This window comes from Pan paniscus, chromosome 5 (genome assembly GCF_029289425.2).
Source record: "Pan paniscus chromosome 5, NHGRI_mPanPan1-v2.0_pri, whole genome shotgun sequence".
In the NCBI taxonomy this organism is placed as follows: domain Eukaryota; kingdom Metazoa; phylum Chordata; class Mammalia; order Primates; family Hominidae; genus Pan; species Pan paniscus.
Window position 1 is genome coordinate 128,753,622 of NC_073254.2, and position 229,480 is coordinate 128,983,101.

Genomic DNA, 229,480 nt, shown 5'->3' on the forward strand with positions numbered 1-229,480 from the left:
CGAGAGCTTTTTGCTCCCCAAGATGGTGGCAACCAGGGCAGGCCAAAACCCTGCAACTCAGAAAACATCTACCAGAAAGGGAGATTTTAAACTCTGCTCCGACTCCCACACTCTCCTGAAGCTATCTTTACTTGGCTCAAGGGGCGGAGAAGCAGCCCACCTCTACCACCTCACTCAATGAGAGGAAAAGGAAAATAAATGCACAGTGCTTTTGACTATAAATCCCTTACAATCAATCCAAAACCACATCTCTATACTTCTATCTGTATCTATCTATTGTTTTGGCCAACTCTTAACCAGTTCTGCATGGTTGGTAAGCTGCATCTCTCTTTAGAATATGGGGCCACTTGTTTCACATCTCAGCTTTGGTCATGAGGAGAAATTCTCAAACAGAAAAATTTCAGCTTAACTTTCTGCTATTCACTCACTCATTCATATTATTCAGCAAACATTTATCCAATGTGTACTATATGCCCAGGAGTGTGCCAAGGTGCACCCAATAAGAAGCAAAACTGACACGGACTCTGCCCTTTCCTAGATATGCTGGGTGAATCCACCAACTGCTGGCTGCTTGAAACCTTTCAAGAACATCTAAATTTGATGAACCCAACATCCTATCAACTGGAACTGTTACTCTGTCACTGGTGCATGACTACAAAGATAGTTCTGACTTCATGTTTATAATAATGATTCCCAATGCTGCAAGATCCTAAAGTGCCTTTGAGTCATCACCAATAACTTACTCATCAGAATTGCTTTCGTGTTGAGTAGATTTTGCTGATATCTGATTGTTCAGCAAGTACAAACTTAATTAAGCTTCTATTTTAGTACTAGATACATGCTCTAAGATCAAGACAGAATTCCCTATAAACAGAATATTTGCTAGATCATATCCCATTATTTGAGCAAACTGGATCCAGAATATTTTCTTGTTTGTTTATAAAGTAGTTCATGTGTACATTTGTGTGTGTGTTTGTAAATCCTTCCTTTCTTGGTGAATTTTCTTTTATTAGATTGAATTCTCCTGGTATTTTCCTTTTTATCCAGAAAATAGGAGTACCCGCTTTCCTGGCTTAAATGGATAATTCATTGAAAGGTTTAACTTGATTTTTTAAATGCAAAGAGATATGTTTTTAAAACACTATTCCTGTTCTTGGCACTGCCAATCAAAAACATTCAACTTAGAATATCTGATTTGTTCCTGAAGTTGGATCCTATGTATTTTGATTTTGTGAGAATTTAAAAAATCTAATTAAACCTCAGTGTAGATAAAAAGTTTTGATCTCATACAGGGGAAAACACCAGAGGATCTTTATTGTTGCCAAGTTACATTGATAAAGTTTTGCATTCTAACCCCAGTTCCCTGATGTAATATATAAATCTCGTTAACCTTATAAATATGATTTTTCAAGAGCAAAGAACTTCTCCCTTCTTCCTTTATTATGTCTAATTTGCATATAAGCACATAGTCCAAGTGTTGGCAGATAATAATATTTTAAAGGGCATCGAAGTATAAGAAGAACTACATACTTGCAGATGTGTTATGAAATATACCCCATTAGTCACTTTGTATTTGAAAGGCAGAAAAACAGGCACCTAGCAACAGCATGCCGTCACTCAGGATTAGAGAAAAGCCACTTTACATCCAGTAACTATTACCCCCTCATTTGGGAGCTGTCAAGCTAGTACATTTAATTACACAAAAGATCCTTGGCTGTTGATTGTCCATATTCACGGTGAATGACAGTAATGACATCACCAAAGGATGCCTTTTGGTGGTGGAGGAGACAGGAGACTGGGCTTAGTAGGAGCTCTCCAGATAGGCTCGTCAGTCAGTCCTATGCAGAGAGACCCAAGGCTCCACTTGAGAACTGTGCTTTCTCTTCTGAAAAGCCATTCATCCTTCCTTCTCTTCCCTCTGAGTGGATTACTGGGTGGGTGGGGCAGGGGGTTGCCCTCCTAGAACACAGAAGTAAGGGTCCAGAACTTAACACTGTTCAGGAGTAAACTTTCCCCCACCAGCCATGGGGGAAAGCATCAAATGCTGAGCTCTTATTAGACCCAATCAGATGGAATTTTCAGCAGGTTCTTTTTTCACACTTTTTAGGATGGGCAAAAAGTAACAGGAAGCAAAGGAGATGATAAGAAAGAAGAAAACATCCAAACCTAACATTGGTCTGGGGAGAGATTCCTTGTGGAACATCAGCAGGCGCTTGCATCTGGGCCAGACAATGTAGGGGCCCCCAAGGCCACTCTGCAGACATCACTGAGTCCCTTTAGCAAAGACCAGGGTCCAGAATGAGGATGCACAGCTCAGTCCTCAAGCAGCTCCCTTCAGGCAGGGGAGCTCAGCACCTGAGGAATGTCCCAGAAGCAAGATGTTCCCTCTGTGTCCTAGAGACTTGGGTGCAGACAGAAACTCACATATGATCAGGTCATATGATCAGGTCTTGCCTTCCAGTTTGAGCCTAGGTTGGATAAGTAGAGGAGTGTCAAGAAGAGCAGTGGGGATTTGCATGCATGGGGAAGGCCAGGGCTGGAGGCGAGATGGACTTTCCCTGTCTCCTAAAAAACTGAAAAATAAACATAAGAGAAAGGAAGGAGGAAGACAGAAAGGGAAAAAGAGAGGGACCAAAAAAAATAGCATCCATTTGAAATAGATGGTTTTAATGATTGTATTGCAATGTCATGCACGACATTGTGAATGTAATTAATACCACTAAAAATAGTTAAAATGGCAAGTTGTATGTTATGTAACCATTTTAAATGATGTAATATGCCAAAAATCACAGTGTGCATTTTAAATGAAGGAATTATATGGTATCTGAATTTATATCTCAATAGAGCTGTTTTTAGAAGGTGGTATCCACAAGCAAGCATGTGTGTGTGCACGTGTGTTGGAGTACATTCGCATGCACATGTGTGTGTGGCAAGAGTGTCAGTTTCCTAGCTAATCTACTTTGGGTGGAAACTGTCAGTGATGACTAGGCAAAGGTGGAGAAGAGAAATGTAACCTACCTGTCCATTGTTCACTGGTGCCCTCGAGAAAGAGAGAAAGAAGTATGACAAATGCTAAAATAATATGATATCATAAGCTTCACATATTTTTATAAGGGGGAGTATTCTCCACCACAAATTCCACGCCTGGTTTCCCGTTCTCAATGCACTTTGTTTACAGAGTCAGGCTCATGAAAGCTGTGGCATGAATTATCAAGCTGAAGCTCCTATTTTCCCCTTGAAATATGCGCTTGTGCTTAGGAATGCAGCATATCTCTTCCAATTATACCTTGGCGCCAGAGTCCCTTTTCCTGGAAGTACACCTCCAATGTCAAGAGGGTGTGGTGCAGTGGAGATGATGCTGTGTCTGGGTCAAAGACCTGACTCCCTGCCTAGGAGACCTTGAGCAGTCATTGCCTGGACGTCTTTGACCATAAAATGCAGATGATGATGATGCCTCCCTTGCCTTCTCCCTGGAGTAGCGTGCGAAGCAAAATCCAAACAGGATAACATATGAAAGCGTTCAGTAAACTGTGAATCACTGCCTTAGTGGAAACTATTCTGGATGCACGTAATAGAAACCCAATCAAGTAAGCAAAAAGGAAGACACTGAGTTGAAAGGAGACTGGGATACCTCTCGGAAACTATGGCAGGAGGTGAGGCTGGATCCAGAACCCGGGTCTGGAGAGTGGGGAATGCAGGCAGCTCACTCCCGTGGCTTCTCGCTGCTTTTCCATCTGTTTTCATCTCTGTCTCTCTCTCCAGAGTGGCTTCCATTGTTCTGGCTTGCAGGGCCAAGCAGGGATACCCCATGGCTCCTGTGACTACATAGCCTTCATTCAAGCCATGAGCCCAGACGTCTACGCCAGGTCCTAATTCAGTTGGTTCAACTGGGCTGGGTGTGGACACGTGTTGTCCAGTGAGTCATGAATATGGATAGGGGTCACATAGAATAAACTTGACCGTTCTTTGTCCATCCTGTGGGTGTGAGCTGGGCAGGTACCAGGAGAAGTGCCTTCTACAAACATTTGGCAACATCTAGTGGTGTGATTACAATAGTCAGCGAAAGAGGAAGATTCAATTTTGAGGACCTCCTTTCCCAGTGTCCCCATCTTTGCTGCCTTCCGTGAGTTTGATCATGTGGACTCCATGGAGGTTGGCCACTGCTGGGCAATGCAGCCAAATAAAGTGAGCAAAAGTAGGCTGGAGGGCTCCGTGGGTGACTGGGGCTAGGCTGGCTCTGGTGCCCCAAGAGCCCTGAAGCCACCTTGCAGCTCTTCTGAAATGGTGAGTGGACTGCTGTTCTGCTTGTGCCAAGGTGTCCATGTTGCCTTTCTCACAAAATGTATTGCAAATAAGAGTGGGTACAAGTCATAGAAACCCATTCCGAGCTAGCTTACATAAAAAGGAGACCATTCTGGGGCTGCTTTTCCAGATCCCTCAGTCCTTTCTCTCCTACTGCCCTTTGAGCCATTCCACTGTTTCCAGCTCTCTGGAGACAGGCATGGTGAGGTCTGCATTGATCTCCCCCCATGAAATGAAGGGGAATATGCTAAACTAGTGGCTGCTGATTTTTCCCCCTTCTTTTTCTGTCATTGCCTGTGGTCTGCAATTACCCATTCCCCTCTTGGCCTTCAGAGCTGTGCGAGGGTGAGCAGGTGTTGAGAGCAACTTTGTTCTTTTTGAGTCAATTTCATTACATGGAGAGGATCCAACTCTCTCTGTGTAGCTGGCAGCTCCCAAGGCCAGACCACTGGGCAGGGCTCCCAAGAGCAGTGCTAGCCTCTTTGGTGTCACAAAGGGCCAGGCCAGGACTGTTCATCTCTTTCCCCAAGAGCAAGCTGCTTTTTGAGCAGATGTACAAACAATTGGATGCCTCTGATAGACTGCAGTTCTGTAAGGTTGCAATCCTACCAGCCTTGCAGAGAAGTAAAAAGAAAAGCTCCAAACTGAGGCCTCTCAATTCTGCCATCTTTCAGACTTTCCTGCATTCTCACAGGTGGGCCAGCAACTAACCATGGGCCAGTAGGCCTGTTCCCTGCACTATAGAAGATGCTGGTTATGGGATGTATAGGTGGAAGAGGGAAGGGAGCCATGCAGAAGACCCAGGCCTTTTCCTTGCCCAGAACTTAACTGGGCAAACACATAACAGATCCCTGCAGCATTTAACCCTTAAGGATTAGCCCTTAAGAAGCTACAAAGGTAAACAAGTACATGATTACATTCAGGCTAGTTGCTGAATAATAATAGCATCTGTTCCTGGCACCATACTAATCAGTTTACATTTGTCAATTCACACAGCAAATAAGTGACAGAGCCAGGATCTGAACCCAGACAGTCACTACACAAACTTCCTCCCACATTATCAGCCTCTCACAATGCAAACAAAACACTGACACAGAATGCGATCGTCTTTGCTCTTGTGTACTTGTGGTAATTTGCGTGATTGAAAGATACCATTAGGAAGAAGAAATGTTTTAAATATCTAACCCCTGGAAAAGCAAGATTTAGAGACTAAAAATTTCATGACCCATCCGAAGCTCAGCAGTCAAGTTTGCAATTCTGCCAACTTCCCGCAAGAGTAAAACTGGCTGTTCTCACTGCTGTTAATAGAGGAGGACCATGACCTTGATGTACAGGTGGTGGGAGGGTGGGGCATTATTTAAGCAATGTGATCTGATGGGGGGTGCTGGAAAATGAACAAAAGTGTGAATTATTCCACAGCTGCTCACCCTGACGTTTATTGTGACTTTAAAATCTGAGAACATATGGTAACGGCTGGAAGCATGAAATAGCAGTTGGAAACGTGTAGACTTAAGGAAAAACCAGCCACCCTTATACCTCCCCACTTGGCTTCTCTGTAGAATGCTGTTGTCTTGCTAGCCTTTTTCGCTCCCAAATCTGAAGAAAGCCCTGGAACAAATGTCCCCTTTTCTTCAGCCCCATCCCCCCATGCATCTGCAAGAGCTTTTCCCCCTCCTGTGACAGAAGTTAGTGTTTTGATTCTTGGCTATGGTATTTTTATATATTGTGCCCTTCCACAGTTTTTGTTGGATCTTGTTAAATTCCACATCTTTGTTTTACAAGGCTGGATAGAGAGCTGGAAACATTGGGATGACATTTTGTTTGGGAATCCATGGTGGTCCTTGGAAATTCAGGCCAACGGCTGCTTCTATTGCCAGTTGAGGGAGCCCCGCTGTGTGGCTAGGTGATACCACCACTCCCTGGCCCCTCAATAATCCCCCTGGTCATCCAGCAAGCCTCACATCTTCCCCTTCCTCTTGAAATCCTTTGGGAGCATCCTAGTGGCAATGACTGCCCCCTTCTCTGTGCCAGGGGCTGATTTCCACTTAGCCTGTATAACTTTCTAGTTTTCTTTTTTTTTTTTTTGAGACGGAGTTTTGCTCTTGTTGCCCAGGATGGAGTGCAGTGGCATGATCTTGGCTCACCACAACCTCCACCTTCTGGTTTCAAGCGATTCTCCTGCCTCAGCCTCCCGAGCAGCTGGGATTTTAGGTGCCTGCCACCATGCCCAGCTAATTTTTGTATGGTTTTTATAGTAGAGACGGGGTTTCACCATGTTAGCCAGGCTGGTCTCGAACTCCTGACCTCATTATCCACCCGCCTCGGCCTCCCAAAGTGCTGGGATTACAGCACCTGGCCTACTTTCTAGTTTTCATGTTTTGTGTTTCTCTCTTCTAATTTGTAAGATTCTGAAGGTTCAGAAGCATGTTTTCTTTATCCATCCCCTGCCTCACTACATTGACAAGTAGTAGCCGGGTGCCTCCTCTGTCAACATACACATTCATATTTTTATGCTTGCTGCCAACCACCATGCCTTTGATCAAGGAATGAATCCACTGCTTTACAGAGATTTCCATTTCCCAATCCTCTCCTTTCCTAATCAAATTGACTTGGGAACTAGGGGCACTCATAGAACAGAAGCCAGTTCACCTCTCTCAGAGTGAGAGAGACCTAGAGGTCAGTTTCATGGGTAAACTGAGGCTTCCTCAGATACCTGCTCTTTCACATAACAAGCTCTCCCAGAAGGACCAGTTCAGACAGCAACTTCTTTTCTAAACACATCTCTCTGGAAAGCCCCAAGCAGAGAGTGCTAGCTTCCTACCCGATATCCATCCTCACCTTCTCTCTTAGAGAGCCCCAGTGTTATCCTGGTTAGCACGTATCCAGTGAAAAGATGAGTTCTCTTGCAGAAGATAAAAGCAGAAGTTGTTGGGTGGGACTTCTAGGAAAGCCTTGTTTGCCATTTCATCCTTCCTAATTCCTTTTGTTTGAAATGTGGATGTGATGGCTGGAGCTGCAACAGACACATTGAGGCTATGAAGAAAAGATTAAAAGAATCACAGGCCAGATGCAGTGGCTTTTGCCTGTAATCCCAACACTTTGGGAGGCTGAGGCGGGTGGATCATGAGTTCAAGAGATCGAGACCATCCTGGCCAACATGGTGAAACCCCGTCTCTACTAAAAATACAAAAATTAGCTGGGTGTGGTGGCGTGCCCCTGTAGTCCCAGCTACCTGGGAGGCTAAGGCAAGAGAATCACCTGAACTCAGGAGGCGGAGGTTGTAGTGAGCCGAGGTCGTGCCACTGCACTCCAGCCTGGTGACAGAGTGAGACTCCGTCTCAAAATATAAAAATAAAAAAATTACAAATACCTGTCCCTGATTTTCTCAAGCCACCAAACCAATGCCAGTAATTACTCATGTCTGCATTTCTCATGACATGACAAAAATAACACCTTCATGCATTTATGCCACTATAGTCAGTTCTCTGTTGCTAGCAACTGAAAGCAATTCCTAACTGATATACTGTGTTAGAGAGAGAGTAGTTCAGTGATTATTCACAGGCTTGAGTAACAGGGAGCTGAGCTCTTATGAAGCCAGTTCTCAGGAGTTCTTCCTTTGCTGACAAGCCCTAGAGCCAATCTTCTCTGAGTTAAGAGATTCTTTTTGGTGTTCCCAAATATAACTTCTTCAGTGAAAGTGAAACACGAAAGCCACCAGGCTCCCTCCCTAGAAGCAGTTTTGGGAAAGCAAGTCATCATCTCTCTTTGACATGTGGTCACCTGCCAAAGTGTTGCTGATACCAAAGCCCACGAGCTACATGTCCAAGTTATCCAACATCTGGCAGCTGAGCTGCTACTTGCTTTTTTAAGCACAAAACCAAGCATTCAAATGTTCCCAATTTAGCCTCATAAGCATTATGCTACCTTGGCCCACAGCTGCCAGCAATTCAAAGCTCTCTCTTATACAGATATGTTCAGTTTTTTTTCCCTGCATGCATTCCCTTCATCCCCAACTGTGATGAAGTCACACTGGAGGAATTTTTCTAGAGGCAGCCACTCTTGTGTCATACCAAGGTTAGGTGTCCAAAAGGTTTCCCTGGGGCTGAGGTGGAGGTGGGAGTGTCCTCAAAAGGTGGCCCTCTTGAAAAGCCAGTTCCTCTCTGTAGCCAGGCCCTCATTGCAAGCAGCCAGTTTAACTTGTGCCGTGGAGGGGGTGGTATGGTGTTGGTGGGGAAAGCTAACCCCGCCTTTTTTCTCCTTCACATCTGGGCAGTTTGAGAAGCTGGTTGGTGGGAGGCTGAACTCTGGAGTCAATAAACTCCATTCTCAAAGGCTAAGCATCCCATTTTGTGAGCCCCTTCATCTCTTGCTGATGCTGTGCAGGACCTGAGTGCTCCTAGGCCACCTGATCCCTCCCTGTGTTTTTTTCTCCTGTCATGCTGCAGTTTAGTGCTGCCTTCTGTAGGGAGCCTGTGCAGTCAGGGAATATCGGCACTAAGGGGCTTCAAGCTTGTCTCATCTCACTTTTTTTTTGAGACAGAGGCTGGAGAGCAGTGGCGTGATCTCGGCTCACTGCAGCCTACACCTCCCAAGTTTAAGTGATTCTCCTGCCTCAGCCTCCTGAGTAACTGGGACTACAGGTGCCCGCCATCACGCCCAGCTAATTTTTGTATTTTTAGTAGAGACAGGGTTTCACTCTGTTGGCCAGGCTACTCTCAAAGTCCTGACCTCAAGTAATCTGCCTGCCTCAGCCTTCCAAAGTGCTGGAATTACAGGTGTGAGCTGCCACGCCCTGGCCTGTCTTACCTTCTAGTTCAAAGTATGGGCAAACTGACGTCGATGGTAGTTTGGAGACCTGGCTCAGGTCATATCGCTAGCTAGTGGCCCAGCTTTTAGTCCTGATCCTAAACCAGCATGCCTGTCACAATAATAGATTAGTAATAGATTAAAGCTGATTTTTTTTTTTTTTTTCCAGACAGAGTCTTTCTCTGTCGCCCAGGCTGGAGTGCAGTGGCACGTTCTCAGCTCACTGCAGGCTCCACCTCCCGGGTTCACGCCATTCTCCTGCCTCAGCCTCTAGAGTAGCTGGGACTACAGGCACCCGCCACCACGCCTGGCTAATTTTTTATATTTTTAGTAGAGACAGGGTTTCACCGTATTAGCCAGGATGGTCTCTATCTCCTGACCTCATGACCCGCCCGCCTCAGCCTCCCAAAGTGCTGGGATTACAGGTGTGAGCCACGTGCCTGGCGGAGCTGATTCTAAAATAGCATTTACTATGTGCAGGACACCAATCTAATGTATACCTAAAATCTTCCCATGTTATGCATGAAGAACGTAAGGCAAAGAAAGGTTGAATAACTTGCCCAAAGTCTCAGATAGTAAGTGGCAGAGTTGGGATTTGATCCCAGGCAGTCCGGTTCTGTTCTTGACCACTCCAATATACCAATACACTAATGTAGCCCATTCTTTGACTTGTTTACATCAGGTCCAGATGAGAGATCTCTAATAAAACTCCTTGGTCAGAGGAATACTGGCTTAATATCTTACCCCTGGAGGAGCATTTCCCAAAATATGATAGCAACAGGTGTTGAACAAACTAACCAAAACAAAAATAAATGCTATGACCAAATAAATTTGCAGTTACATTAAACCAAGTTAAACAGGTTTTATATTACAGAACTTCTCAGAGCCTTTAATATGCTAATAGACATTATAAATTCTCTAAAGAGTCTAAAACATTTCCCCAACTTCTGGGACCATAGAAGCCTTTTTGATGCAATGATGTCATGACATATCATGTGCCCTGTGGAAAACTCAATTGAGTAAAAAAGGCAAATTGTGTATTATTACAAAAAGAGTTTTGACCTCAGGAATGTCCTAAGATGGATTCGAGAGCCAGGCATAGTGGTGCACACTTGTAATCCCAACACTTTGGGAGGCTGAGGCAGAAGGATCCCTTGAGCCCAGGAGTTCAAGACCAGCCTGGCCAACATAGGAAGGCCCCCCCCGCCCCCGCCCCTGCCATCTCTATATTTTTTAAAGGCTTTTTAAAAAAATGAAAAAACAAATAAGATGAATTCAAGCACCCCCAGGGTTCCCTGGTCCACACTTTAACAACGGCTGTCTAGAAAATACTATTTAAAATATAAGACTTGAAGCTCATCTTCAAGGAAGGCTAAATACCATATCATCCTGCCCCATGCGTAGGATGAAGGTGAAAAGCGAGTGAAAGAATGTGGATGTGTGTTTTAAAAACAGTCCCCTTTCATTTCACACTCTATGTCCACACAAATAAAAAATAAAAATAAGAAAAATCAGTCCCCTGTCCTACTAGTTCTTTCTTTTTTCCTTTTTTATTCTCTTTCCTCCTTTTTTTTTTTCATTTAAAAATCTCTTGTTGCTCCATAAAGATTTAAGGTAGTTTAATCTTCCAGTGAGTCAATGTTCCTGTTGACAGAGACATATTTAAGTAAAGGGTCATTATTTTAGGGGGACTCCTAACCCTTCACTCTATCCTAAAAATTCCCTATTATCATCCTACAGGTCAACCTAAACTTTCTGTCCTTAGCATTTTGTTTATTGGGGTAAGGCCATGTCTTTCTAGAAAGAGGCCTTAGGTTAAGATATAGTTTCATTATACGGCTAGGTGTGAACACACGTGGCTACTGCCACATGGGAATGTGTCTCTCAGATTAGGGCACTCATCCAGGAAGAGACCCCTAAGGACAGGGACCCAGGATGGGAAAGTACTGCAGTGGGCACTTGCATGCAGCCCTAGAAAGTGAGGTGCCCTGCTAAGAAGTCACTCTTTCCTTTTTAGGGAAATGTCCAAAGATACGTTTTATTTCTTTAACAGGTTTGCTTTTTTTTTTCTTTTGAGACAGAGTCTTGCTCTGTCACCCAGGCTGGAGTGCAGTGGCGCGATTTCTGATCACTGCAACCTCCACCTCCTAGGTTCAAGCGATTCTCCTGCCTTAGCCTCCCAAGTAGCTGGGACTATAGGCGTGCGCCACCATGCCTGGCTAATTTTTTTGTATTAAAGTAGAAATGGGGTTTCACCAGGTTGGGCAGTCTGGTCTTAAACTCCTGACCTCAAGCAATTCACCAGCCTCTGCCTCCCAAAGTGCTGGGATTAAGGCATGAGGCACTACACCTGACCTCTTTAACAGTTTTATCTAGGGCCTGCCCTTATCTGAGGTCATTTTGTGTTTATATTAGACTGCAGGTCTTTGAACCTGATTTCAAACCTCATGTCAAAGCTAATGCAGCATCTGCAGTACTGCACCCAAATATGACAACGCAGACCAGGTGGGGAAAATGAAATCTAGTTCAGGCTGGTGGCCCAAGGTCCCCCTTGTTACACTGGCCAGCAGCAAGGTAACACTGGCCTTGGCTCACAAGGCACATAAACCACACAAGATGCTGCAGTCAACACCGCTGAGGTGAGAGAGAGAATTACAGACTGGAGGGGATGCTAAGGGTTCTCTTCCCTGAGAAGCCCACCGTCTCCCATGCTTCTTTGTTCTGTCTTCACAGGGTTGGGGGCTCCAGCTATCTGTAATTGGGAAGTGAAGAGGATGTGACTGCCAGGTAATGCTAACCCCGAATCCTTGGTGCCTGTGTTATGCACCATATGCTGAATTTCGGTTCCAGCTGTGTGCTAGGTGAGTCTTTGGGTGTTTGGCTGAATGATCTTTTAAGGCTGGTGTGCCCCTTGTCAAGGGTAACCCATCCAGCTAAGTGTTTTCTAAACAACAAAACAGTCTGGGCACAGTGGCTCACATCTGCAATCCCAGCATTTTGGGAAGCCAAGGCAGGTGGATCACCTGAGGTCAGGAGTTTGAGACCAGCCTGGCCAACATGGTAAAACCGCATCTCTACTAAAAATACGAAAATTAGCCGGGTGTGGTGGCAGGTGCCTGTAGTCTCAGCTACTCAGGAGGCTGAGGCAGGAGAATTACTTAAACTTAGGAGGTGGAGGTTGCAGTGAGCCAAGATCACGCCACTGCACTCCAGCCTGGGCGACAGAAAAAGACTCTGTCTCCAAAACAAAAACAAAAAACAAAACAAGCTTATTAGTCGTTTTTGTACATGTGTTAGTAACGCATACTAATTATAGAAAATTTAGAAAATACAGATAAGAAAATGGAAAAGTCGTCATAATCCTATCGCCCAGAGATAACCACAGGTGACTTTGGATGTAAGTCCCTCCTGCCCGTCCTTCCCACCTCTAACTCTCATTACATATGCTGCTGATGGGATTCACGTGTGATCCAAGCATTGCACTGCCCTACCTCTCAGACACTGATCGGCAGCCATGACTGACTTAGGGGAAGGGGCCAGTTTTTCTGTTGGGCTTCTTGGGCCTGGAGGGTAAAGGGAGAGGCTAAAAGGGAGCCTGGCCCTCTCTCTGTCTCAAGGCTGGGTCTGATCTGGCAAAGAGGAACTGGCTCCACAGCTCTGGGCAGAATCCACTGCTGCTCCCACACAGGGAGGACCAGGGGAACCGCAGCCCCACTCTGGTAAGTGAAGGGAGGGAAGCTGTTTATCTTCAATAGTGCGCTGGGGCTGCTATTTTCTCTCCTGGCACCCCCATCCCGGGGCAGGGTCCTCGGCAGGAGTGGACAGAGATAATGTCCTCTTGGCCACGCGTCCACGTCCTTAGCTCTTCACACCCCCTCCAGCACTGGCCACTGAGGCTGCTTTGCTATTCCTTTTAGATTTCCCAATTCCAAGTCTATATTTAGTCTTTTCTGCACTAGAACACGCACGGCAGTTAAATATGAAATCTAAGATGTCATCAACCAGCAGCCTAGGATTCCACATAAAATGCATGCAGAAATGTACTGAGGCCTGGCTGGCTGTGATGAGTCACCTTAGGGCCCCCAGCCACTTGCCACCACTCTTAATTCTTCACATTAAGCAGGGAGAGCAGCTGGGGAAGCTGGGCTCTTTGGAGGCAAACACTGGCCAACTAGGGGATGCTCCTCTGCTGTTTCCACTTCTCCCTAGGCAGCCCCTGCTGGCTTTCTGTTTATTTTGCAATTAGCACTTGAAGGAGACTCTGGGGATATTTTTGCTTGTGGGCTGAGAGCTGATATTTCAGAAATTCTTCCCCTCCTTAGAGCACTAGGTTCTGGAAGGAGGGTTTGGAAACAACAGCTCTCAGCGTTCTTTCCAATAATACTCTTGATAATGATCCTTGGCAATTTCATTATCCACAGACACAATCCTTCCAATACTCAGCCTCCTGGTTCCTCTCCTTGCTCTTCTCCACCGATCTTGTCCTTTATGGCATCGCGGCCACTCACCCCTATGGCCGTTCCCTTGACTGTGTCATTACTCCCAGTTGTGCTGTCTGTACTATCTTGACTTCAAACATCCCACTCTCCTAACACAGTTCCCATCCCACTCAGTCTTCTCTCTCCAGTGATTCTTCAGCTTTACTGGGACCCACAAATGACTGATCTGCCATCTTTTCACTGTTCCTCGCTGCTACCTGCAAGTCCTCCCTGCCCTCTGTACCCACTCAGATGCTGCGATCTGGGGCCTTCATCCCTCCCATCAATACACAGTCAACTCCCTTGACCCCCTCTCCTTTGTTGTACCTGCCTGGTAAGACCACAGTCCTGGCTGAATCCTACTGTCTGCCCACTGTGTGCACCTGCCCAGCTGACTGGTCTCACTCTAAGTTCAGCCTCACTAGCTGCAGGTGGGTCCTGGTGTTTGGCTGGCCCTTCTATTTCATTTCCCTGCACCACTTATTCTCATACTCTCCAAGACAGTGATTTCATATTTTCTCCCCGCTCAAATTCACAACATGTCCTCCCCTATCCTCACCCTCACCTGATGACCTTGCTTCCAAATTCACTGAGATAGTAAAATAAGTGGCTGCCAAGTTCCCATCTTCCCACCCTCGCCTGTACTCCCACCTCCATCTGTGCCTACCCGCTCTGCCTTCCCGCCTTGGACAAGGAATGAATTTCCCAAGCGCCTGTCAGCAATACTCAGTGTGGGCCTGAATCTTGACTGCATCAGTATCACCTGGGGGATGGTCAGAAAATGCAGCTTGTCCACCCCCAGTCCAGACCTGCCGAATCAAAATATCTGGGGCGGGGCCAGGCTCAGTGGCTCATGCCTGTAATCCCAGCACTTTGGGAGGCCAAGGCAGGTGAATCATTTGAGGCCAGGAGTTAGAGATGAACATGTGAAACCCCATCTCTACTACAAATGCAAAGATTAGCCAGGCGTGGTGGTATGCACCTGTAATCCCATCTGCTTGAGAGGCTGAGGCATGAGAATCGCTTGAATCTGTGAGGCAGAAGTTGCAGTGAGCCAAGATTGTGCCACTGCATTCCAGCCTGGGCAACAGAGCAAGACTCTGTCAAAAAAAAAAAAAAAAAAAAAAAAGGAATGTCTGAGTTGGGGCCCCAGAACCTGTTTCAATGGGCTCTCCAAGGCATTCTTATGCATGACACTGAGCTAGGTCCCTTTCTCTGTCACCTACTCAAGGACATCCCTCCAGCAGTTGTCTCTTCTCTACAGGATCATTTCCAATATCATACAAACAAACCAGAAACAAAACACCTCTCTAGATCCCAAACCTGCCTTAGCTACCACCCTATTTCTCTACTTCCCTTTTTTCTCTTGAACTCCCTTCAATCAGTCCTTGGTTTCCACCCTCCTCTAAAAGTGCTCTTGCCAAGGTCATTGTGAGAGAAACTGGCTAGATGGTCACCAAACCACTTCCTCTTCCAGGGCACACAACCAAATGATGTTTCCCAGTTACTTTGCCTCTAAATGAGTCTGTGTGACTAGTTCTTGTCATGGGAACTCCAGTGGGTCAACATGCCAGCTTCAGGCTGAAGCACCAGAGCTCAGGTGTGCTTCTATATGGACCACTCCTTCCCTTTCCAAGGGAACCATGGCAGGTGTGCACTGAAGATGGAAAGAGCCTGGTACCCAAATCACAAAGAAGGCCACCTGCCAAATACTTGACTGGACTGTGAGATGAGTGAGATAGAAGCTTTTTATTGCACTAAGTTATTGATTCAGGGGTTATTCATTGGAGAAATAAGATTGCCCTAATAAAGTCACGAGGGACCTCCAAATTTCTAAATCCAATAGTCAATTCTTAGTTATTGTCACTTGTGACCAAATAGCAGCATTTGGCAAAGTTAATCAATGGTTACTTTTTGAGAAATTTTCTTTATATATTCTCTAGGTTGTTTTTTTAAGAAAAAATTATTTAACTCACTTTAGTATCCTTTGCTAAGTCCTCTTTGTGTAAGATTGCCCCAGGACTTAGTCCTTGGATCTCTTCTCTCTCAGTCCTCACTCCTTTGTTAATATCAATCTCATTCTTGGCTTTGAATATCTTCTCTACAGTGATGATTTCCAAGCTTACATCTCTAGCCTGAACCTAAGACTTGCTTGATCCACAGGCTACTAGACATCTCCCCTTGGTGTCTAATAGCTACCTCAAACTTAACGTATCCCAAACCATACCCAAAACCATATCCTGATGCCTTTCACCCTACTTCACCCATAACCTTCCTCTTCCCAGTAAATGTTAACTCTCTCCTTCCAATTGCTTCAGCAAAAGAAACTGTGGACTAATCCTTGAGTCTCGCTCATTTCCCATATCCTGTTATTAGATTCTGCAGGTCTTACCCTAACAACATCCAGACTCTCAGCTCATTCTTACGCTGCTGTCGTGGTCTGAGCCACCGCCACCGTCTCCTGCTTGGGTTGTCCTGCTCTCCTCCTCACAGTCTCGCTGTTCACATTCTTTTCTGCCTTCTTTATAGTCTTAATCGAGCACCCTGCATGAGCTTCATACACAAAAATCAAATTGTCTCACTCTTCTGTTTCAACCCTCCCCCTCTGCCAGTATTTTCTCAGATCACTTGGAATTAAAAGTGCTGAAGATGGCTCACAGGCTCCCTGTTGCCCCTCTGCCTTCATCTCTCTGGACTCTCCTTGGCTCAATCCATTCCTGTAACACCCTCTTCTTTGCTGTTTGAATCCCGCTCTTGCCTGGAATATGCTGGCCCAGAAAATCATCACTTGCTCCCTCACTGCCTTCAAAGCTTTGGTCAAATTTACCTTAACAGAGGGGCCTTCCCTGATGTCAGCTCGTGCTCTACACTCCCTGTGCCTCTTAGCACTTATCACTACCTAGACAGTTACTTTATTGTTTGTCTACTGGCACCAGAATGTAAGGTAGGCAGGGACTTTGTCTTGTTTATTCTGTGTCTCCAGAACACAGAACAGTGTTGGGTACACAGTAGGTGCTCAATAAACATTTGTAGAATGAATGAAAGAACAAACAGCTGAAAGGGCCAGCTACAGCCTCCTTGGCTTAGGTGAAGAAGCAAGTTTTTCCCGTTGCATTTTGCACGTGTGCTTCATTCTAGTGGATCCAGAGTCCGTCCTTCCTCTCCTTGTGAATTTTGTCTCAAGGATCTTGTTTGCCTCTTGTGTGACCTCTTTTGGACTGTCCTGGGCGATTCACCCATCTTCTCAAAGAATTGGCCTCGCAGATACCTGGTGACATCGTACATGACTCTCTACCACAGGTTCTTGTTCATGAGGCTCCAGGACTCCGTTTTACACCATGGGGAGGGCTGATCCTCCACCTGCTGAGGTCTGACCAGGGTCACCAAGGGCAGCATCGGGTTCTCCTTTTGCAAAAGTGCAGAAAAGCAATCATGAAACCATCAGAGGAGAGGATGGAGGTGTGGAGGCCTGCCCAGTCATAGGATTCTGGAGGAGGGATGAGTGTGCTGGGCAGGCTGCTGAGGAGGTGCTGCTTCCTGGTGCCCCCTCCTTTCCAGCACTGTCTCTGGGAAAGGTTGTTGGAACCAGAAAACACACAGCCTTGGTTGATGAAAAGCCTGTTTATTCCTAGTACACTGGACACTTTGTTCAGGAATAGTTCATCCATTTGAAAATATTGCCCTTGTAATGGTGCCAAGGTCATTGCCTGCTGGGGTTATCAGCACTGTGTGTGCCAGCTCTGACTGGGTGTTTTAATAGGTGGATCATTTCCCTGCCAGAGGGACTAAAGAACGTTGGATGGTTAATTTGTATTCAGTGCTATCCCTGCATGCAGTCTTCATATTAAGTTTTTGTTGGGACTTTAAGAAAAAAAAAGAGAAATGAATAAATAGGTTAGGATGCAATGAACGGCTTTAAAAAGGAATTTTAAGTGGTACTGACTCATTTTAGAGTTCTCCATACCCATCTGATAATAATAGTATACCTACCTTTGCAAAGTACTGGGGAGTTTGCCAACAACAACAACAACAACAACAACAAACCCTTGTATTCATTGTCTCCTTTGATGCTCAAATCAGTCCTGTAAGGTAGGGTGGTGTGGTCCCCTATTTTAGGTGAGAAAACTGAGGCTCAGGGAAATTAAATGGCTTTTGTCAAACAAGGTCAAAGAATTAACACAGTGGAACCAGCATTGTGACCCACGTCTCTTCATGCCCAGGTTTGACCGTGTCCAGCCCATCATGGTGAGCTGGGCAGGTGTAGAGGGGAAGGATCTAGCTGGGTTTGGACAGAGATGCTTGAAGTGTCGAAGTGAATGTGAGTGAAGAATAATTTTGTTACTAGCTATAGCCCTCTGTCAGCCAACACATGGTAATAAATACAGTTGCTCACCTTGAAAATGGTGTGAAGCCCCTACCTGCCGAGTGGATGATGAGTATCCACTCAAGTGTGGCCAGGCCTGGGGGAGGCAAACATCCCAGGCAGCAGCCTGTGGCACTGTGGGAAAATCTCTACTCTGGTTTTTAAGAGATCAGGGTTCTAGTGCCAGCTCCACAGTACATAGGTCCATTGTGTGACTTTGAGCAAACAAGGTCTATAATCTGTAAAAACAGATTTGATCACATCTGTTCACCCCCCTGGTATACACAGCCAAGTTTTATTGCAATGTACCAGTGGCTGGAATAAAGAAATAAAAAGCTCGCCCATCAAGTTTGTGAATGCCATGAAGCTAGAGTGTAGCTAATAATGACAAATGACAGATAAGTTTTCTTGAAGACCTTGAGACTTGTAGGAACATTTAGATGAAACGTCTAAAGTAAATGCACAGAATTGTATTTAGGTTTAACAAAAATTGCACCAGTGACAGCATTTGTTCTTGATGCACATCTTGTTTACTTGTTGAAAGGATTTGTTGAAAGGGAATACACAGGTTTGGGCTCGAGAAGATTTAAGAGTTTTAATTGACTCAAATCTCAATATGAATGGGGATTGACAAAGAAGTTAGCACAACCATGGGCACTCCCAACACAAGTGTAGAATCTAGGACAAGGAACCACATTGGGCTTGCATGCACGGCCAGGAGAGCATTGGGTTCTGTAAGCATGTGCTTAATAAGGTTATTGACAAACTGGAACTAGCGTAAATGGTTGGGAAATCATGGTCTATGTCAGGGGTTTTAAGGCCTGTAAGGAGAACACTTAGTGGGCTGACATGATGGTGGTTTGCACAGAAATAAATGGCGAGGAGGATGAGGAAGTGCATAATCCATGTGGGTATCTGCAGGGCCAAAGCTAATCCAGCAAATGAAACTAAAGGGAGGCAGAGTTTACCTGTAAAAATGGAAGCAGGAGGCCTTGCCAGGTGGTGAGCTTCTTGTCAGATGTGCAGGCAGTGGCAGCCTGACCTCCTTGTGGGGACTGGCGCGGAGGTTCCAGCACCATGTGGGATTGGAGCTAAGGAAGGGCTCTTGACTGACAGCAGCAATCTAGGAAATGGGACAATGAGTGAGATGAAAACTGGAAACGCTCTGTAAATGTGAGGTTGTACTGTTAGGCGCTGAGGAGGAAGGCCCTGAGCATTCCCCTCAACTCGGACTTTCCACCGTTCCCAGGTAGGGCGAGAAGTCTCTGTCTATAGTCACTCCTTACTATCTACAGCCAGTCTCTAAGCTCTGCCCGTCCCTCTGCATATGCCTGCACACAGTCACACAGTTTGCTAAGAAGTGTTTGTTCGTTTGTTTTAGACAAGGTCTCACTCTGTTGCCCAGGCTGGAGTGTTCCTAAGCAGCTGGGACTATAGGCATGTGCCACCATGCCAAGCTAATTTTTTAATTTTTTTGTAGAGATGGAGTTTCGCCATGTTGTCCAGGCTGGTCTGGGACTCCTGGGCTCAAGCAGTCCTCCCACCTAAGCCTCCCAAAGTGTTGGAATTACAGGCGTGAGCCACCGCGCCCAGCCTGCTGAGACTTTTGAATGTGTTCTGTTTCCACCACACAATTGAGAACACTAAAGTACCAGAGACTTCCAGGGTGGGGAAGAAATCCAGAGGCTGCTCCTGAAAGGGGTCACCCTTGAGTGTGAGTCTGTTCCAAGTAAATCAAGTGAGCTGGAAGATCGGTGAGCTTGGATTTATTTGGTATCTTTTTTTTTTTTCTTTTTAAAGGGGAGCTGTAGAATTAAGGGTTGAGGTTTTTCTTTCTTATTCTCTTTAGAGGTTTTTTGGCTACCTAATACATCAGCTGAACTAATCTGCAGAAAATAAATTTATCTTTAAAATAGAGCTATTTAGATGCCTGAGTAACAAACTCTATCTCAATAGAAGCTATTGGCAAAATGAAGCTCACCTCTTAGGCTGACAGCACTGTGGAAATGATGCTCAAAGTTTCAGGGGTGAAACCAGATTGGCTTCTGGCCAAGGGTACCTTACTAATGGGCGTATTTGCATTTGGGGAGGAAAAGACCTGTGACAACACAGCCACGTGGTTGTTCCTCATAACCCACAGTTGGGTTTCATCTGGACTCCCTCCCCACCCCTAACGTCTGCCGATGTATCTGTGTCTAAAGCCATAGTTTACTCTTTTTTATCCTCATCCTTCAACCAGCCCTACATCTTACGTGCCTGCTGTCCAGACTTCTCTTAAATCTATCTGTTCCTTTCCACCCCAACTATCAACTCAACTGAATAGCCACTAAATGAGGCACTGTGCTAGGCTCTGAATTGCAAAAATCATTAGGGCATTTGGTCTTATTACTTCAGTCCTGGGTTATGCACCTGTGCCAGGAGGTGCAGCTGATTTTCCTGATTACGCTTCCAGACGTGCCACTCCTTCTCATACACACAACTCTTGCTCAGACACTGCTCAGACACTGTCCTGTACTTCCTGTAAGGTACAGTCAAAACCTGCGTTTTTCAGAGGCCTCTGCAGCCTGCACCCATTGTGATTGTGCAGTCTTAGCTCCTTTTGGCCTTGTGGAAGGACAGTGGATTCTAGAAAGATCCCTGCCCAGCCACTTCCTGCCCACTGTGACCTTGAGCAAAATCTCTGGCTCCAAGTGTTGTATGGGTGGTGGTGAAGGGGTAGCAAGGAAACTTGAGTGGGTTTGTCAGAACTAGGAGCAGTAAGAAAACTTGAAAGAGCCTCCTGTCTTAAGAAGGCACTTGACTGCCTCTGATCAATTCAGGGAGGCTTCAACAGCTCTTAAGAGGATTAGGCCAAAGGACTTCAGTGAAACTTTTGTGCTTTTGTTCCCTAGAGTGGAAACCCTTGACACGTGTTACACACAAACAACACTTGGGGTGGAACAAGAACTTTACAATGATCTGTCTGGGACCTATAATACAATTCAGCATCTCTTTAGAGCTTCAGTCTATCAAACATTTTCAGACTATTTCACTTAACCTTAACAGTTATTGAAATGCTTGGGGGGGGGAAAAACCTCCACATTTGAGATTTCCGTAGCAGAAGCATCACCAGCAGCCTCAACAGCCATTCAAAAAGATATCATCTGCAGGCTTGTTACCTCTTATCGTCCCTCCATTGTATTATAGAACTCTTAGAGAGATTGCCTGGAAAGAGGTAAAGTATGCATAGACATGGTCAGCCCCATTTGCAGCTGAGGAAATGAGACTCAGAGTGGCAAAGTGACTTTTTCAGAATCATAGCAGTAAATGGTAGCACTAGGAAGCTAAGCCTGATCATCCTGTTCTTGTCCTGTTGAGGAGATAGTGAGAGCAAAGGAAAGTGGCAACAATGAAGGAATAAAACCCAGCTCATCCCCCTGTTCCTCATGCCCAACCCTTGCCAAGACTTCAGGTAACAGAAGGAAGAGAACACATAGCTGGGCCCGGAAGAGCTGTGCATGTCCCACAGACCACGAGTGTGGAGCCCATGGCCGTGTGAAGGGGGTGGGGTCCCAGTCCTAGAAGCAGGATCATGGAAGTGGCCTTGGAGGACCTGACGAGGAAGCCTATGATCTTCCAGGTACTTTTAGGTGATGTGGATTTAGACACTGGATGTGGCTGTGAAGCGGGCTTTTGCTTTTTTGGTTGTCCGGCATCCATTTAATCACGCCCCAGCTTCCTGCTTGGGAACTTCCACTAACGCTGTCAGTCCATGGACTTCTAGAGGAGCTGAATCTACCGCTGGCTCAGGAACAGGAACCTGACCTGGGCCTAAGCTAATGAATCCATCAAATTTACCTTGGCAAAGTGATTGCCTCAGGAATGGGCAGTGACCCAACTAGAGCCAATAGGACTTTTCCCAGGTATCCTGAAACAGACAGTCTTTTTCTCCTGGATGTGGACCTGAGACAGTATAGTTCTGGGAGTTGCTGACAACCATCTTATGGTCATGAGCTGATTTGAGATTGGCTTCAACAAGCAGGAAGTGGAACAGATGGAGATAAATTGGATCCTGGTAAAATTTGTTTGGAATCTTGTATATGTTGATTTTTCTCCTGAATTTTTTTCAGTTATATGAACCAATACATTTTGTTTGTTTAACCCAATATGGGTCATGTCTTCTCTCAACTGCAGGTGAATGCAGTTTACTTGTTTCATAAAGTAGGATTTTAAACATAAACAGTATGCAGAATAAAAGTTTGTCATACAGATTTCTTATCATGGAACTTCTTTTTTATAGAATTGTGGAAAGCTTGCAAAGGGCTTCTGCTTCTGACTATGATGGAGTGACTGGTATCAGATGGCCCTCTTGTCAGGAACAACCATAAAAGCTATACTTCACCCAGCTTTTTGATAGCATGGAGAAATGTCAAGGCAGCTGGGATTGGAAGGAGTAGATAGGATCCCTGACAGAATGAAGTACAGTTCCAATAGAAAAGAAAGCCCAGATTTTCTGGAAAGTGACAAGCTAATTTCAAAATTTATATGGAAAGGTAAAAGTCCAAGAATAGCAAAGATTCTCAGGAAAAAGAAAAAACATTTTCTTAACATGACTAAATATGAAAACTTATTATCTGGTTACAGTAACTAAAACAGAATGATATGACCTCAAGTATAGATAAATAGATTATTGGAACAAAATAAAAAATCCAGACCCAGAAATATACAGTCTTTTATTTTCAGCAAAGGTGCCACTGCAATGCAGTGAAGAAAAGATGAGCTTTTCAATAAACAATGTGCTGAGTCAATGGGATATATACTTGAGAAAAAATGAACTTGACCCCTACCTCACACTATACACAAAAATCACTTTCAGATTGATTACAGACCTAAATGTGAAAGATAAACAGTAAAGCTTCTAAAAGCTTTAAAAGCATTAAAGAATATCTTCATGGCCTTGTTCATTCTGGTATTTCCTCAAGAGTTTGGTACGTGGTCAGTGTTTGATAATTGTCCATTACATGAATTATGGAGTAGGGGAAATAAAGTGACAGCAATGGATGGGAGGCTGGTGTGAGAGCAGCAAAGGTAGCAGTCATGGGATCAGGGAGAAAGGACACACTTCATCATTCTGGGGTAATTTTTAGCAAAAGATACATAATCCCTCCATCAAGGAAGGTGGAAGCCATGGCAGGTTGGAGGAGCAGGCCAGGAAGGCTCTAAGCCAGCCAAGCCCACAGAAAGTCAAACATTTGTACTCTCCTGAGGACTCCGGGCTTTTAGCTTGTGGGACTTCATTCAAAATTTCTGTCCTTGTATTTCGTAGTTGTTTTAAGAATCGGAATAACTATATATTATTAGTTAATAACTTACATATTTCACTTGTTAAATTTTGGCATTGCTGCTTACAAAGTGCCGCAGCTGGCCAGGTCTTGTGGCTGATGCCTATAATCTCAACACTTTGGGAGGCCGAGGTAGGAGGATTGCTTGATCCCAAGAGTTTGAGACGAGCCTGGGCAACATCGTGAGACCCTGTCTCTTAAAAAAAAAAAAAAGTTTAAAAAAAATTAGCCAGGTGTGGTGGTGCATGCCTGTAGTCCCAGCTACTTGGGAGGCTAAGGTGGGAGGATCCCTTGAGCTTGGGAGGTCGAGGCTGTAGTGGGCTGTGGTTACACCATTGCACTCCAGCCTGGGTGACAGGATGAGACCCTGTCTCAAAAATAAAATAAAAAATAAAACATGTCTGCAAATTCTTTGATGCTTCTGCCATTGAGAGGTAGGTTTATGTATCCTTCCGCTTCAATCTGGGCCTTAGTTATTTGTTGACCCACTTTAGTGACTGGTTGGCCATGGAATAAGGCAAAAATTATCCTAAATGTCTACAATGTTAGGTTATAAAAAGCAACACTGCTGTAACTGGTTCTCTTGGGATACTTGCCTTTGCAGCCCCAAGCTGTCATGTAAGAAGTCCAAGGTTGCCAAGCTTTGAGCAAGTCTCAGCCACATCGAAGGCCAGATGAGGGTTTTCTGGATAATGGGCCCAGTTGAAATCCCAGCCAACAGATGCCATCAATTACCAGACACATGAGTAAGGCTGCCTCCAGATGACTCCTGTCCCTCATGACTGAGTTGCTCCCAGCCTCCAAGTCTTGCCAATCAAGACTCTAGACATTACAAAGCCATGGCAAGCTGTCCCCACTTTGCCTTTGCCAAATTTCCAACCCACAGAATCTGTGAACATAATACAATGATTATCTTTTACTGCTAAGTTCTGTAATAGTTTGTTACACAGCAGCAGATATTTGGACTATCAGTCATGATGTACTTTCATCAGCACACACAGTTTGCAGTAACTGCTGTTATGAAAAAACAGTTGCTTGTGTCTTATGTTTCAAATATACATCTATATAGTATCTAACAGTTTCTATTTACTCTAATAGTCAATGATGTCAATTTCAGTGGCGTCTACAAATTAAAAGCCCCAAATACAATGTCCTTCCACCCAAAACAGACGTGTGAACACGTTGATATTGTGTGGTTTCTATAACATGCTCATGAGACTGAGGGAGGAGTAAATACATAGCACTTTTATACTCAATTCTCGAGTAAGTGTCCTGCATTTTGACTTGGGCTCAGAAGGTGTTTCTCACGGTCTGGTAGGAAGCCTGGTGAGGGAGGCTGACACTCTAGTTCACCTGAAGGCAGAACAGAAATGACGATGGGGAGCTGGTGTTGGAGGCAGGGAGGAGAACGTCCTGGTAATCTGGCTGGAAGTGGCCAGTCTTTCTGTTTAGATAAAAGAAAAAACTCAAACTAGACTTCAACGTAAAAATGCCTCATGGGCTATACATAAGACTCCATGTAAAACTATGTGTTACTGAAAGCCTAAAAACAAAGGATTGACAAAATCATACGAAGCAAAGGCAAATAAAAAATAGGGATTGGCACCTCTAAAATCAAACAAGTTTGAATTTAGAGAAGTATTATTAAATTATCAGAAGAAGTATTAAGCAAGACAAAGCATGATGTTTTGTAATGATAAAAGTGTAAACCACAATGAAACCCTAGCTATATATCTAGTTACAAATAGATATATAGTAAATTATAATAGTGATAAATTCATAAGACATAAACTACAGAAATTCAAAGAGAAATAGAAAAATACTAATGGTAGAAGATTTTAATTCTTTTACCTGAGACTTTGACAGGTACAAAAAAATAAGAATATTGAAGACTAAAATAATGTAATTTAAAAGATAGACTTTATGAACATATATTCAAATGCTATATCAGAATATATCTTCTTTAAAGTACTCATGCAATAATCACAAAATGTTACTCTTACATTAGATTGAAATAATGCTTCACTAATTTGCAAAATGGAGAAATAGTGTAGGTAAAACTCTCAGACAGCATTTCCACAAAATGGAAATTAGTTTTTAAATAATTTTAAATCTAAAAACCTTATCATTTAGAGCATTTAAACTCTTCATTAACTTTCTGATCAAATAGGAAATTTAAAAGTATAGGAAATCTACAAAGTAACAGCAACACATATATAATCAGAATCTATGGGATATTGCTAAATCGATAAACAAGAAAGAAAATAAATGAAGTATCCAGTTCTAGAAGTTTAAAAGAACAATAACACTAAGGCAAACAGATGGAAAGAATACTAACTAAAAAAAAATCAATCCGATAACTGATTCTTTAGGGGAAAAATAAAAAACTATGTAGATGTTAATTAATCTAATCAAGAAAATAGGGAGAAAGCACAAATATATAAAATTTTAATAAATGAAGTGAAGAAATCATAAAAGGCTACTTTGTTTAACTGTATGTAAATAAATGGCTAAATGGATGTTTTTCGAGGAAACATAAATTTCCAAAATTGGTCAGAACAGAAAGCTAAACAGACAAATTAACATGGAGAAATTAGAAAATGTTATTAATAATATTAATAACTAAATAGCAATAGGCTCTTATAGTTTATTAAGCAAATTCTATAAAACTTTTAAGGAACTAGTAATTTCAATGCTATTTAAGATGTTTCAGAACAAAGGAGGAGAATCAAAGGTGCAAATTCTTCTTATGAAGCCAGTATAACATTGATATTAAAACCCAACAAAATGGCAACAAAAATAAATAAAATTATAGCCCAATCTCACCTAATGAATATTGCTGTAAAAATCTAGAATAAAAGAAACAGACCCATTAAAGTCAGAAAATAGATGAAAATATGTATTATTATTTAACAATGAACTGGAAATGCTAGTCAACATAATTAAACAAGAGAAAAATAGAGGTTTGAAAACTTGAAAGTAGGAAGTAAAATTACCATTTTGTGTAGATAATATTTACTTTAGAATTCAAGACAATCAACTAAAAATATGTTATAAATAATAAGAATATTTAAGAAGCATGTTACAGAGTTAACATTAGGAAATCAATAGTCTAATTATGTAGAAACAATAGCCAGTTAAAATGTGACAGAAGAAAAAACTCATGTATAATAGGAACAAAAAAATAAGTTGTCCAGAACAAATTGTTTTGTGTGTTTGTTTTGAGACAGAGTCTCGTTATGTTGCCCAGACTGGATTCAAACTCTTGGCTTCAAGTGCTCCTCTCACTTCAGCCTCAAGAGTAGCTGAGACTACAGGCAGGTGCTACTACTGCCCACAGCCAGAATAAATTTAAAAGGAAATTGTGCAAGGACTATGTAGAGAAAACTTGAAAATGCAAATGAAGATTTTAAAAAATAGAAAGACATGATGTTCTTGGGTAGGAATATTCAACACTGTAAATATGTCAATTCTCCCTAAAGTAATATATAAATGTAAAACAATGACAATAAAAATACTATCAGAATATTCTTTTGGAATTAAATAAGCTGATTGTATAGTCTATTATAAAAATAAATAATTACTAACCAGAAACAAATCTGAAAAAGGATACAAGGAGGTGTATTAGTTTTCTATTACTGCATAACAAATTATCATAAATTTAGTGTATTAACACAATACCTATGTATTAGCTCTCAGTTCTGTGGGTAAGAAGTCCCAGCACAGCAAGAACGGGTTCTCAGCTCAAGGTCTAATGAGGCTGAAATCCAGGTGTCAGCCAGGCTGCATTCTGATCTGGAGGAGGGACTGTGGGAGAATCAGCCTCCAATTTCATTGAGCGTGTTGGACAAATTTAATTCCTTGTGGTTCTAGGATTGAGGACCCAGTTTCCTTGCTGACTGTCAGCCAGGGCCTCTCAGCTCCCCAGAGGCCTCCCTCATTCCTGGCCACACAGCCCCCTCCATTTTTAAAGCCAGCCAGGAAGAATCTCCCTCATATTGATTTCCTTCTTGTTTTGAATCTAGTCTCCAGGAAAAGCCCATTCTATTTTAAGGTCTCACCTGGGTCAGGTCTACTCAGCATAATCGCTCTTTTTTAAAGTCAGCTGTGCTAAATAACATAACTTAATCATGGAGTAACTATCCCATCATTCACAAATTCCAGGGGTTATAAAAGATGTTTATACCTGGGAGCAGGAATCTTGGGGATCAACTTAGAATTCTGCCTACCACAGGGGGTAATAGCCTTACTATTACTATTACTATTACTATTACTATTACTATTACTATTACTATTACTATCACTATTACTATTACTATCACTATTACTATTACTAATATAAAAACATACTAGAAGGTAACAGTTAAACAGTATGACACTCCAAGGTGGGCGGATCGCTTGAGCCCAGGAGTTCGAGACCAGTCTGGGCGACATAGAGAAACCCCATCTCTACTAAAAATAAAAAAATTAAAAATTAGCTGGGCATGGTGGTGCATGCCCATAGTCTCAGCTACTTGTGAGGCTGAGGCAGGAGGATCACTTGAGCCCAGGGAAGTTGAGGCTACAATGAGCTCTGATCGTGCCACTGCACTCCAACCTGGGTGACAGAGTGAGACACAGTCTCAAAAAAACAAAACAAAACAAAACCAGTATGACAATGATGAACAAATAGGTCAATATTTATTGATCAATAAATAATAGATTCAGGGCTGGGCACAGGGGCTCACATCTATAGGAGTTCGAGACCAGCCTGGCCAACATGTTGAATCCCTATCTCTACTAAAAATAGAACAAAAAAATTAGCTGCGCATGGTGGTACGTGCCTGTAGTCCCAGATACTTGGGAGGCTGAGGCAGGAGAATCGCTTGAACACAGGAGGCGGAGGTTGCAGTGAGCCAAGATCACACCACTACACTCCTGTCTGGGCAACAGAGTGAGACCTTGTCTCAAAATAATAATAATAATAATAGTTTCTATAGATAAGTAGGTCTAAATTGAAGTCAAGGAATAAATCCAAAAGCATATAGAGATACAGAACATGAGAAAGATGATTTTCAAATTTTTGGTGAAAAAGATCAATTATTTCATAAATGACAGCCATCTGGAAAAAGTAGAGTATGATCTCATATTAATTATATAAAAATCACATAACTGCTATAACAAACCCCAGGTTCTCAATGGTTTCACATAATTAAAGTTCATCCTTATGTATGTCATGTACGGTTGGCTGTTACCAGGTTGTGTAGTCTCTCTTATGGTCATTCAGGGAGCCAAGCTCTATTCATCTGGACACTCTCTAGAGCTGTGCTGTCTGTTGTGTTGGTTACTAGCCCCAGTCCAAAGTGAGATGTGCTGTGAGTATAAAATACACATCAGATTTTGAAGATATAACATGAAGAAAAGAATGTAAAATAGCCCATTGATACATTTTGTACTGATTACTTGTTGAAATGGTAATATTTTTGATATATTGGGCTTAATAAAATATATTTTGACAATTCCACTTTTTGTTTTTTTGGTTTTTTTTGAAATGGAGTCTTGCTCTGTCACCCAGGCTGGAGCGCAGTGGTGCGATCTTGGCTCACTAGAACACCCGCCTCCCAGGTTCAAGCAATTCTCCCACCTCAGCTTCCCAAGTAGATGGGATTACAGGCACCTGCCACCATGCTCAGCTAATTTTTGTATTTTTGTAAAGAAGGGGTTTAACCATGTTGGCCAGGCTGGTGTTGAACTCCTGACCTCATGTGATCTGCCCGCCTCAGCCTCCCAAAGTGCTGGGATTACAGGCGTAAGCCACCACACCTGGCCTAATTTTTCTTAATATGGCTACTAGAAAATGTAAAATTCCATTTATGTCTTGCATGTATGGCTCACACTTATTTCTATTGAACACCACTGCTCTGGAATCTTCTCCAGAGCCTTCCCCATGGTGACTTGAGATGGCAGATAGGGAAAACGAGAGGGTCCCATGACTGTCCCTCACATTCCACTGGCCAGAACTCAGTCACATGGTCATACGCAACTGCATGGGAAGGGGAGAAAATGTTGTCCAGCTGTGTGCCAAGAGGAAGGGGAGATGGATTTGATGAACAACTAGGCACCTCTTCCACAGATCCCTCACTCACACCTTGCACCAAAACAAACAGTAAAGGAATGAGATTAAAATGTGGTAAAGAGGAAGGAAGGAAAAAAGAGAGAAAGGGAGGGAGCCAGAAGAAATGGGAAAATTTTTAATTTTAAAAATAATTTTTAGAAATATTTTTAGAATTAAAAAAAAAATCTCAGAATATAAAAGGTCCAAGTATGACTCAGAATGTAGAGCTATAAAAGAAAAAAGAAAAGATCAATTTAAACAATCTTGAAATTAAAAAAAATTCTACCTGACAAAAGAAAACACCACAAACAAAAACAAGTCAAATTCTAACTGGGAAAAATCTGACACATTGATATCTCAACCAAAGTATAAATTTCCTAAAGTATAAAGACCTCTTACAAATCAATTTTAAAAGAGCAATAAAACCCTATAGAGTAGTGAGCAGAACATGTAAAGAGATAATTCACTGAAAAGGAATAAAAACAGTTTCTAAAAGTATGAAAGAATGATTCTTGACTTCACCTATAACTAGAAAAACACAAAGCTATATGTTTAACCTGTCAAACTGGCAAAGATTAAAAGATGGGTAACACGTTGTGTTGGTGATGGTGTGAAGTCAGGTTGGTGGGGTATAAATTGCTCTAACCTCTGTGAAAAGCAATCTGACAGTTAAATTCAGCATATCCTTGCTCTTTGATCCAGTAAACCCACTTCTAGCAGTTTATCTTGCAGATGTACATGATGAAAAGACAATGTACAGTAATACAGTAGTCATGGTGAAGATTTGACATACTTAAATGTTTGTCAATGTGGAAACAGTTAAATGCAATGGAATACTGTGGAGCCATATAAAGAACGAGGCCTAATATATATGTGTGGTATGTATGGTCATGACTAGTATTCCATACTCTACTCTTAGTCACAAAAGCAACATAAAAATAGTGCATAGTGTGGAAGGGTAGACAGAGATTGACTTCTGAGAGAGGAAGGAGAATATTTAGAAGGTAATCAGGGGCCGGAGGAAAGAGATGAGAGAGCAACTTTCCAGCCGGGCATGGTGGCTCACACCTGTAATCCCAGCACTTTGGGAGGCTGAGGTGAGCGGATCACCTGAGGTTAGGAGTTCGAGACCAGCCTGGCCAACACGGTGAGACCCTGTCTCTAATAAAAGTACAAAAATTAGCTGGCCATGGTGGCACGTGCCTGTAGTCCAAGCTACTTGGGGGGCTGAGGCAGAAGAATCACTTGAACCCAGGAGGTGGAGGTTGCAGTGAGCCAAGATTGTGCCACTGCACTCCAGACTGAGCGACCGAGCGAGACTCTGTCTCAAAAAAAAAAAAAAAAAAAGAGCAACTTTCCTTTTATAATATATCCACTTCAAAAACTTTTTGCTGTTCAAATTTTCTACAATGTGCATGTATTGGCCATTTTTAAAAGTAGATAATATATATTTAAATTTTGGAAGCAATGTCCTTCTTTGTGTTATTTGTGTCCTCTGAGATGCAAGTAATTCATTGGGGAACACACCTGTAATGGAAAATGGGGATGGAGCCAGAGGCGGTGGGGAGGACGCTCAGAGTGTGATGAAGGTCTGACCCTGGAGAAGACAGGAGAGAGGGAAGGAAATTTGGACAAGGTCAATGAACGTCCTTGAGCCAAAATTGCCCATCAGAAGTCCCACCCCTCCCAGGAGAAGGCGTGCCTTCCTATTCCTGCTACACTGAGAGGTTGGCTGGGGGCAGCCCCTGGGAAGCGCAGCCCCAGATGTGTTGATGGATTCAGAGCACAGCAGCTGGGGCCCTCGATCAGCTGCACTCCCTGCAGCAGATCTCATGGCTGTGGCCCCTCCAAAATCTGTGCTGATCACCTCTTCACTGAAGTTTGCAAATATTGCTCTTATGTGATGACTTCCTTGATTTTATAGTTACAGTGACTTGGATTCTTCTGATTCTAGGAAGTAACTTTTTTCTTTAATCATTTATTCATCCATTCATTTAACCAGTCTTTATTAAATACTTACCACATGTTATGTACTGAGCTAAGTGCTGGGGACACAAAAGTGAACAAAACAGACCTGGGTCCCAGATTCATGGACTTGAGGATCTGCTGAGCAGGCAGAAATGAATCAAACGATCAGCCAGCATATAACTTCCAACTCTAGTGAATGCTGCAGAGAAAAAGTGTAGAAAGTCATGATGCATCTGACACCAGTGGAGTTTGGGGAAGGCTCCACAAAAGACGTGAAATATTAGAAATAAATGCTCATTGAGAAAACAGTGTGCAGAAGAGTGTAAAGTACAAAACCAGGCCAGGTGGTGGCTCACGCCTGTAATCCCAGCACTTTGGGAGGCTGAGGCAGGAGAATTGCTTGAGCTCAGGAGTTCAAGACCAGCCTGGGCAACATAACAAGATCCTGTTTCCACAAAAGATCAAAAAATGAGCCAGGTGTGGTGGCACGTGCCTCCCATAGTCCCAGCTACTCAGGAGGCTTTGGTGGGAGGATCTCTTGAACCAGAAGGCCAAGGGTGCAGTGAGCTGAGATTGTGCCTCAGCACTCCAGCCAGGGTGACAGAGTGAGACCATGTATCAAAAAAAACAAAAACTAAAAAAAAGAACAAAACTAAAATCACTCATAATTCTAGAACCAGAAATAACATCACCTGGCAGCTTTCTTTGTCTTTTACAAAAAATGCAGTTGTCTAATACAGCATTGTTCAATAGAATGGAATGTGAGCCACATATGTAATTAAAAATTTTTAAGACTCTCGAGACATTTTATAAAATTTTTGGAGAAGTGCTGTTCTCATTTGCATTGCTGGCAGTCCCCAGAGTGCATGTCTCACTGTGACTCTGGCAGTGGTGACCAATGTAATTTCCTCTAAATTTGTTAATTTGATTTGTCAAATTTGGCATTTCCTTATTTTCACAAACAATTCCGAAGTCTTTGCATTCTAGAGAGGCTGAACATTCTTTGTCCCTCTGCTCATTAGCTAATTCATTTCTAGTTTTACATTACTAATTTTCTTCTTTTAGAAGTGAATGAATGGTGCCTCTTACATTGAATGGAGTCAGATGAAGCCTGATACTTGTATTTATTTTCATATGCTAACATGGTTTGATTTCAAATCTCACCAACAATGGTTAAGCTTTGACGACTGGGAGATGCAGTGCTGAGTATTAGGGGAAATACACTGAGAGCTGGAGGGTGCTCACAGGAAGCATACGAGTCCTGGAGGAAAACAGCAGGCCGGGCACAGCAGCTGAACCACGAGGCTGTGCACACTCAGGTACCATGGGACGTCTGGGCGCCCACGAGAGCAAGAGTGGGGCTGGGTAGCTGACTCTGGAGGGATCAGGTTCATGGAAGCAGTGAGATTTGAAACAGATCTGGGGGAGAAGGATCTCCACGAGCAGGGTGGGATGAGAGGAGCCGAGGGCTGGGCTGGAACGTAGTGGTGTCTAATAGCAGATGTGGGAGACAAAGCAGGAAGGTCTGCTGGGCCCCTGTTCTAGCAGATTTTAAATAACCCCCTGAGGCTTTATTTTATAGATTTTGAGAACCTGGCCAGGCGTGGTGGCTCATGCCTCTAATCTCAGCACTTTGGGAAGCTGAGGTGGGTGGGACACTTGAGGTCAGGAGTTCGAGACCAGCCTGGCCAACATGGTGAAACCCCGTCTCTACTAAAAATGCAAAATTAGCTGGGCTTGGTGGGGCACACCTGTAATCCCAGCAACTTGGGAGGCTGAAGCAGGAGAATCCCTTGAGCCCAAGAGGTGGAGGTTGCAGTGAGCCAAGATTGTGCCACTGCACTCCAGCCTGGGCGACAGAGTAAGACTATTTCAAAAAAAAAAAAAAAAGAATTTTAAGGACTTGATGGTGCTTTTAAGCGGTTTTATTTTTCCTTTGAGAAGAGAAAATCCTAATTCACAGAGCTTTTCAAGGGAAAGGGCCTAAAGAGAGAAAAGGTGGCGTATCCTCAGCTCTTCCGCTGAAGTCAGCCTACCAAGGAGAGATCAGCTTTAGTTCCTCAGAGACATGCCCAGTGATTCCAGGTGTGTGCAGGAGAGTGGCCAAACAGCTAAGGCAATAAGTCTGTTCTGAAGAAGACTTCTGTGTGTCAGGGGGCCCACCTGCCGTGGCCAGGGAGGCTCTGCTCGTGCTTGAACCAGGCTTCTGCCAGGCCCCCTCCACCCACTCCATGCCTGCCCTCTCCACCCACCCCCTCCTCTACCCCCTCCCCTTCACCACCTCCCACACCCTCTTCACCCCTGCCCCTAAACCCCCACCTACCCTGGGGTCTAGTCCTTTGGGGGGAACATGAACTTGGCCTTCTTTAGAGCAGGCTGACCAATGGCTACCTCCATTCAGAAATGCTTGCTGTAACTCAGGACATCCTGTGTTGGCTTTGTCCCAAAGTCCAGGTGAAAATCTCCGAGGCCTCTGCACATCTTAGGAAGGAAGAGGGACCAAGCATCTAATGAGGTCTCTGATCTGGAGAGGAGAAGCAGCTTGAGCCAGGGAAAGCCTCTTCCAGCACAGACAAGGCAGCCCTTTCTTTAGTGGGTGTCCTTTTCAGAACCAGGTGTTGCTAAGATTTAAAAGGTATTCTGTTTGCTAATTCAACTGAAATACACACAATCCGCCCCCAGTGCTGGGTTCAACATCTTTTTGCCAAGGCGGTTTTTACAAATGCTGATGAACCACTCCATGTGGCTTCCTAGGCAAGCACATTCCTCAAGCATTTTGACACCGGCTAATGATTTAAAGTCCCTTTGGCTCCATAAACAGTGGAGGCCGGCCCAAAGTGTTGGCTGATTAGAAACCCATTGGGCAGGCTCGCCCAAAAGGGCCTGGGGCTGGGTGAGCGCTCTACCTGGCTTCCCTCCTTGGGTGAGGAGGAGTGGGGTGGAAGGAAGGTGAGAAGGTGGTGCCCCTTTTCTGGATCTCTTGGTTTCCCTTTGACTCTCCATGTAGTATTCTCTGCATACACACACACTCGCACGCACACACGCGCACACACATGCACACTCATATGCGCACGCACACTCGTCTCTGCCTATGACTGTTCGATATCTTGTTGAATAGGCTCTGTGAGGGGCTGGGGGAGGGGCACATGTTGGAGAGAATGCCTACTTTTACTTCACTCGCAAAGATTCATCCCAAATTCTGTGGGGGTGTGTTGGCAAGGAGGGGAGGCAAGACTAAACAGAGGGGATAAAAACTTGCATCCGCATGATTGCTTTTTAAAAATATGACAACTTGTGAAAGCTTTATTTTCTGTTTATAGTGAAAGGCATTTCTTCTTGCCATTTACAGAGCAATTCTGCAAGAGAGCTTCAGCAAAATTCCAAAACAATCGCATCGAGCGTCGGCACAACGCAGGTCTCCCGACTTTGACTGGTTCCAGGCGAAGTTTCTTTTGTCGTTTGCTAGCCTCCAGGGATGCAATCTCTACACTCTCTGTGGGATGGAGGGGGAAGTTGAGTGGAGGGAACATTAAATATTAGGAAACCCGAAGAAAAAGCAAAAGCAAAACCAACTGCTTTCTCAGGCTGCCCTTCCGAGGTTCGTAGTCCGGGAACGATGAAGGGAGACTGCCACCTATGGGCCAGGTTCCAGGGACGCCCGCACGTGGCGTTCTGCGGGACAGACGCAGTCTTAAGGTAGAAGGGAAGGCGTCTTCATGGGACAGTGAGTCACCGCACACTCTGCTTGCAGGCAGAAGCACTCTCAAGTCATTCAGGACAGATGAGCATTTTCCCAATTTAAAGGACACTTTTTTTTTTTTTTTAAACGAGAGTGTGATCTTGTAAGCCAAGTTTTGTAATACAAACAAAATAATGGAACTGACACCCCAGGACCCACCATTTAAATTAAACAGATGTTCAGTTCACAGTTTGGCTGCTAGGTTCCACAGTGGGATCCACTCCAGCACTATACCTGAAATTGTGTGGCTGCTTAACAAAAATGAATCAGCATAATGAATCAGAGATAAACATCCTCTTGCCGTGCCGTCCCAGTAGAAAAGCAACAGGATAAATAACAATTGGGCAAATATCAAACCCATTCCAGCAGATGCCTGTGGGTGGGGGCAAGGGAAATGAAAGTGGAATCAGACACAAAGGGGAATATAAAAGGAAGCACAGTTGTAAAACTAGAGAGGGACCTCACATACAGTCACGGTAATGGGATAAGAACTGAGGAGTATAATTCAATCACCTCTGCTCCCAACATGAAAAAGAAAAGTTATATGCTTTGAGCTTGGCAAGTGGGAGACGGCTACTGTGTTATAATGCTTCCAATGGTATCATACAGTTGTCCTTTGATATTTGAGATCTATGTGTTCGTGAATAGCAAATCCTATTATTCCCATTGTCTTCCATTATAAAATCAGATCTGCCACACAATACCTATACGATACTGGATTTAGAGTAACCAAGCAGTCCTGACTCCTGTTGCAGAGAGGGGAGTGGTGTAGGTATTTGTGTGTGCATTTTTTTTGTCTGAGTGTGTGTACATGTGCATGTATATGAAAGCATGTGTGTATGTATGTGTGTTTAAAAAAGGAGCTCAGGAAGGATTATGGTTCTGTCACTCCAAACCAAAGGAGATTTAAGGTCCTCTGCCCAGCATTATAGCACCTAGAGAAAAGCTAACCCTGTCCAGGGAGGCATCTCCCCTGAATAGGCACATGTACTGAATAGGCACAGGTCCAGACCCATCAGAAAGGCAGAGTTGGGCTGTAGAGTCTTCAACAGAAATCAGCAAGTAAAACTTGGGATGCTAGAATGGTACTGTACTTTCAGCAAGTGGCAAAGGAAACACAGGAAAGAATCCAACAGAAGCAGGATGGGGATTTTCTGGGCAGACTAGTAGGCTGGGTGAGGGAGAATAACCCAGTGTTGCACTCTATGTATAATCCACATTTTGTTTGCCCATTTTGCTCCTGAAGGACCTGTAGGAGACAGGAGCTAGGCCAGAACTGTTCTCTTAGCCCCACCAACTGAGGGTTAGTAGCATCAGTTCCTAAGTGAAGAAGAACTGGCGACCGATACCAGAACCCATCGAATGTCCTTTAGGGTTCTTTGTACATAAAAACATAAATAGTGCCAAATTCTCATTAGTAGCTCAGTTGCTCTTTAAAAAAACACTCTTTTTATCTTTTATGAAGTGTAAGTTCAAGAGTCTTTCTAGATGTTGTAATATTCGGACACCTGGTTTAGGAGGCCTCTCTCTCCCCCCTTCATATATGTGAACCGTAACCAGGAAGATCTGAGTATCTTTAACGTATTAGTAAATTATATATACTATTGTTTCATGTACTTTACATTTTATGTAAATTATATTGTATAAATATTTATGTTGCATCTTTCTAGTTTATCATTACATATTTTAGATGTATCCATGTAGGTGATAAGGATCTAGTTCACTCATTTTAATGGCTGTGCAGCATTGCATTGCATGAATAATCCACATTTGATTTGCCCATTTTGCTCCTGAAGGTCAGGTAGCTTGTTTCCACTTTTAAGCTATTACCCAGAGTGCTGAAAGAATGTGCTTTTGTTCATATCTCCTTGGACCCATGTGTCTCTTGGGAACTTCTAGACATATAGTGGCAGAATTTTTGGTCATAGGTTATGCATTAACTTTACCAGGTGTTGCCAAATCGCTCTCTACAGTGGGTCTGTCATTTTTACATGCCCACTAGCAGTGGATATAAGTATCCATTTCTCCATTCTCATCAACTTTTGGTATTGTCAGAGTTTTTTCAAGAAATTCCCACTCTAATAGGCATGAAATAGTATCTATTTGTTTTAATTTGCATCTCCTTGACTACTAATAAAGGCGAGCACATTTTCATGCGTCTATAGACCATTAAATGTCCTCTTTTGCCGATTGCTTGTTAACATCCTTAAGCTTTTTTGATGTTCGGTTGTTGCTCTTTTTCTTGCTTATTTGTAGGAACTAGTTGTATATTTTGGATAGTAATCTTTGGTTGGAAATGTGGGATATAACTATTTTCTCCAAGTCTGTGTTTGTCTTCTTGCTTTGCTGTTAGTGCCGTTTGTCATTAAGAAGTTTAAAAAAATTATCTACTTCAACTTCTCACTTTTCCATGATAATTTTTGGTTTTGTATTGTTTAAGAAACCCTACCCTCCTTGGATGTCATTGAAATATTTTCCTATAGTTCTGTCTAAATGTTTACTGCTTTTCCTTAACACATCTGAAATTTATTTTTGTTCATGCAGTGAGGTACGAATCTAATTTTTCTCTTAGAAAATATTATTAGCCAATAGTCACAGTGCCATTTATTGAATAGTCATCCTTTCCCTGCTGATTTGCAGTGTCACCTCTTATATCCTAAGTTCCTACTTACGTGTGTTTCTAACTTTTTCAGAAAATTTGCTCCATTGATCTATTTAGCTAAATGCTGATACCAGAATATTTTATTTCGTTTTCCAGGTGTAATTTTATTCCACTTTCTCCAACTTCAGAGTTCCAACCTTAGAGGACAGAGCATTATGTGGAGGGAGGGTAAAGACTTGATATGAAAAAAGTGATAATGACATAACCCTGGTTCATTTCTGGGTTTCTTCCTAGGCCAATTCAAAGCCTCAAAATAAGGTCAAGTAACACAATAGGCTCGCACTTGCATTACAAGCTGTTTAGAAAATGTGCCTAGATCTCTGACTCAGACAAGATGTCCTCCCCACCATGGGCAAGGGCTGGTGGGCAAGACACTCCCAGCCTTCTTCCAATACTAATAAATAACCTGCAGAATGAGCAGCGCTGGAGAGCTGGCCCTTGACCCACCCACTGCTACCGTTGTGGAGCCAGGCCTGCCACATAGCCCTCTGTCTTCATGTCATTGAGCTCTAGCTCCTCATTTTAGTCAAAGGTGTGCTTATAATGCTCCGCCTTCATCTCAGGATCATCTTCAGTTGCATACACATTCTGCAAGTAACTGTTTCCTGCTGGATCATCCATAATAAAGTCGGTCTTCATGTTACCTTCGATGATCTGGTCCATCTTCTGGCTAAACTCCTGCAGTCTCTCCGTCTGGCCAGGATTGGAACTGTCGCCCAGTGTGAAAGGGTTTTTGGTCACCAGTTCCCAGATATCTTTCAGCAGCCCTTCTAGTGTGGTGAACTTGCACCTGAGGATGGCCATTCCCAGTCAAATTCTGGCTCTGGGATTTCCACATTACAAGTCTCAGACTTGAGGAGGTCTCTGGTCATATCTGAGGGACCTGTGATGTGGAGGGTGATCCTGGTGCCCAAGGGTTCTACTGCTTCTCCAGATTTCACCTCATTGGTCTGATGCACGCAGTTCTTGTAGTTGGTCCCTCCTTAAAGTGAGGGATTTGTACTAGCTTCATGTTGGTCTGAGTTGGGGCATTGCATTCTGGGCCGTTTGTGTTAAACTGGAGCACTTCATTTCTGAGATCTTCCTCTTCTGGCTTCTCTGTTGGTGCTTCTGCTTGGAGCCCCAGCATCTCTTCCTGCTGTCGGGTCTGGTTGTAGTGTGTGATTACCAGGGCATCATCTTTCTGAGCAGCATGTGGGTTTTCCACAAAGCTGTTCCCTCAGGGATCATCAATGATCAGAGTGAAAGGGGAGGCTGATTGCTTTAGCTCCTTCAGTTTGACAATGAACTCATCAATTCTTTCAGCTGTGGCATCTTTGTTGCCCTTCGCGCAGGCTAGTCCTGCTCCCGGCCAGAGATAGCACGGGTGATCAATCCTTCAACAGTGTTCAGAGCTCCTTTCTGGCTAAAGGCAGGAATTTGAAAATCTAGCTCAGGAATCCTTGTGGTAGCGGAGTCAGTCTTCACCACTTCTCTGTTCATGTCCTCCAGAGCCCTGATGCTCAAAGTGTAGCGCGCTCCCTGGTCCTGGATCCTGCCTGCCGATTGGATCTCCATGTTGTTCCAGCCACAGTGGTGGTAGGAAAAGGAGCTCACGATTATTTCTCTGAAGAAGGGAATCTTGGTGAGCAGGAGGCGCGTCATGCCATTGCGGTAACAGTTCATGCACAGTGACTTGATCTGGGTGGGCTGCTGCTCCTTGTCCTCGGCGCTGATGGGCCAGAACAGATGACCCAGGGCAGGGAGCAAGTCCAGGGCGGGCGAGGGGGCAACGGCTGACCCCGGGGACCCCACTTCCACAGCCCCGGTGGCCGCCATCACCACCCTGCATCCAAATATTTTAATTACTTATTTAATTATTTAACCACTGCACTTCAGCCTTCAGCCTGAGTGACAGAGCGAGACCTTGTCTCAAAAGGAAAAAAATATATATATACATATATGTAAATGTATGTGTATGTGTATATATGTATATGTGTATATACAAAAAATTAAATAAAATTTAATTTTAATTTTATTCATAAAATAAGTTCATTTTTGTTAAGTATATTTTATTTGCCCCACATTTACTCTCAATATAACAAGGGTACAAGATATTAAACGACAAAAGATGACTCTTTTTCAACAAATGATATTGAGATAACTGGATAGGCATATGCAAAAGAATGAAGTTGCACTCCCTCTTCACTTCATTTATAAAATTAACTAAAAACAAGTTTTGCTATCTGTTAGGGTGAATCCTCTTCACTTCATTTATAAAATTAACTAAAAACAAGTTTTGCTATCTGTTAGGGTGAATCCTTTCTCTTTATGCTGTCTCAAAATTGTGGCCAGGCACCATGGTTCATACCTGGAAGCCCAACACTTTGGGAGGCTGAGGCAGGAGGATCACTTGGGCCCAGGAGTTAGAGGCTGCAGTGAGCTATGATTGTGCCACTGCACTCCAGCCTGGGCGACACAGTGAGATCCCGTCACTTAAAAAAAATTGTTTTGGCTGTTCTTAACCCCTTTATTTTTCTGGATGGATATTCTGATCTGCTTATCGAGGTCAGTGAAAACAATTCTCCATGGATTTTGAATAGAATTTATTAAATTAATAGTATAAATTTAGGAAAGCTGCTACTGTTAAGCTGTTGTCTTTCCATACATAAACAGGGTGTATCTCATCATTTCTTCAGGTTTTCTATCTTTCAATGAGGTTTTAGAGCTTTCTTTGTAAAAGTTTCATGTCATTTATTAGATTTATTAATAACATAGTTTTTTAAAAACTATAAATGTAAATGGCATGTCTTTTTATTTCATCCTCATTCTTGAATGATAGTTTAGCTGTGTATAGAATTCTAAGTTAGCTATTTTCCCTCAACACTCTAAATAGAACTTCTCTCAGATAACTAGGTATAGAAGGAACATTCCTTGCTGAGCACAGCAGCTCACACCTGTAATTCCAGCACTTTGGGAGGCCAAAGCCGAAAGATTGCTTGAGCCCAGGAGTTCGAGACAAGCCTGGGCAACATAATGAGATCCCATTTCTAAAAAAACTTTAAAAACTTAGCTGGGCATAGTGATGTGTGCCCGTAGTCCTAGCTACTCGGGAGACTGAGATGGGAGGATTGCTTGAGCCCAGGAGGTTGAGGCTGCAGTGAGCCATGGTCACACCACTGCCCTGCAGCCTGGGTGACAGAGCAAGATCCAGTCTCAAAAAACAACAACAAAAAAGGAACATTCTTTAACCTGAAAATGGCATCTACCAAACTCTAAAGCAAATATTATTCTCAGTGGTGAAATCCTAAAAACATCCCATTTGAATTCAGGAATAAGACACAGGAAATACTGGAATGCAACATCATCCTAATTATCAGGAACAAACAAGATGCAATTTTTAAAAACCATGACATATAGCTGGATTTATTTAAATTAAGTCTCAGCCCTTTAACCTATGAAGTTAGTTCATTTACATTATTGTGATTATATACTGTGGTGGATTTATTCTTTAACCTTGCTTTGTGCTTTCTGTACATTTTTTTCTTTTTCTCCTTTTTTTTTGCCTTTTATAGAACTGATCAATATTATCTTTCAAATGATTATATTTCTGTTTTTTTCATATTTACTTTAAAATTGAACAAACATACTGCTCAACAATCTTGTAGGTTAATCAATATCCCTTGGTTTCCTTTCAAACAAAATAAGGACCTTAGGTGGTTTTCTCTCTTATTCTTCTTTTCCTCTCACACATTGTTTCTAGTATTTTAATTCCATCTTTTTATGGAACCTCCATTAGTGCTTTTGTTACTATTGTTTCATACAGTCAATGCTTGTTTAGATTTGACTATGTATTTTTCAACTTTTTAATTCTCCACTGCTTTTCTAAAAACATTTTTGAGGTATAATATAGATATAATTCCTCCATTTAAAGTATACAATTCAATGGTTTTTAGTATATTGACAGTTGTACAACTATTAGCACAATCAACCTTAGTACATTTTTATGAACCTCAAAAGAAACCTCATACCCATTAGCAGTCACTCTCCAATTTCCCTCCAACCCAACCAGCCCTAGGCAACCACTAATCTGCTTTCTGTCTCTATAGATTTGCCTATTCTAGATATTTTGGAGCAATGGAATCATACACTATATGGCCTTTTGTGACTGGCTTCTTTCCCACAGCATATTTTCTTTTTTTTATTATACTTTAAGTTCTAGGGTACATGTGCACAACGTGCAGGTTTGTTACATATGTATACCTGTGCCATGTTGGTTTGCTGCACCCGTTAACTCATCATTTACATTAGGTATATCTCCTAATGCTACCCCTTCCCCCTCCCTCAACCCCACGACAGGCCCTGGTGTGTGATGTTCCCCCGCTGTGTCCAAGTGTTCTCATTGTTCAATTCCCACCTATGAGTGAGAACATCACATAGCATATTTTCAAAGTTCATCCATGTTGTAGTATGTATCAATACTTCATTATTTTTATGGCTAAATAATATTCCACTGTATGGATATACCACATTTTATTTATCCATTCATCAATTAATGGACATTTGTATTGTTTCTACTTTTGGGCTACTATGAATAATGCTGCTATGAACATTCATGTGCAAGTTTTTGTGTGGACATATGTATTTCATTTCTCTTGGATATATATCTAGGAGTGGAATTAGAGGGTCAAAGGGTAACTTTCAATTTAGCTTTTTGAAAAACTGCCAAACTGTTTTCCAAAGGGTCTGTGACATTTTATATTCCCACCAGCAATATATGAGGGTTCTACTTTCTCTATATCCTTGCCAAAACGCTATCTGCCTTTTTCATTATAGCCTTTCAAGTGTGTGTAAGTGGTATCTCACTGAGGTTTTGGTTTCCATTTCTCTAATGACTAATGATGTTTAGCATCTTTTCATGTGTTTATTGGCCATTGGCATATTTTATTTGGAGATTCATATCCTTTGCCTCCCTTGCTTTTTGTTGAGACAGGGTCTCACTTTGTCACCCAGGCTGGAGTGCAGTGGCACAATCATGGCTTACTGCAGCCTCAAACTCCTGTGCTCAAACAATTCTCCTGCCCCAGCCCAACAAATAGCTGGGACTACAGGCATGTGCCACCATGCCCACCTTTGTCCGTTTTTAAATTGTGTTATTTGTCTTTTTATTATTGAGTTGTAATAATTATTTTTTATTGAGTTGTAAGAATTACAACTCAATAATAATAGTAAGTAAATACAAGTATTTTATCTGATATATGATTGCAAATATTTTTTTCCGTACTGTGAGTTGTCTTTTCATTTTCTTCATGATGTTCTTTGAACCACAAAATTTTTCAATTTTGATGAAGTTCAATTTACATATATTTTTATTTTGTTGCTTATGCTTTTGGTGTCATACCTAACAAGGCTTTACCTAACCAAGGCCATGAAGATTTAGGCCCATGTTTCTTCTAAGAAGTATATAGTTGTAGGAGCCAGGTGCAGTGGCTCACACCTGTAATCCCAGCACTTTGGGAGGCCGAGGTGGGCAGATCATGAGGTCAGGAGTTCAAGACCAGCCTGGCCAATATGGTGAAACTGCATCTCCGCTAATATACAAAACTTAGCCAGGCATGGTGCACCTGTAGTCCCAGCTACTCTGGAGGCTGAGGCAGGAAAATCACTTGAACTTGGGAGGCAGAGGTTGCAGTGAGCCAAGATCACACCATTGCACTCCAGCCTGGGCAACAGAGCGAGATTCCGTCTCAAAAAAAAAAAAAAAAGAAGAAGAAGTATGTAGTTGTAGGTCTTACATTTAGGTCTGTGATCCATTTTTAGTTAATTTTATAAATGAAGTGAAGAGGGGGTGCAACTTCATTTTTTGCATATGCCTATCCAGTTATCTCAATGTCATTTGTTGAAAAAGAGTCATCTTTCCTCATTTAATGTCTTGTACCCTTGTTATATTGAGAGTAAATGTGGGGCAAATAAAAGAAAATATACGTAATAAAAATGAACTTATTTTATTAAAATAATAAAATTAAAATTAAATTTTATTTAAATTTTTTGTATATACGTATATACCCGTATATATATACACATACATTTACATATATGTATATATATACACATACATTTACATATATGTATATATATATTTTTCCTTTTGAGACAAGGTCTCGCTCTGTCACTCAGGCTGAAGGCTGAAGTGCAGTGGTTCAATCATAGCTCTTTGCAGCCTCGACCTCCCAGGCCCAAGCAATCCTCCTACCTCAGCCTCTCAAGTAGCTAGGATCACAGAAATGCACCACCACACCCAGCTAATTTTTTAAAAGATTTTTGTAGAGAAAGGGTCTCCCTACATTGCCCAGGCTGGTTTTGAACTTCTGGCTTCAAATGATCCTTGCATCTCAGTCTCCTAAAGTGCTGGGATTGCATGAATGAGTCACCACACCCAACCTGTATTTTTATATTTCTTAAATAAAAATATTATTTCAAAATAAAATATTTTGGACTAAGTCTATTTTATTCATCCATGTCTATTCTTAAGCAAGTACCACAGTGTGTTCACTACTGTAACTTTGTAATACATTTTGAAATCAGTGGGAAATGTGAGTCCTCCAACATGGTTCTTCTTTTAAAAAATTGTTTTGACTATTTTGGGTCACTTGCATTTACATATTAATTTTAGTATCATTTTCTGCAAAGGAAAGCCAACTAGGATTTTGATAGAGATTAACTCTGTAGATGAATATGGGAGTATGGCCATTTTAACAATATTAAATCTTTGAATCCATGAACATGGGATGTCTTTCCATTTATTTTGGAATTCTTTAATTTCTTTTAACAATGTCATAGTTTGCAGAGTACAAGTTTTATACTTCTTTTGTTAAATTTATTCCTAAGTAGTTTGTTCTTTTTAATTCTCTTATAAATGGAATTGCTTTCTTAATTTCTTTTTCAGATTGCTCATGGATAATTTATTGCTTCTTGATCCTTTTCTCATGGGTTCATATTTCCTACTCCCTGAAGTATATCCTCAAATAATTCATAAAATAAATCTGCAAATACAATTCTCTTACTTTCCATCTGAAAGTGTCTTTATTTCACCCTCACTCTTGAATGATAATTTAATTAGGTATAGAATTCTAGGTCAGTAGTTTAGAAGATATTTTTCTATTTTATTTTGGCCTTACTTCTTGTTACTGAGATGTCAACTCTCAGTCTAATTGTTTCTCTGCAGACAAAGTGCCTTTTTTTCCTGGTTGTTTTTAACTTGTCTTAGTTTATTTTTGATGTTAGACAGTTTTATTATATATATCAAAATGGAGCTTATTTTATTTATTCTACTCAATGTTTGTTGTACATCTTCAACCTAAGGATTTGTGTTTTAATTCTAGAACATTCTCAGTGATTAATTTTTCGAATATTGCATTCTCTCTAGTATCTCTTTCTAGAACTTTCAGGGATATACTTTCTCATTTTATTCTCCCAGTGTCTATTTTTGTCATTAAAAATATCTCATTCTGGTTGGATGTGGTGGCTCACACCTGTAATCCCAATACTTTGAGATGCTGAGGTGGGCAGATCACTGGAGCCCAGGAGTTCAAGACCAGCCTGTGTAACATGCTGAAACCGTGTGTCTACCAAAAAATACAAAAATTAGCCAGACATGGTGGTGTGTGCCTATAGTCCAGCTACTTGGGAGGCTGAGGTGGGAGGGTCACCTGAGCCCAGGAGGTCGAGGTTGCAATGAAAAATATATATATATATAAAATATATATGGGATATATATATTATTCTGAACTGTATTTTTAGTACTTCTCAATTCTATATTCTAGTTCTTTTTAATACAAAGTAAGGGAGTTAACTCTTCTCAAAAAAAACCAAACTTTAAAAGGAGGAGGACAGGAGTTTCATCCAGGGGAGAAAACAATTTTCATAAAAGACATTATACCTCTTCCAATCATACTCCCTAAAAAGAGCGAATGGCCCTAAGGTGGCTATATTTTTTTAACATAAGTATTTGTGAGATGATTAGATTCATGCTAAGGAAATATGTCTGAAATTGTGGTGGGAAAGGACCATATATTTCATGATTATGATTTACTGTCCAGGTTTTACCTGTTGAATCTGACAGTGTGGCAGGATGCAAAACAGCATGTGCTTTGAGGTCAACCAGACTTGGGTTCAGGTGCCAGCTTTGCTAATAGCCAGTTATGGGATTGGGCAGCTTATTTTAACCTCGCTGAGTTTTTCTGAATCTTAATTTCATCATCTGTAAAATAAACCCATCAATGTTGTTATGAAGAACTAATGATATGGCAGATATAAAGTGCCTTGTGCAAAGCCTGGCCAACAGCAGGTGTTTCATGCAAGATTATCATTATTTCTGGTAGAAGACTCTTAATTAGAATTGGTGCCATCATGTGGGTTATCCTCATTTAGTATTTGAGACCTTCTCATTAGTCATGTCCCATTGTAACCTGTTTGCTGTGATCTGACCTTCCTAGGATACACAGATTAATAATTAATCCAAGTAAGAGATGGAATCGTTGCTTGTGGAAATGTCTGTGTTGATATTTCCCACACTTTTCTTCTGCAGCAGTCCCCTTAGACAGCTATCGAAGGCCCCAAGTAAAACATTCTGGGGTTCTTTCTTGCAGCAGATGATGTAATGCAAAGTCCATCTGGGAGGCACACCCTATAAGAAAGACCTCTAGGACTCTTAAAAGATAAATGCTTAGAAAATTGATCCAATCAAAATGGAACTGTTATAAATACACTTTCCCTGTAATTTTTCAAACTAATATATTTAATTCTGTCTGGCAGCATCCTCTAAATTGAATCCACGTGAGACAGATGAGACCATTGGAAAAATATAATATACTGATGCAGGAATTACTCTGCCTTTGGTGGGGGCAGTCAGTGTTTCCTGACTGCCTCATGCTTGGGGTATGATGGCAAATATTGCCTTTAGTAGGCTGCTCATGAATTCTTTCTGTTGTGAGATTTATGACAGGAAACGGGATTTTTCTGTAAGCACAGTTTAATGACTAACATTCCTACATGTGCAGTACATTCAGGTCTTTTCCTTGGGTGGGCTTCTTGATTGTATAGCCACCTGAATGTCCACTTTTATTAAACAACGTCAATTAATCTTACCCTGCAATGTAATATTGCACATGCCATCATTACCCAGAGCACAGAGAACATGTGAACCACTAGGAGAATGGTGATGACATTGTTAACGTCACTAGGCTATTTAAGGTGGGGAAAACCTTCAATAATTTAGTGATATTAATAATTGCAATAGTTAATAGTTATCATATAGTCTCTGTGTGTCTGATACTATGCTAAGTGCACCCCTCTATTTATCTATGTTTATATTTATATGTGTTTAAGTTAGTCTTCGCAATAGCCTTGTGAGAGGGGTACTGTGATTAGCCGCATGTTCTAGATGAGGAAAATGAAGCATGAGGCATGAAGTTACCTTGCTCAGGATGGCACAGTGAAGCAGTGGGGGAGCTCGATCCATACCCGGGTGGGCTGGCACCAAGAGGAAAGTGGCCTTACCTTCACCACATGAACATGAGGCCTGGAAGGTTCAGAGGGTCGCCCTCTCTATGCTCAGAGATACCTGGACTCAGCTGATGTGTGAAAGCCATGCTTCGACTCCCCAGTCGAGTGTAACCCCTCTAGATAGACTGTCCAAAAGGCTACATACAATTCAGAACATTTAGCTCCTCTTTACTTTAAATTGTATACTTACCTTACCAACTCCACTGGCATTAGGGATTCTTCTTGCTCACCATTCCTTCCTTTCTCTGTCTTCACATTTGCTGGGTGCTTTGGGGACAAAAGGAGGAAGAGGAGAAAGAGGAGAAAGCAGAGGAGAAACAATTCTCTTTGCTTGGGAAGTCTGCATTCCAGCCCTGGCAATGGGCTCTGTAACTGTGAAAGAACTGGAGAGTGACATGACAGGGTTTGGTAGCAAGTTGTTCCCTCCTTAGATAGCTCAGGCAGGACCAGGTGAACATCTCCAGACTCTTCCCCACACATTCAGCCTCTGCCTCACCTCTCCCTGATGGGGTTAATTCACTATGTCCCTACTCTGTGGCCTTGCCAGCCCATTATCCTAACTCTGTCACAGTCCTCCTTACTTTGCCACCTCATAGGGCCTTCCTGATAGAGCAGGAGGCCAAAGTCCTCTGACCAAGTTTGCAGAGTAAATTTGAGGTGAAATGAAATTCCACCTCCTAAGTTGACAGAAGGCACAGTCAGAACATTAAATCGCCTTTAGCACATAGAATAATTCTTATATATTTTGAGAGGTCTGGAAACGTTTGCTTATAAGCAAGTGTTTCAGAAAGACCTCCTTATATTTTGATATAGTGATTATAAAATAAAAATATTTCTAGTCCATCTTCTGTCCAGGGAGAGGTGCTTTTAGCTTTTAGAAGCAAGAGGAGCCACCTGGTTCTTCTCTTGGTCACCTTTCCTCTCGCCCACCACCTATATCAGGTGAGTCAATGCCATAAACGATATTTACCTTTAAGATCAGAATAATTGATCTTTCCAAAGTGACCACCTCCTACTGCTAATTTACAGACCAAAGAAGGTATCTGAGATAAGTATTTATTCTATAAAACTTCTGAAGAATCTAGCTTAAACAGATATTTTTCCTTAAAATTATTTTTTGTAATACTTGCACAAAGTCAGAGCATAAAAGAACATAACATTTATTTGTCAAAAACTCATTGAACAATATATATCAACGAAGTTGATTTAAATGTGAAAAAAAACCCAGTCATAACATTAAAACCTAGTTTTTCTCACTTCCCTGTCCCCTAGCCACCCTACCCCTCCCCAGAGATTACTGGATTACTGCTGTGATATTTTTTGAAGAGGGTGGCATATTGACTTCTAGAGATGTTCCCTGCATGTATGCATTTATAATCTTTGTTGTTGTTGTTGTTGTTTGTTGTTTGTTTGTTTTTGTTTGAGATGAAGTCTCGCTCTTGTCCCCCAGGCTGGAGTGTGATGGCGCAATCTCAGCTCACTGCAACCTCCACCTCCCAGGTTCAAGCAATTCTCCTGCCTCAGCTTCCCAAGTAGCTGGGATTACAGATGCCTGCCACCACGCCCGGCTAATTTTTGTACTTTTAGTACTGATGGGGTTTCACCATGTTGGCCAGGATGGTCTAGAACTCCTCACCTCAGGTGATCCACCTGCCTTGGCCTCCCAAAGTGCTGGGATTACAGGCATGAGCCACCGTGCCCGGCCGCATTTATAATCTTTTTTAACAACCTGCACATGGCAGCATTTTGTACACTCAGTTCTTGCTTTTGTCTCCTACTACTGCATAATGGAGACGGTTCCATATCAGCACAGTCAGTGCTGCTTCATTCTTTTGATGGGCAACACAGTTCCCCCTGGCAAGGCTATAGCCTAATATCCCTACCAGTTCTTTTCGATAACTTTTAAGCTATTTAAAATCCTTTGTTATTACGAACAATGCTTATGTATAAGCATATCTATAGAATAAACTCCTGTGAGTAGAACTACTAGGTCAAATGGTATATAGACTTTATAAAATAGTTTAAATACACAAAAAAGTATAAAAAATAATGTAACTAACAACGTACCCAGCGTTATTACATCTCAACAAGGAAAATCACATTTCATTTAGGAAGCACTGAAGTGCGAGGTCACTGAAGTCATGAGTTATTGCTAATTTATTTGGAATAAGGGAGTTATCTAATTTTGCTTTGAAATCTGGAAGCCTGCACTCAAATGCTGCTAGGATTGTAAATGTATTCCATCTAGTGGGCTCAGCTGTGTCCAAAGTGGATTGGTTTTTCTAACCAATCACCTGCGTGTTCCTAAATTTAGTTCTTTGGTGTGTTTTACCCATATCATATCTCATTGATATGCAGGCCTGGCCTGGCAAAAGGCCCGAATTAGCTCAAAGGTGACTGCTAAGATCTAGCTCAAAGGTGACTGCTAAGATCATGTAGCCTATCCCAAGTATCCTGTCATACAAGTGACTTTACAGGGATTTGTTTTACTCCTTATTAGATGGAATGAGCTTTCAGTTTCATTCTTATCATTTAAGTGGATTGTGGTTTAATGTATTTGTAAAGGCATACCGTGTATCTATGCACATGTGTTGTTTCCATTATGCTTTATCTCAGGCCTCATACCTTCTGCAAGGATTTTCATAATGTTTTTCTGAGTGGGAAGCCAGGAGTTCTCTCTGTGCCTCAACCCCTGCTCCCACTGCATTCATTCTCTTTGGGGGTTGCACATAGGGTTAAGGATTTCTGGTTTTCCTTTGAACAATGATTGCTGTATTAAACACAGCTTGGTAACTTTCAGCCTATTATTTGTGTAAATGGCTCTCTAGTGCTTTTAGATTTACTTAATTGAAATTCTAGAATGATATGATTCCAGTGGGTTACATTAGTCTCACCCTTAACTTCTTCAGTCAGTTTTGTCTTCTAGCCTTTTTCTTTGCAAGAATTCTTATTGAAGACGACAACAGCTTAGCAGACTTCTCAACTCATAATTCATTACTTAAATAAAAGTTAAAATAATTAAAAGCGTTTGTTGTGGAGCATAGTGGAGTTAAACTCAGCTTGATATTCATGCAACATTGCACTGCCGCAAGAATGTAGCTAACATATCCTTAAAATGAAAAGGGAAAGGTTGCAGTTCCCAGAGATTTTCTACCCATCTTTTGAGCTGAAATCATTTCATAAGTTAACCACTGAGTTTGAATGTATCATCTAGTTATAGTTTAATAGGAGGGAACAAAGGATGCACATTATCTTTTCCCTTTATACCCAGGACATAGTAAGATTCACACAACACAACTCATTGCCCAGGCATGCAAGTATTCCCATGCATGAACAGACCTCTTGTGCCTCTACGTTTTTCCCTCCCTTAGTGACAGAAAATTCACTGGATTCCAGCAAGCGCTGAGCTCTGGCAGCCATTGGCCCCAGAGCTCTACCTCCTGCCTCTCACTAGGTAGAGGCTAGCTAGGGAGGTGGCCAATCCGGTGGTTTGTATCCAGGAGAACATGGCACAGTTAGCTATTTAAATCCAACCAGGATGATGTAAGCGAGCAGGCTGAAAGAGTTAGGCGAAAGGTGAAAGGAAAGGAGAAATCTTGTCAGGCTGCATTATTTACAGTGAGCTGGGCTGAGACTAACATGCCGGCCACCTGTACACTGAGCCAAACTCCTGGCACCTCCATGCTGCCTCCTCGCAGCCCTCGAGAAAGGAGGAATCACTGCAGAAAATTATCTGATGCTAAATTATGTGGGGAGAGGGAATGGTTTAATTTTTAATATGATTTTTTTAACTGGAAGAGCAGGTCTCTCTACTTAGATAAAAACACACAGACCTGCTCTGGTTTGCAAATTACTGGAGTGTCACAGCAAAGCTGGGCTCTCTGTCTCTCTTGCTGATAAGAGAATAGTGTTTACTCTTGCCTCTGTGGTCCCAATAATCCTGAGTGAAACTTTGTAAAATGAGTTCTTGTTTTGCAGGACGAGCAAATGTTCAGGCTCAGGAAATGATGCTAAAGACACTTTGAAAAATGTAAGATGGGCTTGACACAGCATTGGCACAGGATACGTGACAGGAAGCAGCGTGGGGAGCGGTGATAACAGTCCCTGCGGCAGGCAGAGAGCTGGTTTCACACTCCAGCCTGGGTTCCCGCAGCAGGAGCGGGCTCAGTGCACTGAGGCGAGAGCCTTGTTGCACTGCAGAATGAGGGAGGAAATCTGGCTGTGCTCCTAGGGGCCTGGGTTGGGGGAGGCCTGAAGAAGCAGGAGAGGGCCCTGAGAGCACCTTCTTACCAGTAAGGGCTTGACATTCACCTGCACACACACCGCACTTTTAAAAATCGTGTTGGCTTTGGTTGGTTTTGGCCCTGCTCACACTACTTTTCCAAAGCACCTCCTGTTGACGAAGCTGGCTTTGGGACAAGAGAGGATGCATTTGTCCTTAGGGTCTCTCAGGGACAGGCCATGCAACACCACATACACAGGTGCTCAGTAAGAATTAGATGGAGCGGACAATGCTGATTACTGTTAATGACGGGGTAAGTTAATAAAGACAAGATGCCTGTTTCCGGGCAAATCCGCCCCAGTGCGATGGAACCTGCAGCTGATCTGCTTAGGAGGGTGGCTTTTCTTCCAGATGGCCGTGGCCTTTGTGTCAGGGAAGGGCTTTTTTTCGATGCATGGTGCTCTCTGGTTGTGATGCAGATTAGAAATTCATTTTCATTTGCCACTCTTAAAAAAAATAAACATTCTGGGCGCATGAAAGGGAGCTTTTGAACCCCAAGAGTGTGCTGTGTGTTTGAGTGCATGCGGCGGGACCCTCTCCTAGATCATTAGCAAGTGCGTCTGGCTCTGCGGCTTTATTCGGGCTTCAGCCCTGGCGTCATTCCGACAGCTCTGTTCTTAAAGATGAACTCCGATGCACCCAGTAACTTGCTGTAGAGACCAGAGGGGAAAACTTGATGATATGGATTTACAACAATTATTTTACTAGGTTTGTGTTTCTCCTGCACTATATTCTTCTTTCAAAGAGTCAGAAGGGAGAGATTGATGCCTATTTGCCATTGTTTCTTTAAAGTTGTCATTGCTGGTGTAATTTTGATGAATACTGGAAAGCAGAACTATTCAAACTGTGTGAGTTCTGAAGGGGTCACCAAATTTAAATGATACAAAAGGACCAGCACAGGCAATGAAGTGACAGGGATAGCACGGAGGATAATTCCACAGTATTGCAAAACCAACAGATAGCATCTCATCTCTGTTGAGCACAGCCAGGCATAGGAAGATAGCAATCTTTATCTAGGTATAGAGATGATTCTTGCTTCCAGGTGCTTAAAATCAAGTGAGAGAAACAGACATGTATACAAAGAACTCTAAGACAAGGCACACATGTGACCAAAGTGAAGTGTAAACCCAACACTGCACGCATGCTGAAAAAGTATGACTTGTTCTGGTGGGTGAGGCCCCTCAGTTGAACTTGGATGAATGAGGAGGACCTCAACAGGCAGAATGGGGGACACCGTATCTGAAACTCTATATCCTTGAAAAAAGAATATGCAAAGTCTATATGAACAAATATAGCAAGATGTCTGAGATAGATTACATGATAAAGGAGTTTACCCAGCAATATGTGTAGAACTCCTACTTTTAGGGTTAAAATATACACAGTATATGAAGAGTAGTTAAGCTTTTAAGCTCTAAAGACAGGCTGGTTAAAATCCCAGCTCAGGACTTTCAGTGGATTGTGTTACTGCTGAAAAATATTTACTGTCTCTCCCTGGGGGAAGGTTATTCGTTCCTGTTCATTAATAGCAGGCTGGTCCTAGAACCTCCTTTGGCTAATGAAATGAGAGCAGAAGTGATATATGCCCCTTCTAAGTAGACGGTTTAGGAGCCACTGTTTGCTTCTGCTGTTTTATGATGAACAGCTAAGTCCCAGACAGAGGGTGCTCCTTCAGCTTCAGCCTGGGTCCTGGAACAAAGACAGCATGGAGCAGAGCCACAGCTGACTCCTGGTCGACATGATTCATTAGCATAAGCAAGAAATAAACCTTTGTTATTGTCAGCCACTGAGATTTTGAAGATTCTTGTTGGCTGGTCACGGTGGCTCATGCCTGTAAACCCAGCCCTTTGGGAGTCTGAGGCGGGCCGATCACGAGGTCAGGAATTTGAGACCAGCCTGGCCAACATGGTGAAACCCTGTCTCTCCTTAAAAAATACAAAAATTAGCTGGGTGTGGTGGCATACGCCTGTAATCCCAGCTACTCGGGAGGCTGAGGCAGGAGAATCGCTTGAACTGGGGGGGCAGAGGTTGCAGTGAGCCGAGATCATGCCACTGCACTATCTCAAAAAAAAGAAAAAAGAAAAAAAGAAAATGCTTGTTACCAGAACATAACTCAGCCTAACTTGACTGGCAGTCACTTTACCACCTATGGGATCTTATTTGACCTCATTAAACCTCAGTTTCCTTGTCCATAAAATAGGGATAACAAAATACCTACCTCGGAGGATCACTGTGATGTTAAAATGAGTTAATGTTAAAGTGAACAGCATAGAGGTTTGTAATCCATACTAAGAATTCAGTAAGTATTAGCTACCTTTAAATACGCATAGAAAAATGTTTGGAGGGATATATGCTGTCTTAGTCCATTTGTGTTGCTATAAAGGAACACCTGAGGCTGGGTAATTTACAAAGAAAAGAGATTTATTTGGCTCATGTTTCTGCAGGCTGCACAAGAAGCATAGCACCAGCAACTGCTCCTGCTGAGGCCATAGGAAGCTTCCACTCATGGCGGAAGGGAAAGGGGAACAGGCATCACATGCTAGGAGAAGAAAGAAGGAAGAAAGATAGGGGAGGGGTGCCATGCTCTTTTAAATAACCAGCTTCCATGTGGACTAATTGAGCAAGAACTCACTCCTAACCAGAGAGAGGGCACCACGCCATTCATAAGGGATCTGCCTCTAGGACCCAAACACCTGCTAGGCCCCACTTCCAACACTGGGGATCACATTTCAACATTGAGATCTGGAGGGGACAGATACCCAAACTGTATCGTATACCAACCTGTTAACAGCAGTGCCCTCTTGAATGTGAGATTACAGGTGACTTTCATTTTCTATTTTAGTTCTGCAATCAAATTGTTTATAAGAGGCATATATTATTTTAATCATCATAAAAAGTAGGTAGTTGCGCTTTGGAAAAATGAACAAAAGCACCCTGTACATTTCTCTATCACAATGCCTACTGCACCAAACTCAGCTCTTTGAAAGAGGGAGCTGTGTGCATTGCCCTGTGCTGCTAGTGGCTGGGTGGCAGAGATTATATACTCAGTAGATGTTTACACAAGTGTAATTGATCAGCTTCTCATCTGGATTACTGGGTGAATGGCAGGTAATGACCTGCTCTGAGAAGAGAAACACAGAAAGAGTACTACATGAGGTACGAACTCAGAATGTCCACATTCTGAGTTTCTCATAGAAACAATAATCAGGCAGCTAGAAATAGGAATTTGAATATCAGAGATATAAAGGTGGGGTTTATCAAATAGAGGCGATTACAGGTTGAGCATCCCAAATCCGAAATCTAAAATGCTCCAAGATCTGAAATTTTCTGAGCACTGACATGATGCACAAAGAAAATGCTCATTGGACCTTTTTGGGGTTCGGGTTTTCAGATTTGGGATGCTCAATCAGCAAGTATAATGCAAATATTCCAAAATCCAAAACACTTCCAGTTGCAAGCATTTGGGATAAGGGATACTCAGCCTGTAGTCGAATCTGTGGATGTAGAGTGGGAGCATGAGCTCTCTGCTTTGCTCTAGCCCCATCACCCTAATTGTCCTCTCAAGACCTAGTCCAAGGAATTTTTAACAACAATATTCAGCCTATCATTTTTATTGAGCACCTACCACATGCCAGGCACTGATGCTACAGAGGTGAACTATAAAATCAAATGTCTCTGCCCTCAACCAGTTTCTGTTTTACAGTGGGGGCAGAAAATAACCAACAACTAAATGAGTAAGATATAGAGTGTATTCTGTAGTGATAGAGAGAATGATAAAACAGGGAAGAGGGAAAGGGAATGCTGGGTGGGGAGTGTTGCCATTTTCAACAGGGTAAGTCAAGGTAGGCCTTGCTGAAGACATGACATTGGAGCATAAAGCTTTAAAAAAGCACAAGATATCTGTGAATCCTGAGAGAATGATCCAGATAGAGCAGAAAGGACAGAGGCCTTGAGGTGGAAACATGCCCGTGCTCAGAGGAATAGCAAGGAGGTCGGTGTGGCTGGAGCAGAATGAGTAAAGGGGTCAGTGGTAAAAGAGTTCAGAGAAATAGTGAGGGGTGGGAGTGGGGATGGAGCCGTGGATAGATCATGGAAGACCTTATCTGCAGGCTACTGAAGGCACTTTGACTTTTATTCTAAGCAATATGGAGGGGAAGCTAATGAAGTTTCATTAGAGGAATAATCTGACTTATGTTCTAAACTGACCAGGCTGGTGAATATATTGAGAACACACTGATGGAGGGGAAGGGTAGAAGCTGGGAGAACAGAAAGGAAGTTATTGCAGTCATAGGTAATGGGTAGCTTGGGCTAAAGTGGAGGTGATGAGAAGAGGTTGGATCCTGGATACATGTTGCAAGCGCAGCCAGTGTAATCTGCTCATGGATTTAATGTGGCACATGAAAGGAAGAGAGGAATCAAGGATAAGCGCACGGTTTTTGGCAGTAGCAATTGGGAAGATGGGGTTGCTGAAATGGGAAGACTTCAAGAGGTGCAGTATTGACGGGAAGTTAGGAGTTCAGTTTTAGACACGCTCATTTTGAGATGCCCTTCGACATCCAAGTGGAGAAGTAGGTGGATGGACACGTGAGCCTTCAGCCCAGGGGAGGGATCTGTGCTGGCTCAGGACATTTGAGGTTCTTGGTGTATAGGCAGTATTTACGCTGTGAGAAGGGTGAGATCCCTTAGGGAGTAAGCGCAGGGAGAAAAGGATTCTGGGGACTAAGCTCTGGGTCCCCCCACATTTAGAGCAGGAGAGAAGAAGCAACCAGCCAAGAAGACTGAGTGAGTAGTCAGTGAGGGCAGAGGAGAATCAGAGGTGAGTAGTGTCCCAGAGATACGTGAAGAAAATGTTTGAGGGAGGTGGGCATGCTACTGCCAGGCCAGCTGAGATGGGGACTCAGCATTGTCCATTGGGTTAAGCCAGATGGAGGTCCCTGGTGACCCAGCAAGAGCAAGGGCATGGGTGGAGCATGGGTGGAGGGGAGTGAGTGGAGAAGCCTGGCAGAAGAAGATTTGAAAGAGAATTCGAAGAGAGGAATCAGAGAGCAGAAAGTTTAAACAACTCTTTGGAGGAATTTTGCTGCAAAGGAGAGTAGGGAAATGGAGTGGTAGCGAGAGGGAAAGATAGATATGAGCCCAAGAAAGTATTTTCTGTCTTCTTTTTTTTTTTTTTTTTTCTTAAGATGGGAGAAATCACAGTGGTCGGTATACTCATGGAAAGACTCCATTAGACAGGGACAAATTGCTGATGCAGAAGAAATAAAGAGGACGTTTTGTGCTATGGACTTGGATAGGTGAAAGGAGGCAGGATCTATTGCACAGATGGAGAGACTGGACTTAGGCGAGGTTCCAGCTCACAGTTCAGAGAAACAGAAGGCGGAGGCAGGGTGGCTGGACACAGGTACAGGTAAGTTGGCAGATGCAGTGGTGGCAGTGTGGGGGTGGCAAGGGTGCATGTTCTCTATTGATTGCTCCTTTTTTCTCTGGGAAATGGCAAGCAAAGTCAGCAGCTTAACGACAAGATAAGTAAAGGGGTGTTGGAGATTTGAGAATGGAGGCAAAGGTATAATCTGGTGACCTAGGAGGGAGACAGTCCTGGGTGGTCTAGGGAGTATCAGGCCAGCCCTTAAGGACCCCCAAGTTCAGTGGCCCCAAAGTGAAGTGAAATGGTCATCAGGGGTATGCATTAATTTCCACTGTGGATATGCAGTTACAGCATGGGTAGACAGGTGGATTTAACTAACTCAGAAGCTGAGGAAATAACCTGAAAGAGAGAGAAAGGAATGGGATCAAGAGCAGATGCGGATGGGCTAGGGAGTTGGAAAGGAACTGGGGAAGCATCTATTAGTTTGAGAAAGGAGGAAAATAGGACTGTGTTAGTTATCTACTGCTATGTAACAAAATCTTTACAAACTTGGCAACTTGAAACACACATTAATTGTCTGATAGTTTCTGTGAGTCAGGAACCTGGGAACAACTTAGCTCAGTTCTGTTTCAGAGTCTCTCAGAAGGCTGCAATCAAGGTGTCAGCCAGGGCTGGGGTCTCATCTGAGGCTTGACTAGGGAAGGATTCCCTTCCAAGCTTACGTGGTTGTTGGCAGGTTGCAATTTCTTGTGGACTCTCAAAGGGCCTTAATTCCCTGCTGCTGTTAGCTGAGGGCTGCTCTCAGTTCTTGCCATGTGGGCCTCTCCATATGGTGTTACTTCAACAAAGCTAGCAAGGGGGAAAGTCGATGGAGACAGTCTGCTAGCCAGATGGAAGCTACAGTCTTATGTAATGTCATCACAGGAGCGACATCACCTTGCCCTATTCTGTTGCTGGAGACAGTCACAGGTGCCCTCATACTCCAAGAGGAGGAGATCCACAAGGGTGCAAACACCAGGAGGCAGGGATCATCGGGAGCCATCTTGGAGTCTGCCTGCCACAGGGAGAAATGCACAACATGGCAGATTTTGCATAGGGAGAAGGGAAACTGAGGGAGCTGAAACACAGCAGACAGCCTGTCTCCTAATGAAAAGGGGGACGGACTTACCCCTTGAGAAAGAAAGGGCCGTGATGGGGGATGTATGGCGGGTGTAGGGAAAAAAAAAGTTTGCAATGAGGAGAGGGAGCTCAGGGGGTAAGTAGGAGATTTCTAAGCAACAAGGAGGGCCAACAAAATTCTTATAGAAAGCATGGATTTGCTGCAGAGCCAGCGGACAGTTAAGTGATTTGCTCCAACAATAGATGGCACTCTGTTTTCAGCCAGAGAACAAATGGATGGAGGGATTGGCCCAAGGCTGGGTGTGTTAAAAGGTCAGGGTCAGGTCAGGTGTGGTGGCTCACGCCTGTCATCCCAGCACTTTGGGAGGCTGAGGCAAGAAGATTGCTGAAGGCCAGGAGTTCAAAGCTGTAGTGAGCTAGGATCACACCACTGCACAGCACTGGACCACAGAGGGAAACCCTCTCTGTGAAACAATGAAAAAAAAAGAAGATTAAACAGAAGGTCAAGGTCAAGAGACTCTACGGTGCTGGTTTAAAAAAAACAACAACAACAAAAAACAAGTGACTCAGAGTCATTTTTCTACTTCCCACTTCCTCATTTCTACTTCACCAGTGATTCTAAACTAAGTGTGAGCCCCAGGCTCGCCTGGCTCTGTGAAGGTAGCAATCCGTCATGATGCAGACAGGCTCTGGCAGGAATTCCAGACGACCCCACTGGGGACCTTGCAGAACAGAAGCTGTTTCCGTGGAGCGAGGATCCCCGCTGGAGACCTCAGTGTCTCTCCCTGTCTCCAGGCACTTCCTGGCATTTCCACTGGCTCTCACCAATCCTCTCCCTAGGACCAGATCTTCCTTATCTGCACCTCCATTACCCTCCTCCTCTGCCTCAGACACAGTGTTTGTCAAGCTCATCCTGGTGTTTAGCTCCTTTCCAGAAAGAGCTTCGAGTGAGTTATTGATGCAGTCAATACACTGACCTCGAGTTCACAGCTGGTCCAGGAGGTTAAAATGCTGAAGTAAGTAGAACACACTGTGATGAGTTTGTTAAGAAATTTGATTCTCAGTTTCCAGGATAAACTGTTTTCTTTACCATGTCACCACTTCAGTCTTGTTATTGTGCTGTTGAATAGGGCAGGACCAACAAATGACAAGAATCCAATGGCCTTTGAAGGTCATCCTGTGCAGCCTCCTGCCTTCGAGCAAGGATGGTACCTGAAATAATAATCCCTGTGGGAAGAGTTCAGAAGGAAGACATAAGGCCTTAGCTGCACGGAATTATGATGACTGAGAAGTATTTTGTTTAAAGCTTAGAGTCAATGCAAATGTTTTCTTGTTTTAGAAAATTCTTAGAGAAAGGATAATTATTTCCCACACGAATTGAGCTATGTCGTGTCTCACTCATCTCAGACCCAGCCCATTGTGAGTCCATGATACTTGTTGGATAAACATTTGTTGAACTGAAATGAGTGGATCCAAGGGTGAGACATTAGCAAATATGAGTCATCCCTGAATGATATGAAGTGAAAATTAGAAGAAATTCAGGTGCTTCTAATAGGACACCGAATATGAACACTTGGAGACTCACTCCTGTGCGGACTCCTTTAGTCTTCCTGCATAATACACTTTTTAAAAACACAAGGTCCAGAACTATTTTTAAAAGAAAGCTTTGGGTCGAAATGTTTTCAATGCACAGACATCTAGAGGAGAAAATAGCAATCACCCACATTCCCACCATGCGGAATTAAGTACTATTAACATTTTGGAATATTTGCTTCCAACCTTTTTAGTCAGTACTCTATTTTTAAAACCTTTACTAGTGCAATTATGTGCTGAAAAATATGAGTGTGTCTGTGCATGTGCATATGTGTGTATACTGTGAACTCACACGTCTCTGCTCACACATCTGTGACCTCTTACTTGCTCTTCCCCAGGGTTTCTGCACTGGTAGGTGCTATATTGCACACTGCTATGGCAATAGTGGAATAATGAAGCCATGATTTTACATATCAGTGTACAGATGCATAATCCGAATTATACATTTTTAAAGTATAAAAGCTATAAGGAATGCACACACACAGTAAAAAAAAAAAAAAAAAATTCTAACCCGACTCCCTGGCCTTCAGTCTTTCAATTTTTCTCTCCAGGGGCAACCAGCATTGCCAGTTCCTTGCAAATGTTTCCAGAAATATCATTTGCATATACAAACATGTATTCTCTATTTTCCTACACAGATGGTAGCATACGATGTATACTGTTTTGTACCTTAGCATAGGGTTTTGGAAATTTTGCAAATGCTTCTTAACAGTAAGCTTTCTGAATGTGCAAATTAGCAATCAAGGCCTTCCTTTTTTCCTTAGTCTCAGACAATGAACTCGGTGGTCAAAAAAATGTCCTCCACTTGCCGGACAGGTGCCTTCAAATCACAAATTCCCACATCATGGTTAGATGGTGTATTCTTGCCCACTCCTGTTGAACTTACTTATTTAAACATCCACAAGAAAATCCTGTATATTTTTGGTAGCTAAAGCAAAATCCTGCAGAACACAACAAAACCAAACAGAGGGAAATTTGGGGCTCAGCTTAAAATACAGCTGGGCAAGCCTACACTTAGTTGCTGGAATAACAACCAGCTGGGAGGACTAAATTTAGCTTGGAGCCTTAAACACGGTCAGCCCTAATGCCCACAACCCCCACACAGAGAACTTGGGCCCCGTCTCCCAAGTTGGGAGACAAGAAGAAACAACAATGTTGGCCTAAAAGGCTGACTTTGCAAAAACCACCTAGTCAATCTGCTGTGATTTAATAGGCTGTGAAAGGTTTGATTTACAGCCAGTCAATAGGCAAGCAGCATGATTTGTTGTTAGGGGTATAGAGAGCACAAGGACTAGGATGATGCCAGACAGTGAAAGCGGTTAATTAAAATTGTAATATTATTTTAAAACAATTTTTAAAAAAGAATAGAACAAATTGGAACTAGAAGTGGGTCCCACTCTCAGGGCTGGCTTGCAGGGAAATGAAAGGCAAGTAGGACCGGTCTCCCACATGGAGCCTTCATGGGACCCCCTTACCCATGCACCACCCCCTTCTCCAGGGGAGGGCTGCAAAGGACAGAGACCCCCAAACACAGGCTCATGTCTTGATATTACGACTTGGTTAGCCTCAGTTTCCTGGTTTGGTCAAGTAAGGTGGTTGGACTAGATGCGCTCTGAGCCCCAACCCTCCAGGTCTGCAGTTTTCATTTTCTTGTGTCTCCTACAACTGCCTGGAGCCCCTTGGTTCTTAGAGGCTCCTCCTACAACCTGGGGGTGCTTTACACCCCACCCGTAGCCCTCTCCAAACCCAAGTGGTGGTCTTGGTGCCTCAGGGTAAGACCACACGTTGACAGTATGTTAATAACTTGGTAAGGGAGGAACACGAGGGAGCTGGGAGTGTCTGGCATCTCCCCTGAGCCTGAAGATGGCACCGTGGAAAGCCTGACAACCCACACAGCATCACAGGCATCATCTGGGCTCCGTCAGAGAGAGCTGGGACGTAGTTTACTGAAAATAAACAGGACGAGGATGCCCCATTTAGCCCAGGTGGTACCCGGGGAATAGCGGGACTTCTGACTGACCATGCTCTCGTGTGTGAAGAAAATGTCTACTGGGGTTCTCATGAGTCCCCCACCCACTGGGTAGCAACAGAAATAAACTAGACTGAGTCCAAGCAGCTCCAGACTTGGATGCCATGATTTAAATACTGTGCCTGTAGGGTGACTTTGGTTTCCACGGTTGAATTGTTGTCTTCCAGATTCTTGTCCTGCCCCTGCTCCTTTCTTAGAAGGTATTTGTGTGGGGTGTGATGAGCAGGCTTTCAGGATGTCATGGCAGGCCTGTGTGTGAGAACACTCTTGGTGACCCCCATGCTGTGTGTGGGCTGGTTTGGTGTGCTACTAGTCTCAGCTGTCTGCAAACTCTTGCTGTGGTCTTTCTCAGCCCACTGGCCCTCCCTGTGGATACGGCCTCCCCTTGCTTCACTCTGTCATCACAGACATTTCTGAGTCCCTGTCACACTGTCCTTCTGGGTCCTGGCCCAGGCTGCCACCCACAGTGTGGGCTGTAGGGTTATTTTGCTCCCAGCCACATTAGGGCCCTGGCAAATCTCCAGGCTTATGGGAGAAAGTGTTCAAGAGTACACACTAGACCCCTCTCTGCCCTCCTAGCAATGCAAGGCTGCCTATCTTGACCTTCACAGCAGTCCCCACCAAGATCCCAGATGGGAAACGGGGCACAGCCCTGCCACTCTCGATGTTTCCTTCAACCTGATCTAAATGTCTCCTCCTTCAGGCCTAGACCAGAGAGTGGTGAGCAGGCCCCAGAGCTGACTGACAGAGCACCTTTCACTGCCCAGCGCTATTTAGGGCCCGAGGGATGGGACTGAAAACAAAAATTTCCATTCCTGTCTACCTGCAATTTCCCTCCCTTCCTTCCTGTCTTCCTGCCTTCCTGCCTTCCTTCCTTCCTTTTCTGACATAGGGTCTCTCTCTGTTGCCCAGGCTGGAGTGCAGTGGCATGATCATGGCTCACTGCAGCCTCAACCTCCCGGGCTCAAGTGATCCTCCCACCTCAGCCTCCTGAATAGTTGGTACTATGGGCATGCACCACCACACCTGGCTGATTTTAAACATTTTTGTAGAGACAAGGTCTCACTATGTTGCCCAGGCTGGTCTCAAACTCCTGAGCTCAAGCGATCCTCCTACCCTGGCCTCCCAAAGTGCTGGGGTTACAGTCTTGAACTGTGCTTGGCCATGCAATTTCTGTGCTCGGCCATGCAATTTCCATCTTGTAAAAATTTCCATGATCGAATACTTCACCACACAGAGCCCTTAATATGTTACACAAGAACTAATTTTTTAGAAAACCTTTTTTTTTTTTTAAATTGAAGGCCCAACTTTCAAGGTTGCTGTTTTGCTTCAAATCTTATTTTAGATACCAGAAGCTGAATATTAACTTTTTTTCTGTTTGCATTATTTCTGAAATAATCTTAATCCTCTGCTCCAGTAAGACCAGGGAGAAGGTCATGAGCTCATAAAAAGCAAACAAAAAGTAATGCCTGGTAATAATTTTCAAAATAATATTCTGCATTAAATTTTTGTGTACTTATTTAATCAATGTCTCCCTCATTGAAAAGCATATTACCTGAGGTGGGGATGGAGGGACAACACTTTAATAAATTGGTCTCATAAATTGGGGCCCTAAGGAACATAGGACAGCAAAGTGTTGACAAGGGAAAATTCCAGGGCAGAGGCGTGACGGGGAGAGGGCGCAGGTCTAGCAGCTGACAAGACACTTAGATTTATCCATCCAGGAGTCCAAAACTCGCATAGGGTCTGAGTCTATCAATATGAGGGTTTAAGTAGAACACTAGTTAATTTGCCATGTATGGTCTCCTGAAACAGTGCTTCCCAGCTCCTAGCTGCATCAGAATCACCTGGAAGGCTTGCTGAAACCGACCAGGCCTGACTCCCTCAGTCTCTGATTCAGTAAGTCTCGGGTGAGACCTGAGGATCCGCATCTGTTACAAACTCCCAGGTGCCCATGATGATTGATGTTGGCCTTTCTACCACTGTTTGAGTGGCACTGTCTCCAAGAAAATGGCAAGGGGACCAAGATAGAGACTACAAATGACCGCTAGGATCAGCGGCAAACTGTATGACTTGCTTTAAGATTTTGTTCTGACAATTCTAGGCAGTCGTTCGATTCAAACACATTGTAAAGAAAAATAAGACCAGATCTAGGAGGTGATTTCCACACCTCTAGAAAGAAGGAAAATCATCATGCTAGAGCGTCTGAGTAAAGCTCCAGGTCAAGGATTTTCTTTTTATTTTATTTTAATTAATTAATTAATTAAGTTAGAGACAGGGTCTCACTCTGTTGCCCAGGCTGAGGTGCAGTGGCACGATCTCAGCTCACTGCAACCTCCACTTCCTAGGTTCAAGTGATCCTCCTTCCTCAGCCTCCCAAGTCACTGGGACCACAGGTGTGAGCCACCACACCCAGCTAGAGAGGATTTTCTTCTTACAGCCTTTATTAATCTGAGCTGCCCTTGGATGGGAGGAAAGGCAGGGCAGAAAGCCCCTTTCTTCATCCTGACTAATCTCCAGTGAACTAAGGGGCACTTTTGGAAATACTTGCAGAGTGCCCGTGCTGTGGATAGGTCTGTGGCTGTGTGGCTGCCTCCCAGGCCCTGGGTGAGCGGGGGAGCCCCTGGAGGCCGTGCACACTGTGCTCAGGAGTGCAGGCTCCACACCCAGGCCACCCTTCAACCCCAGCTTTGGACTTGCCAATGCTGTGGCTTCAAGTGTGGGCCTTAACTGCTGCCCAATGAGAGAATAATATGCCCCTCATGGGGACAAATGCAGCGAGAGTCAATGGGACGTTTTCTATAAAGCAGTAGCTCCTGTTTTGAGGCAGGGAAGCTAGTGCATAGAGGAAAATGTTATTTCTGGCTAGCAAAGCAGGGTCTGTGGGATTGCATCCTAGCAATCCTCATCTTGACCTAGACCCTGCCCCTATGCAGCTCCCTGCACTGAGGTGTGCCAAGGTTTTGCTTTTTCTGAGTCTATTAATGTTTCCATGGTTGAAATACCACTCTCTGATTAGCTCAATAAGTCATTTTAAAAACAGCAATTTTTTTTTATTATACTTTAAGTTTTAGGGTACATGTGCACAACGTGCAGGTTTGTTACATATGTATACATGTACCATGTTGGTGTGCTGCACCCATTAACTCGTCATTTAGCATTAGGAATATCTCCTAATACTATCCCTCCCCCCTCCCCCCACCCCACAACAGTCCCTGGTGTGTGATGTTCCCCTTCCTGTGTCCAAATGTTCTCATTGTTCAATTCCCACCTATGAGTGAGAACATGCGGTGTTTGGTTTTTTGTCCTTGCGATAGTTTGCTGAGAATGATGGTTTCCAGCTTCATCCATGTCCCTCATGAACTCATCCTTTTTAATGGCTGCATAGTATTCCATGGTGTATATGTGCCACATTTTCTTAATCCAGTCTATCATTGATGGACATTTGGGTTGGTTCCAAGTCTTTGCTATTGTGAATAGTGCCACAATAAACATACGTGTACATGTGTCTTTATAGCAGTATGATTTATAATCCTTTGGGTATATACCCAGTAATGGGATGGCTGGGTCAAATGGTATTTCTAGTTCTAGATCCTTGAGGAATCGCCACACTGTCTTCCACAATGGTTGAACTAGTTTACAGTCCTGCCAACAGTGTAAAAGTGTTCCTATTTCTCCACATCCTCTCCAGCACCTGTTGTTTCCTGACTTTTTAATGATCGCCATTCTGACTGGTGTGAGATGGTATCTCGTTGTGGTTTTGATTTGCATTTCTCTGATGGCCAGTGATGATGAGCATTTGTTCATGTGTCTGTTGGCTGCATAAAATGTCTTCTTTTGAGAAGTGTCTGTTCATATCCTTCGCCCACTTTTTGATGGGGTTGTTTGTTTTTTTCTTGTAAATTTGTTTGAGTTCATTGTAGATTCTGGATATAAGCCCTTTGTCAGATGAGTAGGTTGCAAAAATTTTCTCCCATTCTGTAGGTTGCCTATTCACTCTGATGGTGGTTTCTTTTGAAAAACAGCAAATTTTTTTATGATACCTAAAATGTTTTGTATTATACTTTAAATTCTGGGGTATACATGCAGAACATGTAATTTTGTTACATAGGTATACACGTGCCATGGTGGCTTGTTGCACCCATCAACCCGTCACCTACATTAGGTATTTATCCTAATGATATCCCTCCTCTCGCCCCCCATTCCCAGACAGGCCCTGGTATGTGATGTTCCCCACCCTGTGTCCGTGTGTTCTTATTGTTCAACTCCCACTTAAGAGTGAGAACATGTGGTGTTTGGTTTTTCTTGTGTTAGCTTGCTGAGAATGATGGTTTCCATGTCCCTGCAAAGAACATGAACTTATCCCTTTTCATGGCTGCGTAGTATTCCATGGTGTATATGTGCCACATTTTCCTTATCCAGTCTATCATTGATGGACATTTGGGTTGGTTCCAAGTCTTTGCTATTGTAAATAGTGCCACAGTAAACATACGTGTGCATGTGTCTTTATAGCTGAATGATTTATAATCCTTTGGGTATATACCCAGTAATGGGATTGCTGGGTCAAATGGTATTTCTAGTTCTAGATCATTGAGGAATCACTACACTGTCTTCCACAATGGTTGAACTAATTTACACTCCCACCAACAGTGTAAAAGCATCCGATTTCTCCACATCCTCTCCAGCATCTGTTGTTTTCTGACTTTTTAATAATTGCTATTCTAATTGGCGTGAGATGTTATCTCATTGTGGTTTTGATTTGCATTTCTTTGATGACCAGTGATGATGAGCTATTTTTCATATGTTTGTTGGCTGCATAAATGTCTTCTTTTGAGAAGTGTCTGTTCATATCCTTCACTCACTTTTTGATGGGGTTTTTTTTCTTGTAAATTTATTTAAGCTATTTGTAGATTCTGGATATTAGCCCTTTGTCAGATGGATAGATTGCAAAAATTTTCTCCCATTCTGTAGGTTGCCTGTTCACTCTGATGATAGTTTCTTTTGCTGTGCAGAAGCTCTTTAGTTTAATTAGATCCCATTTGTCAATTTTGGCTTCTGTTGCCATTGCTTTTCGTGTTTTAGACATGAAGTCTTTGCCCATGCCTATGTCCTGAATGGTATTGCCTGGGTTTTATTCTATGATTTTTATGGTTTTAGGTCCTACATTTAAGTCTTTAATCCATCTTAAGTTAATTTTTGTATAAGATATAAGGAAGGGGTCCAGTTTCAGTTTTCTTCATATGGCTAGCCAGTTTGCTCAACACCATTTATTAAATAGGGAATCCTTTCCCCATTGCTTGTTTTTGTCAGGTTTGTCAAAGATCAGATGGTTGTAGACGTGTGATGTTATTTCTGAGGTCTCTGTTCTGTTCCATTGGTCTATATATCTGTTTTGATACCAGTACCATGCTGTTTTTCTTACTGCAGGCTTGTAGTATAGTTTGAAGTCAGGTAGCATGATGCCTCCAGCTTTGTTCTTTTTGCTTAGGATTGTCTTCGCTATGTGGGCTCCTTTTTGGTTCCATATGAAGTTTAAAATAGTTTTCTCCAATTCTGTGAAGAAAGTCAGTGGTAGCTTGATGGGGATAGCATTGAGTCTATAAATTACTTTGGGCAGTGTGGCCATTTTCATGGTATTGATTCTTCCTATCTATGAGCATGGAATCCTTTTCCATTTATTTGTGTCCTCTCTTATTTCCTTGAGCAGTGGTTTGTAGTTCTCCTTGAAGAGGTCCTTCACATCCCTTGTAAGTTGTATCCCTAGGTATTTTATTCTCTTTGTAGCAATTGTGAATGGGAGTTCACTCATGATTTGGCTCTCTGTCTAATATTGGTGCATAGAAATGCTTGTGATTCTTGTGCACCAATTTTGTATCCTGAGACTTTGCTGAAGTTTTTCATCAGCTTAAGGAGATTTTGGGCTGAGACGATGGGGTTTTCTAAATATACAATCTTTTCATCTGCAAACAGGGACAATTTGACTTCTTCTTTTCCTAACTGAATACCCTTTATTTCTTTCTCTTGCCTGATTGCCCTGGCCAGAACTTCCAACACTATGTTGAATAGGAGTGGTGAGAGAGGGCATCCTTATCTTGTGCTGGTTTTCAAAGGGAATGCTTCCAATTTTTGCCCATTCAGTATGATATTGGCTATAGATTTGTCATAAATAGCTCTTATTATTTTGAGATACGTTCCATCAATACCTAGTTTATGGTGAGTTTTTAGCATGAAGCACTGTTGAATTTTGTCACAGGCCTTTTCTGCATCTATTAAGATAATCATGTGTTTTTTGTCATTGGTTCTGTTTATGTGATGGATTACATTTATTAATTTGTGTATGTTGAACCAGCCTTGCATCCCAGGGATGAAGCTGACTTGATCATGGTGGATAAGCTTTTTGATGTGCTGCTGGATTAGGTTTGACAGTATTTTATTGAGGATTTTCCCATCAATGTTCATCAGGGATATTGGCCTGAAATTTTCTTTTTTTGTTGTGTCTCTGCCAGGTTTTGGCATCAGGATGATGCTGGCCTCATAAAATGAGTTAGGGAGGATTCCCTCTTTTTCTGTTGTTTGGAGTAGTTTCAGAAGGAGTGGTACCAGCTCCTTTTTGTACCTCTGTAGAATTTGGCTGTGAATCTATCTGGTCCTGGGCTTTTGTTGTTGTTGTTGTTGTTGGTAGGCTATTAATTACTGCCTCAATTTCAGAACTTGTCATTGGTCTATTCAGGGATTCAACTTCTTCCTGGTTTAGTCTTGGGAGGGTGTATGTGTCCAGGAATTTATCCATTTCTTCTAGATTTTCTAGTTTATTTGCATAGGGGTGTTTATAGTTTTCTCTTATGGTAGTTTTATTTCTGTGGGATCAGTGGTGATATTCCCTTTATCATTTTTCATTGCATCTATTTGATTCTTCTCTCTTTTATTCTTTATTAGTCTGGCTAGTGGTCTATCTATTTTGTTGATCTTTTCAACAAACCAGCTTCTGGATTCATTGATTTTTTTGAAGGGTTTTTCATGTCTCTATCTCTTTCACTTCTGCTCTGATCTTAGTTATTTCTTGCCTTCTGCTAGCTTTTGAATTTGTTTGCTCTTGCTTGTCTAGTGCTTTTAATTGTGATGTTAGGGTGTCGATTTTAGATCTTTCCTGCTTTCTCTTGTGGGCATTTAGTGCTATAAATTTCCCTCTACACACTGCTTTAAATGTGTCCCAGAGATTCTGGTACGTTGTGTCTTTGTTCTCATTGGTTTCAAAGAACATCTTTATTTCTGCCTTCATTTCGTTATGTACCCAGTAGTCATTCAGGAGCAGATTGTTCAGTTTCCATGTAGTTGTGCAGTTCTGAGTGAGTTTCTTAATCCTGAGTTCTAATTTGATTGCACTGTAGTCTGAGAGACTGTTTGTTATGACTTCCATTCTTTTGCATTTGCTGAGGAGTGTTTTACTTCCAATTATGTGGTCAGTTTTAGAACAATTGTGATGAGGTGCTAAGAAGAATGTATATTGTGTTGATTTGGGGTGAGGAGTTCTGTAGATGTCTATTAGGTCTGCTTGGTGCGGAGCTGAGTTCAAGTCCTGGATATCCTTGTTAATTTTCTATCTCGTTGATCTGTCTAATATTGACAGTGGGGTGTTAAAGTCTCCCACTATTATTGTGTGGGAGTCTAAGTCTCTTTGTAAGTCTCTAAGGACTTGCTTTATGAATCTGGGTGCTCCTGTATTGGGTGCATATATATTTAGGATAGTTAGCTCTTCTTGTTGCATTGATCCCTTTACCATTATGTAATAGCCTTCTTTGTCTCTTTTGATCTTTGTTGGTTTAAAGTCTGTTTTATCAGAGAGTAGGATTGCAACTCCTGCTTTTTTTTTTTTGCTTTCCATTTCCTTGGTAAATATTCCTCCATCCCTTTATTTTGAGCCTATGTGTGTCTTTGCACATGAGATGGGTCTCTTGAATACAGCACACCGATGGGTCTTGACTCTTTATCCAATTTGCCAGCCTTTTTTTTTTTTTTTTTTTTTTCTTTTTTATTGATCATTCTTGGGTGTTTCTCGCAGAGGGGGATTTGGCAGGGTCACAGGACAATAGTGGAGGGAAGGTCAGCAGATAAACAAGTGAACAAAGTTCTCTGGTTTTCCTAGGCAGAGGACCCTGCGGCCTTCCGCAGTGTTTGTGTCCCTGGGTACTTGAGATTAAGGAGTGGTGATGACTCTTAACGAACATGCTGCCTTCAAGCATCTGTTTAACAAAGCACATCTTGCACCGCCCTTAATCCATTCAACCCTGAGTGGATACAGCACATGTTTCAGAGAGCACAGGGTTGGGGGTAAGGTCACAGATCAACAGGATCCCAAGGCAGAAGAATTTTTCTTAGTACAGAACAAAATGAAAAGTCTCCCATGTCTACCTCTTTCTACACAGACACAGCAACCATCCGATTTCTCAATCTTTTCCCCACCTTTCCCCCCTTTCTATTCCACAAAACCGCCATTGTCTTCATGGCCCATTCTCAATGAGCTGTTGGGTACACCTCCCAGACGGGGTGGTGGTCGGGCAGAGGGGCTCCTCACTTCCCAGTAGGGGCGGCCGGGCAGAAGCGCCCCTCACCTCCCGGACGGGGCGGCTGGCCGGGCGGGGGGCTGACCCCCCACCTCCCTCCCGGACGGGGCGGCTGGCCGGGCAGAGGGGCTCCTCACTTCCCAGTAGGGGCGGCCGGGCAGAGGCGCCCCTCACTTCCCCGACGGGGCGGCTGGCCCGGCGGGGGGCTGACCCCCCCATCTCCCTCCCGGAGGGGGCGGCTGGCCGGGCAGAGGGGCTCCTCACTTCCCTGTAGGGGCGGCCGGGCAGAGGCGCCCCTCACCTCCCGGACAGGGCGGCTGGCCAGGCGGGGGGCTGATCCCCCCACCTCCCTCCTGGACGGGGCGGCTGGCCGGGCGGGGGGCTGACCCCCCCACCTCCCTCCCGGACGGGGCGGCTGGCCGGGCGGGGGGCTGACCCCCCACCTCCCTCCCGGACGGGGCGGCTGGCCGGGTGGGGGGCTGACCCCCCCACCTCCCTCCCGGACGGGGCGGCTGGCCGGGCGGGGGGCTGACCCCCCCACCTCCCTCCCGGATGGGGCGGCTGGCCGGGCGGGGGGCTGACCCCCCACCACCCTCCCGGACGGGGCGGCTGGCCGGGCGGGGGGCTGACCCCCCCACCTCCCTCCCGGACGGGGCGGCTGGCCGGGCAGAGGGGCTCCTCACTTCCCAGAAGGGGCGGCCGGGCAGAGGCGCCCCTCACCTCCCGGATGGGGCGGCTGGCCAGGCGGGGGGCTAACCCCCCCACCTCCCTCCCAGACAGAGCGGCTGGCCGGGCAGAGGGGCTCCTCACCTCCCAGTAGGGGCGGCCGGGCAGAGGCGCCCCCCCCACCTCCTGGACAGGGCGGCTGGCCGGGCAGGAGGTTGACCCCCCCACCTCCCTCCCGGATGGGGCGGCTGGCCGGGAGGGGGGCTGACCCCCCCACCTCCCTCCCGGACGAGGCGGCTGGCCGGGCAGAGGGGCTCCTCACTTCCCGGTAGGAGCAGCCGGGCAGAGGTGCCCCCCACCTCCCGGACGGGGCGGCTCCAATTTGCCAGCCTTTTAACTGGGGCATTTAGCCCGTTTACATTTAAGGTTAATATTGTTATGTGTGAATTTGATCCATCATTATGATGCTCACTTGTTATTTTGCCCATTAGTTGATGCAGAAAAACAGCAAATTTTACCTCAATTAACAAATCTTCTGGTGATGAGGTTCATTTATACAGTAATTAGTGGACATTAAAATAAAGAAAGTGGCTTCCTTGCTGGGCTCGGAGGTGGTGTATTAATCTGTCTTCATGTTACTGATAAAGACATACCCAAGACCGGGCAATTTACAAAAGAAGAGGTTTAATCAGACTCACAGTTCTACATGGCTGGGGAAGCCTCACAATCATGGCAGAAGGCAAGAAGGAGCAAGTAACATCTTACATGGATGGCAGCAGGCAAAGAGAGCTTGTGTGGAGAAACGCCTGTTTTCAAAACCATCAGATCTCATGAGACTCATTCACTATTGCAACAACAGCACAGTAAAGGCCTGCCCGCATAATTCAATCACCTCCCACTGGGTTCCTCCCACAACATGTGGGAATTGTGGGAGTTACAATTCAAGACGAGATTTGGGTGGGGACACAGCCAAACCATATCAGGTGGCTGGCAGAGACATGGCTAAATGCACCAAGAAGGTAGGAGTCATCAGTAAATATGGGACCCAATATGGTGCCTTTCTCAGGAAAATGAAGAAAATTGGAATCAGCCTGCAAGTAACATTTTGCTCCTTCTGTGGCAAAACCAAAATGAAGGGGTGATGTGGCACTGTGGCTCCAGCATGAAAATGGTAGCAGTGGTGCCTGGACTTATAACCCCAAAGTAAAGTCAGCTATCAGAAGACTGAAGGAATTGGAAGACTAGTAGAGGCTCCATTTCAAACATTACTGGCCTGTAATAAATAGGTTAACTTATGTGATTGTTTTTAAGGGATCATGTGACCCAGCACTGCCTTCCTTGGGCCGGGATGCCCCAGGGCACAGCTTCTTCTGCCTTGGGTCCACTGAAGGTGAACACAGCAACTCCCCAAAGCTGTGCCTCCCAGGTCCTTCTTCTGTCACAGACTCTCCACTTTCCAAACCCTCCTTCCTCTCTTGAAGGAGGAAGCCTCCAGTCGCCGCCAGCCATGTAGTCTTTGGCTCTATGATAGGATAAGGTAACCAACTTATTTACACAAAGTGCTACCTAGCCAATCTTCTGGCTTCTATCTTTAACTGGAATGTGTCTTTTATCATCAATTGCTTAAAGGAGTTTCAGGCCTCAGTAGGAAAAGCTGGAGATGTTCCATTTTCAGGACAAGGGCTCTGGGTCAGTGAGTGCACCTGGAATTGTCCTAGGCCTATCTGCTGATGTTGGGGTTTTTAGGGAACCCTGGGGTAGGGAGCCAGAAGCCTAATGGTTCCCTGCTTCTTCCAACGGGGGTAACCAAGCAGGATTGGGCCTGGTACCAAAAGAGCCTGTGGGAGGAGGAACTCCTGCCTTTTTTTTGCCAGTCGTTCATATTCACTTCCCTACCTAAAGACAGATCCATCTGCTTCCTGTCTCCTTAAATGAGTCCTTGCCTTGCCTGTCCTTGACCCCAAGACTCTTAGCTACATGTATTATCATACCACAGTATTTTAAATCATGTTTAATCATTTCTTGGTACCAAACTTCCTGGCTGATATGGTCTGGATATTTGTCCCATCCAAGTCTCATGTTGAAATGTGATTCCCAGTGTGGGAGGTGGGGCCTAGTGAGGGGTGTTTGGGTCACGGGGGTGGATCCCTCATGAATGGCTTGGTGCCCTCCCAATGGTAACAAGTTTATGGGAGATCTAATTGTTAAAACAATCTCAGCACTTTGGGAGGCTCAGGTGGGCAGATCACCTGAGGTCAGGAGTTCAAGACCAGCCTGGTCAACATGGTGAAACCCCATCTCTACTAAAAATACAAAAATTAGCTGGGCGTCGTGGTGCATGCCTGTAATCTCAGCTACTTGAGAGGCTGAGGCAGGAGAATCATTTGAACCCTGGAGGCAGAGGTTTCAGTGAGCTGAGATCAGGCCATCACTGCACTCTATCCTGGGCGCCACAGCAACCCTGTCTCAAAAAAAAAAAAAAAAAAGAGTCTGAGACCTCACCCTTCTCTCTCTTGCTTCTTTTCTCACCATGTGATGCATCTGCTCCCCCTTCACCCACTGCCATGAGTAAAAGCTCCCTGAGGTCTCACCAGAAGCTGAGCAGATGCAGGTGGCATACTTGTACCGCCTGCAGAACCATGAGCCAAATAAACCTCTTTTCTTTATAAATTACCCAGCCTCAGGTATTCCTTTATAGCAATGCAGAATGGACTAATATGCTGGCTTTATTTCCTATCTCTTACCTCCCCTCTAACCCTATGTTTTCTTTGCCCTTTCCCTTTCCCTTTCTCTTTCCCTTTCCCTTTTCATTTCATTTCTTTTCTTTCCTTTTCTTTTCTTTTCTTTCCTTTCCTTTTCTTTTCTTTCTTTTCCAGGTCTCACTGTGTCACCTAGGCTGGAGTGAGTGCAGTGGCACGATCTCAGCTCATTGCAGCCTCTGCCTCCTGGATTCAAGCAATTCTCCTGTCTCAGCCTCCCAAGTAGGTGGGATCACAGGTGCCTGCCACCACGCCCAGCTAATTTTTATATTTTTAGTAGAGACAGGGTTTCGCCACGTTGGCCAGGCTGGGTTCAAACTCCCGACCTCAAGTGATCCGCCTGTCTCGGCCTCCCAAAGTGCCGGGATTACAGGTGTGAGGCACCACGCCCGGCACCCTCTGTTATTTTTACCTTTACTAATAAAATGTCTGCCAAGGAAATGTGTCATTGAAATCATCCTTTTTGACTTTGTAGGAAAGCCATCGCAGGCATTTTGAGACATAAAATGCAGCATCAGTAACATAACCAGAGCAAAAGTTCTGACTTAAGCATAAGAACTCGAAAGAGAATCAGAAACATATTGTTTCCTTAACTTTAAACTCTGAAGAAGTCAAGGAAGCAATTTAATTTAAGGGCTATTTCTGTCAGGGAATTTGGTAGTGTCAGAAAAGCTGCAAGTCTGAGGGAAAATTCAGTAAAATAAAAGGAAGCTTGTTGTGTAACAATACTATTAAATTGTCAGCACGCTTCTTGGAGGTGGACCCAGGCAGTCCAGATGAAAGCAGGGAGGTTAACATGTCACATTGCTCTGCTAAAGGGAACTGCCCTCCCAAACGTGCTACTTGACTTCTGGTTACTTCTCTCCATAATTCAAGTTATTTATGGACCTTGTAGAATCAAAACAAGGCCACGATGGCCCAATAATAGACTGGCTCATTTTCAGTTTGCAGGAATGTAAGTTGGGACTTAGACTTTTCATTTGATTTCTTGTTTTTATTTTAATTCTTTCTTTTCTTTTTTTCCTTTGTGTTGTTTGTTTTGTTTTGTTTGTTTTGTTTTGTTTCATTTTCTGAAACAGGGTCTTGCTCTTTTGCCCAGGCTGGAGTGCGGTGGCGTGATTGTAGCTCACTGTAGCTGCCACTGCAGCCTCAACCTCTGGGTTCAAGCCATCCTCCCAGCTCAGCCTTTTGAATAGCTGGGACTATAGGCATGTGCCACCACACCCAGCTAATTTAAAAAATTTTTTGCAGAGATGAGGTCTCCCTGTGTTGCTTAGGCTGGTCTTGAACACCTAGGCTCAAGCCATCCTCCCACTTCGGCCTCCCAAAGTGTTGAGATTACAGGTATGAGCCACCATGTCTGGCTTTCATTTCATTTCTTTTTTAAAAAAGAGTGTAATCATTAGTTCAAATCCTAATCTGGAACCACGTGGTGTCTAAATAAAATTAAATAAAAATGCCATTGCTGTCAGATTAAACACACCACTCTCCAGCAGATAATCCTGCAGTGGCTTCCCCTTGAACTGCAAAATTGAGAACCAGTGCCTTTGTCCTGAATTCAAGGATCTCTATGTTGGGTCTCAACAGCTTCATTGTTCTGTCTCACTGTTCTCCTTTTGAAAATAACAACCTTGCCAAATGCTGCTTCTCCCAAGAAGACTGCACCAATCTCAGCTCCCAAACCAGACCCTCTCCTCTTCTGCATTCACAAGAGTTCGTCTGCCTTCCGGGCATCCCTCTCATTTTGTCTTGCAATATATGCATTTACTTATCTTTCAATCCACCTTCCAACCCTCACAGTCTAGGCCCTTGGAGCACGAGAACTGATGTTACTTTACTTTTTTTTTTTTTTTTGGAGACAGAGTCTTTCTCTGTCACCTAGGCTGGAATGCAGTGGCGCCATCTCGGCTCACTGCAACCTCTGCCTTCCAGGTTCAAGCAATTCTCCTGCCTCAGTCTCTCTCGTAACTGGGATTCCAGGCACCTGCCACCACACCCAGCTAATTTTTGTATTTTTAGTAGAGACGGAGTTTTGCCATGTTGGCCAGGCTGGTCTCGAACTCCTGGCCTCAAGTGATCTGCCTGCCTTGGCCTCCCAAAGCACTGGGATTACAGGCATGAGCCACCACACCTGGCGGGGTTTACTTATCTTTGTAATCCCCTGAGTGCTTGAGCAGATATAACACTCAGTAAATGTATGTTGATTGATGGCAGGTCACAAAAAATATTTTTATAAGGATATTATTAAGAGATTTGTGCTCAAACCATTCGTGGAAGTTGTCTGTGCAAATTGTTTAAGCTGTTAGGGATAGGAATTCTGTAGCCTAACCAAGTGAGCCTACTTTTTAATTTAACCATGTTTCAGGACAAAACTTTCATTATTTTGGCAAACCAAAGTTGATTTTTCTGCAATATTACTCCTTTTCTCTAATTTTAGCTTTAATAAAGTTAGAAGCTAGTTGAACAATTAAATTAGAGTATAAAAGGCTAGTAGAACAATTTGGTCTGGATAGGAAAGAATCCAAAGAAAACAAAGGAGACTCGTTTTTGGGGCAGGCAGGACATCCCTGGGTCAACCTTGTTTTCCTACTTAAAAGCAAGCTCGTAGGCCGGGTGCAGTGGCTCACGCCTGTAATCCCAGCACTTTGGGAGGCCAAGGCGGGCGGATCACCTGAGGCCAGGAGTTGGAGACCAGCCTGGCCGACGTGGTGAAACCCTGTCTCTTCTAAAAATATAAAAATTAGCCGGGTGTGGTGGCAGGAGCCTGTAATCCCAGCTTGGGAGGCTGAGGTAGGAGAATTGCTTGAATCTGGGAGGTGGAGGTTGCAGTGAGCCAAGATCGTGCCATTGCACTCCAGCCTGGGCAACAGAGCAAGACTCCGTCTCTAAAATAAAAAATTAAAAAATTAAAGCAAGCTCATGGTTTACTCCACAACTCATTTGACAAAGCTACCAAACAGCTTCAGTTCTTCTTGTCAGATAAAGATGCATACTCAGGCTGTTAAAAGACCATTTGAGGAGGTCTTCCTTATTTATTTCCCCTACCTTACTCCCAAAAGGATTTGAGTTGGCTTTATACAAATGCACACAATATATCTAACTAAAACAGACAAAGAGGGCAAGGGGAAGATAAAAGTGGAATAGTAAGATAAAGACAACAGTGAAGTTAGTTCATGGAAATGAAGAAGTTCATGGAGCTTCTAAATTTGGCTCTGAGCCTCCTGGGCACCAAGTCAAAGAAGGGAACACATTGGCTACACATTTCACAGAGTGTTTAAAATCAAAACCTAGTTCCCTAGCACCTGTGTGCCAGAGACTGCACCCCACCTCTCAGCGGCGGTTCTCTTTATTTAGGGTCGGTTATCTGGTGCCTGCCGAGGTGGGCCACATGTGTTTGAAACCGTAGAGTAGCAGGGGAACCCTCAGTTAAGCCTGTGGTCCATCTGTCTTTAAGCACAATGCCTATTCTTGACATGAGTCAACCTAGCAAGGCTAGCTTCAAGAAAGAACTCATTCCCCAGGGCAGCATCACGTGCAAGATCTTCAGCAGTGGTCTTGGTAGTGAGAGTTGCCACCAACAATGACCTTAGAAAAGTCAAAAGTGGAAAAACAGTCTTTAACCTCTTCTTGGCAATTGACATCTTCCTTGTTTCTGCCCCCCAAGAAACCATGATACTCTCTGGTACCGAAAGCCCAACCCTGCTTGCCCCAGAGTCCTCTGCCTAGTGGCCCTGGCTCCACATTGCTTTTCTTCTTCCCCACATCTTCCCAAAGAAGATGACACATTTCTCTCTCAGATAGCTATTGGGAGGAAACCCATGTAAGTAAAATCATTAGTACAATCATGTGCATGACCGATATGTAAGCCTCCCAGGAATGGATTTTATTTTTTGAGAATAGCTTTTTAACCCACTTAAAACTCTAATTAACTGACTAGAGGATTGATTGAGTAATAGATTGTGGGTGTGGGTAGCGCAGAGCCAGAGACTTTTTAACAATGGCACTTCCTCTGGTGTCTCTTGAATGCCTTTAATGACCACTTTGTCATCCATCAAAGGCCAAGGATCTAGCAATTTGACATTGAACTTCTAAAAATTTACAACCATTGCCCTGGTGGTATGTGCAACAGACTGGAGTCACTTAAACCAGTTACCTCTCTAAACCTCAACCTTAATTCATTAAGGGGAATAACAATAGAAGTTACTTGAGGAAATTTGGATATGAAAGTCATTGGCATATACTTTCTCTTCCCTCCTTTTCTATCATTCATCCTCCTTCCTTTACACTCTTGTTAAATGTAACAACCGGTTTCATGCTTGAAATCGAACCTCCTTGGCCAGGCGCGGTGGCTCACGCCTATAATCCCAGCCCTTTGGGAGGCCGAGGCAGGCGGGTCACAAGGTCAGGAGATCGAGACCATCCTGGCTAACACGGTGAAACCTCGTCTCTACTAAAAATACAAAAATTAGCTGGGCGTGGTGGTGAGTGCCTGTAGTCCCAGCTACTCGGGAGGCTGAGGCAGGAGAATGGCGTGAACCCGGAGGATGGAGCTTGCAGTGAGCCAAGATTGAGCCACTGCACTCCAGCCTAGGAGACAGAGCGAGACTCCGTCTCAAAAAAAAAAGAGAAATTGAACCTCCTTAAAAGCACTTTTCGTCCCACCCTGCCTGCAGTTGCTCTGTTTCTGGACAGTATAGAGCATTGTCTCATATATTACTCTACTGTCCACCTTCCATACAAATCTTTCCCATTGGTGTTGTCTCATAATTAAGGCTATCAGCCTGCTGGTAGGCTGGTTTTGCCAAGAAGTTAGATGTGGGGTACTCACTGCTCATCACTCAAGAGTTATTAGGTTGGTGCCATTAAAAGTAATGGCAAAACCACAATTACTTTTGCACCAACTTAATACATGGCACGTGCCACCTGCTCCATACTGCTTTGTCCTACATCACCTTGCCAATGGGAATAGAATTGTCAGCAGCATTCATCAAGGGGAAACACCTTGTGATTATTTAAATCTGTTCTATATACTTTGTGTATTAAGGCCCAAATTATGCTTTACTTTCTCTTATGTACAGTTGGGTTTCAGAGTTGAGCATTTGGGTAATTTTGAGCTTCTCAATAAATAATTTCCAAATTTTGAATATATTTTAAAATAATATACAATAGTGACAGAGTGCTTTGGTTGGACAAACCCTCCCAAACAATAATTATGATATCTGGCAAACATTTTTAATAAAAATGACTATGAGAAAGTTGTGAAAAATAACCAAAAGCTTTGAGAAATTAGATAGGAATCTGCTGTGGTAAGACTCACTCATTTGCAGCAGCTTTTTGCTTTCGCTCACTTCCCAATCTGTGCACAGCTTAAGGACAGCAGAAATTCACACTGTCACTGGGTTGACTAGTCAGATGCAAACAACACATTTTATGCAGGAGAAGAACAATACATATAACACCTTCTAATAATAGCAAAGGCCATGCTGGGCATGGTGGCTAATGCCTGTAATCCCAGCATTTTGGGAGGCCAAGACAGGTGGATTACCTGAGGTCAGGAGTTTAAGACCAGCCTGGCCAAAATGGCGAAACCCTGTCTCTACTAAAAATACAAAAATTATCTGGGTGTGATGGTGTGTGCCTGTAACCCCAGCTACTTGGGAGGCTGAGGCATGAGAATCACTTGAACCTGGGAGGCAGAGGTTGCAGTGAACCGAGATGGTGCCACTGGACTCCAGCCTGGGTGACAGAGTGAGACTCCATATCAAAATAATAATAATAGTACAGGCCAGAATAAAATGGAATAACATATTTAAAGAACAGAAAGGAAAAAAATAATTCATTCACTGGAGAATTCTATCCAACATTTAACAAAGTAATAATACCAGCTTTAGACAAAATCCTTTAGAAAATAGAGAAAGGAGAAATATTTCACATCTTTTAGCAGGCCAGTAAAACCCTGATACCAAAATCAGACAAAAGCATTAAATGAAAAGAAAATTAAAGATCACTATATGTCATGAACATGACACAATAATTCTGAACAAAATGATACATCATGATAAAGCAGGTTTGCTCCAAGAATGCAAGGTTGGTTTAATATTTAAAAATCAAACAAATGCATTCCTCCCAAATAACAGAATAACAACACAGATTATCACAGTAGACACAGAAAAAGCATTTGACAGAACTTGACACTCATTCATAGTTAAAAAAAAAAAAAACCTCTGAAAACTTGGAATAGAAGAGAACTTCCTCAATCTGATAAAGGGCACTTATAAAAAATTTACAACTAATACCTACATCTATTGTTGTAAAGATAAATACCTTAAGATTAGGGAATATCTGCTCTCACCATTTTTAGTCAATATGTACTGGAGGTGTTAGCCATTGTTATAATTGTTGTAAGGCAAGAAAAACAAAATAAAAATTAGAAAAATTAGAAACGAAGTAAAACTGTCCCTATTTGCAGATGTCATGATTGTTTACTTAGAAAAACCCAAGGAATCAACAATAATAACAGCAAAAATCTAAAACTAGAAAATGAATTCAGCAAGACATCAAGATACAAAATCTATAAAGATATATAAGCATAAAAATGTATATTTCTGTATACTAGCAGGAAATAATTAGAAAATAACATAATAGCCCCAAATAATTTTATTTATAACAGCAACAAATTATAAACTATTTAGGACTAAATTTAATGAAAGATCTCTACATGAATGTAAAACCTCTACACTGAAAACTATAAAATAGGCCAGGCACGGTGGCTCAAGCCTGTAATCCCAGCACTTTGGGAGGCCGAGGCAGGCAGATCATGAGGTCAGGAGATCAAGACCATCCTGGCTAACACAGTGAAACCCCATCTCTACTAAAAATACAAAAATATTAGCCAGGCATGGTGGCAGGCGCCTGTAGTCTCAGCTACTCGGGAGGCTGAGGCAGGAGGATGGCATCAACCCAGGAGGTGGAGCTTGCAGTGAGCCGAGATCATGCCACTGCACTCCAGCCTGGGCGACAGAGCAAGACTCCATCTCAGAAAAAAAAAAAAAGAAAAGAAAAGAAAAAAGAAAACTAAAAAATATTGCTGAAGGAAATTAAGGAACTCCTAAATGAATGGTGAGTTATACTATGTTTATATACAGGGTGACTTAATATTTTTAAGATGTTAATTCTCCCACATTCTCAAGTGCACATAAAAATGCAAAAGACCTAAAATAGACAAAACATTACTGAATAAGAACAAAGGGCTTACCTACTGTGGCAGGCTGAATAATGGCTCCCTAAAGATGTTCATGTCCTAATACCCAGAACCTGTGAATATGTTACATTAATAGGCAAAAGACATTTTGCAGATGCATGAAGAAGAATCTTAAGATAGGAGAATACCCTGAGAACATGCTAGATTACTTGGGTAGGACACATTCAAGGGTCTTTATAAGAGAGAAGCACTAAGATTAGAGTCAGAGATGGAAATAAGATGACAGAAGCAGAGCTTGGAATGATGTAGTCACAAGCCAAGGAATGCAGGCAAACTTTAGAAACTGAAAGAGGCAAGTAATGGATTCCTTCTGGAGCCTCAAGAAGGAACTAGTACTGCCAACACCTTGGTTTTTGCCCCTAACACTCATCTCAGACTTCTGACCTCCAGAACCTTAAGTGAATATATTGGTATTGTTTTAAGTCACAAAGTTTGTAGTAATTTGTACTAGCAAGTTAGAATATTGATATGGCTTTGATTTGTGTCCCCACCCAAATCCTATGTTGAATTGTAATCCCCAGTGTTGGAGGAGGGGCCTGCTGACTGGACCATGGGGTTGGATTTCCAGTGGTTGGGCATCATGCCCCAGTGCTGTCTCATGATAGAGTTCTCACGAGATCTGGTTGTTTAAAAGTGTGTGGCACCTTCCCCCCATCTCTTCTCTTCCTCTTGCTCCAGCCATGTAAGATGTGCTTGTTTCCCCTTCTGCCATGATTGTAAGTTTCCTGAGGCCTCCCCAGTCATGCTTCCTGTACAGCCCACAGAATTGTGAGCCAATTAAACCTCTTCTCTTTATAAATGACCCAATCTCAGGTATTTCTTTATAGCAGTGTGGGAACAGACTAATACAGAAACTAACTCATCTACCATATAAGACATATACTCTAATAGTAATATAGACAGTGTGGTATTGGCATAGAGATAGTCATATCAATCAATGAAAAATAATAGAATCCAGAAATAGAGCCTCACAAATACGGTCTATTGACGTTTCACAAAGGTGCCAAAGAAATTAATGGGGAAAAAAGTATTTTCAAAATGATAGTGGGACAACTGGATATCCACATTTAAGAAATAAACCCTGACCTCAGATAATACACAAAAATTATTTTGAGATGAATTATAGATATAAGCATAAAGGCAAAAACTACAAAGTATGTACAAGAAAACACAGGAAAATATCTTTACATCTTTGGAGTTGGCAAAAAATTACTCAGACAGGATAAAGAAAGTGAAAACCACAAAAAAATTAACAAATTAGTCTTCACCAAAATTAAGATATTCTGCCTGTCAAAAGACATGATTAAGAAAACAAATAGACAAACCACAGACTGAAAAATATTCATAAAACATGTATCTGACAAAGATCTTATATCAGAATATATAAAAGAACTCCTAAAACGCAATAATAAAAAAAGAACAGCCCAATTTTTTAAAAGGGAAAAATGTTTGAATGGACACTTCACAAATGAAAATATACACACATAACTAATAGCATATGACAAGGCGATCAGCCTCATTACTCACCAGGGATATGCAAATGAAAAGAGCAATGAGATGCTACTATATATCCACCAGGGTGGCTAAAATCTAAAAGGCAGATAAAGCATGTTAGCAAGGATGTGGAGTAACTGGGATTTTCATATCTTGATGTATAATGTGGAAGGTATATGTTGGACTATAAAATGGTTCAACCACTTTGGAAAATGGTCTGACAGTGCCTTATGCAGAGCACAGAGTTACACTTTGACTTAGAAATTCCATTCCTAAGTATTTATTGAAAAGAAATGAAAACGTGTCCACAAAAAGGCTTGCACAGAAATGTTCATAGCAGCTTTTCTTCACAACAACCAAAAGCTGGAAGCAACTCAATATCCATCAACCAGAGGATAGATAAGCAAAATGCAATATTTGCTTATCTAGTCCATTGTATTCTATAACGGAATACAACTCAGCAATGATAAAGGAGGAACTACTCAACAGCACCGACAAACCTCACAAATATTCTGCTAAGTGAAATTAGATTCAAAACGTACACAGAGAGTTCCATTTTGGTGAAGTTCTAGAACAGGCTAAAATAATCAAGGTGAGAAAATGCAAGCAGTGACTTCCTCTGAATGGGGGACGACACGGAGAAGACATGAAGAAACTTTCTGGGGAAACAGAAATGTACTCTATTGTAATGGGGTGTAGGTTACATGTCAGTATTCATTTGTCAGAATTGTACAGTTAAGATTTGTGCACCCTCTTGGGTAGAAATTTTACCAAAAGGACTAAGTAAAAATTATTTATTTGAGACGGAGTCTTGCTCTGTCACCAAGGCTAGAGTGCAGCCACTGCAACCTCTGCCCCCTAGGTTCAAGTGATTCTCCTGCCTCAGCCTCCCGAGTAGCTGGGATTACAGGCACCCACCACCGCACCTGGCTAATTTTTGTATTTTTAGTAGAGACGGGGTTTCACCATCTTGGCCAGGCTGGTCTCCAACTCCCGACCTCATGATCCACCTGCCTCAGGCTCCCAAAATGCTGGGATTACAGTCGTGAGCCACTGCACCCAGCCTATTTAGTTTTTTGAGACGGAGTCTCACTCAGTCACCCAGGCTGGAGTACAGTGGCACAATCTCAGCTTACTGCAACCTCCACCTCCTGGGTTCAAGCAATTCTCCTGTCTCAGCCTCCTGAGTAGCTGGGACTACAGGCGTGTGCCAACATACCGGCTAATTTTTGTATTTTAAGTAGAAACCAGGTTTTACCATGTTGGTCAGGCTGGTCTTGAACTCCTTACCTCAGGTGATCCACCCGCCTCGACCTCCCAAAGTGCTGGGATTACAGGCATGAGCCACCGTGCCTTGTCTAAGTAAAAATTATAATAACTGGATGTAAATGTGGGAGGGGAAAGGGGAGAGATATAGATCAAACAAGAATGGCAGAATATTGATAATTGTTGAGACTGAGGGTTGGCTAATAGGAGCTTATTCTACTCTTGTCCACTTTGTATGCACTGAAAATTTTTCCTAATAAATTTGTTTTAATAGTGATGTAGGCCGGGTGCAGTGGCTCACGCCTGTAATCTCAGCACTTTGGGAGGCCAAGGCGGGCAGATCACAAGGTCAGGAGATCGAGATGATCCTGGCTAACATGGTGAAACCCTGTCTTTACGCATGCCTGTAGTCCCAGCTACTCAGGAGGCTGAGGCAGGAGAATCACTTGAACCCAGGAGGCGGAGGCTGCAGTGAGCCGAGATCGTGCCACTGCACTCCAGCCTGGGCGACAGAGTGAGACTCTCTCTCAAAAAAAAAAATTATGTATAATTCCTTTTGACTACTATAAGACCCACTGAACATTATCTAGTATCTCTAATTAGCTGGAGGTTTAAAATGAGAAATTAAATGGCTTACACCATGAATGTGTCTCTCTTCTTTGATCATTTTCATTTGTTTCAATGTTCAAAAACAGAATAGAAGTCATTACTGCAATGTGGTCTTGAGCTTTACAACTAACATTTCTTCAGAGAATAGACAAAATAATTTTGGTTTTACTTGAAAATTCACAAGCAAATTGTGAATTCACTTTAGCAAATTGTATGAGAATATGTTTAGTAAACTCAAAATATTAAACTGTCTAACTTAAAAAAGTTCTACTAAATATAATACTTAAAAGTTTAAGATGGATGGCTGGTTGCGGTGGCTCATGCCTGTAATTCCGGCACTCTGGGAGGCCAAGGTGGGCAGATTGCTTGAGTCTAGGAATTTGAAACCAGTCTGGGCAACATAGCAAAACCCCATCTCTACTAAAAATACAAAAAATTAGCTGGACGTGGGGGCACATGCCTGTAGTCCCAGCAACTCAGGAGGCTGAGTTGCGAGAATCACCTGGAGGTCAAGGCTGCAGTGAGCCAAGATTGTGCCACTGCACTCCAGCCTAGGCAACTGGAGTGAGACCCTGTCTCGGAAAAAAAAAAAAAAAAGTGTTTAAGATGGAAATTTTATGTGTATTTTATCACAGTTTTAAAAAATTATGTAAGTTTAAAAAAATCCAAGTGAAGGATGAAATGATTTTTTTCTTCCACATCCCCAATATTTATTTTTCTTGCTTTTTGAGGTCACACAGTATTCACTATTACAGTTCCTAGAAATAAAATACTTCGAAAAATATTTCATATAATTGTCCTCAAGTTCCCAAGAAGCAAAGATCTGGGATACCAATATTCCCTTAAATTTTAAAACAAATGTTCCATGAACAGTTGATTCATCTGTAAACTTCTTCGTGAGTTTAATTTTAGTGGCTTGCTTTATATCAGCCTTTTTATTTCATGACTTAAACACCCCAATTTTGATAGGGGAACAAGAAGAATAAATAGGATGGGTTACACGTATAAAGAACACTTCAGTATAAATTCACTAAAACAGTCTTTAGAGAAAGAGGTAGAATTGTAAAACTGGACTTTCATAAGGTTCTGATTTGGATTTTCTTCAAGTGTATACGCTTTTGTGCTGCAATGTCTCTAGCTGAGCTATTGGGGAGGTTTTGTAATCTGTTTTCCGAGAACACGGTGGTTTTAGAAACAGAACAGATATTCCTCCAGGGCAGCTTTGGGCAACCAGGCAGCTGGAACAACTTGGCAGTCTTGGCCAGATACCAGGGCTACAGCGGGAGTTTCTGGGATGAATGAACAGCCCCCACTATTTTCTATCCTTGAATCACTTGGTTGGAGACGAAAAGTCTTGAGAGAAAGGGTCTGATTGACTGAGCTTAGGTGTGAGCCTGCTTTTGGCTGCTCGGGGTGACAGGAAGTATCTGCCAGAAAGAACCTTCAGGAACCCCTTCAGCCTTCTTGGTGGCAGGTCAGATTGTTTCCATTTACTGAACATAATGGAGGAAAGGAAATTCCACAAAATGAAATCGGCTGCTATTGTAGAGGAAGAGTGAATGCTGAGTCCACTTCTGAGAGGGACAGTTGTCCAGAAGGAACTTTCTGAATATGGCCACGCTTTACATCCATTTTATTTTCATGGATACACATCCACAGGCTGCTCAGGTCCAAGGAGATGGCCACGCCTTATGTTCCTATCTATCACAATCATTTTTACAGGGCTGGACACGGAAGTAGATCACGATGCTTTGGGCGGCAAGTAACAGGAAAACTTCAACTTAACTGGCCTAATCATCACAGAAATGTAATCTATGCTCTGGTGAAGGTGGAGGAGTATTTCACATAAGTAATTCTGAGATGGAACAAACACAGGGTGGTTGATTCAGTGGCCAAGTAATGTTATCAAGGATCCAGATTGATTCCGTCTTTCTGCTCTGCCATTCTAAGCGTGTCAGTCACTGGATGGCTGCAGCAGCTCTGGGCTTCAAATCCTCACACACCACTCTCCAGAGGCAGAACAAGGGAAGTACTGTGTCTTTGTGTCCCTTTTTTTTATTTTTTGAGACAGAGTCTCGCTCTGTCGCCCAGGCTGGAGTGCAGTGGCGCAATCTCGGCTCACTGCAAGCTCCACCTCCTGGGTTCACACCATTCTCCTGCCTCAGCCTCCCGAGTAGCTGGGACTACAGGTGCCCGCCACCACACCCAGCTAATTTTTTGTATTTTTAGTAGAGACGGGGTTTCACCATGTTAGCCAGGATGGTCTTGATCTGACCTCATGATCCGCCTGCCTCGGCCTCCCAAAGTGCTGGGATTACATGTGTACCTTTTTAAGAACTAAGAAACTTTTCCTGGAAATCCCTCAGCAGATGTGTCTTCATGAATCATTGGTCACACTGAGTCACATGCCTCTTCCGTGAGGTAACATCAAGGAAATGGAATGTCCACAACTGGCTTAAACAGAGTAGCTGGAAAGGGGGCAACCTTCCCCAAAGCTCATGGCCACAAAGAGTAAAATAGACAGCTGGACAAAGTTAGGTAAGATTTTCTTAGCAAATAGTGGACATTTGTCACATTCGTGGCTGACTATATTTGAGAAATTTCCCACTTTATGAGTCCTGCCCACCAAAGAGGAAAACAGAATTCATCTTCCCAGTCAGCAGGCATGTGTGGGTACAGGTATGTCACCTGGACTCCTCCAATCAGACACACCTGCATAATGCCTGAATTCAGAACTGAGAAAAGTGTGGAATCAGGTGCCAGGCAGAATCCGTGTTCCGGTGAAGGTGGAGGAGCATTGCAGAAAGACAGTCAAGTTTTCGGAGACAGCTGAGTGGTAGCATCCTGTGCATAGCATCTGCGCTGTAGGCGGCAGCGGATGCAGGCCTCCGCTGGAGCAGCTTGGTAGGATAATTTGGGTATTGTTCCAGGTTATGTAGCCTTCAAGCCTTTATTTTCCAGCCCTCCTGGAAATTCTATGAGCTCCCTATGTTTCTCAAAAAATTCCTTTCTGGCCTAAACTAACTTGAGTGGGTTTTGTCGTTCATTACCAGGAATTCTGCAAGGAAGAAGTAGGCAAAACTGTGTCCACTACAGTAGGGGATCAGTAGATACTGGGCACTGCAGAACACCAGGGGGCCGTACGCTCTGTGGAGCACCGCAGTGTAGCACTCACAGACGATAAAGTATGAAGATGCCGCAGAAGTTATACCCCGACGCCAAAGTCGGCTTCCTTTCTGCCACTGTCTTCCTTGTGATGCCCACTCACCAAGCTTTCCCTGGAAGTCTGCCCAGGCTCTCCCTTGAGACTTGCCACTGAATGGCTTGACACCCTGAGGGTTCCTCCCTACCCCGGCCTAATGGGTAGGTATATAACTTAATACAGTGTGGAAGTAATCATAGACCAGTCCAACCAAGCCAAGCAAAGCATAAATGTAAACGTTTTTAAAAACAAAATGCTACAGAGTGATATAATGGGCTACGGGGTGGGTAGGGGGTGCTGAGGGATCGCGCCTGTAATCCCAGCACTTTCGGAGGCCGAGGCGGGTGGATCACGAGGTCAGGAGATCGAGACCATCCTGGCTAACACGGTGAAACCCCGTCTCTACTAAAAATACAAAAAATTAGCTGGGCGTGGTGGTGGGCGCCTGTAGTCCTAGCTACTCGGGAGGCTGAGGCAGGAGAATGGCGTGAACCCGGGAGGCGGAACTTGCAGTGAGCCGAGATTGCGCCACTGCACTCCAGCCTGGGCGACTGAGCGAGACTCTGTCTCAAAAAATAAAATAATTTTAAAAAATGATATATTGGGTAGAACGTACACTACTCGGGTGACGTGATGGGTGCGCCAAAATCTCAGACTTCACCACTATACAATTCATCCATGTAACCAAAAACCACCTGTACTCTAAAAACTACTGAAATAGAAAAAAATTTAAAAACATGAAATGCTATGTATGCTTAACTTTGTATCCTCTTACATATAACCAAAAGGTAATGTACCTACCCTGCAATTAATTTAACATTTTTATCAAACAAAAAATATTATGGCAACTATGAATGATACTTTAAATAACATAAGGAAAAACTGCACTTAAAATTCTGCTTCTCCCCCTGCCTCAACAGAACTATTTGTGCCTCTGAACATTGTGTCATTTGTATATCTCAATGCCTCTACTTTACCCTTATATGCATTAAATGGTTACAATATATTTTACCTAACCACTACCACCCTCACTAGATGGTTAAGAGGCTTCTGGCTTGCAAATGCTCTTATATTAATTTTGTATTAAACAGGTGTAAAAGATTATTCTTCTTTTGGATAATGCAAATCACTAAATCATATAAATATTTCTAATGGCTTTGCATTGCTATTGGCAATGTAGGTGTGGACGAGTTTCACTACACCATCACCAGCAATGGGTATTTCCTAATATTTAATAGAAGCAAAATGGAAACTTATGCTGTTTTATTCTGTAGATTTTAATGTTATTGATGGTTTCTTGTGATTGTAAAGATGCCCTCATTCAGCATTGTCATAGAATCTTCAAAGACACTGAGTGAGCACCAGGCTCATGGGTTGTAACTGTGATAAAGATGTGAACATTATCAAGAACATTTCAGAAAGTGCCATGTGGTTTCTTCAGGAGCTGGTTTTAGGCAGAATTAATCCTTTTAGAGGGTTATTATATTGGATTGTCCTAGTTATGTCAAAAGATGGCCTGGGGGAGGGGATTTCTTCATTTGTCTGAACATTGCTGAACATTTACTTTCAAATTTTCTGCTTAGTGCATAATGAAGAATGTTCACCAAATTTGTGGCAGTAAATGTAAACTGTATTCTTGACATTTGAAAAATCTGGCATAGATTAATATTACAGAACTATAGCAGTTCTCTGTGACATCCCTTCCCAAAAATAGAATTGCTATTTTTTAGATAAATTATTCCTCCTTTTCCCTATTATTTTATCTGCCACAAATATAAGCAGTGACTTTAAAACAAATAGCGATTGAAAGAAATTTACATTTTGGCAAACATAACTTAATTCTGAATGCTAGGATAGGCTTTCTCACAGAAAGCCAGGGTCCTGAAAAACAGAATGTTCTTTTCTGAACTGCATTTTGAAAAGGGAAATTAATCGTAATTTTTGCTTTTCCAGGCCGTGCCATCCCCGGGGAGGACAAGAAAAAAGTAACAAAAATAATTTTTGGCTTCAAGCACCCAACAATGGAAATGCTGAAACCCATGTCCTTTAAGTCCTTTTCTTCTCCTAGCAGAGGGCCCTCTGCCTACATGGGGCACCGTGGTGGCCATTTAATATACTCCTGCTTGGTACCCACCTCTGCTCTGCCCCCTGGTGGCCACAGACACCATTGCTGCTGCCTCAGCACAGTTTGACCTTGTTGCTGCCAAGAGCCACCTCTCCTCTCATCACTGTCCCCACTCTCCTGCCATGCCTCAGGTGGCTGCTGGCAGAAGAGCAGTGGGCTTTGTTTCTTCAGCACATCACAGCAACCACTGTCTTATCAGCTCACACCCTCAGGATCTTACTGCCCCTTTTCCCAAAAATCTCCACTCCGGCAACCCTGGCCCTGCATCATTGAAGGACATTTAAGTGACATAACATATTGTTGCCTCAAAAAAGTTTTTTCCCTCTTCAACAGCTGGGACAACTGGATAACCACATGCAAGAGAATGATGTTTGGCCACTAACCACACCATACATACAAATTAACTCAAAATGAATCAAAGACTTAAATGTAAGAGCTAAAACTTAGAACAAACAGGAGAAAATCTTCACAACCTTGGATTTGTCAATGGATTCTTAGATAAGACGCCAAAAGCACAAGCAACACATGGAAAAAAAGAGATACATTAGACTTCATCAAAATTAAAAACTCTTTTGTGCATCTAAGGACACTATCAAGAAAATAAAAAGAAAAACTACAGAATGGGAGAAAACATTTACAAACCATATATGAAAGGATCTAATATCCAGAATATTTAAGAAGTCTATGACTCCCCAACAAAAAGACAACCCAATTTAAAAATGGCCAAAGGACTCGAATTGATATTTTTCCAGGAAGATACGCAAATGACCAACACACACTTGAAAAGATGCCCAGAGCTAGACATGGTGGTATGTTCCTGTGGTCCCAGTTACTCAGGAGCTGAGGCAGGAGGATCACTTGAGCCTAGGAGTTCAAGCCTGGAGTAAGCTATGATCTCACCACTACATTCCAGCCTGAGCAATACACGGAGACCTGGTCTCAAAAAAAAAAAAAAAAAAAAAAAAAAAAGATACTTAATATTAATAGTCACTAGTGAAATGCAAACTGAAACCACCTTGAAATACTTAACACTCACTAGAAGGACTAGGACTATAATTAAAAACACAGACAATAGCAAGTATTGGCTAGAATGGGTAGAAATTGGAATCTTCATACACTGCTGATGGGAATGTAAAATGGTGCAGCAACTGTGGAAGACAGTTTGATGGTTCCTCAAAATTTTAAACAGAATTACTATATGACCCAGTAACTCTTGGATGGAATAAAAACTTTGTCTGCACAAAAACCTGTACACAAATAGCAGCACTATTCATAATAGCTAAAAGGTGAAACAATCTGAATGTTCCATCAGCTGATGAATGGATAAACAAAATGTGGTATATCTGTGGAAAAGAGCATTACTCAGCCCTAAAAAGACAAAGGGAGTACTGATACATGCTGTAACATGGATAAGCCTTGAAAACATTATACCTAATAAAAGAAGCCAGACCCGAAAGGCCATGTATTATATGATTCCATTTATACAGAATGTTCAGAATAGGTAAATCCAGACAGACAGAAAGCAGGTTAATGCTTGCCAGGGGCTGAGGGGAAGGAGAAATTGGAAATGGCTGCTTAATGAGTCCTTTAGGGGTGATGAAAGTGTTTCGGAACTAAATAGGGATAGTGGTTTTACAGCATTGTGAATGTATAAAATGCCACAGAACTGTGTACTTTAAAATGGTTAATTTTATGTTATGTTAATTCCATCTTAATAAAGAGATGAAAAGTTTACAATTTGTTAAAAGGTCTCCTCCAACACTGATGCGTATTCCCCAGAACAGAAACCTTCTTTGTCAGGTCTCCCGAGGCCGGAACATCAGTCCTGGGGCCGTCTATCATTTTCTTTCAGAAATCTCACTGGGGCCTCACGTAAATGGAACTGGGAAGGGGCAGGAAAAAAATGTCCCTTGGGCCACCGAGGTCTTACTATATAATGAAATAAATGATTCCCAAATATGCCAAAACTGGAGAGCTTATGTAACCAAGAAAACCCATAAGGATGAATGAGCAGAACAGAAAGTCAGTGGTTTGGGGTTGGTTACATTTGTGGTTAAGGAAGAGCAGGGAGAGGGGAGGAGAGGACTGGGGGAGGGGAGAAAGAAAGAAGAAACAGAGAAACAGAAAAAGGAGACAGGAAGGCAGGAAGGAACAAGGAAAAGAGAGAGAAAAGGAGGAGCCAAAAGAAGAGAACTCAAGATCCCTTTTCTAACTTTGAGACCCTGACAACTTTGCCTGTGGCATCTGTCCTGCTGTGAAGGATGACTCCAAATTCAGTTTCATTTCCCCACAATGCAAGTGCATCTAAGTCCCAATTCTGTGGTTAAAGCTTGAAAAAAACGCAGAAACCCACATGTTGCATTTTATTACAGCATTAATGCCAGTAGAAGATAATGAGTAATGCTAGCACCTTTTCTCTCTACAACCTGGGCTAGGAGTGTGACCAGCCCCAGAGAGGAGAGGAGCCTTTTACCTCTGTACTTACACAAAGGCTGCCCTCTTTGGTGTTGAGGGTGGGCTGTGTCCTCCCCATGCCAGGGTATCACTCCCTGGCAAGCCTTTCTTGGCTAAACTGATTTCCCCACCCCTCTGCTTCCTTCCTGCACCCCTTGTCTTCACTTTCTTCTCTCAAATATCTCTCGGTACCACATAGATCCACTTATTTCACAGACCCAGAAACTGGGGCCACGAGCTCCCACGATTTCTCCCCCCATCACAAGTGGTTAGGAGCAGCAGCCGTGTGAGCACTGGTGTGAGCGGACGTGTGAGACTTCACCAGACTGCGGGTCCTTAGTCGGGAGCTCCTTCCCAATCGTTCACACCGGGCCTTGCTGCCTTTACATCTGGGAGGCTGGTGACCCCTACAGGTGCCTGCAAAAGGAAGGAGTTTCTTGGTGCCAGAGGAAGAAATGGAGAGACTAGAAGTGAGAGTGCTAGCAGAGGTCTGTCGCTTGGCCAGGCCTGAGTGAGGGAGGTGTGCGAGGGAGACTGAGGGCGCTCTGTTTATGACCGGCCCTGTGAGAGTCTGGGCGGACGCAGTGCGGCTGAGCCCAGAGACAAGGGAGGCTTGGATCCAGAGAGCCCACCCCGCCACTCCCACCTCAGAGTGCCCTAGAGGAAGGACAGCAGAGCCACGCCCTCCCCAAGAAAAGGCACTTGCAGCTGCGGTAGTGAGGGGCCCTTGAGAAGGCGGGAATGGGAGGGAGAAGCGGGCTTGTTCCTGTGCACAGGTGAGGTGGCACCGCCACAAGCACTCCCAGAAATGACTGGCAGCCTGGGGAGGGGGAGGCGAGAGGGGTCTGGGGAGGTGACTGGCGGTGGAACTGCATCCCGGCACATAAGCGTTACACTTGAGAACACTCTCACCCTGCATAGCATATCCTCAAGTTCACGTTCGTTTGGTCGCTTATTCCACAGAACATCCATACGTTCCAGCTTCCATTATTGTGTGGAGGGCACCCAAAGGTGTGAAGAGGGATAAGATCTCTCCTCTCTGGGTGCTCGCCTCCATACAGTTTAGCATCTCCATTCTCTTCTTGGAGTTTCCCACTCCGTGACCCAGATGGACAAGAAGTGTAATACATAGTGGAAAAAAAAAACACACACCAATAACTGAAAAAGAGACAGTTTGGGTTAGCTTTGAAAACTTCCTGCAGAGGCATCATTAATCTTTTTTCTTGGTAAGGTTCTTGAAAGCAAGGCCTCTGTGTCTGCAAAAGACCTCCTTTACCAAGTGCTTGGCGAACATGAAATGATGCTGTTCCATTTCGGATGGGCTTTCCTCGTTGCAGACATGACCTCAGGGTGGCTCCTGGCGGGAGACCCACAGGGGGCTCTGTCTGAAGCTGCTCTAGGACACCAGCTGGTACAAGAGGCAATCACAATGCTTTTTAGTGCAAAGCCTGGTTGGGTGCAAGGCTGCAGTGGGAGGTGGCGCATCACGTGGTGGGGAAGTGGTGGGGGTGGGGGTGGGACCCTGCCGCCTAATTAGAGGGCCGGGGAAGGTGGGATCAGTGGAAAGCATGAGCAGCGGCAGCCAGTGGACAGAGTGCAGCAGGGTCCTAGCAGAGCCAGGGCTCTCCACTCCCGATAGAAAATGAGCTGCTGTGGATACTGCCAGCGAGGCCAAGAACTCCTGCCTTCGAGTTTGAGCTCTCAAAATCAAAATGAAAACAGAAACATTTGTTGCTTTCCATACCCTAATAAGAATGGTGATTGACACACCACCCTTCATTTTAACACTCTCTGGGTGTGAACTTTAAAAAAAAAAAAAACAACAACCAGAAAGAAAGAATAATTTCACCAAATGACTTTCAGCACTGAAATTCACTTTTCCTGGGCAGTTAAGCCGAGCTATTGGTTTTCAAGTTTCAGAGGGAAATTGTTTTATCCACACTGCATTATGGAATAATCATCCTATTTATTTCCAGAATGATATTTCCTCTGCATTTGAACTTTTCACCTATAAGCCTTACAGAGATGAGATAGTAAGCAAGAGAGTGAAGAGGTTTATTTTAAACTTTTTATTTTGAGATAATTGCAGAGGCACGTGCAGTTGTAAGAAATAATATAGAGAAATTCTGAGAGGTCCTATGTACCATTTGCCCAGTTTCTCCAATGGCAACATCTTGCCGAACTATAGTGCAATATCATAGCCAGGATATTGATCGATGGAATCCATCACCAGATTCACATTTCCCTTGTTTGATACGTGTTGTGTGTGTATAGGGGTGTGTGTGTGTTTAGTTCTATGAAATATGAAACGTTTTGTGCTCTGATAAGGAAAAGTGCTTTGCAAGTACACAATGATTATCAGGACATTTTCTTTGTGGTTATTACTTCCGCATTTTTGTTTTTGTTTTTGTTTTTGTTTTATTTTTGTTTTGAGACGGAGTCTCACTCTGTAGCCCAGGCTAGAGTGCAGTGGTGCGATCTCGGCTCACTGTAAGCTCTGCCTTCCGGGTTCACGCCATTCTCCTGCCTCAGCCTCCCAAGTAGCTGGGACTACAGGTGCCCGCCACCACACCTGGCTAATTTTTTGTATTTTTAGTAGAGATGGGGTTTCACCGTGTTAGCCAGGATGGTCTCGATCTCCTGACCTCGTGATCCACCCGCCTCGGCCTCCCAAAGTGCTGGGATTACAGGCATGAGCCACCGCGCCCTGCCTACTTCTGCATTCTTGGTAGATAGATTTGTAGATCCTATTTATGTAATATCTTCTATCTAATAACATAAAGACTTGTGTGACTGTTCTCATGTCAATGAAGATGTGTGCTTAACATCTTTAGCTTTTAAAGATCTTGCTATTAGAAGCCCAGATACATTCAGCTAGATTTGGAACCTGCTAGGATTCCTTGAATATTTGAACCTGAAGCCGGACTCCACACTTCCTTGAATGATCACAGTTAAATCAAATTTTTCTTTTTCTCTATTTAAATTGTCCTTCTTGTCATATTGCCAAAATAATATATTCTTGGGCTAGTAACTCAATAGCACATAAGTACATCGTTGTTGGTTGTTTTTTTTTTTTTTTAACTGAATTTGAGCGCACTAAGGAGAGGAAAAAAAATAAGTGTCCTGGGGGACCTCCTTTTAGCCCATGGGTCCCCAGACTGCCTAGGGGGTTCCCTCTAAGGGAAACTCACTTCTGTCATCACCCAAGAGAACCAGGAGGCATGTCTCTCCCAGAGTCGCAATCCCTGGGGGTCACTGCCTTCTCTGTGGGGTGGCGCATGCAGGTCTTTCTGTACACAGGTGTTGTTAGCACAGCACAAGGGGCTTGAGGTACCAACTACTGACAGTTCAGGCTTTCTCTCCTCCTATCCCCTCTCTGTGAGTGCCTCATCTGGCCTCTTGGGACCTCTGACCACCCCAACTTTCTCCAGGACAGTAACCAGCCAGGCCACTTCTTGGACTTTATCATCTGGCTCTCCCATCTGAGCTACCTCCAAAATCTCTAACCCTCAGCCCCCTGACAACAACCTCCTCCCGTGGAATCCCAGAGCTCAGCAGTATCTTAAGGGTCATTTGGTTCAACTTCCACATCTCAAAGAAAAGACAGCTGCAGCTATTAAGTGACGTGACCACAGACACACAGCTGAGGGTGTGTGCCTGTATGACCTGGGTAAGCGAAGAAACAAAACCTCAATTTCTACGCATGTAGAATGAGGATAATAGCAGTAGTTTAGGGCTGGAAGAGGAACTGATTTGAAGTGAGCAAAGCACTTTAGTGAGAGGCAGCATTTGAATTAATAAGATCTCCTGACTTTCCTTCCTCAAACTGCCTCATCTGCTCTGTTCCCGTCAGTGACTTCAGTCCTCCAGCCTCTCCCTAACCCTGCAGACCATTCCTCCTTCTCCCTTTACTTCCCCATCCAGCCTAGGCCTGTCGCCTGCCCCTTCAGACTTTGTTCTCTGGCCATCCCCAGCCCTGGTCATCCCCATACACACAATTTCTGCTCCTCCTCCTGGGCTATGGGGCATTGCTATATAAAGCCGTAAAGGGTGGGTGCTGACTGGATCCACCATGAATTTGACCAATTGATCTTTCTCTCTCCTGTGGACTACTTCAAGGTGAATTCCTCTCTGCAGTCCTTTCCGATGGGTGCCCAGTGCTGAGTAGACATGCTTGCTGAGTATCCCATGGTAGGGACCATTCAAAACCAAGGCACAGAGGCGGTGAGATACAGCGGGTGATCAGGGAATGGCAGCAGTCTGGTTTGGCTGAACGTGTAGTGTCTATAGGAACATGGCCTCCTAAGTCCAATGTGATGGTTAATACTGAGCGTCAACTTGATTGGATTGAAGGATGCAAAATATTGATCCTGGGTGTGTCTGTGAGGGTGTTGCCAAAGGAGATTAACATTTGAGTCAGTGGGCTGGGAAAGGCAGACCCACCATTAATCTGGGTGGGCACAATCTAATCAGCTGCCAGCATGGCTAGAATACAAGCAGGCAGAAAAATGTGAAAAGGAGAGACTGGCCTAGGCTCTTAGCCTACATCTTTCTCCTGTGCTGGGTGCTTCCTGCCCTGGAACATCGGACTCCAGGTTCTTCAGTTTTGGAACTCAGACTGGCTCTCCTTGCTCCTCAGCCTGCAGACAGCCTATGGTGGGACCTTGTGATCATGTGAGTTAACACTTAATAAACTCTCCTTTATATATATATATATATGAATATATATACACATATATATGTATATACACACATATTCATATATATGTATATATACATATATTCATATATGTATACATATATTCATATATACATATATACATATATTCATATATGTATACATATATTCATATATACATAAATTACATATTCATATATGTATATGAATATATGTATATATGTATTCATGTATATATGTATTCATATTCATATATGTATGAATTCTTATGTATGTATATGTATATATATGAATATATGTACATGTACATGTATATATGTATATGAGTATATATGAATATATATGAATATATACATATGTATATACATATATACATATGCATATGTATATATACATATTCATATATACATATGTATATGTATATATACATATTCATATATACATATGTATATGTATATATACATATTCATATATACATATGTATATGTATATATACATATATTCATATGTACATATGTATATGTATATATACATATATTCATATATACATATGTATATGTATATATACATATATTCATATATACATATGTATATGTATATATACATATATTCATATATACATATGTATATATGTATATATACATATATTCATATATACATATGTATATATGTATATATACATATATTCATATATACATATGTATATGTATATATACGTATATTCATATATACATATGTATATGTATATATACGTATATTCATATATACATATGTATATGTATATATACGTATATTCATATATGTATATATACGTATGTTCATATATGTATATATACATATATATTCCATTAGTTCTGTCCCTCTAGAGAACCATAATACACCCAACAAGCTGGGCTTGAATCCTAGATCCACCACTTTCACCACCTGTATGACGACCTGGTTAAGGGAAGAAACAAAACCTCAATTTCTATGCTTGTAGAAAGAGGATAATAGTAGTACTTTAGGGTTGGAAGGGAACTGATTTAAAGTGATCAAAGCACTTAGCACAGAGCCTATGACATCTAACCCCCAAATAAGTCCTAGTTCTTAGAATAACAGAGAACTACAGGCTATCATGCATATCACGGAGGATCTGAGACTTGACTTGGTGGTCAGTGGGCAGACATTGAGAGCTCCTGGGCAGAGGGGGTGGGAGGGCATATCCAGAACTGTGGTTTATGACACTCACTTTGGTTGCTGAGTGTAGAGTGAACAACACTCTTGGAGCAGGAAGGGAGTGGAGTGGGGTCAGAGGGGCCAGTTGGAGACGAGATGCAAAAAGTGCCCAAGATGGCCCGGTGATGGTGAGGGTTGGTGGGGGTGGACATGGGGGGGTACACGTCTTGGAGAGCACCATGAGTCTGTGACATGGGGTTTTTCATCTCTGGGTCATGCATAAATTAGGCTCCTCTCCATCCCTTGTGTTCTGAAAGCCAGGGTTTCTTCAGGCAGCTCTGCCTCTTGCTGGGTTGTGGCTGAGGTTCTCAGGCAGGGGAGCTCTGGCTTCACCAGGGCTGAGGTTCTCCAGGCTGGCTGTGCACACCACAGTCACCTCAGCAGCTCTAAAAGGCTGGCTCCACTCTCCCATACTCCCACCTATCCCAGGCAGCGAATCAGTTCATCTGGGTGGGTTCTGGGCCGAGATGGTGCTGAAGCTCTCCAGGTGACTCCGCTGTGCAGCCAGGATGGAGCCACAGTGAGACCAGGGACCAGGCGTCACCTGAGAGTTAGTACCAAGATAGAGCACCCTGCCTTGTGTTACACCTCCAGCTCTCTCCAGGTGGGACAAGCAACTGCCACAATCTCTTGATTCTCAGGACTACTCTCTATTACAGTATCAAGAGATTGTGACAGTTGCCCATTCAGACTGGAGAGACCTGTCACCAGACCACTGTGGCGGTCTTCCAGATCTATCCAATAGCCGCTGCCCCTCCTTCCTGCTGAACAGAGATCCAGTTTGCTTCAGGTTGTGGCAGCAAAGGGCTCAAAGTGGTCTCCTCCCCTCAAAACCCGAGGGATGAACCTTGATGGATTGAAATCAGTCACAGTAGTGGTAGCCCCATCCATCTCTGCCAGGGCCTGGTATGTGGCCATGTGACACAGCCTGGCCAATAAGATGTAAGGACAAGGTGACCAAGGGGCTTCTGGGAAATGTTTTCCTTCTCAGTGTAGAGATATACATAGAGAGGGCCCTTGCCCTTTCCCAGCTCAGTGCAGCCACCACCATCTTGTGACCATGTGGGGAGACTTGACTGATCTTCCTTGGTCCTTGAGCTGCAGGGCCAATCCTGAAGCAGCCCAGTTCCAGTGATTGTTAAACAAAACAATAAATGTCCTTGGCGTGTAAGCTACTTTTGGTGGAATATTCTGTTATTTGCAGGCAAAAGCTTCCAAAAGATACAGGCATGCTCACTTAGTAATGTCTCATAGGTGAGTTGGACAAAGAATATTGGGTTTCTGATTGTCTTAATTGGTCCCTTTTAACATCCAAGAGTTGTTCAGGATGAAGTAATTCATAGTTACAATCCTACTGACACTGACATACTCCCTGAAAACTAGAACCTCCTCCCTTCCAGTGAAATGCAGGGTCCTTAGAGACTCTGTAATCTACTGGTAATTAAATGGACCCTCATTAATTAGCATTCCTGTCAACAACTTGGCAGCTTGGTGGAGCACGTGGCCTGGGGTGGCAGGGGTGGTACGGGATAATGTACTTAAAGGTAAAGTAATACTTAGGTGTACAGGTCACAGCTGAGGCCTAATAAAGACAGGATTTACATAAACATTTTAGCTGATAAGTTTTAGGACAATTCCACAGTCTCATGTCTATCCAGTTCCATGAAGTTAGTTAATTTTCATTGAATTGTAAATTTCCAGCGAGTTGCATTTTAATGTATTTGTGCCTTTAAATTTGTATGCAAAGATTGCATAGGCTGTCAATTTGATGAACTCCTCACACTATATTGTGTGATATATATAATTAAAGCACCAAGATTCTATATTGACAAAAGCAGAAAGTGTCTTGAAGTGAATATTAGAATTCTAAATTGGCAATTTTCATTCCATGCCAGAAGTATTTCTTCCCCCTGTGAGTCACAGCTCAGTTGTAGTCATAAAAATCACTGGGTGGTGGGGGGGAGTGGGGGGAATTGTGAACATTAAAGAAGTATTTATTTAACCTGTATCTTTTCAAGAATATATCTAATAGGTAAATTAGGATGAGCTATAGATATTAAACAAGAGGTGTATGTGATAGAAACTATGATATAAACTGTAAAATCTACTAGTAGAGTCTGTGGATAAAAAGCATCTATGAGTTCATCATTCTGTTACAATTTTTGCATCTGAGACTGCATAAGATTGTATCATTACCCAATCTCCTGCCTATATAATTCTTGCTTTAATTCAAAATCCAGAAATTCAGAAGCCATTTTCAAGTGAATGTAAAGATTCTTCAGTTCCTCTTGATCCCTATAGCCCCATGCAGCTCTGGGATAAGTGAGAGGAGGAAATAAAGAGCATAGCTTGACACCTTCAGTAGCCTAGAAAGTACCTTTCCATGCTGGGGGCAAAATGCATGTATAATAGCAGCATGGCGTACTGAACTTGGGCATCAAGAATCCCAGATCTCAAGGTCCTTTTACTAGCTATGTGCCTGTGGGCTGATCACTTAACCTCCCTGAACCTCAGTTTTCTTCCATCTCAAATTGAGATACCTACTTTCCAGGCTTATTGTAAACTCCAAATTAGACAAAAGAAGTGAAGTGTTCCAAATAAAAGCAATTTGGAAACCATAAAGTGCTTTATAAATGTTAGATACTTATAATACTTTGTCTTCCTCTTTAATCTCTCTAAAGTATGTGAAACATGTCAACAGTTTTGTTTCTAAAGCAATGCCACTTACAAAACCGATGTGAAATAGCCATCAGGTAACTGTGGAGAAACAGCCAGGTCAGTATAATACGCCACTGCTGTTGACAGCCTAAGTATTTTCTCATATAGCATCCTTCAGTGAGGTAAGTTGGGGAGCTTCATTGCTTCAAATAACTGCTTCCTCTAATTCTGCCCACGTCATTCTTTTCAATTGTGCTAATTTGCCCGGCAGATATTTCCTGGCCAGCTGAGTTGGGTAGCATCAGGTTCCAGTAGCTTGCTTATGGTCTATTTTAGACCAAGATCCTAGGGTGCAAGACCACAGCTAGTAATTGGCTGTACCAGAGGTTTTTAGGTTGATGTTTCCACTGAGATGGTAATTATGTAATCATCAGTTCCAAGTGAGGTGAGGCAGAGTCTCCATAGGGCAGGTTACAAAGAAACCTAAAACCCCCTCAGCCTCTCACCCAGGCTGAGGCTAAAAATAAGGGGTCAGAGAGTGGAAAGGGAAGATGTGTGGGGAAACTTCTTTGGAGAAAGGAGTGTGGGGTGCTATGCCCTTCATCTCAAGCCAGCGAGAGGGGCTTCCCCAGGGGCCTGGGACTGCCAGAGACTGTAGTTAGGTGGCCTGGAGAACTGGAGCCTGACTCACTCCTGGGTAAGCTAAAGCTCCCTCCTATGGCAGCCTAGAAGGGGCTGCACCCAGACAAGCCTGAGCTCTCAGAGTCACTAGGGTGACAGATGTGTAGGGTTCCCCTTGGGACCTATCTAAAGGGGCACTGAAAGGTGGAATAAACCCTGGGTTTTTAGGATTTTCAGAAGCCCCCAGGAGGGAGGTCCCCATCAGTGGGAGACTACAAAGGACCAGGAAAGACCTACATGAGCGGCTTTAACCATAAGCCAGCACAGCAAGCTTGAAGCTGCTCAACTCCAGGAAGAAATGCTCCATCTCCTTCCTCCTCCTCCTCCTCCTCACTGCCAGTTTGATCCAAGCTGGGCCTTAAACAACCTCTAGTGAATAGGGGGGCGGGTGGGGGTCGGGGACAAGCCTAAGCCTAGTGCACCCCTTCAGGGAAGGCCAGCTAGAGACCTTAAGCCTGGGGCTGGAATGGGGGAGGAAGACTTTTTGAAGTTTGATGCATTTGTTTATATCTTGCACCCAACATTATAGTTTTGAAATGAAGCTGTGGTTGAGATTTAGTTACAACAAGACTGTCAGTTATCTAAGAATGAGCAGAAAAATCCAGGGCTGTTTCAGGTCCTAAAATTATCCAATCAACGAATAGGTATTTATTTTCTGTTATGTTTGAAATCCTCTTGAGTATTTTGAAGAATATTTACATTCCTTTAGTTCAGGTTAGTATAATTTCCCACCTGGCACGATGCCTTACACATAGTATGTGCTCAAAAATATTTTCAATTTAATTATTCTTTACAAGATGCTTAGCACCAAGGGAAGTGGCATTTTCCCAATGTTGATGACAAATAGCACTTCAGCTGGAAAATCTCCATATTTATAAAACGTGGTGCAAACCTGAATAGAGAGTGCTTATGATCTCACTTGTATTTAACACTGTACAGTGTTGCTAAATGGTCTAATAGGAGAGAAGGGAATTTAAACTAGAAACACATAAATGGAGTGCTTTTTGCCGTTCAACTGTGATGATGCACGAACAAAAAACGATTGGCCACGGGAGACCTAGACTGGAATCTCCTTCTCCTGCTCACTACACCTCAGGCCCCCAGTTCCTCTCCTGTGGATGGGGACGCCAGGCTGCCTACCTCAGACTCAGAAGGTACGATTACGTGCATACACTCTGCGAACTCTGAAGGGCTCTACAAATGCAAGGGCTTAATAACAGCCAACAGTTTAATATTCGTTGATTGACACGTGCATAGCGCTTTACATCTATTTTCTCATGCAGTCTTCATAACAGCCCAAGACCTACTTAGGTACTATTATTAATATTTCCTGCCACTTGACATCGGAGGAAACAGAAGCTCAGCAAGTGGCTCCAGGTTATACAGAGCCCTAACCTGAGCCAGTAAATCCTTCTTACCCACAAGCATTAAGCTTCCGTCCTGCCCGCTGTTATTTAACAGAGGTGCTGGGATCCGGCAGGGGAGCAACAAATGTGGGTCGGCAAATTGCTAAACGAAAAGCGGACACCCGCCCACGACGCCTGCTCTGATCTGACCTCCCGGCCTACAGCCCTCTCCAGGCTCCTCCCACCCGCTCCGGCCGTCGCCACGCCTCGGAGCTTCTACGCATGCGTTGGCGGGACCCGCGCAGGCCCAGTGGCCGAGCGGCGTCGTGGGGTTACCCCGCCCGCGCCAGCGCTGCATCCCTGGCCGCCACCCGGGGACAGCCGGAGGATGAACTGAACCTCGCAGCCGCTGCTATCTCCAGTGCTCATCACAGGTGCTTTGGGTCAGGTCGGAAGCCTCCTTCCCTGAGCCCTCGCCAAGCTCATTCCCCGGCCCGCCTCTCCCGCCCTGCAGCGGCCTGGCCCTGCGGTCTGGCTGCCGGGGCGGCGGCGGGAGGTAGTTTGTGTACGGTTACCATGGAGACGCTGGCTGCGGGGCGAAGTGGGAGGGTGGCCGGGCGGGGTGAGGATGCTGCTGCGCCCTGCCCTGGCCGGGACCGTGGAGGAGCGGGCACTGCCGTGGGTGGGGGAGCCGCTGTCCGCGCGGGAGGTGAGGTGTCCCCAGCGGCTCCCCGGGGACCCTTCCTGCCGTCGTCCGCCTGTGTGTCCTCGGATGGGGTAGAGAGACGATGAGTGCCCTGTGCATGCTGTCAGGGGTCCGGAGCGGTTGTCTTTTATTTATGTACTGTCGCACTTAGCCAAGTGCGTGGTGCTTAATAAGAAGCCCAGTAATATTTGTTGAATGAGAGTGGTAGACTAAGGGGCTTTGTCTAGGCAGGCGGTGACCGGGCCAGAGTCATACAGTTTATATCTGGGCACTTCCAGGCAACAGGGCCTCAATAAATAAAAATGTATGTGTAACAATATTTAACATACTTTAAAATCATGGAGTGTATACATAATGCCTTTTGTGATCCATTCCCACAAGTAACACAACAGATCTTACGTCCCACCCTGATTTATAATAATTATACTTTAATTTGGTTGAAAAGCAAGCACCATTTATTATATTTATCCTGGTTTCTTAATCTATGGGATTCCGGTTGTTGATGTTGATTTGGCATAGCTGATATTCAATAACATGCTTAATAAAAATTATCTGTTTTCATAAAGGCAAGTACCACCACCCGCCTTTTAAAAGGAGAAGTACGTAATGTAAATGACGAGTTGATGGGTGCAGCAAACCAACATGGCACATGTATACCTATGTATCAAACCTGTACATTGTGCACATGTACCCTAGAACTTAAAGTATAATAATAATAAAAAACTTATGTATAGAAACACTGAACAAACGTCATTCTCTCTTTTGCAATTTCTTTTTTTAAATGTAGTTTTTCATTCGTGGAAATGATTTTGCTGTATCCTTTTATCATGTAGCACTTGGGCAATAATTGTTAACATCTTTAAGGGCCATATTTTAAAATGTTAACATTTTTAAAGCACCGTGCTAACGCACTTTACATGTATTATATCATTTAATTCTTCAAACAATCCTATGGGGCAATTATTATTACTATCCACCTTTTATAGATGAGGAAACTGATGCTTAGAGATATTAGAGGCATTGCCTAAGGTCACATGGCTGTGAATTGTCAGCATTTAAACTCTTACTCCAGCATCTAAGCACTTAACCACTGCCTCTTTGGATGCTCATATTAATACAAAAATGATTCAGAGTTATGGAAGGGTCCTGAGTATTTGATTTGCAGGGAAGACTGTGAAGCTGGCCTGCTTTTCCCCTGTTGCAGACATCCTGGTAGTGCAGTGTTGCATTTAGCAAGAAGGCTCTGGTTCCAGTGGCTATTAGCAGCAACGATAAAGACAGGTCTTTATAATTAGTTATAAACTTCTATAAATTATGACTCTGAGCTTTCACCCAGACCAGTAAGAAATATCTTGTTGAAAAAAAAGTTCTTCACTTTCAAATTTCCTACTGCTGGTGGTGTTCACCCTCTAGAGGTCCTGTGGATACCATGGACTCAGGATAGTGTGATGCAAGACAGAACTCAGCCTCTTTCTTCTTTCCTCTTGAAGTCAGCTTCTCCTCCTGTTTCTTTTAAAAGGTCCCTTGCCCTCTGGCTCCCCTAGGTTTGCATACCCAGTGTTGTTTCTGGCCTCTTCCTGGAATCATGGATGCCAAATCCTGTTAATTCTGTTCTCAGTGCACCTCACTTGTTCTCATCTCTCCTCTAACCTCTGCTTCACCTTGACTCCTGTATCTCAGGCTTTCCGTACTTCACTCATTCGTCACAACATTGAGTCCTACTCTGTGCCAGGCAACTTGAAATAAAGGCAAGACAGGGAAAGGAGGCTAAATCTGAACTCATCTGACCACATAACATCAAGAATCAGATTTGAAATAAGGTCCAGATTTCATAATTCACTGTAACAAATATCTCCAGTTAGAGAAACTATGCAGCCTTCATCTGAAAATGTCTTAGCTCAAGTCTATATTTAAAAATGGAGTCTAGTGATTACGTAAGTGTTGACCTTCAGCTGTGCCTCACGTGGACGGTTGGGGCAGAGAGTCTCGGGCCAACACCACATGCACAGGGAATTCTAACACAGTGGGAGAGTGGAGTGGCAGATACCAGCCCGGGGCCTTTTGGAGTCTGGACGAGGGGCACTTAACTCAGGCTAGCAGGGTGGGAGAGGCATGTCCAGGAAAGCTTCCTTGAGGAAATGACCTTTGAGAGTTAGCTGGGTGATTACATAAAAACTGTCTGATTTCACTACTTCTGATCTTTGCCCTCCTTTCCTTCCTGCCCGTCTCTGCCAGATCACATCATCCCTCAAAATGTTGTATTTGATCTGCTCATCAACTTTTAATTTCTCGCCATTTAATTTAGTTGGTTCAGCCCCAGTCGCCATTTTCAGAGTTCCCTCTTGTCCACACACACCCTGTATGTCTTGATGCTTTGCATTGGCTCACTTGCTGACTTTGTTGGAACTTCCTTCTCTACTCCAGCTCCAGTGCCAGCCACTGCCACTTGCTCAAATTCAGCCCTTTTTTCACAACCTAGCTCAAGCACCACCTCTTCCAGGAAGTCTACCTGATGTCTTCCCCCAATCAGAAATCTCTTCTTCCTTTGTGATCACATAAGTAATTTGTCTCTATTTTTTTTATTGCTGCCATCATTTTCTACCTTGTATTTAAATCATTTGAGTATAAGCAGGGTAAATACTCACCGGGTACGTACCAGGAAGGCTGCTTCTGTTGGGAAAATATTGGGGTCTCTATGTGAATGGGTTAATAGTTGCAGCCCCAGTGCCTCTAAGTGCCCCACCTCCTACCAGCCATCTAGTGGGTAAGAGTTTGAATATTATCTGTGGGCATATATCATAGCTTTTTTTTTTTGTATTGCTTAAGACCCTGTCCAGACCATGGATTACATGGTGGCTCACACCTGTAATCCCAGCACTTCGAGAAGCCAAGGAGGATAGCTTGAGCCCAGGAGTTTGAGACCAGCCTGGACAACATAGTGAGACCTCATCTGTAGTTATTATTATTATTTTTTAAAAGATTCTATCCACCTTGCAAAATTGTTGTGGGGTTAATTGAGATAATGCAGTCAAGAGTACTTAGCACAGTGCTTGGTGTTAAAGTAAATGTTTATCTCACATTAGTGGTTCTTCTTGCTTGAGAGTGAAGACAGTCTTTTATTCCTCTTTGTGTTTCCTCTTCTGTGTTTCCCAGAGATCTAAGCAGAGGGCTTTGCACATAGGAAACAGTTAATCAGTACTTCTAGCTGAATGGATTTGCTCTACTTGGAAGGAAAATTTTGTAAAGTTAGAATTTCTGTAGGACTATTGTGTTATGGTTCAGGTATACTTTAAGTAGATAAGCTTTCAGGTCCTGAGTGATTAATTTTTCAAGTTGGCAAAAACCATCTATAATAATTTGTAGTTTAACAAATATCAATTTAAAAATCCTCCCCCCAAAGCCCCACTTCTAATTCTTCTAAGTCAGTTCACATGTATTATTAAATATTTCCATGATTGATTTAGTGAATATTAATATATGATCATAACATTGCGCAGATTTTACATTATTGTACAAGTTTCTCACAATATAATTGTTAAAGTGAGATTTGGTGGAAAAAAGAAGAAGGATAGAGAAAATTGTGTTAGAATTTTTGGTAAAAATTTGTAGACAAAAATATTTTTAGCCCTGTATCTACATTGTTTCTATCAGTATAGTATTTGGTCAGTCTAAATTCCTGTATGCCCCCAGGTAATTCACAGAATTTTTAGAGTTTGACCTGAGTAAATGTTCCTGCTTCATCACTCTCTGAAAGAGTATAGTTTTTAATGCAAACTCAAAGATAGCCAGAGAGAACCTTAGGTCAGGAGTGAGAGTCTATTATTACTCCCCACAGAACTTTCTCTAATCTTTATTAGATTTGCCAGATTACTTTTGGACATTGTTAGACTTATTAGTGCCATGTGAGGCCAAAGGGGTGGCAAACCTGATTTAGGCTCTGGAAGAAGCCTGTTTATTATACAGAAACCTCTTCTCACTTAGTGGCATAATTTCTTACTGCAATAAGTCTTTTAGAAACAGACGAACAAACCTGTCATGGCCGCTTAAGTTAGATGTTACGGGACTGAATTTGTATTATGCATCCAAAAATAATATACAATATGTAGATATAAAAAATTGTGTATATATTTTAAATAATTATGATTGAATATTCTAAAGTAAAAGCCAGTCATTTCAGAAGTATTGGAAATAAAATGTACTAGGCCTCTCATCATTTTTGATAGTTATATTAATGAACGTAATTGTAGAGACTGTGCTTAAATTCAAAATCCTGTATCAAAAATTCCTAAAATAGTATTGCTTATCAAGTAATTTTTTTACTGTTTTAACTCAACACCTGGCATTTCCATATGAAAAGTATGACATATTGTTTATAGTTTTCATCAGAAACTCTTGGGGTGGGGCCTGCGTAGAAGGAAACAAATGTTCTTATTGTCTGTTGTTATGTAACAATGTTTAGAATCATAATATAGTAAATCTTTATTTGTCTAAGGAATCACCTGTTGATTCTACTTATAGAAATGGAATCTTTTTAGTTTCCTGGGGCATGTGTCACAAAGCAGTTTTCTGTTGTGCAGAAGTTATTCTAAAATTGGGTAGCTGAAATAGGTGAAAAATTCATAGATCTCTGTCTCTTTAGAGATATGACATTTTATGGACTTTGAGTTTTTTTTAAGAAACACCTAATGCTATGTACTCATTAGAATTACATTTTAAAAATCTGTCCTATTTTAAAGTTTAGATTTGTCTCCATGGAACACACCAACATTTGAGAAGGATCTGCATTCTCATGGCCCTTGTAATGACTTTAACTCTTTCAGGAAGGGGTGTTGGGAAAGGATCAGTTGGTATTGATATTTGGTATTTATTTACTTAGGTCATTACCTCAAATTATAGGTGAGTTGAATCAATTCATTCAGTTATATCATGGACAAATGTGGGGCTGAACTATTCTCTGAGGTTTGTTGCAAAATCAAGTGTCCTTTAGAAATACAACATTTCTGTCTAAAATGTAACCTTGTAGTATCACTAGTGCGGAGGGCAGTGGGGAAGAAAAGGAAACTGTAAACATTTTAACAGAACCCTCAGTGTTTTTTGTAGGCTGAAGACCATGAGATGATTCGCTCTTCCTATTCTGTCTTCTTTCATGATTAGTCTTTCTCTCTGGGTTTAGCTTTCATCCTGGTTTTCTTTCCTGCACATCTTTGTCCTCAGTTGTATATTTTTGAGGAAATTTTCCTCTCTACATTTTTGAGAGCTGTTCTCAGATCCTAACCTTCTAACTGCTTGGTGGATTTTTAAAAGCTTAATATAGAGGAATGATTTAGTATATGGATGGGCTTAAGCATTCATTTTTATAAAGTCCTGGACAAAAATAGTGATGGTTTTTGTACCATGTATTTGCAGGGTGTGGTGTCTATCTGAAGAATATTTTACTTTCAAAGGAAAGATGCTGTCTCCAAATGATAAAATGTTAGGAAAACTGGATCCATTTTATCAACCTTCAGTGTCCAAGCAGAAGACCAGTGCAGAAATCATAAGTGAAGCAAGAAATGCATTAAGAACAGTTAGAACCCAAAGACCATTTACACCACAGGAAGCTCAAAGAAAACTATTCGGACCTGCATCCTCAAGAACATCAGAAAATAGACCTCCTTCCTCCTTCAGGTATATGGCATTTCACATTCATGTTCATTCAGATATTTAAGCACCAGGTTATACCTTCCCTTAATTCTACTTAAGGATAGCTTTTAAAAATAGACTTATTTTTTAGAACAGTGTTAAGTTCACAGCAAAATTGAGTGGAAGGTACAGAGATTTCCCATGTACCCCCTACCACAACACATCCGCAGCATCTCATTATGACCATCCCCCACCAGAGTGGTACATTGGTTACCATCGACGAACATACTTTGACACACCATTATCACTCAAAGGCTGTAGTTCACATTGGCGTTCACTCTTGGTGTTGTACATTTTATGTGTTTGGACAAATTTCTGATGACATGTAACCACTATTATAGTATTATACAGAGTAGTTTCACTGCCCTACAGATTCTTCACTCTGCTTATTTTTCACTTCCTTCCCTCATCCCCTAGCAACCACTGATCTTTTTACTGTCTCCATGATTTTGCCTTTGCCAGAATGTCATATAGTTGGAATATACAGTATGTCATCTTTTCAGATTGGCTTCTTTGACTTAGTAATATGCATTTAAATTTCCTCCATGATTTCTCATGGCTTGAATAGCTCATTTCTTTTTAGTGCTGAATAATATTCCATTGTCTGGATGTACCACAGTTTATCTATCCATTCACCTACTGAAGGACATCTCATTTGCTTCCATGTTTTGGCAACTACAAATAAAGCTGCTATAAACATCCATGTGTAAGTTTCTGTGTGGACATAAGTTTTCTTTCTTTTTTTTTTTCTTTTTTTTTTTTTTTTTTTGAGATGGTGTCTTGCTCTGTTGCCCAGGCTGGAGTGCAGTGGTGCGATCTCAGCTCACTGCAAGCTCTGCCTCCCGGGTTCACGCCATTCTCCTGCCTCAGCCTCCTAAGTAGCTGGGACTACAGGCACCCGCCACCACACCCAGCTAATTTTTTTGTGTGTTTTTAGTAGAGATGGGGTTTCACCATGTTTGCCAGGATGGTCTTGATCTCCTGACCTCATGATCCACCCGCCTCCACCTCCCAAAGTGCTGGGATTACAGGCGTGAGCCACCTCGCCCGGCCAAGTTTTCAACTCCTTTGGGTAAACACCAAGGAGCATGATTGCTGGATCATATGGAAAGATTGCGTTTAGCTTTGTAAGAAACTGCCAAACTGTCTTCCAAAGGGGCTATATCATTTTGCATTCCCACCAGCAATGAATGAGAGATCCTGTTCCTCCACATCCTAGCCAGCATTGACATTGTCAGTGTTCTAGATTTTGGCCATTCGAATAAGTGTGTAGTGGTATCTCATTGTTTTAAGTTACTTTCCCTGGACATATGATGTGGAGCATCTTTTTATATACTTATTTTACATATGTATGTCTTCTTTGGTCAGGTGTCTGTTAAGGTCTGTGGCCCATTTTTTAAATGGGTTGTTTGTGTTGTTAAATTTTAAGAATTATTTGTGTATTTTGGATAACAATTCATTATCTTACATGTCTTTTGCAAATGTTTTCTCCTGCTCTGCGGCTTTTCTTCTTCTTCTCTTGATAGTGTCTTTTGCAGAGCAGAAAATTTTAATTTTAATGAAGTCAAGCTTATCAATTCTTTCTTTCATGGATCTTGCTTTTGGTGTTGTATATTAAAAGTCATCGCAATACCCAAGGTTTTCTAGACTTTGTCCTATGTTATATTTTAGGGATTTTATAGTTTTGTGTTTTACATTTAGGTCTGTGATCCATTTTGAGTTAATTTTTGTAAAGGGTGTTAGGTTTGTTTTTTGTTTGTTTTTGTTTTCGTTTTTGCATGTAGATGCTAGATGTCCAGTTGTCCCAGCACTGTTTTTTTTTTTCTAGGAATATGAGCCAAAGTTTTACTTGTTAATTTCTTGCATTTGAAGTACTCTTTGATAACATCCTTGGCTTGAGACTTTTCCCATAGTCCTACCACACAACTACAACCAAGCATTTTATGGGGTTTCCCTCTCTGTCAATTTTACAGAGACCTACCCATTACCCTAGTTTCTTGTCATCAACCTTAATTAGGTTGATTTGGTGTTCAGCTCAAAGGGCCTCCATCAATTTGACATACACAGGCTTATCACAGTTAGATGAAAGCCACAAAGATGGGCTTGGCTCTTGTCTGACGCTTTGACAGCTTCGCAAATTCCTTGTGCTAGGCTGTCCTGGATGAGAGTGGTCTTCAACACCTCTTTTAAAGCAGTATTAACATCCACTGCACCTCCAGCAGCAGTGTCTTCCTCAGCCATGGCAATGGGTTATGAGGGAAGGTGGATCTTGAATACACTGAGCCTCCACCTCTGCGGAAGAGCCCAGCACCATTTTCTGAAAAAGCTATGTTTTCTCCATTGTTTTGCCTTTGCTCCTTTGTCAAAGATCAGTTGACTGTATTTATGTCAGTCTAGTTCTGTGCCCTCTATTCTGTTCCATTGATCTGTTTGTCTATTCTTTCACCAGTACTATACTGTCTTTATTATTGTAGCTTTATAATATGTCTTAAAGTCAGGGAGTGTCAGCCCTTTTAATTTGTTCTTCTTGTTCAACATTGTGTTGGCTAGTCTGGGTCTTTTGTCTCTCCATAGAAACTTTAGAATCAGTTTGTCAGTGTCTACAAAATGACTTGCCAGGATTTTGACTGCGATTGCATTGAATCTATAGATCAAGTTGGGAAGACATATTGACAATATTGAGTCTTCCTAGCCATGAAAATGGAAGATCTCTTCATTTATTTAGTTTTTTGATTTCTTTCACTGAGTTTTATAGCTTTCCTCATCTAGATTTTATCCATATCTTGTTAGATTTATAACTAAGTATTTAGTTTTTGGAGTGCTAATATAAATGATAATGTGTTTTCATTTCAGTTTCCAACCTTGTATCTTGCAACCCTACTATAATCACTTATTAGTTCCAGGAGCTTTTTGTCAGCTCTTTAGGATTTTCTACATAGATAATCCTGTTATCTGCAAAGAGTTATTTCTTCTGTCCCAATCTGTATGCTTTTAATTTCTTTTTCTTGTCTTATTGCATTAGCTGGGATGTTCTGTATGATACTGAAAAGCAGTAGTAAGAGGGGACATTCTTGCCTTCTTCCTCATCTTAGTGGGAAAACTCTTTCTTACCATAAAATATGATTTTAGCTGTAGGTTTCTTGTAGATATTCTTAGAAGTTTTCTTCTATTCCTACTTTGCTAAGAATTTTTATCATGAATGAGTGTTGGATTTTGCCAAATGCTTTTTCTGTATCTGCTGATATGTATTATTTTTAGCTTGTGTTTTCTGTATCTTCTTTAGCTTGTGGTGTGATAGATTACATTGATTGATTTTCAAGGTAGTTGTCTTTTTAAATTTGACTTTTGTTCAAAATTCCTAAAAGTAATTACAAACATTGGTTCAGGAAGTTACTTTGGAATGAAATGGTTACTAGCGGTTGTCTCATACCAGCTTTATAAAGTGATATGAACAAAGCTTTTTAAAAAATTACTCTATACACTTCTTCTTTTCATTATTCAGTATTTTTTAAACTTCCTAAAAGTAATCAAAAGACTTGTTAATCAACTGTTTTAAGTACAATAACATTAAAAAATGTTTTTCTTCAAGGTTTATGCATTGCATCCTTTTACTTGTTTTTTAGCTAGGGTTAACTAATATATACTATAAATAAAGAAATAATTCTTCACAAACTAACACTCTGCACCATCTTTTATGCTAGCCTCCATGCATCCAGTTTTGAGTCATCTGATTCCAGGCCTATCTCTGGCACACGTCTTAGTCCACTAGAGCTGGTGAGTACTTTGTATAACCACCAGTAATTTATATTATGTTGTGAAATGAAATTGGCCAAAAACACTTGTAATCAGTACTTATATATGCTATGATAATTATCATGTACACCTAAATAGACTAATAATTTAATATGAAAGCAGATTCTTTTATATTGTTCAAATGTAATGGGTAATATCTAATGAAATACTTCTATAATTTACCTATAGTTTGATAATAAAGAAGAATTTTTAAAATATATAATAACTTGGTAAGCAATATTTCACAATATTTTTGCTTTCTTAGTTATACATATGTATTATTTTCTTAACAGTTATATATACAAAAATTAGATGTATAATTTATATTAAAGTTATATATCTTATACATATATAAAAATCATATATATTTATATGTAGTCTCTCTCTATATACATTTACATATAAATATATGTATTCAAAGATTTATTACAAAAAAACTAACAAAAATCCAGTGGTCTCCTGTCCCCTTGTTCTTCATTGTTCCCTCCTCAGTGGCTTTCACTTTAAGCTCTTTTGACACATCCTTTTAGGATTTACATCCAGACTTCCCAATGCCACACTGTCTTGCTGCTTTCTGACTTATGAGCTTGAGGAATTATCTAATGACTTCTAAGGAAGATGAAGATTTAGTTTCTGTCTGTCTTTTTGCCTCTTATCACAATGCGTTCACCTTTTCTATCCCCACTATTACTCCCATATAGATATAATTTTGGTTAGATCTGTTTTCTCTGACTGTGATTACATAAACCCTGTTCATAGCTGAGACTTGAATTAATGATAAATTCTCCTTTCCTGCACCACTTTTTGTTTTCCCTGGCATTAATAATTGCCTTACTTTTAAAGTTTTGTATTATTAGTATTTCAACCTCAAACTCTTCCCCAGTGGCCTTAATCACCTTCTATGTTCAGGCACATGAGGCATTCTATGGATTTACCTCCTTGGAGAACTCTTCACACGTCCTGCCCAACCACTTTCCCTGAGCACCTGGTGCACAGCTCTCCTGGGGTGCCCCTCACCATCCTCCTGGGGAGATGGCTTCTCCTTCTTGTGCTGGCTTTTTCCTGGTTCTTATGTCTCAAGTCCTCTTTCTTGATTTACTGTGGATTTGGTAGGGCATTCCCTCCTATACTTTCTTGAGAAAGGGTACATGGGAAGTAAATTATTTGAAACCTTGATTCCTGTTTTTTCTTCTCTGGGAGTTTGTAGGATGTTTCTCTTTGTTTCTAGTGTTCTGAAATTTAATAACAATGGTCCTTTGTGTGAGTCTATTTTTATCAATCATGCTGGGTACTTGAAGGGCCCTTTCAATGTGGAATTTCATGCCTTTCAGTAAACATGGATATTAATTGAATATTTAATATCATCATAGTGTCTTACCCACTTTTTTGTTCTGTTTGTTCTTTCTAGAATTTATTATTCAGATGTAGGACTTCCTGGCCGGGCGTGGTGGCTCACGCCTGTAATCCCAGTGCTTTGGCGGACCCAGGCAGGCAGATCACCTGGGGTCAGGAGTTCGAGACCATCCTGACCAACATGGTGAAACCCTGTCTCTACTAAAAATACAAAATTAGCTGGGCATGGTGGTGCATGCTTGTAATCCCAGCCACTAGGGAAGCTGAGACAAGAGAATTGCTTGAACTCGGGGGATGGAGGTTGCAGTGAGTTGAGATTGCACCATTGCACTCCAGCCTGGGCGACAAGAGCGAAACTCTGTCTCAAAAAAAAAAAAAAAAAAAAAGATGTAGGACTTTCTGGACTGACACTTCAGTTTTCTTATTTTCTCTCTTTTCTGTTTCACATCTTTTTATGGAAGAGACTGTATTCTGATCCCTTTATTGAGTTTTTTTTTTTCATTTCTGCTGTCATATTTTTAATTTTCAAAAGTTTTTTTCCCTCTACATTATCTCTTTGTATAGTAGTCTGTTCTTATTTCATGGTTGTAGCATGTTATCTGAGTATATTAGTGGTAGTTTTGATTTTTTAACTAAGTTTTCTTCTCCCTTTATAGTCTCTGCTGCATTTTTTTTTTACGTTTTTTCTTTTTATTAGTTTTCATCCACAAAATAAAATATTATGCTGTCACCTAAAATGATATTTTAGTAGAAGGATCAAATCTGGCCTGCTGCCTGTTTTTTTTTTTTTTTTTTTTTTTTTATACTTTAAGTTTTAGGGTACATGTGCACATTGTGCAGGTTAGTTACGTATGTATACATGTGCCATGCTGGTGCGCTGCACCCACTAACTCGTCATCTAGCATTAGGTATATCTCCCAATGCTATCCCTCCCCCTCCCCCCTCCCCACCACAGTCCTCAGAGTGTGATATTCCCCTTCCTGTGTCCATGTGATCTCATTGTTCAATTCCCACCTATGAGTGAGAATATGCGGTGTTTGGTTTTTTGTTCTTGCGATAGTTTACTGAGAATGATGGTTTCCAATTTCATCCATGTCCCTACAAAGGACATGAACTCATCATTTTTTATGGCTGCATAGTATTCCATGGTATATATGTGCCACATTTTCTTAATCCAGTCTATCATTGTTGGACATTTGGGTTGGTTCCAAGTCTTTGCTATTGTGAATAATGCCGCAATAAACATATGTGTGCATGTGTCTTTATAGCAGCATGATTTATAGTCATTTGGGTATATACCCAGTAATGGGATGGCTGGGTCAAATGGTATTTCTAGTTCTAGATCCCTGAGGAATCGCCACACTGACTTCCACAATGGTTGAACTAGTTTACAGTCCCACCAACAGTGTAAAAGTGTTCCTATTTCTCCACATCCTCTCCAGCACCTGTTGTTTCCTGACTTTTTAATGATTGCCATTCTAACTGGTGTGAGATGATATCTCATAGTGGTTTTGATTTGCATTTCTCTGATGGCCAGTGATGATGAGCATTTTTTCATGTGTCTTTTGGCTGCATAAATGTTTTCTTTTGAGAAGTGTCTGTTCATGTCCTTCGCCCACTTTTTGATGGGGTTGTTTGTTTTTTTCTTGTAAATTTGTTTGAGTTCATTGTAGATTCTGGATATTCTGTTGCATTTTTGTCTCTGCTTTTTACACTAGAGGCTTCCTCTGATGCCTCATGCTGTTTGTTTGGCTGTTCTTAAGAGTAGTGGCAGCCAGGCGCGGTGGCTCATGCCTGTAATCCCAGCACTTTGGGAGGTTGAGGCGGGCGGGTCACAAGGTCAGGAGACTGAGACCATCCTGCCTAACACGGTGAAACCCAGTCTCTACTAAAAATACAAAAAATTAGCTGGGCGTGGTGGCGGGTGCCTGTAGTCCCAGCTACTCAGGAGACTGAGGCAGGAGAATGGCTTGAACTGGGGAGGTGGAGCTTGCAGTGAGCCGAGTTCGTGCCACTGCACTCCAGCCTGGGCGACAGAGCAAGACTCCATCTCAAAAAAAAAAAAAAAAAAAAAAAGAGTAGTGGCATGTGGATTGAGGTTGGTCAACCTATAGGTGGTATCTACCCACACCTGTAGTTAGGGGGATCTGACTGGGCTGTGTTGTTGATGACACCCCAGTGGCAGTATCTTTAGGACTTTTCTTATGGGCTAGTCATATTCTCTGTAAAGAATTATCTTCCACGCTGTTTCCTGGATGTTAAAGTCTGGTTGCTAGCTTCCAGGTGCAGGAAGAAGGTGAGAATGCCCAGCATTTAGGATATATTCAGTTAACATCCATGTTTATAATAAGTACTCTGACCTCAACAATAAGGGTACTTACAGTAATAGTACCCTTACTTATTGACCTGAATTAAAGAAGACCCTCTGTTTTACCTTCTTTAGAGAATAAACCCATCTTCTTCTGGCTTTGGTAGCCTGACTGCATGGAGCTGGGAAGGATGGAATTACACAGAATTTCAGCTAATCCTCCTTACTTTAGCCACTCCTTCCCTTCTACCTCTGCTACCAGAAGTACTTGGTGATACCAGTTCCCTAGGCTTTATGAGATTGGTATGTTAGTCAAGCGCTTCTCAATTTCTGTTACTCTGTGTATGTGTGTATGTGTGTTTGTGTGTGTGTGTGCATGCACACGCATGTGCTTGTATGTTTGTTTGTTTTGGATGAACCATTTGAAAGTAAGTTGCAGACATTGTGATACTTCATCCACAAAAATTTAAGTGTGCATCTCATATGAACAAGGACAGTCTCCTACATAACCACGATACCATCATCATAGCTCAGAAAATTAACATTACTCAGTAATATCATTTAATGTATAGTCCATGTCCAAATGACCCCAATTGCCTCAAAATGTATCTTATATTTTTAAAGTATTTATCAGAATGCCTCTGTGAGGAAGATTATACTTGTTCATGTATTGCAGATGACAAAAATAAGATCCCAAGATAGCAAGCACGAACCAATATTGCAAGAAATAATTTGCCAGCTATTGTTGACACATGGCTTGTTAACGTCTACAACCTTGGGAACCACTTGGGTTTTGAGCCAGCTACAGCCTGAGGACCCAGTTCGGCAGCTCGGTGGCTCTACCTTATTGTAGAGTGGCTCTTTATTCTATGATTCTGTTGTTTGACTCCTGTAAATTGCTTTTAATATTACTGTAGTTTTTTGGGGACTCACTCAGTTTGGGACTCAGTTTGGGTTTACCCTTCCCTTAAAAAGAATCTCATTTTCTAGAGATAACCTGGTCCTTGTCAAACTGGTACAGTTCTTGGACTGCAGGATTAGCTATTGGGCTAAGACAAGATAGGCATTTATCTGTTTAGGGTCATTGAACTTAAATTTCCATACCTCTGAATGGTTGGGTGCTATGTTCACAGTAAAAGTAGACGGCTAGGCTCAGTGGCTCATGCATGTGATCCCAGCACTATGGGAGGCTGAAGTGGGCAGATCACCTGAAATCATGAGTTTGAGACCAGCCTGGCCAACATGGTGAAACCCCGTCTCTACTAAAAATATAAAAATTAGCCAGGTGTGGTGGCACATGCCTGTAACCCCAGCTACTCTGGAGGCTGAGGCAGGAGAATCACTTTAACCCAGCAGGCAGAGGTTGCAGTGAGCCAAGATTGTGCCACTGCACTCCAACCTGGGTAATAGAGTGAGACTCATCTCAAAAAAAACAAAACAAACAAACAAAACCAAAAAGCAAAGTAAAAGTAGTCTAAGAAGTTCCCATTTTAAGGAAAGTGACTGCTTAATTTGAGATTGTAGTTGTTGTTGTTATTGTGGATTATGTGAGGGTCTTAAGTACATTTCATTTTAAATAGTAATTAAAATTTGGGGCCCCCAGTCAAAAAATTCTGAAAATGGCCCCATGCTACCTGACCTTCCACCTTTTTTCTTCTTTATCACTTCATTTTTTTAAAGGACTCTTTGCCTCTGATAACCACTAAATTGGCAAAGGGCAGAGATAGGGGAAGGGAGAGGGAGTGGAGAGAAGGAGATAACTGGAGAGGGAGTGGCGGAGGAGTGTCTCACAGTTAAGGGACACATTTGCTGAAAGAGTTTGTGAGGACCTAACCAGTTGAATCTCAGTGCATTTTGGATCTAGGACACTTTTCAGACCAGTTTGCCTTTTAACAATTCCTCCACCAGCAGTCAGTCAGGGAACAGGGACTCAGACAGCAGCCTTTCAGCTCCTACACTGAGCAGATTAGCTCAACGCTGCTTTTGTACAGCTGCCCTCTCTCTTTCTCCCCATCCTATCTGGCATGTGCTCCCCACTCACCCTCCAGTGGGCAATGGGCTGCCCACACTCAGGACTGCCCAGTGCTTCTGAGAAGAGGAAGAGCTGACGCTTGTGGTTCCTGATTGCTCAGGCCCTGCCCTCCAGCCCGACTTGCCCAGGGGGTTCCTGTTAGCAGAAACACTCTGATTTGTAGGGGTTTTTTTGTTTGTTTGTTTTGTTTTTTCTGAGACAGAGTCTTGCTCTGTCACCCAGGCTGGAGTTCAATGACATGATCTTGGCTCAGTACAGGTGTGCACCACCACACCTGGCTAATTTTTGTAATTTTAGTAGAGATTGGGTTTCATCATGTTGGCCAGTCTGGTCTCAAACCCCTGGCCTCAAGTGATCCCCCCACCTTGGCCTCCTAGAGTGCTGGGACTACAGGCATGAACCACCATGTCCGCCTGATTTGTTGTCTTTCATTAACGTTTATATCTACCTGCTATATAGGTGTGCCGGTTTACATCTTTTTTCCTTCTTAGCAGCTCCCAGCTGCTCCACAAGAGCACTGAGACCTGGGGCAGTTGGGTGATAGTTACTCCATTTTTCTTCTACTCTAGTTAGATGGTGTTCAAATTTCGTTCACACAGAGATAACCGCTCTCTTGCTTTGAATTGTATAAAGTCAGAAAAGAGATGTGACCATGTGAATACACAGGAAGTGTTGTCTTTCATCATTATTTTAGTCAACAAAATAGAATTTTCTTGGTTTCCTAAACTTACCGAGTCCAGTGATGTAAACCCCAAATGTTTTTGTTCAACTTTTTATTGACACAGAAGAATTCAGCTTGATACATTTACACAAACTAAACACACTCAGTAACCAGCATTCAAAAGGAAAAAATAGATCGCTGCCAACATCGTCAAATTGATCATTTCTGGGCTCAGAATCCGCCACCATGGCCCCTCTCAGCCACTGCCTCCTCTGGGCAACTACCAGCCCCGCTTCTAACAGCGTGGATTAGTTTGAGCCACATAACCAAGCTCCAGGTAATTGATAAGTGAAACAAAATTTAATATTTTTAAAAGAAAGGGACCTAGGAACTCATATAAACCTTGGGGATGGGCGATCCAGGGTAAGACAAGTAGAGTAGAGCCAAAGCAGTGTTTTTTCTTTCACAATTGCTGAAGCAAACAGTGACATTACAACAGTGAGTCACATGCCAAGAGTGACAGAGGACCCCAGTGTACCTGTGGAGAAAATCATAGTAATAGAAATGCACACAGAACTGCTGCGTCACAAAGGTTCTGTGCTTGTGTGATTTTTTTTTCTTTTTTTTTTTTTGAGATGGAGTCTTGCTCTGTCACCAGGCTGGAGTGCAGTGGCATGATCTCAGCTCACTGCAACCATTGCCTCCCGGGTTCAAGTGATTCTCCTGCCTCAGCCTCCCGAGTAGCTGGGACTACAGGCGCCCACCACCATGCCCAGCTAATTTTTGTATTTTTAGTAGAGACGGGGTTTCACCATGTTGGCCAGAATGGTCTCGATCTCTTGACCTTGTGATCCACCCGCCTTGGCCTCCCAAAGTGCTGGGATTACAGGCATGAGCCACCACGCCTGGCGGCTTGCGAGAATGTTTAATATTTGCTTTCTGACTTTCAAGGTGTCTTTTGTTGCGTGTGTGTGTTTGTGTGTGTGTGTTCTGCTGCTTTACAGATTAAATTGTGAGCACCTTTCTGGGGTGAGATGTCCTGAACTCCCTTTTCCAGTTGTCACATAGGATCGGGGGAGACCCTGTTGGGTGATCTGGAAGAGCCAGGGCAGAAATTGGCCAAGGTGACGGTGCTTGGAAGAATCGTGGTCAACCTGATGGATACCTTAAACGTTCTATGTATTGTGTCTTCTTTGACGGGGTTGTCCTATGGAAATAGACTGTGTGTCCTCAATGGACTCTAACAGGTCCACCAGCCAGAACAGACCTTAAAATATGACTGTGTCTGTGTCCTTGATTATACTCAAGTCATGGGTTAGTGTCAGGAAACAAAATGTGAGGTAGTTAATATTCTCAAGTGAATTTTTTTTTTTTTTTTTTTTGAGACAGAGTCTCCCTCTGTCACCTGGGCTGGAGTGCAGTGGTGCAACCTCCACCTCCCAGGTTCAAGCAATTCTCCTGCCTCAGCCTCTTGAGTAGTTGGGACTACAGGCATGCACAACCATGCCTGGGTAATTTTTGTATTTTTAGTAGAGATGGGGTTTCATCATGTTGGCTAGGCTGGTCTTGAACTCCTGACCTCAGGTGATCCACCCGCCTCAGCCTCCCAAAGTGCTGGGATTACAGGCATGAGCCACCGCACCTAGCCCTCAGGTGAAAATTTAAACTTACTTGCAACATTCTCTGATTTCTAAAATTATTCAAATTTTATAAGAGAAACATGTTTGCTGTTTTTCTTTATAAAAGTCATTTTACTCCACAGTGTGAAAGAACATTTTGTAGAACTTGGCATAAAAGAAATTGCTGAGTCATTTAGTTGTTTTCTCTTAAAGAATTAAAAATGCTTTACATATGTCACTTTATATTCTAAGTAGTCCCATGAGATGCGTGTTTAAATGGGACACATAATTTATTAAATGTCAGTAGTAAAATGGAACCGAATTTTTATTATATACAGTTACTAATTTTGCACTAAGAAAATAATGCCTTTTATTGAGGAGCATTTGTGGGACTTTTATCTTGCCCTGCAGAGAAAATTCGGTGACTCTCTTTTGGGGAAATTTGCTTTCCAAACCATATTTTCACTCTTTATAAAATCTTTTGGCTGAGTGTGGTAGCTCATGCCTGTAATTCCAGCACTTTGGGAGGCCAAGGCAGGAGAGCTTTTGAGCTCAGGAGTTTGAGACCAGCCTGGGCCACATAGGGAGACCCTGTCTCTACAAAAAATAAAAAATTAGCTGGGTGTGGTGGTGCATGCTTGTAGTCCCAGCTACTCAGGAGGCTGAGGCTGGAGAATTGCATGAGACCAGGAAGTCAAGGCTGTGGTGAGCCATGATCGTACCACTGCACTCCAGCCTGGGTGACAGAATGAGACCCTGTCTTAAAAAAAAAAAAAAAAAAAAAAGATCTCTCATTTAGTACAGTTTGGGTGTCTGTAGAAGGAGCTGTTTACTTTGTCTGCATGATTGTTAGTTGACAGATTTCTTGATCTTTGTTTCAGTTTCAGGGTACCTGCAGAATACAGACATTTTGAGTTAAGAAAACCACACGTCTATCTTCAAAATTGAGATTACCCTCTATATTTCATTTTTCATAATTGCACAGAAAACACCTATTTTCCTGTATTACAGTCTTAGCTTTTCTGTTCCTATTAGCTTCATGGCCTAAGTAACATTCCTATGATTATTTTGCAACAAAGTGGGGAGGCTAAAAAGTAAAGTGATTACTTGTTAAACAAATATAGTGCAACTTATGCAGACAAACAAGTGTTACCTCCTTCAGAACAGACCCCTCAGAATCCAATATCTTAATTCTAACAAGCCTGCGTCAGAGGCTAGGGCCTTGACTATGAGAGGAGTTAAAAGTAACTTGGAACCAAACCTGATAAATAAGGGGCGAGCAACTTACATGGGCAAGGGAACTGGCATTTCTTGAGCTTCCATAATAGGAATTGTGTTTATGGGAATGGCCCTGTAAGAAGGGGACTACTGTCTCTGTGTTATAGCTGGGCAGTTTCAGAGAAGTAAATGGCCTGCACAAGTTCACATAACTAGTGAGTGGGTCCTTCTCCAGGTCTCCAAAAGTGATTTATGCTTTCTTCCATATTATGATGATTATTTTATTTACTGTTTTTTTCTAACTGTGTTAGAAAAATGTGTCTTTAATATCACAGAACAATTTTTTTGGTCTGGTTTATAAATCGATCCTAAATACAAATGAACAAGAGGAAATAAACATTTTGAAGAATGTCATCATTATTGAAATGAACAACTTCTTGGAAGGAACACCCTAATATAGATGTCTATGTTCTATTCATGTATGTGAGAAAACAAGTGTTTGGGATTATGCGTCATACGTGATAAATGACATCACCCAATTTTCCAAATTATATGACTTGAATTTCACACTGGATGTTTCAAAAATTTGTTGATTAACTTATTGGATAGTGACTCACTCATTCACATGTTATAGAAGTGACTTTAGGAATGTTAACTTGATTATTTTTGGTTAGAGCTAAAAGCACTTGCTGCCATAAGGTTGTTCTTTCATAGGCAAATAACTGTGCTGACATTGGAGGCAGGAAGGATAAGACAACCAGGCAACTGTAAAACTAGGAGCTTAGTCACCCTATGAGGGTCTGGCACCAGGTCAGAGGCCACTCAGATTAGAGGGAGTTCTGGGTGGCACAGAACTTGGTGCAGGTGTTTTTTTAAAAGTTTTTAAGGAATTAGAATTTTGTTAGTAATGTTCCTCTACTAAGAGTATCAGCATCGACACTTAAGAAAAGATGGGGGAGGATGTGAGGGCGATCTGGCTGCGACATCTGTCACCCCATTGATCGCCAGGGTTGATTCGGCTGATCTGGCTGGCTAGGCGGGTGTCCCCTTCCTCCCTCACCGCTCCATGTGCATCCCTCCCGAAGCTGCGCGCTCGGTCGAAGAGGACGACCATCCCCGATAGAGGAGGACCGGTCTTCGGTCAAGGGTATACGAGTAGCTGCGCTCCCCTGCTAGAACCTCCAAACAAGCTCTCAAGAAAAGATGGGGGAAAAATAGGGAGTATCAGCATAGAATTTCTGAGATGTAAAAAATAAAACATTTTCAGCTGGGCACAGTGGCTCACGGCTGTAATCCCAGCACTTTGGGAGGCCAAGGCAGGTGGCTCACCTGAGGTCAGGAGTTCGCGACCAGTCTGACTAACAGGGTGAAACCCTGTCTCTACTAAATACAAAAAAAAAAAAAAATTAGCCAAGTGTGCTGGTGCATGCCTGTAATCCGAACTACTTGGGAGGCTGAGACCGGAGAATCGCTTGAACCTGGGAGGCGGAGGTTGCGGTGAGCCAAGATCGTGCCATTGCACTCCAGCCTGGGTGACAAGAGTGAAACTCCATCTCAAAATAAATAAATAAATCAATAAATAGAAACAAAACACTTTCATAAGTCCAAGACAACTTTTTGCTTTTATGTTTTATGACTTTTTCACCTAACTTATTTAAAAATTTTGATATCATTAAAAAAATACATTTGTGGCATCCAAAATATGTAAATGTACCACTTACATTCCACATAATTCTTGGTACATGTAGGTACTCAATAAATGTTTTCTGGACTGAATTGAACTCAGAAATTTTTAAACCATGTTGAATATGCTATATGTAATTTTGTAGTCTTTTTTTCCCCGGGGGGGTGGGTGGGATGGAGTCTTGCTCTGTCACCCAGGCTGGAGTGCAGTGGTGCAGTCTTGGCTCACTGCAATCTCCAACTCCTGGGTTCAAGCAATTCTCCTGCCTCAGCCTACTGAGTAGCTGGGACTACAAGCATGCGCCACCATGCCCAGCCAATTTTTGTATTTTTAGTGGAGATGGGGTTTCACCATATTGGTCAGGCTGGTCTTGAACTCCTGACCTCAAGTGATCCACCTGCCTCGGCCTCCCAAAGTGCTGGGATTGCAGGCATGAGCCACTGCGCCTGGCCAATTTTGTAGTCTTTTATACAGATAATATCTGTTTGCTAGCATGGGTAAACTGTTTTACTCAAGTATGGTAATAGCACAGCAGAGTAGTTAATACAATATGATTAAGAAAAACAATTAAAAAGTGCTTTATGTATACATATATCACATTATGTAAGATGGGCCAGTGAGCTGGTAGAATCAGGAAGCCAAGATGAAGGCAGGCAGATAGGCCTTGTGCTCTTCTGGAAGGGTTGTGGCCAGCTCTGAGGTAAGTGTTATTTGAGATGCAGAAAGTCATTCCAGTTATTTAAAAAAATCTCTTTCCAGAAACCGAAAGTTCCAGCATCTCCCACCAGAGAGGAGGATTCCTGCTTTTCCTTTCCTAAGCCCCCAGTGGACCCTGCGAAGATTAGAAGAGTAAGCAACGCCAGGGCTCGCTTATTCAGGGCTGCCTCCCAGCGGGCCCTTCTGCCGGACAGATCCCTTCCTCCCTCCAACTGTAAGGCCATGTAACATCCTGTAATCTCTGGGGACAGGCGTGCTTCTTGAATTTGCACACAAAAGCTATTTTTATATGATTTTTCCTAACCCTGAATGATTTTTATATTAACTAAGAGTTAGTTAATATTGGGCAAAAGCTGGCTAAGAAACATTGTTCATATATTTTTCTGGGTGCTTATAAGGAATACCTAAATATTACAGTTGGTAGGAAAAGAAAATTAGGATAAGTGACTGGGCGCAGTGGCTCATGCCTGTAATCCCAGCACTTTGGGAGGCCAAAGCGGCCAGATCACCTGAGATGAGGAGTTCGAGACCAGCCTGGCCAACATGGTAAAACCCTGTCTCTACTAAAAATACAAAACTTAGCTGGGTGTGGTGGCATGTGCCTGTAATCCCAGCTACTCGGGAGGCTGAGGCAGGAGAAGTGCTTGAAACCAGGAGGTGGAGGTTGCAGTGAGCTGAGATCGTGCCACTGCACCCCAGCCTGGGTGATGAGCAAGAGTGTCTCAACAAAAAAGAAAAAAGAATATTAGGATAAGTATTCCCTAGTGGATGGTTCATGTATATCAGAAATAAATGATTTTTAAATTAGAGTTCAAAAAGTTGTTAATTTTATTAGAAATTAATGAAAATGATAAGATTCTTATAATGCACATTAAGCTTATTTCCTTGAGAATGCCCTTCTGATCCCATGTGAGCATGTAAGCAAAATTTGAATGGGACTTCTCCTACTGCCTGAGAATTGCTGCCAGGCACCTAAACCTGGGAACAGAGAGGCTAAAGATCACAGCCTGAGGAGTCCCACCAACAATTGGAATCACTCCCCATCCAGGGCATACTAAGGGTTTCTCAAACTGTGGAAAAGGACCCAGAAGTGGGATGACAATCAATTTAGTGGATCACACCAGCATTTTTAAAAAATGAAGTAGAATAGAATATAATAGAAAATGTCAGAATACATGACACACGATAGGGGGAAGTTTTGCTTCAAGAGACTTTACTTCGGTCTTCAGTGTGTGTTCAGGGTCATATTACAAACTGATTTCTGACTGTGTGTGGTCAAAAAAAGTTGGGAAACCACTTTACCAGGAGCTGACAGAACTGGTTCTCCCTCCATCAACAAGATTTGATGAAGAGAGATAGGCTTACAGTCACAGAGAATTGGGGAGAGCCTGGAAGATACATACCAAATATCACAGCCCCCACCTGAGCATCATACTTGATGGACAAGTATTTTTTTTTAATTCATTTCCAACATTTAAAAGGTAGAAGAATCTCATGGAAGAATCCAGATTTATGACTTCTTGTGAAAAATCAGAAAATCTGGCAACACTGGGTCCCCATTCCATGCGGCCACAATGGGGCATGATTGGAGCTGAGTGGTACCTCCATTCTGTGGCCAGGATATGATCTGCAGTCACCATGTCCCCAGCCTGTGCCATTCACTTGCCTATGTGGTCCCTGATGTGGCTGAAGAGTTAGAATAAAGGAGTAAAAGAAAGAAAGAGAGAGAGAGAGAGAGAAAGAAAGAGAGAGAAAGAGAGAGAGAGAAAGAGAAAGGAAGGAAGGTAGGAAAGAAGGGAGGGAAGGAGAGAGGGAAGGAGGAAAGGAAAGAAAAAAGGAAAGAAGGAAAGAAAAAGAAGAGGGAGGGAGGAAGGAAGGAAGAAAAGAGAAGAGAAAAGACAAGACAATGAGGATGTGCAGGGTGTGTACCTCATGCTGTGATGCCGTGACCAAGTAGATCATCAGGCAACTTGCTTTACCTTGATGTCCCGATTTGTTTCCTTTCTTACACTGCCAGTCGGTCTGATATTTATCAAACTCCTACTAAGTGCCAGGCACCATTCTAGGCCAACGAAGTTCTGTCCTCAGAGAACTTACAATCTAGTGAGAGGAGATAGACAATGACAGGAGAACAAATAAGTAAGAGAATTTGAGTGCTGATGAATGCTCTGAAGAAGATAAACAAGATAATGGACTCGAGAGTGACTGTGGTGGGGTAATTTGCTTTAGCTCAGGTGTCTCTGAAAGGTATCTTTGAGGAGCTGGCAGCCGAATAGGAAGGTGCCTCATGAGAAGGAGGCAGCCATGTAAAAATCCATGGACCAAGTGTCCACATGGAAGGAAAAGCGAATGCAATGACCGGGCACGAGAGCAAGTGCTGGTGGTGGAGGACCTGGAGGTCCAGTGGCTGGAAAGTGGCTGATCAAGGGAAGTTGGAGAGAGCTGAGGCCACAGAACTGCCCAGGGCCTCAGAATATGGAAAACACACCCAGCTGTGTTTTACTTGTAGTGAAAAGATAGGGTTTACCAAGGGGAGAGACAATGTGATGTAGGTTTTTTCACCAACAGCAGTTCTCAACTGTAGCTGCCCCTGAGAATCACCTGAGGAGCTTTTCAAACGCTCCCCCCGCAACCCGAGTCCCGTGTCAGCTCAGGTAAATCAGAAAGGGTTGGTAATTGCAGGAACAAAGGGCTTGCCAAGATGAGAGGGGCTGGGACCTGGAGGTGAAGGGCACTTCTTATGAACAGGATGGCAGGATTGGTGCAAGGACTCCTACCTTGTTTTTTATTCTGTGTTCTTGCTTGTGAGGTTGAATACTGTGTGTGTGTTTCATGTATTTTTAACTTTTGGGAGTGCACGCTAGAAAACCCTGCTGCTTGCTGAGGTACACACTGATGTGAAAGTGACCACAGAGATGAATGCTTTGCCCACCATCCCCCTCCTCAGTGCTTCCCCAGTGGCTTAGCTCCTTCCCCGCTGGGGTACCTGACTGTTGTCTGCATGCTCTGGGAGGTGCCCTCTGCAGCTGTGATATCCCAGCACTGAGGCCAGCTTCACACCTCCAAGGTGCACTGAAGCATGTTTTCATCGTGGTTCTTTTATCCACCCTGTTTGCAGTCACCCCTCTTCACCATTCAGGTCATCCCTGAGGTCTGGGCCAGCATTCAGGAAATACTGGCAGCAAAAAGTCATTGTTATTTTAAAAGCACATGTCATCCAATTATAAAGTTATAAAAAATATTTGAGCTCTCCAGCCTTGGAATCATTGTCATTTGTATAAGAGCTCCCTGGGTTTCATTTCAGATCTTCTCTATTGTTTAGAAGAGGTAGGCTTTGTGGAGTAACTGAGGCTGTAGAAATGGAGGGCATCCCTTTGTTTGCTGTGAAGTCATTTGTGGCTGATGCTACCCCACAGGCAGGGCCAGGGTGTGGTGGCAGGTTTGGAATTCCTGCTTTAAGACAGTGAAAGAGGAAGAGATTTGTGTAGTCATCTCCAAAAGGCCAGCAGTATAACTGCTTTGCGTTCACACAGGGTTTTTGGCTGGAGGTGGCACTGCTGCGAATGCTTCCCCAGTTATTCAAGCCAGACAAGAGGCCTGAGAGCAGTACCACCTCCTCAGCCATCCCTGTCACACTCTCCGTCACCAAGCCCTACACGTGCTTCCTGACTAGCTCTTGAGTCTGCATTCTCCCTCACCACTGCCATGCTGCCTCCATCCCTCTTGCCTCATCCTGTTTTGCTGCTCTTAAACCACCGTCTGCTCACTGGGGTGCTGTGATGGTCTGCAGGTGGGTGGATGCGAGGCCCTCAGCCAGAGGAACAGCCAGTGGAGCCTGAGGATGCTGAGCTCCCAACACGACATGGCTGTGAGCAGCAGCCTTATCCCTTTATCCCAGGGGACCATGAAAAATGATGATTTTCTGTGTGTTCCATAAAGCACAAGAGGTCGGGAAGCAAATAAAGATCAGATTGCACCACCCTCTTGCTGAAAACCCTTCAGAGGCCCCGTTGTGCTTACAGAAGTGTTTGCCAAACTGAGTTCCAGGGAACTCCAGGGAACACTTTTGGCAAAATGTTAATAGCTTCTCTTTGGAAAAAGGGTTCAGTGCTCAAATAGGTCAGGGAAACACTGCCTACCCCTCATCTTCTTGGAGAGTCTCTGCACATGAGTGTATTAAAGTGTTGGTGGAGAAATCTGTTTAATTTTAATTCAACACAGCATTTCACAAACCTGCTGGACTGTGGGATCTGTCTTTTGGGAACACAATTTGGGAAACACTAGCCTACTGTAGAAGTTGGCAAACTTTTTCTGTAAAGGGCCAGATAGTGAATATTTTAGACCTGGTCCTTATGGTCTCTGCTCAGCCTCCTCCGTTTTGTATTGTAGCATGGAAGCAGCCATCCACCAATTTATGGCCACTGAAACTTGAATTTCATGTAATTTTCACTTGTCACAAAATATTGTTCTTTGATTTTTTTTCTAACCATTTAAAAATACAAAAACTGTTCTTAGTTTGCAGGCTATACGAAAATGAGATAGGGCAGATTTGGTGGGGTTTGTAGTTTGCTGAGCTCTGGTGGGGGTGGCGGGGGATGACGTCCCAGCACCTCCAAGTGCACAGCTGTGTTGTGATCCAGCCCCAGCGTAACATTCCAGGCCCTACTCACGCCTGTCCTGGGCCTGCCCCCTCACGGTGGGTGCACCGGCAGGGTGGAACCCCTTGTTGTTCACCACACCCACCCTGCTGTTTGAAGCCTCAGGGAGAACCTATGTAATTTGCTGGGTCCAATGCTGAATGGAAATGTGGGGCCCTTTGTTCAAAAATTATTAAGAGTTTCAAGATAGCCACAGCAGAGCCTTAAAACAAGTATAGGCCGTTCTAAAACTGGGGCCCTGCCTGACTGTACTGGCAATACACACTTGAAGCTGGCTTTCACTCCAGACTTTTGTTCTCTTTTCTTCAAGCTGTTTACGTCTTATTAACCATTCAAAATGCTTCTCAGCCCCCACCTCCTCTGTGAAGCTTTCTCTGACCAACTCCCAACCCCTCAAGCTTTCTCCACTCTCTCTGCCCCCTCCTTACCTGGCTGGGGTCACACTGGGCTTCATTTATCTCTTTACACATCTGCCCCCTTTGTCTCCCCTGCTAGATAGAGCAACGTCATTAAGAAAAGTGTTTTTCTCTGTTTGTTGCCCAAGAGCCTATTACAGGGTGTGGTATATAACAGGTATCAAATAAATATTTGTGAACCTGAACTGGTCCTGTGTGGTAAGGCTGCTGGGAGCTGTCTCCTTTTGAAGTTTACCCACGATCCATTACAAAATTCATATAATGTGCTGCAACTGTCTACCGAGAAGATACAGACCATAGTTACACATGCTCAGTTTCATCGAGGACATTCATCAGGAATGAGAGTGAGCCCCGCAGGGCAGCTCTTCGTTGTAGTAATAACTGACAAGCTTACTCCAGTAGATTTGAAGATAGACAGGTATAGCTCCTTGACCTATATGTATGGTTGGGTTTCCCTTCTAGAAGCTCCATGATGGCTGGGACTTGTTCACCATGGCTTCACCCGTGCAGTAAACAGCACCTGGCACATAGTCGTGGGTGCTTAATAAATATTCAGGGAGTGAATGAATGAGAGAAACGAATGCTAAAAGATAACGGTAGGCTAAAAATACTTTGTAATCGGAAACAGAATGTGTGCTTCATAATTCAGTAGTAAAGTCATTTAAGGTGGTGTGGTGATATGGAGAGAGCCCTAGCCCAGAAGTCAGGATTCTTGGGTTCCAATAATCATGACAATAACTTCTAGGTTTTGAGCGTGCTAGCACCATGTGAGTCACTTTACTAGGCCACATCATTTAAAATCTCACCACATCCCCAAGAGGTGGGGACCATGGAAGGTGGTGTGAATTGAGCATCCACATCACAGAGTGGGTGCCCTGGGGGGCCTGCACTCGAACCCAAGTCTGAGCCAAAGCCTGTGTTCTTCCCACCCTGTGGTCCTGGCTCTCCCTGTGACCTTAGACAGGACATTTAATCTTTGGGTTCTCAATTTTCTCATCTTAAAAAAAAAAAAAAAGAAGCCTAGACTCTCTAAGGTTCCTTTCAGTTTTAGAATTTAGCGTTTTGAAAGCAGGGAGTTTGGTCAGAGGGGTAGAATAGGTGGTTTTGTTATTTAGTTTTTATTGGTTTGTTGGTTTCTTAGTAAGTACAGAAAAGGAAAGGAAACCTTGAGTCATTTTGAAAAATCTTGCAAAACAGTAAGTATTTTTCTACATGAAGCTCATCCCCACCCCCGCACGCTGTATTATGGGAGATTTACTCTCTTCCCCTTTAACAAAATGTTTTCTCACAGACTACAGCCTTGTAGCAGCATGGACAATAAGCTATTCCTAATACCAATTTGCTGATAAGGGAAATGTTATATTATTATATGTCTAAGAATCTGCAGTCATGAGCAAAAAGGATATCTTCTTGCAACTCTGTCTTATACCTCTTTAGAGGTATGTTTCAATGCCCTCTCCTTTCCATTGCAGAGTAGTGTGGTCTACTAGGCTAGGCCTCCACAATCCACCCCTCACCCCTCTAATCACCTCTCCTCCTCTTCGCCTTCTTGCACACTGCATTCCTGCTATTCCTTGAGCACCCCAGGCACAGTGGGTGCTGAAGAGTCCCCCACTTCAGCCTACCTTAGAGCCTCCATATCAGCTGGTCTCTGTGCTGAAAATACTGGCCCTGGTGGCTGGATGCCTCACCCCATAAAGGGTTTGTCCTCCCTACCCTGCTGTACCCACCCTATTCCCAATCCCCTTGAGCCTTCCCTACTTTTATACTTTGCTTTTTTTCCATAGCACTTATTATCTTATAACATGTCGTATACCTTATTTATTATGGTTATTGCTTATTTTCTGTTGATTAGGATGTAAGCCCTGTGAGATCAGAGATCTATTTTGATGCACACCAAGTACCTAGGACAGTGTTTGACATGGGGGAGCCACTCAGTAAATATTTTTTGAATGAAAAATTATGTGATCAAATTCAGGAGGAAGAGCTGCTGTTATGGGCCACGCAAGTACTTACGTGGACTAGGTAGTTTATGAGCCTGAAGTTGAGTGTTTGCCTTCAAGTAGACTCTAAGCTGGTAGAGATAAGATTCTATACATTTTTACCTACAGAATTGATGGTGCCAGACTTAAGATACTGGTCTTGTGTATGCTCAGAAAGGCTTTGGCCATAAAATTCCAGACTTAATTATAAGCAATGTATAACTTTTAAATCATATAAATCCTTAGATTGAAAAATAACATTGAAAGGTAGTGATTCCTAAAATAAGAATACTTCAACAAAATATTTTCTTGGTTATATTGCAGCAAAGAAGACAGTGGAATCCAAAGAAACAGTTATGATGGGGGACTCTATGGTGAAAATAAATGGGATTTATTTAACAAAATCAAATGCTATTTGCCACTTAAAGAGTCACCCACTTCAGCTAACTGATGATGGAGGCTTCAGTGAAATAAAGGAGCAAGAAATGTTCAAAGGAACAACATCTTTACCATCTCATCTCAAGAGTGGAGGGTCAGTATTCTTTTTATTTAATTTTCTGGTCAGGATAACGATATCATTTACCAGTTTCTTCTCTATTTTATATAGATGATTGGTTTGCTTTTTCTCTTTTATGTAAGCAAATTTTATGTTAAGGGTACATGAATAGGAGAGACTACTTCTCATGGCCAAATGGAGTTGATTTTTGTATCATTCCTTATATAATACTCAAGAACACTTTTATTCATGACTGTCAAAGTGCTGCTTCTGTAGGACTATCAGAATAAGATTTAGTTGGACTATTCCAGCCATCCCTTGAGTGATGACTGATCATTCCGTTTGTATGTTATTTGGGATTCTTGCATGGCCTGGAATCTCCTATTGTCTCCCTTTGGGTTAGTTCACAGTCCTTAACTCCACAAGAGTGGACACTTATTTTATTCTTCAGTAGATCTTGGATTAAATATTTATTTTGCAAACTAATGGCTAAAACAGAAGAGTCCTGTAGATTTCAGTTATCTGTGAGATCCCTCCATTGGCCCCTCATAAATGAATGATTGGGAATTGCTTTATTTCATACCATGTTCCTAGATAGGGTTTCCTTGAGAATCAATCTTCCTACCATATTAAGGATCTGTGGAGAAATGCTTGCTGTTTGGACTGTGAATTCTTACCCTGGTATTTTACTGAAGAAACCTTGAGTATTTGGTGGCTGGAATGGGGGAAACAGTGGAGAGAACAGGCTCTGTTTTCCAGTCCCAGCCAGTAATGATGCTAAGAGAGGCAGAATGTCTTGAACTGGACAAGGTCACTCAGTTTAAGATATTTTTTTCTAGGACTTTCCATTGGGTCATCATGGATAACTGCCCGGTTCAGATTTGCTTAACAAGATTAAATTCCATGGGCCATTTTAAGATCAAGTATTTCTTACACTCACGTTAGATTTCGGGTCTGACTTTGGCTTGGACACATGTAGCATGCTTAAAACTTTTCCCCCAAGTGGCTGCTTGCCAGCTTGTTTAGCTGAACCGACCTTGTCTGCTGACACAGCCTGAAGAGTGTCACACACACGGAATTTATATTAAGCAACCTAGTAGTCCTTGTAATGTCATTTCACATTCAGAACATTTTTTTAAATTAAAGGAAAAATGAAATGTCTCCTTAAGTGGAAGAGAACGACTTCAAATTGGGACTTTGGGAGTTGAGTAGAAAACATCAAACTGGCCATTGCAGACAAATCGTTTCCAGTTGGTGAATAAGAATAGGCTGTGGACCTCAGAGCTTAAACATAAAAGGCAGCAGGAAAACTTGTGTTTCTTTCAGTACTGAAGTAAAAAGGAAACATTTATCTTGCTGCATCCATCCTTACAGTAATGAAAGTTGACTAGAAAAACCAGACAAGAGCTATTTAATTTGTTTATTTGCAAACCTTCAGATGTGGCAGAATAATCTGGAAAGCCAGAGTTCATTATGTCTTCCTCATTCTGGGACAGCAGGGGCATTTTCATTTATATATTTTATCCCACAAACAGCAAAAGACAAATCAGTTAGCACTTCTTCCTCACTGTCCAAAATTATGAGGCATTGGCAATAGCACTAATTGTTTTCTTTGTGTTTTGTTAGGACGGCTTTTGCATCATATAAGGATTGTGTCTAAGTTGGGTTTGCAATGTACCCTGGCAAGGTTAACTTTCAGTAACAGTTTTGCTTTATGAATCTTTACCTCCTTTAATCGTTGGGTGGAATTTTGTTGGAGTGGTGCCAAAAAAAAAGTTTACGTAGTAGGATTAAAATAAACCAAAAAACAGAAACTCTTAGCAATTCTTTCATTAATGATGTTAATGAATCAGTCTGGGACACTTGATAATTGTTTCTTGTAAACATTTAAGTGACTAATTCCAAGAAATGATCTTTGCTATGCAGTGGAGTATTCCCAGTTTTGATGGTAGAGCCCTTCCCTCAATTAACATTTTTTCATCTTTAGACCATAAAGTGGAAATTGTCAGTGAGCTGGGCTGGCAGGAGCAGGGAGGGTTGAGAAGGAGTGTGTAAGTAGACCGTGGAAAGGGGAGAGAGTGGGTGAGGACACACTCCCAGTGTGGGGGCCTTGCAGGCCTGTCCAGTGTGACAGCGGTCACCTGTGTGGTGTGTGTTTATCTGGCTGGGAGAGGAAAGAGCATTTTGTTTGCATGAAACTGCAATAATTGTATACCCTCATTTATAATATGGATAATTCAGATATTGATGGAATATCTGAATATGGATGGAATGGAGTTCAACTTTATGCTGGTTATGGTGGAAAAAGGATTTGCTAAACAAAGTATCATTGTAAACAATGTTTTAGAGGACTATTTAACTTTACAAAAGAGAACACACTCTCAAGCACTTACGGAACTGTCATCCTCAAACCTTGTGTCAGTTATGATAGTCTCCATATGCCCATTTAGGGATTCATTTAAGGTCCGGCAGACTTGCTCCTCAGGAATACTTCACCATCACTTGCTTTGTATTACTATATGGATTGAAAGTAATGCAGCTGCCATTAACAAAATGTGTGTATGCTCCATCCATCCATCCACCCATTCACCCATCTACCTATCCACCCATCGACATATCTACCCATACATCCACCCGCACACCCATTCATCCACCCATCCAACTGTCCATTCATCCATCCATCCACATACCCATCCACCTATCCATCTACCCATTCACCCATCTACTCATCCACTCATCTGCCCATCCATCCATCCATCCTCATACACATCCACCTATCCATCTACCCATTCACCCATCTACTCATCCACTCATCTGCCCCTCCATCCACCCATCCGTCTACCTACCCACCCATCTGTCATCCACCCATCCATTCATCCATCCATCCATCCATCCGCTCATCTATATATCTACCCATCTATCCACCCATTCACCCATCCACCCACCTATCCACCCATCCATCTATCTGCCCATCCACCCATCCATATATCTCCCCATCCATCCACCCATTCACCCATCCATCCACCTATCCACCCATCCATTCATCCATCCATCTATCCATCCATCTACCCATCCACCCATCCATATATCTACCCATCCGTCTGCCCATGCAGCTAGCACCTACCCATCCACCTATCCACCCATCCATTCATCCATCCATATACCCATCTACCCATTCGTCTACCCATCCACCTATCCATGCACCCATTCACCCATCCCCCATCCATCCACCCACCCATTTATCTATTCATCCATCTATTCATTAACCTATCCACCCACCCATCTACCCATCTGTCCATTCATCCACCCACCCACCCACCCACGCAGTCATCCATCTGTCTATTCACCCACCTGTTCGTCCACCCATCCATCCATCCATCCATCCATCCATGGAATCTCTTTCAAAGCAGATGAATCTCTTTACCTGCTTTAAAAATCTGTTAAGGCTTTCCGTGTAAATGTTCAAACTATCATGGTTTGGAAATGTGATCTTTAGGAGGAAAGCCCAAGAACAGCCAGTTGTTATGGAGAGTCAGGGACTCTTCCTGAGGAGCCAGAATCTCTGGATTTAGGTTTGGTTCTCTCTCAGCCACTTGATTTAGCTGTATTTGGCAAGTATCTTAACATTTTCAGGGGCTCAGTTTTCTAATGTATAAAATGGAAATAACTCTGCTCTTTTACTCCCATCTCCTTCTAGCCCTCACTGTAGATTGTGGAATGATGACTAAGGCTTGAAAGCCTTACTAATAAACTATTGAGTGCTCTTAGTATTGTTGGAATCAAAAATAAGAAAAGAGGGCTTCTGGTTAAAGGCACAAAGGCATTCTCCAGTAATCCAATGAAAGCAGCAAAGAATGAAAAACAGAGAAGTAAATTTCATCAATGAAACAACAACAAAAAAAATGGCTACGACCCTGAACTACACAACATGAAGCAAACTTTACACTGCAGTATAGGCTTGATTTTTGTTGGTCTGTCTAGCAAACAGGCCTTCTCACATTGTGTAATAAATGCTGCTCAGTCCATATTTGGAGAAGGGTTAGCCCTGTCTTCCCTGTGTCCCTCCCAGGGGTGGTTATGTGGCCCAAGGCTGGCTAATCAGAGTTTGCCAACCCCAGCTACAGCAGTTGATTCAGAGATGGGCACATGATCCAAGCCAGGCCAGTTGCATTCCTCCATGGGACTTTCACCAAGGCCTTTGGGGAAAGTGCTCTTTCTCCAGGTTCACAAACTATAAAGATGATGTGGTCTTGGAGCTGACAGTGGCCTTTTCACAGCCTTATGGAGAGAGATGCTGAGAGGGAAGTGGTACATAAACAAAAAGAGCAAGGAACGAAGATAATGATCAAGTTCGAGGATGACATATAAACCTCTAGATCCAGCTGTGCCTGAAGCCACCACATCAACATTGTAGAATACTGTTTTGTGAACCAATGTGTTCCTTTTTCTTTCTCCTTCCCTCCTTTCTTTTTCTTTTCTTCTCTCCTTCCTTCCTTCCTTCCTTACCCCTTCCCTCTCCCTCTTCTCCTTCCTTCCTTCCCCCTTTCCGTTCCCTTCCCTCTCCTTCCTTCCCTTCCTTCCTTCCTTCCTCTCTCTTTCTTTCTTCCTGTGTTCCCTTTTCTCTTTTCTCCCTCCTTCCTTTTCTTTTCTTTTTTTTCTTTTTTTGACAGAGTCTAGCTCTATTGTCAGGATGGAGTGCAGTGGCACAATCTTGGCTCACTGCAACCTCCGCCTCCCTGGTTCAAGCGATTCTCCTGCCTCAGCCTGCCCCCTGTAGCTGGGATTACAGGCATGTGCCACCACGCCAAGCTAATTTTTGTATTTTTAGTAGAGATGGGGTTTCACCATGTTGGCCAGGATGGTCTTGATCTCCTGACCTTGTGATCTGCCCACCTCAGCCTCCCAAAGTACTGAGATTACAGGCGTGAGCCACCGTGGCTGGCTTGCTTTCTTTTTTTTTTCTTTTTTTTTTCTTTCTTTCTCTTTTCTTTCTTTCTTTCCTTTCTTTTCTTTCTTTCTGTCTTTCTCTATCTTTTTCTTTTCTTTCTTCTTTCTTTTCTTCTCTCCCCTCCCCTCCCCTTCCTTCCTTCCTTCCTTCACTCCTTCCTTCCTTCCTTCCTTCTGACAGGGACAGTTTATGGTACTTTAGATTAGGTTTTGTTACTTGGAACATTGCATTCATAAGAATCTAGTTAACCTTCCAGGCCCTAAGAAATCTAGATGATAACAAGGGGTAATTTGAAAGTGGACACATACCTTCTCAGACCTTGAGCAAGAAACAGATTTCACTAAAAGTGAGTCTCTTAATTCAGAAAGATGTACTCAATATTTAATTAAAGATATGAGATCTAACGATGTAGGCAGGCTGCGGGAGCAGGGAGTATGCCCTGTGTAAGGACTCCATTCAAGATCCAGATCAAGAAGTGAGGGGGAAGATGGAGCTGAGGATGACACACACTCCTGGTTACATGTGAGCCAGCTAGTTTGTGTGTGTGTGTGTTTTGGGGGAGGGGCTTGATACATTAGAATTTAAGGAACCCAGCATGTGAAAGGGCTTTTCTGTGCATCACAGCAACCTGCTCCACACAAACCAAGGGAACATATACTCCCAGGTCAGCAAAGGTAATGGATTTGGTGATTGCAAGTTTAAGAAAACAGACTAAAGTTTAAGCTACAGAATACCTCCGTTCGCTCTCTCTATGGATCCTTATTCAGCGTTAATAAATAAATGGCTCTGTTTAAAGATAAATACTATTAAGATAGGAACCAACGTGGGACTTGAGCTTAGATATATAAGGAACATAGCAAAAAAAAGATGAAGGAAGTGGATCACGGAAGGTATTACCCTCCAAAAACATGGAAAGAGTTCAAACAATTTTCCATAGTCTCAGAGAAATTATAGATAATGTGATCATTCTCTTAAAAAAAAAAAAGAGAGGGTTCAGGCATGGTGGCTCACGCCTGTAATCCCAACACTTTGGGAGGCCGAGGCGGGCAGATCATGAGGTCAGGAGATCAAGACCATCCTGGCTAACATGGTGAAACCCTGTCTCTACTAAAAATACAAAAAAAATTAGCTGGGCATAGTGATAGGCACCTGTAGTCCCAGCTACTCGGGAGGTTGAGGCAGGAGAATGGCGTGAACCCGGGAGGCAGAGCTTTCAGTGAGCCGAGATCATGCCACTGCACTCCAGCCTAGGCGACGGAGTGAGACTCCCTCTCAAAAAAAAAAAAAAAAAGGAAAAAAGCACTGTTCTTTGGGTTATAAGAATTTAAATTAGAGATTCTAAGCCCATATAAGGAGATGAAAAATAAGCTTACAGTACACAAAAAAGAAATGAAAGAAAAATGTATCAAGAGGAAAGCCACATTAGGAATAAAAAATTAGAATAAAACAGGTGAAAATACAATAGGACATGGTGGACAGGCTAGAAGAAATCTTACAAAAAGAAATGAATAATAAAGCTATGAAAATGATTATTGAGATAGATATGGAAGAATGAAACTTGTTTTCCTGAAGAAGGTAATTATCTTCCTTCACTTCCTCTGCTAACGCTGTCTTACTGTGAATTGTCAGACACTTTTCTAAGTCCTTTACGTATATTAAGTCATTTAATATTCACAACAACTCATGAAGAATGGAAGAGATCAGAGCAGAAAGAAGAAGAAAAATACTAAGACATAACAGAAGAAAACTTTCTGAAACAAATACTTAAATCTGAAGCTCAAATGGACACATGGTATTCCAAGAAAAATTTGATATGGAATAGTCCATACTAAGACATTTCCACCAGTGCTCAGCACTAGAACACTACCCAGTACATAGTACGCACTCAGTGAATAATTGTTGATTGGGCGGGCAAATGGAAGAAAGTTTCATATGGCTATCCCGGCTGAACGAACAAGTCACATAAAAGGAGAAGAAGACAGGCTGGCTTCTGGTTTTCTTAAAGAATCACTCAGTGCCAGAAGGCAGTAATGTCTATGAAGTCCTAAGTGTAATAAGGGGTAACTGAAGAATTGTATTGCCAGTCCAGTTGTACAGAAGCAACAGATAGACACTTTCAATATGAATGAACTGAGGGAATATACTACTCATGCACTTTCCAGAAAACCTGTAGACAACAAAATGATGAGTCAAAATTCAAAACCTAGAAATGAAGAAGCTATGTTAAAAGCATTCATGGTGAGTACAGTAATGATTTTGTTTTCGTATTGGATTAAAACTAAACAACTCTGCTTATGGAACAGAAACCTTGACAATGTGGTAGTAATATAAATAACCAAAACCAGTACTTGGGAGGAAGTGTGAGTACTGATTTCTTTACTTTCATAATGGCGAATAGATTTGTCATTAGCTAAAGTCTGAAATTGAAATATATAGTTGAAAAAATAATGATTTCAGCATCCTAATGTTTTTCATTACTTTTTTCTTAACTTTAGAGAGATCTTTTAGAAACTATTCTCTCTTTGTGAAGACCCATTCATCTGAAGTTCTACAATTCCTTCAGTTTCACCTCAATTTCTGTTCTTTGTTAAGTTCAAGCAAAGTTTATACTTAATGCTTTTTCACTACAATAACATGTATGGTATGATTCCATTTATGTGTATCCATTTAGCTGTCCTCCCTCCTGCCCTTCTGTTCTTTCATTCTTCTATCTTTTCCTCTGAACATATGCAGAAATATGTCTGGAATGATGTTGACCACATATTATGATGTTTATTTCTGGGTGGTGGGGTCCTGGATACTTTTTTAAAAATCTTCTTTGTACTTTATTATATTGCCTGGCTTTTAAAAAATAATAAATATATCATTTTTTCAAAAACAATGAAGTCATTATTCTTTTAAGATTTTAAGAGCGATGTGGCTGAGAAACTTTCTATTTGGAAAAGACAAAGACATTGGCCTGATTTTGTAGAGACCCTCCTTCTTTCTGTCCGATAAGCGTTTCCTGGTAAGCAATGCCCTGTGCTGAGGGGTTGAGAGATAGAAGAGTGGACCCTGTCCACGAGGAGCTTACCAGCGTGTCAGGCCTTGCTTCTCAAGTATGGTCCCTGGAGCAGCAGCATCAGCATCCCCTGGGAGCCTGTTAGAAATGTAAGTCCCCAGACTTACCAAATTAGAATCTGCATTTTTATAAGATCTCCAAGTGCTTTGAATGCACACACAAGGTCTAGAAGCACTGTTCAAAGATGAACTCAAATGCTGGAGGAATGAAAGGGGAACTGAAAGAAGGTATACTGAGAGTTTAGAGGTCAGAGCAGCTAATTCTGACTTAAGGATCAAGGGAAAATTCCTAGAGTAGTTGGGATTTGGGGGTGCATCTTGAAGGTTGATTTTCATGAGGGATGGAGCACTGTGTTCTTGGCTAAAGGAGGAGCATAAGCCAGAAGTGGGATTTGACGTGGCAGTGGCAGGAGGCATCCTGAGGCTGCAAGCCATAGTGCTGAGCAGCATGTCTGGAAGGGAAGTTAGGGACACATGACAGATGGCCTTCAATGCTACTCCCAGGTATGTGGGTCCATTGTTTAAATAAAGGTGCACCACTGAGAGGTGACTTTCACTGTCAGTTATGTGAAGGACGAATGGGGAGAGGAGAGCCTGGGACAAAGGAAGCCATTGGGAAGCTGTTGTAGCAGTTCTAGCGTAAGGTGTGAAGGGAGCACGGCACCAGGGCATTCAGAATGGAAAGCAGAGATGGAACCCTGCATGGCACTGGTTAACACAGTAGCATGCTGCAGAAGAGGCCAGTCACAGCCACTGCTCCCTGTACTGAACGAAATCCTCACAGATACAGCACTGACAAGTTACAAGGGCTTTTCACATGCAGTGCCTTGAAACTGTGGGGCTTTGAATGTTAAGGGGAGTATGAAACCATGAGCCTTTAAGCTAAGGGAATTTAAGGTTAACTAAGTTAAGCTAACATGGATAGCTACAAAGCAATATATCTAATCGTGTATATATATATATAGAACTTTAATAATAACCAGTTAGTGATTATTGAAAAAGGTGCCAAGGGGTGTGTGTGTGTGTGTCTGTGTGTATGTGTGTGTGTGTGTATGTATTTTAGTCTTGTGCCCAAGCCAACACTATTAAGTACCTTGGAGGACTTTCTTAAAATTTTGATCTTACAGACATCACTTTAAAACCATGTCCTTTAATTTCAAGTGTTTGTGTATAGCTGTTTAAGTAGAATGCTTTAAGTTTAGTAATTAAGAAAAAGTGATCATCTGGCTGGACACGGTAACTCACACCTGTGATCTTAGCACTTTGGGAGGCCGAGGTCAGGAATTCAAGACCAGCCTGCCCAACATGGTGAAATCACATTTCTACCAAAAATACAAAAAATTAGCCAGGTGTAGTCCCGGCTACTTGGGAGGCTGAGGCAGGAGAATCACTTGAACCCAGGAGGCAGAGGTTGCAGTAAGCTGAGATCGCACCCCTGCACTCCAGCCTGGGTGACAGAGTGAGACTCCGTCGCAAAAAAAAAAAAAAAAGAAAAGTAAAGAAAAAGTGATAATCTGTCTGGAAACTGTATATCTAGTGCTTTAGGCTATGAAACATGCTGAGGGGACCCTCCCCCCGTTGTCCACCCCTCTGTTGGCATTACCAAATTGCAGTCGAAGTATGGAAGAGACTATAAAGCAGGATCAGCAAACTAAAGCCCATGAGCTAAATCCAGCCCATTGCCTGTTTTTGTAAATAAACTGTATTGGAACACAGCCACACTCATCATTTACCTATTGTCCATGGCCATCTTCACACTGCAGCAAGAGTTGAGTACTTATGACAGAAACTGTGTGGCCACAAAGCCTAAAACATTTACTATCTGCCTTGAACCTACACAACTTGAATCTAGTTTGAAAAACGAAGTGTCTTTTTCTTATGGCAAGGATAAGTTTAGTTCAAAAGTTGCTAAATTTTCTCTTATCCATAAGCATCCTTTACAATTTCCTTACATGTCATTTTTTCCAAAATGGAAATAAATTTATTGACTTTTTAAACATTCCAAATCCTTCTGTTTAATCTACTTCTTAATATTTGTTTAGTTATTCCTCCAAAGTAGGAATAAACAAACTACAGCCAGCCAGGTCCGGTGGCTCACGCCCGTAATCCCAGCACTTTGGGAGGCCAAGGTGGGCGAATCACCTGTGGTTGGGAGTTCGAGACCCGCTTGGCCAACATGGTGAAACCCCCATCTCTACTAAAAATCCAAAAATTAGCCGGGTGTGGTGGCACATGCCTGTAATCCCAACTACTTGGGAGGCTGTGACAGGAGAATCACTTGAGCCTGGGAGGTGGAGGTTGCAGTGAGCAGAGATCACATCACTGCACTCCAGCCTGGGCGACAGAGCGATACTCATCTCACAAACAAACAAACAAACAATATAACTACAGCCCAGGAGCCAAATCTGGCCATCCATCTGGTTTTTGTTTGTTTTGTTTTTCTTTTTTACAGCCCTTGAGCTAATAATGGTTTACACACTTTTTTAAATCATTACATTTTAAATGGTTACAAATGTAACCATGTAGTACCTGGATTTTCCCACTTGGCCCACAAAGTGTGCAATATATTATCTAGCTCTTTAGGGAAAAAGCTTGCTGACCTCTGACTAAAGAACCTTAGTCATAATAATTAGAAGAACTGTCAGAATTATAGCAAAGTCTGAATTTTATAGTTTTTTGTTTGTTTGTTTGTTTGTTTGAGACAGAGCCTCACTCTGTTGCCCAGGCTAGAGTGCAGTGGTGTGTGGTGTGATCTTGGCTCACTGCAACCTCCGCCTCCCAGGTTCAAGCAATTCTCTTGCCTCAACCTCCCGAGTAGCTGGGATTACAGGTACACGCCACCACCCCCAGCTAATTTTTGTATTTTTAGTAGAGATGTGGTTTCGCCATGTTGGCCAGGCTGGTCTTGAACTCCTGACCTCAAGTGATCTGCCTTCCTCAGCCTCCCAAAGTGCTGTGGTTACAGATGTGAGCCACCATGCCTGGCTAATTTTATAGTATTTTTAAAGAAATATACTTGTATTTCTTTGGGGTGCATGTGGTCCAAAAGTAGATATTGTCCACATTATTGACTCATGGATGGGCAGTGGTAACTCAAGTCAGTCCGTGTGTAGCACTGCCATAGCCACAGATTGGTTCTGGCTGTTCAGAGTGAAATGTAGGACCCTCCTCACTGATTGCAAGAGAAGACTTTGCTTTTGCTCTTAAACATGTGGGCTGAGGAAGAGAGGCCTGGGAATGCCAGACCCATTTTGCTTTAATCAGAACTCCAACCTGGTTACAGCTGGAACTGAGGGAAGGGCAGAGCTGAGAGAATCGCAGAAAGATGCAGCCAAAGGCCTGATTGCACCATGCCTAAAACCCACCCTACCTGTCCACATTCAGGTTATGTGAGTCAATAAATTGCATTTATTGTTTAAATCCATTAAAATTAGGTTTTTGTTATTTGTTGATCAAGATATCATAAAGAACAAAACAGTGCCAATCTGCCTGTACGAAGAATTTCACAGAGGAGCTTTAAGAAATAACTTCTGAAATTATTTTTGGTACATGAAAAATCATTGCAAAAAATTTAATTACAGTCTTTAATAATATGGAACAGGAAACTAGGAAGAACAATTTTGCTGGATGACTGAATCAAGATCCAAAAACATCTGATAGGCAGGAATGCTTTGCCAAATGCGGCACTGTGGAATTTAGGAAGAACAAGCAAAGGCCCAACCTGGATGGGAAAATCTGCCTTAGTGCACACGCAGGAAAAGGTTAGAGACACCCACCACTGTGACGTGACCACCAAACCGCTAATGTCATTTTAGGCTGCAGCGTTACGTAGAACATCTCTCTGTCCTCAAGCCATACTACCTTTGGCTGAGTGCTGGGTTCCAGACTTTAAAAGGGATCCAGACAAGCGAACACTCACTTTGAGTAACTGAGTGTCCTGGAAGAGATTTGAAACCGCATCATGTGAGGAACAGTTGAAGGGACTGGAGGAGTTTGTTGATGACATCAGTGACGACCACAGCCATAATAGTAAACATGTATTAGTTACCATGTGCCTGGAACTGTGCCAAGCAATCGCACATCCTATCATTTAGTCCTCACAACTGTCTCACATTGGGGGATAGTGTTATTTACCACACCTTTCTACAGATGAGGAAACCAAAACTTACCCAAGGTCACACAGCTATAAGTGGTCGGACCATGGGATTTAAACCATAGGAGATGACTTTATGTGGGGAATGCAACATCTTTAAATATGTGCAGGATTATCAAGAAGAAAAAGAATAAAGATTTGTTTCATGCAGTTCCAATTAGTAGAACCAAGACCAATGAGCAGAATTTACAGAGAAACAGATTTCTTTTGAGTACATAAGTCCGTCTATTCTTCCTTTTCTCCTTAACGGAGTGATTTTCTTTTCTTGATGCCTCTCTTCCCCATTCAGTCTTACTGTGGGACTTCAGCTCTATGGCTGTGTGGAAACCCTGGTAGGCTTCCCCTGCTATCCTATTCCTCCATGGCTATGTTCTGTTATTTCCTCTGCCTGAAATCCTGTCAACCCTTGACTTAACGGAACCTCTTGAATGTGTTCCTTCTTCTCCAGTTCCACTGTCACCCTCAGATTAGTCCTTGTTCCTTCTCTCCAAGTCTCCTAAATACTCTTGTCATTGCACACCCCCAAATCACATCACTTCCTTGTATAAGAACCCATGACAGTTCCTTATTGCCTGTCAAATCAGATTCATTTACTCAGCCCATAGTGTGGGTTGAGTAAACCCATAAAAACCTTCTATGACTGTCTTACTTGCCCTGGGCACTTATCCTCTGCCCTCAGTATCAGTCTGCTTATGCCTGTCTTTATTTTCACTCATGCTATTCCCCTTCTGAGAGTAGTGTTGTCATTTGCTGGTTTAACTTTTATTCTTTTATTATTATTATTTTTTGAGGCAGAGTCTTGCTCTTTCACCCAGGCTGGAGTGAAGTGTGCAATCTCGGCTCATTGCAACTTCTGCCCCCTGGGTTCAAGCGATTCTCCTGCCTCAGCCTCCTGAGTAGCTGGAATTACAGGCGCCCGCCACCATGCCCGGCTAATTTTTGTATTTTTAGTAGAGATGGAGTTTCACCATGTTGGCCAGACTGGTCTCGAACTCCTGACCTCAGGCGATCCGCCTGCCTCGGCCTCCCAAAGTGCTGGGATTATAGGTGTGAGCCACTGCGCCCTGCCTATTATTATTTTTGAGACAGGGTCTCACTCTGTCACCCAAGCTGGAATGCAGTGGCACAATCACAGCTCACTGCAGCCTTGACCTTCTGGGCTCAAGCGATCCTCCTGCCTCAGCTTCCAAAGTGGCTGGGACTACAGGTGTGTGCCACCATGCTAGATAGTTTTAAAATTTTTTTTTAGAGGGAAAGTCTTGCCATATTGCCCAGGCTGGTCTTGAACTCCTTGAACTCCTAGGTGCAAGTGATCGTCTCACCTAGGCCTCCCAAAGTGGTGGCATTACAGTCGTGAGCCACCATGCCGGCCAACTTTTATTCTTTTAAGGCCCATTTTGTAGTCCACTTCTCCCACTCACTAATCACTTCCTTCTTAGCACCCTCTAGTTCTTACAATCTGTTGAATTTCACATTCTAGTACTTTATTAACAACTCTATTGGACTTTTCCATTAAAAAACAGTGGTTCCTTAGTTCCTCAGAGTAGATTTTAAACTTCATCAGGGCAATGCCATGCACATTCTTTAGCTCAATAAGATTTGACTCTGGACTGCTTAGACAAGTGATTACTGACTCATAAGGAAAGAGAAAATTAATCTGTTTATTAAGTTCTTCCAGTGTCAGTGTACTAAGCAGAGTCATTGCATTCAATTTAAGTTGAGGAAACCAGGCTCAGCGCAGTGGCTCACACCTGTAATGCTAGCAATTTGGGAGGCCGAGATGGGAGGATTGCTTGAGGCCAGGAATTTTAGACCAGCCTGGTCAGCATAGCAAGCTCCCCATCTCTATTTAAAAAAAAAAAATTAATGATGAGGAAACCAAAGCTAAGTAGTTCACCCAAGGTCACAATGCCAATAAAAGTTAGACCCAGGACCCAAACTCAGGCAGCTTGGCTTCAGAACCTACATATACCCACCACAACATAAGGATCACGTAGAACAGCACTTAATACCAGTCCTGTGCTCTTTTTTTATTTCTAACATTATTATTACTTTTTTAAAATTATACTTTAAGTTCTGGAATGCATGTGCAGAAAGTGCAGTTTCATAGGTATACATGTGCCATGGTGGTTTGCTGCACCCATCAGCCCATCGTCTACATTAGGTATTTCTCCTAATGCTATCCCTCCCCTAGCCCCCCACCCCCCGACAGGCCCCAGTGTGTGATGTGCCCCTCTCTGTGTTCATGTGTTCTCATTGTTCAACTCCCACTTATGAGTGAGAACATGCAGTGTTTGGTTTTCTGTTCTTGTGTTAGTTTGCTGAGAATGATGGTTTCCAGCTTCATCCATGTCACTGCAAAGTACATGAACTCATCCTTTTTTATGGCTGCATACTATTCCATGGTGTATATGTGCCACATTTTCTTTATTCAGTCTATCATTGATGGACATTTGGGTTGGTTCCAAGTTTTTGCTATTGAACAGTGCTGCAATATGCATACGTGTGCATGTGTCATTATAGTAGAATGATTTATAATCCTTTGGGTATATACCCAGTAATGGGATCGCTGGGTCAAATGGTATTTCTGGTTCTAGATCCTTGAGGAATTGCCACACTGTCTTCCACAATGGTTGAACTAATTTACACTCCCACCAACAGTGTAAAAGCATTCCTATTTCTCCACATCCTCTCCAGCATTTACTGTTTCCTGACTTTTTAATGATTGCCATTCTACCTGGAGTGAGATGATATCTCATTGTGGTTTTGATTTGCATTTCTCTAATGACCAGTGATGATGAGCTTTTTAAAATATATTTGTTGGCCGCATAAATGTCTTCTTTTGAGAAGTGTCTGTTCATATCCTTCATCCACTTTTTGATGGGATTTTTTTTTCTTGTAAATTTGTTTAGTTCTTTGTAGATTCTGGATATTAGCCCTTTGTCAGATGGATAGACTGCAAACATTTTCTCCTATTCTGTAGGTTGCTTGTTCACTCTGATGATAGTTTCTTTTGCTGTGCAGAAGCTCTTTAGTTTAATTAGATCCCATTTGTCAATTTTGGCTTTTGTTGCCTTTGCTTTTGTTGTTTTAGTCATGAAGTCTTTGCCCATGCCTATGTCCTGAATGGTATTGCCTAGGTTTTCTTCTAGGGTTTTTATGGTTTTAGGTCTTATGTTTAAGTCTTTAATCCATCTTGAGTTAATTAGTTCTGTGCTCTGCTTGAGAACTGGGAGACCCAGCACTGCTAAGCATTTGCATATAAGAAGGACACTTCATTTTTTCCCCTAGAAGTGGGGATACATGCGTGTGGTATTTATGTAGGCAACCTCATCACTGACCGTGACTTGAGGGAGAGTGGACCAGTGACTTTGGAAGCCCATTAGTTGAAAAGTATCTTGCTTGATTTTAATAGTTGTGTAGGGCAGGTGTATGTATTGAAAGCAAGGCCTTGTCCCTAGTCTCAAACCTTCTTGTTATTTCTAGGAGTGATAAATATGAGAACTTCCTTGGCTCCACACCCTGACAAACTTGGTATTTTACCTTTTCGCAAGGTTGATTCTTTTATTTCTGCCTTCTTTGAGAGGTCCCTGTCCCCATAGCCATTTTCGATTGGCTAGTGACATTTGCTATCATGTATTTTTATTATGTACAAATAAAGCAGTTATTTCTGAATATTAATTAGACAATTTTTGGAAAATTGACTTCATCTTTTTCCTATTTTATGATTAAAGGAAGTGTTAAGTGTTTAAAAAAAAAAAAGTGGGGGTGGCTGGTGGGCGCCGTGGCTCACACCTGTTATCCCAGCATTTTGGGAGGCCGAGGCAGGCGGATCACCTGAGGTTGGGAGTTTGAGACCAGCCTGACCAACATGGAGAAACCCCGTCTCTACTAAAAATACAAAATTAGCCAGGCGTGGTGGCACACACCTGTAATCCCAGCTACTCGGGAGGCTGAGGCAGGAGAATCCCTTGGACCTGGGAGGCGGAAGTTGGGGTGAGCCGAGATCACGCCATTGCACTCCAGCCTGGGCAACAAGAGTGAAACTCCATCTCAAAAAAAAAAAAAAAAAAAAAGGTGGGGGGAACATGTTAATGAAGTAAAAAATGGTATTTGGAGAAGCTAATCTTCAGGGCGGTAGGAAAGGCCAAGGGCTAAGCTGCAACATGGCATAGTCACTGGGGGGCTCACTACACAGGAAGGAGAAGCCACGGGCACATACAGATGTCCACAGGGACTATCACATGTATAAGCCTTCTTTGTGAGTTTTTTGGAGCAACTATTATATTTGATGGACAAAAAGAAATTTTGATATAAAATTTGCACTCTTCTTTTCCTGGTGTTTTTTTACCTTGGAATTTTGTGCACATATTTAAAAGTAAGTACTTCTAAGTGTCAGCTCTGGCTAAAGAGAAGTTGTATCCTTCAGAGATGTTCTCTACATTAAATAAAACTTTTTAAAAACCTGAGCATATAATCCTGCTGTTGGCCAGCCACTGCTCTTTTATTTGGAATACGAAATATTTATCATCTGGGGACTGTCCAAATTTATTTTCAGTTTTTTAATGTTTAAAATATTTCTAAAAATAAATATTGTCAGAGAATATTAATTTAATTTTAAAAATGGAATCGGGGCACATTTTTATGTAGTGGAAAGAGAAGCAAATTTGTAAATTATGAGACCTAAGTTCCAAATCTGTCTTTACTGTGTGACCTTGGGCACATCTGGCCAGCTGGGACACAGTTTCTTTATCTGCAGGGATAGGGGGAGGGAGGAAGAGAGAAAAAGAGACAGAGGTCTTTCCCAGCTCCCAAAGGCTAAGCTTTTGTAATCCAAGCATCCCAGAGTTCTTTCTTATTGTAACAGTGACCCCTTGTGGTATATATCCTTAACCAATTTTGTTTTGATTTGCAAAGTAAACTGGATTTTTTGTTCTTTCTAGTAACTGTATTTCATGTTGTTAGGCAAATATGACTTGTTTTAAAAAGATAAATCTTACTGGGAAATCAAAGGTAAATTAAAGCAGCATATAGAGGCCAGGGGTGGTGGCCCATGCCTGTAATCCCAGCACTTTGGGAGGCTGAGGCGGGCAGATCGCCTGAGATCAGGAGTTTGAGAACAGCCTGGCCAACATGGCGAAACCCCCGTCTCTACTAAAAATACAAAAATTATCCGGGCATGGTGGCATGTGCTTGTAATCCCAGCTACTGGGGAGGCTCAGGCAGGTTGCAGTGAGCTGAGATCGCGCCACTGCACTCTAGCCTGAGCAACAGAGCAAGACTTCGTCTCAAAAACACAAAAACAAAAACAAAAAAACCCCACATATAGAGCACCAAACCCCACCTTTTAAACAATTCTCGATGGTTTCTTCAGAAACTGTATATCGGCTGGACACAGTGGCTCACTCCTATAATACTAGCATTTTGGGAGGCTGAGGCAGGAGGATCACTTGAGACCAGGAATCACCAGCCTGGACAACATAGTGAGACCCTGCCTCTACAAAATATTTTTTAAAAATAACCAGGCATAGTGGCATGTGCCTGTAGTTCTGGCTACTCGGGAGCCTGGGGTGGGAGGCTCACTTGTGCCAAGGAGTTTGAGGCTGCAGTGAGCTATGATCACAGCACCACTGTACTCTAGCCTGGGTGACAGAGTGAGACCTATCTCAAAATAATAAATAAGAAACTGTATATAGCAGACTCTTGTCATTTACAAAATTAGAAGTGTTTTCATGTTTGCGCTGAGTGTTTTATGTATTCTTCCTAGGGACCAGGGGAAGAGACATGCGAGGGCCTCATCATGCCCCAGTAGCTCAGACCTGAGCAGGCTGCAAACCAAAGCAGGTGAGGGGTCCCCACACTCCTTCATCTACAGCATCTCCACTTGAAGGAAAGATGTTTGCACTGAAGATATCTATGTTGGCCACTGGAAACTTCAGGAAGTTTGTCCAATTTGGTCACAAATCAACATTTATTTTTACATTTTTATTATATTCATACAATGTTACCATCTTACCACTACCCAACTCTGATGCCTCAAACATCTATAGATAACAGTCTTTTTTTTTTTTTTTTTTTTTTTTTTGAGATGGAGTCTTGCTCTGTCGCCCAGGCTGGAGTGCAGTGGTGCAATCTCGGCTCACTGCAAGCTCCACCTCCCAGGTTCATGCCATTCTCCTGCCTCAGCCTCCTGAGTAGCTGGGACTACAGGCGCCCGCCACCACGCCTGGCTAATTTTTTGTATTTTTAGTAGAGACGAGCTTTCATTGTTTTAGCCAGGATGGTCTCAATCTCCTGATCTCGTGATCCGCCTGCCTCAGCCTTCCAAAGTGCTGGGATTACAGGGGTGAGCCACCACGCCCGGCCTAGATGACAGTCTTAATGGTTTTATAGAAATCATTTTGTAAAAGCATTTGGAAAGTTGCAAAACTTGACATTAACATAGTTCTTGGGTTCAAAGCTTGAGTTCAAGGCATTGCTTGACTGGGCATGGTGGCTCACGCCTGTAATCCCAGCACTTTGGGAGGCTGAGGCAGGCGGATCACTTGAGGTCAGGAGTTCAAGACCAGCCTGGCCAACATCGTGAAACCCCATCTCTACCAAAAAAAAATAATAATAATACAAAAATTAGCTAGGCATGGTGGGAGGGAGTGGGGCACCTGTAATCCCAACTGCTTGGGAGGCTGAGGCAGCAGAATCACTTGAACCCGGGAGATGGAGTTTGCAGTGAGTCTAAACCACGCCACTGCACTCCAGCCTGGGCGACAGAGCGAGAATCATCTCAAAAAAAAAAAAAAAAAAAGATAATTGCTGACTTAAATGAAACTATATTAACTTTATTAAGACCGTCCTTTGGGCCTTTAAAGTGTTTAATTGAGAAAATACATAACAATATAAACCACAGTCTAGAAATGATACAAAATGTATTCATGCAATAGAATATAGTTGTTACAAAAGTGAACTCATGGGCTTTTGTAATATTGTAATATTGAGTAAATTCAGTACAAACATAATATGAGATGAAACAAGTTGCAAAAGCAAAGACATATATTGTTTATGGATACACAGCCATGTGGTAAGCATGCGAAGTCAAGTGTAGTCATAGTAACCAGTGGATTTAGGATGGTGGTAACCCCTAGAGGGAGAGGAGGAGGGGAATGGATGCAGGGAGCCACGTATCTGTAATGTTTCATTTCTTTAAAATAAGGGAAAGGATAAAAATATGGCAAAATGTTAATATCTGACCAAACTAGTGTGGGGTACACTGATGTCTGTTATATTCTTCATGTATTTTTGTACCCATGAGATTTTATAATACTAAATAGTAGATTTAAAAAATTTTTATCTTCAAAACTTAGTTTTTTATCAATAAAATGACTTCTGTGCCATTGGGAATTTCTTTACTCAGGAAAATCTTAGATATACTAATTTCTGAGCCAGCATAGTTGCTAAGGATTTTACATTTACGTGCTAAAAACATCAGCCAATCCAAACATTGTGTCAGGTTTTTTGTCCAGAACTCAAAGCTGTGGTTAACAACTATAACCACTGAGACAGCAAAATCTTCAAAAACATGCTGAAATTTTTGCTTGACTTACCCAATTTCCTGTTGAATCATAATGTTTATATTTAGCAAACTGTGAACCTAGATGAAAGTGCTTTCTAAAATATTAGATTGTTGCCCAAGATTGAGACAACCTTATTATTATTTGTGTGTCTGTGTGTATCTTAAAAAGCAATTATATGATTCCATGCTTCATTTTCTAGAGTAACTCAGGGATTGTGTATAAAATGGAGGCAGGAGGAGGCCCAGCGTGAATGAAGAGGTGGAAAGGCTGTAGCCAGACACAACTGTGCCCTTTGAAATTCCTGGGAGAGGGTTGGAAGGAAACCCTCATACCAGTGACTGAGTAACTTTGGTTCTGAGAAGAAGCAAATCTCAGAAACATTCAGAAGGGCCCGTAAGGGTTAAATAAATTGTTCTGTGATTTCTGATTCACCCCTATAATTCAGCTCTTTCTGGGGTGAATAAGTTATCCATTTTATTTGTCCTGAAAAACAGGTTGATAGTCATGGTTTCTCATAGAAGTTCTCTATTAAGCAGCATATTGCATAGGAGGTAAAAAATGCAGACTTGAACTTATTGGACTCAAAGTCTGGTTTCTAGTAAATTTAAGTGTGTTATAAATATGTGTCAATTAAATAACTCGCCTGACTTATTTTCTGGCTTTCACTTGCCTTGATAATGTTGATTTTATTTTATTTTTTATATACTTTGGACTTTGAATAGGTTAGTTATCCACAAATATGAGCAACTATGTTTTTTGTATTACTTGAATATTCATGTTTACTTTTAGAATCCATATCCATAAATTATCAAAGTTAAGGCAGATTCATAAAAACAATGACCCAAAAGATTGAGATGGTAGTCTACAAACTATCTGTAGTTCCAGAATCCCTGAGCCTGATGGGAAGTCAGTTAGAGTCTTGCTTTTGTGAATATTCATATATTTTGCTACAGGGTGCTGCCGCAGAAGACCCTACGGGGGTGGTACGTAATATGCAATGTGTATACCATATTGACTTTCTAAAATCCATATGTTCCTGCATCCCACACCACATCTGATTCCAAAGGTTTTGGATAAGGGATTGTGAATCTGTACTGATGTGGACTAATTTGTCCTAAAGACAATTCAATTTAGTATCTGATGGTGAAGTCTTGCATTGGGTTAGATAGATTATCTGAAACCTTGCTATTAAGGCTATTTACTGCACTGCAAATGTTTAATAATAGCTTTGTTGACAACCTCTATTTACTTTTGCTGCTTAGGTGATTTTGGATGCCCTGTGTGGCTCAGCTGCTCTTGGCAGTGGGAAGGGTTGATAAAAGGCAAGCCTGGACTTGCTGCAACTGGGAGTGGCCATTTCTAGCATGTAGTATAATGGGAAGGCCTGTGTGTTGGGTGGGACAGGTAGATTGTACAGCGTCCCTGCTTCTCCTGGGTGATATCAGCACCATTTGATGGTTTGAGGATTCATTTCAGAATTCAAATACATCTCTGAATTCAAATGAATTCTTAAATATATGCCATTATTTGTTATCTATGGATTTCTCTGCTATTTTCACAGATAATCATCAAGGGACTTTATTGGATTTCTTGATGCAGAGAATTTTATTTTAATCTATATTAATATTAAAAAATATTAATATGGATATTTACTAAGGTATTACACACATTCAATATGTGTTGTATATATTTTTCTCTTCAAGAATAATAATGCATTAGAGGCATTGGAAAATACAGAAGAGCACATAAAAGAAATTAATAATCCTAATCCCAATATTTAGAGATAACCATTGTTACCCCATTTTACAGAAGAGAGGTGAAGCAATTTGCCCATAGTCAACCAGCTAGTAGGTGGCAGAGCTAGGATTCAAACCCAGATGGTGACTCCAAACCTGTGCTATTGATAGGCCTCCTGCTCAACTTGTCCTTTGTTCAAAGTAGCCTGAAAATACATGGGCCATATACCCTTTTGCTCCTCTGTCTGTCTCTGTCTCTCTGTCTTTCTCTGTCTCTTCACTCTCTCTCTCTCTTCCAACATCTCACCTTCCAATTGTTCCTGATTTCTAACTCTTAGTGTGACATTTTTAGGGTCCAGGCATCTTCTGTGTGGACACTTAATTGTTACCAGGTCCACCCTGCCCCGAGAGGGCATGGACTCCCTGACTTGATGTAGACCAAGTGCTGGATAAAGGACTTAAGGGGTGGTCTTCAGAGAAGAGAGACTGAGGAATACATCTCAGGACTATTCAGTAATGCCTCAGCACAGCAATGCCACCTCCAGCTACAGTCAGTGTTTTAGATCTTGAGATACTGCCTGTGTGAAATATAATCATAATTTGCAGTTTCTAATATGCGTTACATTTCCCCCCAATGTTACCCTTTAGTTGGCTAGTTTGCTGCAAGTCAGCATAGCTTTGAGGTCAAATGCAGAGGCTGGGGAGTTATATGACCCTGGGCAGATAACTTAATATATCTGGGCTCCACTTTCTTCACTTGCAAAATGGGGACAGTTTGGGAACCTCCTCATAGTGTTACTGCAAAAATGAAATGGAGGCCTCCTGCATCTAGAGTACACAGTCAATGGTTGCTATTCCCTACAACCCATATTCACAGACAGCATCTACTCTTGATGGCTTGGTAGTATCACACAGGCATGAGATACTGCAGGGGTGATAACCTGTTTGTATACTTGTTTAATCAGGGAAATGAAATTAATTATATACTGTATATTGCTAAAGGTTTGGCACTGAGCTCAGAGCTTTACCTATACCATGTCTTTTAATTCTCATACCCTTGAAGGCAAATATTCTGTTTTGCTGATGAGGAAACAGAGACTCAGGAAGGATAAGAAACTGGACCCCATCACTCACCATGTCCATAGTGGAGTTGGGATTTGAATAGAGATTTGTCAGCCCCGAAGGCCCAGGCTTTTCTGCTACACCACACAAAATCACTTGGCATTAATGCTACTGGCCCCATGTTAGTGTGGACATTTTATTTCTATAGAAAATGTCCATTTTAGGTCTCCCTTTTAGAAAATTTTTCATTACACATTTTTAAAATCCTTATTCTTTACATATCTATAGTTACCTATTCTACATTACAGAGGGATAAGTTTAAGTAAAAATGTACTCAAAACTGTTTGCCTTACTGACAGTCATCAGTATTTACAAAGCTTACTACTTTATGAAGTGACCAGATCACATTTTAAAGTTCTGACTTTTTTACATTATCCAGTCTGAGTTTAATTTGGGGTAATTTGATTAGAAGACCTGTAGTTCTAATGAGAAATAGTCAGGCTTGGAGAGCAAAGGGTAATTTAATTCTCTAGTTTATTAATTGTAGTGATGAATAGTAAAGGCTTTTGACCGTGCTTCATGACAACTCCTTTTTCATAGCTTTTTCTCCTGCTCTGGATTTCTTTTGCAGTCCCAAAAGCTGACCTGCAAGAAAAGGATGCAGAAATAGAAGTAGACGAAGTCTTTTGGAATACAAGGATTGTACCGATTTTGCGTGAATTAGAAAAGGGTAAAACACAAACAAACAAACAAAAAACCGTTTTTGTTTTTTTTTTTAAAATACCTGTAGTTATTTATGTGTTCCCCATTGCCCTGATATTTTTAGTAAGTTTTCACTATCATTTCTGTGAACATGTTCAAAAACAAATGAAGTCATCTATTTATTTACCCTGTGTGTGTTAAATATTACATGCACACATAATTTTTAGTAAGATTATGCTTTAAATGCACCGAGAGCCAATTTCTAAAACTTCCCTGTGTAATATAAATTAATTAGCATTTCCTCTGTCCAAGGAAATGCTGGTTTAACCTCTCTCAGATGGCTCTTCATACTCAAGAAAGTAAAAGATTAAAACAGATTTCAGGCTTGGAAGCTGAGTCTCATAAACTGGCGTCCTTGACAGGTGTGCCCGTGGTTTCCTTGGTCCAACTGGTATCTGTCCTACTCTCTTGAAGGGAGCACATCTGTCAGGAATGCCACCCACAGCATGGGAAATGGCCTGGGATGTGTCCCACCCTTGCGCTCTGAACTCCCCCAGAAGTGAAGGCCCCCCATCGATGGGTCCCTGCAAGGGTAGGGAAAGCGTGTCATGGGATGGCCCTCCACTTTCTCCCTCTTTGCAGCTAGCTCCTCAAGGATTCTCTTTCTGAAGTTAACCAGGCTCCTCTGGAGCAGTGGTCATAGCCCTAGGGAGAGCCCAGGGCCTGGCACACAGTGCACAGTAAGCCTTTGCTAGGAGTTGTTGATGAGCAAACCAGCTTGGTAGCCACAGGAAGATGCTCTAAGAGAAGCAGGGTAAATGAACCCTCCCCAGCAACCAAACAGGGATGTGCTGCAAAAGACCTGATTACTGAAAGGTTCAAATGACCTCACCCCTCCTCTGCTCCCCATTGGTGCTTGGCTGTGTTCATGGTTAATGTGGGAGCCCTGGACAGGGTTCTGGTCCCGGTGCTGCTACTCGCCAAGCGTATGGCCATGAGGAGTCACCTAGACTCTGTGTGCAATAGTGTTCTCACCTGCCAGACGAGGTGGAGATTAGGTTATCTCCAAAGGCTTCTGCAGCCCAAAGTCCTAAAGATATGAATGTGATGACTTTTTCCCCTCTAGAGTTACTATGTTCACCCTCATCTTAGTGTGCCACGTTAGCTTTGGGCCCTTTATTTCAGGAGATATGTGCAAACACTAGTGAGAAGAACAATGAGTCTGGATAAGGGTTACACAAGAAAATATATTGCACAACATTGAATGGGGACACTGGGTCAGTATTGTGAAGGCCTTTCTTGTAGGAAGCCTTCCTACAGGAAAGAAGGAATTTTTTTTTTTTTTTTTTTTGAGACAGAGAGTCGCTCTGTCACTCAGGCTGGAGTGCAGTGGCGCGATCTCAGCTCACTGCAACCTCCGCCTCCCAGGTTCAAGCTATTCTCCTGCCTCAGCCTCTTGAGTAGCTGGGACTATAGGCACCCGCCACCATGCCTGGCTAATTTTTTTGTATTTTTAGTAGAGACAGGGGTTTCACCATATTGGCCAGGCTGGTCTCAAACTCCTGACCTTGTGATCCACCTGCCTTGGCCTCCCAAAGTGCTGGGATTACAGGCATGAGCCACCGCACCTGGCCTAATTTTTTTTTTTTTTCTTTTGAGACAGAGTCTTGCTCTGTTGCCCAGGCTGGAGTGCAGTGGCACGATCTCAGCTCACTGCAACCTCCATCTCCTGGGTTCAAGCAATTCTTGTGCCTCTGCTTCCTCAGTGGCTGGGATGACAGGTGCGCACCACCACACCCTGCTAATTTTTTGTATTTTTTGTAGAGATGGGATTTTGCTGTGTTGGCCAGGCTGGTCTCAAACTTGTGGCCTCAAGTGATCCACCTGCCTCGGCCTTCCAAAGTTTTGGGATTACAGGTGTGAGCCTCTGAGCCTGGCTGGCATGTGTTTCTTAGAAACAAAAACATTCTCTTATATATCTGGAAATTACCATACAATACTATAAAAATCTTACTCAAATTTTGCCAATTTGTCCCAATAATTTCCTTTGTAGAAAAAATAAAAGCCTGGATCACAAGTTCTCATCATTTGTCACGTCTCTTTCGTGATCTTGATGTATTTGAGGAATATTTTACAGACTGTCCCGCAAATTGGGTTTGTCTGGTGTTTTCCCGTGATGAGCTCCAGGTTAGCATCTTGGGCAGGCAGAGCACATGAGTGCTGCTGTGTCCCTCTCAGCACCTCCTGCCAGGAGTACACGATGCTGATGCGTTCTGTTGCTGGTGGTGTCCCACAGCTGTACCCACTGTCAGGTTTTTATTCTTTCCTTTGTAATGAATACATATCTTGGGGATAGAAGTTACTCTGAGATTATGTTACTCTCTGTTACAATCAAACTTTTACCCACTAGATTTAGCCCCTTGCAAATCTTGATAGTTTGTAGATTCAAGTTGTCTTTTGAAGCTATAGAGCATTTGTAACAAACTATTTGGTATAAAGGATTGATTTGATCAATAGTTTAAAATTTGACCCTTGAGCCTTTCTTTCTAACCCCTTTTTAAAGCTAAAAACAAGTATTCTTGAGTAGAACCTACCAGGCTGAAGAGTTTGTGGAAGGAAGTCTTAGAAAATACTTTGAGGACCACCCACTGCCAATGAGTGGCCCAGAGCCTGGACTTAGGGTTTATAAAGAAACTGCCAGTCACAGAAGAATAAAACAACAAAACACAAGTGTTTCATACAATAGGAGTTCAGGTTTTTCCCTTTATTTAAAGTTAGGCTAAGTCATTTCCCATCAATTCATTCATTTAAGTGCATAACCAAAAGACATTGAAGGTTACTTAGCTATTGAGGTTTAAAATTTTTTCTTAGATGTTATTGTTGAAAAGAGCTAAAAATGGCCTGAGTCACTTCCTTCTGCAGGCACACACTTCCTCTATGTGGGCTTCTAAGAGCACATTATGGTATTTATTTAAGATTGGTTTCCTACTTTTAAATTTCATGAAGGAATCTATCAGAGATAATATTATTCGACAGAATACATTAGATTATTTTATTTCCCCTCATGTTCCATTTTTTTGTGCTATTTTTCTTCTTTGTATGACAATTAGTGTGGCTACCACTTCCAAAAATTACTTTCCCAGGACTTTGGGAGGCTGAGGCAAGCAGATTACTTGAGATTAGGAGTTTGAGACCAGCCTGGGCAAAATGGTGAAACCCCATCTCTACCAAAAATAAAAAAATTAGCCTGGCGTGGTGACACGCGTCTGGAGTCCTAGCTACTCAGGAGGCTGAGGCAGGAGGATTGCTTGAGCCTGAGAGGTGGAGGTTGCAGTGAGCCAAGAATGCGCCACTGCACTCTGGTCTGGGTGACAGAGTGAGACTCCATCTCAAAAAAATATATGTATTACTTTCCTCACAAACATAATTATAAGATGAAAGGTTCAAGATCTCCCTGTTTCCTAACTAAAATACTCTCCTTTTTTTTAAATTTATTTTTTATTTTATTTTATTTTGGAAGTAGGATCTTGCTATATTGCCCAGGCTGGCCTTGATCCTGGCATCAAGCAACCCTCCCACCTCGGCCTCCCAAAGTGCTGGATTTACAAAAATCTTTTTATTCTCCTGTTTTTTAATAACCACCTCCAGATAATGGTGGATTTTGTGACATTTCAGGCTTTTGTTCTATTAGAACCCTCTTTTCTTAGGTAATGAGCATTGTTCTCATAGGAAAATACTGATCATTGTTTTTGTCAACAGATATATTAGAAAATGAATATGTGTGAAGTTATGCTATATACAGTATTCTATACAATATTCTCACTGTACCATGTGCTATTGATAGAAAGAAATGTAAGACTGGCTCACTTAGTATGATATCTATTTGAGGGCACTGGTCATATAACACAACACACACATACGTACATGAAAAATAAGTAACCTAAGGTAATGTTTGTTGAATGTGGAATAGTGCATCTTTTCTGAAGCAGCTACAACATAAACAGAGACTCGAAGGACCAAAAACAGTAGGAATGAGGGTTATGGAGAACATTTTAGGCCAGTAGAGCTATGCAAAAAAGAATTGAAGGTCAAGATGCAAGTGGCATGCATCTGTGAGACTGAGCAGAGCACGGGCTGAGGTGGAGGGCATCTGGAGTAAAGGAGGCCAACTGAAGCAGGTAGCAGTCCCATTCTTCAATACCTCTTTGAAAGACTGTGTATTCTAGATAAGCTAATGACTGATAAGCAATAAGTCAACATGGTAGGAGATGGATCAAAGGGATGAAAAAAATCAGGTAGATGGAAGTGATAAGATAAGAAAAAAATAGAGGTCATGAATTTGAAGATATCCAAGGAAATAATTATGGGGTTTTTACTTACACTGTCTGTGTTTGACACACTTGGAAACTTAACCTTAATTAGTAAGTGTGGCTTTACTCTCTTTGCTCTGACAGAAAACATTGAAACGGTTTGTGCCGCTTGCACACAACTTCATCATGCTTTAGAGGAAGGAAACATGCTTGGAAATAAATTTAAGAGAAGAAGTATTCTCCTGAAGACCCTGTGTAAACTAGTTGATGTTGGTTCAGACTCGCTCAGCCTTAAACTTGCAAAAATAATTCTAGCAGTAAGTTTTTCTTTCCTCTGGTCTAGTAGACTATATCACATAAAAGCTTTGTTTAATGCTTTATTTTTAAATATTACAAAGAATATTAGAAATGCAGTGTATTTGTTTAGAATCTTGGAAAAAAATTAAGGTAATAAACTGACATCTCAGAATTTGACTAGGAAGTATTATCTAAGGAACTAAGGCTGAGTACATAGAAAATGTTAAAAGAAACTCAACGTTTTTGGACTGCAACTGAGTTAAAAAAAAAAGAAGAAGAAGAAGGAGGGAAAGAAAGGCAACAAAGAAAAAGAAATAACCGTAGGCAAATACATTCAAAATGGTTGCTCAAATAACTTGACTGGAGATCAGTAGCAGATGGTGCAGGCAGTGGTTTCTCTTGGATGCTTGATTCTGTCATATGATTTAATAAATAACTAAGTAATTTAGGCCACAGTCATAATAAACCAGGTGCTTTAGGAACCAGTGTGAAACCGAAATACAGCTGCGTGTGGTCACAGGAAGGTACCTCAGTGGTCATAGAAGGCTTTCACAAGGTGTGAGAAGAAAAGGCCAGACACCAAAAAAAAAGTCTGTAGAAACTCTGTCTCAAACAAAATGATATCACTGTTTGAGGGGAGCACTTTGTTGTCACAGCCATAAACAGTTGGAACCAAAAGATAAGCCACAATTATTATAGAATGTTCTAAGAGAGCCACTAAAACAAATGAATGAAGCTTTGTTTTCTTGGTTTCATACAAGTACAAGCTTTGTGCTAACACCCCATAATTTACAGAATTTAAAATCTTACAGTACACAGTGAAGGTAAGTGTTGGCGTACTTACTGTTAGTTAATAAGAATGCCACCTTTTCTTATTCTGATAATGAAGTCTTTCATAAAGCAGAATTTTCTGAGCATATATCTATGTAATATCAGGGGGAGGCTACATTCTTAAATTCAGCTGTCAAAGTATTAACTCTCTTTTTAAAAATTGTGATATGTGGTCAAGAAAGCAATACTTCTTTGAAATAGTGATTTCACTCCAGGGCTCTGGTGGTGCAGCAGCTGCCCAAAGATTGCCTTTGCTATTTTAATCTGAATCCTAGACATTTTGTTCCATACCAAGCCAAAGAAAGAGAGAAAGAGTGAGAAAAAAAAAAAAAAAAAAGAAAGAGCAAGAAGGAAAGGAAGGAGGAAGGAAGGAACATGAATTATTTTAATGCTTTGCAGAGTAAATATTATTTCGGTTATTAATGGTGTCATTCAAATCAATTATATATATGACACGAATTTAACTATTTTAGGGCAAAAGGCTAAGTGATCTGCCAGGCAGTGAACATGTTTTGAACTAAACATATGATTAGATAAAGCCCTCTTGGTGATATTGACGGCCTTGCTGAATCAGGAGCAAGATGCTAGGCTAAACTCCAGAGTGCAGAGCTGGGTAGGTTTGCCTTCTGACTAGCTACAGAACCAGCACTTCAGAAGGGACCTTCAAATCCATCAAGGCCAACTTCCCATCTACTGCCTGGATCTCCTGTAACATTCCAGACAAGATCTTGTTTAGCTTAGGCCTTGGTGATGCGGTTCTATGTAAAATGTTAAAAGACTACATCATAAGAACTGTTGAAGAAGAAAAAATCAGCAAAAACTAAAGCTATATGGGACTAAGAAGTTTTTTACAACTTCTCTCTGCCTGTTTATTGGCAAATACTGGCAAATGAAAGTTTTCCAGACAGTCATCTTAATTTTAATCTTTGTGTCAGAAACTCTTACAAAATAATATACAAAAATATATAAGCTTAAATGTTACTATAGTAAGATTTTTTAAAGGAGTACAAACAAATATATACAGTATGAATGTGACTATATTTAGGAGGCAAAAAAATCTAGCGCCCTATGTACAGGGTAAAAAAAGAAAAGAAATACCAATTACCAACTGTGATGCTATATAGTGGTACTAGTATGAGTGATTTTAAACTTTTCTTACTTTTCTTTAATTTGCCAGATTTACTTTAAATAGAATAAACTACTGTTTTTAACATAAGAAGAAAACTACCCTACCACAAGAACCTACTTTGTGCCAAGACTCTTTTTTTTTTCTTTTTCTTAAAGACAAGATCTCGCTCTTGTCACCCAGGGCTGGAGTACAGTGGCGAGATCACAGCTCACTGCAGTCTCAAATTCTGGGCTCAAGTGATCCTTCTGCCTCAGCCTCCCGAGGAGCTTAGGACCACAGGCATGCACCACCACACCTGGCTAATTTTTAAAAAATGTTTTATAGAATTGGGGTCTCGCTATGATGCCCAGGCTGGTCTCAGACTCCTAGCCTTGAGCAATTCTCCCACTTTGGCCTCCCAAAGTGCTGGGATTACAGATGTGAGCCACTGCACCTGGCCAGAGACTCTTCTTGACACTGGGAATACAAGTGAATAAACTAGCTCCTGCCTCTGGGGTTGCCACAGTAGCAGGGCAGACAGACAGCAAACACAGCAGGTACCAAAGGAGATAATGAGAGCTAAGGGAGAAAAATAAAGCAGAGCAAAGGAAAGGGAGAGTAACAGGGAATTTTTAAAATAAGATCGTCTACATCCCTTGCATAAATGTAAGATTTTATTATCTTTTTATGTCTTAAAGTCATAATTTTACGGTTAACAATGGAGAAGCAGTACAAATTTGCACTGACTGTAAATTGACATTATAGCAGGCCTGGAAATTGTGGTTGTCTTTTTTCTTTTCTTTGTTTTCTTTTTTGTTTTTTCTTCTTATTGTTTTAATGAAAACTCTGATACAAGGTTTTGTTTTGTTTTCCTTTGCCACTTTTTACTAAAAATGTAAGATTTGTTGGGGAAAAGGAAAGTGAGTTGTATTCATTTTTTTCATGAAGTTTTATTAAGTATGGAACACATCCTACATACTACATATAGAAAGAGTAATAAATTGTGGTTTTGACCTCAAGGACTCACAATCTAGTAGAAGGTAGTCAACCAATTCAAATATATTTCCAGATATTAGGAATAATATATATTTCCATCAATATAGAAATGTTCTTCTGTTTTCTTTCTTTCTTTTTTTTTTTTAACCAGTCATCTTTTATTTGGAGGTTAATTGCCATTAGGATATGAAAGGATTCAGCAACGATCGAGATTGTGTTCCTCACAGAGGGGCTCGGGCCAAGGTCGTGGGGTGGGGGGGTGCAGACCGTGTCCTCTTCAGTGGTATTTGCGGAGCCACTCGTGCTTGAGATGCTTGTAGGAAAAGGAGTAGCTGAAGAGCACGTAGCATGCCAGCACCATGGTAACCCCCGAGATGCTCCCCTTCTTCACATTGATGTACTTGTAGTACCGGTAGTAACCTCTTTGAAACGCTCCAAAAATGCCACTAGGGCTGAAGTCCCCCATCAAGATCCAGCTTGGCAGCTCCCCCAGTTTGACCTCCAGAAGTTTCTTGTCCTTCACTGGTACAACTGACGCTATCTTAGAGTCCTGGTGTCCACTGTGTTCTTCTGTTTTCTTAAGCCCGCTTATTTTCTGGGGGTTTTAAACAATATTATTTTAAATACCTAATCATTAAACATTTATTAAGGTTCCCATTTCCTATTTTCCTCCTGGGAACAGAAGGAATCTCCATTCTGCCATGTGTTACAGTTTCTGAAGCTTCCACAACAGTGTTTCCCAGACTTCACTGTGCACATGCATCCCCTGGGGATCTTGTAAAATGCAGATTCTGAGTCGATAGTGCTGGGGGGGCCTGAGATTCTGCATTCCTAATACATGCCCAGGTGATGCCGAGATGGTTCTGTGACCTATCTGAGGCACGCACTCCTCAAGTGCAAAGTGTGAACGACAACACCAAATTTCCGGAATAACTTTTGTAAGTGGCCTAGTGCAGGAGGGTATGCAGAAGCTGCCCCACAGGCAGTGCTCCCCTCCCCAGCCCCTCCAGCTGGGGGCTGACCGTGGCCGTTTTGGTGTCTTCTGCAGTGAGCAGCATAGCGCCTGGTACACATCAGGTGTCCAGTAAATACTTGTGGATCAAACACAGAACAAATACTTAACAAATATGCCTGACAGATTCTATTTTTTTTTTAAAGTAACTGAAAACTCATTAATAAAATGTGGGAGGCTGAGGTGGGAGGATTGTTTGAGCCTGCTAGTTCAAGACCAGCCTGGGCAACATCTCTACAAAATGTTGAAAAAATTAGCCAGGCATGGTGGCACATGCCTATAGTCCCAGCTGCTCTGGCAGCTGAGGCAAGAGAGTTGATTGAGCCCACGAGGTTAAGGCTGCAGTGAGCTGTAATGGCGGCATCACTGCACTCCAGCCTGGGTGAAAGAGCAAGACCCTGTCTCTGAAAAAAAAGAAAAGAGAGAGAGAGAGAAATGTCGTAGCCGGGCATGGTGGCTCACACCTGTAGTCCTAGCACTTTGGGAGGCCAAGGTGGGTGGATCACTTGAGGTCAGGAGTTCGAGACCAGCCTGGCCAACATGGTGAAACCCCGTCTCTACTAAAAATACAAAAATTAGCCAGTCATGGTGGCACGTGCCTGTAATCCCAGCTACTTGGGAGGCTGGGGCAGGAGAATCACTTGAGCCCAGGAAGCAGAGATTGCAATGAGCCGAGATCACGCCCTTGCACACTAAGCTGGGGAAGAAGAGTGAAACTCCATCTCAAAAAATAAATTAATTAAATAACTTTAAAGATAGTTTTTAATAATAAACTAATCACCTATATGCCATCCTTTTCAAACAGAAATAATTTTTTGTTCAGATGACCTTATTCCTACAAATACATTTTTACACCTTTGTAATGAGGGCACATATTATTTCCATCTAACAGTAGGTTATAAATGTTTCCCTTTTTAGACATAATGTTCACAGTTATGCTTTTTTGTGACTGCTTAATATGAATAGTATTGATGTCCCACAATTTAATAAACTATTCCCTAATATTAGATACTTAGGATGTTTTTTATTTTTCTTTTTTACTACTTTAGATAAATACACAGCTAACTTAGACCATTTGATTCAGTCAGTAATCCTATACTTTGCTTTTTTTAAAAAATAAAAACACTATATTTCCTTGTCACCCCATGTTTAATTTACTTAGATATTTTTGTATGATTTAGAAGATAATTTTCTTTTCTTTTCTTTTTTTCTTTTTTGACACGGAGTCTCACTCTGTCACCCAAGCTGGAGTGCAGTGGTGCAATCTCGGCTCACTGCAACCTCCGCCTCCCGGGTTCAAGTGATTCTCCTACCTCAGCCTCCTGAGTAGCTGGGATTACAGGCGCGTGCCACCACACCCAGCTAATTTTTGTATTTTTAGTAGAGATTGGGTTTCACCACGTTGGTCAGGCTGGTCTCGAACTCCTGACCTCATGATCCACCAGCCTCAGCCTCCCAAAGTGCTGGGATTATAGACGTGAGCTACTGCGCCCAGCCTAGAAGGTAATTTTCAACTTTGGATGTTACTTGTGATTATCTCAAAGCATTCCAGAAATAGACCTTAAAAAGAAATATATGTATATTATCAAATTAAGCAGTATTACTTTTAAATTTTCTTTTATACAAATGATAAAAAAGACCAAAACTTTCCCCCTTTCTTTTCTTTCCTTCATCTCTACTATGTGTTCTTTTCTAAATTAATGTGAAATTTTGGTATTCATCTTCCTCTACTTTTGTGTTTTAATGCAATTACTCTAATCAAATTTATTAACAGTGTACTGCACCCCTTTCTTCCTCATATACTCCTTTAAAAGTAACTAATAATCACATATATAAATATGAGACTTGGCTGGGCGTGGTGGCTCACACTTGTAATCTCAACACTGGGAGGCTGAGGTGGGAGGATTGTTTGAGCCTGCTAGTTCGAGACCAGCCTGGGCAACATCTCTACAAAAAAAATGTTGAAAAAATTAGCCAGGCACAGTGGCACAAGCCTATAGTCCCAGCTGCTCTGGCGGCTGAGGCAAGAGAGTTGATTGAGCGCACGTGGTCAAGGCTGCAGTGAGCTGTGATGGCAGCATCACTGCACTCCAGCCTGGGCGAAAGAGCAAGACCCTGTCTCTGTAAAAAAGAAAAGAGAGAGAGAGACTTTATGAAGTAAGAAATATGGAGAACAGATTGGAGGTTCCTCAAAAAACTAAAAAGAGAGCTACCATATGATCTGGCAACCCCACTGCCAGGTATATACTCAGAAGAAAGGAAATCAGTGTATCGAAGATATATCTGCACTCCTATGTTTATTCCACAGTATTCACAATCGCTAAGATCTGTCATTAAAATGTTTATTCTAAAGATAATTTATATTGTGTTTACTCTAATTGAGTTAAGTAGATACCACAATTGGCAAATATGTGGTCTAAATTTTTCAAAGTTGATTTCTTTAGAACTTTTCTTCATGTTTAAAAATACTGTTGCTGTACTTCAAAAATAGATGTTTGTGGTTTATTTTTTTTAATACAGCATGTCTTTATTTCCTTCTGCAATAGAGATGTGTTTCTTTCTCTGCAGCTTAAAGTGAGTAGAAAGAATCTTCTTAATGTCTGCAAACTTATATTTAAAATTAGCAGGAATGAGAAGAATGATTCTTTGATTCAAAATGACAGCATTCTGGGTGAGTGTCATTCAGTGCTACTATTGAGCAAATGCTGTACTTGAGTAAAAATTAGAAGTCTGGAGAGAAAATGTATAATCAATGATAGCAAGAATATTTTGTTTTCTAGAAACATGCAGAAGTTATGTGATGCTCATTTTTACTTCATCCTTCTCTGTTTTCCACATTCAGTTGAATGCATCCTGTGGTAGTTTGCTCTTTTCCTTCAACACCTGTAGTAACATTATGTGACTTTACAAAGTGTTCCCCATTTAAGAATTCATTTCCTGGACTTGCATTTAATATATAGAAAAATGCATTTAATAGTATTTGACATAGTTGAAAATTTTAGTCTTTTAATATACTAGGAATGACTAAAAGTTGAAAGACATCTATAACTGTTATAGAAACCTGACATCAACATGTTTCAAATTTGTAGGTAAGGAAGTTTTATTACACCTTATCTAGCTAATGCCTAATTTTTGTTGTACTTCTAAATAATTAAGATACCTAGTTACCTAAATGGAAATCTTTTTATTAATTAATATTGCTGATACAAGAAAAGAAAATACAAAGTATTTTCCATGCAGCAACATGGAAAATACTTTGAGTTCTCTTTTTGCAACATAGGATAAATGATCTTTTCATCTTTCTTTGCCCCTGGCAGATAGGGACAAAACCAGTACTGAAAGAAATGTCTAATGTTGAATCAACTAATTAAGAATTGTCAACTGAAAACAAATTATGTCAAATTATTACATTGACTTTAATATAATTAAATGTGAGATACGCATTATTAACGTTAGTGGATTTGCCTGGATTACTCGTAAAACCAAGTAGTGGTATGTTATTTGTTTTATTTTTTTTTTATTTTTATTTCTTTTTTTTTTTTTTTATTATACTTTAAGTTTTAGGGTACATGTGGTATGTTATTTGAATAAATGTTCTTAAGTTGTCTTGGGAAAAGGATAGGCGTTATATTCAAGTTATCTTTCTAGGGTGACTGAGATTTTTTTTTAAGCCCCTTCATGGATTTCCCACTAAGAATACAGCTACAAATATATTCTTAAAGGCTTGTTGAAGTTTAACTCTTAGATGTGTTAAATTATTAGTATTCTATGACTCAAAATTTTTGTAACAAAAAATAAAGGTCAATAAATAATTAGTAAGAGGCAAGGAATGACATTAATTAAAAGAATACTTTCTCATTTATTTATTAACAATCCCATCCTTCTGCTGAAATTACTATTACAGAGATTTATCTTAGCTAAAAGTAAGCTTTTCTCTTATACTATATAACTCTTAACAAGCACTTGAATGTAGATTTTGATAAATATATTTTACGAAGTGTATTTTATGTTCACACACAAGTGCTTTAATATATTTCTCTCCAGCTGTTATACTCAGACATTTATAATAATTAATCTTTTTGACAGAATCATTATTGGAGGTACTAAGAAGTGAAGACCTGCAAACTAACATGGAAGCTTTTTTATACTGTATGGGGTCTATAAAGTTCATTTCTGGAAATCCGGGATTTCTTAATGAAATGATCAGCAAAGGTGCTGTGGAAATACTAATAAATTTGATAAAGCAAATAAATGAGAACACCAAGAAATGTGGTACATTTTTGCCTAATTCGGGCCACTTGCTAGTCCAGGTAAGTATTTTACTTGAAAACGTTAGATGTGTAAAATTAGTTTTCACATTGCCTAATGCCAGTTTTAAAAGAATGGCATGCAAGAGGCCCCTACAGCCAGGTGCGGGTGCCTGGCCTCCAAGGGCAGCAGCCATAGCCCACCTCCACCCCATGAGGGCCTGGTGCCTGTTGTCCTGGACAGGCTATTCCATGGCTATTACAAGAGCAGCTCTCCACGCAGCATGCGCTTTCACTGCCCTGCAGAGAAAGCAGGCCTGGAAGAAGGAAAAAGTTGTACCTCTCTGCAAAACAATTGCATGTTAGAGTCAAAATTTTAACAAGCTGCTTAGAGTGTTGAAGATGGGCCTGGCCTGGAGATGATTTATGATGATTGGTAGCTAATGTCATTACTCTTGTAAGAAACAGAAGGTAACGGGATTGAGTGGACAGTCACTGAGGTGGGTATGTAGATATCAGGCAGCCCCGAGACTGTAGGAATGCAGGGAACAAAACTGGACGCATGGAATATAAACAGAGCAGGCAGACCAATTTTGTTATATGTTAGGGTTTTATTACTTCCGTTGTAGCAGATTAAATTTCATAGTTAAATTATTTTCACTGGAGCTGCTCTGGCTTGGATACTCTTTTTTAGGTGAGATTTTACTTTTTAATAGCATTCATATATCAAATAATAGCATCTTTGATGTAATAATTCATAGGATTCGAAATGTGTTTGTCAATTAATGAGGATTGATTGAGCACTCAGAGCACACTAAGCCATTGGGAAACTGTGTTAAAAATTAGATTTAGGCCCTGCCTTCAAGATGCTTAAAATATTTAGGATGATTATTAATTTTGGACTTTGTGGTCTGTCTCCATTTTGAAGAAGATTGTGAAAACCTCTTTTAGTCATCAATGATGCACAATTTTTCTGTATGCCCTGTTTTGGCTAGGAAGACTTCAGAAACATTATTTTCCATGTTCCCAGTGTTATCGAATCATTTAATTTTTTCCCTCAATGAAAATAGTAATTTCTAATTATAGAATAATTATATTTCCTGTTAAAATGCTGAAAAGTATAAGGAAGAATATAAAAATCACCTGCAATTTTTTCACCCTGAGATAACACCTCCAGCATTTTGTTGGTCATTTATATACATATACATAATTTAATAGAATTCTCACTTTTTAAATAACCCGTTACTTTTAATAGTCACTTTTGTTTGTTTTCTATCATTCTCTTCCCTCCCTGTTTCTCCTTCTGGTTTATCCATTTAGCTAACATTGTTCACACTGATGTGTTCAGCACCTTTTAGTACACACACAGGATTTAACAAATGGAATATTCTATGCCCTTCTGTCTCCTCATTTAACAATACGTAGTAAAAATCCCTTGAGTTAACCCTAAAGACTTATTTAATTCTTCTTAATGACTGCATAATATTCTGTGATTAGGATATATCTCAAATTCTCAACCATTCCCATATTGAGATATTCACTCTGTTTTAAATTTTTATGTAACAGCTTATGGGATTCTTGTCTAGTTAATCTCTTTCCAACCCCATCTTATACATATATAAATGTGGTTTGCTGTTTGCATCAACTATATCACTGTGTGTGTATGTCTGTGTGTGTGTATGTGTGTGCACCCACACACATATGATCAGTTGGTATGAAGGAAAGTTGAGTGTTACTGTGACCAAAAATATATCACATCAAGAAAGGGGACCTCTGGTGTGCACATACAGTATATTACTCCCTGTGTTACTCTTTTATGTCCCTTTCCCCTGGATTCAGCATCCTTAGGTGCAAACTGATTCACCAGGTTGGATCCCCCCTCCTTTCCTGACATTTGTGTCCCCCCACCTCTAGGGGGCGCTGTAGAAGTTCCTCCTCACTGCCCACCACCACCTGCCACCAACTGATGGCAGTGGGCTCTGTCATTGTCTCCAAAGCCTTTCTTGGAACCAGCCTAAGGCCTGGCATGGGTGACCCACACCCCTGTCTAGCAGGAGAAAATGGAGCCCATGATGGCATCCACCTGAACTTACTCCAGCTGTGGTCACCAAATGCCATATTTATCAACTGTATCACTGTTTGTGTGTTTACAGATTTGGGGAGGAAGGAGACATTGTTTTAGTCTTTGTCATTTGCAGAATCCCCTGAATGGGACATTTCCTCATATTTAATGAAAACAAAAGCTGTTTTGTATCATACAAATGATAAAATGTAAGCAACAAGACTTCACTCCAAGAGCAGATGAAAGCCTCTGCTTTTGTGAATGTGTAACACTGACTGACTTTTCACCAGCCGGTTCATGTGCAAATTCAGCCAGACAGATCTGGCCACAAGCAGAAGTGTCTGTTTACACCAGCTTTGAGAACCTGGTAACTCCAGCTCAGCAGGCTTTTTTTTTTTTTTTTTCTTTTTGAGACCGAGTTTTGCTTTTGTCACCCAGGTTGGAGTGCAATGGTGTGACCTCGGCTCACTGCAACCTCCACCTCCCAGGTTCAAGCGATTCTCCTGCCTCAGCCTCCTGAGTAGCTGGGATTACAGGCACCCGCCACCACGCCTGGCTAATTTTTTTTGTATTTTTAGTAGAGACAGGGTTTCACCATGTTGGCCAGGCTTGTCTCAAACTCGTGACCTCAGGTGATCTGCCCACCTCGGCCTCCCAAAGTGCTGGGATTATAGGTGTGAGTTACTGTGCCTGGCCAGGAGGCATTTTTAAAAGCGCTTTTTTCAGTTGAATAAATAAATTACTTGTGGCTGTAGTAAGAATAAAATAATGTCTGCCAGCCAGAGAGAACATGATGAGGGCCAAAAAGATACAAGCAGGCAACATCTAGTGGCGTGACTGCTTTTCTTCTACGACTTTCAACCCCAAGAACCTCAGGAGCTTTGGCCCACTTTCTGGGGACCTCATATTACAAAACTTCGCTTGCTTTAACATCTGGCACAGCGTTAGAGTCATCTTGTTTTCCAAAAGCAGCTCCGTTGGGCTCATTGAAAGAGTGGAAAACATCTTCCAAAGCTGGACCCTGAAGATTGTGCAGGATTTGGGAAACTAGAACAAAGGGAAAAGGATGTTGAACACTCAAGTGGGAAATAAATAAGGTGTGTTTGGGAGGTGCTGAAGAGGTAGGGCTGTCTAGAGTAGAGATTCTGTGTGGGAATCTTGGAAGGTGAGATTCACAAGGTACAGCCACGAGTCTTGAATACCAGCTGCCAAGAGTGGACTTGGGGCAACAAGGAGCAGTTGGAGGTGAGTGCATGGGGGGACGAGATGAGATCAGAGCGGCAGAAAGATGAATGTGCACAAAATGTTAAGCTGATAAAGACCAAATAGCTGAAAAGTGATGGGAGGAGAACGTATCCGTGATACATGACAGATTGGAGGGCTAAGATCTCAAACACAGCAGCCCCAGTTAAGAGGCATTCCTGCAGTTAGATTTTAGACTGATTAGAATGGAGACAAAGGAATGGGTATGAAGGAAAAGCTCCTTCAAAGCAAACGGACTAATGTTGCTTAGAGGAAAAAAAAACACAGTGTTGAACTTTGGAAGGTCTTCTTTGTGTTGTTTCTTACATATATGTATACGTATGGCTGTATGTATTGATATGTGTTTATCACCTGGTGGCTGAAATCAAGAGACACTCATTTCACAAGTTTTGTGGTGTGGCTGCTCTGTGCCAAGCATGTTCTGGGTGATGAGTAAGACAGGAGAGCTGTCAGTAGGCACCTACTTTTTGGTGATCCCTGTATCCAGATAATAGTATTCCAATGCTTATTCTTCTGCAAAATTATGGTACTTCCACATGGCCAACATTGCATTCAGTTCTGCATGTCAGAAATGTAATAGCATTTTGAGAAGGACAAGATGCTCAGAGAGACTGGGTGCTGCCACCTGTGCATCAAGTCAAAGCGTGAATAGTCCCAGGCTGGCAAAACTGGAGATGCGAGTTTGTCTGTAAAGTCGTAAGAGTAAAGCAGGTTAAACTGTGCATGTTCACTGAACTCCAGAACACTAGAATTTAGGGTGAGCTCCCTGGAACTTGGAAAAACAGAAATATAGGCCAACTAACAGGCAAGGCCCCTAAATGCCAGTAGTAAATTGCACCACCAAGGAGGTGGCACAGATGGAAAGAGGGACTTGTCAGTGTTGCTCTAGAATGGATTATCATGAGGTGTTAGGGTTCGTCTGTGACCTTTAAAGAGCTACAGTCGGGCAGGCATGACACAGGAGCTGAAGGAAACTCCTGGGGTCACCTCCATCTGAAAGTCTGTTTTGGTCTCTGTTGTGCCCTTTCCTGGAGAACAGAGAAGAGTCTTCTGTCTATGTCACAATCACAACTAAGCCCAAATTCTCCCGGTGTCTCCTTTGTCCTCTGTGTCTTGAGAACATCATGTACAAAGCTGCTTTGCTGTGATTGAAGGAAATCTCAATGTACTTACATTAACAGCTAGGTAATTTATAGGTGTACAATGTAACTATTAAAGCTCAGATTGACTTGAACTTGCATGCCTATTTTTTGGATTCACTTGTACTTCCAATCTGTTTTTTCTTTACAGCCTGACCCAGTTGATTTTGAATTCAATCCTTAGAGAAATGTATTATTTGCCTTCTTTAGATATACTATTTTTGAAGTTAGAACTGTTCTGCAGCACCCCAGGTAACATGGTTTGCTTTTCCTCCCCACAGCCCCCTACCCCCGCTTCTCTGGCCCCTAAGCCTGCAGACACCTCCCTAGCAGCTCCCGCAAATCCAGATCCTCTCCCCCTTGCTCAGTACCATACCACTGTCATGTTCTTCCTTTTTCTAAATGGAAGTCTCTCGGGAAGGTCGGTCCTCCCACCTCATCAGTCCTTTCCTTCCCTCACTTGGTTCCTTCCTTTTGTTTTTAGGGTTTAGGGAATAGGAAAGTGTATGGAACAAAGAGAGCTGACTCAGACAATTTGAGCCTGGATAGTTCAGAAAATAATAAATGATGGTATCATGAATAGAAATTAGAGAGTTACAGAAAGGAACTGGATTTGGTGAGAGGAGGAAAGAAAATTGTGGGAAGAAAATTATGTTAATTAGCTTTATTTTTATTTTTTAAATTTTAATATATATTTTTTTGAGATAGAGTCTCACTCTGTCGCCCAGGCTGGATTGCAGTGGTGCAATCTCGGCCCACTGCAACCTCTGCCTCCCGGGTTCAAGTGATTCTCCTGTCTCTGCCTCCAGAGTAGCTGGGATTACAGGCGTGTGCCACCATACCCAGCTACATTTTGTATTTTTAGTACAAAACTAAAATTGTTTTAGTAGGTCTCTAGTAGAGACGGGGTTTCACCATGTTGGCCAGGCTGGTCTCGAACTCCTGACCTCAAGTGATCCACCCACCTCAGCCTCCCAAAGTGCTGGGTTTACAGGCATGAGCTACTGCTCCCGGCCGAAATTAGCTTTAATATAAAACTTTCAGATGCCAGCAGGCCTCTCGAGTAGGAAGTAGGAGATATGAGCTGAGGCTTGGAAGAGCAGGTAAGATCAAAAATACAGATTTAGGGTCATCTACATGGATTTGATGGTTGAAGGCAGAAAGACAATGAAATTACCCAAGGAGAGAGTAGAGAAAGAGCAGAGGGACTGATGACAGATTCTGTGAAAATGGCCTCATTTGTGGAATGGGAAGAGAAAAAGAAGTGACTAGGAAATGAAGGGCAATGTACAAGAGTAGAGATTTTCTCAGCAAGGATGGGTCAGCTTTGGCAAATGCTGCAGAGAGCGTTTAGGAGAAGAGGGATCCCACCACTTTGGAGCCGTGCGAATAGGCAAGCGAGGGGTGTGAGGGGGCCATCTCCTAGGGCAACAGTGTGCTCTCTTGCTCTCTTTCAATCTTACATAGTTCTTTAGCTCTGTATTTTTAAATTAAAAGATGTTTTGATATACTTGATTTTTTTGTTTTTTTTATTTCTGAGCCCTAGAGTGAGCTCCCCACTTTGGCTGAGCTGGGCTCAATCCTGTATTCAATGTTTGCCGTTGGGAACCCTGATGGTTCATTCAACCCTGGACAATCCTGGGGCAGGCCCAGTGCCGCCACCCTGCATGGTCCAGTGAGGATAGCACCGCACTGGAGCCCCCAGCATAAGCTGGCCTCTCAGCTGGGACACTGAGCCCACTTTACCCTCTGAGCCTCACTTTCCTGTCTCTAAAGTGCTGACTATGCCTGCCTTAAAGGGCAGCTAGGAAATGAAATGAGATCGTCTAGTAAAGCGCCCATAACAGGGCAAGGCACATAGTAGGCACTCACCAGAAAGCCATTCAATAAAATAAGATCAGAATTACCCAAACCTGAAGCTTCAAAGAGCAATTACTTCTGATGGGATAAAAATGTAATCACAAGAAATTAAGAAGACAGAGTCCAAGATGACTTTCAAATATTTAATCTTTTTGTTGTTCGGGCTTTGATAAGCAATGTAGAGAAGAGCACCAAAGAGAAACTAAAATTGGAGGAGGGTGTTAGGGTAATGTATGGGATTCTGGGTACATGATGGACCCCAATTCTCAGAGCCAGCTATTCTTTGCTTCAAGATTTGGGGAATTTAAGAGAGGCCTTCAACTGAAGTCTGGGGATTTGATCAAGCAGTGACTTAAGTTATTATTAGTAATGAAGGATTGTACCAGGCTGGCCGGGGTCTTTTAAATCTTGCTTGAGTTATGTTTCATAGTTTTTAAATGTAGAGATTAATGCATTTGTATTTAGGTGTTTAGATAATTATAAGTATGCGTACTTATGCTGGAAATTATGTTAATTCTTTATCTTGCGCGACCCCACCTATTGGAAGCCTAACTCTTCAGACTGTGCAATCAGAACCAAGGTAGCAGTGTCTACCAGTAGAACTTTGCTCTGATTATTGGAGGAAGTAAACTGCATACCTATAAAATGGGAGCAAATAGCCCCATGATTGTATTTCCTAAGTTCTTACAGATAATTTTTTTTTGGAGATTTGATAATTTAAACCAAATTTAAAGCATTTATTTTGAAGGTTTTGCTTGAATAGCAAGCAGTAGATGAGGTTTTTAATTTTCTTTTTGTTTTAATTAAGGTATAATCTACATCCAATGAAATGCTTAGATCTTATATGTTTGATGAGTTTGACAAAAGTAGAAAGCCACGTAACCCCTACCCTTATCAAGATACAGAAGGTTTCTGTCACCTCAGAAATTTCCTCCCACCTCTTCTCATTAATCCTCATTCTTCTACCCTCCTCCCAGAGGGAACCATTTTTCTGATCTCTTTCACCATAGATAAGCTCTGCCTGTTCTAAAACTTTATATAAACGGAATATACAGCATGTACCCTTTTGTGTCTGGCACCTTTTTAAACTTTTATTTTGAACTAAGTATAAATTCACAAGATGTTGCAAAAATAGTACCGAGATGTCCTGTGTACCCATCATCCAGCTCCTCCCAGTGGTGATATCTTACATAACTATTGTACATTATCAATAGGAATTGATATGGATATGTCATAGTTACCTAGAGTACTATATCTGGTTTATTTTGCTTAGCATATTGTTTTTGAGATTAGATGAAGCATTTTTAGGGGTTAGTCTTTGGTATTGATCACTACGCTGGCTAATTTTTTATTTTGTTTCGTTTTGTTTTTGTTTTTGTTTTTAGAGATGGAGTCTTGCTCTGTCGCCCAGGCCAGAGTGCAGTGGCATGATCTCAGCTCACTGCAACCTCCACCTCCCGGGTTCAAGCAGTTCTCCTGCCTCAGCCTCCCAAGTAGATGGGATTACAGGCGCGTGCCGCCACTTTTTTAATGATGTATTTGTTAATGGGAAGGAGACAGCTATTTTCTACTTATGGGGCTTCCTTCCTATAAAAGAATTGCCAGCAGCATAACTAACCACTCACGTACCCAGTTGCCATGAGAGAGTAGGCATTTGGGGCCCAGGTTCTTCCTCTTCCCTTCTCTTCCCTTTCCTAGGAAGGAGCTGTCTATAGGCAACTCATGTTCTCCTCCAATTTTCCAGGGACAGCAGATCTGAAGATCTGAGAAGACTCAGAAACCTAAATATGTAATGCCTTGGGTTTTTTACTTGGAAATAAGAGGCTAAGGAGGCTGGGGATGGGGATAAAGTTATCACCGTGGTTGGAGGATGTGGCTGATAGCTGAGGCAGGCATGCTTTCTAATCCTGAGTCCTAGAATTAGATTTACCCACCCAGTCACAGACCATGTCTGTCCCTGGAGGAGCAGAACACCTTTGTTCTGATGGCAGCTCACTTCTAAAAGAGGAAGGGAAGAAAGGGACCAGGTAGGGGCTGGACTGGGAGTGTCTGATTCCTGTCCCAAGCTCACCAATCAGGAAGTGAGGGCGGTGGATGGTCAGGAGTGTTATGCTAAAAGACAGATCGGGGTGGAAATGAGGCTCCTACTGTGTCTGAGGAGAGCCATTTGCTCTCAATTAGTGCTCTGTCTGCTCAGCCTCCTCTCTTCACTGTAGATCTATTAGTTGTGGCAGTAAGGAAATGTCACTAGCTTTAGCATATAATTGTGAATAGTGGTTTCATTGCTTGGTAGTTCTTAATGCACTATCTTTTTCAGACTCCTTTTTCTTGTTTTGCTGCATTGCCATTCTAAATTGTTTGTATGATATTCAAAATTTCTCCTATATTGATACATACATAGCCACAACTAGAAGAATCAGCTACCTACTCATTTTAGTGAAGTAACTGACATAGAGGCAGTAAATGGAGAAACAACAATAAACAGAGCCAAATGTTAAATAGAGTCTCAAAGTAGGACATTGGGGGTTTAAGGAGGACAGAAGCGTTTCCTGCTAAGTCGGACACCCATGGTAGGGATGTGCCAAGTAGGCCTATGTAGCCAGGCACCGAGTGTTATCAAGGATTATTAATTAATATTACCTTCATATGCATATATCTTAATAAATTCCAAGAAAAGCTTAGACATGCATGTTACCAGTGATTTCACATGTCTAGCAGCATCTTGTCATTGGTTTCTTTTGTCTCAGCCAGAACTGTACAAATCATATATGAGACAATATGAAACTTCTTGGGTTACCACACAGGCTCTGGTTTTGGCATATATGTGGCCTCAATTGGGCACAAGTTCAAAGAAATGAATCTGCCTTTATTAATAGAGGGAGATGGCTTAGCTGAGGTTGGAAAATAGTGGCTTTAGTTGTAAATCATTTCACACTGTTTGTGGTCTCTGGCGGCTGCGTTTACTCTTTTACATCATCAGTGGGAAGTCAGCAGTTTTGCAGTTGGCAGTTAAGTTGAGACAAAGCTCGAGGGATTTCAGTTGTGGATATTCCAGATGATTGCAAAATGCTTTTAGAGACCAGTGCCAAATAGAGTAGGGAGGCAATAGACCAAGAAACTGAGGCTAGGGCACTAGCCTACCTGGGAGCTGATAGACTTCTGAGCTTCAGTGAGTCACAAGCTCCTCTGATCTGGGGCAGCTCTGATGGCAGGTTGCCTTCTAGAGCAGAATCTGGTGAGTTCCTCGAGGACAGAGTACTCTGATGGAGGAAGGGCACAGAGGGAAAAGAGAGGGCCGTCCACTCTGGACATGATCAGTGTGTGTGGAGGTTGCCCCACCTCGCACCCACCCACTGCAGTAGAGAACGCAGGAATGAGACCACAGCTGCTGGGCCTGTGTTGTGTCCTCAAGTCCAGTGATCCAAGTCAGGAGGGCCCCCCCCCCACCCTTTTTTTTTTTCTTGAGACAGAGTCTCACTGTGTCACTCAGGTTGGAGTGCAGTGGTGCGATCAAAGGTATGGCTCACTGCAGCCTCAGCCTCTGGGGTTCAGGCGATTCTCCTGCCTCAGCCATGAGAGTCGCTGGGATTACAGACCTGAGCCACTGGGCCCAGACCCATATTTTAAGACAAATATTTCCTGTGTTTGCTAAGGTTTCTCAATTAATTAATAGTTGAAAACACAATTTGAAATTGATAATTAAGTACCTATAGTCAACTTGAAAAAAACAGAAGCTAAAGCTTTTGAGTTCTCATTTTACTGTATTAAAATGTAGTTGTGCATTTATAAATGATCTAATTTCTTCTTAGTACATTTTTTCCCTTTAAAATGGGTCTCCCAATACTGACTACACAATCAAAACTTTGAGGCTTACATAATTCAATGTGAGCTGGGTAGCTTTGCCAAGTCTCCAGGTGTTTTCCCTGACTGAGGGTGGTACCTGTTATGATCAAGTAATTTGGGAAACATGGAAAGAAGCTTTCTCAGAAAAGTGAGCACCAGAAAGTTGTCAAGTGTAGCTCAGTCATTTTTCATTAGTAGATTGGTAACCAGAAGCAAAATGGAATGTTTCTTCCTGGGTATTTACCAAAACCTTAGGTCCCCTTTTGTCCTAAACATCACCTAACAATTGCTAATAAGCAAGGAAACTTACATTTGTATTAGTCCTCTTTGTGGATTATCAGTGTCGTTTTCTTCTCTTTTTTCTTCTTCCTATGGGCTGCCTTCAGGATTGCAAGTCCCACAGGATTGCAAGTTAAGAGATGGGGAAAAAGATAGGAATTAAAACTTGTGTTTTTCAGTGTGCTATTTCTTGGTGAAATGCTACTTAAGAGGTTGAGAGTTTCTCTACTAAGTCCTTTAGAGACTAAACAAGACTTTTTTTAAGTAAGGGATTTGAGGTGGTTTGAAAGATTATATACAATAAAAAAGAAAAATGTGTGTTTAAGTTTGTGCATTTATACATAATATAAATTAGAATAGAAAGTTAAGAAAGAAATGGATGCACACCTCCAAGCATAAAGCTTGGGCTTTGGTTAACTCCTGCTTTGGGGGAGGGCCCAGTGGGTGGGCTTTTCTTGGGGGTGGGAAATAAAGACCCTGCTGTAGAGCACAGAACTCATTGATAATTTTCACAGATTTATCTCTGTTCAACTGAGAGTTCTTGGTTTTTTTTTAAATTTTCACTTGTATATAATGAATTCAAAAGTAGGAGCAAAATTCAGTTAAATGGGTTGACTTGGAACTTGCCTTTACTGTGACCACATGATTTAGCTAGACTCTCCTCCCCACATCCTCTTTTTTTTTTTTTCTGCATTTTTTCCAGAAAAGGCCACTGGTCTGAGCATTCAGGGCCCCACCATCACCCCACAGTGAGATTGGTGGCTCTCAGAGGTTGGTGACAAATCTCTCAAGATATAGGGCCTTCAGAGCTGCATCTGCATGGTGGCCTTTTCCTGATCCTTCTCCCTCAGGGTTTTAGGCCCTGGTTCACCCAGGCCTCTGCTAAGCTCCCGCACTTTCTTGCCAGAGGTGACTTAAAGGGAAAAACCTCTCTTTTGTCGCTCCTGTCCCTTCTTTCTTTCTTCCCCCTCCTCCTTCCCCTCCTCCTTCCCCTTCTCATTCACTCTTCCAGCCCTCCAGTAGCTGAACATTTAAGAGCTTTTTATGAGCACATTTGTTGTCCTCTGAGTAGAAAGAGGAATAAGAAGTGGTTTGTACCCTAGAGGAGCTCACCATGGGAGAGAAGATGCCTGAAGACAAGTGACAATGCTTCTGTGTTGGGGGTTGTAGAGGCAGGAACAGGATGCTTTGGTAACACGGAAGAGGAAGCAGAGGAAGCGACTGATCAGCCTCGGAAAGGACTTCACAGAGAAGTTATCTTGAGCTGGGTTTTGAAAAATGAGCAGGAGGCCGGGCGCGGTGGATCATGTCTGTGATCCCAGCACTTTGGGAGGCCGAGGCGGGCGGATCACTTGAGGTCAGGAGTTCAAGACCAGCCTGGCCAACATGGCAAACTCTACTAAAAATACAAAAATTAGCAGGGTGTGGTGGTGCTTGCCTGTAATCCCAGCTACTCAGGAGGCTGAGGCAGGAGAATCACTTGAACCCAGGAGGCGGAGGTTGCAGTGAGCCGAGATCGAGACTCTGTCTCGAAAAAGAAAAAAGAAAAAAATGAGCAGGAGACGGCCCGGGGGAGAAGGGGTGGCAAAGTATAATAGAGGGCACTCTGGGCGGAGGAAGCCGCCTATTCAAAGGCATGGCGTCATGAAGGGTTGAGGACCTCATGTGGTGCAGAGTCTGAAAGATGGCCAGGGTGGTGCCGAGGCAAAGGAGATGAGTTTGGAGGGATAAACCACACTTCAGAGACTGAGGAGCCTTTAGGCTATGGGTGCTACTGGCTGGGCCGGAAGTCGCAGGAGGCCTTTGAGCAGGGAAGGCGGAGCTTTGAGATGCCCCCTCTGGCAGCAGTGAGCAGCTATGGGGGCAAACTGTGGAAGGAGCCCATCCAGGGGGCTGTAGAGTTTGGGTAAGAGATGAAGTGAGCTTAAACTGAACCAGTGACGCTGGTGATGGAGAGAAGGGGTGAACGTGTGACCAGTCAGGTGGGGAAAGGGGTGGGGCCCGGAAGTTTAGGAGCTTGGGAAGGAGCTGCTATCAGAAATGAGATAGGCTAGAGAACAAATACACAGAGGCTGGTCCCCTTCCAGAGAGTTCATTTTTCTTTCATCCGTTATTTTTTATTCTGTGATGGATGGGGGTTATAGAGGCAGGAACAGGATGCTTTGTTAACACGGAAGAGGAAGCGACTGATCGGCCTCTGAAAGGTCTTAAACATAGACAAGTTAGCCTGAGCTGGGTAACTACAGAGTCCATTTTTCTTTCATCCATTATTTTTTACTTCTCTGCTTTCAAAAAAAAATCTTAAAATCTGTCTACCTCAGAGGTATTGTCTGCTTAGCCCATGGTGTTCTGATATCCCAGTCTTTCCTTTGTAGATGTCCACCCCTTCATTCATTCCATTAATAAATGCCTATTGAGCGCCCACCATGTACCAGGCACTGGACTTGGAGCTGGATGTGCAATGGTGAAAAGGATGAACAAAGCTTCTAGTCTGGAGGAGTAGACAGATAGTAAAACATAATATTAAATAACCTAGCATTAAGTAGAGTTTATGGGGGCATATATGGTATGAGATGAAGCTTGACAGGTTGAGAAGGGACAGATCTGTTGAGCCTTGTAGACCATGGTCAGGGAACTGAATATTATCCTGGGAGCTATGGACAAAAAGCCAATATGGCTTGGAGTAGCAGAAAGCAGAAAGGCAGGATTCTGGGATGTCTCTGCTTGAGCAACTAGGTTGATGGTGTCATCTATTGAGCTATTGCTGTGTATTTTTCAAATGTATGGTATATGTTTCATGCATGTTATTTCTACCAGCACCACAAATGACAAATTTGGAAATATGTGAGGTATTGTATATTACTCAACTGTGTGTATCACGTGCAGTAAATGGGTAGGAATTTCAATCAAATGACATGTCACATATAAATGTGGGCTTTCTCTCCTGACTTGGGTTATTTATGAAAGTTATGTATGTGGGGCAGAAGAACCTTGAGCTGTCTAAACTTTTGCTAATGAGGTGAGAATAAGGCCTGAGAAGGAGAAAAAATTGAGATTGAAACAAGAAAATAAAAGCTCCTAAGGAAACTATGGTCCTTTCTGCTGGCAATGTCCCTTGCCAGAGGTTAGATGTGGGGAGCGTGAAGATGACTATGGATTGGGATGTCCCATCTTTGATGCCTTGGGGACCAGGGAAAAGGAACTGTTGGTGTGCAGTGACTGGAATGGGTATTTCATGGTTTCCCATGATGTCTGTCTGCATGGGAGTTACACAGGCATCTGTACTCTTCCGTCTCCATGGAAGAGAGTTTTGAGGCATCCTCTGAATTAATGTAAACCAGTAGTGCTCCGGTGCCTGGGCTGTCTCAGGAGAACAGGTGGAAACGGGGTCAGATGATGAGAATTTTCCATTTTATGACAGCAATGGAATTCCTAGAATGGTTCATTAGTCTTCACAAAAGATCTATTCCTGGCTGGGCGCAGTGGCTCACCCCTGTAATCCCAGCGCTTTGGGAGGCTGAGGTGCTTGGATCACTTGAGGCCAGGAGTTTGAGACCAGCCTGGCCAACATGGCGAAACCTTGTCTTTACTAAAAATACAAAAATTAGCCAGACATGGTGGCACGCACCTGTAATTCCAGCTACTTGGGAGGCTGAGGCACAACAATTGCTTGAATGGGGGAGGCAGAGGTTGCAGTGAGCCGAGATCCTGTCACTGAACTCCAGCCTGGATGACAAAGGGAGACTCTGTCTCCAAAAAAAAAAAGCCCATTCCTTAGCTTAGAAGAAGACTACATTGTGACATTGTTTAGATCTATGGAGTTAAGTGGAATACTGAAGTAGTTTGTTTCACCTCCAATGTTTGGGATACTGAAACTTTCAGGGAAGAATTTACAGAATCATTGTATAATTGAATTGATTGCAAAAGACATGTACACATTTATTTGAAGCTTTTTTTTTTTTTACATTTTCTGTGTTTTTAGGGTAGTCAGTTATATTTTAATGTATCTTTTTGTTGCTGTTGTTATAAGGAAAAACTAATCATGTCATCTTAAAAATTGTTTTTAAAAGTTTATATACTATGGCTGTAAGGATGCTTTATGTTTACATGATGCTTTACAGTATTAGATAAGTAATAAAAACAGTGCTACATGTTTCCATTTGCTATACACAATCCCCCGAGAGGTGAGCAGTGCTTGTCACCCGCTTTTCACAGATGAGGAAATGGGGAAGTGGAGGAAGGAGTGGCTGCCCCTGGGCACTTCACTAGGAAGAGATGTGGGACTTGAATCCCTGTCATTTGACTCTAAAGTGATGGCAGCGATGCCATTCACACATCTTATCTCATAGAATCCTCACAACTACTAGGGAAGTAACATCACCTCTACTTTATTGAATGAGAAAAATGAGCTCTGGGAGGTTAAATAACTAACCCAGGCTGATGGGTGGTGAGGCTGAACTGGCTCTTAACCAGTAGCTTTCCTGTAGTGTCCCACAAGGAAGGAGCACACTGCATATTAAAAGTATTAGATAACAACAATAGTTTTATGATTTACTAAACTCTTCTCTTCTTGACTCTTTGACGAAGGTAAAGTAGATAGCTTTCCTGAATTTTTTTTTTAATAAAATAAGACAAATTTGTGAGATCTTAATACTTGTCTCTTGGGAGAGAATGAGACTAAAGATCTTAAATATTCCTTGGCCACATCATTCATTATCTGATGCTATTTATAAAAGCATAGAACAATCAGACAAGAATACCTATAAAATTAAAAAAAAAAAGAAAGAAAAACATAGAACAAGAAGTTTCTAATCTGCAGAACTGATGTGGTTATCACAGGGCCAGCTGAAGATCTTAGGAGTGTTAGCAAACCTAGATGATGATTTGTTTAACCCTGGGTTTGGGGTATACCAATTGCTTACTAAGATTAATATTTCATTCTTTACCTTTCAACCAAATTAGGCTTTCTTTGTTTTCATTTGTTGCTACTTGTGCCTAGGCTCACATTCCCTGGTGGGAGATGCATAGCGGGAGCTTTGCTTAGCTACTGATATAAGGAAATTTATGAAATGAATTGTACTGTGCTGTTTCGTGTGGTTATATTTTTTCAGTTTTAAAAAAATGGCACAAGCATGCTTTTATCCTAGGTGACTGCTACATTGAGAAACTTGGTTGATTCATCATTAGTAAGAAGTAAGTTCCTAAACATCAGTGCCCTTCCCCAGCTCTGCACGGCAATGGAACAGTACAAGGGTGACAAGGACGTCTGTACCAATATTGCCAGAATATTCAGGTAGGTAGACTAAGATGTGAAGTACCCTTACAAAAATGCTAATGCTTAGATTTGGAGTTATCTTTAATATTTGCTTGTGTGACTGGCAAGGAATCCTTTTCCTTCTTTTTACTTCGCCTACCAGAAAGGGTAAATCTAATGGCCCAAGTTAAAAATGAACAATTCAAACAAATGACCCCATTGTCTATATGATTCTATCGTGATTCTAAACTCATTGGTTGTTAAGTCATTTTAGTTATTTGGTGAGTTGTGAGCTACGTGTGTGTGTTTAATCTTCCTCTCAGCTTATTTGAGATAAAAAACTGTATACAAAACACAGCAAACCTTCCAGTTTGCTAGGAAATAAACAAGAGTTTTAACTCAAAAAAGGGGATCAATGCTTAGAAAGTCTGATGTGACTTTGTAATAGAAGGTTATTCTATTTCAGCTATTTGAACTTTGGCTCAAGCTTTCACTAGTCAAGTCTACACTTACTTTATTTCTTCCAGAAATAATGATCATTTGAATCCAGGTTGCCTCCAAGCAAGATGTTGTTAAATTTCAGAACTGTCTTTGAATTATGCATTTCTGTTTCTTCCCGCGCTGCTCTTTGTCAGTATTTTTACATAACGATTCTTCTCGGGAGCCTGGGGCTTTTCTTGAACTATAATGTTGTAGTTGTAAAGAAATGCAAAATTTCCTGAAGACTGAATTGGTACTTGACCCCAGGACCCCTGTATGAGGATGTGAGTCCAAATCTGATTTTTTTTTAAATGAATGTCAACTTGTATTATAGATTAAATGGTACACAGGTTTGTTATGTGGGTAAATTGTATGACGTGGAGGCTTGGGGTCTCGACAATCATGTTACCCAGGCAGTAAGCATAGTACCCAACAGGTGGTTCTTCAGCCCCAGCCCCCTCCTTCCCTCCAGATCTGATCTTTTTATACTGCACTTCCCTGAGCTTTGTTCTGGATACCTAATTACTACCTATCTAATGCATTGTAGAATCATAAGGAATTTATTTTTGTTTATAGTGTCATGTAGGGGTCCAACTTCATATTTTTCCCATGTGGATAGTTGATTGTTCCAGCACCTTTTACTGACTATGCCGTCCTTTCTCACTGATTTTGTCAATCAGACAGAAGATTCCATATAATTTCAGGTTTGTTTCTGGGCATTCTGTTTGGTTTATCTTCAGACCTGTACCACACTGTACTTACTATTACAGATTTAATTTGAGTTTTGCTATAAGATGAATCCTTCACTTTTTGTTGTTGAGATGGGGTCTCGCTCTGTCACCCAGGCTGGAGTGCAGTGGGCACAAACATGGCTTACTACAGCCTCGACTGCCCAGGCTTAAACGATCCTCCCACCTCAGCCTCCCTAGCAGCTGGGACCACAGGTGCACGCCAACATGCTCAGCTAATTTTATCATTATTATTTGTGGAAACGAAGTCTTGCTATATTGCCCCGGCTGGTCTCAAACTCTTGGGCTCAAGTGATCCTCCTGCCTCAGCTTCCCAAAGTGCTGCGATTAGAGGTGTGAGCCACCCTGCCTGGCCTTCAAATCTCTCCCTTTTTTTCTCCTTTAAGATCCAAACTCTTGGTCAGGCACAGTGGCTCACACCTGTAATCCCAGAACTTTGGGAGGCCAAGGTGGGTGGATCACTTAAGCCCAAGAATCTGAGATCAGCCTGGGCAACATGGCGAAATCCCATCTCTAGTGCTGCCCCCCACCCCCAACCCCTGCCAAAAAATTAGCCAGGCATGGTGGTATGTGACTGTAGTCCCAGCTACTTGAGAGGCTGAGGTGGAAAGATTGCTTGAGTCTGGAAGGTGGAGGTTGCAGTAAGCCAAGATAGTGCCACTTGCACTCCAGCCTGGGCAACAGAGCAAGACCCTATCTAAAAAAAAAAAAAGAATCCAAACTCTTCTTGTTCTTTTCCCTTCCTTATGAACTTATTAATCTTGCATTGTTAGCTCTTTAAAAATATTTACTTATTTATTTATGTATTTTAGCTGTCTCCTACAGGAAGGATATCCAAGAATCTTGATGAACATTAGGACTAGAAGTTTGTCTATAGATGCTCTTGAATTTTCTATGCATATTATCTGCATATAATTTTTTTTTTCAATTATTGTAATTCTTTCCCCTGTCCTCATCTCTTCTTTATTGCATTGTTTAGGAGTTCAATACAAAATTGTGAGTGTTGAGCCTGTTGTCTTTCTTCTGACTTTAAAGGAAATATTTTCATGGTTTCACTAGTTGAAAATAATATTTGTTGTAGGTTTTCCTAACTACCCTTTAGAAGATTAATGATTTTTTTTCTCATTAGTGGGTATTAAGTTTTGTCAAATGCTTGCCCTGAATCTTTTTTTTTTTTTTTTTTTGAGATGGAGTCTTACTCTGTCGCCCAGGCTGGAGTGCAGTGGGGTGATCTCGGCTCACGCAAGCTTCGCCTCCCAGGTTCATGCCATTCTCCTGCCTCAGCCTCCCAAGTAGCTGGGACTACAGGCGCCCACACCACGCCCAGCTAATTTTTTGTATTTTTAGTAGAGACGGGGTTTCACTGTGTTAGCCAGGATGGTCTCGATATCCTGACCTCGTGATCCGCCTGCCTTGGCCTCCCAAAGTGCTGGGATTACAGGCGTGAGCCACCGCACCCGGCCCCACCCCCCTTTTTTTTTTTTTAACTTTTATTTTAGGTTCAGAGGTACATGTGCAGGTTTGTTACATAGGTAAACTCATATCACGGGAGTTTGTTGTACAGATTATTTAATCACCCAGGAATTAAGCCCAGTATCCAATAGTCAAAAGAGTTATCTTTTCTGCTCCCCTCCCTCCTCCCACCCTCCACCCTCAAGTAGACCCCAACATCTGTTGTTTTCTTCTTTGTGTTTATAAGTTCTCATCATTTAGCTCCCACTTATAAGTGAGAACATGTGGTATTTGGTTTTCTTTTCCTGCACTGGTTTGCTGAGCTAATGGCCTCCAGGTCCATCCATGTTCACGCATAAGACTTGATCTCATTCTTTTTTATAGCTGCATAGTATTCCATGGTGTGTAGGTACCACATTTTCTTTATCCAATCTGTCAATGATGGGCACTTAGGTTGATTCCATGTCTTTGCTATTGTGAGTAGTGCTGCAATGAACATTAGTGTGCATGTATCTTTATTGTAGAATGATTTATTTTCCTCTGGGTATATACCCAGTAATAGGATTGCTGGGTTAAATGGTAGTTCTGCTTTTAGCTCATTGTGGAATCACTATACTGCTTTACACAATGATTGAACTAATTTATACTCCTACCAACAGTGTATGAGTGTTCTCTTTTTTCTGCAACCTTGCCAGCATCTGTTATTTTTTGACTTTTTAATAATAGCCATTCTGACTGGTGTGAGATGGTATCTCATTGTGGTTTTGATTTGTATTTCTCTAATGTATTTGTATTTCTCTATGATACTGAGCTTTTTTTCCATATGCTTATTGGCCACATGTGTGTCTTCTTTTGAAAAGTGTTTGTTCATGTTCTTTGCCCACTTTTTTTTTTTTTGAGATGGAGTTTTGTTCTTGTTGCCAAGGCTGGAGTGCAATGGCATGATCTCGGCTCACCATAACCTCTGCCTCCCAGGTTCAAGCAATTATCCTGCCTCAGCCTCCCAAGTAGCTGGGATTACAGGCATGCACCACCACACCCAGCTAATTCTTTGTATTTTTAGTAGAGACGGGGTTTCTCCATGTTGGTCAGGCTGGTCTTGAACTCCCGACCTCAGGTGATCCGCCCGCCTCGGCTTCCCAAAGTGCTGGGATTATAGGCGTGAGCCACCGCACCTGGCCCTTTGCCCACTTTTTGGTGGGGTTGTTTTTCTCTTGTAAATTTGTTTAAGTTCCTTATATGTCCTGGATATTAAACCTTTGACAGATGCATAGTTTGCAAATATTTTCTCCAATTCTATAGGTTGTCTGTTTACTCTGTTGATAGTTTCTTTTGCTGTGTAGAGCTCTTAAATTTAATTAGATCCCATTTGTCAATTTTTGCTTTTGTTGCATTTGCTTTTAGTGTCTTTGTCATGAAATCTTTGCCCGTTCCTATGTCCAGGATAGTATTGCCTAGGTTACCTTCCAGGGTCTTCATAGTTTTGGGTTTTACATTTAGTCTTTAATCCATCATCCATCTTGAGTTGATTTTTGTATATAGTGAAAGGAAGGGGTCCAGCTTCAGTCTTCTGCATATGGCTAGCCTGTTACCCCGTGATTATTTATTAAACAGTGAGTCTTTTCTCCATGGCTTTTTTTTTTTTTTTTTTTTTTTTTTTTTGTTGAGACGGAGTCTTGCTCTGTCGCCCAGGCTGGAGGGCAGTGGCACGGTCTCGGCTCACTGCAAGCTCCGCCTCCCGGGTTCACACCATTCTCCTGCCTCAGCCTCCCGAGTAGCTGGGACTACAGGTGCCCACCACCACGCCCGGCTAATTTTTTGTATTTTTAGTAGAGATGGGTTTTCACTGTCTTAGCCAGGATGGTCTCGATCTCCTGACCTCGTGATCTGCCCGCCTCGGCCTCCCAAAGTGCTGGGATTACAGGCATGAGCCACTGCGCCCGGCCTCCATTGCTTGTTTTTGTCAGCTTTGTTGAAGATCATGTGGTTGTAGGTATGCAGCCTTATTTCTGGGCTCTCTGTTCTGTTCCCTTGGTCCATGTGCCTGTTTTTGTACCAGTACCATGCTGTTTTGGTTACCATAGCCCTGTAGTAAAGTTTGAATTAGGCAATGTGATGCCTTTAGCTTTGTTCTTTTTGCATAGGATTCCTTGGCTATTTGAGCTCATTTTCAGTTCCATGTTAAATTTTAAAATAGTTTTTTTTTTCTAGTTCTGTGAAGAATGTCATTGGTAGTTTGATAGGAATAGGATTGAATCTGTAAATTGCTTTGGTCAGTATGGCCATTTTAATGGTACAAATTCTTCCTATCCATAAGCATGGGCTGTTTTCCCATTTGTTTGTGTCTTCTCTGATTTCTTTGAGTAGTGTTTTGTAATTCTCATTGTAGAGATCTTTCACCTCCCTGGTTAGCTGTATTCTCAGGTATCTTATTCTTTTTGTGGCGATTGTGAATGGAATGGCCTTTCTGATTTGGCTCTCTGCTTGGCTGTTGTTGGTGTATAGGAATGCTAGTGATTTTTGTACATTGATTTTGTATCCTGAAACTGCTGAAGTTGTTTCTCAGCTGAAGGAGGTTTTGGGCTGAGACTGTGGGGTTTTCTAGATGTAGAATCATCTGTGAGTGTTGGGCCTGTTGTCTTTCTTCTGACTCTAAAGGAAATATTTTCATGGTTACACCAGCTGAAAATAATATTTGTTGTAGGTTTTCATAAGTACCCTTCTGCAAACAGAGATAGTTTGACTTCCTCCCTTTCTGTTTGGATGTCCTTTATTTCATCCTCTTGATTGATTGCTCTGGCTAGGACTTCCAATACTATGCTGCATAGGAATGGTGAGATAGGGCATCCTTGTCTTGTGCTGGTTTTCATGGGGAATGCTCCCAGCTTTTGCCCATTTAGTATGATATTGGCTGTGAATTTGTCTTAGATGGCACTTATTATTTTGAGGTCTGTTCCTTCAATACCTAGTTTTTTGTTTTGTTTTGATTTGTTTTTTGAGATGGAGTCTCGCTTTGTCGCCCAGGCTAGAGTGCAGTGGCGTGATCTTGGCTCACTACAACCTCTGCCTCCCAGGTTCAAGCGATTCTCCTGCCTCAGCCTCCAGAGTAGCTGGGATTACAGGCATGTGCCACCACACCCAGCTAATTTTTGTATTTTTAGTAGAGATGGAGTTTTACCATGTTGTCCAGGCAGGTCTCAAACTCCTGACCTCAGGTGATCCACCCGTCTCAGCCTCCCAAAGTGCTGGATTACAGGCGTGAGCCACCTCGCCTGGCATCAGTACCTAGTTTATTGAGAGTTTTTACCATGAAGGAGTGTTGAATTTTACTGAAAGCCTTTTCTGTGTCTATTGAGATAATCTTGTGGTTTTTGTCTTCAGTTGTGTGTATGTGATAAATCATATTTACCTGAATTGCTTTTGATTATGCATTTTCTTTTTTAAATCTGTTAATATAGTAAATTACACTAATAAAGTTTCTCAAGTTAAGCCATTATATATTGCTGGGTTTGGTTAACTAATATTTTGTTCAGGATTTGTCATTGGTGGTCATGAGTTACATTGACCTATATTTTTCTCTTCTCATATTGTCCTTGTCTGGGTTTAGTGTAAGTTTATACCAGCCTCATAAAATGGGTTGGGAGGTAATCCAATTTTTTCTCTTTCCTAGAAGAATTTGTAAAAAGCTGATCGGCTTCTTGAAAAGTTTTAAAAACTTGCTCAAAATGCTATTTTTATCCAGGGTATATATGTGTGTATGTGTGTGTGAATATTGTTGACTACTGATTCAACTTCTTCCCATATGGTTATATGTTTCTCATTTCTACTTGGTTCAGTTTCAGAAAGTTATGTTTTTGTAGGAATTTGATAATTTTATCTAAGTTTTCAAACAATATAAAAGTTGCTCCAACTATTCTCTTATTATTATTCTAATCTCTGTTTTATCTCTAATTATGTCCCCTTTTATTTATTTTTCCTATTTAACAGATATTTGTATAGCACTTACAACATGCTAGGCAATATTCAGAATACTTTCCAAATACGAATTCCTTTCATCCTCATAACAACTTTTTAAGATATGTATTATTATTGTCATTATCATTTTACATATGAGGAAACTGAGACATAGAGAAGTTTAGTTATTTTCCCGAGATCACACAACTAGTATGTCATAGAGCTGCAGTTGAAACCGTATTCTGGCTCTAGAATTCATACTTTGAACCACTGTGTTACCTTGCCTCTTCATTGTTAATATTGACTTTCTTTCCTAATTTTGATTGTTCGTGCTATTTCTCTTTTTCTTAGTCTTGCAAAATCTTTCCTATTTTATTAGCTTTTACCAAGAACAAATATATTATTGATCCACTTTATTGTATGTTTGCTTCCTGTCTTATTTCTTCTGCTCTTATCCTTATTAATCCTTTTCTTCAACTCTCTGTGAATATATCATATTTTTCTTCTATTTTAGTAGAAAACATGACTCCTTTCTTTTCAGCCTCCTTAAACCTATAAATTTTCCTCTAAATACTAATTAGAGGAAATGAGTATTTATAAGTTTTTTTGTTTTTTGTTTTTTTGAGACAAGGTCTCACTCTGTCACCCAGGCTGGAGTGCAGTGTTGTGATCTTGGCTCACTGCAACCTTCGCCTCCCAGGTTCAAGCGATTCTCCTGCTTCAACCTGCAGAGTAGCTGAGACTACAAGCATGCACCACCACACCCAGCTAATTTTTGTATTTTTTAGTAGAGACGGGGTTTCGCCATGTTAGCCAGGCTGGTCTTGAACTCCTGGCCTCAAGTGATCCTCCTGCCTCGGCCTCCCAAAGTGCTGGGGTTACAGGCGTGAGCCACTGTGCCTGGCCCATCCTACAAGTTTTGATTTGTAATATTTTTTATTACTCGTATTTAAGTATTTCTTTTGTAATTTTCATGTTTCTTTGACCTATAAGTTAGGTGTTCTTACATTTCCAAAAAAAAGTGTTTTTTTAATTTATTTTTTAAATGATCTCTAATTTAATTGCACTTTGACCAGAGAATGTGGTCTTTGAGATACCAGTTCTCTGAAAATTTACTGAGATTTATTTATGGCCTGGTATGTGGTCAAGTTTTTAACATATTAATGATGTTTTACCTATTGATTCATCAATTAGGAAGAAATATATGAACATCTCCTGATTTGTTGTGGGTTTGTCAATATTGCCTTACGGGTTTTGTTTGCTTGCTTGCTTGCTTGCTTGCTTTAGAAATTTTGAAGCTGTTTTCAAGGCTTTCTGCCTTAAGGTTGGTTTATTTTGCCTAATATTAGTATAGCACTACCAATCTACTATATTAAAGCAGGTTTTTGTTCGTTTGTTTTGAATGTATAGGTTTTTTGTTTGTTTGTTTTGAGGCAGAGTCTCGCCCCATTGCCCAGTCTGGAGTGCAGTGGTTCAATCTTGGCTCACTGCAACCTCTGCCTCCTGAGTTCAAGCAGTTCTCCTGCCTGGGCCTCCAGAGTAGCTGGGATTACAGGCACATGCCACCATACCCAGCTAATTTTTGTATTTTTGTAGAGATGGCGTTTCACTATGTTGGCCAGGCTGGTCTGGAGCTCCTGACCTCAAGTGACCCACCTGCCTTGGCCTCCCAAAGTGCTGGGATTACAGGCGTGAGGCACCACGCCTGGCCTATTAAAGCAGTTTTACATTTGCTTCTGATGTGGTCTCAGGGGACTCACTGGTATCCAACCAGATTTCATATAAATTTCATGTAAGTTTGTGTTTTCTGAATTACGTGGATAGTGTACACCTACATGTAAGTTACCTTTTAAATTTTTCCGGATCCATCTCACTAGAGTGTAGAGCAGGAAGCCTCCTTGCAGCTTCTCTGAACTGATGTGTAGAGTATTTTTAGACTCCTTTTCTTGAACTGGGCAATGTTTTGAAGGTCTGCATTTAAAGTGATACTATGTGTACTTGAATTTTATAGAAAAACAAAGTTTACCTTTATTTTCCCATTTGGCATTTCTGCAGCAAACTTACTTCTTACCGTGACTGCTGCACAGCTTTGGCCAGCTATTCCAGATGTTATGCCTTATTTCTGAATCTAATTAACAAATACCAGAAGAAGCAGGTCAGTTCTTCATTCATTTAATTTTTCAATGAGTCTTTACACTAATGTGTTTGTGTAAGCCCATGTTAAATGTCTTTATGTTTTGAGTATATAGGTTTCTATAAGAAACTTCCATTAAATGTATAATGGGCTGCCCTGGGAAGCAGTAAGTTACCTATAGGAGTTGAAGGAGTTATATGAGTCAGAAATGAAATGTTGATGTTCTAGGAAGTTTCCTGGTGTAGGAAGGAAGGTGGTAGATTATAACAATATTTTTCCTCCCAGTGATCCGTAGAAAACCTACCTGGGAGTCACCTTGGGGTGGGGGTGGGGGTATAACCCCACCCCAAGGGTTATTTCCGTAATGGTTATTTCTTCCAGGTTTCATTCCAGGCTACTGAGTCAGATGGGTAGGGTAGGACCTACCTAGCCATCTGCATTTTAACAAGAACCACAGGGACTTCTGATGCAAATTAAGGTTTGCAGTTCCCCTGCACTGGATAGTCCCTGAAGATTCTTCTAGCCCTTAAGTTCTCTAATTCTTTGACCCCATTGTTATATTTAAAAGGTAACATTTCCAGGTAAAGTGTTTAAATGAAATAATTTAGTTTTAATGAATCAAGGCAAAAAATGTATATAGTTGTTTAAAAAAGGAAGAACTTACAAACGATTTCTCATTAATCAAATCATAATATTTCATACAGACATTATTTTTATTTTTTTATTTTTTGAGACGAGTCTCACTCTGTCACCCAGGCTGGAGTGCAGTGGCGATATCTTGGCTCACTGCAAGCTCCACCTCCTGGGTTCACGCCATTCTGCCCCCTCAGCCTCCCGAGTAGCTGGGACTACAGGCGTGCCACCACACCTGGCTAATTTTGTTTTTGTACTTTTAGTAGAGACGAGGTTTCACCGTGTTAGCCAGGATGGTCTTGATCTCCTGACCTCATGATCCGCCCACCTTGGCCTCCCTCCCAAAGTGTTGGGATTATAGGCGTGAGCCACTGCACCCGGCCACAGGCATTAATTTTTATTATAAGTTTTTAAATATTCGTTAAAGCAAAGTCTACTTTTATTCACTTTCATAAGTTATTAAAGTGACATCAACTTAGTGAGATATTTTGTCCATGAATACAATAAGTATTCATTTTAAATGTGGTAAATTTTCAACATCCTATAGTAAGTTTTACGAGTTTATGGACCAAATAATTTATGTATATACTAACAATATTTTAATCTGAAGCTTTGTGTTTGTTTTGTTAACCATATTAAGACCACCCCAAAACATAATCTCTGTTTGTTACTGACTAGCATTGAACTTATTTTTACCCAGCCAAAGACTTCTGCTGAGAATTATTAAATTTGTCAGATTTTACCCCAGCTTTAGCCTCCCAAGTAGGGATTACAGGCATGTGCCACCACACCTCGCTAATTTTTCTTTTTTTTGGTAGAGACAGGGTTTTGCCATGTGCTGGGATTACAGGTATGAGCCACTGTGCCTGGCCCAAAAGAATTCTTTTACATGTTATACTCAAAAGAGATCTATTTATATATTTTATTTTATAATTTAATGTTATGAATTTTAATTATAATCTTATTTTCCCATTACTACCTTTTTTTTTTTTTTGCTTTGGTGCTTTGATCTTGGGTGATTTAGGTGTCTTTAATTAGAGAAGATTTACTTGCCTTGCCATTAGAATTTTCAAATACGGACAAAAGAAAATACTTCTGTTTAACAGTTTGATTTCAAGTTATGTTATAATCTATAATTTTTTTAAGGAAGAAAATTCATTAATTGAGTACTCACAAATAGTGCTATTGTTTTCTAGCATTACTAATAGATACTTTTGTTTCTCTGATTGGAGCTTAGATGATGGCCATATGGAATAAACCAACAAAAATCCTGGTACCTCACCAATATGAGAGACTAGAGATATCAGTATGGCTAAGAGTATGCTTTTTCTAGTTTGAGTAGCTAAATGTCCTAAAGTTTTTTTTGTTTTTTAAAATAAAGATGAGGTCTCACTATGTTGCCCAGGCTGGCCTGGAGCTCTTGGGCTCAAGCAATCCTACCACTTCAGCCTCCCAAAGTGCTGGGATTACAGATGTGAGCCACTGTGCCCAGCCTAAAAATCCTAAAGTTTAAATTGGCATAAAATTTTACTATACTTTTCACTAAACTAATTTTCACATTAGACCAATGGTTATCTGAAAAGCAAAACTCATGTTTAAGAAACCACATTTTTCTCTGTTGATGTATATTACAATTTTATGTTCCTATTGATGTGGTTTGGATTTCTGTCCCAGCCTAAATCTCCTGTTGAATTGTAATCCCCTGGATTGGAGGTGGGGCCTGGTGGGAGGTGATTGGATCATGGGCGGAGTTCTCATGGCTGGGTTAGCACCATCCCCCTGGTGCTGTTCTCGTGATAGTGAGTGAGTTTTCTTGAGATCTACTTGTTTAAAAGTGTGTAGCACCTCCCCCTGCTCTCTCTCTTCTTCCTGCTCCGGCATGTAAGATGTGCCTGTTTCTCTTTCATCTTCTGCCATGATTGAAAGTTTCCTGAGGCCTCCCCAGAAGCTGAGCAGATGCGAGCAGCATGCTTCCTGTACAGCCTATGGAACCATGAGCCAATTCAATCTCTTTTCTTGATAAATTATCTAATCTCAAGTATTTATTTGTAGCAATGCGAGAACAGACTAAAATACCTATTAAAATTATTTTAATTTCCAAAGAGGAATAGACAGCACCTTGTAAACCATGTACAGTAACATGCTTATTCAGAACCATCAAAGAAATGCATGTTATCACTTTCATCACTAAACTTACTCATTGTGGCAAAAATCATATTCAAACATATTGCATGTTTCTCTTCCTTCTTAGAAGATATTAAAACTAACTTAACCTCTTGATACCAAAGGTCATTATTATAAGCATTAATTATTGCTCTAGAGACTGTCCCACATGTGAAGCCTGAGTCTGTTGATGAGGTTCTTTAAATGTCTGCATCTTCTTTGTAGATTTTCTCTCTCTTCTTTTTCTATTGGTTGCTATCTCCACCTTTGGTAGTCTTTACCTGCTTTTTTGCAATTATTTGTTTGCAATTAGCAAGGGAACCTCATAACCAAGCTTATTAAAATTAGCCTGTAGTCCCAGCTACTCAAGAGGCTGAGGCAGGAGAATCGCTTGAACCTGGGAGGCAGAGGCTGCAGTGAGCCGAGATCGTGCCGCTGCACTCCAGCCTGGGTGACAGAGGAAGACTCTATCTCGGAAATCAAGGACATGGACACACATGGAGTGAGGTTAACTGCGGAGGTTTAATAGGCAAAAGAGAGAGGAGAACAGCTCTCTCTCCTGCGCGTGAGAGAGGCACCCAAGTGGAACTTCTGGCCCATGCACAGGTATTTATAGACAGGCTTGAGGAGGCAATGTCTGATCTACAGAGGGCCCAAAGATTGGTTGGACCAGGTGTGATGTTTACATAGCACGCAGGGAAGGTGGCCACCCCAACCTAATCTTCTTATTATACAAATGGTGTTTTTGCTTGGCCAGCACCATGTTACCTGCTCTTTACTGTACATGTGGCTAGCAAAGAGAAGGGAAGATGGAGCTGCCATAGTGGACATGCCTAGTCCCAGGTATTCTTTTTCCTATTGGCACAGCTGGCAGCATTCACCCGTGGAAGCTTCTAGCTTGCCTTTCTATGTCTGCAGCTTGATTTTACAGGCTGCTCTTTATTAGAAAAGAAATTATTTGGGGGCTGCTTTTCATTAAAAGGAAAACCTTACCGAGGACCTCCTTACCCTCACTATCTGCCTAAATAATTTCTTTTTAACTCCAGTATCAACACATAAGCCAGGCGTGGTGGTGCAAGCCTCTAGTGAAACTAGTTGTCCAGCTTGGCAACAAGGTGAAATCCTATCTCAGAGAGAGAGAGAAGACTGGCAACATAGACCTCATCTCTATAAACAAAAAATTAGCCGTGCGTGGTGGCACATGTCTGTAGTCCCAGCTACTTAGAAGGCTAAGGCGGGAGGATTGCTTGAGCCCAGGCTGTAGTGAGCCATTGATCACTAGCTAGCTAGCTAGACAGACAGACAGACAGACAGACAGACAGATATTTTAGACTAAAAACTTTAAAATAAAATTGAATATGAACAGACTTAATGAGAAGAGCCTAAGGGGCTCTGATGAAATTTCTCTTTGACTTCTCCTCTTCAAAGCCAATTCCATATTTCTAGTTGTAGCTCTCTTGTCTGCTCCCCTGTGAGGCCTCCCAGGCAAGACCAGTCAATTTCTCCCTCATCAGTGCAACATTTTTAAGACTTTAACGTAGCTGATACCCCCAGCTAGTACACTCAGAGCTAAGAACCCAAGCAGTATGCCTATGGCCTTAACCACTTCACTATTATTAAGAAAAACTATACAAATCTTAGAGATAAGGTATGGAATAGGTGGAGGCATGTCCTGACAAAGGCATACCAGGGCATTGTTTAATGACCCAATCAGGGATTAATTCCCTAGGCCAACATATTGGTGTTTGAACTTGCTGTTTACTATTTGGTTAGATACCAGACACAATAAAGTTACACATTAATTTGTAGGTTTCAATCTGGTAGACAGGATCACCTCAAAAGTTATGGTTTTATTACTTTGTAGGCATTTGTCAGGTTTGTATATAACCCAGAAATTTTAAGTGCTTGTAAATTCCCGGTTCTTCAGTTGTGCTTGGAACAAAGTTTACCGTGGTATTGGCCCCCTCATTAATGAGTTAAATACTTTTTAAGTGTGTTCATTTTATGAGCCCATGAGAGTCATGTTTTTAACTTTTAAAAAATTATACTTTGACTCAATACTTTTACTTACAGTAAAGATTGAAATGCTGTAGTTTTGAGTCATTACTTTGATTTTTTTCCAGTAAGAAAAATACATAATTTATATTTTCCTCAAAACCAAAATATTTTAGAAGAGCAGGGAAAGAGTTTAGGCTACAAGGAAGTAGTTGTGTGTCCCAACCACTTCCTAAAATCATTAACCAGAAATTCCCATAAGTCTTCATAAACATTTCTTTAGTGGTTCTCCAAATGGTTATCATTATGCAGCTGCCCTATCCACTACTGCGAGTTCCTAAACAACACAGACTTTGTCCTGATAGACCGAGATGATGCTTGGCAAAGTAAGCTCATAAGTGCTGGAAGAAAGAATTTTGAGTGTGTGAAATGCTTTGGCACCTGTAAGGTGTTAAAAAATATTTTTTCTAGTACTCGAGTGCTTCTTCCTTAAATATGTACTTTCTTCTTCCTAGTTTGGAGGAAGAAATAATAAGAATTTTTTTCCCACAATTTTCACATGGGTGGGCTGCCATAAAAAGCAAAACAGAATCCCTTCAGACCAGCATGGCATGTTAGTTTCATGTTTCCCGTGTCCCAGGTGGCCGATCAAATATGATTTGTTTTTCCTCTTAATGTTCTGATGTGAGTGTATTGATCTGCAGTGGTTAGACACTTTGCCGCAACTGGGATTTACTTGAATGTTGAGGCTTGGAACTGATTGTGGAGACCTGAATCAGCCTTCCAGCAACTTATTTTAACAGAATTATTACTTCCTATAATTACTTTTTTTTCAGCTCCTGGAAACATCCTTGCAAGACTAACTTGGGTTGTAGAGAAATACTCTGGAAGCTTTGTAGTCTCTTAATATACATAGCCATTGCCAAGTGATTAGACAATCAGAAAGAGTCAGTAGACCTTCCCTGTTTTTGTTCTGGGAGGTTAGTATTGCTTCTGTCTTGAAAGCCTGAGGACTACATTTAGGATCAGCATAGGTTTCATTTTTCTAAGACACACTTTTAAATCAAATCATGTTTATGGCTAATCGCGTTTTCAAAAAACATAGAAACAGAAATCTAAAATGAACAAGAAAGAAAAGAAAAAAACCCTTTATAGTGATAAATGAAATGTCACCTACACATGCCTCTTGAACTGATCTTATCAGCGGATGGGGAGCTTCACAGGAAGCTGCTGGTCGCTGCTACCGTCCACAGAGGGGGAAATCCTGTTTTGAACCAGGTAGCACCAGGGCCGGTTGCTGTTGGAAGAAGTAGAATATTTCCTCCCCATCTGCTGTTGTTTTCCATTAAAGGGGAAAAAAATTAGAATTACATGAGAAGATACCAAAAGTCACAAAATTTTCCATTATTTTTACATTCTTTTTCTCTTGTCAAGGTAAAGTCTGATTTAAACATATAAGAAGTCTGAATATACTTTATATATTCGAGTATATAAAGTCTGAATCAAGTCCATCGACAGGAGGGGTTGTGGTGTGGTTTCACTTTTCTATACAACTGTGCTGTGAGGGTTATTGATGAGGAATAAGGATTTATATTTACAAGAATTCATATTATTTTTTAAAAAGCATTATTATAAAGACAAATAATGGGTATTCAAGTGGTGAGGTTTCTAATTTTTTCTTGATTTAAATCAGAGTGGCTCCCCAACTTGGCTTATCATCAGATTTGCCTGGGGAGCTTTAAAAATACAGGTGCTTAGCTGGGCACAGGTAGCTCAGATTGGCCTGTAATCCCAGCGCTTTGCGGCAGATGGATCGTCTGAAGCCAGGAGTTCGAGACCAGCCTGGGCAACATGGTAAAACTCTGTCTCTACAACTACAATTAAAAAAAAAAACAACACAAAAATTAGCTCGGTTTGGTGGCCCATGCCTGTAATCCCAGCTACTTGGGAGGATGAGGCAGGAGAATCACTTGAGCCTGAGAGACGGAGGTTGCAGTGAGCTGAGATCGAGCCACTGCACTCCAGCCTGGTTACACAATGAAACCCTGTCTCAAAAAAACAAAACAAGACAAAACAAAAGGAACCCTTAAACCTATTTTCAACTTAAAATTTGAGTTTAATTAAAAATTTTTTTAAATTAAAAATAGAAATACAGGTGCTCAGGCCCCACCCAGAGAGATTCTGATTCAGGTCTGGGATGGGGCCCAAGAACCTATTTTTAAGAGACTTCTCAAGTGACTCAAATGAACAGCAGGTTTTGAGACCCTATGGTTTAAGTTATTAAGGTGGTTCTTTAAAACCATTTTCTCCAGTATAGACAGCAGAGGGGTTCCCATAAAACCTCAAAAGATTTTAAAGTGATTAATCAAATCAGCCACACAGGGTCAGTCTTTCTCTACAGGAGCGTAGCTGACAGTGATTCTTCCTGACAAAGTAGGAACCAAGTTGACAAGACCCACCAGGTGCTAATGTAGGCTTCCCAGTAAGTAGTAAGAACCACTGGCCCTTTGCCTTTTGCACAGGCAGCTGAGGAATGATTTCTTAGCTGGAGAACACAGGATGGTACATTAGTCTTTTCCACAAATTTTCGCTGCCAGACTTGTGTCAAAATAAGTCCTGGGACCAAATCTAGTTTGAAAAAGGTGCCCATCACACTGATGAGGCTTCAAGCACTGGCCAGAGTGGCTCCCTCAGGAGAGATGGGCACAGGCTCTACTCCTCAGGACCCTTAGAGCCGCCTGTCCAAGGGAGGGTGCCTTCAGTTCAGTTGGCTAGACAAGCTGCGAGTTGCTGATTCATTTGTTAGTGAAACAAGCACCAAATTTCATCTTTAAAATAATTCCTGCAGATGTCGTGTTTTGAGACAGTTTAGTATATACCCATATCTAAATGTTGTAGTTTGCAACAGTTAAATTGAGAGTGATGAGTTCACTTAGAATATGGTCCGCTTTACACCCCCTCTGTTTGCATAATGGCCCTCAGTGAAGTGGGCCTCCGTTTCCATCTGTATGTGATGGTTGTGTGCATGGCCTGGGTTTCTGGCTCACCAACAGTCTCAATGAAAAGGCATCTACTCCTCCCAGCTCTCATAAATGACTTCCGCAGGGAGAGCAAGGGAAACTTCTTTGGCTCATATCTGTGTGGTTAATTTGTCCAAGATCCATGATGCAACTAGTAACTCCAGTTCCCACACACACAAAAACTGAGATGAAACAGCCTCTCGTTCAGCTTAATGCCGTATGAAAGCTAAACTTTAGAGTTAGGTAAAATATCTATTAAAAATGCTGGCCAAAATTCAATTAAATGACAAATCTCATTTAAGAAATGTGCACATATTGTCTGCTTTATGTTGTAAACTGCTTTTGGTACAAAACAAATGTGCAAGCAGATGGGCTTAATAACGAAGGAGGGAGTGGGGTTGCTATCAGCCTTTGGGAGGCAGAGCCTGCCTCAGGAGGCGCCTCTGATGTCAGTGTTGCTACATTTAGCATCTCAGGAAAATACGTTTGGGTTTGTTTTTTGGAAGAACATGAAGGGATTTTCCCCATTTCTTCTGTAAATATCTACTAGGCAAGAGATCTGGTAAAATGCCTCAAATAAGACTTTCAAAAGACTGGCAATATTTTGCAAAGGTCATGATCAAAAAGAACAACCTTTGTCTACATTCCTATCACATGTGTCCATTGACCATTTAACTCTCTCCACGTTTAGATACGGTTAATTTCTTGTTTCTTTTACCACAGAGCTTCCAGATGCAGCAGGACCGTCGTCAGAGCCTTTGCAAACCCTGGGAACTGCCAGACTCATTCTTGGTTGTGCTGCTTTTAAAGTCCTACCTCTCTCATTCTGTTTAGACTTCTATAGGCATAAGCTGCTGTCTTCAGCCATGTATGCACAGTGAACACTGATTTGGAATGCTTAGCCATCGTGGTATCAGAAATGAGAGCTGGAATGTCTGAACAGTGTGGGCTGAAAGCAAAACCACCTCCATTTTTCTAGCTGTTCATCTTGAATGTGACCACAGCCTTTCAGCATTCCAGAGAGAGGTGCCTTCTCTTCCCCTCTATCCTCTTTGGGCCATCAAGGATTGGTTAGGAAGGTGCCCCCACCCCTTCCCCTGGTGCCTTTGTAGGGCGACTTGGCTCCCAGCTTGTCCTCTGCCTCCTCCCTGACAGGAGCACGCCCTATGGCTGTCTTCCCAGCCCCTCTGCAGGCACATTCCCAGTGGGTGCTGAGAGCATTTGGCTGAGCTTGCTCCTTTTTTCAGCCTTGGCCTTGGTCTGCGCCCCTGACCGGGCAGGCTGTACAATACGCCCTTAGCTTGTTCATTCTTTCCAGCTCCTGCCGTCTTTGCCCTTGTGGAACTGGCTCTTACCCCGCTCAGCACAGAACCCAAATGCCTGATTTATGTCTGCTGGCTTGAAAAAGAACTTAGCACAGTGAAATTCTAGCATTGGCCTGGTACTTTTGAGTGACATTCAGAGGCATATCGTGGGTGCTCAATAAATGATTGCTGATAGAACAGATAGATGGATGGAGGAATCAAGTGTAATCTCTTCTGGTTTTAAAATGATTTTCTACTTAGATTCTTGGCTTTGAGTCTCCAACATTTCAGATTCTTCGATTTTATGTAGTTAAACACGTAGGCAAACTCTTGACCCACTTTCAGTGCCCTATGGTCAGTTAGCATTTTTGCAGTAGTGCACAGTCTGTCTTCCAGTTTGCTAAAATTTATCTGTTCTTCAAGCCACCTGCAAGCTCAATTAATGTTTGAGTTTTGTTTGAGGGTGGGAAGTTGGATAAACAAAGCAAATTGTAAATCCTGATTCAGCTCTCAGGCAAGAGAAGTTTGTAACCATATTTTAAACAGGGTATTTTGATTAATTTTCTGGTTAATAGAGAGTTCAGATTTTAAGTATATTTACATCCCCTTCCATTTCAATCCATTACAAATTTTTCTAAAATGTGTTCCTTTACTTAGTGGAAGCAGTTCCCTCCTAAGTGGAGTCTGCTGAACATAGTTTATTCTTTCTGTGACAGCTTGATATTGTTTCTTCCCCACAGTCAACATTATGCACATGAGTTATTTTAAGGTACGGGAGGAAGGGTGTGGGAGTCGGGGAGGAATGTGTTCACTGTGGCTGGCCATGGGCAGAGAGTAATGTGAGGTAGCAAAGAAGTGGTTGCATGGGGCCAGATGATGCATTAGATGCTGGCTTTGACATTCATTTAATAGGCAGTAGATGTTTTTGAGCAAAGGGAAGAGCTGTGCTTTAAGAAGTGGTGTTAGGGTTGATGGCAGAGGGAGGAGCCTGGAAAGGGCCTCTGACAACAGTCTACAGGCAGATTAGCCCAGGTCGGCATGGGCAGGAGGGAGCTGGGGAACATTTTGAGATGACAGAGTCGAGGAGACTTGGTGACTGCTTGGTGAGGGGATGAGATAGAGAGGAATCAGAGATGCTGGGGCTGGGGGACTGGGAAGATGATGATGATCAGCAATGAAGAGTTGGGCTGAAGGTGGTTTTGGAAACCATCTGTGTGTACAGAGATGATTGTTCAAGTCCTGCCTCTTCTCTTCACCAGTGTTTGACTTTGGGCTTACTTAATGAGTCTCCTGAAGCCTCAGTTTCAACATCTCTAAATAGGGGTAAAAATGTCTTTCATTGGCTTTAGGCCAATGTCTCTCCCATGGAAAGTAACATGCAACAGCTACTGCCAATGCTGCCACCATTGGAACTGGACATAGACCATCCTGGTGAGCAGTGCCCTGTTCCTGGTTTTATTCCAGTTAAAGTAATTTCATTCACAGGCTTGTGGGGCCCATTCAGATTGAGTAACTTGTTTGCTCATTGGGGCATAACATCTGCGAAACTAATGACAATATCCCTCAGGCTCTAACTGGAAAGCTCTGTTGAGGTCAGTCTTCTTCCTCTAAGTGTACCTGTTTGTCTAAGCTCTGGTTGGCCGTAGCTGTTGCTAGGCTGATTCTGTTTTAAGCAAAATTAGAAAGTCGATATGAACTGGTTATACTAGACTGCCTTCTTTAGGGAAAAAAAAAAGCTCTCTCTTGATTCATCTTCATTTTGCTATTTCAAAATCACATAGTTATGATATGAATATGCAACATTGTGTTAAATTTAATAAAAATGCTATAAAAGTGGAGTGTTAATTTATAGATGATTCTCAGATATTGTCTAAGAATAAAGGAGAGAATCTGTGCCTCAAAGGAGAGCTGCATATTGATGAAATCCTTTTCTGCTGTGGAATTGGTGCTCTCTCTAAATAGATGATTTTGGCCTTGGTTTAATTTTTACAAATCTTTATAGAATATTAAGTAATATTTTATAGACTTGAGATGGCTCGGGCTGTGGAACAGTAGATAATCTCTCCATGATCCTGCCCAATGCAGACCTTGGTTCAGTAGGGAGGACCTTGGAGTGCACGGTTTGGGAGCAGAGGCCACCCATGGTGAGGAGAGGGGCCCTAGAAAGCTGACTTGCTCAGCCTTCTTCAGCATTCCAGATGAGTCAAGACAAGCCCTGGCATGGAGATAAGAAAACACTACCTCTGCTGACCTCCTGTGAGATGGCTTCTATTTTGGCCTCTTCCAGGGTCCCTAGGTCCATGTAGAATATATTTAAGAAGGGAGGGGGAAAAAAGAAAAGAAAAAGTGCCTTAGCTAACCCTGAAAAACAGGACAAAAACAGTAAGCAGAGATAGCAGTTGCTGGAAGTTTGGTGCTGCAGACGGCACAATCTGCCATCCCATTTGTTGATCTCGCATGCCATGCTTCAGTTGGCACCGTGGCTGCCAGGAACCACCCCCTCCTTTTCCATCTGAAGCAGGAAAAGCAGTATTATAACAGTGTTAACTCTTCCTGCCCTACAGCCTAGAGCTTCTTCTTCTGCACTGGAGGCTTAATAATCTCGGCCACGTTAGGACCTACAGAGATGACAGAATCGAAGAATTTTAGAAGAGGAAGGGGCCTGAGGGAATTTTTAGAAAAAGAAAAGCAGCACTTAGTCTTCCCAGATGAGACTGCATGTGACAATGGGGAGAGGTCATTTGAATTTTGAAGAATGATGACCACTAAGGAAATCTATTTTTTACCAGGATCTGATCTAAATCCTGGCAAATCAACACTGATAGCTGGAGGTGGGACAGGGCTGGAGAAGCCTACTGAGCTGGACTCAGAGAAAAGCAAGACCAGGTAGATGGAGGTGAAACGGCAAGGCCTAGGAAGAAAAAAAACAATCCAGCACCCTTAGAAGATGCCATGACATTTTAGGAGGTAAATTGTTTAGTCCTGGTAACAATTTAGGGTACAAAATGCAAATATTAATTAAATAAGCAATCACTTAAAATCACTCATAATGCCTTTCCTGTCTTGTTTAACGTGCTTTTATGGAAATGGGAGAAGAGAGCCCAATTCCAGGAACATGGTGAAGTCCAAAACCTATTAACATCACTGTTATCAAATGTGCGAGGGAGATGGTGGTTTAGATTGTAAAAGATACCGTGAATAGCTTTATTCAGATTAAAGAAATGGAAGTTATCATTTTTAGTGAATTAGTTAATTTGTATATATAAATGCTTAGGACAATGCCTGGCACATCATGAGTACTAATAAGTACTGTGTGTTAGTTGCTGCTGCTACTGTGCTGTTATTGTTATTAATTATTAGGATTTTCAGAACTAGAGCTCATATAGTCTTTCAGCAGGAAACATGTATCAAAGTTCACACAAAAATTCTGTTTATAGTCCTCAGCTTAGAAAATATCAGATGAAGTTCTTCTTTAAGATGCTTAATTCTTGGAAATACCCTCTGTCCTGGTTAGAAAACTGATTTTCTGCTTCTCTGTTGGGTCTGATCAGGGTGGAGGAGAAGCTACCAACTCAGAGCCCAGGGCAGGACCTTTGCCACCAGGCATTACTTGAAGTAACCCTCTGTTTTATGTGAAATGGGATTCAAGTATTATAATCAAATTGTGTGTGCTTGTTTTAGACTTAAGGCCCATAAATATCAGCTTCTTTAGGGAACAGTCAGGTAATTAAAGAATGAGAAGATGACCCCTGGCCCAGGAAGGAGATAGTCCCAGATGCTCTCTCAAACGAATCCTCTTCAAACTAAAAACAGGCCGGGCACAGTGGCTCACGCCTGTAATTCCAGCACTTTGAGAGGCCGAGGTGGGTGGATCACTTGAGGTCAGGAGTTTGAGGCCAGCCTAGCCAACATGGTGAAACCACGTCTCTACTAAAAGTACAAAAATTAGCCAAGTTTGATGGTGCATGCCTGTAATCCCAGCTACTTGGGAGGCGGAGACAGAAGAATCACTTGAACACAGGATGCGGAGGTTGCTGTGAGCTGAGATTGCACCACTACACTCTAGCCTGGGCGACAGAGCAACACTCTGTCTCAAAAACAAAAACAAAAAAAACAAACAAACTTAGAACCATTTGACCCAGAAATCCCATTATTGGGTATATACCCAAAGGAATATAAATAAATCATTCTATCATAAAGACACATGCATACATTTGTTGATTGTAGCACTATTCACAATAGCAAAGGCATGGAATCAACGTAAATGTCTATCAATGGTGGATTGGATAAAGGCCATGTAGTACATATACATCATGGAATACCATGCGGCCATAAAAAAGAATGAGATCATGTCCTTTGCAGAAACATGGATAGAGCAGGAGGCCATTATCCTTAGCAAACTAAAGCAAGAACAGAAAACCAAATACCACAAGTTCTCACTTATAAGTGGGAGCTAAACGATGAGAACTCATGGACACAAAGAAGGGGACAACAGACACTGGGACCTACTTGAGGGTGGAGGGTGGGAGAAGGAAGAGGATCAGGAAAAATAACTATTGGATAGTAAGCTTAGTACCTGGGTGACGAAATAATCTGCATACCAAAGCCCCATGACACAAGATTACCCATGTAACAAACCTGCTCATGTACCCCTGAGCCTAAAAAGTTAAAAAAAGAGAGAGACTTGTCTTCTGCTGCCTGCCCAACCCCATGCTCCCCTCCACATATCTCTGCATCTCACAGCTTCCAAGGTTGAACTCAGATTCTTTCATGATAACTCTGCTGAACCTGACACTGTTCCCAGAGCATCCTCTTTTCAAAACTCTGGTGAGACTACTAGGCCTGTGCCACTGAGTTTATTGCTATTAGTTAGCATTTTATTGATAGGACATGAAAAGAGTTCACAGCAATGCCCGAATCATTGCTCACTACAATTTGTGCTTTGCCTGTTGTATCTCATGTGATCTCACAGTAAGAATTTTGTCTCCGTTTTGCAAACAAGTTAATGGATGTACAGAGAGGCCAAGCATCTGTGTGAGTCCAGCCTGCCTGGCTGTGACCTGGGACTCATAATCCCCTTTCACGTCTCGCTTCTTCCTTTGCCGTTTTAGTCTTTGCCGTTTCCCCACATATGTTAGCCTTGTCTTCTCAGTAGGTGAGAAGCTCTTCATAGCACTGACTTTCAGACTTGGTTATGTGTGTGTATTCCTAGGCCCTGGCATTAAGAACTTACCTGAGGACTAACATTCTATTTCCCGGGGTGGAGTCAGGAGCAGGGTCTCCTAATTGGACGACCACTATGGTTGGTTGAATGCTGTGAGTTGAAATGTCTCCGAAAATGAACTCTCTCCTGGACCATCTCCAGTTTTTGCTGTAGCATTAGCTGCTGTCCTTCCTTAATGTTTGGCAAATGGTTTCCGGTTGTGCAAGCAGCAGCCTCGCTTCTTCTCTGCCAGTGAGTGTCAGGGAAAACTTTTGGATTTTTTAGCAAGAACAAGCAGGAACAAGTTGGTATTGGCAGAGAAAGCCTAGGTAAATCCAAAAGTTGTACTTTGCCCCCAATCCTCCCCAGTTTCCTGGCCACACCCGACGCCCCACACGGGGCCCCTGGCGTCGCACCTGGACATGCGCTCCTCGATGAAAACGTGCCCAGCCCTTGGCCCTTTGTCCCCTTTTCTTAAGGCCACTGCTAACTACTGATCTGATCAACAAAGTCACGTTTATGGTTGTCCCTTCTGGTGACATATTTGCTTTTAAAAGGAGATAATTCTTTAACTGTTCTGCAAGAAGGCAAAGGAGGAGAAAAAGTACACGACACCCTGTGTGGGAAGCAGATGTTGGTGTAGAAAGGACACTAGAGTCTGGGTCACCCTGGAATCAAATCCTGACCTTACCCTTCACCAGCCATGTGACCTGGGCAGCTTCTCCAGGCCCTAGTTTCTTGTCTATAAAATGGTGTAGTGCCTGGCACTGTATATATAGATATAGATATAATACCATCCAGGCCAGTTGTAGCCCTCCAATGAGTATTCCTTTAAAATCTCCTCCTCCCAGGTCACCTCCATTGACACCCATGGGGAAGGCTGATCTGGACTCATATGTGGACATTGTTGTCAAACTAAAAACAGTGATTTTTGTATCTTGTTTAGTTTTAAAATGTTCCCAGCTTAGGGTTTGTAAAAACATTTTAAAATTGTGAAATATAGCCTATATACAGAAAAGTGCATAAAACGGGTATGCACAATTTAGCAAGTAATTATAAAGGTGTCACTCATGTAACCACCACCCTGGGCAAGAATTGGTAGGTACTGCCTTAAAGTAGTGTAGCTACGTAACACAGCGCTTCTCCACAGGGGGCAATTTTGGCTGTCACATCTGGAGAGGTGTTGTCATCTAGTGCGTGGAGGCCAGGTGTGCTGCTCAACGCTCTACAATGCACAGGACACCTCCCCACAACAAAGAATTATCCAGTCCCAAGTGTCAATCCTGCCCAAATTCAAAAACACCATACTTCAGCAGGAGACGAAATTTTAAGGAAAGATTTGGAATTTCAAGAAACCGGCTATTGTCAAAACTTAGATTTACATGACTCATTTTTAGTAATGCTGTCCCACTCAACTAATTGTTCTCTGAAGGAGATAAAGAAAGGCGAGCCAGAATTTCAGATGAAGGATCTGAAGGTAATAGACGTTGCTGATCACATCAATCAGTTTGTATTCTTTCATTGCTGCCAAGTGCTTTTAATCTCCTCTGTCACTTTGCACTGATCTTGGGAATCAAATACTGTACAAGTGAGCCGAAGCCAGACGTGTTCCATTTTACTATTAATGCAATTGTGAATAAATTAAATACTATCTTCTTCCCCACGATGTGTTCCAGCCCCCTTTGCACTTTTGACTCTGTCTTTCGTTTATTGCAGGATTTAGTCGTCCGTGTTGTTTTTATTCTTGGCAACCTGACGGCAAAAAATAACCAGGCTCGTGAACAATTTTCCAAAGAGAAAAGGAGCATCCAAACTCTGCTGTCATTATTCCAGACGTTCCATCAGCTGGATCTGCATTCCCAGAAGCCGGTGGGCCAACGAGGCGAGCAGCACAGGGCGCAGAGGCCGCCGTCAGAGGCAGAGGACGTGCTCATCAAGCTGACTCGCGTGCTGGCCAACATTGCCATCCACCCGGGCGTGGGCCCGGTGCTGGCCGCCAACCCGGGGATAGTGGGCCTGCTCCTGACCACGCTGGGTGAGAACCGCGGCCCACTGGCTGCAGCAGACACAACCAACTTTCCCACGGCCCAAAGACAGTTCTGTGTCTGGGGTGTGATGAGGATTTTATTATCACAAGTGGCTCCCTATGAGAAAGTCTTAGCTGTATGAAGGAAATTCCCTCTTCTGTTCAGAACTGTCTTAAAAGTAATCCAGATTTTTAGAAAAGGAAAAGAAAACATAGTAATAGAGATCATTACTAAAACCCACCAAATCGTACACTTTAAAAGGGTGAATTTTATGGTTTGTGAATTACATTGCAATTTTTTAAAATTATACTCAGCAAATGAAGAAAACTTGGCTAAACTAACCACAAAGAGTTTAAAATTCCAAATATTTGAGTTTAAAATCCCAAATCCCAAATATTGTGGGCAATCCACATGATTAAAATTAATTCCTTTTTTTTCCTCTTCAGGTTCTTACATTATTTGTAATTACAGTCCCCAGTCATTCAAGTCCTATTCATTCCCCTTGTATTAGCTCAGATTGCCATAACAAAATACCACAGATTGGGCAACTTTGTCAGAAATTTATTTCTTATGCTTCTGGAGGCTGAGAAATTCAAGATCAAGGTGCCAGACTGTTCAGTTCCTGGTGAGGGCTCTTCCTCCTGGCCTGCAGACAGCCACCTACTCACTGTGTGCTCACATGGCTATTCCTTGGTGCAAGCACTTGTGGGGTAGGGGACAGTCTCTCTCTCCCCCTCCTCTTTTTATAAAGTCACCAATCCTTTCATATTAGGACCCTACCCTTATGGGCTCTGTAACCTGCTGTATCTCTTCAAAGTCTTATCTCCAAATACAAGCATATTGGGAGGAGAGCTTCAACATATGAATTTTGTTGGGCACACAATTCAGTCCATGGCAACCCCTATACTTTTTAGGTCTGTCATCTCCCACAAGCACTTCTGCCTGCTAGTGTGTAGGAAAATTAACTACAACCCAAGGTAATCAATCTTGCCACTATTAGGTGGGCCTGGTGGCTCAGGCCTGTAATCCCAGCACTTTGAGAGGCTGAGGTGGGTGGATCACAAGGTCAGGAGTTTAAGACCAGCCTGGCCAACATGGTGAAACCCCTTTCTCTACTAAAATACGAAAATTAGCCAGGCATGGTAGCATTCACCTATAATCCCAGCTACTCGGGAGGCTGAGGCAGGAGAATCGCTTGAACTCAGGAGACGGAGGGCCGCAGTGGGCCGAGATCGTGCCACTGCATTCCAGCCTAGGTGACACAGTGAGACTCTGTCTCCAGAAAAAAAATTAGCTACTACTAACCATACTTGTGGAAAATGTTGTTGTTTTGGAAGGAAGCTAATGTCTGACACAAATGATGTTTTGGAGGAGCAATCTGTGAACTCCCTGCCCTCCCTCGCCCCCACTAGTCAACTCAAGAGCCATTTCCTAAGCTCTTTCTGGGTAATCAGTTCTGTGCTATACATTCAGTTTCGTTTATTCTGCTCAGGCTGCCATAACAAAATCCCATAAACTGGGGAGCTTCAACAACAGACATGTATTTTCTCACAGTTCTGGAAACTGGAAGTCTGAGACCGAGATGCCGGCAGGGTCAGGGTCTGGTGCAGACTCCCCTTCCTGGCATGTGGTTGATTGCCCTCTCACTGGGTCCTCATGTGCTGAAGAGAGCACACTCTGGGGTCCCTTCTACTTCTTGTAAGGGTACCAGCTCCACCGGATGAGGGCCCCACCCTTCTGACCTCATTTAACCTTTATCACTTCCCCACAGGACCTAGCTCCAAATACAGTCACATTGAAGGGATAGGGCTTTTACATGTGCATTCTGGGGGATACCAACATTCAGTTTAGAACAAGGTTTTAAAAATGGAGGCTGGTATGTGCTTTCAAGGAATTCGGCCTATATGGTGGAGGGACATTGAGTGCACAGACAAGAACCCCAGTTTCTGAGAAGGGCAGAAGCTAGGCGTACACAGCTAAGGGACGGGTGGCAGAGCCCGGCTGTGGGCATGTGAGTGACAAGGCCGTGCTTCATTATGGAGCTTTACGGTTGAAAACGCATTTTCATATCTGTTACCTCACAACAATGTCAGGGCACGTTTTTGTTATTTTCATCATTTCACAGATGAGGAAACGGGCTCAGTGAGATATAGTGACTTTCACAGGTCACAAAGTTAGCAAGTGGCAAAGTCACCGGGCCCCTGACCTGTGCTTCCCCGCACTCCACATCACGTGTCACCTGTCTTGAGAAAGGACTCTTCACTTCTGACTGGGATCTGCACCATGACTTACCACTTCCGTGTAAATAACTCAAAAATCTCTGTGTTTAGGCTTGAACTCTTTTCCAAGCTGCTGACTGCACATTAAGCCACGTGGAAGAAAATGCACGTAGCTGTGAGAGAAATTCAGTTTCTGTTCCAACCTCAAAACATTCAGCATTTGCTCTGTAGCATGCCCATGTCTGCTGAAGCTCTTTCCCCTTCCTGAGATCCACTCACCACACTGAGCAGGGCTTCTCAGCCCAGGACCAGGGATGGGACTGCTGCAGAATCAGCTGTGGGACTCATTAAAATACCCTTTTTGGTTTCTGGCCCCTGCCCAGAAACTGCCTCTATAAAATGCCATTAGAGTCTTGAAATCTGCCTTTTAATGCCTCCTTTGCCCCCAGGTGAGTCTTTTGCCCATTAAGTGTTGAGACCCAGTGCTTCAGGGAACCATGTTAGCTTTTCTGGCTCCTCAGGATCTAGCAGAAGCCTGAAACCGACTGGGCGAATTCTCATCTGTTGCAGAATTAATCCCTTTACCTGACTGTGGCTGCCCAGGAAGGGCCTGAGGACCAGACCTCAAACACCTGGACTGGGGGCACATGGCTGTGAACAGCCAAGGAGTAGAGTTATGCATGATTCATTTTCCCACAGTTGTTAATATTCACATATAAAGTGAAAAAACTCCTCATCTTATAAATATTTTATGAGCTTAGAAATTACATTTCTACCTATAAAGGAAGAGTGAATAACTTGCTTTTGACTCAAAAGAAAGTGATGCTTTGGGGTAGGAGAAAGAGGCAAGAGGCTGGGCACGGTGGTTCGCGCCTATAATCCCAGCACTTTGGGAAGCCAAGGCAGGCAGATTGCTTGAGGCCAGGGATTCCGGACCAGACTGGGCAACATGGCAAAACCCTGTCTCTATTAAAAAAAAAAAAAAAAATTAGCTGAGTGTGGTGGGACACGCCTGTGATCTCAGCTACTCAGGAGGCTGAGGTGGGAGAATTACCTGAGCCCAGGAAGTCAAGGCTGCAGTGAGCCATGCTTACACCACTGCACTCTGGCCTGGGCAACAGAGTGAGACCCTGTCTCCAAGAAAAAGTCCGGGCGCAGTGGCTCACACCTGTCATCCCAGCACTTTGGGAGGCTGAGGTGGGCAGATCACTTGAGGTCAGGAGTTCAAGACCAGCCTGGCCAACATGGCAAAACCCCATCTCTACTAAAAATACAAACATTAGCCAGGCATGGTGGCACGTGCCTGTAGTCCTAGCTACTCGGGAGGCTGAGGCAGGAGGATCTCTTGAACCCAGGAGGTGGAGGTTGCAGTGAGCCAAGATCGTACTGTTGCACTCCAGCATGGGTGACAGAGTGAGACTCTCTCTCTAAAGCTCCCTGGCTGCTCCTGATACAGGTGGTCAAGGGCCTCCCTCTGAGAAATGTTTTAGTCTCTATATTAGAGCCTGGTACCATATGAGGTTGAGCAGAAGTGAAGAAACCCTGCTCTCCTGTGATGGGTCAGGCCTCTTGCCTACTATGCCTTAGGCAGTTGTTTGGGCAAGCAGGTGATCCCTTCTCTATTCTCTCCTGAAAGACTTTATCTCCAAATAAAAGTTTATAGAAGGGCAAAAGTCACCCCTGACAGGGGGTCACCCCCCTCCACCTTCCCCTTACACAGCTCGACTCCTGGGTGAGTTTCTAAGCCCTGCTAAGCCCTTTCTACACTGGTCTCTGTGGATTTCCTACCTGTTTTGTCTGTGTCAGTGTGGAGTGGTGACCACATTCCAGGAAAGGCCTCCTGCCCCCTCTGACAGGCCTGGCAGCTTAGAGCAACGCAGGGCCAGTGCTGGGCTGTGACTGTGACTATAGAAAGGGCCTGCCCGTGGTTTGGTTGTGCCCACTGAACTCAGAGTTGCTGCTGTCCTGTTTACCCTCAGAGCTGAGCACTCCTCCCAGCCTGATGGCTCCTGTGGCATGGCCCCCTTCCCTAGTCACGTGGGAAGGGCATCCCTTGGGCTCTTTTCTTCCTACCTCCCTCTAGCCCTGCACCCTTCACAAGGAGTTGCTTGTACCCCAGGACTTGCCTAGAGAGGTCAGCCTCATTGCAGAGGGTCTTTTAAAAATCAATAATGTTTCTAGTAAGAACTGACCCTCTCAGTATGCCACCAGACTCAGAGATTTGCTGACTTAGTGGCAAGTCCAAATTCCAGATTGTCTTATATCCATCCGTGAGTGAATTATAGAGGGTAGGATGGTTGTCATGCTTTTTTGGAAGCAGTCTATTGCCCCAACTAGCTCCAATGGGAACTCAGCAACCCTGAGTCCTTGGCTTCAGCAGCGTTCTGTGGAAAGAGTAGGATAGTAGGGGTCAAGTACACCTGGATTTAGATGTGTGCTCTGTGAAGTGAGGTGAGGTATTGAACTTCTCTAAACCTCAGTGTTCTCATCTGACCCCTAAATTCATCTATGAAGTCCTAACCCCCATGTGATGGTATTTGGAGATGGGGCCTTTGGGAGATAATTAGGTTTAGATAAGGCCATGATGTGGAGACCTCATGCTGGAGTTAGGGCCCTTATAAGAAGAGACACCAGAGCCTGACCATGCAGCCTCCCTGATCTTGGACTTCCAGCCTCCGTAACTGTGAGAAAATAAATTCCTGTTGGTTCAAGCCACCCAGTTTATGGTATTTTATTATGACAGGCCAAGGTGACTGAGACAGATGCACCTTTCGAGAATTAATTATTGTGGGTGTGAATTCTTGTAAGTGCATGTAAAACTTATTAGCTGACTTTTGAGGGTTACATGCATGGTAAAGTGCCTAGTGCTGTTTATGATAAATGCTTAGGAGCTGTGAGTACCTACCCTCTAGTTCCAGATACCAGACACCATTCCTGCTGCCCAAACGCGTGGTCCTTCGGGAGGTCAGACAATAAGAGCTACCCTGCATTTTCTGGACAAGCTAATGAATTCTCCTACCAAGGCAAGAGAAATAAAACAGATCCCCAAACACTGCCCAAGACCTAGTGTCATCAGTCTGGGGCTGGAGGAAACTAGGGCTGTAGGCCCTTTGCCCAAGAGTTAGACATTCACCTGAGCTGCTCCCCATGAGCTGTCATTCTGGATGGCCCATCTGTTCATGTCATAAGCACTTACTTAGCACCCACTATGTGCCATGCACTCATTTAAGCGCTTGAATGCATTTAAACTTTGTAACAACTCTATAACGTAGGTGCAATGATCATGCTTACTTTACAGTCAAGGAAACTGAGGCCCAAGGAGGTTAAATAATTTGAGTAAGGTCACACGGCCAGTGAGTGGAAGCACAGGGTTCTGGCTCCAGAGTCATGGCCAAAGCAAGAGGGAATAATTTGGAGGTCCTGTGTCCCTTCTTTTACCATAACTAGAATATTTCCTTACAGTAGAATCCATATTGTTAACCAAAATAATTCAGTTCCTTATTCCCTTTTTATGTACTTAAACTAAAAAAGAGGAAGTCAGGTCTTTATTTATTCTTTCTTTTTCCAAGTATCCATTAAATGTCTACCAGGTACTGGGCCTATGCTTGCTGCTCTAGCGGGAGGGGCCACTGGCGGAAGGAACAGTGTATGTCTTCTGCAGCCTACAAATGACTGAGCTTTCCTTTCAACATAGTAATTTATAAAAAGGCTGTTCTCTTTAATGAACAGGAAAAGATGGCCAAAGGGGGCGATACTTAAGTTGGAGAATTCAAGAACAAGCACAGTCCTCTTCCTCAGCTCATAGCCCCCCTGCTTGCTCCCCAAAGAAAAACTTCGGTTTCATACAGGAAAGAAAAGGCACTTCCTATTCAGTAATGGGAAGTGGGCAAGTCATGAGCCAAGTTGTGTGCAGGTGCTGAGTGGCCTCCCTCGCAGGCTGGGACTGGGCCTCTGGAGCAGGTGAGACCAGGTGGAGAAGGACTGGGGGCTCTCCCAACAGTGGGTGGACTTGTGCAGGAGGGAGGGGAGGCGGTGGCCTGTTCAAGCTGCAGTCACTGGCTCAGTGTTGCCGGGCTCGTGATTCTTTCTCTGATTGCCCAGCTCTTTTTTATTTATTTATTTATTTATTTATTTATATTTTTATTTTTGAGATGGGGTCTCCCTCTGTCACCCGGACTGGAGTGCAGTGGTGCAATCTTGGCTCACTGCAACCTCTGCCTCCCGGGTTCAAGCAATTCTTCTGCCTCAGCCTCCCAAGTAGCTGGGATTACAGGCTTGTGCCATCAAGTCTGGCTAATTTTTGTATTTTTAGTGGAGACGGGGTTTCACCATGTTGTCCAGGCTGGTCTCATACTCCTGACCTCAAGTGATCAGCCCGCCTTGGCTTCCCAAAGTGCTGGGATTACAAGCGCTTGACACCACACCCGGCTAATTTTTTGTATTTTTTGTAAAGACAGGGTTTCGCCGTGTTGCCCAGGCCGGTCTGATTGCCCAACTCTTAGATCCAACTGTCTACCCCTTCTCTCCTGGGGGTGCTTCAGAAGCACCTCAGCATATCTTAAGCTGAATTCATGACCTGTCCCTGAACTTGGCCCTCTTCCTGTGCCCTTATTTCAGACAATGTGGTCAACATCTACCCAATTATGTGCACCGGGGGGGGGACACCCCGGGTGATTCCTCTCCCTCACACCCCCATCCAGTCTCTGCCAAGCACAGTCTCCACTCCGCCACATCTCCGCCATCACCCATGTCCACGCTATGCTGAGGTCACTGGGACCACTCCCAGCTGCAGCCCTGCCTCTTCTCATCCTCACACTGTGGCCAGAAATGTCAAGAGATGAGTCTGGAGACTGAGTGGGAGGCAGGGACAAAAACCACTAAGGGCCTTATGTGCTAAGCTAGAGGATCAATTATTCTTGCATCCAGCGCTCACTATGTGCCAGGCACTGTCCTAGAAGCTGGGAATGCAGCCATGAATAAAACAGACACATCCCTAGGCCTCAGGAAGCTGACATTTTAGGGCTGAAAGACAAACATTAAACACATATATAACATCAGGTGGTCATATGTGCTATGGAGAAAATTAAAGCAGGGTGAGAAAAAAGAGAATAGGTGCTATTTTAAATAGGGAGGTTACGGAAAGTATGTCCAACAAGGCGGCATGTAAGCAACTGCTAGGAGGACGTAAGGAGTGAGCCAAGTGACTAACTGGGAGGACAGTATGTTCCAGAAGAAAGTTCAGCAGTGCACGGGTTCTCAGGCAGGGGCATGCTGGCATATTCCAAGAGGCCAGGAGGCTGGTGTGGTTGGCCTTGGGGGTCTGGGAGTAGCAGGAACAAATGAGGCCAGAGAGATAAGGCCTGGAGCTGCCAGGTAGGTCTTGTGGACCAGACAATGAAGTCTATTCATGGGTTATGAGGTGGGTGGCATTATCTGACTTGCTTTTAAAGGATAACTGTGTTGAGAATAGATTTAGGGAGGCAAAAGTGGAAGAAGAGAAGCCAGCAAGTGCTGAGAGATGAACTAGTGGGGAGGTAGAGGAGGCCAGAGGTGTCTTCTAGAGTTCGTAGTCACAGACGGATCGTGACCCCGGGGCCGTTCTGTTGGGAGGCGGTGTGGGAAGGAGGGCACAGACTCCAAGGAGGAGCCCCTGGGAGAGCCTGAAGACCCAGAAAACAGGCGGGATTAGAGATGGCTCCGCTCACTGCCGTGTTGGCCCCTTTGCTTTACTTCAGACACAGGTCCCAGATCAGCTGGACTTTTCCAGACCTCCTGGCTGCAAGGATTGAGTTGACAGTGTCCTCTCTGCTCTGGCCAGGAGCAGGCCCTTGCATTTGGGGCATTTCCGTGCAGGAGGAGTCGGGGGAAATCAAGTGGTAAAGGTGCCTCTCCAGGGCCTTTGTAGGGACCCTGCGTGATCGCAGCCGGCTCCTGGCCCTGCTGTTGCTATAGTTGCAACGTAGTTGGTTCTACTCCTGCAGTGGGTCTTTGACTCCCTTATCCTTACTTCATTTCAGAATACAAGTCACTTGATGATTGTGAGGAGCTGGTGATCAATGCTACAGCGACAATCAACAATTTATCTTACTACCAAGTGAAGAATTCCATAATTCAAGACAAAAAGCTATATATTGCTGAATGTAAGGTTCAGAGTTGGATTTGGATAAATGAGTGCTCATTTGAAGTTTCGATTTTATTAACTAAACACAGAGCAGGAGACATTACTATCTTCTGCCTTCTGGTACAGAAATGTCTTAGAGCCTGATGATTCTAAGAAATTAGAATATGGGGAAACTAGAAATGGGAAAAATTAGTTTCTTAGTTCTTGCTAAAGTCCCTTACAGTTTGTATTTTATTATCATTTGAAAATCATCAGTATTAAGTATGATGTTGATTTCCATTAACCTTTAAGTTAAAACTTAAATTCACTGATTTAATTTCTCTGGTCGCCAAATCCAGTGCTCTTAAAGCTTCTTGTCAGTAACAATATGGATGGAATCCTGGAGGCTGTGCGTGTTTTCGGAAATCTCTCCCAGGACCATGATGTCTGCGATTTCATTGTGCAGAACAATGGTGAGTTAATAACACTAGAATTCATAAACATTCACTTTTTGCCAATAATCAGCTGAGTGGTTTTGCAGCTTGAGTCATTACAGTGTTATACTTGTTTCCGTTTTGAGATTTGTAAAGCTCCGTGTTTAAGGCTCCTGGCTCAGGATGCCAAGATGGACCTAGGCAGTGTTCCCCTCTGCCTTATGAATGGCCTTCTGTGCTCCAAGATGGGGTGTGTGTATGTCTAATGGAAACAGTGAATCTTGAGTAATCACTTCTGTCTGGGGGCATATTCTTAAGAAGACATTCTCTTTTATGTACTAGAATGTCTATTACATTTTGCTTATAATAGCAAAAAGTAGAAACAACCTAAATGTTCCTCAACAGAGAAGAGGACAAATTCATTATGGTATATTCATGCAATAAAATGTTCTCTAGCATTTAAAAGCAATAGGAGGATATATGCAGAGGAATGCCGTGAATATAAGTTTTAAAACATACAAAACTACCTTTTGCTTCTGCATTGGTATTGCTTCTGCACAGGTATTCACGTAGTGATGCTATACAGTATAAATAGTAATTGGAAATAGTAAACTCCAATTTAAGACAGAGTTCAGGCTGGGTACAGTGGTTCAAGCCTGTAATACCGGCACTTTGGGAGGCTAAGGTGGGAGGATTGCTTGAGGGCACGAGTTTGAGATCAACCTGGGTAACATAGTGAGACCCTGTCTCTACAAAAATTTAAAATTAGCCAGACGTGGTGGTGGCACAAGTCCCAGCTACTTGGGAGGCTGAGGCAGGAGGATCACTTGAGCCCAGAAGTTTGAGGCTACAGTGAGCCATGATTGTGCCACTGCCCTCTAGGCCGGGAGACAGAGTGACACCCTATCTCTAAAAAATAAAAAAAATTAAAAAATTAAAAAAGGACAGCATTCACCTTTGGAAGGAAAGGGATGTCCAAAGATTATAATTGGACCTATAATGTTATTTATTATCAAATAAGAATTGTTTATATTTATTATGTACAACATATTGTTTGGAATGTAATGTTTTATTTCTTAAACTGAGTGGCAAGTACCCACATGTTTATTACCCTTTGTATGTCTCAAATATTTTTGTATGTCTCAAATATTAGTATACTTTGACTCTTTGTATGTCTCAAATATTTCATGTAACAATAATTTTAAAAACATAACTCTCCATGTTCGTAATGGAAAATTTCAATAATACAGATACAAAAAGCAGCAGCAGCAAACCATGCCCCATCCTCTCACTACCTGCAGATAACTGCACATTTTGCTGGGCACTATTTAGCCTCTTAAGCGCACATATGTACGTGATGTTGCCTCTGTCAAGCTTACTGCCCAACCCAGTTAACAGGGCCGGGGCTAGAACAGGGCAGCCCCTCTTAGGTGCACGTACTGTGGGAGGAGGCAGAATGCACACTTTACTCACTCTTCCCCAACCCTTTGCTCAGCATCTGCTGAGGGATGAGAAAACAGGACAAACAGTTCCCAGTTCCATTTCCTAGGAGTAAGGGAAAATGATTCTCCTGAGGCAGGAGCCTGTCCTGCCTTGAGATGTCCCTACACTGGAAGGCCTGCCTTGCCCCAGGTTGGTTTTTAGCAGTCTGAGTCTTACACGTGGCCCTGGGAGACTTCAGGAGTGATCCCACCAGGAGCCAACTCCCCTCTCCAGGACTGTGTATTTAAAGACAGTTGCTGCTGGAGGTTTAGGAACACCCTTGAGAATAACTGGAAGTGAGATGAGTGTCACCTGTGCTCCCTCCTTTCCACCAGCTGGGACTCTTTCACTGCCGTGGAGAAGCAGCTGCTGCCTGGGTCAGGTTTTGCAGTATCTGTCTATTGGGGGAGCCGACTCTGGGAGTGGTGGGTATTGGGGAACCCACTGCTGTGTGATGGATAAAGCCTTAGGAAGAATGAGTTAAGTCCCTTAACAGGGGTTCTGGGTTTGCAAGCCACTCCCCGTTTCCCCATACCATCTGTAAAACAAGAGACAGCTGGGAACCCTGAACTTTTACTGGTCTGCATTTGCTCTCTTCCCTCGTAGTCCACAGGTTCATGATGGCGCTGCTGGATGCTCAGCATCAGGATATCTGCTTTTCTGCCTGTGGTGTTCTCCTCAATCTCACTGTGGATAAAGACAAGCGTGTCATCTTGAAAGAAGGAGGTGGCATTAAAAAGTAAGTTTCAAGGCGTAGAGTACTGACTCTCTCAGGATTTGAAGGACATCATTTTCTTGGGAGCTTTGGCCCTTTCATCATTCCTGTGGGGCAAAGGTATTTCAACATTGGGAAGCCCCTAAGCTGAGGCTAAAGAGGGGGTTTAGATTCCACTGGATACTTAAAATAGTGCAGAAGTAGGCCAGGTGTGGTGGCTCGCACCTGTAATCCCAGCATTTTGGGAGGCCGAGGTGGGCAGATCACTTGAGGCCAGGAGTTTGGGAGCAGCCTGGCCAACATGGTGAAACCCTGTCTCTACTAAAAGACAAAAATTAGCCAGGCGTTGTGGCACACGCCTGTAATCCCAGCTATTCAGGAGGCTGAGGCAGGAGAATCGCTTGAATCCGGGATACAAGCGATTGCAGAGGTTGCAGTGAGTGGAGGTTGCGGTGAGCCGAGATTGCGCGACTGCACTTCAGCCTGGGCAACAGAGTGAGACTCTGTCTCAAAAAAAAAAAAGGTGTAGAAGTAGATTATTGCTACTTTATAACCACTTAAATTTATAGATAAGGAATTATTTTAAGTGATCACTGGATTATACTTACATATCACAGAAGGATAATCATTATGCTAACAATATTAAAATTAAAGACAGATTCTGACCTAATAACTTCTCAATTTGAATTTTATTAACTCAGGTTAGTGGACTGTTTAAGAGATTTGGGTCCTACTGATTGGCAGCTGGCCTGCTTGGTTTGTAAAACTTTATGGAACTTCAGTGAAAACATCACTAATGCTTCATCATGTTTTGGAAATGAAGACACCAACACACTCTTACTCTTGCTCTCATCATTTTTAGGTAAGACTCTTGACTATGATGAGTCTGTGAGTTTTATCAGAGTGTGAGATAGTTTTTTTCTGTGACCTGTTTGGATAAATATTAGTATGCATTTAGGTGACTATATTTCTATAAGCAACAAGAGTATGTTAAAGATTACTATAATTTGGAACTGAAAAGGCTGAATGCTATTTACAATGGGGACAGAAGGACTTTCAACTCATTAGATACATTCATGATTTCTTCTATGGCTTTTTTTTTTTTTTTGCATTTTCTCTAGAGTGCATAAATATAAGACCTCAGCGTAAATGTACTTCTGTTGTTCAAAAGCAAATAGACACTGTTGTAATTGAGAAAATACGGCTAAAATCTACTCAAGTCATGCTTTTAAATGAAGCTATACATTTTAATTAGCTACGTTAATTATCATGTGGGTGAGGGCCTGTGAGACTATTTGGCATTACAATGGAGTTTATATCCTTGAAAGGTAGGAAATCACTGATACAAATCAAAGGAAAGAAGATTGTTTCTTTCTTTTCTTGGGACAGGGTCTTGCTCTGTCATCCAGGATGGAATACAGTGGTGCGATCACTGCTCACTGCAGCTCTAAACTCCTGGGCTCAAGTGATCCTCCTGCCTCTGCCTCTCAAGTAGCTGGGACTACAGACACGCACCACCATGCCCAGATAATTAAAAAAAAAATTTTTTTTTTGTAGCGATGAGGTCTTGCTATGTTACCCAGGCTGGTGTCAACCTCCTGGGCTCAAGCGATCCTCCCACCTCAGCCTCCCAAAGTGCTGGGATTACTGGTGTGAACCACCTTGCCTGGCCAGGATCATTTTTTACATTTAAAAAATTTTTATAATTTTAGGATAATTTTTTTCATCCTAGGTTAATTCTAAAAACAATGATTTGGGTCAGTAAGTGAGTGTTTTTAATAATCCTTTTTCCCAAATAGAGGAGATGTACCCATCACTGCCCAGCCACCATACTAGATCCAGGAGGCCATGTGGAAAGGCTCAAGGTCACTTGGAAGCCATAGGTGCTGAGTTTTTAAATTTTGAGCTCAACTTCTCTGCAAGCTGAGAAAGCTTAACAGACACCTTTCCTTTACACTCCTTCACTAACCAGAGCGGAGGCTCCCAATCCTGGCTGCAGAGCAGACTCACCTGTGGAACTTTTAAAAACACAGATTATCAGCCGTTCCGAAATGATATTTTATCATCTCCAAGATGAGGATAATTAATGTCCAGATTGCAGGGTGATAAATGAGCAGATGTGTACAAAGAGCCTAACACAGTGCCTGCCGCATAGCAAGTCCTCAGAAGGTGGCTGACATGCTCTGGAAACTCTTTAAGTGTTTTAACACTGTGCTACTAAACAGAAACTGGAACTCAGGAGTTGTTTGAAATAATTGGGTTTGCTAGGTTGATATGAAATTTGGTTTTTCCAGGTAAATATAATTTTGTACATGTGTTTTAAAACACAATAAGGAAAAAAAAGTGAGCATTTTTTTTTAATCATTGAGGTTCACAGTCGGCTCCATGAGCATTAAACTGACTCAGGTTGCAGGGAGCAGAAGTGCATGTTCAGGTTGCCTTAATTCAGTTCTCGATGGTGGTAGAGCATTGAAATCAGCTGTGGAGTTAAAACCCAAAAAAACTAAAAACACCTTCCTGGCCCCAGCCCTAGGAATTCTGATTCAGAAGCTCTGGGATGAGGCTGAGAATCTGTGTTCAAAGTTCCACAGGTGAGTCTATTAGCTAAGATTGAGAGCCCCTGCTCTCGTTAGCAAAGGAGCTTAAGGGAAGAGTGTACAGAGAAGAAAGAAGCCAGGAAACAAGATACTGCTCAAAGCCTCCCAGAGAGGCAGGCAGGAGCCAGAGTCCCAAGTGACCCCTCAGCCGTTGGCGTCATGAGCTCCGCCCCCTGGGCTCTGCCATTCTGGAGACCCAGCTGTGTTGTGTCTGCTGTTAGGGAAAGAATTCTCTCCCCACTTACTCTCTCTAGGCTCCTTCTAGATCATGGCTTCAGCTACCTCCAGGCTTCCACTTGCTGCCCTCCCTGTGTCTGTCTGTTGCCAGGGCACTTTCCTATGTCACCCACTCCGGGAGAAGATATGATTGGCTCAGTGAGTCACTGTCCTATGGCCCAGGGCTTTCCCGCATAGGCAGCAGCTACCCAGTGACAGGCTATCTGTGGTTTCCTTTGTTACCCAAGCCTGGGGCAATCAGCCATAAATAACAAGGATGGTGGGGCTGCGGGGCCGTGTGGCATAAAGATGGATCAGAAGGAGGTGTGGGCATGGCTGGCTTCTCAGCAGGGGCAGTGTACCTGGAAGGCACTTCATTTTAGTGGGCCCTGCTGCCTGTTACAGTCACCCCTTGGTATCTGGGGGGATTGGTTTCAGGGCCTGCCTCAGATACCAACACAGATGCCCAAGTGCCTGATATAAAATGACATAGAATTGGCATTTCACCTACACACATCTTCCTGCACACGTTAAACCATCTCTAGACTACTTATAATACCTACAGTGTGAACGCTATGTAAATGGTTGTTGTGCTGTGATTTTTATTTGTATTCTTTTTATTGTTGTTGTTTCAAATATTCTCTGTCTGTGGTTGGTTGAACCTGTGGATACGTGGCCCGTGGATGCGAAGGGCTGACTGCGCTCCATTCCCAACTTTTCCATAGCCTAATTGGGCTTCTGATTGTGCTTCTCCCGCCTCTGTGCCTTTGCACATGTTCTGTTTCATTTCCTGCCTGCCCATCCCGATCTGCCTAGCCAGGTGCAGGCCCTTCCCACGTAGCTTCTCAAGCCCACAGTCGTAGGCTAGTCATAGGAAATCTATACTTCTTATATAGCAATCAATCATGAATTGTGTAACTTGTCCTGTAATTATCCTGTATTATTATTTTGTGAGTTTTATCTTATTTCCCCTTTGCAACTGAACCACCTTAGGGAAAGGATATTGCCTCATACAAAGAAGGTACTTGATAGCTGCATGTGGATTGGCTAACAATGGTGGTACCTTTGTTTCAATAGTGCTATATCCTTTTAAAAGCATGTTTATTCTATTTTTGAAAGATCTGAGGCCATCAGCTAGGTGACAGATACAGAAAATAGGTTTTAGGACAGTTAAGTGGCTTGCCTGAAGTCATACTGTAGCAAAGGCAGGAATTCCCATCCGAAAACAAACAACTAGCCCTGTGTTTTCCAGCCGCTCCGTTACCTAGAACACCCTTACTCCACTGCACCCCGTGCAGGGGGACTGTGGCATGGATAACAGCAAATAAACACAGCTCACTCAGGAAGCCAAGCCACTGTGCAATGCATCCCAGGTTTCTCACGTGAGCTCCTCTTCACGAACCATGGGGACTGTGCCTTGTGGGCTGGGTGGTGGGCTGTGCTGCCTCTTGGCTTTTCTCTTGGCAATGAGCACTCAGACCCTGACTTCTGACCGGGTCGTGGCTGGGTCTGGGCAGTGGGACTGCTGCAAGTGAAATGGGCATGTGGGTGAGAGTATACTTGCATTTCAATTCTTTTACAAAGATAGCTAAAACAAACAAACAAAAAAAAAAAACAGGCCATTTTGGAAACAGGATGAGCTGTTGAATTACCAAGGCCTGTGTTGAAGTATGAACAGTTTTTGCAAATACTGGTATGGCAATTTCTATAGTAATGTAAGTTACCTAACTTTTTCTTGCTGAGTGACTAGAAAAAAAGGAGAAGTAATATACCCTCAACATCATTGGAATGTTGACAGTCTTTCTGGAAAGTGGCTTTAAAAGAACGTGGTCTGAAACTTCCCATTATACTGCAGTCATGTCTTATGAGCTCATAAGCAGCGTGTTGATGCTGAAGTTCTTAGTGGTGTGCTGAGCACTCCAGACTAGCATGAGCCCCTCTGTGGGGAGCTCGCACCTGATGACCATGTGTGTAGTTTATTGTTGCAAATGGGAAGTACACTAGGTTGTTGTATGTTCATCATAAGTTTTGTGGCAGTGGGCACTTAGGTTTTGTGACAAGGTAGAGTGGGGCCCCACGTTCAAGTCGGAGGATCACATCAACCTATGTTGAAGAGCTTTCAGGTGCTTCTAGAACATTCGACAACTTTGCCTTATAAGAGAATGGTCAGGGCGATGATAAATCCCTTAAACAGCCATCTGCTGCTGAACAGCTAGCTAGGAAATAGTGTAGTGAGTAAAGGAAGCTTTTATAGATGCTGCAGGACACAAACTTCTAATGATGATTGTGTTGTAATGACCATTGATACATTTATATTTTAGGGTCTTTTAATTCTTTCTAATACTTTGCCCCAAATTTTAGTATTTGGAAGCATGCTGTGCCTAAAGAAACCTTAAGAATGATTGGTTACCTAAATAAGCACTTTTCACACTGCAGGTCAGGAAAACAATTTAGTTGGTTGTGACCAGCATCTTTAAAAAATGAAGTAGCAAAGAAAGAAAATATCAGAATGTATTATATTTAGTAAAGACAAGTATTATAATGTGAAACATTTGTTTATTCATATATAAGTAGGTATGTGTATACAGAGTCATGATGCAAAATACTGTGAAGCACAGTTTCTAACTTATGATGATTCAAATCTTAAAAAGAATTAATCAAAGGCTGAGTGCAATGGCTCATGCCTGTAATCCCAGCACTTTGGGAGGACGAGGTAGGAGAATCACTTGAGGCTAGGAGTTTGAGACCAGCTTGGGCAATGTAGTGAGACCCATCTCTACTAAAAGTGAAAAAATTAGCTGGGTGTGTGTGTTTTGTAGTCTTAGCCACTCAGGAAACTGAGGTGGGAGAATCACTTGAGCCCAGGAATTCAAGGCTACAGTGAGCTATGATTGCACCACTGCATTCCAGCCTGGGTGACAGAATGAGACTCTGTCTCTTAAAAAAAAAAATTGAATCATAGATCTAAATTTTTACTTAATCAGCCTCTGCTACTCTTTGCAGTACAAGTTCCAAAATTTAATACCCCATGTGATATGGCACTTTTAATGTATGTTGCTGTATTTACTTTGAAACTTTAGACCTCATTTCTCTTACCTGTAGCTGTTTGGCTATTCTTGTTATCTTGTCTAACCCAATTTAGAATTAATATGGTTTGAGGGTGGATTAACTATAGGCTGGGCCTCAAGACAAGTAACATGGTCTTGACATTAGATTTTAAAAAGCCACACACCCAACAGAGATTTTGCTAAAACCACTAAATCTAACCAAAGCCCTAGGAGAAAGAAGGGACTATGACATGCCCAGGCCACACTGCTCAGCCGCCAGCAGCTTGGGAAAGAAGGGCTTCTACAACAGAATGCATTTTCTTTCTTTCTTTTCTTTTTCTTCTCTTTTCTTTTCTTTTTTTTTTTTTTTTTTTGAGACAGAGTCTCTCACTGTCACCCAGGCTGGAGTGCAATGGCACGATCATGGCTCACTGCAACCTCTGCCTCCTGGGTTCAAGTGATTCTCCTGCCTCAGCCTCACAAGTAGCTGGGACTACAGGCGCCTGCCACATGCCTGGCTAATTTTTTGTATTTTTAGTAGAGATGGGGTTTCATCATGTTGGCCAGGTTGATCTTGAACTCCTGACCTCAGGTGATCCACCTGCCTCAGCCTCCCAAAGTGATGGGATTATAGGCGTGAGCCACCGTACCCAGAATTTATTTTCTATACAACAGAATTCATTTTCTATACAACAGAATTTTATTTTTATACAACAGAATTCACTTTTCAACAAAATTTAATGTTCAGAAAATCTGGAAAACAGTGAGCAGGAAGATGGCCTAGAAATCTGAAATCACTGGCTGGGCGCTGTGGCTCACACCTGTAATCCCAGCACTTTGGGAGGCCAAGGTGGGTGGATCACCTGAGGTCAGGAGTTCGAGACCAGCCTGGGCAACATGGCAAAACCCCATCTCTACTAAAAACACAAAAAATTAGCCTGGTCTGGTGGCACATGCCTGTAGTCCCAGCTACTTGGGAGGCTGAGGCACAAGGATCACTTGAATCTGGGACATGAAGGTTGCAGTGAGCCGAGATCACACCATTGCACTCCAGAGCAGACTCTGTCTCGAAAAAACGGAATGAAATCTGAATCACTGAGACTACCTGACTCCTTTTGTATGGAAGTAGCCAAACAGGAAGAGCTCTGAACGCACCACATATCACCTGCATTCTCCTCCCCTCAGGGCCCAGTTATCTCATGGGTGGGGAGATCCAGGTTTGCTTACAGGGTCTCCATGGAGCTCCTTGCCGAAGTGTTTGTGTCTGCCTGGAGCTTATCTCAGAACTGCATAGTTGACCACTTGGTTGTGATGAGAGGAAGGTACAAACTGGGATTCCAGACTCCCTTATCTTATTTTGGGTGGTGACACTAACACCCATAGTGCCAAAGTACACAGTGAATGTACACAAATATTCAGTGTAGAAAATCTGATCTCAACAGAGTCATGAAGCATTTTATAATAGGATTTTAATTGGCCCTAAAAAAAAAAGTATCGGCAGCTGGGTGCAGTGGCTCACGCCTGTAACCTAGTACTTTGGGAGGCCAAGGCAGGCGGATCACTTGAGGTCAGGAGTTGGAGACCAGCCGGGCCAACATGGTAAAACTCTGTCTCTACTGAAAAGAAAAAATTAGCTGAGTGTGGTGGCACATGCCTGTAATCCCAGCTGCTCAGGAGGCTGAGGCAGAGGAATTGCTTGAACCCGGGAGGCAGAGGTTGCAGTGAGCCGAGACTGCGCCACTGCACTCCAGCCTGGGTGACACAGCGAGAGTCCATCTCAAAAAAAAAAAAAAAAAAAAGTGTTGGCAATTTAAGTAACAACATCTGTGGTTGTTTTAGGATTTAGTGGTTACCATTTTAGAAGTTGGCCTCATGTCACAAATGTAGGAAGTGGCAGAGCTAATCTGATTGGCAGGTCAGTGCACTTTTCTGAAGTCTGTCACACAGGGTGTGAGGCTCAACATCAACATGTAAAATTGCTGTGGCAATCAGCACAGAAACCTCAGTGGTCATTTATCTTCCTACTTGGATTGAATATATTTATGGTCATTTATCTTCCTACTTGGATTGAATATATTTATGGTGTTCCCAGAATTCCTTGGATTAAGAATTGAAGTTGTACTTTTGCATTTTATTCTTACAAGTTCTTTTCTGCATTATCCATGGGCTCACTTGGGATTCTAATACTCCTTGGGATTCCCAAGGTCTCTCAGTTTTCAGTTATGGAGAGAGTTTGGGGGTGGAAAGTTGTCTTTCCAAAGTACTACTTCCCTGCTGCTTTGAAGCCAGCAAAGTTCTGATTTTCAGTAAAGTTTAAAGTGTCAAATTTAACTGAGCTATTTTCCTAAAAGATTTCCTGATTCCTTTTATATCTAACCTTTGAAGTAATTAATTTTTCTATGTACACATAAGGAAGTAACATATTAATACGTTGTTTATTCTGAGAAATTGTGATCTGACTTTTAGATACAAACTTACATATAAAAAACTAAGGAATTAGTTGAAATAAGGGTTCAGTTCAATTTTGGATTTTTTATTTTTTGAGACAGGGTCTCGCTGTGTCTCTTAGGCTGGATGGCGGTGGCATGATCGTGCCCCACTGCAGCCTCAATGTCCCATGCTCAAGTGATCCTCCTGACCTCAGCCTCTCGAGTAACTGGGACCACAGGCACATGCCCCAATGCCCAGATAATCTTCTGATTTTTTTTTTTTTCTGAACTGTCACTGTGTTGCCCAAGCTAATCTTGAACTCTGGGGCTCAAGCAATTCTCCTACCTCAGGCTCCCAATGTGTTGGCATTACAGGTATGAGCCACCACACCTGGCCAGACTTTTTTTGAAAAAAATATTGCCCATTTAAATTAAGATACCAAAATAGACTAATAACTAATGGGCTTGGCGAGGTAGCGCACACCTGCAATCCCAGCACTTTGGCACTTGGGGAGGCCAAGGTGGGAGGATTGCTTGAGGTCAGGAGTTGGAGACCAGCCTGGGTAATACATGGAGACCCTGCCTCTCCAAATAAAATAAAATAAAATGATGTATTCATAAAGAACAGAAGAGAGTAAAGAACTTCTCTGAAATCCTGTCTTGTGTTACGTTGGTATTAAAGGATGACCTAGGGTAAGTTTAACTCATATCATCAAAATTAAACTATATTCAATAGGATTACATTTCTAAATAATGCTGTAATTTAAATTTTTCTAATACAGATGAAGAACTAGCACTGGATGGCAGTTTTGATCCAGACCTAAAAAACTATCACAAACTCCATTGGGAAACAGAATTCAAACCTGTGGCACAGCAGCTTCTAAACCGAATTCAGAGACATCACACCTTCCTGGAACCCCTGCCCATTCCCTCTTTCTAACATGATGCAGATTAACAGTAGAAACGAGAACTCACGTCTCCCTCATTCTTAAGAACTGGTAACAAACGTGAACCTTTTTTTCAGCATTAACAAATGTGGAAAGTTTTTCAAGAACTGGTTTTAGTGAGTAGCTGAAGTATTTTTTAAAATTAAGCATTTCTTCTTGTTAGGTATTATGGAAAAATGAATATACACATTATATTTCCTGTTGAGAGAAATGTAAGATGAAAATATACGCATTTTCAAGTAAATGACTTTTTCTTCTATTCTCTATTAAACAATTTAGTTCTAGTCTTAAAATCTTGATTTAACAATTTTGGAATTGAAGTGTTCATAAGTTAAATGAACTGTGCAATGAAGGCTGTTAGATTATGTAGAAAGAAGGGTAGGCAACATGAGTGGAACACGTTACAACATAGGATCTGTACTAATTCTTATTATGTCAAATAATAAATGCTCTCATTAGGTACCAGTATTTTTTTGGTCTTTATATTAAG

At 42.3% G+C, this 229,480-nt stretch overlaps 3 protein-coding genes, 1 long non-coding RNA gene and 3 pseudogenes across 16 annotated transcripts; 4 read left to right on the forward strand and 3 right to left on the reverse strand.

The window, feature by feature from the left end:
• Positions 1–3,585: 3,585 nt before the first annotated feature.
• On the forward strand, positions 3,586–91,338 carry LOC117980665 (uncharacterized). Of its 2 annotated transcripts, XR_008955690.2 has the most exons (3): positions 3,586–3,653; positions 11,842–11,969; positions 89,433–91,338. It is a non-coding gene; the product is annotated as an uncharacterized LOC117980665 (long non-coding RNA). The 2 variants fall into 2 exon arrangements; XR_004672106.3 differs by lacking the exons at positions 3,586–3,653; positions 11,842–11,969 and adding an exon at positions 51,491–51,811.
• Positions 37,856–39,551, reverse strand: LOC100975026 (zinc finger protein ZPR1-like; annotated as a pseudogene).
• Positions 71,887–72,133, forward strand: LOC112440119 (large ribosomal subunit protein eL43-like; annotated as a pseudogene).
• Positions 91,339–102,920: 11,582 nt separating the features above from the next.
• On the forward strand, positions 102,921–229,234 carry ARMC2 (armadillo repeat containing 2). Of its 12 annotated transcripts, none has more exons than XM_055114005.2 (19): positions 102,932–103,070; positions 108,749–109,009; positions 112,726–112,798; positions 116,613–116,780; positions 124,451–124,622; positions 131,789–131,996; positions 149,889–149,965; positions 155,119–155,217; positions 159,644–159,816; positions 166,312–166,414; positions 167,830–168,053; positions 183,584–183,729; positions 192,381–192,480; positions 208,494–208,812; positions 217,041–217,163; positions 217,483–217,596; positions 219,646–219,778; positions 220,456–220,616; positions 228,826–229,234. In XM_055114005.2, exons 2-19 carry the CDS (start codon positions 108,792–108,794, stop codon positions 228,981–228,983), a joined length of 2,769 nt encoding a protein of 922 aa, XP_054969980.1. In that variant the 5' UTR covers positions 102,932–103,070; positions 108,749–108,791; the 3' UTR covers positions 228,984–229,234. The 12 variants fall into 12 exon arrangements, with proteins under 12 accessions (XP_003805574.3, XP_054969980.1, XP_054969983.1 ...); XM_055114008.2 differs by having other exon boundaries at positions 208,611–208,812; XM_003805526.6 differs by lacking the exon at positions 116,613–116,780 and having other exon boundaries at positions 102,921–103,070.
• Positions 109,065–111,737, reverse strand: LOC129398029 (small ribosomal subunit protein eS12-like; annotated as a pseudogene).
• Positions 132,003–141,993, forward strand: LOC117980666 (uncharacterized). The gene is given in 3 exon segments (XM_034962667.3): positions 132,003–134,652; positions 134,729–135,189; positions 135,191–141,993. Coding segments are annotated over 3 exon segments (942 nt in total). The 5' UTR covers positions 132,003–134,207; the 3' UTR covers positions 135,227–141,993.
• LOC103786147 (ATP synthase subunit f, mitochondrial) lies at positions 162,868–163,332 on the reverse strand (the record flags this gene model as incomplete). Its single annotated transcript, XM_034962606.4, has 1 exon — positions 162,868–163,332. A coding segment is annotated over one exon (324 nt), but the record flags the coding sequence as incomplete, so codon positions are not given.
• Positions 229,235–229,480: the final 246 nt, after the last annotated feature.

Coding starts and splice junctions, on each gene's coding strand:
- ARMC2 (XM_055114005.2), top strand. CDS start 108,792: ATGCTGTCTCCAAATGATAAAATGTTAGGAAAACTGGATCCATTTTAT. Junction 149,966..155,118: donor CAGGCTGCAAACCAAAGCAG/GTGAGGGGTCCC, acceptor TTTCTTTTGCAG/TCCCAAAAGCTGACCTGCAA. Junction 208,813..217,040: donor CCTGCTCCTGACCACGCTGG/GTGAGAACCGCG, acceptor ACTTCATTTCAG/AATACAAGTCACTTGATGAT.